The following is a 288,358-nucleotide window of genomic DNA, read 5'->3' on the forward strand; positions in this document are numbered from 1 at the left end:
TTCTGCGTGCCAGGTATTGTGTCCTAATAATAAGGAAAATGACAAAGTAAACCACTAAGAAGAGAATTATAGTGAACCCTCAATTTATGACCAGCCTCACACACAAACAATTTGGATTATGACCAGAATTTTGGGTTTAACTTACAACCAAAGTTTTGAGTTATGATCCAAATGCCAGCCACTTGTGAAGTTTTAAACAAAGATTCGCTATGCCAGAAAAGCATATGTGAGTCTATGAAAATGTCACTCTGAGCCTAGATGCATATGCTTGTGGATGTGATTTCAGTTAATGCTTTATAGAATCACTATGATTACTGCTATAAAATGAGCCCAACAAATGTAGAAAAGGAAGGGTGGGAAGGTAAAGAAAGGAAGCAAATTGAAAATAATAGAGTTAAAGAAAAGACAGAAACATAGAGAAATTTTTAGTTATGAAATGGTTGAGACCTAATGAGCCACAAGCAGGTCCTAGTGGGCTACAGACTGTCCCAAGGACTGAAAGGACTTCAGAGAACAAGATTCCTTATTTTCTTATGAAGGGGACTTTCCTTCCAAACAGTAACCACCTTCCATTTTTTCCTCCCTTCCTGCAAGCCAGATGTCAATTTGAATGTTGATTACAGTATGAAGTTGTTATTTCTGGTAAAATAGGTATATTTTATAACTTTTTGGTGAATACAGTAGGAAAATTATTGGTGTTTATGATGAATTACACACATTATACCATGTTTTTATTATGAAAAAGTTAGTTAAGGGGTGCTTTGGGGGATCTGGAGCATGTTATGGATATTTCCACTATTTCTTATAGGAAATATAGTCTTGGCTTACAACCAACTTGGAATACAACCAGCCATCACAAATGAATTGAGTTTGTAAGTCAAGGGTCCACCGTACTGAGTTTGGCCTTAAAAAAAGCTATATATTCCAAATAAACTCCTTCCTGCAGTTTTATGCCCATAATTGAATATCCAACCACGCTATCTCTTTGAAGTTAGAGATATTAAGTCAGAGCCCAGAAGTCACCAGTTAACATGAATGTTGAAATAATCAGTATATGTTGAATATTGTGCTGAGCATTTTAGTAAACAAAAAAGGATCCAAAGTATGTATCACTGCCCCTGATTTCAATATTCCTATACAAGGATTAAAATGGAGATATATAGAAAATAGAAGAGTGATGAACATACAGACAAGAATACAAACTGGGAAACATAAACACTTTGTATATAACCTTTCCCCATTACATCAAACCAAACCAAACCTATGCACAGGGAGCTGTGTTGGGAAAGGGAATGACTTAAGTGCAGAAATGAGGGCTTCAAGGTGACAAAACCTGAAAGTGTTCCAATTCTGATGTTTGCCTGAATGGATGAAACTCTCTTTCTCAGAGTGGCCTGAGAAGTTGAAGGAGCTCTTTTTCTATCCACTCTTCACTTCCCCCACAGACCAATTCAGACTATGGAATGTAAGTCCACAAACCACCACATCCCCACACTCTACCTTTGGAGGAGGCCAAAAATGTTTAGCTATGTCAGTGGGTCCGATGGCCAAACCTCATATTTTTATGCATAAATAATTGGGAGAATGTGTAACACTCTGTCTTCAGGTTTTCAGGGACTGGGAGAGTATAAATCATCTAAGAGTGCTGAATAAATGCAGATTGATAAAGAAATGTACACAAGTTTACACATGCAAATTCATAGATATTAACATGCTGGAACATTTTCTCCAGTAAACTACAAATCACAACTGGACCTCAAATATTTTTTAAACATTTATAAGTCTAGCAACAGTTCCTTTGCTGTTTCTTCTTTAGAAGATACAGCTGGTGAATTCTATATGGCTTCAGCTGCAGAGCTTGTTTTCTAAATTCAACAAAAAGACTCAGTCTCAAGATATGAGGATTCTATCACAAAACAATGCAGAAAATTCTAGTCTCATTTTATAAGAACTCCCTAAAGACAGATATATTCCTAGAGAGAAATTTCTTTTGCAGTGAGACACCCTTATTTTATTCTCTGAAAAGTTCCTTTAAAATAGATTTATTTAGGTTTATGATAATGTTTCAGAACATAATTTATGGCTACTTTGGGAATCTAGTGAAGTTTGTGTATCTTATCCCTCAGAAAAGGAGCACATAAAATATTATTATGGTATTCATGTATTTTCAGAACCCTATCTATTGATGCCTCCAAGGGTCAGTAATACTCAAGTTGTGTGCACCCTTTAGAAATTCAAAACAGAACACAAGTAAAGGAATGTACAGAAAAAGAGAAGGTAGGGGATGTAACAACACTTACAAATGAACCAAAATTGTGAAGAATGTGAGCGATCTAGAACTAAAACTGTGACAGACCCCATCCCAGGAACTAAATAAAACAAAGCTCCCCTTCCCCCTGAAAAAAGGAAAACTAGAGGAGTTGTCATAAAACAATGAGTTTGTTACTCTGCAAAACAACTCTGAAAGCAGAATATGCTTAAAGATACTTTTGCAGAATGCAAAAACTGTGACCCTTGGCTGCTATCATGTTTTTTTCTGTTTTTCTTGCCAAACAACTGTTATGAAAGAATATCTCCAGGCATTTGCTCTACCTTGAGGGTTAAGAACATGTGCACAATGGAAACTGGCAGAGTGCTGAAGTTGGCAGATTCACCTGCCTTGCTAAAACTTCTAGAGACTTTCACGGGCCCTAGGGATGAGGGAGTTATCTTTTTTAGAGAATCAGGTCACAAAAATGTGTCCAATTCTTCAGAACAATTGAGCCATGGCAGCAGATACAAGTAGAAAAAAAAAATACTTAAATGTAGATCCCCTGATCCCAGAATGCTGTATTTTGCATTAAGAACATTTACAGGAAATACTTTTGCCAGTACAAATAATCAAGAACTTTCTCAAACGGAGATACTGGGAAGAAAACAGCAGAGACATTATATCTTGGGAGGAGATAAATTGTTGAGGCTTTGAGACAGATTTTCTTGGGGCTAAAATTCTCAAAAAGAATTCGTTGACAACTGAAGTCATCCTCAGATAACACCATGTTTTCAACAAGATTTTCTTTATTCTCCTGGCTCCAAGAAATATTATACTCTTGTTTTTTATAATTGTCTCACAAAATTTTCTAAGCTCCTGTATAGCCTGTGTATTTTTCTAGGCACTAGTAACTCAGTCAAGTGGACAATAGATATGGATCCTATTCTTTAAGTATCTCATTGTCCTGGAGAAGGTTAATCACACAAGCATGAATAATTATACATTAGTACGTAATAATGTTTTTTTTTTGGTGTGTGTGTGTGTGTGTGTGTGTGTGTGTGTGTGTGTGATGACAAGTAAAACATAGGAAGCTGAAACTAAGCCTGAAGAGGTAACTGTTTTACTTAGACCATGAAATAGAAGTTAGGCAAGCAAGAGTAAGATGAAAATCCCAGGGAAAAAGAACAGAAAATACAAAGGTAACAAGAAGTGATATAAGAATTCACCTAACTAAGGAAGTAAGAGACCTTTACAAAGAAAATCATAGTACTCTTAAAAAGATCAAAGAGGATATCAGAAAATGGAAAGATATCCACTGTTCCCGGATATACAGAAGAAAAATAGTCAAAATGGTCATACTTCCAAAACAGTTATACGTATTTAATGGCATCCCAATCAAAATACCAATAGCATCCCTCCCAGAGCAGAGAAAATACTACTACAATTCACATGGAACTAGAAGGGAGAGACCTAGAATAGCAAAAGCAATTATGGGCAACAAGAGCAAGGCAGAGGGCATTAAAACCCTAGACTTCAAGTTATACTAGAAAACTCTAGTGACAAAAACAGCGTACTATTGGCCAAAAATCCATACTTATAGATGAGCCTAATGAAATAGTGGATTCAGAAACAACTCAAGGCACACATGACTACCTTATGTTTGATCAAAGTGCCAATCACATTTGTTAAAGAAAGATAGCCTCTATCACAAATAGTGTTCAGCAACCAGGCTATCCATATGTTGAAGACTAAACCTAGACCCAGGTCACTGAATGTACACTAACCTAAAATTAAAATGGATTAAAGATTTAAATATTAAAACAGTAACAATCTGTTGGAAGATAGAATAAGTCAAAGTCCTGAAAACATAGATGTAGGCAAAGACTTTATGAAGAAAAACCTTGCTGCAAAGAAAACATTACAAATAATCAACAGATGGAGTCTCATCAAATTAAAAAGCTTCTGCACAGCAAAGCATACCAACAACAGAGTGAAGGGACAACCTGCAGATAAAGGACTAATATCAAGAATATATAAAATACTCAAAAAATTAGACTTCTCAATTTTAAAGACTGAGTCTAAAAATGGGCATCTCAAATGAATAAAAACTTTTTTAGATAAATAATTACAAATGACCAATAAATATATAAAAAGATGTTGAACATCACTTTCCATTTAAGAAATCCAAATTAAAACAACACTGAGAATCCATCTCATCCCAGAAAGAATGGATGTTAAAAATAAATCAGCTAATAACAAATGGTAGTATGGTTGTCATGAAAAATGAATATTTGTGCATCATTGGTGGGAATGTTAATGGGTAAAACTACTATGGAAATCAGTGTGGAGATTTTCCAAGAAACTAAAACTAAGTGTTCCATTTGACTCAGCTCTTCCCCTCCTAGGTATCTTCCTGAAAGTTAAAGACATCATAACACAGTAATACAAACATGCCCATGTTTATAACAGCACAGTTCATAATAGCTAAATCCTAGGTAAAGCCTATATGCCCATCAAAATATAAGTGATAAAGAAAATATAGTTTTTATATACAATGGAATGCTAATTGTCTATAAAGAAGGATAAACCTAAAGCATTTTTAGGTCAATTGATGCACCTTGCGACCATAATCTTAAGCAAAATAAATCAGGCACACAAGTTTAGATATCACATTACTCCATTCGTGTGAGAAATCTGAAGTATAGATAAAGAGTGAAATGGGAAAAAGATATTAGGAAGTAGGAAGAAATTGTTCAAGTGAGAAGGGGAACAAGAAACAGAGCAGGTATGAAGGAACGAAAAAAAGTGTCTTGTAAATGAGGAGGGAAAGAAGGGTTGAGGGAAGAGAAGAAAGGGACAAAAAAGATTTCACATGTGCTATGAACATGTACATGTCTCCATGATGAATATAATCATTACGCACAGCAAATATGCGGTAATAAAAATAAAATATGAAAAAATGGCATGCACATCTAAGATATGGTTAATGGAGCATAACATGTAACAAATTATACAATAAAAAAAGTGTTTGGGTTGTATTTGCCGATGTTTAGTTGCCATGATTCTTGACACCCACACAAGTTTTAAAAATAGATTGGGTTTAACTAGATGATCTTTAAGAAAACTTTTATCTTGATATTAGCATAGTCAAATTGCTAAAAATACTTTGTATATATATATATTTCAAGATCTTTCTCTCTTTTGTTCCCTTAAACAAATTCACCTCAGAAGTGCAAAATGTAAACCTCACTATGAAAACACAGTTTTCAAGAATACAATAATATGATTACCTATTGCCAATTAAAGACACCAGTGTATTTCATAGACAAAATAATAATTTAAAATTTATGTATTTAAAATTTCAGCAGTAAAGTTAACGATAGCTTTAAATTAATCATTGAAAAATATACAACACAGTGATATTTACAATATTGTTTACCAACACATCTAACTATTTTCAAAACACCAAAAGAAACCCTCATGCTCATTAAACATCACTCTGTCTCCTTCTCCAACAATTATAAACCAACAACCCGATTTATTGTCTGTATATTTATCTATTATGAATGTTTAAATGGAACCATAGAGTATATGACCTTTTCTATTTATTTTATTTAAAATAATTTTGAGATTTAGAATGTATTAAATGTTCCCCTATTTTAATTACTGTGTAGTATTTAGTTATGGATAGACACAAACACACACACACACACACACACACACACACACACACACACATATATATATATATATATATATGTTTAGCCACAGTTTATTTGATGGAAATTTGCATTATTTTCCAAGTGTATTATTTCCATTATGGATATTCATATATAGGATTTTTTGAACACTTGTTTTACATAATTCTGGGAATACAACTAGAAGTGGAATTGTTGAGTTATGTGGTAATTCTATGCTATCTTTGAATAATTACTAATAACAAAGGTTTCAAATTTTCTTCATCCTCACCAACACTGTGCCATAGGTTCAAAATAGAAAGGAATAAAACACTCCCTGACAGTTGATAATAGAAAAATCTACTCTCTTAGTGTCTTAATGTGTAAAATTCTTCACATTAGACTCACTATTTCAAATCTAAGCATTTTATACAGAAGACAACAAAGTCAGCATTTTAACATAGAAGAAGGAGAAAAGACCAGGATTGACATATAATTTTTGTTTTAGAGAAACATATTAATAATAATCTTACAAATAATATAATGACTGTGTTACATTTACAAAATGGTTACTTGTGTGAAGCACTATGCTAAACATTTTAGGTTTATATCCCATTTAACTAATACTCTGAGGAAGATAATATTATTATTTTTATCTTGCCAATAAAGCAACTGAAGCTTTGAAGTAAAAAAGGACTTCGACAAGTTCATCCAACAGGCCAGTGATAAAATGAAAACACATTTCAATTTTATACAAAAATATATATGAGGTTGTTATATACGTATGTATATATAAATGCAGATTCTTACCTAAGAAGTAAAGCAATATTTAAAACTATTTCAATGAATTGATAAAATTAAGGTAGAAATTTCCCACCGTAACTTAAAGCTTTTCCATCACAAAAGAAGATTTAAATTTTTTCAAAGAAGCTGGAATATTTGAAAGATAAACAGGAAAGTCTACTTGGTATGGAGTATGATGAGAAAATTTATGTCACACCAAATCTGTTTTGAAAATATTCTACTTGGGTTTCATTTTGTATTCATTCCTTCTTAATGCTGTGATAGAAAAACAACTAGTATATGTTAAATATAGTGATAAGACTGGTATCAAGTATCACAATTGGTTAGTATTAGATCTTCAAGTAACAATTTGCAACGTAATCAAAATAATAGTGTTTCAATGAAAACTTCATATCGATCTTTGTATTGTTTATGTGGGTGTAGGTGATCCAAAGAAATATAATACATAATAACCTCAGATACCCAGATTCCCTTTTACTTTGTTCTGTGGTTCAAAATAGTTGCTACATTTCCATACATTATAACCTTAATCCAGCAATCACGAAGGATGAGACCAGCATATATTTTTATTTCAGGTTATTTTTCTGAAAGTGAAATGTTCCATTCCCACATTTATCCTTGTATTAATTACCTCTTGGTGCATTATAATTTGGTTCAAAATTTAGCATCTTTGTACAACTCACAGTTGTGTGAGTTAGAAATCTGGGTATGGCTAAGCTGTGTACTCTGACTCACATTCTGACAAGGCTGCAATCAAGTTGCCATCTGACATCATGGTCTCATGTGAAGGTGTGACTGGGAGCACTCACACTGAAATTGGAAGAATTCAGTTTTTTTACTGGCAGTTGGCTGGAATTAGCACCCTCCCACCCCATGACTTGCCACTCCAACTTTGTCTTGTCATCATGCTAAAAAAAAAGTCACATATTTACATTCAGTTTCAAAAGAATATAGAAAATAAAGCCTTTATTCCAGGTGGACATGTAAGCAAATACCTCAGGCTTCCATGAAGCTGTGTGAGATCGTGCACAAACGTCATTTATTATTAAGTATCTTGAATTTGACATACTATTGTGATAAAACCAACCTCCCCCACAAAAAAATGAGAAACAATGATATCTACAAACTACCAAACGACTCCAAGAATACCAGTTGGATTGTAAATTCCTTGAGAGTGTCATACTTGATTACTTTTTTTTTTCCATTTCCATTGATACAATGATAGTAATCACTGATTTTCCTGGGTTTTTAAAGGGTTTATTCTCTTTAAGTTGGTCAAGATACTTTAACTGGTACATTGATAATTTGTATAGACAAATGAAGTACAGGAGTAGATAAACCTGTAACAGTTAAATATCGTATCAATCATTCAGATTTCTCCAATAGACTCATCCAATTGGACAGCTGGGATGAGGAAAGACAATTATTTCAGTAATTGAGTTTTTCCTTTACAATGTTGGAGGTAATGGAGGCAACCGATTTGCCAAAAACGGAATTCAAGTTCAGTGATACATTAAAATTCCAAGATCCTTCCTGAAAATAAGTATTCCCTTGGTATCTGTGACAGTCAATCTTTTTAAGTAAGACTCAAATTTTCATTCTTACTGCTTCAGCTTTCCTAAGTATTGAGATTATATTCAGTCCGTTTGGGATTGGTATTTATGCCAGTAAACTGTTCAGAATGTTGTGACATCATACAATACTCTTGCAAATGGATAGAACAAAAAAAGAGTAAGAAAGGGAAAGTCAATAAAGTTTAAAAGCTCTATTCTTTTTGAGTGGATGAATTTATCAGCACGAGCTGGAAAAAGCAGCAGCTAGTCCCTCACCAACTCACCCAATGGCCACCATTTGATACCTTCAGCCAGAAAAGGCCAGGAAAATAAACTGTCACAATTCAAAGAGATTGTAGCCAACACAGGAAGAGCCAGGGATGGCACAACCCACTTGTCTGCAAGAACCCAGGAAAATATTAAGAAAAAGATGCAAAAGGCAGTCTCTAGACTCCAACCCATGTAGAGCACATCCAGGAGATGCAAACATGGAAGAGACTGGGAGTTGCACACCTGAAATTTCTTAAGTCATGGTAATAGAAGTTAAGAAACAACTACATGAGGCTGTAAAAGAAGTCAGAACAAAAACCGTATCTCAGATAAAAGAAGAAATGAAAAATATAATAAAAGAATTGCTAAACATCTCTAAAGAAGATATAGATTAAAAATAGAGGAGCACAAGAAAATGAAGGAAACCTTGAATGAACAATATAAAAAAGATTTAGAATACATGAAACAAATTCAAAGAAGTATCCAGGAAATTAAAAACCCCGTTGAAAGCTGACAAAACTCGAAAGAAACTGAAAATAGACTTTCAGACCTTAAAGACAGGTTTGCAGCTTGCCATTGTAAAAGGCAAGATCTCTTAAAAATAATAAGGAACCAGGAAATAGCAATTCAATGCCTTCAAGATGACGCAAAGAAAAATAACTTAAGAATAATCAGTGTCAGTGAGAAAACAAGGGTCAACACAAATGACATAAAAAGTCTATTTACAGAGTTATAGCATAAACCTTCCCAAGCATGGGAAAAGGATGTGACATTCAGATAAGTAGCGCATATAGAACTCCAGATAGCCATAACCAAAATAAACATACCATACACCCAGAAGTATAATAATCAAGATCCCAGAAATTCAGCACAAGAACAGAATACTAAAAGCTGCTAAAGAAAAGAAACAGATCATCTATAAAGGTAAGCTCATTGGAACTATAACAGACTTCTCAACACAAACCATTTAATCAAGAAGAGCTTGGAGTGAAATATTTAAAGTCCTAAAAGAAAACAACTTCTGAACCAGATTGATGAATCCTGAAAACCTCTTTCAAAAGTAATGCAGACACAAGGTACTTAAATGACAAAGAACAACTGGAGGAATTCATGACTGTCAAAACAACCCTATAAAGAATACTGAAGGACATTCTAGAGAGAGATAACGATGAACACAGTTCCAGGAACAGTGGCAGATGGGGATTACTGATTGGGGCAGACAGTTAACTGGAGAGGAAAAGCAGGCAGGCCATGGCAGGGAAATAGTATGGGAGAGATGAGCCAGTGCCTGTTGGCCATAACCATTAATGTAGATGGCCTCAATTCCCCAATAAAAAGAAACACAGACGAGTGCTTCAGGAGACAAGATCCATCAATTTATAAAAGAAACACATTTAACTTGAAAGAAAATCCATAGCCTGAAAGTAAAAGGAGAGAGAACAATGCTCTCTGTGACAGGGAACCAGAAAAAAGTAAGGATAACTTGCCCATCAACTGCAGAGTGGATAAGAAAGATATGGCATTTTTATACAATAGAAAGCTACTCAGCTGTAAAAAAAGATAATCTTGAGGCTTTTGCAGGTAAATGAATTCAACTTGAGATCATGCTCAGGAGTGAAATGGTGCAGTCACATGGGTGAACATAATTTTGTCTCCATAGTATTAAAAAACCAAAGGAGTTAGGGGGATCCAAAATGCACAATAGATATTGTGAAAGTGAAAGGCGAGGAAATGTCTAAATAGGGAAGGTAGTGGCCATTGTTAATATATTGTTTTGTTTGGAAATGCTACATTGTTTTCATTGTTCTGTTTAGGTTGGTTTTATTCAGTTTTGTTTTGATTTTATTATATTTGATGGCATGGACAGCTATTTCAAAGATAAAAAAATATAGTAGCCATTGTTGATTTCCTATTGTTTATTTCAAAGCCCTGTATAGTTTTCATTGTGTTTTGACTGACTTTGTTGTCCATTGCTTTGTTTGATTTTATTATGTCTGATGTCAGCTACTTTGAAGACTGCAAGAAGCATTATGGTATCCAGTGTTGCTTGTCTATTATCGTGTTTTGAAGTCTTATATTGCTTTCATTGTTTTGTTTTGATTGGTTTTATTCAGACATGTTTGGTATGATTTTATTATGCCTTATGGTATTAGCAGTTATTTTGAAGACAACAAGAGGCATTATGGCAGCCATTATGGATTTCTGTTTATCTTGTTTTGAAGTCCTGTAACACATTCATTGTTTTGTGTTGATTGAGTCTATTCTGCTTTATTTTGTTTGGTCATATTCTCTTCAAAATTAAAAAAAAATTAAAAAATGAATATAAATATAAATTCAATGCTAATCAGGATTTGAGAGGAGCAGGATTTAGAAAGGAGGATCTCCCAATTACATAAACTTCCCACTTTCTACACCCAACAACACCTTTTTTGTCACTCTCTGATAAAGAAGTTCAAGGAGAGTATGAAAGCACAAAATAAGAAAGGATAACTTTTCTGCTTAAAATGGTCAACATACTGAATCAAGATTGATGTAACCTAGGGACTATGACAATTAAGGCAACATTTTCCCCCAAGAGGAAAAGGCATTGATCAAAATATAGCAAATATATAATCACTTACATAAGCTACTAATTGTTTTTCTTTTTCATTCTTTTTAAAGTAAGTTTATTGATACATTTTATTTTAATTTTTTTTGTTTTTTGGTATCGGAGATTGAACTCATGACCTTGTGCTTGCCAAGCAGGTGCTTATGCCACTCAGCTAAATCCCCAGCCTCAACTGATATATTTTAAATTCCTGTAATGATAATATTCATCACAGGAAATTTGTACCTGTACATGATTTATGTTGATTCCTGTCTTTTTTCCCAACCCGCTCTCCTCTCTTCCATGCTTCTTCCCCTCCTTATGACTGAAATTGTTTTGGGTGTGTATCAAGTAGTTATATACTTGGATCATATGATGATTCTACTTTTAGTTTTTTGAAGAATCTTTACACTGCTTTCCATAGTTGTTGTGCTCATGTATAATCCTACAAATAGAGTGTAAGTGTTCCTCCTTCTCTCCACCTCTACCTGTACTTATTGTCTTGCATATTCTGGATAATAGCAATTCTGAATGTGATGACATGTAATCTCAGAGTAGTTTTGATTTTCATTTCCTTGATGTTGAAAGATATTGAATATGTTTTCATACAGTTATTGAACATTGTACTTCTCTTGAGAAGTTTTTTTGAGAGTTCTAATGGCAATGCTATTTATATTGAAAGTACTTAAATTATTTATATATTAATAAAACCTTCAATTTTAATATATGAGTATGAAGTATTTCAATGATATTTAAAGGATATTGCACCAAAACAGAAAGGCTCTAACTGGTGGAGGTCCTCATTTGCATAGCTGAAATCAAGTTCCAAGCCAAGGGCATATACTCAAGGAAGCAAAGTACTAGTCCAATATGCCAAATAAATAAATAAGTAAAACTTTATTAGTCAAACAGGCCTCTGCAAATACTGTTGAAAATTTCACTAAAGGCAAATTCACTATGTGAGTGCATTTGTAAAGGTCAGTATAAAACCTCCAATGATTACTGTTACTTGAGGAAAAAAATGTGCTGATATCGTGGAACAGCCTTTAAACATGGAAGCTAATCTGATCTGGGAGATGTATATACAGCCATCCTGAGAAACCCAGAATCATAATTTTTAAAAAATCTTTTGAACAAATGACCAGTGTGCTATTTAAAGTGATATTATAAATTAAAATACTAGAAATTGCCATTCTGATAAATAATATAAGTAAGACTTGGAAGTTTATCTTGGCTAAGGGGAGAAAAGAAATAAAACAAAATATTATTAATGTATCAAGGCCCTTCTCTCTCAACTTGCATGGTTAAATGGGGAACAGTAGAGAGAGAAAGAAATGTATCTTGTTTTGAAATTTTACTTTGGAGGAATCTATGGTAGTAAATTTACATGATTAAGAGAAATTAGCTGGTAAAATAAGTAAATGGTAAGTATTACTGATAAGTAAATGGTAAGTATTACTACCTGGTAATGGGAAATATATTAGCAACATTCTTTGTCAGGTTATTCATCGAAAACGACATGGCAATGGACTTACTATTCCCTTATTTATGCAAGACTATTACAATTTAAGATCCCCAAATTCATACCTAAAACACACAATTCACAGTTTAACATCCTCTGGGATTCAGAACTGTTTCATTTATTAAAAACTGATCATGATGCAGTGTTCAAAATGTGTAGAATATATAAATCAAGAAAAGTAGACCTGTATGCATTCTACCACAGAGCAGTATTTACTCAGTTTAAAAGGTTGTTAGCAAGTCAAATGTTAGTATTAAATGGTGTACAGTTTTAAACATCATGGAATATCTAACAGTAATTCTCTGGGAAATAAAAATTTTCATTCTCCCAAAACATGCTATTTAGCTAAAGATTCAGAAAGAATCAATAGGGATCAGATAAATTAATCATATTTCCACTCATCCAGTAATAATAAAAACAGAAACATTGGGCTCACAAGAGTTTTATGACTATGAGTAGAGAATGGAATAGGCATCCTAAATCATGTTGTGAATATGGGAATATTATAAAAGTACCAGCTATCCCCTTCCCATTTGCCATTTATCCCACAAAACCCCCCTTAGCTAAATTTCCCAGTTATTACTTTACATTTTTAGGGGACTGTAGTAATTTACTAAGAATACAAGTTTAAGCAAGTCAATACAAATCACATCTCATTACTTACTAATGTGTTGCCTGAGGGATATTAATGGCTCTTATTGAGCTCATTTTGCCAAATTTATAAAAATTAGAGTGATACTACTACAATTAACGCAACCCTTTTTAATTTTTACATAGAAAAATGATCACCTTTCAATTATCATATGAAATAATTACTAGAGTACAGTGCCAGGTATAGAGTAAGTTCCCAACACAAGTATTTATTACGTATTATTAAAATTCAGTCCCCCTCAAGAAGAGTTAACACATCATATTTAGCTTCATTACTCATGTTTTGATGGTTTTGGCACCGCTTTTTTTCAGTACATGCTTTAAGGGAGGGAAAATGTAGAAAACACTGCAGATTACTGAGAAAATTATGAATGATGGAGGAGGACTTCACTGTAGGTAAGGAGAGAGAATGCATGAAAAATAATGTGATACACTTCATGTCACAGATTGTTTGGGACCCAGTACTTTTCCCTTCTATTTCCAATGTCTCCAGCTTTTATGCAAATTAATTTTGTAATAATCGGTTACTTGGAAAAGACTGCAAACTATCTGTTCTCATGAGGAAACTGTTCAAATATAAAAGAAGATGTGCACTTAAAATTATATTTAAAACGAAAGAAAGCTCACAAGCAAGTGTTCTGCATCTCACCATAGGTGTAAATTCACTCTCCTGCTGAGACTTCAATATGGCTGCTGGCTTATTATATTTCTGAGGGAAAATGGTATTATTTTTGACAAAAGAGAAATGCAAGCAGTATGCTCTGTTTTATTCTATTTATTTTGCATTTGAGGAGTAATACTGCTTTATTGCCTCACTTTATTCCTGGAAAAGCTGAATATAGACTAAAGAAATGTAAGCATCCAGCTGATTGACTAATGTCTTTAACCTGACTTCAAGACAGAGCCACATCAGAAGCATCAGACTGGTACATTCAGAAGCCTAAAGCTTAATGTAGACTGATGTATCTATCATTGAGTAGTCATCACTTGAGCATGTTGTTTAAGATCCCCAGGCTTTAATATATTCATGTATAATGGGATAATAGTTCTAGTAACCAATTGAATGTTAAGATAAATAATGTCTTAAGCTGTTAGTGTAGTAACTGCTCACTAATGTTACCAACTAGTATTCTTCATGAATTCATGTACATAGCTAAATAACAACATGAACATAAATTTCAGATGCAAAGTAACTTTAATTTTGAATCCCAAATACAAAGCATAAATAATAACATATACATCATAGGGTATTATAAGAATGGAATGGAATGGAATGAAATGCCATTAAATCATATATATATATATATATATATATATATATATATATATATATATAAAGAGTGTATTTTAGGGCAACTGTTCAGTTTTATTTCCTGTATCCCACTGCTCTTTAGTGACAAGGAAGCATTATTCCTTTACTGGAAAAGTTTTCATTCAGAAAAGCTTCTCCACACCCTAATGAAAATGTGAGCTTAACCTAAGGCAAACTGAAGTGAAAGCCATGATTATCTTGTACCATTCCAAGGTAATTACCACATTTCCAATGACAATTTACATGACTAGCTTATACAAGGTCAGTCCCTATTATTTTTCTTCCTTATACATTTTTTTATTATTTTCCTAGGATTTTAAAAAAATACAGTAGTAGTGTGTCTGCCTACTTGGAATACAATGGGTGCTCCATAAATTTTTCTTTAATTATTAAATCCCACTTCCTTTTAAGAAAGTCAAACACTATTCATTAATTTTTCTACTTGCATTTGTCCATATGTTGCTGGTGTTATTGTATAAAAACTCTTACTTTACTTACTGAAATACCAAAATATCCCTCGTTTCTGCTTATATTTTCATTTTCCATTTTTTCAAATCACAGATACTTCTCATCCACAGTCTCCAGTAAGATACAGGCTTTGATCATCTTCTAAGTTATTGGTGAGGAACCTGTAGTTAATTGTATCTATTATCTATCATATATATATATATATATATATATATATATATATATATATCTTTTGATAAGAAGCATATTTATACTATAGGGTTAACAATAGTCAGTATGGAAGTCTGCTTTCCAGGAGTATGGTAAAAGCAAAAAGCCCACATAGAAATTACATGCATAGTGGGGCTGGGGATTTAGCTCAGCAGCATAAGCGCCTGCCTTGCAAGCAGGGAGTCATGAGTTCGATCCCGGTACCGATAAAAAACGAAAAAGACAAAAAAAAAAAAAAAAAAAAAAAAAGAAGAAGAAACATTTTTCAGCATCTTCAATATGATCAGGTGAAAGTAAATATGAAAGAGGAAGTAAGCCCTAGAAATAAATGTTGGCAAATTGGGCCAGTCTTTGGCATGGTATGTGAAAAAAAGGATAACTACAATAAAAATAAAAGATGCCAAAAAATGAAGGCTTGTTCAGTGAGTGCTAGAATATTTGAATGGATCCTCAGAAAAGGATTACTTTGTGCCACAAAAAATCAGTATACCAATGGAACTGAATAAAAAAAAAGTCCAAAATAGGCTTAGATGTATGCCAGATTGTTTGAGTTATATTGAGTTATTCAGAGAAAGCAGAAGGGTTGATGCAGTCCTTCAACTGCATTGTTGTTATGCTCTGAAACTTTTGAGCATCATAGAGTAAATTAGCAAATTATGGTCCACAATCCAAATTTAACCACCACCTGTTTTGGTGGTGGTGGTTTGTTTTGTGTGTTTTTTTCGAGAAAATCTTATTGTATATTCCAGGTGGATTTTGAATTCACCATATAGCACAGGATGGCCTCAAACTCACAGCAATTCTGCCACAGTCTCTCCATATGATTTTTTTTCATATGATTCACTATATAGGAATGTTCTTATACTTTTTAGTAGTACATGTTTGCAGTGCATGCAATTTACAGTCATCTTGAGTATGTATGAATGTATACAATGCATGTGGTTTCTTTTTTGAATTCCCTTCACTCCCTCTTTCCTCCCTTACTCCTCCTCTAAATATTTTCCCCATTTTAATTCTTGATATTATTAAGCATATATTTATGTTATATAATGTTTATGGTATATAATGTAGTTTTTACCTTACTTTTGCTTATGTGATTGCATTGTATTTATTGTTCAGCATATGTTGAACCTTCCTTGCATCTCTGGATGAAACCTACTTGGTATTGATGTATCTTTTTGATGATATGGTGCATTCTACTCACTAATTTCTTCATGAAGGTTTTTGTACCCATGTTCATTAAGAAGATTGGCCTATAGATTTCTGTTTTTAAGCCACACCCTTCACACTAGCAACCAAAAAAATGAAATATTTAGGAATTACTCTCACAAAAGAAGTTAAAGACCTATGCAAGGAAAATTATAATACTATAATAATTTAATTATAAAATTAAAAATTATAATAAAAATTATATTTTTTCAAGGAAACTGAAGACAATCTCAGAAAATGGAAAGACATACCTTGCTCATGGGTAGGTTGAATAAATGTTGTGAAAAAGGCCATTCTCCAAAAACTGTTATACAGATTCAATGAAATCTCAATAAAAATACCATCAACATACCTCACAGATCTAAAGAAATCACTCCTAAAATTCATATTGAGCCAGAAGAGACCTAGAATAGCAAAGACAGTTCTAAGCGGCAAAGGCAAGACAAGACGCATCACAATCACTGACTTGAAGTTGTGCTACAAAGCAACGGTAGTAAAATCAACATGATACTGGAATCAAAACAGAGCCGAAGATCAATGGAATAGATTAGAAGATACAACCACAACTACAAACACAATCAACCACCTTATCTTTGATAAAGGGACCAAAAAGGTTCACTGGAAGAATGACAGTCTCTTTAATAAAAGGTGTTAGAAAAACTGGCTCTCCATATGTCGAAAACTAAAGCTAGACCCATGTCTATCACCATGTATTAAATTAAAATATAATGGATCAAAGATCTGAATATTAAAACAGAAACACTTAATCTATTGGAAGACAAATTGGGTAAAAACCTTGAAGACACAGGGGTAGGTAGAGAATTCATGAACAGGACTCAAACCACACGGGCAATACTTCCCAGAATCAATAACTGGGGGATCACCTCTTATTAAAAAGTTTCTGCATGTCAAAAGAAATCTCCAGCATAGTGAAAAGAAAACCCACAAACTGGGAAAAAATCTTAGTGAACTGTCCCTCAGACAAAGGACTTCTGTCTAAAACATATAAAGAATTTTTAAAAATCAGACCCCCAAAATTGAAAGATTCAATCCAAAAATGGGCATCTGAGATGAATACACACTTCTCAGATGAAGAAATACAAATGGCAAATAAATACATGAAAAAAAAAATGTTCTTCATCATTACTCATTAAAGAAATGCAAATTAAAACCACACAGAGATTCCATCTCACTCCTGAAAGAATGGCCAGGATCAAGAAAACCAACAATAACAAATGCTGGAGAGTCTGTGGGGAAAAAGGAACTCTCCTAAACTGTTGGTGGGAGTATAGACTGGTGCAACCATTGTGGAGGTCAGTCTGGAGACTTCTCAAAAAGCTGGGATTGGAAGTCCCATTTCACCCAGCTATTCCACTTCTAGGCATATTCCCAGAAGAACTGAAAACATCATACCACAGTGATATATGTGCACCTATGTTTATAGCAGCACAATTTCTAATCGCCAGATCTGAAAACAACCAAAGTTGTCCATCAACTGAGGAATGGATAAAAAAGTTGTGGTATTTTTATGCAATGGAGTACTACTCAGCTATAAAGAATGATCACACTGAGATATTTATAAACAAATGGGTGCAGCTTGAGACCATACTCATAAATGAAATAAATCAATCTCACACGTATGAATACCAAATAGTTTTCCTAGTGTAAGAAATGATAACAATACATAAAATTATGTGGTAATCATGATTCCCCATAATAGGCTTTGAAGCCTTTATAAGGCTTTGAAGCCTTATAAAGTTTTCACTCATTAATTGGAATGTTTTTTTTTTCTGGGCTGTTTGATATGATTGTCTGTGATGATATGAACAGCTATTTTGAAGAAAACAAGACATCATAATAGCTAGTGCTGATTTAATATCATCTTGTTTTGAAGTCTCATCAAATTGTTGTTCTTCTGTCTCCATTGCTTTTATCATGTTGTATCATATTGGATTTTATTATATGTGATAGTATAAACAAATTTTTTTATGGGCAAAGAGATAATATAGAAACCATTGTTCGTTTTCCATTAGCTGGTTCTAAATACCCTGTAATACTTTCATCCACTTGAATGGTTTCACACTGTCTTGATATGTTTGATGTTATAGTATACAAAGTTATACTCAAATATTTCAAGGGAAGAGATACTATGGTAACTACTATTATGTTGGGTTATCTTTGGTGAAATACTATGTTGCTTAAATTGTTCTGTTCTACCTGTATTGTTATGTTGTTATATCCTCTTTTATCTCAATCTCCCCCTTTTTAAAAAAAATTATTTACTTTTTATTATTTTTAAGGGACAAAATTTTTAAAAATTAGCAGGATATATTATAGTAACTTTTTTGATTTCCTATTAATTCGATTTGAAGCCCTGTATTGCACTCACCATCTTGTTTTGACTGATTTTACTCTATTCTGTTCTGTTTGATAGTATTAATTTTGAGGGTATAAGCAACTACTTTGAAGGCAGTAAGATTCATATTATCTTCTTTTGAAGTTCAGTAATGTCTCCAGTGTTTAGGTTTTATTGGTTTTGTTCTGTACTGTTTTGTTCAATTTTATTATACCTGATGATATAGGCAATTCTTTTTATGATAGCAAGAGGCATTATGGTAACCTTTGTTGGTTACCTTGTATTCTGTTTTTACATCATGTACTATGTCCATCCTTTGTTTTGACGGACTGCTTTGTTTTGTCATATTTGGTTTTATTCTCTTCCAAAAAAGTAATAAGAACTATGGGAATAATAAAACCCAAAATGTGTAAATGCTGTTGTAAAAAAGACAGGAAAAAAAAACTGCTCTAAAGGACACAACTGCAAGTGTTTAGGTGTTCTCTGAATAGATGATCAGACTGCCATCTTTAAGCCTGTAAAGTCAATTAAATAGCAAACACTAAAGCATTAAGTTGTGTTTTAACTCAGTAGGTTTCACTACAGCCTGTGTTTCTCCAGATCAGCTGTCACTCATGGTGAGTGAGGGTGGGGGAGACTTGGCTGTTGTTGTCTCCCAGCCCAGGCACCAGAAGGATCTTGCAAATGCCTCTCCCCACAGTGGCCTATACATGGCATCACCTCACAGGGAGTGCTTGACTTTTTGTTATCCTCCCCTGCAATCTGTTAATGTTTAAAGATGTTAGGAATATAGGTAATTTATCATCCTTAAAGGTTTTGTAGATTTCATCGGTGAATCCATCATATCCTGGGCTATTATGAGTCAGTGGATTCTTTATTTATGTCTTAATTTCATTTCTTTGGTATTTTGTGTAGTGTTGGGTTAGCTTTGCTAATTTATACAAGTCCAAAGAACTGATAACACTCTCTGTCTCTCTCTCTCTCTCTCTCTGTCTCTCTGTCTCTGTCTCTCTCTCTCTCTCTCTCTCTCTCTCTCTCTCTCTCTCTCTCTCTCTCTCTCTCATCTCTTTTCTTTCTTGGTGTTTTGCTATCTTCTGCCACCATGATTATTGTCTCTCTGCTATGTTCCACCTTGCCCTGAACTCAGCTGATTATGGACTGAAACCTCTACAAACTTTGTGCTAAATAAACCTTAAACCTTTCCTCTTTTACCTTTGGGTGTCAGGTATTTTTGTCTCAGCAAAAATAGAAAAGTAAGAAACGCAACCATGCTCTTCCGTTTTTCTTGGAAGCACTCTAAAACAAATTATTTGAGACGCTCCATAACTTATAGTGGATGAGTAGGACAATCATTCAGATACATTCCCAGAGTTGACTGTTTCCCACCTCCATCGCACACACAGTACCTGTACTTAGACCTTTATTAGTATTCCAACAATTCAAAAAGAAAAATCAGAAAAGATGAAGGTAGATAATTGTGAATTGTGAGAATACACTTAGCATGGTAACATCTATGAGTGCGAGGCGGTAAAGAGAGAGAAAAGTAGTGGTAATGATGCTTGCATTGCCTTGGAAATTGTGCCAAATTATATATATATATATATATATATATATATATATATATATATATATATATATACCCTTTCATTCTAACCAAGTGTAGTATATATTTTGTAACTTTACATGAAATGTGGTTTTATGGGTATGACTTAAGGATAGTACACATTCCTTTGTTAGAAACAGAATAGTAATGTCTTGTGGTTAAATAGAGACCAAAATATGTAGAGGAATAGAAAAGTAGTTACATAGTTTCTCAGAATTGAAAAAGACAATTACTTCAATATATCATTAACTCACCTGATTTTTAAACACAAATCTGGGGCAAATGAGCATCTAGTTCTGTTCTTCTTGAAGTATTTTCACATATAAATCTCTTCATTATGAAATAGTTGGTTCTTTTTCAGGTTTAATTTATTTTTATTTTATTAGTATATGTTTGTAGTATATGAAATTTGCATTCATCTTAACATAAGAACATGTCAGTCATACCTTTTGATACCTTTTTAATGCTATTTCCCTTTCCACTTGCCTCCTTTCTCCTTCATAAATCCCCTTTATTCATTTTCATTATTTTTATTACTATTACTTTCACCCATGTTTATGATATATGATGCTTACATTCATTGTAAGTACTTGGCATATGTAAACGTGCCAAATCTTAAATGTTTTTGCTTCCTCTTCCCTCGCCCCTTGCCCTCAGATCTCTGGGACCTCTTCCCTTTTGCAAAAGTCCTAGATCCTTGTTTCCTTGTATCCATCCTTTATTTTGCTCTTTATTTGTACTTTCCCTTACTCAAATGAAAGATACCATATGTTATTTACGATTGTTTGTCTGATTTATTTCACTTAGTGTGGTATTTTCAGGTGTAACAACTAATTCTTTACAGTTGTAATTGTTAGGATGTTCTTCTTTAATTGCTCTGTATTTTACCTTTTTATCATCTCCATGTATTCATTGTTTCCTTTTACATCTTGCAGTTTGAGTTAGCTGAAGATAGCTTCTGTATTTTGCTAAACTTTCTCTTTGCAACAATATATGACACTAATCCCTCAAGCTTTCCAAGTACATCATAACTTCCCAAGTATACATCACCGATTCTCATGTTTCAAGACTCTGAAATAGTCACACTTCAGATGTATTTACTTGTTTTAGGGCATAATTCAGAAAACACTCCTTAATTTAGGTATTTTATTGGTCTCACTGGTAAAACTGCAGCACTGGATTAACCTGTTTGTGGTCAGCCTGCTCACATCTCATGATTATGGATTTGATTATTTGTTTCCTAAACTCAGCTACAGAGTTTAACATTTAATTCTGTAAAATGTTATCAGTGTGTTTTAGGGCAGTAATCTTAGACTCTTACATAAGGTGATTCTCAGGAAACGGACTTGTGGCTTGAGTGCTCCAGTTCAAGTCTAGAGGGAATGAATACATCCACAAGGAAAACAACGGAAGAAACAATGCAGCATAAAGCCAGCATGACTGGCCTTCATCTGTGTTTTCTCCTTGTGTCTCTTCAGATTGCCCCCTGCCTCCCTTTCCTAACCTCCTTCTCATTTATCATTATAGCTTCTGTCAGCTCCAGTCTCATCTCTAGTTTTATCTTCTCAGCTTTTCTAATACACTGCCTCCCCAAACTCAGGCCAATTTATTGCTTGTCTCCTCAATGTATTTTGGTCTTGGGACCTTTCCTTTAAAGACTAACTCATGTCTCAGCCTAATCACTTCCTGAACGCTACCCTTTTCTTTTTTTAATGCTGGTAAGAAAAATACTGTCAACCAATGAATTAGTAATTCTTTGTAATTTGCGTTCATCGAAAAAGTTATATTCATGTTTTATTTAAGGTGCTACTTAAGGGTTGAGAATAGAAAATTTGGAGACGCTGCTTTTAAGAGTGTCTCTCCTAGATTTCTATTTATTTTTTGCTGTAACATTTAGCAAATCTGATATTTCTTAAATGATATTTGGACTGGACAGTATAATAGCAACTAATCATATGTAACTATGAAAATTTAACCTTATGATAATTAATACTGAATACAAGTATATTTCATGTCTTAAATTGTCTCATTTCAAGCACTAAGTCACATGCTTCTAGTGAATTACAGATATATAATACTGACACAATATTTGCAAAACTGTAGAAAGTTCTTTTGGACAGCATTACTCTAGAAACTGCAAATAATTATTCCCTGTATAATCTTATATCACTATTGCAACTTTTCTTCATTTTGCCTTTGACTCATTAGTCCACAGGGATTTTTTAACTAGTCATGGTTATACTTATTTTTGCTTTATTTAACTCACATTTTTCTTTTTTATCCAACAGAATAGCATGAAATATGTTGTTCAAATAAAACTACACTGATTACAAAGTCTACTTGATGACCAATCTATTTAATTAGTTATATATTTCTGGGTAACATATCATCTCCACGTTTAGTTGCTTAAAGCAAAAACATTTAACTATTTTCTCATGATTTGTGTGGGTTACAAATCTAAGAGTATCCTGGCTCATTGTCTATCATTCATGGAACTGGTTGTGGGGACACGCACTGTAACCTCAGGATTATGGGAGGCTAGGCAGGAGAATCACACATATGAGTACAGCCTAAATAAGGTACTTAGGAAGAACCTGTCTGAGACATAAATACTTTTTTAAAAGAGCTGGAGATATAGCTCAATGAGAAGGTCCCACGTTCAACCTCTAGTACCACAATGAAACAAAGAAAACAGGACAAAACAAAACCAAAAACCAGAACTTGGCCGAAATTGTTATATCTTAAACATCTTAAAGCTTCAATAAGTATGGAAAGTCTACTTACAAAGTAGCTCACTTGTGTAGCTGGTAAGTCAGTGGTGATTCTTGATCATGGGCCTCAGTTCTTTTGCCTGTGAAGGATCACCACAGGGATACTTCTGTGTCCTCACTGTTTGGCAAATATCTTTCCTCATATCAAAAAAAAAAAAAAAAGAAAAAGAGCTCTAACGGATATAACAGCAAGTGTGTTTGGGGGTGTTAAATAGCTGACTTTATCAATGTTTTTGGAACATTGAACACAGCTGTTTGCAGTCTCCCTGTTTGAATGTCCACCTTGTGTTCTTTGATATTGTGATTTGAGGAACTATTTTCAAGAAAATAGTGTGTAATCTACTAGCAGGTAATTTCTTACTGTTATGGTTTTTTTGTTTTGTTTTGTTTTGTAGTTCTGTATTGCGTGTACCTTACGCCGCTTTGGTTTGTTTTGTGTTTTTCTCTTTTTCCTCTTAAATAAAAAAAAAAAAAAAAAAAAAAAAAAGATACCTGAAGGATCCAGCTAACAGTTTCAGTGCTTTTTCTGACCTAAATGTTTACCTAACCCTTTTCAACAAACATGGTTATTTCCTCCATATTCTATGAACCACAGAGGGCCAAGTCCTACTCAATATGCTATAAGACCTTACAAGGTGAATATTAAAATGTTTGTTCATTGAAGAATACACTGAAGACTTGTTATGGCAATACTCAAAGCCAGGAAAGAACTTGTTTGTCATGGGTTACTATTCATAAACACCTGTCTAATCTTGGGATACATCTCTTAGGAGACTTCTTTGAATATTCCATGACAAATTCTCCTAGAATCAACATCAAATTTATTTGTTTATACATTCTGTAGTCTTTTTAGTTCTGTTTTAAACATTTGCACTTTGCCTATTTCCAAACTTGTAGCCCTTCTACTATGCTTCAAAGATTAGCAAATCACATCTACAAATGTTTGCTTCTTTTTGTTATTGCTATTCTTTTAACTTTATGTCTGTCACATATCTGTCTCTAAACACTTTTATCTGGTCTATCAATTTTTTCTCTCCAAACTTTGCGTAGTACCACACAATAATTCTTTGTTGAATGAATATTTTGTATGATCTTGAGCCTAATTCTTACAGATGATGTTTGGGAGATAATTTTATAATTAGAAAATTATCCTAAATGATACAAAGGAAGTAAAAAAAGGAATTAGATCACATTGTCTAACATATGTGCTCAATTATTTCTATACTATTCATCTATCTCAAAGAGTGTGATTGCTATTTATAGTTCTGTTTGGTATAGAGAATGTGTACACATAGAGAAGCAAAATAACTTTAGTTAGCTTTCTAGCATTGAAATATTCTTAAATAACTTGATTTTATGTCATCAACCAAGGTAATATTATTTCTCTGTGGTACATGCACACATAAACATATATAAAAGATTCATAATTTCATCAGTTTGACATTTCCAATCATCTTGGAACACATTCCTTTAAAGATTATCTATTAAATATGAGATTGACAGAATATTTCTATACACATAAGCATGCATAAACATATTGTGAACTTTTTAAAACATCTTACTTCCTGAAGTCTAATATAGATGATTGAATATTCCTAGAATTTACTTACTGTTATTAAAATGCTATACAATATATTATTATAGATTATTTACCTTGCATATCTTGTAATATCCAGGTTTCATCTTTTTTTTATTGGTCTAAATTAAATACAGAGTAGCAGCTTTTCTCATTTTCTCCTTTATCTTCTAATAAACAAAGTTGTTCACATGACAATTTAGGAATTTTCTAAAATATTTTTTCTTTTAGAAAATATATAAATAAATAATTTCACAAATTAAATTGATATATTTCACTCAAAATAATATTGTTGACACATATATTTAAGTTGAAAGGTAACATGAATGGTATGCTCTAACTTTTGTTTAAAAGCTTGACAAAGGAATGACAGATTAGGAAAACAGAACTCTGTGTGTGTGTGTTTACATAAAGTTGATTGTCATGGGGAATTGTATAAAAATATTTACCTTTGACTATTTGAGAATCCAGGGTGATAGTGGTCACAAATGGAGAAAGTCGGGACTACTGTATTACCTTTTTCTGTTTTCACTTTGTATTTATAAGTGTTAAAACTAGCAACTTGAAACTGTGTATTTTTTCTCTCAGTGTTACTACTTCTTTTCAAGTTGCTTTTGAGTTATTAGATAAATGTTTGTAACAATAAGAATAAATTTTGTGTAATTTTGTATTCTAATAGTGTAAAGTGTTAAAAATATGCCATAATTATTACTTTCTCATCTGTAGTGTTAAGATCTGAATTTAATAGGAAAGTTTTACTTGTAAGGTTCCTGTCATCAGTTTTTAGCATGCAATCATAATAATATTATGTCTGTTTTTTTTTCTCTTTTTGTTACTCTCAATCAAAAAAAAAATATCCACTCTGTTTATATGATATATTCTTCTTCTATATAGTTGGATAAATTCTTGAACTTTGGGGCTAATTTTCCTTTCCCTTTCGGGGCCTTTACTTTTTAAACGTACCTGTTTTTCTAGCTCCATACTACTAGTTGTAACTCAGAGATATTATGAAAATCTCTCTCTCTCTCTCTTTCTCTCCCTCTCTCTCTCTCTGTCTGTCTGTCTGTCACACACACACACACACACACACACACACACACACACACACATACACACACACACAGACACAGAGGCACACACATAGGCACACAAACTATTTTCACGTTTACTGGTTTTTATTATGCTGTGCGTCCAGCACCTCAGAGTTTTGTTGAACATGAATCTTTTGTATTTAAGAAGCTCACTTCAAAGGAAAATGGAATATAAACTCTTCAATACACAATTACTAGTGCCACTCCCAAAGCCATTGAAGTACAAGTGAGTGATGTGAAGTTTAAGATTCATTAGTGTCACAGTAAATAATTTTCTGTGTACATCTGTGTCAGACAAGGGTGGATAAGTTTCCTAGAATTGCTAAGCTAGGAATTCAGGTTTGAATGTGGTATGGTATGGCTCCAAAGTGAAAAAAGGATAAAAATAAAAGGAAACCTCATTAGCAACTTTAGAAATATATCTGACTTTTGATTTTAATTTTTTAGTTTTAGTTCTCTTTATGAAACAATTGTCCTTTTTTTAGAATAACATTACAGTTTTCAATAGTAAGGAGACCCATGTTCATCCAGGATCAGATTTCCAAGGCCTCATTTTAGAAACAGGCATAACTCAAATCATGCCGCGCTTAAGAGCATTCCATGACAAGCAACAGAAGCTTTGCAAGCTATGGTCAGAAGGCAGATTGCATGACCTTTAGCATGAGAAACATTAGGTGGGTTGCTGCTTTGTACATAGAAGAGTGCCCCAGAAGAAATAACATGAGGAGTGGTAGCAAGGGTGGTACAAACTCTGGTAGAAATGCTATCCTTGCGAAATCATCTCCGTAAAGAAAGAAACTCTCAGGAAGTGCTTTTACTCAGTAGCTCCTAAGGAAGCTTCTTCTTTCTACTAGACGTTCTTAAGGCTTTTTCAGGTAGACTGTCCCTGCCACTTACGGGTATATTTGAACCTGGAGTGTTTGGAATCACAGATTCATTTTCAAGAAGATGACTATGTAAATTTATTTCATCACTTCCACTGAGGAGCCACTACTATAGATACTAAAAATACATTAACATAAGTTTGCAAAACATTTATTCATTTTCACACGTGAAGTATCAGAGAAAAGAAAGCCAATACATGTACTTTTCTGGTGTGGAGTATTCATTTCTGATTCTGTTCTTTTCACTCTATGATTTCAGTGATCCAGGGTAAAAAGGGTTAGGGTTAGGGTTGAAAATTCCAGAAATAAAAGTTTGTAAGTTTTAAATAACTTACACTGTTATTTTTTAAATTATTGTTGTAATTCCTGATGTATCAATTAAACTCTTATAGATATGCATCCATAAGCAAAACATAGTTATATAAAGTTCAGTATTATCCTTGATTATAGGCATCTACTGAGGTTCTTGCAATGTATTTCTTGAAAATAAAAAGGATATTATATTTGTAAAATTTAATGAGATTCTAATTTTTAAAATAAATGTACATTCATATGTATTGCCAATCTAGAATGTCAATAATAAACAAGAAATAGCCAAGAATTTTGTAAATGTATTTTTCAGGACATACAAATGTCCTTATAGGAATTTCTCCAGACTACCATGATTAGTCAATTCCATGAAAAAAATGAATGTACAGTTGTTTTTTATAAAGATAAAAGTGGTAACTTTGAAGTTGCTTTTCCAGTAAAACGCACATTAATGGGCAAGAGGCTAAATATTATCGAGGGTGAAAGGACACAGAGAATATGTAACTGGCCCCCTCGGGAATCAAATCCTTGCCCTTGATACCATGTTTATAGCACTCCTACAAGTTTAGATAACTGGCCGCAAAGATGACATTTAGTATCTGAGCTCTGTTATGCATGATCTCTTGCAAACACAGCAGACTTCAAGTTCCCACTGGGTAAAGTTTGTTCCCAGCCAATAAATTTCTCTGGAAGGAATAGCAATAGATGGCAATTTTTTAAAGGATTGCAAAGTGTCATTTTTTTCTGGAAAATTGAAAACCATGATTTTTCCCTGTGAAGTGATCTGCTTGATGATCTTGGTTTAGGCTGTGCTAGCTACAATTGGACAATGACTGGTCCCATTTCTTTTTATAAAGCCCATGTTATTTCTGTTAGGAGGGCTTGAGGGCTGAAAAGGGGAAAGGGAACTGGATAGCTCGGGGGCCTAATGTCATCTGATCTGTCTTACCCTAAGACTTTTTTGAATTTGGCATCTCTTCACAGAGTCTCAAAATACACACCAGCCCTTCAACAGTCATTGACAAGTAGGCTCTGGAGTCAGAATGCCTGAGTTGAAAGCCTGAATCCTCCAATCACTGTCTGAGACCTTAGGGAAGTTACTTCCCTCACTGTACCTCAATTTCCTTATTTAAGCAATGTGGACAATAATTAATAACCTGGAAAGAATTTAGATGCAAACACTTAGTCTGAACATACAGTAAGCATTTGATACTGTTTTGCTATTTAAAATACCAGTAATCAGAGATTATGAAGGGCTCAGGACCTTCAGATAACAGGACAGATTGGAGCAGAAGGAGATGGAGTACATCTGGGACATTAAATGTTGGCAGAGAGACTATTTCTGGGTGAAAAACAACCTTATAAATTCCTGGACCCTGGGAAGAGTATGATTATGTTTGTAGAGTTTGAGGTCAGAAAAGTAAGAGAAAAAACAAACATGTCCGAAGGGGAAAGAGAAATGCTGGTCTTGGGGTGAGGGGAAGAGAAGTCCCAAAGACAGAAAACAAAAGCATTATTTCAAGGTTGTGCTCAAAGCTGGATCTCATGTTTGGATGTCATCTTTTTGTCTTCTAGTTGGCTAACCCTACTGATCTTCCCAAACCAGGCACAAAATTCCCAGTAATGCCAGCTTGAAGCAAAGTTTCCATGGTCTTCCGTGCTTCCTTTTTCCTTGAAAACAATAACTTAAAAATATTTTATTAGTTCTCTGTAAACTTCTGGTCAAACACTTAACATCCTCCTTGCCCAACCCTGGGTTGCTGGGGAGGGTCCCACCTGGCAATGTAATTAATCCTTGTGGAGTCAGGAAGCTGTTAGGTTCCCACCAAGCCTTGCAACTAGAGAGCTCAATGATCTACCCTTGAGTCTTTCACTTGGTCTGACTTGCCTCTTCAGATAGACTAAAACAGTCTGTCAGGGGGGCCACATGGCATTTCCCCATACCCTACATTTAGCAAACCATATTTTTTAAAAAGTAAGTTATGAACATGGCTTCTCTTTACCAAAGAATTCACTCTGTGATTTGGTTTCTGACACCTAGCTGTATATCTGAAATTGTAGCTTACTAATGAGCTCACTTGTTGCCCTTTTCTAGTTATGAAATGTAAAGTTTCAAACTCATGTTTAGGAAGTTCCAGAAGAGTTTTATTGATCATCCTTAACTTCTTAAAATATTATGCATAAGACTTTGTTTGTTGGAGTTGTCAAGCTTTGAATTCTTGGAAAATGTGATTTCTATAATTTCTATAAATGTGATACATCATATTGAGTTAAGGAGCACATTCAATCCTGAGCACCCAGGTTTGTTTTTGAAGAGAGGTTGTAGTTGTTTTTCCCCACAGTCCTTAATTTTCATTATTTAGGGTAACTGTGGTTCCTCAGGTAACCTGTGGGTATTAGAAAGCTCACCAGAGTCTAAGAAGTTAAGGAATATAAAGAGGTCACTAAGGCATTGAAACTGAAGTGAAATTAATAAAACCTACAAATATATAAGGATGATAATTACAGAATTGCCAGAGTGGGTTAGAAATGGTGAACTCCAAGACAGTGGAAAGAACTGTTTTTGTTCATACAATTTTTTTTAGAGGACATAAAACATTTTTTCTATTTCAAAAGAAATGGAAGCAAAGCTTTCACACTGCATTGCACTCCCCACGTTGGACTTTAGGAACTGAGTCTGTGAACTCAGGAAATTAAGCAGCTTCGGAGATATTTTCTAAAAGTGTTGTTGTACAAGAGTTTAGAGTGCAGTTAGTTTGGCACACATACTGGCAATTATGTTTCAAGGGGCGCTTTGAGGCTAAGTCGCATGTGCCCCCCTGTTAAATTCTGTTGTCAGCCCCTGTTAGCTTTGAGAAAAAATGGAAGGAATTAGCTTGGGGTGCCAGAAAATGTTTTTCAATGCATGAGCGAATGAGTGAAAACCTGGCCTCAAGACTGGAGACTAACTAGCATGGAGGAACTTTCTTTACCGTTAGGGAACGCAGCTTCTGTAAAATTTAGAAAGTGGGCGACCAGAACAGCAAAACTTCACCCAGTCTCTTAAATTCAACCACTTGTTCATAGGTGCGGTCTTACTGAGCTGCCTCTGACTGGTACCAGCTATTGGCCCTGTGGCAAAGAGATGCCACCTGCCTGCAGGGCAATTCAAAAGGTTTCTGTCCTGTGCTGTTCTGCTCATGGCTGCTGACTTCAAAGGCTGAGCTGTGATAGCCTTAGGGCTGTACTCCTTCTTTTGCCCCAGAGTTTGCCTAGGTCTGATCCCTAATACGGTGGGAAGTCATTTCCTTTTGTAACTCAATGGGGTTTTGCAATAAATTGAGCAATAAAATCAAAGGAGCAGAAAGAGAAAATGGACAACTAGAAAAGTTTCCAGGGGACAACGAGGGCGTGTGCTGGGCTGTTTGAACTGCAGCACAAATGTGGGGCCAATACTGGTGGTAGCGGTGCAGAACAGGACTGGTTTTCTGGGACTAGCAGCTGCCTAGAAAAAGTTTCCTGTGGAACGCTTGTCAGCGGGGGCGGGGGCGTCGGGAGCAGCCGTGGACCTGGAAGGGGGCGGGATGAAGGGGGCTAGTGGGCGGGGGCGGGGTGAAGGCTTGGAAAAGCCAGTGCCAACTCGCATACCCTTGTAGTCCTTCAACACCTTCCTTGGCCAGTGGATTCCTAGACTGCCTCCCTGCTTCGCAGCTTCCCACCTGGCCAAGTGACGCTGCACCAATCCCGTTCCAGTTGCTCCTGGGCCCCTTCTTGCACCGCCCCACTCCTCACTCTCAAAGAGGTGCATCCAGCCAGGACAGACACTGCGGTCTCGCCTTCGAGCACCCTTTTAGCTTCTGTGTCTCCGGGACTGACTTTCAAACTCTTCTCTCGCCTTAGGCAAACTCGCTTTCCCCGTTCCCGCCCCTCAAACTCCTGCTCCCTCCACTCCTAGCTCTTTTCCCCTCCACTTTCCTCCCCTCTATCTCCCAAGCCACAAACCGATCCCCACTATTTTCTCCCGCTCTCCCACTTTCCCTCTCCAGACTTCAACTTCTTGTTTGATTCCACCTCAGACTCCGGGAGCGCGCCCGACTCAGTTGCTGCGCTCAGCTCCCTTTCTTGAAGTCATGGCGGGACCTGGGGGCTGGAGAGATAAGGAAGTCACAGATCTCGGCCACTTGCCGGTAAGTAGAGGAGTCTGTCAGCCTCTTAAGTGCTTTCTTTCCCTGTGTTCTTAGCAACAGAGGAGGGAGTGAACTCCCTCAAACGAAGCTAAGAGGTGACTTCCAAAGAATAACTGGTACCAGAGGGGACTCAGAAAGCAGGCTGGGGAATAAGGTGCCCCTTGAGACCCAGACCTCCCCAAACTTCACCACAAGGCCAAAGAAGGAGGCGAGGTGGTGGAGGAGAAGTAGCAGTGGGCTCTAAACAGCGGGACATTTTCTAAGTGTAACCAAATCCGTTTTTTTTTTTTTTTCAAGTTTCCTTTTTAGACTGGCATTTCACTGGAACCCTCTCTTGAATGCAAAAAGCCCTTGACTCTCCAAAAGAGAAATAAGCAGGCGCCCTGCTGGAGTGATCTGCAGGCATTTATAATTCAGGGCAGTGGCCTGGTGGCTTTGCAAAAAGCTAAATATTAATGGTGAAGCTATAGGGCTATTCAAAGTCGCCTTTCTTGACTTTTCCACTTATTTAGAATTTAAAAATTGTATTCTTGATGGTGACAGACACCTTCCTCCTCCAAAAACGGGAATTCTCAAAGCTTCCTTGTATGATTTTACACCAGAATGGTGTATGTGGTGACGTACATGCGTAAGATTTTAGCAAATGTTTCTCATTCATTAAAAAAACAAATTTCATTTAAAAATTGAGTTTACAAATATTAGAATTGTGATCACTGATGTGGTTTCATAAAATAAAATGACAGCTCTTATTAATGGTCTGTTCCCACCCTGCGTGTACCTGAAATCCCTGGCTTCCTGTGTGCATACATGAGATTTCTGGAACATGGAAGTCTCGGTTGGTGAATCATCTCTTAAACAAAATTCTCATATTCAGACAGACTGATTGTCAAGTAAGTGTGTAAAATCAAAGAATAAAACATTTCCCGTCTTCAGGATTTTCAGTGTATAGTGGAGGGAGAGGAAAAAGCAAAGTAAGGCAGAGATGTGAATCCGCACAGAGACAAACTGAAAAAAAAATTTCTAAAAATGACTAAAGATGGGAATGAAAAGATCTCTAGGACAAGAAATCCTAAATCCAAGAATAGAAATAAAAATTTTATTTACCCACAGAACAGGGCAAAATGGCCTAGGCAGTCAGGTTTCTGGGACACAAAAAAATTTGTGAAAGCCCAGGAGATAATGCAAAAAGACTGCAAACTTTACATTGCAAATCAGTGGAATATTAATTTTCTGGAGGTTGTATGGGAATGAAAATGTGTGGGAAAGGATGAAGTTGGTTTGTGATGTAATGGAAGTGAAGAAAGACACAGAACTTTAGGTATTGATCCTAAGCTTTATTTTACCAACTTGAAAGTTTCATAAGGTTCTCAGCATCTAAAAATACCTAAATTTCTAAATTTTATACAGGAGCCATTTGTTTTCACCATCTGATCAAATTATGCACAATTCTTCCCTCTCCCCAAACACCCAGACCTAAAACCTAAGAAGTCTAGCAGAAGAGCAGCATGCGCTTTAAAAGTTCCTTTAGGTCTAATTTTTAGAGTTATGAAAGTTACTGTTATTTTGGACACTCACGTATATCTCAGTGATCTGGAATTTCTTCACATGCAACTTATTTCCTAAGTCTCTGGAGTAGAAAAAATAAACAAAGAGATAAAAAGACATCTAAATTGCTTAGAATTTAACTTGATACAAAGGAAAGATGACAGAACCAGCAAAGAAATCTGCGTGTGATGGTTCCCTTGCAATACTGACCCTCCATAGGGCATGTGTGAAGTTCAGAATATTGGCATCTATCAGTACCAAGTACAGTATAAACTTTTATCAATAGCCAGATCATGGGGAGAAATTCAAACCTTAGATTTTCAAAGTGATCAAAAAAGAATCTTGCAGAGTAGAGAAGCACAGTATAATTAAATATGAGTCTGGCTTAAGATTGATAAATTATGTGCTGTGTAAGGCTGATCAGCTAAATGACCATAAGATAAAAATTTCTGCTACAAAAAAAAGCTTGCTAGGGGAAATTGGACTTTAAAGTGGTGGAAAGTTACCTGGTATTTTTATTAGATAGATCATATTTCTAAACCTAAAATATTATGCAAAAATGAAAATTGGGAAAGCAGGGAAAAAGAAGGAAATTATTTAACAAGTAAAAGTTAATTTTGTATAATTATTTATAATTATAATTTTTTCAATAATGTATAAGGAGATAAGAAAGAAAACATAACTATAAACAAATAATAGATCAAGTCCATCATGCTTGTTCATTAGTGGGCGGCTGTGATTTTTTTTCTAGATTTTCTATTGAATAAATATTTCCTATGGGTAAAAAGCAAAAATTAAAATGTAGCATTGTAAAACTTTATTTATTTATACATATCTTTATAATAAATAAGTGTGTGCATGTATATTTGTGTAGTTTTCAACCTTACCCACCAGCAATATCCAGGGGTGTATATTTCCTCCTCCCTCTTTCTGTCCTTCCCTATCTGTCGCTGTCTCTCTGTCTTTCTGTCTGTCAATCTCTCTCTCTCTCTCTCTCTCTCTCTCTATATATATATATATATATATATATATATATATATATATTTCACAAGCATGACTGTGTCACTCAATCCTTGACACTGGAAAGTATTTCTTCAACTCTAACTCTGGCAAGTCTTTCACTATGATTGTCCCTTTGCTTTCTATGCCCAGCATGTACATTCCTCATGGTGGTGCTCTTGGTGTTTGGCAGTCATGTGTAGTCCCATCCTATATTGGGGTCAGGATTAGACAGTCCTAGAGGACATTAGTGGCAGTGGTAATGGTAGTAGTGGCAGTAATTTGAAATAGTGCATGATCCAAATATATATTTGAATTACATTTGCTATATATTTATATATAACTGCCAGCTCTCTTGAACTTCTACCACCCAGGCCCAACCTGCTTTCCACATTCAATCATAAGAAAATTCCCTCTTTACCAAGTGCCTCAGCTCTTGGTGGGAAGTACTTTTATTTTATTTTATTTTTTTTGTCTTTTTTTTTTTTTTTCCTTTTTATCGGTACCAGGGATCGAACTCACGACTGCCTGCTTACAAGGCAGGCGCTTATGCCGCTGAGCTAAACCTCCAGCCCCAGTACTTTTATTTTTAAATCCATGAGAATTTAAACATTCAGCCTATCTTCCATTACACATAGAGCATCACCTCAGATTGTCATTGTACTTCACTCTATTTTTTAAAAATAATTTTTCTGGTTTTTAGAGCAGTGTATTTTATAAATTAGCACACAAAAGCAATGTAAAAGAATCACCTAGGGGGTGTCAGGGACTCCTCCCAGGAAATTCTGAATAATAATTCCATTTTAGGCCCAAAGGAAGCTGTGTTTTTAACAGGGTTCCCCCAATATTTCTAATGAGGGAGAGTCTATAAAATCTATACTTTGAGAAGCACTGATCCCAGGTGATCCCACTGATAGTTCTTTCTAAACTGTCCACTTGAATTGTGAGACCCATTCCTCCTACTGTTCTGAATGATATTCTACATGTATCCTGTTTTCTCCACCATGTTTAGGTTCTCTCTCTAGAAAACATTCTCATAAAATTACTGTTTCTAATTTAAAGATTAAAGAAGAAAAGCCTCTCCTATCTTCTTGGCAGTGCGCAATTTCCTTCCTTTTATTGCCTGACTACTGGTATATAATCATTCATTGTCCTTGTTTATTTTCCTAAAATTGAAAGTTCTTGTTACTTATGTTGACCACTTACTGGTTCAATTTTCTCCTTAAACACTGCCATATTTGGTTTTGTTGATCAGAATTAGCTTTAAAGGCTTCTCCCTTGACCAGTAAACAGTGCCTTCTAGTGGTTTTTTCTTCTTCTATTTAGCCCACTCTTATGAAAAGTGTTTCTAATAAGGTGCTCATTCTTTTCTTTTCCTTTTGAATTCAGAAGTCAGAAACAACTTTCTAAAATTCAGGGACTCTTGGAGCATCCAGATATTAGTGTTAAAATTCATAATATAACTTATACTTACATAGACATAAGACAAAATAAAAAATATATATATGTATCCAAACATTATGGTTCAGATGTGTCTTAAAACAAGTATTTAGTAATACCTCATTTTGAAAAAAACACTTTAGAATTTTGAGATTCTACTTCACTTATCACTGTGTTTATCCAAATGAGATGCCAAAGCACACCAAATGTCCAGATAATTTTCATATTGATATTACAATGATCTGATTTTCTTATCTTAGGGTGACAAGGCAGAATAGAGGACCACCTCACATGGTGATTCTTCTAATGTGGACTTTTTAATTTCATAGTGATAAAAATCCGAGTTGCTTTTTAATGCTTCCTTCTTTGGAAGCCCAGAAAAAACTTGCTCTGAAAGTGGAAAATCTAATATGAATATTGGGTATCATTAACTTAGTAGTTAGCAGAGATTCTTCCTTCTTCTTTTTCTGCTTGGCAACCATTTAGCCAGAAAGATAATAGCATGGAAATGCAAAATAAAAATTATATCAAACCAATGAAAAATATAGTTAGAAAATATGAGTCATAGGTTAAAATGCCTTTGTAGTGCAAGAAACTTGAAATTATTAAAAATAAACAATTTTTACATTTAATAAAATGAGAATTAAAGATGATTTGGTTATATGTTAATAGGGAAAATTTTGCAGAAAAGATAATTATAAATAAAATAAGGCCTTTATAATTTTCACAAGCAATTTATTATTCCAGAAAATTCCTTGGTTTCCCTTTTGAGTAATTAGATAACTGATTTCTAAGCTGAATATAAAATTTATATATTTTGAAAAACTAGGAACAGGATTAAAGAAATTTAAGCTTGTGCCTGAAGAGTAAGAAATAAAAGCTGCATATGTAACACAGTAATTTTCATATATAAGTATATTTATCAGCTAAAACTCAGAGCCTTAACAGTAACTTAAAGTCATTTTCCAGTAGGCATCACTTACTGCTTGATTCTTTTGAATAAGAACAGAGGCTGTTTCTGTAGAATGATTTGTCTAAAGTTTCTCAAAATATCCATCAAATAAATGTGTTAGTTTTTAATCTTGTGCTCAGTAACTCCTGTATTGCCTGATTTTCCCCATAGATCTTGGAATGAAGTATAACAAGTCATATGCTTAGTATCAATGTCACTGCAACAATCTATTTTTACGTCTCAAATCTTAAAAATGATGATTTTAAAATGTATACACATTTTATGAGGCAATGGAACCTTTTGTGACATTGTTTGACGGGTTTTTTTGAGAAACTAGGCGTATGGGCTGCTACTTTAAAAATGTTTGTAGCAATCCACTGGAAACATCTGGACTGTAGAATGATAGAATCTGATTTTTTAATATGGAATTTTAGAGCTGAGATATCACCTAGCACAGCACCTTCATTTTATATATGTGAAAACTAAATTACAGAGAAAGTAAACAACTTCCCTAGAGTTATATAGTTAATTAATGGAAAATATGGGCTAAAATTTAAATTTCCTGATTCTGTAATTGTTGAAATTCTTGTTGACTGAAGTAATCCCAAACTGTCATGTTTCTATGACACTTTTGCTAGATTACATGAATATTGTGCCATTTTAAGCATATAATTTCTTGAAGTATGTTGAACATACTCAGTATATAGTATCTGTTTAGTTCACATTTTTCAGTGATAAAATGTCTTTTGAAATGATTAAACGTACATTTTCTATAACTAAGATGAATTTCCAAAAATTTTTCAGTGTTTTACCAGTCTGCATATAACTTGGCATCTCCTCATACCTCATATAATTGTTGCTAAAATGAACTGTTACTCTAAATGTCAACAGTGATAAAGTTCAGGAAATCATGTTTTGTAGCAAACAAGGAAAGGATACCCATATTTAAAGGTAAGGAAATAGTGCTTGTGGATGAATATGGAAATTTTCAGATGCTGTCCATAAATGTGTTATCTTTGTTTCTTATTAAACTTCAGTATTTAATTTAGGTATTTAAACTTCAGTCTCAGACTGTATCATTTGTGTCATGAAAAGGCATTCAGCTGTTGAAAAGATGAATGCTTAAAAATACAAAACCAACAGTCTCTAGTGTTTTTCAAATGATGCTCTTCTAATGCCATGATATTGTATTGTTCATGTACTGAGATGATATTTCTTTTAGATTTGACGTAATATAAATAGATTTTGTATTCAATATTTAGTCTTTACTTGTGTTTTAAGATTTTTACCTGATTAGCAATCAAAAATAGATGTTAAGAGATTACTTCAATAGCAAGTAAATGAACTTATTTCCATTCCAATTATCTTCCTAAATGTGTCATGAATATAACTCACCTTTCATAATTGCGTGCAGTTTAAATTTATGATTAGGTAACAAATAGCCAATGCCCATATCATTATTCATCTTTCACAAATGATCATACTACATCCAAGGAAATTCTGGCATGTCTATACTTTTGGGAAATGACACTTAGGTTCTTCCAACGTTAATTCTAAAGAAACAAGGCAGATTAGACTTTTACCAGAAAAGACTGACAAATTTGGTTTTATGATTTTGCAGGATCCAACTGGAATATTCTCACTAGATAAGACCATTGGCCTTGGTACTTATGGACGGATCTATTTGGTAAGCGGAGCTAGATTATTCATTCTTTATTTGTAATAGCATCAATAATTGTAAATCAGACCCTGATCCTCACACTGCAAGTAAATAATGTCAGTACATAGCATTCACTTTGAGATATCAAGATAGCTCAGTGACGTGTAAAACTCATTGTTTATTACAGTAAAATGAATGGATTGGTTATTCTATAGTGAAGCAACCAAACCAACATGATATTTGAAAGGTATAGATAGAAAATTAAAGTCACACTGTTGGAAAAGGGAACTAATTCAAGTAAGATATGACCAAGTAAAAATATTACCTGTTTTATAGTATACATCCCTGACATCCTAGTTACCCATATTGAACTTTAAATGGAATGTTATTAAAAGGAAAATTTTCATAATATTCTATATCAAACTGTATATAGATGCATTCAAGAGTGTGACAAAGTTTGCTGGAGAATCTAACAAGAAACATCTCGCATGTATTTGATGAAAATGAATTTAAACACTAAATATTTGCCAGGCCTTTTAAACAGTGTCTGGGATGAAACAATGAAATTATACTACTATACTAAGGTTTATGGACTAGAAGTGTTTAAGTGTACATATGTCTTACCAATAAAAGTTTAATGGAGCACAGATACTACATATGCACACAAAATGACACAGTGTCAATTGCAATACTAGTGTGTAAGACAATTCCAACTTATATAAAAGTATAAATTTGGTGTTTTCAATTAGGATCAGTGTTAATCTCAAGCTCCCTGGAAAGTGGCAGTTAAACTAATGCCAACAGTACAAATGTGAGGTAACCAAGCAAAAACGTGGTTGTGGAGGATGATATTAATGCAATGTAGGTAGGAAACGGGGGTAGTATTAAGGGCCGGCTTGGGGTTGAGGTGCTTTAGTAGCCCTACCACTTGGACAACTACCTTCCTCCACTCTCTGATGGGAAATTGACATTTTCTCAATCTGTACGTTATGTAAGTTCGATACAAATGCAGTGGTCCTCTTTCCTAGGCCTATTCCTCAAAACCTAAATTACTGTCCAAATGGCTGATCTTTATTGTAGACATCATGGTAATATATATATATATATATATATATATATATATCCTTCATTATAGATGAGTAATACTCCACTGTATACAAAAACCACATCTTGCTTTTTTTTAACTTTAAAAAATATTTTTATCAGTACCAGGGATAGAACTCACAACCATGCACTTGCAAGGCAGGTGCTTATATGCCACTGAGGTAAATCCCCAGCCCCACACATCTTGTTTTTAAACCTTGCAGAAAATCACCTATAGCATAGAAGTTCCATAGCAGAAATAGCATGTGGTCAGATACCACAAGCAGAAAGAAGGTTGGTGAGTATAGAGAACTGTAAAAGTGCCAGTTTTATGATGAGAGTTGTTCCATTAAAGAAAACTATAGCTGCAGACAATTATATAATGAAACAAAAATATATCATTTATACTATCATAACTGCATCACATACTCAATGATTAGTTACAAATTGTGTGATCTTGGTCAGTTTTGTCAGCTTATATATATATATATATATATATATATATATATATTATATATATAACTTATTCATAGACTGGGATTCCATTTCTGTATGGCAACTTTAATATTTCCATGGGGGCTGGGGATTTAGCTCAGCGGCATAAGCACCTGCCTTGAAAGTGCGTGGTCATAAGTTCGATTCCTGATACTGGTAATAAAATAAAATAAAATAAAAGCATTTCCATAGCTCTTTACGTATTTTAATCCATGAAGTGTGTGTTTCTTCTGACTTGAAAATATAGAGTTGTCTCCAACATCAAATTGTAGAAATAACTTCAGAATTCAGGTAAGAATCAAAGGGAGAATTAGAAAACACAAGATGTATTTTAAAACAAATGATTATCAGAACAGTGATGCAACAAAAAGAAGAACAATAAAGAGAGTAAAAAGGCAAGTTGAACGTGAAAATCTCCTTTTCTAAAAGCCAAGTTTTCTTTTTTACTTTATTGAAAAATTAAAGAAATTTTTGTAACCAAATGATGAGAGTGACAATAGTCACTACACTGCATATTGTTATCTGCAAAGTAGTTCCTCAGTACAAGACACACACCAAAAATATTCTTACAAAAAACAAACAGATAATAACATAAATTTTATTTTAAATGGACTAAAAAAGTAAATAAAAATCAGGGTTTATTGAGGTGTATTATACAGACAGTAATATTTACTTTCTTAAATTATGTGTGTTTGAACAGTGAAAAATTTCAATATACATTCCACCACTTTAACTGCATAGTGTCTCAGTGTGCTATGAGTATGATTGTTATATTTTCACACATATGATGTAAACTTACAATACTACTATATTTTCCTTATACTTACTATACTTACTCTTTTTCCTTTATTCTCTACTACCATTTTTATTTAGATAGTCAAGTATGTTTTAGTGTAATTAAAAATAATCTTCAACTTAACTTCTGGATTTTTCATTTCTTTATACAAATCCCCATTTCTATCTGGCATAAAGAATCAAAGTCTAAAGAATTTCCTCTAACATTTCCTAGAGTTCAGGGATTCTAGTACAGTGTAAAAAAAATTCTATTAGGGCTGGAGGTTTAGCTCAGTGGCATACGCACCTGCCTGGCAAGTGTGAGGTTGTGAGTTCAATCCCTCTTTGCAAAAACAAACCAAAAAAAAAAACAAAAAAAACAAACAAACAAAAAAACAAAACAAACAAAAAAAAAACTTCTATTTCCCCTTAACTTTTGAAACATTTTTTACACTGGGCGTAGGATTGTGGGTTGCAAGGTTTTTTTCTTCTTTCCGCACTGTAAAGATATGACTCTATTGTCTTCTAGTTTACATAGTAGTCACATAGTCTGAAGTCTCCCGTTATTCTTATCTTTGTTTCATTTTAGTTTTCCTCCAGCCATTTTTACGACTCTTTCCTTCATTTTTGTTATTCAGAAGTTTAAACATGAAACGTTCACAGAATTTTGTGTTATTGTTAGTGTCTGTGCCTGTGTTTATGGAATGTTTGTCAGCGATAATATGAGGTAAGGATTAAAAATGTTTTGTGTTGTCAGAAATTCTTGGTTATGTAGTTTAACATACATTATTGCTGTATGGAAGTTCTAAATTTCTTTTTAAATCTCTGTAGGTATTTCTTCTGCCTTGTTCTCTCTTTTTTTTTTTAAATCCATGTTCATGTGTGACAACTATTAATGTTATCCCACTGCCCGTGTGTGCTCCATTTTGAAGTTCGTGTGTATATTCTCATTGTCTTTCCTCTTCATGTTTCAGTTTATATCACTTTTTTTCACATTTTCACTTTTACTGACTCCTTTCTTAGCTGTTTAAAGCTGAATAACGTGAATAACAAAGACATTTTTTATCTCTATCACTATTTTCATTTTTAGCATGTCTACTTGAAATATTTATAGTTACTACCTTGTTGAAATTTTGCACTTGTTCATGTATGATTTTCATATTTTCACTAAAGCCTTTCATGTATCATAGTTTCATTAAATTCTGTATCTGGTAATTTCAACATCTAAATCATCTTCAAGGCTGTTTATGTTGATTGCTTTATCTTTTGTAATTTGGCTTTTTTACCTTTTTCTATAGGCATCTCAGAATATCATTTTGCATGCCAGATATAATATGCAAAATAGCTCAAATTGAAAGAAATAGTGTTTGTCCCTTGAAATGGTTATGAAATGGGCTAACTTGTTAGTTAATGTGGGAAGCTGAGTCAATTTAAAAGGAGATAAAATAGGTTATTTTGTTGAGGTGGTTACCCTCAGTTTAGTACCATCTTTAAATCTATTTCCTTGTGCTTAGAGTGGGGATCTGGTGCCTGGGAGTTTTGTCAGTATTCATGCTTTATTCTCAACTTGAGCCTTTCAATGTCCGTGTGTGCCTCAGAAATCTTACCTCTCCATATCTGGCCTTCTAGGGGTATACTGTTGTTGCTCCTTAGCTTATTGGTTCCCAGTAAAGAGGAGTTCTCTGTTTTTCTTAATCTCTTAACTTCAGTCTTAATAGAACCTATGCCACTGGGTCATAGGAGTGGGGCTTCTCTTCGTGGCAGGACAAATGTCTAATAGCTTTGTTCCAGAACTAATAATTACCCTTCCCCTGGAAGTCGGGGACTTTATTGTTATTTTTTTTTTAACCTTACCCCACTGCAATAAATCCTCCCAGAGGGAATAGGATTTACTACTTTTTTCTCTAGAAGACCTATACTCCTTACAGGTAAAGAACCAGACCGAGTTTCATTTCTTTTCCACTGTGGTGGTTTCTCTTCATTAGGCCTGAGTCATAAATCCATCCAGAAAAGCCTCTCTCTCTTTCTCTCTCTCTCTCTCTCTCTCTCTCTCTCTCTCTCTCTCTCTCTCTCTCTCTCTCTGTGTGTGTGTGTGTGTGTAAATTGCCCCATTTCTGGCTATCAAGATTTAGGTACTCTCATGCAGTCCCACATTTTGGATCTTAGCGATTTGTTAAAAATAGTTGCATTCTTTATACCTGCTTCTTCGGTGAATTTATCTTTCCCCTGTGCCACAGATGAGCCATCCATCCCTCTTTGCAGGAACATGTTTTTCTTCAGTTTGATACTAGTTGGTTGCTTTGATCTTTCTCCCTACATTAAAGAAAATTGAAAATTTTTAGATTATTCAGTTTCTTATTGTAAGGGGGGAAGTGGTAATATTTCCAGATGTCACAGCCTCATCAGAAATGAGAAGTCCATGTCCATTCCTTTTAACTGAGTATTTCTGAAACGTTCACTATTATGCTAGATTCTGAACAAGTTTATAATTCCTAAGAGTTTCATGTGAACCTAGTCAAATTGGGAAATTGAAAACATTCTCTAGCATCAGATTTTCAAAAGAAAAAAAATGTGCTACAGAAGGTAGGTGCATACTGCCTTATTTACATCAGAAAAATATCCTGGACTGGAGGTTTAGCTCAGTGGCGTAGTGCCTGCTTGGCAAAAAAAAAAAAAAAAAAAAAAAAAAAGATTTTCCTTATCAATCAGTTATTTGAAAGTTTTTTACGCTTTCAAATTGAATTATTTGTGGAAAAAATGTTGGGTGTGTTGATATCTATATTGATGTTGCCCTTACTGGGAATAACTTGGTATGTGTAATAAATAATTTTAAAATAATGACTGTCACATGGAAATACATTATAGTATCTCAGATATAAAAGATCTACAGGGGAGGGAATGCAACTGGGGATATAACTCAGTGGCCCAGCACCTGCCTTACAAGTGTTAAGTCATGAGATTGATTCCGGAAACAAAAAAGTACACAGATAATTGCAGCAGAAATGTAGTGTGTTGTGGGGAAGGTAGCCTGCTTTAAATAAGGCAGACCTAATTCGGTACTTACTTGTTATTAATCACTTATGACCTTGAACAAGGCATTTATTCTCTGAGTGCAAATTTCCTTATTTAGAAGATGAATCACGTAATACCTTTAAAGATCTGATAAAATTTAGAAATAATATCGATAAAATTTTTGACTTGTGGCAGATGCCTATTAAAAGGTACTAATTTCTATCATTATTATTGTTATTATTTTAAAAAGAAAATATCAGTAACTCTCTAAATGGTAAAAAATAAAAATGCAAATGCATTAACTAGTCAGTATATTATTGTTCTATAAAGCAGTATTATATAATATCATGAATTAAACTTAATCCTAAGTATCCCTTCTTATGTATATATGTTGGTTGTAGTTATATTTAAGCCTGCTGATGATAACAAACTAAATAGTCAAAATAATGAGGTATTAGATTGTGTATGTTAATAGCCTATATTTTTATATCTATAGTTATATTATTTTGAAAATTATACGTCAACATTATATATATATATATATATATATTAGAAGTAAAAACTGCTATATAAGTAATCTATATAAGAAATGGAAGCATGATACCTTTCAAAACTAATGTCAAAGTCCTTTATTTTTTTCAGTGCTACTAACCACATCCACTGCTGGTGTTTGTTTTAGTTATGTTCCCTTCATCTTTAAGCTTGTTTCTAAGACTGTTCTCTGGCAAGTTTCCAACTGTCTGCTGAGGTCTATGAACACTGAAATAAAGACTGAGTCTTACAGTCTAGATTGTAACCTCTTTCCATTTCTTCTTTTAGTTCTAATTAGACACTTAACCTACAAGCTTCTCTCACCTCCTGCCAATACAAACTTCACTAGAAGTTGTGGGTTTTGCTTTCCTCTCTCTTTTTTAGGAGGAAGAAGTACTGCTTTCCTTTCCTGGTAGCCTTAGAGTAGTTTTCTCATCACCTTTAGCTACTAGTCTCACAACTTACGAATCACAATTGAATTAGAGGAATATTATTAATTGGCCATGTGAGGCAATATTTGCAAAAATTAGGATGAATTCACCTTTGCAATAGTTTAGTGAAAAAACAAATTTACTGAAGAGCAATTGATACAGAGAGACCATGGTTGTTCTGTGAAATATTAAGAAAGAGACTGACTCTAGAGTGACGTAGTGAAAGCTGACCCTTCCACTGACACTGAACATTTCACTTCACTTTTCTTTTTCTAGTCCCAATTTCTCAGCTATATTGTAATTGTACTAGACAAAATAATTTCCAGAGATTGTTTATGGATTTAAGATAATGCACTTCACACCTGAAACTCAGTAAAACGTAAGCTTTTCTTACTCTGTGATAAGCATAATAAAAATAATAAATCCTGTAGCTACATCACCTTACAAAGCAGAACTTGATTATTGGCTGTTAGTTGGAATAGGTACACATTTCACCAAATAAAAAGTTTTCACCATGTTTTATTTTTATTTTCCTCTCTACTTCACCACATGACAGCAAGTCTTGTTATTTAGCTTAGTAACTACTATGACATCCACTGTAATGGTAAAACTGTGTAGCAGTTATATTGGTAAGAAGGGTTGCTTCATTACATGTTATTATCTAAAACCATTTTTTAAACATAACGCTAGCAAAGTAAAGCAATAACATGGATTTTCAGAATGAAAATTCTCTTTGAACCTCATGAGGTCTCAACTATACTGCTAACATCAGTCACTTGTTCTCATGTTGCCATTTGCAAGAAACATGGGTAGAAAAAAGAATCCGAATAAAAATTCAAGAAAGCCATTCAGTCAAAGGAAAAGTATCTTGAAATACAATATATATCTATAGATGATTCTAGATCCTAATCATCACATATGCCTAAAAACCTAGTTGCAATAAAATCAAAGGCTGACAGAAGGAACTATCTCAAATTTGTTATATTATAATACTTTTGTTTTTATTTTTATTTACTTTTCTCTTTAAAATGTAATTATAAAAGAAGAAAAAGATGTATTTAAGTGTCAGCTCTCATCTATCCTTAAGAGATTGCACAAGTACTTTGCCCTTTTAGTTTTTTTAAATTTTATTTAAAAATGCATGCATATAACTCAACTTGATTCCTTTTTAACCCCCTTCCCATTCTCACCCACCCTCTCTCTCCTCTAAATCTATTTTCTTCATTTTCATTCTTACTATTATTATTATCTTCAGTCCATTTTTATTATGCATAATGTTACATTCAATGAGGGTTTTTGGCACAGCTGACAAATCTCAAATCTTTTAAGAACCCCTTCCACTTTTGCCCTCCCCTGCCCTTCATTCTCCTGAAATACTTCCCAGCTGCAAAAGATCTATCTCCTTGTTTCCTTCTATCCACCTTTATTTTGCTTTCTATTTGTACTTTGCCTTACTGAAATGAGAAACACAATACGGTATTTACTGTGAGTCTGATATACTTCACTTAATATTATATTTTCCAGGTGTATCCATTTTCCTACAAGTATCTTGAATTTAGATACAGTATATGAAGTTAGCATTATAGTCAAGAGCAAGTTCCTGAATTAGTTTGCACCTTGTAAGTGCACTGTTCAGTATGAAGTTTCTTTTCATTACACTATTCAATACATCATTCTTAAATTTGATTTTTGAAATCACTGTTTGATACATTTTTTTTCAATAGCAAATCACAACAGACAGGTGAGATTTAGGCTTACTGCTTCCATTTTTTGAATTTGAAGTTGGGACAGAGAATGGAAATGGAAATGAGAAAAAGAAATGCTCTCCTGAAATTTGATGACATGCAATTTATGATATTTTAAATCAAGTTTCAGAAACATGGTGCTGACATTTGGATTCCCTAATCAGTAGGCTCATTGGATGGGGATTTGAGTATTTTTCCTTTTAGGCTGAAATTACACTGTTTATTTGCCTACCAAATGTCTAGCACCCGTGAGTGCCTTCTTTTTAGGCAGGAAAGTTTTTTTTTTTTTTTTTTTTTTTTTTTTTCCCTGCCATTTTGCAAATAAAATTCAATTAAGTCAGCCAACAAATATTGCTTGAGCATGTATAATTCACATAACATTGTCCATTTCATTATATATTGCAAGCCTCTGAAGGAGGACCTAAAGCTAAATCGTAATGGATCCTCTTGCAATATTGGGTAGTTGTGTCTTCAGAGTGCAACACCATAAGCCCAGAGCTTCCTTTTGGTTCCACCTTCTTATGACATTGCTCCTTTGTCATAATGTGTCTCAAAAGTAAAGATTGCTTCTTTTTAAGCAAACTCAAGCTGCTTTAGTTTAGGAAATATTAGATTTATCCATTAAATAAAAACACTGCTTTGAGTGTTGAAATCTTACCATGATAAAAATGTTTAAGACATATTTATTGAACGCAAACGATGTCCTAAGCATTGGGTTAGGTACTAATTGTTAGGATGATGAGTATCATTGTGGGGGAATTTTTATTGATTTTAGTTTTAATAGAAATAAGGAAGGAAGTATTTTCCATATGAGTGTGACCTCACAGTTCACTAAGTATTGAAGAGTTACAGAAAGAAACAGAAAAGCTGGGTAACATTGGGCAAAAGAAAGAAGGAAATGTGAATTTAGTTTTTCTTTTCTTGGATGTAGAAATTTTAATTAAGCTTCTAACATGTGAGACTCCAAAAACAAGTTTTTCTTCAGAACAGAGGTTGAATATTTGCCATGGGGGTACAAGGAAGCCACATAGGCTAGAGACTCAGGGGACGAAATCAGGGGGAAGTGCTTGGAGAAAACTAAATATTTCTGTCTGGGCCATGACTTCTCTCCAACTGTGGGATACAACCTAGGTCTTCCTAGCTCATCTTTTTTTTTTTCCTGTTATACCAAAATTTACTCTTGTATCTCAATACATTTTGAAGGAGGAAGAAGCAGTTAGCATGATAATAAGATGGGGAGTAAAGATGAATGTAAAAGTCACGTGTGGGATTTCTGTACCCATGAGGCCATAATTACATATTCACAATTGTAATCGGTATACTAAATTTACAGATAAAGATGAGAACAATTCATATTCTACAGTCAGTGTGTATGGGTAATGCAAAAGCAATTATTTCGTTTCTGTAGCTACTTAATTAGTTCATATTCTAAAGTGTTGCACAGAAGAAAAACTTAATGAATGTTTGGAGACAAATATATATTTTTAAATAGTGGCCAAAATAAATAAATTCTTTAAAGTATAGTGACTTTGTTCAATTAGATAAAGTCTTCTTAGTTAAAAAAACTTATTAAACACTATTCTCTTCATGAGGGATAATACATTCACTTAAAAACAGACGGATATCCCAGTGCGTGGGGAGCATGCCTGTAATCCCAGAACAAGGAGAAGCTGATTCAGGAGGATCACAAATTCAAGCACACCAAAAAAATAAAAAATAAAAAAGGGCAGGTATGTAGCTGAGTGTTAAAGCTCTGCATTCAGTCCCCAGTACTAAAATAAAAATAAACATAAATATTGCCTAATTGATACTTAGCTTATATATATATATATATATATATATATTTGATTTATAATATATATCTTAATAAATTTCAAGTAGAAAAGCTTTTATAAACTGTTATAAAGTGTGGTATGGATGGGTGGGGAAGTGTTATTAACATTGATTCAATTGATATTATATATATATATATATATATATATATATATATATATATTTTTACCAGAATCTGGGCATATGTATAATACATATGCTATATAAAGCACATATACATGTAATTATGGTCATATATAACATGCATACAAATATTTTCGTGAGGTTCCCAGAGTAAATTTATTAGAACTGCTTGAAATACCAAGATTTCTTATTTTCTTTTATCCTATAGTATTTGACCACTAAGAATTTGTTAGTTAGACCATCACCACATTTTATTAAGTGGAAAAATTGGAAAATAATACTAAGCTAGTTCCTCACACTTGAAATGAGTCCTAACTTGATTTTAGGACTTTCCAACATTGTACTATATTTCCATATCTGCGTCTAAGTTACTTTTGCAGGTGGTGCCGAAATTTAGAAAGCATTGTGCCACTGTAAGTCTCTGAGAATGTCAAAGTAAAGGTAAGTTCTTAAAATTTTATGTCACTGGAACTAATCTGAAATCAGGGTCTTAAAAAAAAAAGCCTATCAACAGATCAAATTAAAGTATCAAATAATGTCAAAATATATAAGCAGTTCTCTAACGCAGTTTTATATTTTCCTTGTTCACCTGTATGTAGGTAATTGTACATTCATCCTTTAACAGAAAAATAATAGAGGGAAAGGATGTATGAATTATGTCATTTCAATTGGAGAAATAATGATTTGGTAGTGGTGTATGTGTAATTTGTGCTAGAAAAATAAGAAATCTTCTTAAAGTCTTTCATTTTAGGCAAAGTCTCTTTTTAATTTGGTATTTACTTATTTTTTGGTTTTATGAGGCAGGATCTCCCTATGCATTTCAGACTGGCCTTGGACCCATTATGTAGCCCAGACTGGACTCAAACTCATGGAAATCCTCCTGCCTCAGCCTCTCAAGTGCTAGGATTACAGGCATATGCTACCATGCCTGGATCAAAGCAGAGTCTCTTTATGGCAAGGAAAAGAAAGTTGGACTGTTCAGAATCCCCTGGGGGAAAAGAGAATTGATTATATTCTAAGCACTGGCAGTAACATTTTGTACAAATCATTAACTCTGAAGAGCAAAAAACAAAACAAAAACACCACCATGATCAAAAAGGACAAGTCTAAGAGTTCTCAAAGAAAGTCAACTTTGACTCTGAGGGAAAAATATTTAGATTAAATGAAATTATACACATGCAGATTGGATGACAGAAAAGACGGATAGTTAAATATTAGTTACTTTATTTCTGGTATATTGACAAGCATTCGGGGAAAGAAGAAGCAAATAAGAGGGGGCAAAGGAATTGAAAATGATCAAATTATGTTATATGAATTTCCAGTCTCCCAAAATGAACTTCACAGTTCTGTATTTCAAGTATGCACTCCTTAAAATAATGAGATCACTTTTAGAAATTGCGATCTTTCAGGCCTAAAAGTGGACAACTTTTTACTGAGTTCTTATATTGTGCATAGTACTTAATTTGCATTATTTCATTTACATATTTTTATTTATTTATTTATAATTTTTATTATTACATGTTGTAGTACATAATGATTACTTTCATTGTGGAGAATTGATTCGTGTACATCACAAATAACAGTTCTTGTTTTTCCTTTTCACTTCTGCCCCTCCTTTTTTTTTGCCAGTATCAAATTCATTTAAGTCTTTATAAAGGTAATCATCATACATACAGCCTAACAACCAGGCTAATAGACAAAACCCCTATGAAATACATATGACAATAACATTAAGTCAAGGTACATTTTTAGACACATTGTCCTTGCTGGTCTACAATAACTTTTTTTTTTCTTTTTTTGCTATTTTCTCTTTCATTTTGCACTTCATTTATATATTGCTTTTGTCATATAAGTCAGGCTGTAAGCTTGTGTGTCTGATTTACTTCACATAATGTTATGGCCTCAGGATGCATTCAATTTCCTACCAGTTACATTTTTACTAAGTTTGTGAAATTTGTAAGTTATTTTAGAATGAAGTTTTGTAATAAAGTTCAACATATGCTAAGAGATTATGTTCTTTACATAATGTTGAATTGCCTGGGCCATTTTTGGATTTACAAAAACATAAATTCTACATTTTGAAGAATGCAATCTTGCTTAGGTACTTTTGCCATGTCCAGGCATTTCATTATGTTTGCACTACATTTACATTTCATAAGAGAAGTATGAAGTAGGTACTATTATTATCGTCATCTTCTCATTCACAAATATGGAGACGAGAATTGAAAAGCTTAAATTTAAAACAAATTAACAATAGTAGTAAATTGTGAAGTCATGAGTCAAATCAAATGTGCTTAGGCCTTAGGTGTGTTCTTTTAATCCTGCTATACTATATTCATCTTATCATGTCCAATTCAACTTCAAAACATTATCGATTAGAACATTCAGTTTTAAAGGGTGTCAGTCCAAGGCAAAAGTGTCCACCTTCAAGAAAAGTGGTGAGTTGAGATCAGTGATAGAGATCACTAATGATGCATCCCCTCCAGCATATTGTTTCCCTTCAAGGTGTTCACTAAGAAAGTGAAATCTGTGGGTCCTTTTCTGAAACAGAATAGAATTTCAGAAATGGATGGAGACAATCAGGTATGTTTTATAGGACACTTGAAGCTCATGGTTTTATGCTTACTTAGATTCCTGGAAGCCCTGGAAAAGTAAGGAGAAGTGCTAGCTCTCATCCCTTTACTCTCTTCTAGGGGCCAAAGACTCACCTTCAGGCTAAAGGATATATTTTTCTTAGTTATTATTTGCAAAGGGGAGCTCAATGGAGGAGGAAGACACTGATGGATTATTGAAAATTAGTGCCTTCTTTTTGAGTGATTACTAGCTGATTGGTGATTAAAAATAATAACATTAAAAATGTGTGCTTTCTAATAGATATATTCTGAGGAGCATGGTGAAGAATATAATGTATACAACTTAAGGGACTTTTGTTTGTTACCCACCTAAGAACACTTTTCCTAGAGACTGGTCAGGAATAAATTAGATGTATGAGATAAGTAGCTATGCTTTTGGAAGCTAGAGTTTGGCAGAGGAAGACAGTTGAACAGGGAGATGTCAACAATAAGGATTTGATTTTAAGCCATTAGATGAGGATACAGGCTTCAAAAGAACTTTAAGCTTAAGGCTTTCTTGGTGGTTAGCCTTTACAAGAGTTTTAAGATCATCCAAGTTTTATCTTGTCACAAAATGAGACATTCCAATGGCAATAGAAAACTAGTGATAGGCCTTAGAATAGATGATTAAATATTCATTAGTCTTTAAAATTACTTAGCAAAGTTATTCTGGAGGTGAGACCCAGATCATTTTTATTTTGAATACACTCTCAGGGTGCATAGTAAAGTCCAGTGAACATATTAAACACAAGGGCATTGGGAAAAATATCAAAACAACACTTCAATCCAGAGTTTTTTAAATGTTGCAAACTCATGTTCTCTGTTTATTAAAAGTATTTTCATTTTAAAAATATATTATTAAATATTTTGGTGCATACATAAAATTTGCCTGAGTCACCTTGTAATCTGTTTTTGGACAAGCACAGTATATTTTATAGAAGAGTGAATTGCATAATTTCTACTGGAACTAAAAAAAAAAAAAACGTGCAAAATTGACCCATGCCTAAATTACAGATTTTAGCAAGGACCTCTGTACATATGTTTCTTGATGGAAGGGATTGACAAATGACAGCCTGTTGAGCTAATGCTGGAGATAGGTTAACTTTTCAAAATTATACCACCTAAGTGACTATTTAAAAAAGGTTGCACTGTGTAGAGATAAACATGTCCAAAGGAGAGAAATATTAGCCTATTTTATTACTCTCTGCTGAATGAGTCATTTAGGGAGTTTGAAAGAGTATATTTTTTCTCAAGGTACTGTAGTTTGCTGTAGTGTTACTGGCATGGCCAAATATAAGGATGGTTTCAAGACAGCCTCATACCTTCAGGAAGATGCCTAGAACATGTACAAATATTTCCTGACTTGGAAAATTGGCAGCCATTAGAAAGAAAAACACGGATAAATAAGAACCTGCAAATGATCTTGTTTCTCTTAGACTTTCACACACATTTTTCAGTTGCTATAGCATGTTATTTAACTAACTTAAATTTTATCAGTTTCAAATGAAATTAGTGGTCCAGAATTTTAAACTCTAAAAATTTTAGTAATGTGATTTTTTCAGACTCTGTACTATCTGATACACACAGATTATGCAAGCAAGCATGTGTGTGTCCGCGTGCGCGCACACACACACACACACACTTCTTTCAACCAATTTGTCTTGATTTTCTAGATTCTTTTCTATTTTGATGGCCAGGGAAGCTCATATACAACCAGATCTATGTATATGCTTGATTGAAATCCTTGAGGAACATATTATACTAAAAGATAGAGTTATCCTTTCATCAACTGTGCTTTGGGCAGAAGTAGTAGACATGAACAGGAAGGTGAAAACTAGTTGAGGAGAAGTGTAAAATGGAGTGGTAATGCTTTTAGTGAGCAGAGTCCATGTTTACTCTAGCAAGTGCAATATAGAATTTGGTTTGATAATTTCTAACAACCCACTAAAACTATAAACACAACTACATAACTGGTTATTTGATGGGAATTACCAAAAATGTTTGTGAATATCTGATACAAGTAACCCTACTAAAATGGAAAGTAGATGTTTTACTTGCATCCAAAATGCTACTAGGGGTATCTCAGACATCTCAATGCCTAAATGTAAGGGAGAGAAATTAAAGCAACGTAGCTCACTGTTGCTTTTCTCCTTGGGGTCATTCAGGGGATAGTTCGGCATGAGGCTGGAAATTTCCAGGTAAAACCCCCAACTCTCCCCACCATTTTGGACCTAGAAGTGGCATAAGTAATAGATGAGCTGAGTTGGGAGTTTGCAAAAATTCATTACAATTTGACCAGTTAATTTATGTAAGATGATTTTTTCAAGAAAAAAATGTTAAAGTAGTATTTCCATAATTTAGTTTAGGCCTAGCTTTAAAGCATCCTTCACTCTCTACAAAACAGGAGAATGTGTACTTTTTTAAAAGGCAAAGGATGTGCTTCTTCAAAGCATATTTTAAAAAATATAGTTATGTACTTTCAACTACTTTTGTAAATGCTCATACCATTTGGTTTCTGTCAAAGTTGTAAATCTTGCCAATTACTCACATTTTATATATCATCACATATTTCATAGAAAGCTAAAATACATTTTGCATGAATTATGGTAAGACTTCGTGCCTAGGAATTGTACCTAGGCTTATGCAACTTTCTCTCTATTTCCATTAGAATATGCAGTATGAAATGTCTGTCCTAGCAATTTTTATTAGTCCCACTCCAACTGCTCATTCTGAAAAGCTTTGAGGAGAAGAATGAGATCATGCACATCACTTCTTTAATTGTTTCTTCAGAAACTTTCTGCCACATCACTTTTTGTTGGCTGTATTTTGTGGTTTTCTTTATTCAGATCTTATATTCCAAAGCTTTGATAATCAGGGATGGAAGAAGTACAGCATGGGGATAAAACAGGAAAAACATAGAAGGACATAAGAGACCTTAGAACTGGGATTGCCAGTCTTGGCAGATGAAAACACAGGACATCCAGTTAAATTTGAATTTTGAGGAAAAGTAAATAATTAATGAAAGTGTACACCAGAATGTATATTTATACTAAATTTCCTTATTGGAAATTTGAATTTTACTGTGTATTTTCTCTACTTTTATCTGCCACTTTTATACAGAACCAGCTTTACTCAGGTCATGGATTTACCTCCCTCTAGCCCTGTGTTAAGAAACAAGGGAAAAGGCCTATTTTACCGGGCTTTGGTATGCTATAGAATGCTGGATCAGTCTATCTAAGAAGCTTCCAAAGGGTGAGGAGGAGGTAGTCTCATGGATGCACTATACTTATTACTCTTCTCTGCTTCTTATAGCCAGTATTTTGTGCCTCTTTCATATTTTCATAGTAAAGTTCCTCTGCTGGAAGCTTGTTGGGGTTACTAACTTGTTGGCATGAATACTTTCCTCCCTGAGTGGCTAGATCAAGGAAAGAAGTTTTTTTCCTTTACAGGCCAAGGAGAGCTCAGTTTCTTAGGATAGAGAAAGGAATCAAAGTTACTAAGAATTTTTTGTTTCTTATTGCTCAAGGAGAAGGGCTGTGAACTGGTAATCAGACAGCTCACTCTTTAGTTTAATTGTACTTAATGTGAGTCTGAACAACTAGTGCAGCTGTAATAAGTATAAATGTTGACATTTTAATGAAAGCCATGTTCTATGGAAGAGACCACGCGACCACTAGCTTCATTCTGCAGATTGATTACAAAAAGATCAATGTTGCTGTTTAGTACCTCATCAAATGTGGTCTATTTTCATGTGTTGTGTGTTTAATCACCCATTTTACCTATTGCCCTTTGAAATTTACCTTAAGGAAGGATGCAAAGGGTAAGGCTAATCTGTGTATAGTATGGAATTGAGGCTGAGTACCAGCAGAAATTCTTTAAATTTAACTGTCTTATTGTGCTCCTACTAATTCTGTTAGCATGACCCAGAGGCTGTACTATTTTCTCTGTTTTTCAAATGTTCCTTCAAGGATAGTTTACAATCTCTACAAAAACAATGCTTCTTATAATTCTAAGATTTTAAAAAGGAGCAACACTATACTGGAAATCTTCCATTCATGTGGAATTGCTAGTTAGGCTTTTTCTGTATTTTCTAAGAGGCTCAGTGGAGAGAGAAGTAGATATATAGATACTATCAGCCATCTCCCATCTCTCAAGTCATACAGAAAGTGATGGAGCTAGCTTTGAAACCAAAGCCCTCATTTGTAACTATGTTGTAAAAACCACTAAATTGTTAAATACAAAGGGGAGCACCATGCTACATGATATAGATTAGCAGTGACCTGGAAGGTGGTTTCCACTAAACTCCCACGAATTGTTTGTGATGAGACTTTAGTGTACACAACTCTTCCAGATTCAGTAACATTATTGTTTTTCTCCAGTAAGGCACAAAAAATGTTTCTGGTAAAGACAGATTATTCAATTGGCAAAGACAAATTACATGGTGCTTAAGAGAAATATTAGAAACTATATCAGAAATTAATTAGCCATTCATGAAATTCCTATTTTGGATGGTATATATTGAAGAATAATTCACTTAAGTTTTCTCACTGAGAATTAGTTTTAAAAAAGAATAAATTTTATATAAAATCTTTCAACAGTAAGGTGTCCAGATCACAATATAGGTTTCAGAACCAATCAAAACAAATAAATTAAATATTCTATAGATACTAGGCTACAGAATTTCAGTAGGAAAAGCTCTTCTCTCAAAAAGCTCGGCAAAAGATATGACCAGGTAGGTATCAGTTTAGATTCACGGGACACATCCTATGTACTTAACAAAAAAATATGTAGAATTTATTTTGACCTGAGATGAAGGTATGTAGTTTTTATCCTTATATAATCAGGTTCTCCATTCCCATGCCACAGTGGAATGTGTATGCTTTGGTGTTACCCAGATACAAATTTAACTCATGGCATCATGAAGTGAATGGAAAGAAGTTGGATCATCTAACCTAAGACTCAGGGTTACAAAAATTAAAGGGACAATAAAATCTAGTAGTATGTAATGCAGATGTTATTATGTCTTGAAAGAACATGCAAAAGTATTCCTCTAATACTTATAATAATAAAAATATTGCTATCATGGGGGAGAGAATTGATGGAGAATGTGTTTCTTTAATACAGACTTTCATTTTTATATTCATTGTCCATAAAGCTGAAGCAGATAGGGAAGAATCAAAGTACTGCACACTGCAAAAGAGAGACAGAAAGACTCTATAGTTTATACATCAACCTTTAATTTACAGATAACAAACCTCAAAAAAGAAAGTGAATTGCTTAAAGTCAAATAAAATGTATAAATTCTCACTGTGCTATAGAAAGATAATGTTTATATTATTTTGCTGACTCATTGTCAAACATGGAAGGCTTCCAGCATATTAACAAATATGCTCATTTCCAGCTAGCCATATCCTAAGTATCCTGACTTTTCTTAGCGAGATTAAAATAAAATAACTCATCATTATTTCCCTTCCATACCATATTGTAAATAATTAAAATGGTGATAATTCAGGTTAACAGTATATGTATTCTTATTATAATAGTGAAATTGTAATAGTTTTGATATCAGAATTGATAATTCAAATGTACCATCATAGTCTTTTCAGTGGCAGATATGCACAAAGAATATCATTCAATTTGCAGTAAAAAGGCTTATTGGTGTTCATCAAAATGCAAAGGAAAAATGAATCCTCTGTCTTCAGCTGATACTATCTGCATTTCACATTCTCTTTCCCTTGAAAAGTTCCTTTATTATTATTTTATACTTCCATTTTTACCCTTTTCTTTAGATAATAACAATTCTCATTGTGGTTAAAAACATTGACTTCTATGAATCTTGGCAAAAACTTTGGGCAAAATACGAAGATAGAGAAAGGAAATTTTTAAATTAACTTTCTAAAGTTACTCTTCACCCTACTAAACCTCATATAATTTACATTATTATATAAAACTTTGAGTAATTTGTCCCAGACGTATCAGATGGTGATAATCATTTGAATTCACTGAATCTAGTGAAAGCCTGGGCTGCTTTGTCTTACAAGGTCTTTCTTTATTGTTCTTTACATGGCCCCATAACAAGTCAAAAATACCCTGCTTATTCTATAATATGCATGGGGTCAGAAAGCAGTGAAAGAGGTAAATGAATGAGAGAATATATAATAGATCTTGAATATCAGTATGGCATTCTTTGCACATTAATCCAATATTTAACATGAACTGAGACTGTTTCAGCAATGCTGTGAGCCAAAGCTGTAGTAGGCCTGGACTTGCTGCAGCAGAAAGCCTTTATTTCTGTATTTCAAAAGTTCTTAAGTAGGGATGCCTAGCAAAATCATTTGGAAGAATTCTTTGCACACACAAATCCTAAAGACTCAAACTACAAATAGTTTGATTAGGAAGCAGTGATTAGTTGGACTTTGAATTCTAGGCATAAACTAAAAATCTCAGCGGGTTAATTATTTTTAAGAAGTTATTTAAGTTAAGTATATCGGTTGAGAAGGCAGAGATTCAACTCAGTATGGTGCGGTTTAGAAAGATATTCCAGATGCAAAATACCACAGATCAGCTTGCTACATTTCTCAAAATTGCCAGCAGAGAATAGTTCTTTCATGCTTCTTACCAGTAATCGCCTGCTCATTCGCATATTATAAATTAAAGACATTATAACAATGTCTTAAACCATTGATTAATACTTTAGCTTAATGAGATTAGTGTTCACCTTAATCCTAAGGGAAATGAGCCACAAAGCAGTTAAATTATTTTTGATGGTTGTGAGAGTTGAAGAGAGTTTTGTAACAAGGGGGATTGTTTCCAAGGAGAGAAAAATCCAGATATAGTCCCACTGTAGGAGGAAAATAACCTTAAGGGGGTACGTGCAAGGGCAGTGGATGAAAGCAAAGTACATTTTTACTAGAGGTTATCCGATTGCCCTTGATGAAGGAATCCTGCTTCTCTCATTCTTACAGGCTTATGTCTCTCTGGCATTGAATGACCCACCACTGACCCTGGTTCATTTAAATGCAAAGCCAAAGAAAGGAGAGGCTGGAGGAATTTAATCCTACAATTTAGGTTACACAGTATTAAACAGCTTATTGATTTGTCCCATTCAGAGAAGAGAAAACACACAAGCTGCATATTCAAAGCAACAGTTTGAGTTCATTTGTCAGTTCAAGGAAAACAGTTACACCAAGTTAAACCAATGAAGAAACAACTTTCTCAATTTCTTTGCAAATGCATTTTGTTTACTCACCTGAAACTCATCCAGAGTTGTAGATTTCCCTTGGGTAGAAAAACTGATCTTTGGGTCAAATATTGTCAGACTTGTTCAATAGGCTAAAAGCATGGAAATGGTGCAAAACACAGATCTGGGCTAAAGACAGTGGGATGGATGTGGGTTAATAGGAGCATTTGACTGTTAACAGTGAAATAGTGAAATGTCTGGTTGTGGATGTAAAAAATATTTTGGGACTTGGGACATTGGTAACCCGGAATTTTATGTTTTGTTTTTTTTTTTTTTAATTTATCTCTCTAGATATCTGTAAAGCCTGTCGACATCTTCTGAGTAGCATATAGTTTTGTACGGTATTTTTTAAAAAAGTGGTTTTGATTCATCTGTTCTTTGATCATACAATTGCTGTTTGGTCAGATAATCTGAGACCTGGGCATTTTTTTTCCTTTGTCCATGTAAAAGAAATATTAAAGTACATAACAAATGCATGAATTCTATTTCTCACTCCTTCCCTCCAAGGTTAGCCTGTATTCCCTATAGCAGCACCCATGTTTTCAATCATGGAAACCAACTGAAGTGGCATCAGTGTGAACTGTTTTCTTTAGGGAAGCCCAAAATCCAGACTAAAACCGTGGCAGATAAAGTAGAATCAAAATTTAGTTACTGTAAATTATGGGAAATCTATTGAAATTTCCTCAAATCCCTCAAAATCTTATCAGTAATAGTGACAAAGGAAAGAGGAATGTAGTCACTTTTAAATTTCTTTGAGCATTCCTATTACTATATACCCTGTGAAGTATAAATTTACAGTCAGGTAATAAAGTATTACAGTGGGTGTTACTTTTGTATTTTTTCCACTTGCCGTGTCCTGGTTATTGTAGTGATGAATCTTTTGTTTTTCTTTTATGAACTTGTAGGAGTAGCTGATTTTAAATTTCTATTTTCATATGTTAATTCTCTTAGAGTAGTGATTTTCAAAGTTTGGCCCCTGATCCAATACATCAGTTCATAAACTTGTTAGAAAGGCAAAATTCTTGTGCAATACACCAGAAATACTGTATCATAAACTTGAACTCCTAAGTAGGAGTGTCAGATGGGGTGGGGGAAAGCAATCCATTCTAACAATTTAGGTTGTTCTGGGATTCACCCAGTTGGAGAGCTACTTAATACATTTCTTACTTATGGCCATCATTGGGCATGGTCTTTTATCACCCTATTGCACATACCAATCTCACTTAAAATTAGGTGCTAACAGAAGAAAAATCACATAGTGACTTGGCAACACTGATTCCTCCCTTTCCCAATCTCATGTATATGCATGTGCATGAGCATGCATGTGCTTCTTGAATATTTCAGGAAGGGGGAAATGAACTGAATATTTCTCTCTCACCTGGCCAAGCCCAAGAAAGTATGAAGCAGGCAAACTTTTCCCATATCAGACTTAGACATTTAAGAGAGATATTTTGGCTGTGATTTACAGACTCTTTTCCTGCTAAACAGATTGTTCTATTATTCCAGTCAACTTGGTTAATCAGTTTAATAATAATAAAAATATTTTTCCAATTAGTTGGCTGGCTAATTTTTTGGTTAACTTATACCAGCTTATTATTTCACTCAAGACATAACTTGATTATACAGCTAATGTTGAATAGATTTCAAAAAGAAACTAGGCACTATTAATATATGAAAGCCACATGAATGTAAATTTGTGTTTGGTTAATTAGGTTCAGATAAAACAATTATTTGAGCCACAGACAGCATAAAACCTTTTATGGTCTAGTATATTTCATATCTCTTTTAACCTACACCCAAATTGACTCAACCAAGTTTCATTATCTTCTAGTACATAACACCTTAATTGGATGTTCAAGCAAGAAATGTTCTGTTTTCTCCAAGGTTGGATTTTACTATTTGCAGGGTAACCTCCAGTAGTATTGACTATTTTTAATTCTTATTTTAAATAAATCAAACCTAGATTACTTTAGGGAGCTGCATCGCATATTAGAGAAAATATTGTAATCTTTCAGACTAGGAATTTGGAGCCACTCATGCATAGGTTTTAAGCTCAGCTCTACTAATTTCCCTGTGACATCAGGCAAATTACTTAACCTGTTGGAGCAACAGGTTTCCTCTTATGTAAAACTACAGATGATAATATTTACTCACAAGATGCCTTTTATGGTCAATAAATATTAGTTACTTTTTTCATGGCAGGGGACTGGCTTTACACTTGAGAATCTAATTTTAGTTAAGCATACGTGTTGAATTGTGCCAGTTACCTGCAAGAAAGAAACTGTCTTCTTGTCCAGTCAATTGTAAGCTGTCGGTGTGGATAATATATGAGCTATTAAAGAGAAGGGAGAAATGGAGATGACCTGGGTTGGTCTCTCTGTGGTCTAATTATCTTCATTTTTTAAATTTTAGCCCTATACATAAAATATGTACCTAATTACAGTTATTATATAATGTTAAAAACATGTATACGTTGCATGTTTAGGTTGAATATATTTTTCTCATCTTTTTTTATTACTTCATGTTGAAAACTTTTATAATCTTTTCTTCTATCTTTTTAAAATTTATAGTGTATTGTTGTTCCCTATATTCTACCTACTGTACAATAGCTCCCTACAGTTTCTTGCTTCTACTCTAAGTGTAGCTCAGTGCTCAGTGATCAGCCATTCCTCCACTCCTCCCCAGTCTTATTCTCCCTTGTCCTCTGGTGGCCATTATTTTACTCTCACTTTTTGTGTGTGCTCTGGTTTATTAAAATGATAAAATTTGGTTTTTTGCTCAATGGAGGAAATAACACCAAACATTAAGATGGAAGTAAAGAAATTTGAGGAAAGAAATAAAAGCTAGAATTGGAAGAAAAAAGGGAAACCTCAAAACTGAACTATGGAAGCATGCCAAAATAATTGTAATGCAACATATAGTGGAGAATAAGGAGAGTTGCACAGTTAGTTTGTGAGGAGAAGGAGGGAGTGACATAAAAATATTCTCACTGAAAAGAGTAAGGATAGTGAGTTTCTAGAAGCTTCTCATTCTTTCTCACTTCTAGTACCTAGGGGACAAGTCTGAATTTACAGAATACATAATTTAGCATCTCTTCAGGTAACTGTCTATTGACTTACAACTATTGTCTTATTCATTTTTAAACATTTTTTGCCTTTTAGACACAGAGTCTTCTTATGCAGTTCAGGCTGGCCTTGAATGTACTTTTCAATCCAGATTGGTCATAAACTTGCAGTGATCCTCCTGCCTCAGCCTCCTAAGTCCTAGTATTACAGACATGCACCAACAAATCTGACTTATTATCTAACTTTTAAAACAAAAGTGTAAGGAAAATTATTGGCAGAACAAACCCGTGGACATTTTTGCTTCACTTGGTTTTGAAGAAAGCAATATTTTAACATTTTGCACTGCTTCTTCTAGAAAGAAAATCATGTGTGTCCCACTAAACCATATTAGATGCAATGTTTTTTATGAAAAATGGGATATGTAATAAATATATCAACACCAAATTTAGTTCTTAACACTATTATCATATACCCTTTGTTCTCTCTCTATTTTTTTTTTTTTTTTTTTTTTTTGTGGTGCTGGGGCTCGAATCCAGAGGCTTATGAATACAAAGCAAAAACTCTACCATTGAGCCTCATCCCCAGCTCATCACATAACTTTTGTTAAAGTGAAAATTTAAATATATTAAGAATCACGAATAAGTTGTCACTGTATTGTCATTACTCAGTCAACAACAGCTATAGTTTTTCTCTGATCCATTTCATTCCATGAATATACTATTTTTTTTTACCTTACACATTTTTGTTAGCTTTATATTTATCAGTTACACTCAGAGAGTTTGGGGCAGTGACATTTTTATTGCTTCTATGAATCTGTTTCTTATAATCAATCCTTCTTTGGTTAAAACTGACATTTATTTGGGTAGTTTTGCCAAAGCCTCGTGTCAATATTTCATGAAAATATATCCAACTAAGTTACATAGGTACAGCAATAGTTGCCACAAAATTAAAAATCAGGAAACTTATCACAAAGCTCTGCTAAAGAGGTGCCTAGATATGTAAAAAAGAATTCTCCCTACAATCCTTCTCCTTAAAAAAATAAATTGTAAGGTATGATCTTCACTCACTTTTGACCCTTAATTTTCAATGACTGGTAAATAGTTTGTAATAAAAAAATTAATGTTTGAGGAATGCCTTCATAAAACCTCATTTTAATACATTAAAGTTAGTATTTATGTATATAAGATGCTAAATATATATATATATATATATATATATATATATATATATATATAACTAAATTTGAATGTCATAGCATTATATTTATATTTTCAGTGTACAAGCTAGCTATTTTAGAATATTCATGAATGTAAATGTAGCCAAAATAATAGCAATGTTCATTATGCTTGTAGGCTATTAGAGTTTTGGTAAAGATAGGTACATAATATAACACATTAAGTGGTGAAAGGGTCACTTGCTATCTAAAGACAGAAACAGAGACCATAGGACCGCTTATAGAGTTGAAGTGGTTTGATTTTTCTTAGACAGAGCATTATGCCAACTTAACTACCATATTAAGGCTGCTTCACATAGATGCTAAATTGAACAGATTTGATAAGTGAGTGTGTTGTTAAGGATCAAGAACTTACTTGAAAAATCATATAGTAAAGAGAAGTACTATATAATCATTAAAACATGAGATCAGTAGTCTGAGATTTTGGATTTGTATGCTGGCTCTGCTTCTTAATTATTTGCATGGTGTTTACAATGTGACCTCTCAATTTTATCATTGTAAAGTAGACATAAAATACCATTTCTTAATACTAAAGTTGCAAGGATTAAGTGGACATCTATCTATCTATCTATCTATCTATCTATCTATCTATCTATGAGGTTTTTAAACAGAACCTGTTACGTTACAAACTGTCAAAAATTAGTTATGCTCTTCTAATGAATCTTTGTCCTACAAAATTGTGAGAAAAATCAGCATGTTAAATTTCAATTAATTTTAAGTACATATTATTTCATTGTTCTAACTTTTAGGAAAATCGTATTGCTCTATAATCTTTGATTAGAATCACAGTCCCCTTAAATATAGGCAATCAAAAATCAAAAGTGTGATACGATTCATGTTTTACTGTACTCGTTTTTAGCTAGTTATCAAATAGCCATATGTAATTTATAAATTAAATCTTAACTTTATTTTAACAAGAAATCAAACTCAGAACCTTGTGCTTGCCAGGCAGGTGCTTATGCTGCTGATCTATATCCTCAGCCTTTAAATCCTGACTTTTATCTGATGACTTCAAGTAATTTTTAGATTCAAATATGCATTTTAAAGATCAAGGTGAGAGATCAGAAAGAAATTTGAAGAATAAAGATGATTATCCCAATAATCTAAGAAAACTAGTTTAGACTAATTAAAAATCTGATTTTCTGATATATCATACCAAATAAATAAAGTTATGCATCACTTAATGTCAGAGATTCATTCTGACTTATGTATCCTTAGTCAATCTCTTCTTTGTGGCGCATCACAGAGAGCACTTATGTATAGATACACATTAAAGTCTACGGTACCTCTGGACACTACTATAAGTTTATGGAGTCACTGTCATATATGTAGTCTTTTTTATGCAGTTTTATGTGTCACGTAGAAACTATGTGACATTTTTTTAAAAACTGTGATGACATAAAACCGGAAGAGAATTGGTATTTCATGGAAGGATAATAGCTAAGTTTATTTGCAGCTGATCTCTATTTTGATTAAGTTCAATTAAAAATGTGTTAATCGACTGGGCTTTTGGTTATATAAATAACTTGTAGAATAATAGTAATCTAATTCATTTTTAAAGCCTGTTTGCAAGTATTTGAAGCGATGTGGGCACATATTCAGCAGTGTTTCCACAAACTTTTCAATAATCAATAGTCAACACTGACTTTGCAAAAATCTATGAATAAGCAAAATCCACTCTCATCTCTCTTCCACTTCTGGTGCTTCTCTTCTTCTCTTTTTTCCTCCATTTTTCCTCATCCCTAAAAATTTATTCATTTCATTGCCCTTGTCCTTCCCTTAGTTCAGCCCTATAACCTGAGGATATTTACCTAACCAAGCAAGCTGGCTAATATCTCCTTTCTTTTTTCTCTGTAATGAGGCAGCAAATGAACTGTGACATTTTTGAATGCTTTCAACAAAATGGGATGAAAAAAAAGTATTTCTTGGTTGTTTCTCAGTTAAAGTAAATATTTAGTCAAACAACATTAAATGCTAAATTCATTACTAGCATTGTCAATAAGAATTAAATGTGACTCTCAGGGTTTTTCTTCAGTAATTAGACTATTCTAATCTTGATTGTGGTGGTGGTTTCATGACTCACTGTGTTGTTAAAATTCATACAAATGTACACTGAAAGAGGAAAATTTTACTGATGGCAATTATACCTCAGTAAACATAATCAAAGAAACTTATAATGCCCCTTTTTATATTAGAAAATAGAGAAATTCAAAAAATATGTGGGTGGATGGATGAAGACATATGGATGAATGTTATAAAGATAAAGTTCTCAAGCTAAGCATAATGGTGTGAAACTATAGTACTACTTTGGGAGACTGAGATAGGAGAGTCAATTGAGCCCATGAATTTTAAACCAGTCTGGGAAATACAGCAAGAAGCTGTTTCAAAACAAGCAAACACAGAAACAAACAATTCTGTGGTTATAGAAATGAATTGAGACTGAGACACCACAGGCATTATTTCAAGATTAGCTATACCACTGACACTACATTCTCTGCAAAGTGACAACAGTAAGATCACTTTTCTTTTTGGAGTTTGTTTCTGCCTCTATAAACTGAAAAGTTTGGACTATAATCTCACTAATTCAGGCAATTTTTTATGGAGACAACCTAATTTGTTAAGAGTATGGGAAAGGTGGGCAGGGAGATTTGAGTAATTCATCTATTAAAAAACGGTCGGAATGGATAACATCATGTGAAATTTGAGGAACATCTGTTCTCTTATAGCACTGTCAGGGTCAAGATGGAGCCACCTGGGTTGAAGTTCTATGTCGCTATATCAGGTTGCCAAAATCAGAATCTAGTTGACCTAAGACATTTTAACTAGTGTAAAAAAATACCTTTTCAGTTTTACAGTTTTTAAGATTGTTTTCATTTCAACTTCTAGAGAAATTCTTTTTGGCACTAGGAGAAGAGAAAAAGTGAATCAGTGCAAAATTCTTGATATAAGAGGATTATGTTCAAAAGCATAAAGATTGTAAAATAAGTCGGTACTACATTTTGAATCTAAATATTTTACTGGCATACTTTCTTTAATTCTTTGTTCAAATAAATCTCTTTTAATTAGGGGAAAAAGCCTGCATTATTGACTGCATCAATATAGAATGTCAAAAATAATTAATTTAGTAATATTGGTATGTGCTATATAATATAACCTGATTATGTTTTGGAGAACAAGGTTTCCATTTGGAAGCAAAAACAGAGTTAAACAAAATAATAAAATTAATAAAATGATGAACTAAAGGAAATAATAAGAGCCAAGGCAAGCTATGTTCTTTGGTTGGGCTTGGCTTTCCTCAATATTGAAAGAGGATATGTGAATGAAACCTTCCAGACAGGATTCTCCCATGATAAATTAGAGAACTCTTGTGCAAGTGACTTAAAGCATATAATCAGTGTCAGCATAATTTTAATGATTTATAACCTAACAAAAGTGTGGTTAAGATAATAAATGTCTGAAACATTGAGAAGAATATCATCTGAGAAGTCTGCACATACAAAATATTATATACACTAGAATGTGTTCCTCAACAGCATGGATGGAAGCTTGGATTATATATATTAAGGAGATGAAAAATTAAGTTGCATCATGTACGTTTAACAGTTACCCACACTGCATGTATTTATTATGTACTACATACATCTACAAACAAATATATATTATTAGTATTATCAGAATGTACAATATATATTTATAGTATAGTTGAAAACGGTCCTTGGCTAACTCTTTTCTTCCATAGTATAAATGTACATTATAAATACTAATGCATATTTATTAGTAGATGTTAGTGGTTCATAGTGAATACATTCATTGAAGGTAGTTGGTGTCACCATTGTCTGTCTCCTATAAAAATCTAATGATTTATGACTGATTTGTTACAACTATTTCAAGTAGAAAAAGAAAAAATTAAATACTCATTCTGCACAAATCAAACCTAATCATAAGATATTTTGAAAAACAAAAGTAGTAGGGAAGTCGTCACCCATCTCAAAAATACAGAGGTAAGTTTTGAGTCTCTGAAGTACTTTCCTTCTTACCGATTTCTTTTGGTTGAAATTATCCACAAATTTGTTTCAAAGAACAGCAGTGGGTGACAGAATATTTTCAAACAAGTATATGGAATATTTGATGTGTAAACAAATTATATGGAGAAAAAGTTGATGTTGAAATGAGTGTATTTTGACTTTAACATTTTTGAAATGTAAACTACTAGGACATTTATTCAATTTTTATTTTTCATTGATACATATTTACAGTATAGTGGGAAATTAATCTAGGTACATAACACATCTTAGTTCTTGTTTATCCACTTCGACTCCCTTCCTTCCCCCTTCCTCCATCTCTTACTCCCCTTCTTATTTGCAAAAACATCTTTCTAATTCTTATTGTCTTTCATTTTGCTCTTTATGTTTTGTGTTTCTTATATAAGAGAAACTGTGTGACATTTAAGTTCATGTGTGTGATTTATTTCACTTAACATGGTGGATACGATTGGTGGCACAGGTTGAAACCAGGATAAAGAGGCTTGTACTTATTGTGCCCTTCATGCTCCTCAACATGGTGTTTTGTTTCCAGTGGGAAGTAAATTTGTGGTATAGAGGCCCTATATAGTGCTAGGAAAAGCCAAGATGTTTTGTTTGGTTGTTTTTAAATACCCCTAGTATATTTTATCTTAAAATTAATATTTTAATCACGAAAAGGTTAGAAAGTAGAGAGAGATGTTATATTCCATTTGTCATCAAGGATAGGTCTGGGAAAACAAAAACCAATATGCTAATTGGCAAAGAATAAAAGTTAAAACACGGGATAATATCTTACATAATTTTCATGGAACTTCAGCACAGACTTTTGCATCATATTGATTATATTTCCTAAAAAGAAAGGAAGAGTCTATGAAGATCTTAGGGATTCTTTTAAAGATGCCAAAATTGCAAAAGGTAAAGAAGAAGATGTACTATCAAATACAGTTCCTATTAAGGAATAGTCTTTCGTTGCAACACTTCATTTAAATTCCAAACTTCAAATTTCTAGGTTAGACATATACACTAAATTATTTAAAGTCTCTGTTAACAGTAACTTACCCATTCCTTTATATTATCACACTATTTTCAGTAAATTCTTTGTTGCATGGTCAAAATTTTTCTTGTTTTAAAGTTTCTTTTCTGCCTCCTATATTTATGGCAGTATCTGACCTATATATTAAAAGACAATCTTCTAAATTACATCTGAACCTTTCCTTATTTTTAGTATAACAACTCTAATATCTCTATACTTTCTGAGAAAGATTCAATTTTATCACTTCAGTCATTCCTGTTATTTTATGTAAAAAAGTATTCTTCACTTCCAAAGGTAATAATGTCCAAGTTGGCTCACGTAGAGTCTATTTAGTAGAGTGTTCAATTGTTGTACTTTTTCAGATGCAAGAAGGAGTTTGACAGTCTTAGCATTTTATCTATGAGAATTTCATTTCTTACCATGATATTTTTCACTTCACCATATTATGTGATGATACATAAAACATTATGTAAACAAAGTTTATCCCAAACTCTTTCTTAAGGCCTTTGGTCTTGATATCAATTTGATCATTAACTGATGAGAATGACTTGAGTCACCCTTTATAAGACGATAATCTTTCAAACTTGTCCTTATCCAATGTAATTCAGTGGAAAAATAACAATATAAAGTTGACATTTATAGGAAGATGTAAAACTTACATCTAAAGGGCTTTTTAAAGCTATTGATACAATTTTATTTAGAATGTTTCCTGTAGAGATTTCCTGAGATTTATTCATCTGAAGTACAGTGATTACACATATGCACACCTGAAGGAGTGATTCTTAATAGGCACTACTTAATATGAAAAGTCAAAATGAGACATAAACAAAATGCAGGTATTTTGCCTGTGATATTGCTGTAGTACATCTGCTTAGCTAATGAACTAAGGGAATATATTGAGATACCTATGGGTTGCTATCCAGTTAAACTTGTCAATTTTGCAATTGCCTTACTCTATTAGAAAAACCTCTATTTTGGGGGCTGGAAGTTTCTGAAACATTTAAAATTTAAAAAATAACATATTAGTGAGAAATCTCTGACACCAGCAAAATATATAGGAAATACAGAATGAAATCAGATATTTACAGAAAATCATTTAACTGATAGCAAAATTAAAATTGTTCAAAACTGAATGTATATATATACATGTTAAATGAAACAAACACCTACATATTTCTCAATATTAAATAATTTTATTATTTTCATATGGGGTTAAACACATTAGAAAACAAATTTTTTTTTTCTTTTTCACAGTGTACAGGACCAACATCAAGTATGTAGAACAATTTGATTTTTGACACAGGGACTAAAAACATATACTAAAGGAAAGTTAGCTACTTTAAAAATAGTTCTGAAACAACTGGATACACATATGCAGAAAATTGAAACTAGATCCATATCTCTCATCATTTAGTAAAATAAAATCAAAATGGATGAAGACCTAGGTATTGCAAGAGAAACACTTAACCTGCTGGAAGATAGAGTAGCTAAAGTTCTTTAAGTCATAAACACAGTAGGCAAGAATTTTCTGAAAAGAATATCAATTACACAAAAATAACTCCAAGAAAAAATAAATGAAATCATATTAAATTAAAGAGCTTCTTCTCAACAAAGAATCAATCAACCAAGTGATGAGACAACTTGCAGTGTTTTACCTGCTACACCTCAGAGAACTAATATGTACAGTATATAAGAGCTAAAAAATGAGCACTAATTAAAAGATCCAATCAAATAATGGGCGATTGAAATGATTAGAAACTTTGCAGAAGAAACACATATTGGCACATTAATACGTGAAAAACTCTCTGGCCATTAAAAAAATGCAAACTAAAGTAACACTGACATATCTTCTCACTCTAGGGATATGGAAAACATCGGGAAATCAAATGATAAGGCTGTGATAAAAGATACTCTCCACTACTGTAGGTGGGACTGTAGACTAGCATAATCATTATGAAAATCAGTATAGATAGTTCTCAAAAAACTAAAAACAGGAGTTCCATTCAACCCAACTATTCCCCCACTAGATATCTTCCCAAAATAGTTAAAGGTGTTATCTTACAGGGATACACACATACCAATATTTTTAGCAGCACAGTTCATTTGACATTCAGTCAAAACTTGGAAGCAGCCTATATGTCCATCAACAGAAGAATAGACAAATAAAATGTTATATTTATATATACTGGAGTACTACTCTGCTATAAAGAAGGATCCATTTAAACCATTTTTATAAACATGAATGCACCTTGAAAACATAAGTGAAATAAGTCAAATACTCAAGCTTGAATAACGTATGGTTCTCTTGTATGAGAAATACAAACTATAAATAAAGCAAAACAAATGATAAATGAAAGCAGAGCGAGATTTACTGCAAATGGGAAAAGGATTCGGAGATGAAGACTGGGGAAAGGAGGAAAGTATCTATGTCTATATAATATCCACAGTGAAAGTACTCATTATATATTGCAAACATGTTCTAATAAATAAAAACAAATCCAACACTGAATGTCTCGCTCATTAAATACTTTTTGCATTATTGAACAGCTATTGAAACGTATTGCAGATATTCGATCTCAGCAAGATGATTATAAAACAATCATATTATCTCCCTAAGTTGATACCTGGCTGGTAGAATGGGGATAAGCAGAGAAGTAGTAAAGAGTAAAAGTGCGTTCCGTGGAGGTGAGGTTGAATTTTGCCAGGCGTGTGATCTTTCTGAAGGAGGGCCTGCAGCCGCACTCTGTCTGGTACTGCCCATAAAGGGTATAGTCCTTTTATAATTTCTCATAATTCACAATGGAGTAAAAGTGTGGTGTATAAAAAAAGGAGCAAATTCTAAATTACCACACTGACACTGAGTTATGAATACAAGACCAGTAAAGACTGCAACACGAGTAGAGACCTGGGGAGCCAGAACACTTTGCTTATGTGAGGTCCTAGGTGTGGACTTGGAGAGAAAGTGGGATTTATTTTGTTTTTTATCTTTTCTTTCTTTCTTTTTTTGTAATTTTCTTGTTGAAGTGTAAACCCTGCAGTCTGTTTCAGCAGCTGTTGAGGGGTGTAATAAGCATTTAAATCCACACAGATGGTGAAGGCTGCTGAGCTGTTGCTTCTGTAAACATTGTAACTTGGTCCTGAAAAGATTTGGATTTTGTGTATCAATAAAATTGGAATAAAAAAGAAAATAAATGGTTTGTTTTTGCCTCCTTTCTTTGAAAATCTCTATTTCTGTATCTGTAGAAGACTTATTAAGGAAAATGATAATAGTGTTGCAAGTTTATAGATCTTACTAAGACTCATTTAGATTCTATCAACAAAGCCATTTCTCAGTCAAATCAAGGGAAAACCAGTTTGGTCAGTTATTTTATTTGTGAAGCTTCATCTAAGGAACACTGCTTACCTTTAAAGTGCTACAGGTACCTCTCAAGCAATATAGATCAAATGCATTAAAAATAAAGCAGAAAGGAAACAATAAAAATCAGACTTTTAGTGATAAGATTTAATACATGCTATGAAATCTTATATTTTTGGCTCAGATTTACTTTTATAATCAATAAATTTTATTTCATAAATGAAAATCTATAGTATTTTATTGTACTAGTAGGACTTCTCTCATATAAACCTAAAATATTTACTCAAAGTAAGTAAAGCTAAATTGATAAAATTATGAAGATATATAGTACATCAACAGTCACATTGAAATACTTTGCAATGTGTCTCATAATTTTAGAACAATTTGGCAAAAAATAATAGTATAATTAGCAAATGATCTCTTAGAAATGCGTAGTATTCTACAATCAAAAATTAGAGAATAAATATTTGTTTCCAGCACAGGCAGACATTTTGAAAAACTGATTTTTTAAAAAATTTTAAATAGAAAAAACTCAGAAAATCAAGAAGCAAGCAAACAACAACAACAACAACAAAAAAAAAAAACAACAAAAGCAAAACAATGATGACAACAACAGCAAAAAACAATGGCAATGTGGGATTTCAAAACTAGAGGATAGGAATTTAAAAGCTTTTGTTGTATTTCATATTATTTTCCTCAAAGTAATTGCTCAGGATATCAGATACAGGCATGCAAGACTGATCAAACAATATAATTTCCCTTTGAGCAGGTTAATTTTCTTTTACTGCATCCGTTGTAACTTTTGGATCTTATTTACTCTTTCAGTTTTTTACACATGAAAGTCTAATTTATTTCACTTATCAGTATGGTTTCTAGTTGCATCCATTTGCCTATAAAAATCTCAAGTTTATCACTCTTTATGGCTGAATAGCATTCCATTTTATAAAGATACCACATCTCCTTATCTATTCCTATTTTTATGGGTATTTGAGTTGCTTCCAAGATTTAACTATTACAAGTTGTGCTGCTATAAACGTGGGTGCACATATATCACTGTGGTATGTTTTCAGTTATTCTGGGAAAACACTCAGGGGAGGAGCTGGGTAAAATGGACTCTCTAATGTTAGTTTTTGAGGAATCTCCATACTGATTTCCACAGTGGTTGTACCAGGCTACACTCCCACCAACAGTGGAGAAGTGTTCCTTTTTCCACACAGCTCTGCGAGCATTACTTACTGGTTAATTTCTTGATGATAGCAATACTTTCTGGAGTGAGATGATATAACAGTATTGTTTTAGTTTGCATTTCTCAAATAACCAAAGATATTGGACATTTTTTTCACATTTTTATTTGCAATTTGTATTTCTTCATTTGAGAATTGTGTATTCAATTCAGATGTCCATTTTTGGATTGGGTCTTTAAATTTGGGGAACCTGATTTTTTTTTCAGTTCTTTATACATTCTCCATAAAAGTCCTTTGTCTGAGGGACAGTTGGCAAAAATCTTTTCCTCCTCGGTGAGTTTTCTTTTCACTCTGCTGATGAGTTTTTTTGATGTGAAAAAACTGTTTAATAAGATGAGAATCCATTTGTTGCTTCTTTGAAGTACTTCCCACACAGTTTGGCCTTTGTTCTTGAACTCTCAGCCTACTCCTATGTCCTTGAGATTTCTGTCTACATTGTCTTCCAGTAGACTTAGTGTTTCTGCATTAATATTTAGATCTTTGATCCATTTTGACTTTAGTGCATTGTGATAAGCATGGATCTAGTTTTAGTCTTCAACATGTAGAAAGCCAGTTTTTCCAGCACCATTTATTAAAGGGACTGTTTTCTTCCAGTGAACATGATTGATTGCTTTGTGGATGATAAAGTGGCTTACTGTTTTTGTATTTACAGAAACAAAGATACAGAAAACATTATTATTATATGCTTGGCTGTAAAGAAAATCTTAAATGCCAAAGAATCTGTATCTTAAAGAGCAAACTCTCATCAGAATTCAATATAATTCACAAAGTAACACAAAGTCTAACAAAATTCCTTATGTCATTAGGTATTTAACACATAATATCGAAGCAATTTATAAGCAGTTGGTATTATAATATAAACTCATGTGTATTCTATCAGATATTTATCTAATTCAATAATACTTTCAATAAGGAGGAAAAGTTTTTAATTTCTCATGCATAATAAATAACACTAATCTCAGTATAATTCATAAATATGTGTTGATTCCTTAATATGTATGATTAAGCAAATTAATATAATAGACAACATTTTACACTTAATTTATTTAGGATTACAGTTTTTTTTTCTATTTCCATGTCAGAATTTTATTTTCAGTCACATGTCTTAGCACAGTGCTTGGCAACAGGCATTCAGTCAGCTTTTGTTGGACTGGTTGCAGTAGAAAACAGTGAAAGAATATTCCTTGGTATAGTCTTGATGAGTTAATTGATAATCATTCTGACCAAACAAAGTAGACTTTCTCAGGTGTTTTATTACAAAATTTGGATTAATATTCTGAAATTACTTCAGTTTAAGTATGTAAATTCCCCTACCTTTCTGGTAGAACGTTTGTCAGATTCATTTGTAAGTCCAACAAAGTGAATCTTGTATGACTTTGACACAATGTAAATTAATTTGTGACTCCTAGCTGGTCCCTCCACATCATCATTACTTTTTCACTTGATTCTAGACACTCTAGGCTCTGACTGAGCAGTATTCAGTGAGCACAGGTCAGCACAGCTGTGACATTACCCAATGTACACATGAGCTACTTAGGCAATTGGTTAGCATCTACAAATTTTCGTAATGCAAGGTACATTCTACCTGTGAAAGTACACAATTGGAAAGTTCAGAATTTGGGAACTTACTGCATTGAATTAATTCAGATTGGCCTTCCTGACAATACTGGTAAATAAATGAAGCATAATATAGTTGTTAATATTTTCAGCAGAAGAACCTCAGAGTCAAATCTTATTATATAAGACTTTTCTTAGGTTCAGGTATAGGTGAAGTGTCTTCTCTGGAATGTATACTCTGTTCCCTAAGTCAGATGATGATATATGATTCTTGAAAAGTAATTAGCCAGAGTAAGTTTATTAAGCCTAAATGTAGATCACCAATTGTCCCTACCTGCAAATTAAGAATTAGGCCTCTTTCTCTTATTTTACAAGCCCTACTTGAGAACAAATCTTTTCAAACATACTTCTATCACTTAAATCCCAGCACTGTCAGAGAAATATAGTTAAATGGTTAAGGCAATAATTAAAAAGTACCTTTGTATACATGGGAATCTTTACAGATGAAAATATTTCTTCCATTATGAATAAAAATTAAAACATGAAATTCAGTCATCTTTATATACCAGTATTTTATGTTCTTCAAATATAAGCAGTATGCTCTGTGGAATTTAATCATGGATCCATACTCTAGCTTATGATTATAACTGTATATTGTAGGTGGAATTGGAATCAGTGTGATACTATGTAGACTCTGAACTAACAAAATGTCAGTGATACTCATGAATTCAAATATATACTATTTGAAAATAGTTAAATATAAGAAAAAATGCTATATTGGAGAACACTGACTTGGATTTGTGAAATGTTTTCAATAAGATAATCTTAACCTTAATTGGCATACTTTTAAGAACTCTTCACACATATCTATGTTATGAAAATTATTACATTATCTCTTGTACTATGGAGGTTTGTATATATTTGTTAATGTATTAAAAGTTCATTAAAAGTAGAAACTGGTTAATTTTATAATATCTTGCTTGCTTTTTACTCTGTCGGCAATGTTTAATAAATACTTCCTAAATCTAGAGGTAATAGGAAGGTGTAAAAGGGCATCAGAAGAGGAAGGGAGTTTGTTCTTAGTCTTGGCTCTGCTATCAACTCCATTTCCTTAGGCAGTGGGAGTCAACAAATCTAGAAGAGGATATAGCAGAAATTGGCAAAACTCTTTGAAAGAAAAAAGAAAAAAATTGAAATTACAAACAAGGCAAAGTTGGTTTTTACACGCTTCCATGATCTTTTAGATTTACTTCCATTCTTTCTTCGACATCATTATTATTACATGCTCACCTTGCTCCTTTCATGTACTGTTCTCACATGCATGCATATGCATGCATAGTTTATTGCAGTAATCAGATATTTTGCATAGCTATGTGTTTTCATTTAATGATTGGAGATTGCTTTAATTGCTCATATTTACTTCCTAGATTTGACTTGCCTACCTTAATGACTTTTCTGGTTTTGGTAGTTTTAACTAAGATCTTATGCTTGGATTCTATTTTATTATGCACCAGCATCATTTTTTGCCAAGTTTTAGCTTTAGATTTGGCATTCTCTGACTGGCTGTGTCGCATCATCTTCGCCACCCCCATCCCTGTCTACCACACAACTGTGAAGGATATATCAAAGGGTTTAACTTTGATCTTTTCAGTTGATTTCTCACTCTTGATTTTGTTTCTGTAGGCTTGAGGTATACAGCCTGTCATGGACAAATCCAGCATTATAGTAATCAAAATGTACTGAAATTCCTACAGAGTTAGTAACTCCTTAGAGTTAAAAAGACTCTCAAAAACAACAGATTGCTCTAGTAAGAATGTACATATAGTATTTTGGTGAGAAGACAGGCCACTAGACAAGACATTTGTAATATAGCCATAAGGGATAATCAGTGGCTTATCTTTGCAAAGTGCAGAGCAAGAGGCTGAGGGATAGGGCAACAAGTTTGACTTTATGGAGGGGACATCTGAGCATAGAGCGTTATCCATAAAGGTTGATTTCTGGCAACAGACCACTTGGAGAAGTGTTTTTCTTATCAATTTAGGGGGTAAATGAGAATTTTCAAACTTTTTGAGCTAGCAAAGCTTAGGAGTTATGACAGATTCTCAAACTGTCATTGATAGAATGTGTTACTTCATTTACATCTATGCTTGAAGAGATAGAAAAGACTTTAAGGGCTGTTGGACGCATGTTTGATATATGACATCCTTTTCTCTTCATCTCCTTTCTCAATCTTTTTTTCTATTTCTTGACTCTTCTATCACTTTCTCTACTGTTTTTTTTTTTTTTTTTCCTTTTCCATTGCCTCTCATCCTTGACATTACCCTTAATTTTAGCATCCATTGACGTCAAGCTTAGGTACTTAGGTATGGACTGTGGAGACAATTTAGTTTATAAAGGTTTTTCTTTACCATAGCACCTTTTCCACTTCAGCTCACTTCAGTTCAGAAACTTCTTTTGATTTGATAGATATAAAATAAAGTTTCCTCCCTTGATTGAATCCCTCTGCTAAATTGCCACCTACCTGTCTCCGTGCTTTTCTTTCAACTGTGTAGTTGTGCTATTTGACAGAATTGGAAACACTGAAACTTACATCTGTCTGAGCAGATGGAATGCATTTTGCATGAGTATTAACTGCTTCACGCAATACTGTGTTAAAACATTGTGACAACGTAATGAAGCATTATTGGTTTAGTATTGAAACCTGTTTGTTTATAGATGATTTTGTTCTTTGCCCTTGGCCATACCCTCACACAGTACTCCGTGGTTAAGCCCAAACCAATCTCAATGGAAAATATTATAAAATCTGTGACAATGTAAGGAAATGTGAATTGAGTGGAAAACTATTTGGATGCCAAAGTGGCTTGTTGCTGAGTTACCTTTTATTTTTGTATTTTAGTTTCTTTAGATGAAACAATAATGTCATTGTAGGAAAACTGCATACATGGAGCACATCGTCATCTCTCATTCAATTGTGATTTCACTGTATTATATTTTCATAAGTAAAGCTGCTTGAAAGTGTTCAGAGTGTTTGAGACCTATATTCTCATGAATTTGCTAGTTTCCTTAGCATGAAAAAATGCATTGTGTGACTTTAAATTTAAATTAGTGACCAGTATTCAAGGTTTTATGATGTCACACATTTGTTACAGTCACCCTCTTGGCTTTATGTTGTTATCCCCTGTAGACGTGGGTTATCATACAGCAATACAGTGACATCTTCCTTTATCTTTATTCTTTAATGACCTCCCAGAAGCTATTTATTTATTTACAGCAAATATTGTATGTATCCTGAAGTCAAGAACACTGAACTTTACTGTCCATTTTGTACGGCTCACCATTTGAGTGCTGTAGCACAATAGCTGCTCCGTTCAGGAATGATGTCACTGTGTATTTTGACTTATTCTTCTCTGCCTGAGTACTAACAATGGTAATTAAACTCAGTTGAAGTGGCTGTGTAATCACACATTATTTTCTTCTAATTCTATGGATCTCTCTGCTATAATGCTTTTGAGATCATGAAGGCTCTCTTCTGACTCTCTTCACATTCTAAGAAGCCTGGCCATGACAGTCCCAGATTGCTGGAAAAGGAAAAACAGTTTTCTGTTAGATTATTCTGGTAGTCCTACAGCTAGCTTTTTAGCTACAAAATTTGGTTCAGTATGAACTATTGGACTACAACTAGCCAACATAAAATATGAGACTTTACTAAGAAAAAAATCAGGTGAAATACTTGTAGTTTTCACCATTTCATGCCCCATAGTTGCTATATCCCCAAGGCGTATACTGGGCAGATACATGCTGAAGAAACTTTCAGAGTAGTAGTTCAGAAAAGCATGGATAAGAACTGTATAATGTCACCTGACAAACTAAATGTGACAATTTGGCAAGAGCTTTGGCAATGCTATTACTTTTATGATCTTATTCCCTATAACATTCACTACTTAATATCCTCCCCCCTTGAGGCTTTTTCACTGAAGGTGATTGTGAAAAATTTTGAGTAGAAGCACAAAGATTATTACAGTGTCAAAAAGAAAATTCCCGTTTAGATAAATAATGGGCTTTGAGTTCCTGGAGCACTTTGCTGCATTGTAGTATTTCATAGCCTTTTTCAGGAAACTCAAATGTATCATGGGACACATTAAGATTTGGGTTTTCTTTAATCCTCTCATATTGTTTGGCATAAAAACGATCCTTGTTTCCCCATTGTCACACATGTAAATTCACACCACTGTTTGCATCCCTAACCTTTGGATGATTAATCAACACTCATTTGCTGAGTGCCTATGGGGTGACAGGCCCTGTGCTAGAACCTATGATTATACAAAGAGGATATTTCCCTTAAGGAGCTGCCAATATAACAGATCAAATAGATAGGTAAATGGATTGATTAGGTAAAATAAACCTATGAGACTTAAAAAATATGAATTATCAACTTATGTAATTTTCACGTGTTAAACAACTGAATGTAGATTTACCCTCCTGATATATGTGAAGATAAGAAACAACTTCATTGTGGCCTGTAAGTAACAGCTATGTTATGAGCAATATTTATATTATCTAGTAATTATCTCTTTGTTGCTATTCTTGAAGGAAAAGAAACTCCTTTTTCTTCTTGACCTTTAACTTACCATATTTATCTTGAAAACCATAGTAGCTTGATTATAGAAGCTTTCAATTCTAAAATTCCTCAGTCAAAATATTATTTATACAACTTCAGGGTTTATTGGTCAAAACTAGAAATATCTGCTTCTGTTTATTCTGAATTTTCCTGAAAAGAGAAATTCACAGGCAAGAAGAATTTTCCATTTTTGAGACACTGCTGCATCAAAATTTGTGATGATGGGGTCTTCATACAAATATTGAATCAGAAATTGTCTTTACTGTCCTTTAGTAACAAAATGATTATCCTTCAATCCAGTGTTAATTATCTGTTACATTATTGTCTATATCCTAGAATTATACTAGAATTTGTGGGAATTAAAGTGTGTGAATCATAATAATCTGATTATTTTTCAAATAAGATCTGTCAAGCATTTGCACATCTATGAGTTTCTTAAACTGTCTTAAATGAGTTTGAGGTTTATGTCGGCAAAATTCCCTTGAGGTGCTCTCTCATCAGGCTCCTTTTCCTCTCTTCCCATTGTTAGAATTAATTCTTCCCAATAGATAAAATATGTGGTAGAGGGTGATTGGTATATTCCTTTATGTGTCCTCAAATCTACCTCTACACCATTCCTAGAACTTGTGTCTCAGCCACAGCTCCAAACCCTAATTGCTTCAGACACATCTTGACCATGTCAGTGATAATGAATGCTGAAAGGGAAACAAAATGGAAAGACCTCCAGATCTGCTATTCTGCCAACCATTTTGTCTCATTTCTGTGCAGCACTACATTTCAGAACTCCAAATACTGTTTATAACTACACTAGTGATGACCTTAAAGGATCACTTGGTTTGCATGCTAGGTGCCCAAATAATTGGCTATGTGGGCAAAACTGTGTGAATGAAAAGTTTACAGAATGGATGACTATAGTAAGTGGCCGTGTGGTCTTTTGCCACCACAAAACCAATTGAGAGAAAAGAGGGAATTCCCCAAGGATTATGTGGTTTTGTTGTGCTAATACAGGGCAAAACAAATAACTGAAAGGACTGTGTAGAAACTGCTGAAGAGTTGACAGTCTTTCTACCACTTTTTCTTTAACTGCATGATATAAAAAATAGCAAAATCAAAATTACAAGGCCATCAAGTACTGTCTTGTATGCTTGAGGGGCAGGACATTATGATTAATTGCCACAGAATAATGGATTCTCTCAACACAGCTGTCACAACTGCTATTTTAAATCATTTCTTATGGCTTAAAATGTATAATCCCCAGGAAATTGATCATTACTGCACTCCAGTGCTGGTTTTCAGTGCCTTAACAATCCCAAGCTTTGCATTAGACTAATAATTAACAAAGGTTAGTCATAAAGTACTAAGTTTCTAATGCCTTGTTTCTCATTGGTAATTTTTATTTTCTTTTAAACAAGATTTTACTTTAAAAAGTGTACACTGAAATTTCATGCATGAAAAATCAGTTACATACCATATGTTCTCCTTGTTCTTTTTTCCACTCTATATGTCTTTTCCCTTCTTTTTCTGCTCTGTCTTCAGTGGCTGAGCCTTCCTGTTCAGCGCTATATCTTAGCCTTCTTTTATGTTGTCCACCAACTGTGCATACTTTTTATTTTTAAATACCTTCAAAAGCTATGCCATCTTCATGTTTCAGTTGATACTGTATCTCTTCTGTGAAATCTTCCTAGCTACTCTACTCATTGTTCACTAGTATATATTAAAATGATCTCATGTACCAGCTGCTGTACTAGGCACTACAAATACAAAAATGAAAGAAGTGTGATCTCAGCCTTGAAGAACTTTTATGTTTTACCTGATTTTATTGATGGAGTAAATAAATCATTGATATAGTAATACACTGGACATCTATCTAGTTTGTCTTGCACCAATGTATTTTTGAATCACAATGTTCTGTATTTAATAAATTTTCCCAGTATATGTTCCTAAAATTATTATTGCCATTGTTATTATTTGAGGACACTGGGCACCACTTAGGGCCATGATTTGTTTTTATGCTTCACCATTTTTATTCTTCTCATGCCTTTCTTCCATCTAAATCTGCTCCTAGATTTGCTGACAGAAATTGTAGTGAATACTTGGAAGAGACGTTTATTTCTTTCTAAATAATCCCAAAGGCAGAGGTTATAAATATAGAACAAACGTGGAAAACTGGAGATGCTGTATGTCAAAAGGAAGCATAGGTTTAGGAAGACTGGGGACTGGTTGACCAGTTAGAAGTCAGAAAATCTAAGGTTCAGGTGAACAGGCCACTGACAATCCATAATTTATGTTTGATTCTACATCCTCAGTGCATGAATTGACCTTGCTTTTTTTCCTTTTGATATATTCTCTCAAATTGAAAAGATTCTGAAAGATGATAATTTGACTTTCCAAAAGTAAATTTGAAGTGTTTGATAACAACTGGATACTCATGCAAGCCCTTTTGTAAACTAGAAAATTGTTTTATGACCATTCCTTTTTTCTGGTTTTGCATTTTGTGATTTTTCTGCATTGGTTTTATGTATACACACACAAACACTTACACACGTGCACACACACACACACACACACACACACACTTATGTAATTAAAGATGCTGATCACATAGAGTATTATTATACACTTTAACAAAGTTTAATATAGGCCAAAGATCTTAAATTCATAGATATGTAACAGTTTCTGTTCAGGGTATTTTCAAAATGTTAATGCTCATCTTGGAGCCATTAAAGAGCAACAACGCAGTAATAAATTCTGTTTCTTCTGGCTGAAGCAGACTAAATAATGCAGACTATCTGATTATCTAAATTAATTAATTAATGCCAATCTTTGCCAAATTGTAATCACTGTAATTGAGAGGTTTTTGTTCTCTCCTGGGTAGTTTAGATGATACTGTGAAAAGAATATTTATTAATCCTATTTATTATATTTTTAGTGAAACTCCAGAAAGTAGCTAATTGTAAGATTATAATTTTATAATCTTATTATAAACTATATAAGCTTATTATAATTTTATAATTTTATAATAATAAGACTATATAAGATTATAATCACAGTTTTTATGACTTTATGTCCTTTTCATGATAGCATATATTCACTTTCTGAATTCTTTATACAGACAAAATAATTTGTTAATAGCTAACGTCTGCATTTTATTCTGTTGTATAATAATTTTAGGTATATTCAGTTTAAAAACAATAAAATCATTTAATCAACTTGTGACTTAGAATAGTTTATACTTCCATCTCTCTACCGCCATCTGCCTTTATAAAAATTTATTCTTTGCACTATGGGTTGAACACAGAGTCTTCATACTGAGCTAAATCCACACATTTTTTTAAACAGGAAAAGTTCCAGAAGAATGATATAAAAAGTTTTGTGTTTAACCAGAGAGGAAACTTTGATAAAATTGCTACCTGCAAAAATGGAGCAATGGAAAACTTGATTGTTAAAAAGCTTAGAATTAAGAAACCAAGTTTTACTTTGGAACAAGACAACAGAAACGATGCCCTGAGTGCATCACTAGAACAAGCAAGACTCCATCCATTGAAATCACAAAATTGCATTGCTGGTAGACTGGGCACCATGCTCCAAAGTGACTATGGCTTAGGAAATTTGTTCTTTGTGATTGGGTTCATAATGGCAGCATTCCAGGCCCTTGACCCAGACAGACAAGCAAAAAGGAAAGCTGGCTTTTCCTCCGGCTGGTGGCAGATCTTAGTGCTATCCACATGGTGCTGGCTTTAGGTGAATGCAGAATGCAAGAGTTGTAGGGTCAGGAAGACTTCCACTCAGTTCTCAGAAGGCCTGGGATGCCAGTGTGGACAGTGTGCCTTTGAAAGGGCAATGGGTGAATCTGTGTGTGTGAAGCTGCAATTGCAGTGGAGATCCCAAAAGTTTGGAAGATCCAGGAATATAGTTATATAACAAAAGCTCCCATGAGTGAACAGTTGGTCAAAGAGAGAAGTCATGAGGGATATATCCACTAAGAGTGCCATAGGTGCAGGGCTACCCAAGCCTTTTATAGTTCACATCATAACATACATTTTCCCAAGTTCTGGACATGAAACACAGGATTTAATGTTTGCCCTGCTGGATTTTGGTCTTGCTCTGGTCACCTTCCTTTCTGTCTTCCTATTTGCGCATTTTGGAATGGGAACTTTTACCTTGTGCCATTGTATATTGGAAGTGTTTAACTTTCTTTTAAACTTTACAGGGGCTCACACCTAAGAGTTTGCCCAAATGTCAGAGAATTTGCATTTGTACTTTTCAGCAGTGCTGAAACTATGAGGACTTTGGTAACTCTTACACATGGTCTAAGTGCCTTTTGCATAAAAGGATGTGCATGGATCTTTTGGGGATCAGGGTTAGAACATTATGTTTTATATCTAAATGTTCCTCCAAAGCCTTATTGACTCATAGGAGAGGAATATGTGTGTGTGATACTAGCCCTTGGGTGTGTGATCCTGTGTTGGATCACTGGGTTAACATAGTTTGTGTGGATGATGAACTTGCTGAAGGGAAAAGACATACTCTGGATGTAGGTGGCACCAAACAGTAGATTTATAGCCTACAGGTAATAAAAAGAGAAGGAAGGTGTGAAGGGTATGCTATTTCCTGCCTGCCATGCTGTGAACTATTTCTTCTCTGTCATGCTGCTCTATCATGCCACACTCACTGCCTTTTAGGCATCTGACTATGAACTGAAGTCTTTACAAACTGTGGGCCAACATAAACCTTTTCTCCTTTAACTTACGAGTATTGAATATTTTGTCTCGACAATTAGCAAGTAACTATGACCTATGGTATGTAGAAATTATCTGGAGTAGGTGCCCACTTTGGTCTCTCAAATAAAAACATATGAACTTAATTTATTAACAGCTAAATTTGAATATGTTGAATGAGTCTAACTTTGTGACAGTAAGTTCCTGTGATCAAGATGGGAGACTTTCCATTCCAAATGACAATAGATTTGTCCCAGACTATAATAGACTCAGGGATGTCTACTTACTGTTGTTATTACATAACATCTTCTGTTTCTCAAATATCAAAGAGACTATGAACTTATATTAAAGATTAGTCCAACAGGATTTTTTCTTATGATACAAAAGAGAGGGAGAGAAGGCTGAGGATTTAGGTCAGTGGCATAAGTGCCTGCTTTGAAAGCACGAAGTCATGAGTCCAATCCACGGTACCAAAGAGAGAGAGAGAGAGAGAGAGAGAGAGAGAGAGAGAGAGGAAGAGAGAGAGAGAGAGAGAGAGAGTTGCAGTTTGAAAATTATTTAAGATGTAATGCTTTCATTTTGAATTGCATACATGAACTTGGAGGACAATATGCTAAGTGAAATAAGCCAGGCAAAGAAACACAAACATCAAATCTTCTCACTCATATGAAGAATTTAAAAAAAAAAAACTGACAAATGTTTAGTAGTAGAGATGGAACAGATGTAGACTGTAAGGGATGGCCGGGGAAGCTATTCAAATAACACATAATTTCAATTAGAAAAAAGAATCAATCCAAGAGATCTACTCTAAAATGTAACTATGATTTTAATAACAATAAATTATATACTTAAAATTGCTAAGAGTAATTTTTAAAATTTTTATTAGGTTGTAACAGTTATAGACATTTTTAGAGTACAGTGGGATAATTTGTTAAATATGTACAATGCGTGATGATAACATCAGGGCAATTATTGCTTTCATCTCCTTCAACGTTTAATAATTTTTTTCTGTTGGGAGTTTTCAAACTCAAGACAGTAGATTTTATGTGTTCTTATTACTGGCCCCCAGAATAAACAGGTAAGGTAGTATGTATGTTAATTAGATTGGTTTTTCCACTACATAGTGTGTACATATAATGAGTCATTTTGTTAGTATATCAGAAGTATATACAGTTTTTATTTACCAATTTGAAAAAAATTATAATGGTCAGTATTTGCAATTAAATTGAAGGAAGCATTGTTAATCTAATACAGTTAGTGTCTGCTTTGTATTATTAATATTGTTGGTAGGAATAATACAAAAAACCCACATTTGTAATTTAAGGTTTCTTCTGTTACTTTTTAGGGCATATGACAATTTTTCTTATTTAACATTCAATCTAGTATCCTAAATCAAAATCTCTTGACACTGTTTTTATGTATGCTTGTAACAAATGGTGTTTAAAATTGTCACAATACACACTGTGACTGAAATCACTAGATGGCCTTAAAATTGGATTTACAAGACCTATTTCAGCATCGTTTTTAGAGAAACAATTTGTTTATGACATAACCTTTAGCTAGTCATCAAGTATCTTCCATGTAGTCAGTAAACCACAAGATGGCACCACTAAACAATTAGTTTATCTCAAAAATGACTCAGGTTCTCAGGATAGCTATTCAACAATAGTATTATCCCTCTTGAAAACCAGTGTTAAACCTGCAATAGAAAAGAGACTAGTACAGAAACGGAATAAGATGCAGGTTGGATAGAAGGAAAAGTCACAGTAATATCATTTATCCCTGATATGATGTGGAAAAAAGGGACATTTCATCTTTGTGGTATTCTTCCAAACAGCGACCTCAATCTAAACACAAGAAAACATCAGCCAAAACCTAAATGGCCGGACATTATGTAAAATACTTCACCAATACTCTTGAAAAGTAACAGTCATGAGATATATGCAAGTAAGGAACTGTCACAGATTGAAGAAGCTAAGGAAAGATGACAGCTAGATAGAATGTAAAATCGCAGTTTGGGCATAGAAAAAAATGACATTAGTGGATGAACTGGGGAGATCATGATGAAAATTTAACTATAATTAATGGTTAATGTGTTTTAAACTATCATTTAGCTAATATGTTGTATTTCTTAGTTTTGGCAATTGTACTTTTACCATGAAATATACTGTATTAATAACAGAAAAGCTGGGTGAAGAAAAAACAGAAACACTGGGCCATACTTTTTTTTTTTTTTTTTTTTCAGAGTAGGGGGAAAGTACCTAGAAGAGAACTCAGGGTCTCACATTGTCAGGCAGGAGCTGTGCCACCGAGCTAAATCCCTAGCCCCTCTCTGTACTCTTTTTGAAACTATTGTTTAAGTTTAAAATTATTTCAAATAAAAGATTTAACACTCATGATACAAATGAAATTCTCTGAAATGCCTCATGAGCACCAATAGTTTAGCATCTATTATCTATATATACCATCCTTTTATAGTATCTTATATAATGATTTTTATTAACTCATTATAGTTGCAAGACTTAGGGTTTCATTTTCTGCAGTCATAGTAAGTATGTTTTAAAAACTCACATTAGAATACATTGTCAGTATAATTTTATGTAATTCTCGAATGAGAATCAGATATAATCAGAGTAGGAATAAAGCAACTTTTTCAATTTTATGGCCATAGATAGCACCATTTAGTGGCATTCAGTTATTGCACTAATGTGCATTGCAATTATGACTCATGAATTTCTGACATTAAAATTTTCTTATTTTGCTATTAGTTAAACCAGACACAGTGTGGCTAATATCCTTGATAATCCAAATGCTTTGTTTTGCCCACAATATTAGTTTGACCCATAAGTTATCTTTTAAAATCTAGGAGGAAATGATGTAACCCTTTAAGAGGTGAGATCAATTACCAATATGCTATATTTGTGTGTACAGTTATGGGAAGCATTTCCCTAATGAATGATTTCATGAATGATTTGCATGAATAATTAGAAAAGCAACACTTTCTAAATTGGGGTAAGGACTAAGTGAAAAATACTATTATACATTTGCTCCTGATGATATAAATAAATTTAAAGTTTCTGGCATATTTAATAATTTATATAAACACAGCTGACGTTCAAGTTATGTCACAGTCTTACGAAATAATATAATTGTGTCCAAACAAGCGGATCAAATTAAGACAAGTGATACCAGTCATTGGTGTTCTACTCCACTATCAACTCACCTTAATTTGATTTGGCAAAGAACACAGTCCTACCTAAGGTCACAATCTACAGTTCCAGATGAATTTAAATTTTGAGAAGACACTGATCAATACAGCCAAAAAGCAAAATCCTTTTTTCTAGAGAACTATCAGATAAGACATTTTGTTTATGTTAAAGTATGAGTAATGCTGGGCTGATTTTTTGGTAGTATTGCCACAGCTCGAAATATGTTTTAGAGCTGGGTATTTAGCTCATCAGCTCAAAGGCTTGCCTGCTAAGCATGAAATCCCAAGTTTGATCTCCAGTATAAAAAAATGTTTTAAAAGTAGGTACAAAATAGCAGCTATAATTTAATTCTTACATGTTCATCTTTTAAAGTTGTAAACTGTATCTTGCACTTACATTTAGAAAAGAAAACTAAATTCTTAGAATTTATTATGTTTCCAATAAGAAAGAATCTTCCAGAGCTTTTTATTTTCATAAAATATTTGGTTCCCATCATTCAGAACATATCAAGAACTTTAGAGACTGTTAAAGTAACTATGAATCAGCACAGCTTATTGTAAAGAAATGTATGTGTGTGAAAAAAGGTGCGGTAAAAAAATGTGTTTGCATATTACCATAGGATCAGTTGAAATGTATATAATAGAACATCTCCTTTTGAGCCATCCTAAACTGAAATTCTCATTTTGTATGTGGAGGTCAAACAAATCTAGCCTAAAACAATAACTTTAAATGGTCAGTTATGTCCAATACTTAACATAAACATAAACAAAACTACTTCATAGACTTGCTTGCTTTTTTGAGGGAAATATTTGGAGTTTCTTTAAAATGTTGGTAAAGTTTATTTAATTTTCTTTCTTTTTTTCTGCTTGCTTCTTGATAGCTCAATTGCATAACTAACATATGCTTATCACTATCTGGTGTTTCAGGGACTCCATGAAAAAACTGGTGCATTTACGGCTGTTAAAGTGATGAATGCTCGTAAGGTAATGCCGTATCTTATCTGTGTTCTTTGCTTCAAGGACTATGTTCTTGCAATAAGCAGTTCAATAAATATTGCATCTGTTGAAAAAGTATTATCTTACGTAATTATTATGTTATCTGGATTATTTAATTTTCTAATATTATTAATAAACACAGGTGTAGTGTACTTATTTTCTTATATACCCACATTAAAATACTCATATCAAAAATTCCATATATTTTTGTATTCTACAAATACGAGAAAACATATCTGTATTTTGTTCTATTTCCAGTTGATTATCTGCTGTCAAAAGTAACAAAAAAGGCATTTCCTCTATACTGTGTTAAACTGTCCGTGTTTCATCCTATTCTCTTCTCTCTCCAATGGTTCTTTCTGAGAATGGAGGCTATTAGATTCTCAGTGACAGGCAGAAGTAAAGAACTTGCTAGAGATGCACATTTTTCATGTATTTTTCTGACAGATGTGCAAGAGAAAAAGTTTAATTGACATTGTTCTCACTAGTATTCATGAAGTTGTGTCACAATTTTTAACACATTGTCATAGAATTTGCTAAGTTTTGATTTCATTTTAGAATATAAATCTGACTTTCTTGAAATAATATTAGCATGAACATAACAAAAAACAAAAAGATTCTCACTCCTTTATGTCTTAAAGACAAATTATATTTCAAAAATTAGAAACTCATGAACTATAGTACATGCTTTAAATGATTATTTTCCATTTTGTTCAGGAAGTGAATTACTGAAACTATTTAAATAGTTGTGTACTTTTTGTTTTTCCAATAAGTGTCAAATGTTGTAAACCAATGTGAGTTCCAAGGGATTTTGAGATTTTGTGGTTTCATTTTGCTCTCTAACCCATGCCTTCCAAATAATTGATCCTGTATTTTTTTTGAAATTATAGAAAATGCTTATTGCCTTGTTTCAGCTTTAGAGAACTAGACCTATATTTTATCCGTATTTCAGATATTCTAAATTTTGAAATATTTCAATATCATGGATAGCTAGTAAATGGTTAGTATTCATGACCTGGCTATGTAGGGAAAAAATGGCACTTCAATATGATATAGAAATATTGCCATTAATATGGCATTTAAATCTATCACAATATATTGAGTGCCTTGTTTATAACATAATAAGAAACTGATTTTAGATCAAAATTACTTATAATATCAAAGGAAAAGTAGCATTACCTTACTCTTTCATTTAGTGCATGACTGCAATCCCAGCACTTTGGGAGGTTTAGGTAAGAGGGTCTCAAGTTTTATCAAGCACAAAACAACCTAAGCACAAATCATTCCAAAGCATACCAGGGATCTAATGATATTTTCCTCTTGGTTTTTCAGACTCCTTTACCTGAAATAGGAAGACGGGTGAGAGTGAATAAATACCAGAAGTCTGTTGGCTGGAGATACAGTGTGAGTGCTAGAAGTCTTTATTAGCAGCCACATAGCCTTTGCTTTATTTTTAAGCTTTAAACTCATTCCTTTGCACTGTGTTGTTGTCTCTGTAAGGCCATCCCTAAAATATCCAGGTATAGAAATGTTCATATTTCCTAACGTATGCTTATAAATTAAGACATCATGTTTGAATATTAATACCTGTCAAACAACAGACAGATGTTGAACTCGGGAAAGACTGAGTACATCTATGAAGGATACAGGGCTAGTATTGAGTGACAACAAAAGAGGAGTTCAAGGGACCAAGAGCATATTTTGCCCAAAATTGTCCTTGGTTAGGTCTTTGTCACACCCTGTACATCTTTTTTTTTTTTTTTTTTTTTTTTTTTGTCTTTTTCTTTTTTTATCGGTACCAGGGATCGAACTCACGACTGCCTGCTTGCAAGGCAGGCGCTTATGCCACTGAGCTAAATCCCCAGCCCCACACCCTGTACATCTAAGCCTGTACTGAATGGCTTTTCTCCCATTGTGATTCTAACTAATGCTATTATATATGAGCTAAGTGAAAGCCACTTTTTTTTTTTTTAATCGTAAGAGCAGTGGCAGACAGAAAACCAACAGGCTACCCAACCTTAAAGTCTCGACATGTAACTATAGTGGAGCACATGAAGGAGTGAAGATCCTTTTTACTTTTAGTTTTTTGAGTTCTAATTTTAATGGTTCACTGGCTCTAGAGTAAGATCAGGCAAAGAGAATTCTCCTGTTCCAATAGATCTCAGTAAACATTCAAATTATTATATAGACCTAACTGGAGAATTACTGTTCTTATTGACGTATTTTCCTGATTATCTCCTGCAGTCAAATTTGTGGGGTTGAAATATCTTCAATAATTTGTATTTCAACAAGTGTGAGTATTAGACACATTAAAATAATCATTTCTGTTAATATGATCACATTTAGAATCTAGTTAAAGTAGAAAAGAATTGCTAAACAGCTTCATAATTTGTCTATTAGATACCAGGCTCCTTACTGTTTCTAATGCATCTTGAGAGACAAAGCATAACCCAAGGAAACAACTATTACAGGATTTTATAGATCAAGAAAGTACAAAATATGAGGTAAAAATGGAATTATTTGATCAATTCTAATTTTATCAAACACTTACATTAATGAAACTCTAAAATTCTTTCCCAAAACTTTTCTGTCATTCCATAATTCAAATGATTTGATTCTAGAATGGGGAAAATTTGAAAGAAAGGTCTGGCAGGCTTGAGCTGCCTATTTTTGACAAAAAACAGTTTTCAAGTGAGCTTAGGATCAATTAGTCCTGAGCCAAGAAATTCTGTCCCATTGTATGACTGGGATATGTGTGAGTTTTAAATTACCCACACTGCCTGATGAATTTAATGTACTTAAGTGTTTTCCACAAGCTCAACTTCTTGCTAATTGAGAGTGGCATACACACTAGTGCCTTCCAAATATATCTGATCTTCATTTATTTTCAGGTAATTTGTGTTTATATGAGAAAACTACTTTTAGAAGATTTCTCTAGTTGAGAGTTTGAATTCTGTGGTTATGTATTCTCATAAGAAAAATCTGTGCTAGCTATTTAGAATCTCTACATCATCTAAAATTCCTTAAAATAAAATTCTGTAATTTTCCCATATATCTTAGATACCAGGGTTTTATAGAATTTATAATAATGTAGAAGTTCAAAAATTTGAGTTCAACTCCCAGTTTACTGCTAAACAGTCAAAAAGCATTTGAAAAAGTGGTCTTTTTAACTCTCTAGGATTCAGATTCCTAAGAACTAAAGTGACACTACAAATACAATGTCATGCTTTCCTAGAATCCAGCCTTTATCTTCCTGTTCTTGCTTGGCAGTGCGAGGTTTGTAACCTAGAAAAAAGAATGCTGGCATCAAACAACCAAATAGGTTAAATGACTCAGTCTTTTCTCTTATTCTTTTACTATTTATTCAAATTCTAGCTTTGCAATCACATCTTTCTCATTTATTGCATTATTATGAGTTTGTATTCTTCTAAGTATATAATTAACTATCTTAAGCTGAGAGTACATAAAAATGCTTGTTCCTGTGATTTATATCAACATAGTTCCAGATGATATTATCATCTCAAAGAAAGGCTGTATCATAGGGATAGACTGAAGGTTAAGTATCTTGTAAGACAGAGATAGAAGCTATGGTATTTACTCTTACTTTTTCCTTTCTAGAAAAAATATTAAAAGAATTTTAAAGGAACTTACAATTGAGCTTCTTTGAGAGGCTGGAATGAGACTGGAACCTGGGTTGCCTTGCAATAAATTTATTCATTCATGCTTTTATTACACAATAATTAGAAAGAATCATTTATTTGGAGTTTTCATTTGAACAGATCAGGCTTTTTCACTTTCCCTCATAAGACAAAATGGTATATAAATTTATTTTCCAGCACAGTATTTGAATGCTTCTGGATAAATCTACTGTAAAATCCAGAGAAAATTCCAAAGAACATCTTGCAACTGCTAGGTTTCTGTTTGTACTTTCAAATTAAAAAAAGCATAGTATAAATACTTGGCACTTAGGAAAAATATATACTTTGTCAGCAAAACAACAAATCAACTTGGAGATACCAAAGAGCCTAGTGCGTTGCCTTATATTTATGTCATGAGTATTTTTAAAATCAAGCTACTACACAGCCAAACATAAAAGGAAATTGCCTTTGCCACTGAATCTTAAAGGATAAGCTAAGAAATAAGATGATAACTGTGTAGACAAATTGAAGTATTGAGCAGTTATGTTCAGCTAAGAGAGTTATTTCCATAAAGACTATTAAGTCAGTGTAGTTGGTGAAAATGATGGCAAGAGCTAAAATAATTAATACCTTTTCTTCTCAAATGGCCTTTTCTCAGTTCTTTGCACAAAAAAATTATCCCTTTTAATTTGACTTCAGAACAGGATTTTTTGTATATTTACTTCAAGTCTACTGTTCTCATTCTATAGATGGCATTTCACTTCAGACTTTAAAGGATAATACTATTCCTTAAAAGTTTATATGAATTGAACTTCTATAGATATACTGAGAGAGATGGTTTATTTGCGATTAAATATAATTTAGAACTAATAGGGATTCAAAGGAATCCAGTGGTGAGTCAAAATTTCAGGTGCAGACTCTCTTTTTGGGTCATTTATTTCACCTTCTACTTCATTATGCACTATTTTTTATTCATCATAGGTTATACTGATATAGGGGAATGAAACTTCCAAACTGCTATATGTCTGGTATGATTTTGTGTTTTCTAAAATCAAAGAATGAATTTTAGGAACAATGAATGTTAAGAGCAGAATATATTTATTGATAAAGAAAAGTTCCATCTGAGATAAAGACAGAAGGGGTCCCGAGTGGGTTGGCAAAGACTCTGTCTTTTCTAGGGACTTCTATAAAGTAAAACCACAAAGTGAGGTAGGTTGAACGCGGGGAAAACATAGGAACCCTCAAAGTAGGCATAAGGTGGGACAAAACTATGGCCAACCAATGAGATTAATTGCTCAAATAAAATTGATTAAATCAGGGACAAATAGGGAAGCAAGTCATGGACATGTGTACAGAGCAGTGACTCCTCCTGTAGGGGGTTAGCATGGTAAATCCTGTCTTCCCCAAGGTGATAGAAAACTGTTTGAAATATCAACCTTTAGGATGTGGATGTATTTGCTTGATCTTTTGTGTTGAGGTCTGGCCTGTAGTGGGAGGTGTCTGTCTCCTCCAAGGACGCAAGGTATCTGATGCTCTGCATTGACTCCTTCAAGGGCCCAGCCCTGTCTGACTGCCTATAATATATCTGTCTAACTCAATTGCCTATCACAATGCCATTCTTGCATGTAAATCTTATATTATCATATGGTAGTTTCTTTAAATTAGAGCAATAACATGTAAATGCACAAATCAATAATACATTCACTATGAATTCCTAGCAATTTAGGTATCTTTTAGCAAGTTACTGTATTGTTTCCTTAGTATGTAACTAAATGCATACACAAAAGTGTGGTTATTTTCAAGTTATTAAGAGTAAAGTTTTTTTAAATATTCCTTAAGAAGTAAGTCATAAAAGGGATATCAAAACTATTTGACAGTCATTTTACAAGGAGACATAGCAGAAGCTTAAGGAGAAAGAATAACTTCTGATTGCATTCCATAATAATCAGTACGCTGCAAATGAAGGGGGATAATATCTGTAGATTAAGATTAAAATTAAACAGAGAGCTACAGTTCTGATAGCATTGTTATTCAGACAAGGGGGAAGTAACGGGTATTTTTTTGATAATAGATTGTGTGTATAGCATCTCTCTTCCTAGAATTTCTGAGACATTATGCATAACATCAAATTTCATTCCAATAGCTATTCATGAAGATAGGTAATGTTTGACATCTTCCATTATTTTTAAAGTAAATCAAAGCTTCAGATGATTAAGGTAATGTTCTATTCTGGGAAATCAATGCTCAAATTCAGTTGTCCTAATGCCCAGGGTAGATGCCCTTTTCTGATTGCTTTTTATACAGCTTCCACTAGTGCTATTTCTTCTACTATGTGTTCTACTTTAATGATATTATCCAATTTTGAGGGCTTCAAGTTTTCTATAAAGATAATTACCAAAAATAGTAACCTCTCTAGAACTGATCCCTGAACATCAGACCTGTACCTTCATTTTGTGCAATCTTATAATTCCACAAAGTATGTGCATTTGTTTATTAATATAGAAAGTTGTGTTTTCCACAGGGAAGGGGGCCAAATTATGTGAAAAGGGGGCAGGAAAGGAGGAAAAGAGGATACAGAAAGAAATAAAATATATTAGATACATGTACAAACTTATTAAAAGGAATTGTAACAATTAGGTATGGCAAACATATACTAATAAGAATAAAAATTGTAAAAAAGATGTGATTTATTAATAAACATGTGAAAGTTTCAGAATATTGAGAAAAACATGAGTTTGTTTATACTAAAAATAAATTTCCATGTTATATAATATGTACATATGTATTTCTAACACTGTTATAGTTACTGCACTAGTATTTATAGATATCTGAAAAAATGCACTATGAATTGTTAGCAAAGCTTAGAGGAAATTTCTCATAAAAGCACACTACTTGTGTATCTTACCTCATATAGATGTACCACTGCTTTGATTAGGTAAATAAATTACTTAAATCATACTTTTAAGAAAGGTTAGCATAGAACAAAACAATGCCTTTAAAAGGAGATAAATCACAGACCAATTGGCAGTATGATATTAACTATCCACATACAAAATATTGAGATTAGACCTATATTTTCTTTTTTTTAATTTTAAGGAAAACAAATAAAGCAGAATTTCAAAACAGGATAATTAGAGACTAACAATAATCAATACATTGTGTATTGTCCAAACAATATTAGCACAAACCTTCTTTTTCAGTTTCTTATGATAGAAACTAGTTTCTATCATAACTATTTTAACTATCTTGTGTGTCTAGATTTTTCCTTTTCCCTTTTGCCTCATTACAGTTTCTCTTTTATTTGAACAGTTTATTCCCAATTTATGCTATCTATTGTATATTTTGGTTCTTATTTACTCAGTTTCCCACGCTAGTGAGACAATAAGCCTGTGACTATTATAGGTAAATGGATACAATTTGAGATCGTACTCATACATGGATCTTTACTTTCTATAAAAATTAGCTCAAAGTGGATCCAAGACTTAAATGTAAATGCTAAAATTGTAAAATATCTAGAAGAAAGAAAAAATTAATTTTTATGACATTTATTTGGCAATATATCTTGAGATATAAGACCAAAGTATAAACAACAACAAAAAAAAGGAATTTATAAGCTGGAATTCATCAAAATTTGTAAACTTTTGAGCCTCTAAGAACATTTGTCAAGGAAGTTCAAGGAAGCCTCACAAAATAAAGAAATATTTGAAAACTTTTTATCTGATAAGGTAATTTTTTCTTCATTTTGGAGTGATAGAAATCTTCTAAATTTGATTGTCATAATAAATATACAACTCTCTATGTTAAAAAGATTAAATAGTATAGTTTACACATGTAAATTATAGAGTATGTGTACAATATTTGAGTAAAACCAAAAAACCCCAACAAAACAAGTTATTTTTATCTTAAAAAGCAAACAAAATTCTCTGACTCCATTCAATCAAAATGTTTTACAATGATTGGTTGTGCTGATCCACGAACCACTTTTTAGCAACTGCTGAATTAAGACAGCATGAATTTATCATTCTTTCTCTCCCCCTACCCCTAGAATACCAAGTTAACCAGAGATTGCCATTTACTGAAAGTTCAAGTTGAGGTTTTACTATAATTTACTGTTGGGTATAAGAGCTTGCATTGGATTTTACTTTATGAATTTACTTTAGTTTGGAGATCAATAGTCATTGAATTGCATGGTTTAGAAATTCATTGTTCTTAATTCCATAGGATGAGGAAGAGGATCTCAGGACTGAACTCAACCTTCTGAGGAAGTATTCTTTCCACAAAAACATTGTGTCTTTCTATGGTGCATTTTTCAAGCTGAGTCCTCCTGGCCACAGGCACCAACTTTGGGTATGCTTTTAATTATCTTGACAATATTCAATCAAAATATCTTATACAAACTTATATTTTGTTATGAATTGATGTGTCACTTGTGTGTACCTTTGGAAAATTATTTACTCAATTGCTCAAGACAATAATGGGAATATGTACTCTAGTTCCTGGAGATGAGAGTGGTGAAATAAAAAAAAAAATAACTTATCTGTCTAGCAAGAGTCTGTTGGTGGGATAGGGGAAGACTCAAATGAATACTGTTAATATGCAAAATAAATATTTTCAAATATGTTTTGGCCACATTTAACTGAAAGTAGTCACTGCTTTACTGGTATGGAGGCTCTGATGGTTTGGGAAATAAAGACTTCATAATGAACAATTGACTATGAGTATATAGGTACATTTTAAGCATTTTCAAAGTTTATGCACTTAAATAAAACAACACCTCAAAACTCTTTCCTAGTTAATTGACTCACCCTTTTCTTAGTCATCATGATTGGAGTATCACAAAACCCAAATCAAGAAACATAAATTTTAGAGGCTAATCAGACATTAAATAAACCACAGTCACCAGAGATTTTGCTGACCTCCAAAAGTACAATATCAAGAAAATGAGCTTTGATTAGGAATGTTCTTTTTTCTTTCTTTTTTTTCCTTTGGTCTTTTGAGACAAGATCTTGCCATGCAGTTCAGTTGCCCTTGAACTCACTTTGCAGCCCAGGCTGGCCTCTTGCTTTGGGCACTGAATTCATTTGTGGCAAAGATAATTTTTCTGAGATATTGAGTGTATTAACAGTAGAATCTAATGGAATGCTGTCAAAGGTCCAGATTAATGGTAATTTAAAATGAAGCTCTTTTGCTTAAAATAAACTTCTTTAGCATTAATCACTTTGAAACAAATCATATAGAAATTCAACTGAAAATTCCCTCTTGGGACTGTAGATTTTTAGGATTTGGGGAAAAATAATGTAGAGTTTGAAAATAAACAAAACAATTAAAATCAGACTGACTGTTAACATTCATGTGTACTCTTTTTAGAACCCACATGTGCTACTTTTTCACTTTAAAACAATCTGTTGCCTCAACTAGCCCTTTCTTTGCACCCTAATCATAGCTCAGGCTTATCCCCTCTAGTAGTTTCTTTCTGAGAGCATTTGTTCCTTCTGTTTTCCATAAACTGAACATTTTCTTTCTAAGAATATGCAAACACTACTTATAACTCAAGACTTAGTTAAAATACCTCATCTTATTTAAATATCTCCAGTATGATACCTGGCTTTCCTGTTCCACAAATTCCAGTTACCCTAGTCTTTGAGTCCTCCAAGACAACTGCGTCACACTTTGCATTGCTTTAATTTCTAAACTTTGCATATAAAAACAAGCCACACTGTCTAAAATTCTCTGGATGTTTTCAGAATATGACTTTCTAATTCTTTATATTTTTGATGGCTTCTCTGCAGATTGTGATGGAGTTATGTGCAGCAGGCTCAGTCACTGATGTTGTGAGAATGACTAGAAATCAGAGTCTAAAAGAAGACTGGATTGCTTATATCTGCAGAGAAATCCTTCAGGTGAGTTTTCATGTAATCATTCTTCTCTAATCTTGAAAGAACCTAGGAGGCATATACACAGTATAGTCTACATCACATATATGATTGCTCAAGAACTTTAATACCAGTGTGCACCTGTAGTTACAACTACTGCAGAGGCTGAAAATGAGGAACACTGTAAATTCAAATTCATCTGAACTTGAAGCGTATCTGAATGCAAGCTGAATTTGAAATGTAGCAAGAAAAAAAAAAACAGAAAAAGAAAGGAGAGAGAGAATTATAAACATAACATTTGGATCACAAAAATAAAGGTTGGGAAAAACCAAATATTGAGTTTGTATTCTTCAATTTTATGTTGGACCACAACATGTGTAATCAGGTTCTTCCAACTCATAGGCATTAATGGCTACAAATTCAAATTACTGTGTTCAGTGGGTCAGTGATTTTGGATTGTTATATTTTCAGGAGTTATAGTTCTTTTCTATTTCATTTTTGTGGTGTTGGAGATTGAAAAACAGGCTTCACCTGTGCTAGGTGAGTGGTATACTATTATGGCTATATCCCCACCACTAGAGTTCATTTATAAGAAGCATACCACTATCATCATAGATTAAGACAAGGGCTTGTAAGAAGTCAGTATTCTACAGAATGGTCCAAACTGCTATCAACAGCCTTTTTTAGACAGATATCTTCCTTGAATGGGTATATATATATATATATATATATATATATATATATAATTCTTAAAATTATTTTAACACTTGATTGCATGACAGCAACAGTTTTCTTACCCTACCAAACTGTTTTTTTTTCTTTGTGGTTTAAGTGTTTAACATAACAAAAGGATGGCATTAACAGAAATGAACAGCACCATTCAACACTGTTATAATATCCCTCCTCTAATTTGATTACACTCATTTGTGAAAAAAATGTGAATGGCTAAGTGTGTACACTCTGCACTGAGTTTAAATTATATTTCACCATGTATTAGCCGTGTGGCCTTGAGTCAGCTACTTAATTTTTCCAGTCTCACTTTCATCATGCACATATAAAATAATAGTTACTGGGATATCCCTCAAAGGATTACTGTGACTTAATAATTTATTCCATACAAAGCATTTAGCAAAATATCTAGAAAAGAATAAGGGTTCAAAATTTTAGTTGCTTTTATTATTACTTCTATTATTTATTCCTAGTTAATGTTTAGAGAAAACTCACAGCAGCCTAATACTACATACAATGCAATAATTTAGCTAGGTCATGGGTTAATTTTAGTGGTGAATGGACTGGGGCCAGCAGGGTAAGCCAAAACAAATTACAAATATTTTAAAATGAATTTCCATATTCCCTCAAATACTCAGCCTACAAGGCTGACTGAAAATATTTTGGACTACACAAACAGTTGGATGGTGAACAAAGAAAAACTATGTCTGAGCTATGATATGGTCAAGATGTGCAGTTCTTTACTCTTATAGTTAATTGGAAATATGGAAGTTAAAAAGGAGCCTAATGTAAAATTGCCTAATGTATACACACATTACTTTCTGGTGTTTTGTTCTTTCATGGGTTTCTTGGTGTATTTTCCTTTCCTTATGGCCAAAAGTAGAGTTTCTGGGAAATTGTTGTAGTAATTCCAGCCTAAAGGAAGAATTTTGTCTGAAAACTCAAATCTGGGTCATTTCTTACCAAATGTTTTTCCAAAAAATACCAGTAGTGCCAAAAAAGAGAAAAATACATACTGATGTGACTTTTCTTTTTGTATATATATTAATGTATATATACAGGGATTAGCTCACCTTCATGCACACCGAGTAATTCACCGGGACATCAAAGGTCAGAATGTGCTACTGACTCATAATGCTGAAGTCAAACTGGGTAAGTTTACTTTTGCAGTGTATTATGTTAGACCCAAAACACTGTAACAGAGAAAACTCCATTAATATAACTTTCATGTCTCTGATAATATCTTTTACTTATTTGAGCCGGGTCTTCTGTACCTGAAAAACTAGCCAAATTTTAAAATTTGTTTGAGAGGGAGTTGGGATGCAACTCATCTGTTCTTTGAAATTAGATAAAAATAATAAATTGTTTTTTGACTTTTATTAGTGCATGTTGTCGGTACATGATTACATTCACTGTTGGTAATTGGTAAATGTACATAGCCCACTTAAATTTCCATCTCTCTTCTCTGAACCCTTCTTTTATTTTTCCAGCAGCAAATTTATTTATAATCTTATAAAACCTTATAAAATTTTATTATCAGACTAAAAGCAGACTAATAAGCCAGAGAACATATTAAATGTATAATTGGCAGTATTATTTTTTGGTCTTTACTTTACCCTCTGTTATAAATAGCTATTATATTTATTTCAGAAAGTGAATTTAGTATTTACCATGTACAAATGTATATATCATGGTGAAGGATTTTAAAAAGTTCTTCCCACATTCACATTCTATTTCCATGAATATCAAATTATTTTAAATTACATAAACACCAATTGCTTCTTTGCTGTAACTTCTCAAACATTTAAAGACATTCTATCAATCAGAAATGTTTCTTTTTGGGGGCTATACTAGGAATCAAACTTGTGACCTTGCGCTTGCCAGGGAGGCACTTGGGCCACTGAGTTAAAACCCAAAAATGATTCTTTAATGCTATCAAAATTAAATTTGTAAGTAAAAATAAAAAACCATAAAGTCTCTAGATTTCTATTTCAATATGTAGAATGGTATAATTTATTAAAAACATGCACACACACATACACACACACACATTGTCAGTTCCACAGGGATTAATACCTTGTAATTTTTGTCATTATATATAAATATATATACATATATATATATATATATATATATATATATATATATTCCAATGATTGGTTTTTAATAATGTCATTGAATATGTCAGTACTATATAAGGACACATAACCAATTATCTGTATTATTTTTCATTATATCAAATATTTTTGACATATCTTTTAATGTAAATTCAAGGTATCTTACCCTTTTTGCTAAACTAACAGAACTATGGATTTTGAACATTTACTAAGAATATTTTTCATTAGACATTTGTAAAAGAAGTATGCAGTATTAATTTTTTCTTGAAATAAATGAGTGTCAAGAAATATGTTGTTTCTTTTGTATCTAAAAGCTACAAATCTAATAACTTTATGAAACTATATTAAAAACATAAGATGTACATAGATTTCTAATTTCAATGTACTGAGTAGGCAGTCCACATTAAAGCCAAATATTTAGTATACATATAGTGCAACACTTTGTTACTATGTTCAGATCAATTTGCTGTCATGACCATTTGCAACACAAATTATAAGTAAAAAAACCACTAAAATAACTGTCATCAAGTCCTCATATCAAATTTTATGTATTTCACACTGAAGGAGACCTTTTATTGATTATAACTTTTTACAGTTAATTTTACATATAATCTTTTCACAGTATATTTAGATTTCTCAGATCATAGCTTTATTTTTTCTTGCAGTGCTGGGGATTGAATCCAGGACCTTGTACATGCTAGGAAAATCTTGTATCATTGAGCTTCACCCCACCACCATCATAGGATATTTATAAACCACATAGTGACAAAGTTGCAGAAGGCGAAACTAATGATAGCCAAAGGAAATGAAAGTGAGGAAAAGGACAGGAAAATTTTTATATGGTAGTTATAATTAATAATATACATATTCCACTCCCCAAAGTAATTAAACTAAAGGTTAAGTTGAGCCATTATTGAAGTTTCAGCTTCATTTTTTATCTCAATCTCAGCTTTTGTTTTTCTTTTTTCCCCTTTTTTCTGTTCATCACTTTTTTTTCTAGTATTTTCTCCTTTTCTTTTCTTTCCTGCATATATGCCATATATTAGCTTCTGGGATTTTAGGTATTACTTGGTCCTTAAAGTTGACCATTAGGGCTAGTGGGAATGCTGGTTTAACCTATTCATGAGAAAGAAAGAAAGAAAGAAAGAAAGAAAGAAAGAAAGAAAGAAAGAAAGAAAGAAAGAAAGAAAGAGAAAGAGGAAGGAAGGGAGGGAGGGAGGAAGAGTTTAGATAATCAAAGTATGCAACAATCAATACTGATTTTCACAATACTTTACAATACTTTGAACTTTTTCTGTCAGTAATAGATCTTTTACTAAAGATTGTCTTAAACTACTAGGATTTTACTTTTTTCTTTTCTTCTCTTAAATTCTTCAAACTGCTTTTAAGTCAATTTTGATCATCATTCATTGGATTCCTAAAGACCATTATCAATTAGAAAATCTACTTCATTTTTAATCCCTGTCTTATTTTTTATAAATAGCCTGTCTACATCAGTCTTTTTTCTGTCTGTTCGTGAGGATACCATACTAAATATCATTTGTAAAGCATCACACAGATGATTAGAAAATTGAATCTTTATAGGGTAAGCTAAATATAGAGACCATGGTACATATTTGCGTCTAATTCAGAAGATGAAAGAAAGAATTTAAATTAAATTCAATCAGAAGGGTTATTCTGCTTTTAAGTGTGATAGTACTTTCTGATTTCACAAGTGCTAATAGCTTTCTGAGATATTGCTGAGAGTGCTGTCCTTCCTCCACCTTGGTGACAGTTAAAAACACTAGGTATGGTATCACAGCAGAGGTGCAGGGTATACCAGTGAAACTGCAATTTTAATATTCTTGATAAATATTCAGCCAAACCTACTGTAGATAGTGGTGCTGTGGAGTCTCATTCCAACATGAACAGCAGCAAACACTTATTTCACAGTGTTCCTGGAGTAGACTTCATGATAGTTTCTTGGACTGGAATGAAAAATCTGTTATCCATTGTAATTTTCGTATTGACTTTCCAAGTTAAAGCAGTAACCAACTGAGATTTTTGTTCCTTAATAATTATTTTGATATATTCCGATCTTTGCAGTGGATTTTGGAGTGAGTGCCCAGGTAAGCAGAGCTAATGGAAGGCGAAATAGCTTCATTGGAACACCATACTGGATGGCACCAGAGGTGATTAACTGTGATGAGGACCCAAGACACTCCTATGATTACAGAGTAAGTGTGAGGATCCAACAGAAGGAAGCAAAATTTTGAGAGGATTTTTGACTAATATTTCTTTTAATTGATCAAATAAAAGAATGTAAAGCAAACAGCAGTTTTTTTTTTCATATTCACTCTTCTATTCCTGGATGCGTTTTGATAGTATGCATAAAAATAATATTTAATAAGGATGTAGACAAAGTAAACCATGAAGAATTATTGGGAAGTAGAATGTCTAGTTCAAATTGCTTGTAATTTCTACATAAAAATATTATATTATGTGGCTTTGTATGAAAAATTACCTTCCAGGGCTTTGTGGGTTTTATAAACTCAAAAATGAATAAATGTTAAACCAATGATTAATCCCCATAATAACTTCGCTTCAAAAAGGACAAAAAATAATTTGATTATTTAGGGTAATGGAGAAAATCCTTTGGGCATGGCCCACTTCTAAAACCACAGGAAAATCAGTGGAATAGATAAATTAAGTAAAATTCATGCTATGTATTAAAATTTCCACTGAAGCTGCAATATGCACAATATATATCTTTATATGCACTAAAAACCTGATGTGGAAATAAAGAAAACTGCATTTGCTATAGACTGGAAAATCTTCACTCGCTCTCCACATTGTAAGTCATCCAAACAATTCATTGTGGTCTCCTGTATGGAACCTAATACTAAATATTTGAAGTTGATTAATTTGTTTCATCTCTTTTCCATTTTCTTAAATGTCCTCTCCTTGACCTGCAAAGTATTATTTACTAAGAGCTTATTGCATGTTCACTGTGATCCTAGGACTTCTGGAGACTAAAAAAACATACAGTTCTTCAAATGGCTTGCTTAAAAAGTTGTGCTTTATTCCTGTATATATCTTAGTGTCTTCCAAGGACTTTCATCAGTATTATTTTTTTTTTAACTTTTTAACCCCATGTACCCAAAAGAAACCTTAAGCTTAGATAACAAAACTGAAGAGATCTGTAAATTGGGTAGCCAAAAATACTTTTATACTATTTAGGAGTCATCCAAGCAGTGCACCTCTAGGACTATGCCCTTTCTATGCTCTGAAAAAAAAAAGGTATAGGTAATAGTGGTGAGGATAATTTCCAAGATCTCCATAATTCTAGTATCTATGTATTATATTCTAGAAACTACTAAAATATTTATATTTACACATATAAATATATTAGCCAGTACATACTTCTTTTTATATGTAATATATGATGTCATATATTATTTGGTAAATTGTTAAATGTATACTTATATACTTAATATAAACGTGCAATGCATTTTTATGTTAAGGGAGTATATGCCTATACATAAAAGCACACTATTTCAAGGGAGTGGCTGCTGTTATAATCAGCATTTTTCATAGTTAGAAATTGAATTATCGAGAGTTAAATCGTTTGCCCAAAATCATGCTGGTTCTGTGATAGAACTTCTTTATGACAAATTCACTTTCATATTTCATGTAAGAATACAACAGCATGTAAGGCAACTTATCTTGTGCTGAACCTCATTCTATATCAACGCATTATATAGTGCAGTACTAGACGGTCACAAGCTCAAATACTATCTTGTTATGGAGTCAGTGTATAATGAATCTTCCATAAAGAAGACACACAAATTGGCTCTGGCATTGATATTTCTATAACTAGCCAAAGATTGTTTTTAATTTCTTAATACCACCAATCTCTAATTTGTAAGTGACCTGTTTTTGGCCATCTTTTCCTTTTCAGAGTGATGTGTGGTCTGTGGGAATCACTGCTATTGAGATGGCTGAAGGGGTGCCTCGTAAGTAACAATCTTTGCATTTGTTAAAGGTTAAGGAAATATACATATAAATCTGTCGTCTGGAAGAAAATCACATAGCTGTCTTAGGTTTTACTGGTCACAGAGTTGTCATACTATGTGCAAGATCATAACTGGTGATTTACCATTTCAGTAATTACCAAATAAATTTTGTTTGCATTACCATATTTGAGTTAGGTATATGCCTATAATTCAAGAAGGAGATGTATCTATAAGCTCAAGGACACCCTGGGCTCAATAAGAGGGACCCTGTTTCAAAAAACCAAAAAGCAAATTGTCAGATTTGTATAAAAACAATTTGTGTGTTTTTTATGATAGCTAGTGTTAGGTTATGTGTTATTTCAATTTAGCTTCTGTAGTGCTAGGTCTTGCACTTGTTGAGTAAAAGAATCTAAAGTATTCCAGTCTACACTGACCAGTGAAAAATTTAAGTTTCAGAAAATATATAGTCACATGCTACTAATGCTTCAGGCTATGGCAGGTGGAAAAAAAATCCTCCAGTGGCTCATTTAAATTGAGTCAGTCATAAGAAATGTTGGGTATTAAGCATTGTTTGGTGTTTGTTTTTCTTTTCAGTCAATATCGCTCACTCTTGATCCTTTCTTTTTTCTGTATTTTCTGTTGTATTCGCCAACTTCTTTATCCTTTAAATGAGCAAGCGACAACCTATTCTCTTAAAGCACTGCTTTATGGTAGGAAAATGAAAATGGAATGGGATCAATGGTATAAATGATTTATAGCTATCTAATATATGACTCTATATCATTTTCTGTTCTCAATATTTACATCTCAAGTTATAAATGACAATGAATAAATGGTAAGTTGTGTGAGAAGTGAGAGAAAAATGCCTTTAAGGATTGTGTGGGAAGACTTCTTTGTATCCCCTTTTCCAAAAATCCTGTATGTTCTCATATACTTATACAGTCTATCTTCATAACATCCAACCACCACAAGTGTGCAAACTTGAACTATCTTAGCATTTTGTTGCAAAATCAATGGGAAGAATTTCCGGAAGTATACATAGTGCTAATATAATTGTTGCCTATTTATGGTACTCTTTGGAATACCAAAGAAGATTCAAAATAAAGTTAAAACAGATATAGAATCAGTCTTGAAATAAGACTAGGAGATGTAAACCCTATCTTCTGTTTTTTGTCTAGAAAATATGCTTTTCTATTTTATGGTAGGTTGAGGAGTAGAGCAGCTACCACTTCTGGTGGCACTTCTTCAAGTTCTCTATCCTCTATATTCTCTCTCTCTCTCTCTCTCTCTCTCTCTCTCTCTCTCTCTCTCTGTCTCTCTCACTCTCTTTCCCTCACTTTCCTTCTCCCTCTCCCTCTCCCTACTCCCTATCCCTATCCCTATCCTTCTTTCTTTAAGTGTACAATACAATAGATCATATTAGTATTTATACATAAATTTGGTTGGGATTCATTATTCATTAAGTAGTTATGCAAGATGGCTAAGTACATCTTTGTCCCCATTGTTTCCAAGTGCTTCTCACAATGTCTTCCCCTAAAAGCTCATTTTTTATCCCAAAATATTAAGTTATGGGAGGAAATGAAATGATGAACAAATTCATAGAGAGAATGCACAGGAATTTGACACAAAGTATGCAAATGGCAAGCTTCTTGCAAGAGATTAGTGAAAACCACCATATTCTAAAATCACAAGGGGAGAATATAAAGCCAATTTGTCTGGATAAGTAATTGAAATGGTGCAGCTCTGGTCATGAGTAACTAGATAGCTGAACTGCTAAAACATTTATTTTTCAATAAATTCCATTATTGCCTGGAGCCGTAGCTATGCACAAAAATGGTTTTTCATCAATTCAATTGTGGCAGTCCTTGGTTTATAATTATCACCCCAGAGGAAATGATTTTCAAAAGTAACAGTTATCGGATATTATCCTTTGAGAGCCAAATAATAAATTATTCTCCCCTTGATCTTTATTTGGTAAGTATCTCCTGAGATATATGAAAGGAGAAGAATAAATTAACCATGAAAGTTTTAAAGAACATTTTTATCTTTAAAAAGAAAGGATTGGATCCTTGCACACCAGAATTGTCTTCATTCTTTATGTTGCTCACAGGAATTTCAGCAATATGAGGACTGTTAAACAAAAGCTAGAACATTTCTAGTTGTCACTCAAACAGCATATTAAATGTCAACTAATATTGTAGAGTTAACCTCACTCTTAGGTAAATGTGACTATTTCCTAGAAGCAAGATGAGGTCAAAACTCATTCCTTGTAGTTTTGCATAGTAACTAATGTACATTAATCTTATCTAATTTGGCATGCTTTTTGCTATTATGGAAATTATTCTTCGTATCAACACACTTGTTCATTATGTTGCTTCTATTGTTGCTTTTATTGTGTCTCTCTCACATCCAATGTTAGTATTTACCTGACTATCTCATGATTCAAATTTACCTGTGTCCCACCAAGAACCTCATTTCTTCTATATGCAGAAGATTCCTTCAAGTCTTAACAGATATTAGGAATAAACTATATTACTTAACCTATTCCAAATCAAGCAAAGTTTAATGGATCTCCAACTAAGCTTGGCTTAAGATGTGATATTTACAAGACATTTTGCTATTCAAAGAAAGGAGCCTCTAATGGTGAACATTTGGGCTCTGTTATTAGACATAGATTGATATGGACACCTATCAACATTCCTAAAATTAAACAGTATAGGAAACCTTCCACAGCTGTTGTTGACATTGCTCCTTAGATTCCCTATACTTCAGTCTTCTATAAGCTTTTCTGCTCTACTAATGAAGCCTTTTCTAGGCTATGCAGTCACTCGTGACTTCTAAACATGTCAGCTCACTGAATGATGCTCAGATATTAGCAAATAATAACAAACATTTTAATATAAGTACAAAATATGTTTAAAAAATAGAAGTTAATGACCAATTGCACACAATAAAGGAAATAAGAGAGTCAATATAATCCTGATCTTTTGAGTTTGGAGCTAATTCTGTGCTCAATTATATGTACCCATGCAGTTGAGAACAAAGTATGACCTTTGAACAATAGCATTAGTTATGTTATCCTGGTAAAGTAACTTTGAGGAGGCAGCATTATTGTATTACTATGAGAGGGAAACTTGACACTGTAGGTTTTCTGAAGATGTATTTTGGGAGAGGAAGAATGTTTCTAGAAAAATCATTTGTGGAAAATGTCCTCACATGAATGACATGCTTATAGGGTTAGAAGAAATTTACACCATGGCTATCTAGGAACTGTTTGCACTGCTAGCTTTCTTTAATTAAAGCACAAGAAAGAATAAGTGAAGTGAGACACATATTTAAACACTTAGAGAAAAGTCCAGAATTCCTAAATCAGTGAAGTGATTAATCTATATAATACATACTAGCATCAGCTATTTATGTATAGCAATATATAAGAACAAAATAATGAAATTTCCTTAATTTGGAACAGACTTGAAGGGTCAGAAAGTGTAAATATTTATTATAACATCATTAACTAGTATTTATTTAGCAACTGAAAATGCCAGACACTTTTACTTGTGTTTAATATTTAATATTAAATATTCATAGCAACTCTTTAGAAAGCATTTCTTCTATATTTCCTGTTTGTCAGATGAAGAAGCCAAGGTATAAACAGGCAGAGGTCACAAAGGTAGAGAGCTAAGATTTGAATCCTGAGAGAATGTGTTCTGAACAATTATTTGAACTATTTATACCTTCTTTCTAGTTCTCTTAGCTTCCTAAACAGATTTTTCTCAGGTCTGTAGACTGCTAAAGCATCCCTCTTTACACATTACTGTGCTCAGGGACAAGCTGCATTCATTTTTTCAAACTACAATCATGTGTTTCACTTTGTAGCTGTAAATACCTACAATATGAAAACACAAAAGAGTGTTTTTCTCCACGTTTGAATAAATTTTCTATCTAATACATCAACATTTTGAAAATGTTATCTAATTAATTTATTGCTGATTTGTTCCACTTGGTGGTGGTAAAGCTTTAAACTCTTATAAGACGCACTGTTTATGTTAAACTGATTTTTACCTTTAGCTATATGCCTTTGTATCTATTCACCTTACACAGTTCTTTAGCAGGATATGTGAAAGAATACTAAAATATATTCCCTGTAGATTGAGAAGTGCATTTTATAGTTAGCCTTTTCCTTCTCTATAAACATATTTATTTTCCTTTGCAGCTCTGTGTAACCTTCAGCCCTTGGAAGCCCTCTTCGTGATTTTACGAGAATCTGCTCCTACAGTCAAATCTAGTGGATGGTAAAGACAAATGTCAATCTCCTAAGCACGTTGATTTAACATTTTTATGTAGCAAATTCTTCCATCAGTTGATTGGTTCTGTTTCACCATCGTTGTTGAACAACATTTCCTAACACACAATATCTTAACTTGAACGTCTCAATGACCAGTTTTCATTAGTCAATTAAAAATAAGCAATATTACCCATAGTTTATGACTATGGCCTTACTGCCCAGTCATTAGCAAACCTTTTCATTTGTTTCCATGGTAGTGAGATGGATCAAGGGCAACATTTTGTAAAGTTTTTCACTGTGCCTATGTGGGCTGGCATTAATGATTATATATAGCAGTATAAGCATCCATAGACCTACAGCCAAAGACTCATTCTTCCACTAAGCTATACATTAGAAAACTTGGAAGTTCTTTGCTCTAAAGCTTATTGGCCTAGTAACTTAAATTCTTAGATTATTATTAGTATTTACTGCTTTCAGTAGTAGAAATGGTTACCATGAGTTTATTGCTGGGATTCTTTATAGTTCAAATTAACTTTCTCCATAAATTATGGATTTTGGGTCACTTGTTTCCAAGGGTGACTTTCTAAGATTAGCTAATCTTGATTAGTTAGCACCCGATTTTTGAGTTGTTACGTTAATTATTCTGTAGCTAAAACTGAATATAGTAAGTGAAATATCCAGGCTTCACTGGTTGATTGTTGTGAGGGCAGCCAATCTGCTCTCATGAACTACATTATATTAACCTCTTAACCATGAAATCGCCATGAGAATTTTTATCATGTATGTACTGCTGAGCTCACTGATATTTCTACTATAATCTAGGTAAAATGCTATTGATTCTGGGTTCCTTTTTTCTAAATAGCTTCATCGTATAATGTAAATTAAGGAAGTGTGGGATATATGCTAACTGAAGTGACTATTATAGAGACAACTCTTTCCAAAAATAGGACTTTCAGAGTGGCATGTGGGTAGGGAAGGAAGATATGTGACAGGCTGGTAAACCTTTTATCTGTTTGATTCATTTCTTTCAGGTCCCGAAAGTTCCACAATTTCATGGAAAAGTGCATGATAAAGAACTTCCTGTTTCGTCCTACTTCGGCAAACATGCTTCATCACCCATTTGTTCAGGATATAAAAAATGAACAACATGTTATTGAGTCATTAACAAAGCATCTTACTGGAATCATTAAAAAACGACAGAAAAAAGGTAGAATTTGAGATGTTTCATTTCACTGGAATGAATATTTAGATGAAAGTAGAATTTATTCATTTATTGATTTCAAGGAAATTTTTAAAAATTAAATTTATTGATATATTCAAAAGGAAAGAAGAACTAGTGTGGGGGAGGGGAAAATGAAGGAATAGAAAAAGAAAAATGACAAAAATTCAAGAAAAATATTTTTTGAGAATTAAGTTGTAAGTAAAATTTCCGAGGCTTTTTGCATTTAGTTTTCCTAATAATTTGTTCTGTTATTCAATTACCTCTGACTTGTGCAGTTCTATATGAGGTTATTCATTACAGCCAGTTATATTTGGCAAGTATTTTTATGTATCAAGAAGCTGAAAGTCACAAATAAAATTTTGTAATGTGGTAAATTAACTCCTAACTAAAACTGTTTTAGATGACTGTATGGTGAAAAGTGAATTTATAATTAACCATTTTAACTGCTAATTTTAACATAATATTTGTACATACACAGCCTCATTTTACATAGCAATTGCCAACTATCAGATGTAATTAAAGGGACTAGTTTAAACAAATAGAAATGAGCTTCTATCTATTAATGGTCAAAATGACATGATAGATTGTCACCAAATATAGGAGAAACTACTTGGGAAACTTGTTTGTGATGTGTAACGTAGTATACATTTAATTTCATGGCTTGCACATAGGGTCTAGAATAATAATGGAATGGAAATGGGGACGTTAGACACAAGGCAGGCATCCTCATATCAACTGCAGGATATATTGCAATGCAGTGATGCTTGTCATATCTGCATGACTATATACACCATGTTTTCAAATGAAGAGAAGTTAGAGTAAATTATGTACCTTTGGCAATGCAGTCATTGAACCAACATCATAGAAGCCAAGTGGTCTCAAAGGGGTGCAGCAAAACCACACAGCTTCTTAATGATTGATATTCAGCAATGCAACATTTCATGAATGATATCCACAAAAAAAGTCTCATTTATATTTTGGTTACACTGAAGATGTAAATATACTTATCCTAAGCATTTTAATGTAAGAAATTCAAAAGAAAATTCTTGTGTGTAAGCTTATATTTTTCAATAGTTATAACATAGCAAGAAATAAACTGAATGTGTTAAAATGTGTTAGGTGGAAAATCAAGAGTTAAGATTTTACCTTCTCCTTGAAAAGATCAAACATCAATCCCAAATCATAATATCTTTATAATGTGGCGCTCACAACTATAAGCCATGGCACCAAACATCTGCAGTTTCTCTTCATTTTACCTTTGTCTCATTCACGCTTTTTTCTCCACCAGTAATTGGTTTGTTATATTTTGTTTTCTGATCCCAGATGTATTTATCTACTTGTAATAGCTGTATAGTGTCGCAAAAATGAACCTAGAATACTGTCTGTTTGAAGCCAACCGTATGTTTAAAGGGTTATCTTTGCTATTTTCAGATACAAAACAACTAAGCTGGATTTGTGTAAGTCTGCTTGATATTTATGGACTGTTTATTTCTTTTTCATATAAAGATATACCTCTGGTCTTTGAAAGAGAAGAAGCAATTAAGGAACAGTATGCCATGAGAAGATTCAGGTGAGTTAGACAAATTGAATTATAATTTTATGATAACAATTCAAAGGATGCACTTGATTCCACACAATGACCTTTGGCGCAAAATAACAATTCTTTCTGAACTACCCAAATAGCAGATCTCTATTTCCATAAGATACTGAATTGGAGATTTTTTATTACTACTCAAAATCTCCTTAGTATGCATCAATAGAATGATCAACAGATTATTAGGCTCCATTAATATTTTGATACATTGACATTGCAAATGTTACCTCCAGGAAATTTCAAACATTACAGGAATCATCCCAAAAATCATTTCCTGAAAATATCTCTTGACAGAAAATATTTCTTTTAAAATAAACAGTTCCCTTGTATGGCTCCAATCGAGTGAAAATTTTAATTTGTATGCTTATTTCAGAGGACCCTCTTGCACTCAAGAGCTTCTGAGATTGCCAACAAGCAGCCGATGCAGACCACTTAGAGTGCTGCATGGAGAACCTTCTCAGCCAAGGTGGTTACCTGATCGAGAAGAGCCACAGGTCCAGGCACTTCAGCACCTACATGGAGCAGCTAGGGTGTTCATGCCACTACAGGCACAGGATAATGCACAGAGGCCTCTACGAGGGCAAGCACAGGCATCTCAGCGTCTATATAGGGCAGCTCGGGTGTTCATGCCACTACAGGCTCAGGTTAAGGCTAAGGCTTCTAGGCCTCTGCACATGCAGATTAAGGCATCTCCACGACTACGGAGAGCAGCCCGGTTGCTCATGCCACTACAGTCTCAGGGTAAGATACTTAGGCCTCTACAGTTGCAGGCTCCATTACTGAAAATGCCGCAGCCTCAGGCCCTATCACAAACCCAGGAACTGAAACAACCTCAAGACCTGGACCATGTGCCAGAAGAATTTCAAGGACAAGGTCAGATGCCTGAACAAGCACAAGAACAAGGTCAGGTACCTGAACAAGCACAAGGACAAGGTCAGGCTGCTGAACAACAGCAGAGAGAGAACCAGGTTCCTGAACAGCATCCGGGGCAGAACCAGGCACCTGAACACCCAGAAGCAGAGGAACAAGCTGCTGAGCCTGCACAGGCAGATGCTGAGGCAGAAGAACCTGAGCCATTAAGGGTACATGCCCAGGTATTCCTGCCCCTACTGTCACAGAGCCACCACGTGCTGTTGCCACTACATTTGGATACTCAGGAGCTCATTCCAGTAGGACAGCCAACTGAGGGGTCACCTCCATCACACAGCTGGACACTAGAGCCCTCAGAGGCAGTTAACTCAGTTCAAGCACTGATAGACGGACTCTCAAAAGACCTGCTTCGAGCACCAGATGCTCATAACTCAAAGCCACTCGGTTTACTGCAAACCCTGATGGAAAACCTGTCATCAAATGTGTTTTATTCTCAACCAGAACAGCCAGCGAAAAAAAAATCCAGGGTTTCTAGTCTAAGGCAAGCACTTGCAAAAAGATTGTCACCAAAGAATTTCAGGGCAAAGTCATCACCTGAAAAGCTTGAGCACTCATTTTTAGGAGCCCGGAGGCGCAGACGCCGACACAGGTGTGAAGGCAGCTTTAACCAGCATGAGGCCGATCTGAGACAATTTGAAAATGTAAGAGTTTTGATATTTTTATTCAATCAAAATTTCAGGGAAAACATGCTAGTTCATGACTATATTTTTGCACTGTAAAACCTAATGCTAAGTTATATAAATCAGACATGAGAGTTTAACAGTTGCACAGTTTCTCTTATATGAGAAAGACAAGGTGTAGATAAGTCAAAAAGCAAAATAAAAGAAGATAGGGAACAAAGAGAGAAATCTTTGACAAATGAGAGGGATATAGAAATGGTGGGGGAGATAAAGAGAGCAAAAATGAAATAGGATGCATCATGTACCTGTATCTCATAATACAATGAATATATTCATGATGTACCACAAACGTGAACTAATAAAAAACGCGATAAATATTCCCTGTATTCTAGAGGAGATTTACTAAAATGTGAAGAAAAATTACTTGAATTCTCCAGGTTTTATATATATATATATAGCTTTAATTATTAGTTTTTAAATATTATTCCCTTACCCAATACAGTGACTCTATAGGCACTCCTAAAATTATTATTTTTAATCTTTAAATATTTTAACAGTTTAATAATTTAAATATGTTTCATTCTTTATTTCTCTATAAGTTAATTAGTTCTTTCTTGTTATGGAATGTTGCACTTCACTCCATAAGTGAATTATACTAAATTTTGTAGCAATATTTAAAAAGATGCTTAAGCTGGTGTTATGAGTTAAAAATCGGCTTCCAAAATATTTTGAAGATAGTTATCATATCTATCTAACTAATCAGCTACTCTTCTTGCATAATTAATGACAGGGCCACAAATCATGAAATAGTTGCAAGTTCGTCTGTATACTCTTTTGAAATGTAGAATACAATGCATTAATTTCTACCTTATTTAAGAATAGCAAAAGTTTATTCTTTCAAAACCTCATAAAGGTGTATAATTGGATTGGAGCTGTTTTATTAATCTGGCAACACTAATCTTAAAAAGAAATTTGAGCACCTGATAATCAATTTAATGAGGTTAGACAAGATTAATAAAGTAGTTTTTTCTTATAATTTTCAGCATCCATTTCTATAATAGAATTATTGTCATGATCCTGAATTACATCCCATTATCCACATCCACCTACTTAATAATATTTGATATAGTAACTAAAGAAGAACCTTGCATAAATATGTAAATAAATACTAGAGCACATTTTTAGTAAAATGAGGCCCTGATTCCCTTTTCTCACCTTGCATTGAAAAAAGAAAACACATGGTATTTACAGAGCTATCCATTCTCTACAATTTCTGTTTTGCTTTACTACAAAAATATTATGAAACTGGTGTATTCACTTGGAAACTTTGCTTTTAAAATAATCTAAATTATCTAATTCTTAGTTTGTGGCCATTATTAAGTGAATTACAATGAATAGTTCATATTTTGCATTTTTCAAGTCTGTTTAAAATTTGGATCTAAAATAATCCACATATGTATTATTAATTTATATTGTTCTATAATGGTGAAGTTGTACTATTTACTAAAACAAAGGGAGAATTATTTAGTTTTGGGTTTACTGGGGCAATTAAACAGATGCTAATTCCTTGGTATGTTTAATACAGCAAGAGAAGAAAGGCCGCAAAAGGGAAATGTATGCCTACCTTCCATTATATAAAGTAGAAGGAACCAATGATGGAGAAGGGTGATAGTATGGGTCAGAATGATTACATTTACTGAAAATTGAGACATATAACATGCTACTTACTAGTCTCTATGAGTCCTATTAATCATTTAGCTGTAATGCACCTTGTATAATGAAAGAATTTTCTTTATTCCTGAAAGAATCATAGTGTTTCAGGCATAGTAATGCTTACTGTTATTCATTGTTTTTAATACATATGTTGGAAGCCATTTAAAAATTTTTTAAAAATGTCAATAAATAATACCTTGACTACTGGCCCTTGTACAGATATTTATATCTTTATATGTGGTCTTGAAGGAAAATAAAAGTAAGAGAAAATTAATAATGCTGTAGTAAAAGGCTTACATCTTTGACATAGCTGAAATTTTATTAGAATTTTGATATATATATACATATATATGTATATATATGCATATATATACATACATATATATATATATATATATATATATATATATATATATATATTCATTCATTCTTCATCTCACCAGCAAAAAAAAATCACATTTTTATTACATCCTTTCATTTGAAGGATAACCTGGTTGGCTTAAAATGGAAATAATTTTCTTCTAATAGCTTGAAGCTTAATTAGGGAGGAATATTTACATTTTTATGCTACAGATCTTCCATTGTTCAGATGCCCAAACCAGAGTTGTAGCAGCTTACTAAATGTGAAAATTCATTTGGAGATATAAGTTAATCAAGCCAGAGATTCTTAATCTTGATCCCACAGATGAACTTTAGGAAGTCAGGAGACCCCCCTGAAAATGCCTGTAAATGTGTGTGTCTACATGCAGTTTTCTATATACAATTTGTGGCATTTCTCAGATTCTGAAAGGAATTCAGATGGAAAAATTTATAGAAACGACTGATTTAAATCTTTGAAAAGAATACTGTTAATTATTTATTAGGATGATGCAGTTGATAGGTCCTATTATTCATATTTGAAATATTTGTACTGATTTTTGTTTCAAAGAACAATGCAGAAGAATCATCAGATAATGATGAAGTATTTCATGCAGTTCAAGCAGAAGTCCAAATGGAACCAGTGCAGCCACACATTCCAAATCCTCCAGAAAATGAGGTAAATTTAACATACTGTGATATTATAAACTAAATAAATATACAAAACAGTGGTTCTTAAACATTGAGTAGTCTAAAAGATTTTGTTTATCATATAGATTGTGTCATTCAATATTTGACTTATAATTTATAAATTAAAAATAAGAAGTTAAAATATGCATGAATTCATTTAGAATGTAATAAAACTGGGACAAATCTTATATGTTAACATAATAAATTTTTAATGAAAAATATCTATACTTGGCAAAAACAATATTTTTTAAGATATCTTTATTCTATCTCACTTAATGGAAAACAGCTGAACTCTCATATTTGTTTCTGCATTTAATGTAACCATACGTTCTTTTGGTTGAGTTACATGAGCAAACAGTGGCTTCTCATGTATAGGTAATTGTAAAAGGAGAATTCTATTGACTTTTCTCAGATTATTGTTCACATTCTTTGATAATATGCCCAATCCAGGAAACTGGAATCTAAAGCCATATTAATGAAATTTTGTATAATTAGCAATATCCAAATCAATTTCTTGGTCTTATGCAATGAGTAGATGATTTGTTTAAAAAATTTTATTTTTGTCTTTATTTACAATTTGGATTTCTCATACAGGAGAAACCACGTGATAACAAATATTGTCAAGGTTTCAGGGAAAAAGTAACCCTTCTACATTGTTGGTGGGAATGTAAATTGGTACAACCATTAGGGAAATCAGTAAGGAGAGTCCTCAAAAGCTAAAATTAGAAATTATATTCAATGCAACTGTCCCCCTTCTAGATATCTTCCTGAAAGAGTTAAAGGTACCATATTACAGTGATGCATGAGTACCCAAGTTTATAGCAGCAAAATTCCTAATAACTAATTATAGGAAACAGTTTATGTGTCAATAGCAGATGAATGGTTTTAAACAAATGTTGATATTTATACAGAATGGAGTTCCCCTGCCCGAAATGATTAACTTGAGTCAATTTTAGGAAAATGTATGTATTTTGAGAGCGTAATGTGAGATAGGTTAAGTTCTTATATAGACAAGGTAGCATTATCATAGCTAGTATTCACAGCAGCCAGCCATTGAAGAAAAGTTTTGCCCACTAAGAGATTAGGTGAGTGTGTGAAGAACAGTAAGTCTTGCGTTATTCATGGTGAGGCAGGAGGTAGGCATCATGTTCCTAAGCAGCACATGATTCACTTCAGCTCAGAATACTTTACAGGTTTTGTGACGTATTTTATGGGTAGTTCTCCTTTTAAATAAAACATACCCACATACTAACATTCTATTGAGGTGAATAGCTGAGATTATTGCTTTATAGATACTAACCATTCATGGAAGGAGCATTATTGGAGTGTATTATTTAATGAAATGAGACAGTATGTCTATCTCTCTGCCTCGGTAAATGACTGTACTTGGATTCTCCTGCAATAAGGATGAACCATAAGCAAGACAGTACAAGGAGCTAAATTTCATTTAGAATAAATTGTGTGTTTTAGTGTAGGCTATTCTTGCTAATTATTTTCCTCTTCTCAATTTTCAATCCAAATACAGCCAACTCAGGCTATGCCTTAACTTTGTTACTTTGGGCTATTATCTTTGTATTTACTACTGTCAATAAATTTCCTGAGGTAGTTGTGGTAGTGCACACCTGTACTTCCAGCCACTCTGTAGGCTGAGGCAGGAGGATCACTTGGGCCTGGGAGTTCAAGGCAGCAGCTTACTGAGACCACTATCTCATAAATAAACAAATAAATAAATCATTGAGATTACTTTGATAAAAAGAAAAGCATAGTGCCAATTATCTAAATTGAAAGTAGAAAAATTTACTCAGGCAGAGGTATCTTAAATATGCATTACTAAATATCTGGTTATATTTAGAAACACTCAATAAAAACAGATGAAAGATTGGCAGCACTATGTCAGGTGTTGTGGCACATGCCTGTAATCCCAGCACTCAGGAGGCTCATGCAGGAGGATCCATGTGAGTTTGAGGTCGAGCTGGGTTGCATAATGAGTTCACAGCCAGCTTGAGCTACACAGTAAAACCTTGTCTTAAAAAGAGAAAAGGAAAGGAAGGAAGGAAGGAAGGAAGGAAGGAAGGAAGGAAGGAAGGGAAAAAGAGAGAGAGAAAGAAAGAAAAAAGAAAGAAAGAAAGAGAAAAGAAAAGAAAGAAAGAAAGAAAAAAGAAAAAGAAAGAAAGGAAGGAAGAAAGGAAGAAAGAAAGAAAGAAAGAAAGAAAAAGAAAGAAAGAAAGAAAGAAAGAGGAAGAAAAAATTGGTAACACTATTTTACCAATTTGTCTTTTGGAGTGTAAAGGCATCCTTGAGAGATCACTTCATAGGAGAAAATAGTGAAACAGTGTAGAAGTTGAGTGCAGTTTGTAGAAAATATGGAATGATGATAGATAATTTTTAAAAAGTGTATCCTATTGAATTTTTTCTGAAGAATCTAGTGTCACTATCTTGTTGTATGTTACAATAATTTTTAGTACATAAAAACTGTTGTAAATAAAAAACTAGGAAGTTAAAGTAAAGAGACAAGACAAATTCCATTGTCCTCTAAATGTTTGTAGAAATTAAATCTGCCCCATTTTCAGAAACTGGGTCATTATTTGTGCTCTTTTATGAGTGTGGCAAAATTAGATAAATATATAATTAGTAAAATTTAAATTAATTTATTTAGAATAAAAATGAAAACCATGTGGTAACACTATGGCAGTATATTATAAAGTTTAAAAAGTTTTCTTCAAGTTCAAGACCAGCCTGGACTACAAAGTGAGCCCAAGGCCATCCTGAACTGCATAGTGAAACACAGTCTCAAAATGCCAAAAAGTGCCAAAGCTTTTTTCTTAAAGGTGAGGGCAATTTTGATTCTTGTGGAGTTTTAACATGTGTGTGTAGTAACCTTGGAAAATCTAGAATTAGCTGAAAAGGGTAAAATTTTGAACTCAAATTCTTAAATTTAAGTAAAAAATACAGACAGTATAAAAATAAATGTGAACACTTAAAAAGAATGTTTAATCAGAGGTTGAGAGTCTGCATTCTGATTTTAGATAGCCTTTGCTTTGATTTAAAATTCTTAGAAAAAAACATATTTCTTCTTTGGGCTACTTATTTCTCAGCAGCAATATGATAAATTTTGACTATGAACTTTTCAGAATCAGATCCTATTGTAAAATTCAAAAAAATCATCTCAAATTATCAGTAGACAGTTTCAATGCTATAGTATATGGGTAGCAATGAAAATAAGGCCTATTTATAAATAAATGTATTATAAGTTAATGTTTTAAGACAAGATAGAAGAAAATTATTTTCTATAAATTAGTAATTCAAAATAACTTATGACTTAGAAGTCTACCAAAATATTGCATTGTATCTTTAAGATTCAAGACAGATCTGCTTCTATGCCTTACAACCAAGATTGTGCACACCATAGGAAGTTTCATTCAAGGTATGTGTCTCTTATTTTAGTATTTGAATTACTTATGACTAATGCTCACTTGGAAAACTAATATTCGTGTCTTTGTCAACAAGGTTTGTGAGAAGCAAAAGCTGAAATACCAGTAATAACACAGATAGCATTAGAATGATTGACCCAAGTTTACAATTAGAATTCAAGACGAGGCACTTTATTTATTTATTTACTTACTTACTTATTTATTTATTTATTTATTGTTGGTACCAGGGATCAAACTCACGACCACCTGCTTGCAAGGCGGATGTTTATGCCAACTGAGCTAAATCCCCAGCCCCTGAGGCACTGTCTTTTTATTGAGATTTTCAATGTGTGAATTCTCCTAGTGCTTCTGAATTCAAAGGGAAAAAAAATCAGCTTAGTTTTGTCAGAACATATCTTTTAATATAATTAGGTATAAAAAATTCAAGTTAGTGTTTATCTGTTAATGACTGTTCATTTTGCAAAGTAATTTATGAATGACAAATGCATTACCTTTATGAATAGTTATATTTATAAAATTATGTAAAATGAAACTGAATTTTTTCCTTAAATTTTGGGTCCTAGAAAACTATTTGACTATTCCAAGCTTAAATCAATAACCAAATTTCTTCCCATATAGAAATTTTAAAGTGATTATAAAATTCACAGTGCTGATCTTTAAATTTAAATAATGAAAATTAAAATACCCTTTCTGTCTATCCATTTATATCAGAACCTTCATTTTAAAAAGACAAAATCTAAGCATGTAAAATTCAGGATAATAGAACAATTTTGACAAAATATTTATTTATTGTATTTCCTATGCTTAAAGACTCTCAAACATGATAAGCTTGTGTTTATCATGTTAGTAATAATATTGTCTGTTACCTTAAATAATATTGTCTGTTACCTTAAAGAAAGTTGATAGAAGTTTTTAGAAAAATATGATATGTGAAAAAATCATGTTACATAAAAATGTTTTATATTTCTCCATTTTGGATGTTACATCTCTATTATAGATAAGATAGCAGATTTGGGGTGAAATGAGCATTTGTAAATATTTTTTGAACTCTAAGTTTTTCAGTATTATATATTCCTGTATCTTTAAGAAAAAATTTTTGTTAGCCTTTATGTTCAGTTGTACATTATGCTTCATGAATGTTAGGATGTGGCACATGCTTGTTTGTCTTTTTATTAGTGTTCCTCAGCAGCCTCTTTTGGAGGAAGCTCAGAAACCCATTGACATCAGAGAAAGGAGCTCGCAAAATCCTCAGAATTTTCAAGCAGCATCAGGTGATTCAAAGTACAGAATTTCTACAGTCAAATATCAACACTAACGTTTAATAGTTTATGTTTCAGAAGTCAAGAAAGAAAATCTCCAAAAGAGAATGAATCAAATATATCAGGGATTCCAAATAGGATTAGGACAAAAAGCCATTGCATTTAGCAATTGGCTTGTCAGTGGTGAACTTCTGAAAGAGAAAATGATTTTCTTAAGCTATCTCTTGCAGTTGGGTAGTTAGTAATACGTCTAGGAAAGTATAGAAGTCCCCTTTATTTAGGTTCTATATTAGGAAAGACAAATAAAAAATATTTGAGAAAGACTACTCCAGTAGGCAAAAATTTATAATTAACCTTTAGAATATTGGATATAATAGTTATGAAGATGTGTTTTATTAGCTTGTTATTTAGCCTCTTCAAAATATAATATAAGCAGCATACAAGTATTTCCAAATGATGCAAACTTATGGCCTTACTTGATAGGCATAAATAATCAATTGAATCATATAAAAGAAATTCACAAATTATGATATGACTTTCAAACAAGTTGTCATTTTTCAAAATATGCTTTTGAGAGAGTTTAAATGAATTACAATTTTGTGACATGTGATGATAAAATTGAAATTGTGCCTTAGATCATAAAATATGCCATCCACTAATTCTAATCATTCCATTTAAGCAAAGAATAAATGAGTGTTGGAACCTCCAAATTATCTGTAAAACATTTAGCATATATTTTTTAAATATTAGAAAACTAGTATTTGAAGCTATGAACTTAAAAATTTCATTCTTCAGTGCAGAAGAATCAGGCAATGACAGAATCTGTTTAAGCAATAATATCTTCTTGTACAAGAGCATTATCTTCTGAGAAGTAACATAAGTCTGAGAGAAGAGCAATTTTAGGATTTTTTTAAACCAGAATCTTCTTTTTGTTTAAGTAGCACTAATTTTTGTATACTGGACAGATAACTAAAACTTTAGGGCTTATTCATGTGTCCTTTTTGAAATAAAGAGATTTTATATTAGCCACTAAAGAAGAAATGACAGCCACACCCAAATTTCTTTTCCAGATTTGAACTTCCAGTGTGTATTCTACTACTTAGGTCGCATGAGATTTCAGACTTCCTCTTGGAGAGGTCACCTTACTGATCACCTTTTCTCCGATTTACAAGGCCTTCATACAAACTTATTTGGTCTGCTCTCATGAACAAGACACTTGAAAAAATAGCTCCCTACAAAAAAAATAATAAGTGGCAAAAGCACAAGTGTCAACATGAGGATATACACTGTAGGGTGCATTTGTAATGTTTCAGGATGCAGCATTGTTTGCAAATGCATGCATTTTGGAATTGTAACTATCTTTTATTTGTCCATTTGTACAAAGACTGTAAATAAAGAAGGAGCAAAACAATTTACCTTTAAAATCTCATAAAAATCATAAGCAGTGACCTGAGTATTCCTTTACAGAAGCTTTTTCTAGGTACACTCACCTAGATCTACTGACTTTTGAGCCTACTATGTTTTTCACTGGTTTTTTAACTACATATACTATTTACCAGACAGCTTGATAAAAAAGCTACACTTTTGAATTAAATAAATTTTTATTTTAAATGAAAATATCTACACTACAGAGTTGAGCTATCCAATGTGACGCCAACTAGTAATATGTGATTTTAACATAAAACCCTAACAGAAATTAAATTTAGAAGTTTATTTCAAATGTGCACTGGTGACATTTCAAGTTATCAGGAGCAATTTGTGACTAGTCGTTACTGTACTGGACAGTATGGATGCAAAATATTTCCCTAAATATGTAAAATTCCATTGTGCAGGGCTGCTATAGAAAATTGTAGCTTTATGAAAAAGGTTAAATTATACATCTTTTAGTAGTTCACTACTTAACTTTGTTTAAATACCTAAGGTTATATCACTGGGTGCAAATTGAAGGAGAGTTAAGACTGAAGTATCAAATCACATAAGTTTGGACTGATGTATCATTTTGTAATGAACACAATTGTCTTCTTTCTACTGATTAGCATGTAAAGCCAGTAGTACTCCTAGTCCTTCACATTCTTCATGCAATCTTTTTAAATAAATAAATCCACCTGGCCTCTAGTCTTCTTGTGAGCATTTTTACATAGATATAAATGCTTAGCAAACATACATTGAATATTGAAAACAAAAACAGCCACATAGGCCTTTAAATGAAATAGATCTTGAGCCTACACTACCTCAGAAGATAGAACTTAAGGTTTTGGCCCCATGGATATTTACCAGGTATATTACTTAAATGTAATTACAGAGGTTATGAGAAAAACAAGGGATTGAGCTGCAGCATGACATAAATGAAGGCAATCGCTGTAACCAGCACTGTTACTAATATATTTTTGAAATTTCATAGGAGCTGCTGAGGAGAGTCCTGTGGCTGGGAGGAGGTCCCAGTCGTCACCGCCTTATTCTACTATTGATCAGAAGTTGCTGGTTGATATCCATGTAGGTTTCATTCTTAACACATTTGTATCTGTTCCTTTTAATTTTTAATTTGTTTTGATCTAATTTTTTCCTCTTCACGTAAGGGGGGAATGCTTAAAATGTTTGATTTTTAATTAGTCTTCTCAAGACAGATTCCTCCTATGTAAAAGTCCAGAATACAAAATTTAGAAGGTAAAATTGAAATGGAAAAAAATTAATTCATCAAATGATACTTTATTTTCACATATTTATTCAGTGCAAACATATTAAAGAGAGAAGTGATAAGTAGATACTTGTAGAAGCTGATGTCAAATTAAGGGTGCAAACATTTGTGTTCAGTTTGAGTTTAATAGCATTCTTTAGTTGATGAGACAATGTATAAAAATAAAGCATATAGTGAAAAAATGTGCTCTGATACATAAATAAAATGTCATTCAGCTCATTTTGAAGTGTGCTTTCAGATAATTTTAATTTTGTAGTTATCTTTACTCTACCAGACACACACTTGTGTCCAAAAGTTGCTGAATGATGTATCCCATGTTTGAGAAGTGGGTTTATATTATTTGCTTACTTGAAGTCTTTGACATCTTTAAGGTATAACCTATGGCACATAAAAACAATCCTGGGAAATTAACTCACGAATTTCACAGGCTATGCATTAATCCCCAAATCAGGGGAAAACAAAATTAAATAACTACCCATAGGGCAATAATTTGCTTGTTCTCTCCAGCATCAAAAGCAAACATCAGCTTCTCAGTAGGCAAGTAGGGCTAATAAAAACAGTGAGTAGATTTTGCCTTGTGCTCTAGAAAGTCCACTAATAATCATAGTTTGATGTTTGGGTTTTAATACCTCATTCTCACTAAAACGTTGACTCTAGCTAGTAAGTAGACAACTTTATTTAAACTGCGAATATATTTTAAAATTTTTTCATCTTGAAATCTTTGCAATCTAGCAGAAAATGAAAGAGTACTTGAAACTGCATTAACCTTTATTCTGCACACAGGTTCCAAATGGATTTAAAGTAGGAAAAATATCACCCCCTGTATACTTGACAAATGAGTGGCCGGAGTATAACTCACTTTCTGACATGTTCTGGAATGATTGGTTAACTCCTGCACCGCTCATTCAGCCATCTGAGAAGGATGGTGATTATGTTGAACTCTATGATGCCGGTGCTGATGCTGATAGTGATGACGGTGCTTCTGATGATGTTTATGAAGATATCTACGGCCATCCCAATAGCAATAATGACTTGGATAACCAGGTTGCTCAGGAAAATAATGTCTGTGAAGACCATGATGTTGGTGACAGCATTGACAAGTCTGTTGATGACATAGATAATAGTCATGATGATGCTAATCGTTCAAGGTTGGTTTACTCAGTGACTCACACATGTTTTATAATTTTAGAACTAATTGCATCTTTGCTTTATTTTCAAAATGTAGCGTATTTTCTTGAGAGATAATAAATTGCCCCTGCATATTGGCAGTTGGTCTTTACTAATATATTCTAAATTGTTCTAAGGTAAGATGCTTAATTTCCCATTAGTTGCATACTATTTTATTAATATTCACATATTTATTAATTACTTTATAAATGGATATGCCTGAGTATTTATATTGAGATTATTGTGGCTAAATCTTAGTACTGTATAAAACAACAAGTATAATAAATGAGCAAAAAAGAAATATTTTCAAACATAGCTATGTATAGACATGCATGTAATAAATTTAGCATGATATTTATCTACTTAATTAGTAAAAAATCTATCAAAATTTTTATTGTAGAGGGACTGAGGCAGGTGGATAGCAAGTTTGAGATGAACCTAGGCAACCAAATGAGATGCTGTCTCAAAACAAAAACTAAAATAAAAGGACTCAGGATGCATTGATTGCTAAAATGCATGCACTAACCCCTGGATTCAATTCTCAATACCACACATCAAAAGAAAGGGAATTCCATTGTCACATAGACTTGTTTTTAGAGTCAGTAAAGACAATTATGTTTAATGTCTCTTATGCGAAAAGAGACTATTGAGATAATTTGGCAAATTTGGTGTTTTTTTTTTTTCAAACTGATTAAATGACTGCCATAGTTCTCTGAGATATTGCATCAATATTATTTTAAATAGCTCAGAGATCAGTTGCTCAATGAGATTCTGCATCAAGGAAGCCAATATATATCTTAGAAAATAAAAGCAAGCATTTAACATAAACCAGATATATTGCAGGATGAATTATTCAAATAGTTTGTGACTGAGCCAAAAACACAGGTTTAATCATTCATGTGTCTTTGAATTTTCTAATGTGTGAAGGAGGCTATTATTCAAGAAAAAAGTATATGTCTGTGCTACTAATCTAATACATGTAGCTAAAATAATATGATTTCATCCCCCCCCCCAAAATGCAGCCCAAGATTTGACAATTGTATGATGCTAATCAGTATTTAAGATTGGCAGGATATTGTAGTATATTTTTTCTTGTCTGAATACTAATAGATTTCACAAAGAGCAAAAACATGCCTAGACATAGTACATAAGTAAAAGAAAATCCTACTTTTGTTTCATTTACCGTCTTTCAGCTGTGTTTTTATTGAATGACTATCGTTCTTTAATTTGTCCTTGTTATCAGGGCAAGCTGTGATAAGCATGGAAGCAGCCAGCAAGATGGCAGTGATGGAAAAGAAGATGCTAGGAGAAGCTATAACGGTAGAAACCAAGGAAGAAGTGCAACTAATGGAGGCAATGCAGCCAGTGGAGATCAGGAAAGACGTGGAGCTGATGTAGGTAGTGAAAGAGATATCAGGAGTAATGGAAATAAGGGAGTCAGTGGCATCAATAAAGAGAATAGAGCAGTTGGAGTCAATCAAGGAGAAAACCACTCAGACACAGATGGTCCAAGAGTGAAGAGATCCATATGCCACAGTTCTGAACATCAACAAGAGGTAATGTACCATTTGTAAAGAATAATAAATTTCTGCCATTGGGAATGTGTTTCTGCGTATAATAGTCAGCATTTCCAGCTATACCAAATAGATTTAAACCCTGTGCCCAAAATATTAAGCATTTTAATTATATCTGTGTGTAGAGGCCTTTATTGTTTCTAATTTGGCTGGTTCCTTGTTGCTTCCCTAGACAAAAATAATCTTGTTTGCCTTTCTTTACTCATATCACATGTTTGAGTGATATATGTTAATACATAATTTTTACAGGGAAAATTGTTTTTATTTTACAATAAACATAACATAGCATTTAACTGTTTTTTTTTTTCAGTACTGGAGATTGAACCTAGGAAATTTTCCCTGAGTTACATTCCCAGATAGTTTCTGTTTTTGTTTATTCTGAGGCAAGGTATAATCAAGTCACTACGTTGCCCTGGTTAGACTCCGTCAGCCTCTCAGACTTCTAAAATTTACTGCATGTGCCATCATACTTGGCTATTTTTAATTATTTTAAGTGTAGAAAGCAGTAGCATGTAGTACAGTCAGTGGTATACAACCCTCAGGACTCTCGATTTCTGTTCATTTTTTATTATCCTAAACAATTAAATGATTAAGTTCGTTACTTCCCTGCTCCCTGGTAAACTGTATTCTAATATTTTTCTAGGTAACTTGTATTTTTAATCAGACAATATCTGTCCTGTCATGTTTGGATTATTTCATTTAGCATAATATTTTCAAGCTTTGTCATGCTGTAGCATGTATCATAGTTTTACTCCTTTCTTAATGCTGAATACTATTATTTCACTTTTTGATTTGGTTGTTTCCAGATTTGACCTATCATGAATATCCTTCTGTAGTGCCGAGGATTTAGTTCAGTGGCATAAGGGCCAGCATGGCAAGCGCAGGGTCATGATTTTGTGTAAATTTTAGTGTACAGGTATCAGATTCTGTTTTTTTTTTTTTTTTAGGTCTCTATTTAGGAGTAAATTTGCTGCATTATATAACAAGTCTTTAACTTTTTGATGAATTGTCAGTGTACACTGTTTTTTATTGTTGTTATTTTCAGACAGAATCTTGCTATGTAGTTCATGATGGTTTTGAAAGCACTATATAGCCCAGGCTGGCATCAGATCAGTGACAATCTTCTAGCCTCAGCCTTCTGAATTCTGAGATTATAGGCATACACCACCATAACAAGAGATTATATACTTTAATTGAAGTAATGTATTGTGTTTAGATGATGATTTTATTAGTCACAAAATATTTATTGATTTCATAAATGGTTTAAAACGTTAAAGTCTTTTCGTGGATGGTAAATCAGTAGGCATTATCTCAGAGGTTTTTTGAAGTACTTTAATTTTAACTTATTTGTGACAAATAGTGATTATCTGCTCATCTGAAAAAAAGTTGGAACTTCAGAAATAGAAAACAGTGTACCAATCTAATTTCCTAGCCTGTTTTCCTGTCCCAAGAACTGGCTTTGAAAAGGCCAGGCTCCTTTTCATGAATTCGTTCTCACACAGAAAGCTGTTCTTTTTGTTGGGAGGGCTGCCTCTTATCTGTTCTCAGCTTGCTGATTTATTCATCAATTATGACCCAATTCAAATACAGGTTTTCACTTCCCAAACCAGAATTATGTACCCCCTGCTATTTCAAGCGTTTTTCACACATGGATCCATTTTAACATTTATGATATTATACTTATTTGCCTAGTGGTTTCTATTTTGTTACATAAGATTATGAAATCTAATCCATTCTTGATTGTTTTTCTACTATTTCACTCAATGTCAGGGTCCACCCTAAGACCTGATCAGTGATAATGAAAACGTAAATTAAAGAAACAAAGGAAACAAACAGGGAGAAAGGAATTTCCCTAAATGGTTTAAAACAGGAAAGCAGTACCAATGGGAAAGTATCTATATGTATATCTATCTATCTATCTATAAACCTATCATTCATCTTAATCAAAGATGTTAAAATAGAATGTCCAAACATTATTTTCAAGGCATCCTGAGTATCTCTTGGTATATTAAGGAAAGTCTTAGTTCTTTGCAAAGTAAACAGACCTTCCTGTCATCTTAATTTTAAAATGATGCTCTGCTATATACTATGGTTTATTTGGTTTGCTAGGTCATAAAAACCATTCCTTAACACAGTGGAATAATTGCCCCAGTGCCAAAAATCACTCCTTAGAAAGCTTATAAATAGATCGATTTGTCAAAACAGTTGGGTGTGTTTTCCTATTAGATGTAAAATACCACATAAATTGTCATTTTTTTTTTGTTTTACCCATGGTTACCTTTATTAACTAATGGTAGCTGAGTGAATTTTCAGTAAAATATATTCATACTCAAATAAATTGTGTAAATTGGTTTTTCATATTTTCCTTCATCATTTAAAACTTTTATCTCTAGGTTTTTCATGCTATAAGTTCTCAGAGTGTGCATAAAGCAATGTAACAAATATTCCTCTACTGTGCCTTTTACTTTTGAAAGTGGCTATTTGACATAACATAATTGAATGTACACTTTGCAGCTAAACAGTCTTCGGCTTCAAATTCTACTTTTGCATCAAACTAAAAGAATAAACTACAAAGCAGTATTTAACATTTCTAAGGAAATTTTAGTTTCATTATAAGTATATAGATGATACTTGTATTTACTTATTGGCTTATACTAAGGATGAACGGTGATATGTAAATAAGATTCCTATCACAGCAACATAAATGTTAACACCAAAATTGTGTGAGAGACTCAATGCTCCTCATATTTCACCCCTATATTGGTTGTTGAGTTTTGTAATTAAAAGTGGATTTTTTTTTTCTTTTTCCTTTTTATCGGTACCAGGGATCGAACTCACAATTGCCTGCTTGCAAGGCAGGCACTTATGCCACTGAGCTAAATCCCCAGCCCCTAAATGTGGATTTTTAAGGGCATAAATACAGCAAAATTTGCTTTCACTCTTTAAAGTGACTCCTGTGCATATTTCCTCTACTTAAATTTTCTAACAAAATAAAAATTGTTCTTTTTTTTTTTGGTGTCCTTTCAGGAACTAAATGGTGGGAGTGAGGACTCAACCTCCATTGTCTCAGATGTTCCATCCCCTGAGCTAGATGATGTGGATGGCAGTACAGGCACATCAGAATCATCAACACAGTTGGATTTTTTTGCCAATAACTCATCTCCTTCCAAAGGTTCTGGGATGGCTGCTAATGCTGACTTAGCCTGTGCCATCTGTGAGTTTCCAATATGATTTCTCAGTGCTTTTATTTATTCTCATATTCAATAGTGTTTAATCACTTCTTAATGATCTTCAAGGAATTAAACCATCCGGATATTCATTTGACATAATTCAGATAGATGTATGCTTTTAATAAATCTAATCTTGGCTAAATCTTTATGGCGTATAGCTCTCAGCTACAGATGAGAAATTGACTTAGCCTTTATTAGATTTGTTAGTATTCTAATAAAACTTGCTTGAAATATTTTCTTATTAAGCAGTGTGTTTTAACTAGTATCATTTGTATTGTCTGATGGTTTAGTAATCTTCAAAATGATACCTGCAGTAAAAAATAAAATATAGTACAGAAACGGGAGCTCTTGTAGGCTGTGACTGTTTCATGGAAACACTCAAGGACATATGTTGTATAAACTAGCAATGTCTCTTACTATTTCTCTATTACTTATTCACAGTATATTCTGGATTCATGGAAGTACCTGAAAAATCAACTAAGAGAACCTTTGAAGTCAATGTTAATCCAACTTGTGTCTCCTCTGCATGTAAAAAACCACTAATCCACATGTATGAAAAAGAATTCACTTCTGAGATCTACTGTGGTTCATTGTGGGGTGAGTTTGGCTTTTTGAAACTGGATTACTTTTATAAAATACTCTAATTTTAACCTATATACAAAGAATGTAAAAATCATGTATGTAAAACATTTGATAATTATTGCCAAGTCATTATCAAATCAAATAAAAATATGTTTATAATTTGGTCAGAAGTGATTTTGCTGATTGATGTCTCACCCTTTTAATAATGTTTTTTAATATGAATTAACATCACTAAATATAAAATTGGACAAACTTACAATTTCTAATTTATGATACAGTGAAGAATACTACAACTAGTAAGGTATTACAAGACGGATTTCTGTAGAAACTTGTTTTTAAGCAGTCATGAGAATTTTAAGAGAAAATTCTGCTAAGAGGTCTTAACTTTGACAGCTCTCTTCAATTCTTTGTTTCAAAAAGTAGTCACATCTATAATGCTGAGACACTATTTTACCTCAAGCCAATCTGCATCATAAGTGAAACAGAATAAGTGAACTCAATAAAGGGAAGAATCCAAAGTAAATTCTAACCTCCAACTTGCAACTTGACAGGCTTTACTTGCTGTACAATTCAACAGAAGGGTTCTCAATAAAAATACAGCAAGCAAACATAATTATATGAATTGAACAATTTAGAAAAATAGTATCCTCAAAACTTGCTAATTGACTGTATTAGACAATGAGAAAGCATTAACATTTCAGTCTAGCAGCTACTCAGAAATATAATTTTGAATAACTTATAACTAGTGATTATTTGCTTTGAAAAGTAAAAGACCATAATAAAAAGTGATGATCATCCCCCTCCTCCTCTGACTCCACTTAGGGAACATGCTGTTCAAAATTTGCCATTGGCTATGAGAACTGGAAAGGGGCACAGTGGGAAAATGAATCAAAGACACTTGTTCTTTCTCTTTGTATCTGCAGAGCACAAATATTCTTCCAGGGAAAGGCGGATACTAAAATTTCCTTCTCTATCACTTAGTTAAATTTCTCCTGTGTCTCAGTTGGTGGGCAGATGTGCACCAAGGTTTGAAATGTATTTTAAATTTAGTTATATCTTTTATTTTAGTCTTTGCATTTGTTCTTTAAACAGTACTATGAGAGCAAGTCAACAAATAGGTATTTAGAAAGGTAAATTTTTAAGTTTCTGAATGAGCATAAAAGCACTCGTTAAAAAGCATATAGTTATTCTAAAAGCATTAAAACATTGTTTTATAGTTAGGAATGAGACATGAAATAAATTGGATTATTGCTATGTGTTAGATTAAAGATATTTAATAGTAATCTGTAAAAGAGTTGACTGACAAGCTATGGGATACTACTAATAGATGCTCAGCTAAACATCAAACTCTATGTTTAAGATGCCCTAGCAGACACCATCCTGTAGAGTATTGGTGCAGAGTATCCTCTTCTATCTTTTCACATACATCGGTGAATTTTGTTCAATTAGTAGAGTACATAGCTACAAAATATGAAATTAATATTATCCTAAAATTATAAAAGTCATCTTTATAAAGATTAACACATTGAAGTATCAAAATTTCTAATATAATTTAATTGCAATACATAATTTGAACTAATATAGTACTTTTCATATCTGAACAGGAGTCAATTTGCTGCTGGGAACCAGATCTAATTTGTGTCTACTGGACAGAAGTGGAGAGGCAAACATTACTAAACTTATAAAGCGAAGACCATTCCGCCAAATTCAAGTCGTAGAGTCACTCAATTTGCTGATTACCATCTCTGGTTTGTTTAATTACCAAAATTAGCTAACTAATTATGTAGATTAATTAGGTTGCAAACTAGGTTAAAGGCTTTCTCAGGCAAATGTGTTCATAGGTGAACACATTAAATATAGCATTTAATTGGGACACTAGACTCTCCTACTTGTATTTTTTAATCTATTTACAATTTAAGCCATCTTCCTTTCATTGCAATGTACTTGACCCAGGTTATTGATTAGAAAAACTACATTGTTTCATCCTTGTAAGCTTTCATATTTTTCTTCTAGATAGCCACCTGAAATTTTACACCTCTCATTTCCCTACACTCATACACAGAGAGCACAATGATGTCCCTCACAAACCATTCCTGTGATGTGTTAGAAGCAAAACAATGATAGCAACAGCAAAAATGAACCAAATTGGACACATTAGGGTGAATAAGGGACTTGATCTTCACACAGTCTTGTCACTAGGGCTTGTATATAAGATTTGTTTTCGAATGGGTTCCCTACATGCACCTTTAAATCCACAATTTAAAGTGAAATTTATGAGACATACAAACTTGTATATCATATGATTTCTTTTCCATGAGAAGTCAAAAGTATAATTGAATAAAAATAAAAAGTAGATAACAACCAATAAGATAGATTGTTTGCAGGTGAGAAAGGGACTAACAGATGGAGGGACAGGATGTGCAGAACAGGGAAAGGGACATAGAAAGAATTAAAATGTGCTGTGCACAGGTACCAACCAACCAAAATGAATGTATTCATTGTATATTACAAACATGTATGAAAACAGAATGGATACTTTCAAGACCTCTATACATTTTCCACACAGTAGTTGCTTTTCTTATTTTGGAGCGATCAAATGGTAAATCTTTCACTATAAAAAAGCAAGTAAATGAGTGTTAGAGTAACTATAATTATTAGCCAGCAACTGTTATATGAAAGGAACCACATTAAATTTTCATGTAGGCAAAAGATGACAAACAGAAGGATGGGTAAAGATAAAAAAGTTTAGCTACAGTGTAAAATAATGTTAATCATAGTTATTTATATCATTTATATTTTTATAATATATATTAGGTATATAGAATATATATTAGTGTGCAAATAGTCTATTATTCACTGATTATATATGTTCTTAAGTAAGGTTAAGTTAGCTTTATATTTTGACTTTAGGAGAAATCCCTTTAGAAATATACTCAGGAATTATGGTTTTTTAAATTACATTTTATGGCCATTCATTTATAATTATCTGAGGTACACAGAAGCAATGTTTAGTTTTTTATAGCATCTGGGTAGAGACTACACATTTGAATAACAGATTTCTTTACAAAACAGACTTTCTTTAGACTTTTTTCTAATCCAGATGTGGCCTTCCTTAATGTTTGAGCTTTTATCAATGATAAGTTATTTTTGTTTCAAGTACTACTAAAAATATCACTATTGCAAGATACTCAGTGGTTTATTTTGCCATTTAAGAACTGAATGATCATAGACATCGATATTCAAACCCTAATATTGTTTTTGATATTTTATGTAAAACATATCAATGATTGATCACATGAAAATCGTACCATTGAAATTTGATATTTTATAAGCATAATCTAGAAAAATGAATAAGAAAAATGAATGTAATCATTATATAGAGACAAATACACGATTTTAATGGCTTTTGCTTCTTAAATTATATGAATTTTGTGGGATTTAGGAAGTTGCAATCAAGAAATTAATATTAAAGATGTGATCTCACTCATAAGTCATATTTCAAGAGCTAATTTGATAAAAATTGTGAAAAGAATAGTGCTTATCTGATACTGGATTAAATAGAAGGGAGGAAAAAAGGAAAAGAGGTAGATAAATGGACACAATATTATAGGAATACAGGAGAAATTAGTTTTGTTGTGCTATGGAATAATAGGATGTGTATAATTAACAGAAACACATTAAAAATTTCAAAATAGAAGAAAGTAGTTTAAATGTATTCAATATAAGGAAATATTAACAGTTTAAGATTAAATGTATCCTGTATTAATCACTATCCAATGTACACATGAATAAAAATATCACATTACGGGGCTGGGGGTATAACTCAGTGGCACAGTGTCAGCCTAGCAAGTGCAAGGTCTTGAGTTCAATTCCCAGTACCCCTCCAAAAAAAAAAAAAAAATATATATATATATATATATATATATATATATATATATATATCACATTATATACCTGAAAATACGTATAAATATCTTGTAGCAAAAAAGTATTAAAGTCACCAAAATAATTTTAAGTAAAAAGAGTTGGCTTGAAGAAGAAATAATAAAACTTCAACTCTTTTATAAGTATGCTAGAATGGTAGAAAACAAAGGGATCCTTCTTCATGGCCTCAAATGCCCAAGGTCAATATTCAGATATCCCTTGTATGCACAAACATCATCAGAAATAGCTCCTAGCTTTCTGAACCACAGAGGAGTAGTGACTTGGTAAAAAGCCAAGGTACAAATGAATGATGGTAATTCTATTGCCTGTTTAGTAACAGTCATAATTTGTCTCAAAGAAGCATTTTAGATTCCACTTCAGACAGGCATATTGGTAGCTAGTAAGCACTTTATCACTTAGAACTGCGAGACTAAGAGACTTTTTGCTATCACGTTTCTAAATTCTGAAGGGAATGTAGTTTTGATGCAATGTAGTTTTTCAAAATATACTTTTTACATTAGTGAATACGTTTGGTTGAAAATACAAAATATCTTTACTTTTTGTTCTAAGATATGAAGAAGATAGGTAGAATTGAAATATTGTATCTTTTCTTATCTATCAGGTCATAAGAACAGACTTAGGGTGTATCATCTGACGTGGCTGAGGAACAAGATTTTGAACAATGATCCAGAAAGTAAAAAGAGGCAACAAGAAATGCTGAAGACAGAGCAAACTTGCAGAGCTATTGATAAGTTGACTGGCTGTGAACACTTCAGTGTCCGTATGTCCCATTTCACATTTACTATAGCTATATTAAAGTTTCCTTTATTTCACTGAGTGAAGTAAGTAATTATGACATGAAAAGTAGAAATAACAAAGAATTTGAAACTTAAAATGCAAAGATGAGTGAACTTCATTGAGATAGATCTTTTCTGCTGCAATCATGCCCATTAATTTGAAAATATTGGTTAGCTGAAATAGCTATTGATGTTAGATTAGGTTTTATTTCTTCACTTTTCTTCCCTTATGACTCACAGTAAATATTCCAGTTGAACTGCTATTTTTCCTATCGCTATATAGCTGTAAACGCTTCTGTTGTATCTTCAGCAACCTACAGAGACTTATGACATTTCTTTAGAACAGCAATAAAATAGAACTTCTCTTAGTAATAGCCAGAAACTTTATGAGAAGTCAAAAAATGTTTCTGTGATCTGGCTCCCACAGTTCATATTGATTATACAATGAATATGTATATTGTTGATTAGATAATTCTTTTAAATAAGATGTATTTCTTTAAACCATCCACTGTGAAATAACGTAGCGAAGTAACAGCTCCAATATCTCAGAATCCTGCTTTCAGCTGTCAGCTATGAAGTAATATCGTCCCATTTTGTTCCATTTCAGAAGCAAATTCCCTTTACTCTCAGTCTTACTTTTCTTCTAACCCTCTTTATTAATTTCCCCTTCAAGAAGAACTGGTAGCATAGATGGAAGGTAGTTCAAATCACTTTATATAAATTGCAACAGAATATTTCCTTTATGATTAATCGGTTTTGTTCTGCATATAAAGCAACTTTATCAGAATATTTTTCTCATGTGCATGGATATGTACACTTACATCACTAAAAGGGGGAATTAGTACCTCAATAATTTAAGCATTAAATAAAAACACAATTTTCTTCTAGTTTTGGATATCACTACTACTCTCCAGTCATATTGTGCAAATGTGATAAACTTAGGGGTGAAAAATACTCCAGGTGTTATCTAGGAATGTATATTGCTGAACTATTTCCTATTAATTTGTACTTTTATATTCAATGATAGATAACTACTTAGAAGTGTCCTCTTGGCAAGGGCATGGATTATTTAATTGCAGTTTTCCTTACTGGTACCATTCCCATTTACTCCATCATTCAGAACAACTAATAGACATTTGTACTCCCTGAAAAGCGCAATGGTAGTATATTCACACAGGAGAATAGCTATGAATCATACTTTCCAGATATTTTCATAGCTTTTCAAGATCCATAAAGAATGCAGTAGCAACAACCATTGCCATGCATTAAATGTATGGGAAGTGCTTGCTTAACTAACACAATTCCTTTTTTCTTGGGGATTTATTAGGCATGTTTCTTTGCCTTGAGAACAATAAAAAAGAAAATGAAACAGGAAGCTGAGAGAGAGAGAGAGAGAGAGAGAGAGAGAGAGAGAGAGAGAGAGAGAGAGAAAATTCCAATCAAGGAAGAAGGGGTTTAATGGAAGCATTAATCCATCAAGTAATATAACATATTCCAAATGAATTAACCAAATAGTCCAAGCGCAAGCTGGTTGTTTTCCTTTGAGAACCAGTTCTATTGAAATAATTTAGATAATATGAAATGCACCAATTTAAAGCAAACATGTCAATGGTTTATGGTATAGAGATATGCAACATCACTATGATCTATTTTTGTCATAAAATAACACACTCTCATCCATTAGCAGACATTTCCCATTCCTTCCTTTTCCATTTTCCCCACTCCCATCACAGTCACAAATAGCCATTGATTTACTCTTTCTGTACAAGATTTGTCAGCTCTGAGCTGTTAATATAAATGGAGCCATACATTTTGTGACAGACTTCTTTAACTTGCCATAATATTTTCAAGCTTCAGCCATATAGCATCAGATACATCAAGTGCTGCATAAATGTTTTGTACAAGACACATCATTTTTTGTTTACCCATACATCAGTTGGTAAACATTTGTCTATTTTCTTTTTTTTTTGGCTATTAGTAATAGTGTTGCTATTAATATTTTTATACATCTTTGTATATAAGTTTGCATGTTTTCTTTAAGATGATACTGTTAGAATGTTTTCAAAGTAGAAGTACCATTTCACATTGCCATTAGTAATGTATGAAGACTTTTTTTTTTACCTCCTTTCAAACATTTGTAGATGTTTGTGTTTGAATTCTAGCCATCCTAGTGGGGTATAAAGTAGTGGATTTGACTTGATATTTCCCGGTAATTAATGCTGTTAAGCATCTTCTCACGTATTTAGTGGTCAATTTTTATCATGCCTGGAAAAGTAAGTATTTTCCTATTTTAGTTGTTTCGTCCATTTGTTCTTGAGTTTAAAAAAATCATTTAAGTATTCTCTGTACTAGGCCCTTATCAGATGTGTGAATCGCAAATATTCTATTCTAGTCCACAGGCTATACTTTCAGTTTCTTGATTGTGTCATTTGAGGCACAAAAAATTTTAAATGTGACATGTCCTAATTTATCTATGTTTTCTTTTGACATATACACTTTTTGTGTCAAGCATATGAATTCATCGACATTTTCAAGGTCACCAATAATTGTCCACTTATTTATTGCTGAGTTTTAAAGTTTTAGGTCTTGAGTTTAGGCCTTTGATCCATTTCGGGTTGATTTTTATATGTAGTAGCAAGTAGAGTGTCCAACTTCATTCTTTTGCATATAAGTATTCAGTTGTTCCAGCACCATTTGTTGTACACTATTTTCCTTGCGGAATGGCTTAGGTATCATTTACTATGCATTTATGAGTATTTTTATTGATTGTAAATTATATTTCATTCATTTGTATGTCTAGGCTGATGCCTGTACCATATTTTGTATTACTTTTGTAGTTTTATAATAAAGAAATATGAGTCCACTAATTGTTATTTTTAGTTTCAAAACTATTGATGTTCAGAACCTCTTGCCAGTCCCTGTGAAATTTAGGAATAACTTTTTTTGATTTCTACAAAATAGGCCTTTGGTATTTTAATAGATAATTCATTGAATCTATAGAGTATTTTAATAGGATTGCTATCTTTAAAATATTACATGTAATCATGCATGAACATGAAAAATGTTTCACTTATTTAGATCTTTAATTTTTCACCAGTGTACTATAGTTTATAGTGTACAATTTAAAATACTCTTAAAGGCTAATAAATACACTCCATAAAAATATATAGTAATCTTATTACTTTTGGAGAATCACCAATTTGTAAACAAGTAGCTTTACAAAATATTTAGATTTGCTCTTACATTGTGGTTATATTTTCAATAACAAATGGAAACATTTGAATGCTCTTGTTAAATCTGTGGCATTGTTGCTTCTTTTTATTTTATCATTGTAGTCCAACATGAAGAAACAACATATATAGCAATTGCTTTGAAATCATCAGTTCACCTTTATGCATGGACATCAGAGTCCTTTGATGAAAGCACTGCTATTAAAGTGAGTGATCTCTTTTTCCATTACATCATGCCATTTTTCTTTTCAGAAGAAAAGTAAACAAAGCAATATTTTTAATACAGGCGTGGTATTTACCATTCTTCTACAGTTAATGCACAATTTGAATATATTATGTCAGTAGTTATCATTTAGCCCTTTTAAACCCCTTTTTAAACAATACACAGCATCAGAGCAAGGGAGAATGGGAGGTAAATCTCTGATCCTATCCTCATCACCCCTCTTACAAAACTTCCTCAGAAACTGTTCACTCCCAATTCCTGTAATCAACACAAATATCTTCTCTTTTAAAGTCCTAAACACAAGCTGTGGGCATAATGCTGTAGACTTGAATATGAGAACATCCATTTTTTTTCTCTTAGTGGAGGAGAGGGGAGCAGAGCAAAGTTAAAGAAAAGTTTGGAAACCATTGGAATAGGAAGGAGGGAAGAGAAAAATCTTTGTTTCAATTACTATGAGCACAGTAGATGTTGATGGGAGTAATGAGTGGGTCTACATTGCTTACAAAATGAAAATGTAAACAAATTTCTCTCTAGAACCATTTGCAAGGTGTGGTAGTTAGGCTTATGAATAATCTTTCCATGTTTATTATTATTTAATTGTGCTTCAATCCCAAACAAGATGATGCTGACTTTTTTATCATATCAAATAGACTGAAGGCTGTAAATAATTGAAATTCTCCAAAATTCCACCCAACTAGGCATTTTTAAAATTTATTCCATTTTAATAAGGGCTAGCTAGTGAAATGGCAACATTCTATCAAGTCAAATAGCTTTTAATAAGCAATATATATCACAATTAGCTGGACCATTTGTTAAGCATTTAGGCCCCAGACCCAATCCCACATTGAATAGTGGATCTGGAGTAAGATCTGGGAATTTCTATTTTTTAGCAAATATTCCAGATAATATTGAATTTGTTACTACTTGGACTAATATTTACAAAATACTGGTAGAGACACATTCTGATAGAGCCCACAAGGTATTAATAAAAAAAATAGTAACTTAGATCTGTTTACAATGGTTTGTTTTGTACGTCAAAATATCACAATAAAAATTCTTTTAATGGCTTTGCAAGGATGAGTTCCACAATTACTATGTATTTTTTATAAATAGCAGACTGCTATATAAATAGTCTTGGTTTGACGTGACACAGATTACATCATTGATTTTATCTCAGTTGTCAATATTTGGATATGGGTTTACTCTTAATTGTCAACTGATTGGTCAGAGCTACCTGGTACAGAACAGGAAATCAAAGAGATATGTACCAACAGTCTCTCAAACCTAACACACAGTTCTTGTCAAAGTCCTCACTCCAGCTCTTGAATCCTACCTCAACACTCTAATATGGTGAATCTTGTAATGCTTAGTCCTCTACTGTGACCTGGGCTTGGCAGGGAAAACTGTTGCTTTTTGTGTTCTTGGACTAAAACCCATAGAAGCCTATAGCACACTCAGTTGACAATAGGCTTTTTTGTCTTTTTCATGTTTCACCAAGTATGCTTTGAGGAATCAATAGACTAAAAAGACATTATATATCTTATGAAGTTATATGCAAATAGTGTCAAAAATACAGGTAGCTAATCTAGAGGAGCTCCTTCATTTGTTGAAAGTCAACACAAGGAAATTAAGGATGCCAAAGTGCAGAGTAATACGAGGCTCTTAGAATCATTGGCAATTTGACACTTGAAACATTTGGAACCTAACTTTAAGTGTGCCTTTGTTGTGGTGACAGATCTAAGAAAAGCTATAGTATATTGATCTTTAAATACAGTACGCCATTTAAAAAGTCTACATCAGTTCCACAATCCCATAAACCTAGAAAAAAAATGGGAGAATTTTTACCTTAAGCAGAATATCATTTTTGGGCCTTTTGATCATACTTGGCATTATATTTCAGGTGTTTCCAACTCTTGATCATAAACCGGTGACAGTTGACTTGGCTATTGGTTCTGAGAAAAAACTAAAGATTTTCTTCAGCACAGAAAATGGATATCATATCATTGATGTAGAATCTACAGTTATATCTGATGTGAGCCTGCCACGTAACGTAAGTTGATGCCTTCAAATTCTTAGAAATGATTGTACAGCAGCATTATCACTTTCCTAATATTAAAATTCTGAAGTTTAGAAATACAAATAGAAACACTTACACTGAAACAGGGAACAAATAAGTATCCATAGAGTACCAAAAAGTGATCATTCATAAACAAATATTACTGATGGTTTCTTAGTCCAGTTGAGACATTTTGCTCTTCTAGCACACAGTTTTTCTGTTTGTTCCTAATGAATAAACTTTAAATTTTGGATTTCTATAGAAGACTGACAAATCTCAGGCCTTCATTATTATCTGGCCATTTTCAACTGGAACTGATTCATGCCTGCCCCCTTTTAGGTGAGAGATAGGTTCTACATTCTCTATCCATCCAAATTATGCAATTATAAAAATTGGCCCAAGGAGGCTTTTGAGGTCACAGTCTTTACCTTTGTCCTTTTTGTACCCCATAATGCATAATAGATGTATTCAGTCCAAAACAGTTTTGAAGCACTGTTACATGTATTTTCTTCATTATCGTATTACTTTAACTGCTGTATATAGCAAATAAATATAAAATACTCTTGTATAGTATCAATTGTTACCTGAAATTTCTGATGAAAGGATTCAGAATTTTGATAACATATGCATATTTACTCCTTTTGAAATAATTATAAAATAATGAAATATAACACAACATGTAAAATAGTAATATTTGTAAATATATATATATATATATATATATATATATATATATATAATTTTTACAAACAACTTGACCATAACATGACAGCCTAGACACAGCAAACACAATATTGTGATTCAGAAATTTTTCACAATCAATCTTTTTTTTTTTTTTTTTGAGGCAGGGTCTTGCTATGTGGTCAGGCTGGCCTTGAACTCGTGGCCATCTTCCTGCCTCAGCCTTCTAAGAATTAGGATTACAGACATGAACCAATATGCCTACATCAATGTTGTACTATTAAAAATTATACTTTATAAAAGGCCAGAACCAACGACGGTGTGTTTCACCCCTTTTTGAGTCTCAGTTTGTAGACAATTAAAATCTTAGCTCACCATTATGCAAAAATGCCTGGACAGAACTATTAAATACTATTTAAGTCACTGGAATCATGTAACATTTTGAGCACCTTTCAAAATTACATCATACATCTCTAATAAATTGCATAGGGCATTTGTTAAAACATTTTAAAGTGTTTTGTTCATATTAACAATCATCAACTGAGCACCTAGTGATTGCTTATGCTTATAAAAAAAAAACTTACCCTGTTTCTAATGTAGAGAATACTGAACCAATTCAATCAAATGCCACTTAAAACTGAAATCAGGTTTTTTTTTTTTTGGTTGTTTGTTTGTTTTGTTTTTGGTACCAGGGATTGAACTCATGACCTTGCGCTTGCCAGGCAGGTGCTTACATGGCTGAGCTAAATCCCCAGCCCAGATGGATGTATTTTTACTATAAATAATATATTATTCTTTAGGTGTTAATATATCATTCTTTAGGACAACGCTTCCTGTTCTCTCTTTGTTGGTTTTGATTTTGGTACCAGGGGATCAAACTCACTACTTTGCTTTTACTGGACAAGAGCTTTGAGCTGCTGAGCTAAATCCCTGGCCCCCTGTGTTTTTTTTGTTTGTTTGTTTTGGTTTGGTTTGGTTTTGTTTTTGTTTTTGTTTTTGTTTTTTTGTATTCTGTCAGATAGCCTTTATTTAAGAGCCAGTGCAATGCAAACATTTCAGCATTGGTTCATATTTATGCTTATTTGAAAAGCCACTGAAGAAATTTGAATCCAGTGTTTCACATAACCAATAAGCAAGAAAACATATTTCCTATTAAAGCAATCCATTAATTACTGTGAGAGCTAGAATAAAAGATGAGCTTAAAAATCATTGTCTGACCCAATTAGGATACCTTATTCAAAATTAGATTTAGATAAATGCCCTAGAGTCTTGATCCAATAAAAAAGAAAGGGCCCTAATATAAGAGATGGGAAGGTGTTTTCTGCAACAGAATGTACTGAAAATATTTTTCCAAGAGTGCTGATTTACACATCTGTAATGCTACAAAAAGCCGTATTGCCAAAGTGTATCTGGGAAGTGAATTAAATCAGAGGCTGTTTGGATTATCAGCAATCAAGTTTTATTAGAAACCGATTTTACTGAGACAACCTTGTTTCTTGCAATTTCTTTTATTTTCTTCCTTTACTTCTTTTCTGATTCAATTGCTCATGCAAGTGCCCAGAGAACGCATTAAAATTGCTTTTCGCCTCTGGATCCCCATTTTAGTTTTAAGGATTGTTGTTGCTGAGACATGGACTCAAACTGTTGGCCTGAGTATGCTGGGTTTGGCAAGTATAGCTTCTGAACTTTTATTTTTTTTTTCTGTAACTTACTAATTTGAAGAAATAGTAGAGGAAAATAATTGTTTATTTTTCAGGGAATCATTGTCAATGTGACAATATCAGTTTAAGAAAATTTTGTCGCCATTATTTTAGGCATCATGAAGTTTAGAAATGTTCCTGAATTTGTGTATTGTGTATATATTAATAACATAAAATTAGATATAAAATCCTATATGTTTTGCAAAAGAGGGATGCCTGTTATATTTAAAGCTGTAAAGCATATCATAAAATCTAGTCTTGTTAAACATTTTAAGCTTAAAATATTTAGGTTATTTTCCATTTTTTATTTTAATGAATTTGCTGATAACCAATGGCTTATATTTTTTGCTTGGCTCACATATCCATTGCTAAAATATTCATTAATTGTTAAAATGAATTTTAAAGCCAAATCTTTAATATTACAGAGGTTCAAGAAAACTCAATATATTGGATATAAATTTTTATTTTTTCAAACAAATCTTTATTCTTAAATATGAAGGTAAATCTTAAACAATCATGACTACATTTCATAAGGTAAGCGGTTCTGCAAGTGGTTGGTAGCATGCTGTTTAATTGGGAAACAGAAGTTACCTTACTCCCTGTACTTTGAACCTATTTTGGTCTCTATGCTTAGATAAGCTGCTTCAATTAAAACAGTAGTGATAAAAATGTTAGACGTATAAATCTCCATGAAACATAATTCTAGCCCCTGGAAATCATTATACCCTAGAATATCATCATTCTGCCGGATGGCTTGGGAATTGGCATGATGCTCACCTTCAATGCTGAAGCTCTCTCTGTGGAAGCTAATGAACAACTTTTCAAGAACATCCTTGAAGTGTGGAAAGACATACCATCTTCTGTAGGTACGTATAAAATGCCTCATTCTTTGAGATAATTCCAGAGAAATATTTTAAGGAAAATGTCTCCTAAGTAAAAGTTTCTTGAATGATTATTTTATCTTAAAACAAAACTGAGGGTTTTTCTACAGTCTTGCACACCTTTTTCTCTTAGTAAGGTGAAGCAAGTGTTTCTTATATACTTAGCAAATTCACATGACTCCTAAACAGAGATCAATTTTAGGTATCTTAGGTGATCGTTGTGTTCTATTATTAAAACATGACCTTATTCATTTCCTCAATAATCTAAAATTTTGCTTTAAATCTCTTTGCTTGCAGTTTTTACACAGATTTTGCAAACACATCTTTCCACTGCATTAATTTATTGATGACACACATGTCATAACAGAACAGCAAAAATTTTCTGTTTCATACAGTCAGTAATGTTATGTTTAATGAGGTATTGCTGTCAAGAATCAAATCATTCAGAAAAAAAAAAAAAAACAGATACAATTGGAATGTATATAACGCACCAATCTGATGGCCACATAAAGAAAATTGTCTTTTTATTCTCTTCTGACCAGGACATCTTTTCTTAAAAATACAGGCCTTATGATTTGGGAAACTCAAATACTTTAGGGTGCTTGTGTATGTTTCTGAGACTTGGTGACTATATGGTGAATCCAAGATAGAGACCAGAATGCATAGGAAAAGTAAAAATGTGGGGTGAAATTATTAAAATCTAAGATAATAATTTCCAAAGAAAAGGACTTTGAAGGAAAACGCTAAGTGTGGGAGGGGCAGTGTGGGGAGGGTTGAGGTAGTTTTTCAAGAGAGATAAGCAGTCCCAGAAATCTCTACAGGGTAGGTAAAAGTGATTCTCATGTAGCTTTAAGGACCAATTTCAAATAACTAATTTTGATGAATGTTTTCTCTATGATGTGATGGCACTTTGCATTGTGTCTGCAGAATATTTTGTTTTTTTGCATATATATTCAATATTCAGGATTGTCCTGAAAACCTGCTCCAGTTTCTTCAAACAGTCAAGAATTCACAGAGGGTTTAAAACCATTTTAAGTGACAGAAGAGTAATGCTTACAGTATAATTGACAGATCTGGGATAGCAGGAGTAAAAGTAATCAATCATGTAATAAGCTTCACAGTAGTATTTTTGTGATTAATATGCTAATTGCTAACAAGAAGAAGGCAATTCAGTTCAACTGGGAAACTGACGATACCCCTATATTTATGTCACTAGGCAGTCAGAGGAGACAGTAGGCTCTTGAAAAGTTATCTTGTCCAATTTTTGTGCTTAGGATGATTTGTTATCTAGAACAAGAAGATTACTTTGCTTTACTGGAATTTGAAAAACACTTACACATAAAATAAGTTATACACTTACAGTCATATGGTGTTTTTAATTTTTAGTAATAAGAACGTACATTATAGCTCTAATGTTAAAGAAATTGTTCTTTTTCTGTTTTAAAACAACTGTTTTGCTGTTTAAAACTAACTCAGATCCAAATTTTCCTACTATAAATATTATATTTCCTTGATGAATGACAAATATTTTTGATAGGAAGATCATTGTTCAGCATTTCTAAGCAAATATAGAGAGGCTTAGCAAAAACTGGCAGTTTTACTAAGTATTCTCAGTTCCAAATCCCTGATTCCAATTTCAGAAAGCATGCTACCTTAGTAGCTAGGTTAAGTGACAAATTCATGTGTTGCAGGACTAAGGTAGAAATTTTGTGATGTCATGTGAACTGTTCTTGTGTTTAGCAAGTAGCGTTTACATCCAGTTTAGAAAAAATTTGCTGTTTGGTTGTTACTTTTTACTGAAGTCAGATGGGCAAAAATAACAAATCCATATAGAATTACTTATTTCCCTTAATCAGGCTACTGATTCTTATTTTCTTTATACTCTGACTTGATGTTAATTCTATTCAGAAATTAAACTTATTAAGTTATTACAGGACAGCCATTTTTCAAAATATGTTTACAATTTAATTTCAATTTTGAAGGCAATTTCATGAATAACTAATTTGATTTTATAATCAAACATCAACTCTGGTAATTTTCAGTCAGTACTGGAAAAATATTTTTTCATTATATTTCTCATTGATATTTTAGCTTTTGAGTGTACACAGAGGACCACAGGATGGAGCCAGAAAGCTATTGAAGTGCGCTCTTTGCAATCAAGTGTACTGGAAAGTGAGCTGAAGGCCAGGTCAATCAAGACACTGAGATTTCTATGTATCCGAGGCGACAAGGTACAATGTACACCCTTTGGTTAGAGTGATACTAAAACAGCAATTGAAATTAACTAAATAAGTATATGTTATTTTGTTTCTGGCCATAAAGATGTTTGTGTTATATTTTTCAAATTAACATGCCATTGGCAAAATCAGTATTCCATTCTAAAGTAGAAACATTGACTTTTTAATGATCAAATTTTGTTGCAAGACAGCTTTATTTTCAAAAAGGTAAAAATTTGCAGTTATGTTTTAAAATTTAACCATTACTTATTCAGTATAAACTCTTTTATTTTGCCTGATCTACCATTCTTTTTATATTCATATAAAATATTCATATAAAATTTTATATTATATTCATATAAAATATTTTAAACAAAAACAAGAGCAAATATTTGTGTAAATAATGTCTTTTATTAATACGTATTAATCGTACCTATTAATGAGAACCAGAGTGATATGGTAGCACACACAAACAACATCAGAGGTCAAGTCCAACTTCTATTTATCTACCACTCTTGCATTCTGCGTAACCTCTAGTAATCACCATTCTACATTCAAGTTAATGTTTTTTAACTTCCACATATGAAAGAGAACATGAAGCACTTGTTTTTCTGTGTGTGGTTTATTTCACTTAGCATCAAGTTTTCTATTTCCAGTTGTTTGACTTCATATGATAGGATTTCATTCTTTTTTACTGCTGAATAATTTTCCATTTTGCATTTATATTTTCTTTATTCATCAGTTTATGTGTAGATAACCTGATTTTAAAACTATGGTCAGTAGTGCAATAATAAAACATGAGCATGGAAGTATCTGTCTCATATGGTGATTTCATTTTTTTATGGTATATTCCCAGAGGTGGAATATCTGGATTGAATGAAAAGTTTATTTTCAGTATTTTGAAAAATATGTATACTCTTCTCCACAACATCTGTGCTAATTGCAGCCCCACAAACAGTGTTCGGGAGTTCTTTTTTTTCCACACCCTCCTCACCTCAGGAAAGCTGAAGAAAAATGAGATTTTGCAATTATTTATATAATTTAATACATTTCAACAACTACTTCAAATAGCTAGATGAAATAGTTCATTCTATAAAACCAGGAATAGTCAGACTTGACATGACATATAACACTTGAATAAGTAATTCTACTAAGCAAAAGAAACGTTCTTATTTAGAAGAGACTGAAGCCATTTGAGATGTTGCTTGCCTGTAATCACACCATTAAGGAGACTAGATAGGAGGATTGCCACAGGTTTGAGGCCAGCCTGGTTTACATAGTGAGTTTAAGGCCAGCTTGAACTGCATAGAGAGTCTCTGTTTCAAAGGACAAAACAAAAAGAGATTGTAGAGGATTTAAGTTAATGTTAACATAATTAAAGGACTCCACAGCAAGGAAAGATGCAAATTTGCAAAGCACAGAGATAGAATGAAAAGAACTAGTATTTGAGGTCAGATAGATACAGTCCTGGCTGCCATGTTAATAGGTATGAAAACCTGAGAAATTTGATCTTCCTGATCCTTAGTTCTTTGATCTCCAAAATAGGAATATTAATAAATGTTTTGCAAACAGGTATGAAAATTAACATAATGCGTGTGTAGAAACATCTCCCAGATTGTGTGGCATATAAAATGTGCTAAGCTAAGGACAGCTAGCATATCTTATCCTCTTTATTATTACATTTCTTAATCTTTGAAGCATAACCATTTTGAGTGTCAAAAAATCAGACCTATCTATGAGGCTCCTTTGATATTTATGAACATGTTCTTTTTAATTTTCTTTATGGAAGAGTACTTATTTGTACAACAGGTCCTCTAAGTGACTGGCTCACATTCATTTTAGAACTATTAATGTCAATTTATTTTGCTGAAATAGAAAACTATACAAAGTAGAAAATTTCAGTGACTTTTTAAATTTTGGCAGTTAATAGTAAATATCATAAAAATTAATTTTTCCTCATACTGAAAAAATCCAATCTAAGTAAAACTAGATTTTTAAATAAAATAATTGTTAATCAAAACAAAACATAAACTTCAGCTGATGAATGCCACCTATAAAAATGATTTGTACTATATCAATTGCAAGTATATAGTATATGGTAAAAGGTCATTTTAACTATATAACTGAAACTCCAAACTAATTTCTTGCTTTTTAATTTGAGGAAAACTATCTGAAAAAATATGGATTAATATTTTAATTAAACAGTGCAGATAAATTTTAATTATATCTGTATATTAGTACTTAATACTGTTGATTACTAAATATTTGGTTGCAATATATTGAATATGTACTGATAGTGTCTTTTGCTTTCTTTTAAAGCTGTTCTTTACCTCTACTCTGCATAATCGCCACAGCCGAGTGTATTTTATGACCCTTGGAAGACTTGAAGAGCTTCGCAGCAATTATTCTGTTTAAAAGGTTCCAAACTTTGTTACAACATTTAAAAAAATCTCATATATATATATATATATATATATATATATATATATATATATTGCTACATCTTCAGTTTACTGAGATTAAATGAGCATTCAGTTTTTTATTAAAGAAAAATTAAATCAGAAGCTTAACTTCAAATGTAGCACAGAATAGTTTTAACAAGAAACGCAGCTTTATATATAAAATTTACTATAGCCATCTTTATGTACTCCAAAAGGTGTACAATAACTTTTGCACAAACTTTGTAACTTTTGTTACTGTGAATTCAAATATTACTCTTAAAACAGTTGATGGTATCTTTATTCAAATTTGCAATATAAAGAAATCTTTTATAAGTAGATTAAAGGAAGCTTTCAAAAGAATTGTCATTGAGTAGGATTTTACAGAAAGAAAAAAAATACTGACAAACCATATACAATTTTTCCAACATCATGTGAAAAAATAAAGGTTAGGTCAGTGATGTCAGACCTTTTAGAGCTTTCAGTGATAACAAACAGCCCATTGTGGCATGCATGTCATAGGTTTCCACCACTGGTTAGGTCATGAAACAAAAGATGTAATGACTATGCTATTACCACATTAAGGTTGAAGAGTCTATATGCGCAGAAAAAATTGCAGTGACAAGTGAGGAAAAGTTACCTATTCCCTCACTACTAAGCCCATAGCTAGAAATCAGTTGTGGTTTTACTCCGTATCATAATGGTTTCCTTTGTTTTATAAGAAAATACAAAACTCTCAAATGACTGGTTTTACTCAAACTCTCCAAAGATGTGCAGTAGCTGTTTCTGTAAATCACCGAATAATACACTTGCAAACCTGAATACAGGACTGAACTCCAATGCATATGTACTGTATAAAGAGCATTTCCTTTAACACTTTAGACATATAATTCTAAGCTTAAAATTGGTTAATTTTTCAAAATTACATTCTGGTCACTAGTGTGACCATTGAACAGTACCAAATATTTAATCCCAGATTAAACTATATGTTCATTTCCTACAATTACTAAGCAAAATAAAATAATAATATACAGCAACAAAAATATCAACTAAATACATAAATTTTCAGGTTTCTACTGCTGTAAAATGAGAAATTAATTTAAAATTATTTCAGGGATAATTCCATATATAGATACAAAGCTATAAATAAAGAAGTGAATAGATTTTGAGAGAAATTTTATTTTCTTCATGTAACTGAATCTGAAAAATTACAGTCGTAAAAGTAATCCTATCACCCAAATATATTATAGATGCCACAGATAGGTAATGTTTCATCACCTATGCTAAGAGCTACCTGATAAAAAGCATTATTTCTGCATATCTGTCCTCAAAACTCTGCTTAGTTCTGGAGAAATAGAGAACAACAGAACTATTGCAAAGTATACCTCATTTTAGTTCCTTTTAGTTCTGCTTCAGAAATCTGAAGATAGTGCTAGTGGGATAATAATTTTCAAACTACCTGGTTAACCAAAATAAAAAAGTGCTGACTAGATGTTATTTCACGTTAGTGCATCATTATGTGGCACACTGGTATAAGAAATGAGGATTTCGATTTTCCAAACACTTATATTAAAAGTATAGTAACTCAAAGATGAGAAAATAGGAGAACCTGAATCCATGAATTAAAGAAAAATGAATGTGATTCACATTTCTGTTACTGTGACACAATGACGTGGTCCTAAAACTGGTTTATCTTGAGTGTTTACAACTCAAATAACTTTTTAATGCAATAATTTTAAAAAGAAAATGAATTTTTATATCGAAGTATTTCCTTAGAAGTAGTTTTATTATAGATTTATATACCAAGAGGCCATAGGGGAACTTTGTACATGTTCCTTTTTGCTGAGCATATAGAGCTTGCTATGTTTGAATTTCAGAAATTTTTCTTAGCTAAGTATATATAGAAGTAAGTCTTTAAAAATTCATATTATAATCATTATCTACTCAAAGTGAAGCTTAAAAATAATTTTAGCTTAAAATCATATTTTAAGGCAATAATTTTGGGAAAAGTATTTTAGAAAACTAACTTCCATAGTACCTTCCTTATAACAGCTCAGTAAATAAGCAATTGTTAACAGACTCTGCAAAGCTGTCCTGGTGTAACCATACAATAATGACTATAATGTGTGATTGAAATTTGAAGGAAAAGCCACTAACTAAGAAAGAAAGGTGGGCACGTACCAAGAAGAGAGATTAAAATGCTGAATACCTGAGTAGAAAATATTTGAAGTGGCTCATCGGTGATAATCAGTTCAAATTGAGTTGCAAACTCATCTAAATCTTTACACTGTTTGGCAGCTTAAATAAAAATGAAAGAAGCAATGGAATTTCATAGTGTACTTTGTAATAGACAACTAAAATTATATATCCACTTCATCTTGAGTCAGAAGCACCTGGAAACTCGAGCCCATCACAGAAGCATTTAGGGGTACTTCCAAAAGCCAATTTTCCATTATCTGTGATTTGATGCATAAAAGTTCTAGCAGGCTTCGAGCAGCACTGGTGAAAAAGTACAGTTTCAATTTAGTGTAAATTAGGTTTTCTTCATCAAAAATATCACCCAAAATAAGAAGCACTATTGGAAATATTTGAAAAATAAAATAAGCTGTTGTATTAGTTACGGTGGATAAGAAAATTTTGCAGTGGCTCAGTTAGTTGAAGTAAGGATGAAGGCCTCATAGGAAACAAAGTGATCATCAAAACAGTAAAACAGGCAAAACAGAATCACAAACACACTACTAGTACATGCACACATACTGATCTTACAAAGTACAATTTCAATGGTTTTTTAGTAGCAGTTTTGAGGAAGAAATAGACATTATTTTCTTTCAGGATTCATTTAGTTGAGACATTTTCCTTAGAACTGGGAATAATTCAATGAAATCTTTTAAGTATGCTTCAATTTGTTTCAATAAAATGTGTCTCTTTAAGTCAATTTACATGTATTCTGTACTCTAAAAATATCAGAACAATCTTTAATACTAATAATGTTATCCCAAACTAATGCATTATTGCTAATATTCTAAAAATAAAAATATCAAACTTACTGATTGATGTCTTTATTGAAATGTACTTGTCTAATGATTTGGAAGTAGGACTCATTGGAGGAACATTCATCTTTTTAAATTCTGTAATAGTGCATTGATTAGTAGATATTAAGGGTTCTACCTGTTGTTCATTAATAATTCTGACCCTAGAATGGGTAAAAAAATCTTTCTGACTACAGTGGTGCAATTAGAAACTGTTATATATATATATATATATATATATATATATATATATATATATCTTTGAATATATGATACTTTGCACATAGGGAAAGACGGACAGACTCACATAGTTTTGATAAAACACAAGCAAGTTTTAACACTGTCTCCCCCACCCACCCCAACACCATATCTTCAAATCCAGTGAAGAGGAAAGAGAAAGAAGCCTATCCAAACATGGTAGCAATTTTTTATATTTTTCTTAGTATTGAAGAAATGTTTAGTACATCTAATGGTGGAAAGCATGATGGCACAACAATGGCAGTTTCTCAGGAAAGATTATTCCATCCATTAGGGCTATAAAAAAGAACAGATCTTCCCTCAAGAAATTTCTCAGCACAGAAGCATTAAGAGCCTGCTCCCGCCTACTTTCTGTCAGCTCACGACAATCTGAAGACGTAGTCATCAGGCTGTTCCCATTGGGCCTGCTCAGTTGAACTCTCATTTGTCAAGCATGGCCAGACATTCAGGAGCTGAACCTTGTCTAGACATTTTTTTTTTTATTTTAAAGAGGATAAAACAGAATAAAACCTATCAAAAGAAACCATTGTAAAAGATACAGAACTTCAAAACATTGTGAAATCAACAATAGTTACCACAATGCCATTTGAAATCTTCAAAATAGCTGCAGATAAATTCGGACTTAGTAAAAAATCAAACAGAACAGAACAGAATAGAAACCATAAAAACAAAACAATGCATGCAATAAAGGACTTCAAAACAAGACAGTAGTAAATCATAAATTGCTGCCATAATATATCTTTCTGTCTTTGAAATAGCTACTCATGAATTCAGATTTAACATAATCAAACAAAGCAAAAGAGAATAAAACCCATGCCAACAAAACAATGGAAATGGTATAGCACTTCCAAAACAAGACCAAAGGAAATCAGCAATGGCTGCAACCCTCAGAAGCAGATTTACTCTAGATGTCGCACTGTGTACCACTATCCTCTGAACCTAAGATCTGACCACTGGTCACAGACCTACCATATTAGTGAAACACCAAAGCACCACAGGCATCCAATTGCATTTCACCTCCATAGCTATCATCACAGCCTGTGTTTCTTCTTTTTTTATTTATTAAAGATAAACAAACAAAAAAATCATGGAGAAAAATAGGATAGAAATAATACAGAATTACAGAAAAATAAACAATAAGAAATCACCAGTTGATAAGTTACATATTGTCATCTTAGAAATAGTTGTTCCGGTTACAAAATTAAAGTATGTGAAGTGATATTTAAATAGTGACTCTGCCAACAATTCTGTTCAATGATCCAACAAATTTTAGTAATATGTTTATCAGTCCTACACACTTGTTTTTTATCTTAAAGAGGGTAAGATTAAACATATCAAAACAGTTCAAAAAGAAACAATTTAAAGAAATACAGATTTCAAAGCAAGTCCACTGGAGATCTTCACTGTCTATCTTATTGTCTCTAGATTTCTTCCAAAGAGTTGTCCCAATCTTCACACATATTAAATACACACTGCATATTATAAAACTAATCAAATCATTACAGGATGATGAAGGCTTTTTAGGTCTTTAAGATCTGATGTTGGTGAAGACAATAACGACTACCATAGTGTCTCTCCTTCTCTTCATAGTAGCTGTCTTTATCTTTACGGATGCTGACATTGAACTTAAGAGACTAGACTAATATCACTCTGAACAGTGAGTAATAGTATTGCTAGATTTTATATCATAATGCTACAAAATTAGCATTGGGTTTCTTAGTGTATCTTCTTCAGAGTATCGGTTCATTACATCTTGCATTATATAATCTGTTCTCGTGAATAGTTTAAAAAATTCTTCCATGTGTGAATTTCTACATGTATATCTATCCCCTCTGTATTATAGGGAAAAACAAATTATAACAAGACAGCAAAATAAATTCATAGAAAAACATGCAATGAAAAAGACAGATAAGACCACAATATTAGGTGATCTACTGTAGTTACTATGCTGTCTCTTGTTATTTTCAAAAGACTTGTCTACATCATCAGGCTTAATATAGTTAAGCATAGTATTACATAGCTATTTTTATAAAAAACATAACTTTGAAAACATTGTAGGACTAGAGAGCTGTACATAATCAAAACCGGTATGGATATCTCTTACATCTTGTCATCTTCAGAGTAGTTGCCTCTACTTTTAGGGTTGATACTAATCAAGCATACCAAATTCAAATAAAATCAGCCAAGGCAATACCATGGTCTAATGAATCAGATTCAAATAAGATCAGTCATAGTAAGACAATGTAAGTAATACAGGGTTTCAGTTTAAGTTAATAGGAAATTAAGGATAGTTACTATGGTATAACCTGCTATTTTTGGGTCAGATGTCTGTGCCCTCAAATCTGATATGAGAGGACAAATTAAATTCAGTCTAAACAGGTGATAAGACTACTGTGTCTTTTAAATCCTGATATACTATTAACAATGATCTCTGCATTTTTATAGTGTATCAAAGCTATCCATACTAAAGATTATAGCTTACCGTCTCTGCCTCATGTCTGCTATTCCACTTTACTGCTATAATTTGTCCACCTTACTCCCTCATTCCACTGTCTGACCATTCATTGAGGCCTCTCTGCCACTGTTGCTGTAATCCTGGTATCCCTTCCTTTCTCTCTCTGGAATGTCCTTCAGCACTCTCTGTAGGATTGGGTTGGTGGCCACGAACTCCCACAGTTCCTCCTTGTATTGGAAACATCTTATTCCTCCACTAATTTTGAGAGAGAATTTTTCTGGGTATATCAGTCTTGGTTGCACATTATTTTCTTTCAGAGCTTGGACTATTTCCCCCCAGGCCCTTCTCGATTGGAGAGTTTGTGTTGATAAATCTGTTGTCATTTTGATAATTTTCCCATTGTACGTAATCTGCTACTTTTCCCTGGCTGCTTTTAGTATTCTGTTTTTTTTTTTTTTTAATTTTATTTAAGGAGAAAAGAAAAAAAAACAGTGAAAGGGTACAAGTTATACAGATTTACAGAAAAAAAATGAACAGTAGGAAATCACTAGTTAATGGATTACATATTGCCATCTTAGAAATAATTGTTCAAGTCACAGAATTAAAGCTTGTAGAGTGGACATTCCAACAATGATACTGCAAACAGTTCTGTTCAATGATCCAATAAAACTCTGTGATATCATTTTCTATCTTATACACTTAAATATACATGCAGTTATATAGTTTAGAGCACTTTCTTTTCTTCTCTTTTGTACAATGACTATTACACATTTGGGGTTTCATTGCTCCCACGGTTCTTATTGCTATTTTGGAAGAGATTAAAACCAAATGTGACATAACAGAACAGAATCGGTCAAGTCAAAAGGGTGGACATAATAGATAATGTAAAAACATAATACAAGGTGATCAACAATGGTTACCATAATGCCTCCCGCTATCTCTAATAGAATTGCCTATATCATTAGTTATAATAAAATTGAACAAAACAGTAAAGAACAAAACCGACAAAACCAAACCATTGGAGACATTGTAGGTGTTCAAAAGTAGATAAAAGTCAACGAGAATAGGTGTTATAATGAATCTCATTATCTTCACAGCTGATGCCTAAACTTTCGAACCTGATACTATCCAACAAAACAGAATAGGGGAACATCAGTCAAAAACACAATGGTGAGAGTAATACAGGGCTTCAAATCGAGATAATAGAAAGTCAAAGTAGGTTACTATAATATATCCTGCTATTTTTTCCCTTTAATTAAACGGATAAAAATAAAAAAGTAAATAATGGAGTGGAGATTGAGATAAAGGAGGGCATAACAGCGAAACAGCACAGATCAAAACATAACCATTTAAGCAGAATAGTGTTTCACCACCAGATAATTCCGACCCAAAAGTAGTTACCATATTGACTCTTTCCTTGAAGTCCTTGAGTACAACTTCGTATACTGTAGCATTAAGTATATCAAAACAATGTAAAACCATTTAAGAGAATGACAGCATTACAGAGTATTTAGAATCGACTAACAGAAAATGAGCAATGGTTTCTGTATAATCTCCTTGTCTTTAAAAGGTTTTTGATTATACTATCATACATAATAAAATCCAATAAGATACAACCTATTTAGACCATTGGAGACAGAAGAACAAAAGCTAGATGAGACTTCAAAACAAGATGATACTAAATCAGTATTACCTATTAAGATGTCATTTTCTCCAAAATAGCTGTTCCTATCATCCAATCTTCTCTGTCTCATTTCTGTTGAGCTCTTTTTCTGTCAGTAGCTGTCAGTTTGTCTTCTTCATTTTGTTCTCTGCTCCATTCATTGTGGCCTCCCCGCCACTATTTCTGGGTTCTTTGTATTTTTCTTTTTTTAGAATATTCTGCAATACTTTCTGTAGAGTTGAATTGGTGGTTGCAAATTCCTCCAGTTCCTCTTTATCCTGGAAGCACCTTGTTTTTCCATCAATTTCCAGGAACAGTTGTGCAGGATATCTCAATCTTGGCTGGAGATTATTATCTTTCAAAGCTTGAATTATTTCCCCCCACGCTCTTCGTGATTTGATGGTTTGTGCAGAGAAATCTGCTGTAATTCTGATGGGTGCTCCCTTGTAAGTGGTCTGTTTCTTGTCTCTGACAGCTTTTAATATTCTGTTCTTGTATTGAATTTCTGGAATTTTTATTATTATATGCCTGGGTGTTGCTCTGTTTGGGTTGTAGGTAGCCGGGGTCCTGTATGCCTCATACATCTGAGTATCTTTACCTTTTGCTAAATTAGGAAAATTCTCCTGGATTATTTCTGTGAGTAGCTTTTGTAGTTCACTTGTTTGTGTCCCTACTTCTTCTTTTATGTTCTTAATCCTTAAGTTATGGTTCCTCTTATCATCTTCTTGTCTTTGTATTATTGCTGTTTGTTTCTTTGTTATTTTTAAGAAGTTTTTCATTTCATTCTCCCATATTACAAGTCTGCCCTCCAGTTCAGATAGTCTGTCCTTAGTTTCTTTCAAGCTGTTATGCCAGTCTTGGATAGACTTCTTAGTTTCTTGGTAGTCCCTTTTAACCTGCTTCACATACTCTATGCTTTCTCTGTTTTCTCCATCAAACAATTCTCCCCTTTTTTTCTGTTCTTCTATTCCACCATCTGTTTTTTCCTGGGTGGTGCTTAGCATTTCTCTAACTATTCTGCATAATTCTAGCTTCAGGTCGTTGATAACTTCATTCCTGAATTGGTCTATGAGGCTCTCTATATGGCGCTTTATGTCTATTGGTGCGGTGTCCGCTATTGCCTGTTTCTCAGAATTGGGGGCCGAGGAGCCTTTCTTGTTGCTGCCTTTTCCCATATTCTCTGTTCCTTATATATGCAAGCTTACATAGGAGGCCCAGCTTCCCTCCCTGTCAGCCACAGCCTGATCGAATTGTGCTGGCTAGGTGTTCCTGCCCACCGCAGCACACCAGGGAGTTACGGACTAGGCAGCCTATGTGGGAGTCGCCCCTCCGGGCCACCGTCAGGCTCTGGGATCTGGGTTGGGCTAGCCTACTGAGTCCGCCAGCAGCGTCACGCAGGCCAGGCACTTTTCACCAATCCCGTCCGAGAGGGGGATGTGTGGCTGGAGTCGCCACTGCGCCCTGGTCCCGCAGGACTGCCCAAGCCCAGAAAGTCCTCCGCTGGAGTCAAACTGTGGTAGAGTGTCAGTTTTTCTCACCCACCTCACCACAAGTCAGTGCATGCCTCCCTGCCCGTCCTGTTTTCGACTCTGTTGGCAGACTCCTGTTCTCAGAGCTTCTGCGTGTCTCTCTCCTTGCCGAGCCACTGTAGAGGCAGTTGCCGCGCAGCGGGAAACCCGAATCGCGGCTTCCAATGGCCCGGGGTCCAGCCTCCACACCGAGACTTTTCTGTTCCTGTTTTAGCACCAGGACTGCATTCCAAGTTGGTTTCTCTCAGCCCAGTTCATTCCTGAGTCAGCAGAGCGTATCTCTACCGGCTTATGTCTCCTTAGTCCGCACCATTCCTGACTTCTGAACCAAGCCTTTCAGAGAGCCTCCGTAGTATCTGCTATCTGTCCGCCATGTTCTCCTGGAAGTCCTACTATTCTGTTCTTTTGGTGGATTTCTTGATTATTATATGCCTGAGTGTTGATCTGTTTTGGTTGTAGGTAGCTGGAGTTCTGTATGCCTCATTTATCTGGATATCATTTCTTTTTCCTATGCTTGGGAAGTTTTCCTTTAATATATCTGTGAATATTCTTTGTAGTTCATTTTTGGTTACTCCTGCTTCCTTGCTCACATGCTTTGTTCTTAAGTTATGTATTCTTTTGTCATCTTCTAACCTTTGAATTGTTTCTTTCTGGTTCCTCATTATTTTTAAGAGGTCTTTTCTTTCATAATCATATATCATAAATCTCTCTTCAAGTTTCAAAAGGTTAACTTTAGTTTCTGTCAAGGCATTTTGCCAGTTTTCAATGGAGTTTTTAGTTTCCTGGTAATCTCTTTGGATCTGTCTCATATATTCTAGTTTACGTTTAAATTCTCCATCAGAGGTTTCTCTTTCTTTTCTGATTTCCTCTTTTCTTCCCTCTGTGTTCTCTTGGCAGGGGCTTAACATTTCTTTAATTAACCTCTTTATATCTTGCCTCACTTGGATCAGACGTACATTTTTAAATTTGTCTATGAGGTCATGAAGGTATTTCTTTATATTGGCTGATGCTGTGTCTAGTATTGGATGGTTACTGTGCTGTTTCTCTTCTGTATTTACTTCTTCTGGGCTTAATTTCCCATCTTCAGCAGATAGAGATTTTTTTTGAAATTTCTATCTCTTGTCATGTTTCAGGTTTCTTTCAGACTAGTGTGTCTTGGGGAGATCTCTGGACCTCTCCATCTTGCTTAAGGTCTTTCTGAAGCTTGCTGACTGGAGTTTTTGCTGCCCTCCCCAATTTGCTGTTATCTGAAGTAGGCAGGGATGCAGAAATGGTGCAGGCTAGCCTCCAGCCTCTGTGCCAGTCCATCTGCAAGATAGGCTGTACCTGGTGGACATCACAGAGTTGCGACATTGGTACCAACCAGAGGCATGGTTCAGCCCCAGCAGACCCTGCCAGTTCTCTCTGTGCCAGGAGCGGCTGACTGATGTCACTGCAGTGCAGAGCTCTGCCCAAATCCAAGCTATCCTCTACCAGACCTCTCTGCACAATGGTCCTCTCTGTGTCACTGATGCCATCATGGCACCAGGCTCTTGCTCAATTCCAAGATGTCCTCCGGCCAGCAACAGCAGCCATGGGACCCAGTCCCTAGTACTCACTGGGACTCAATGCAGAGCTTCCTCTTGGTTCCACTGCACACTGTGCCACTTGTCTTCACTGCATTCCCAGCACACCATGGATTGGTCAGTAAACTGCTCAGTGTCTGGCTTCAGAGCTCTGGAGCTTCTTGCAGTCTCCTCTGGTGCAAGCCAGGTGGCTTTCGCTGCTTCACGGTGTCCAAAGTCTCAATTTCCAGCAGTCACCAAGAGCCAATACAGCTTTTCCACTTGGATCCACTGCTCACTGTGCCGCGTCCTCCCGTTAAGGGTCCGGGATTTGCAGACTCCCGTTATTGGCAGCTGAGGCCTCAGCATGACCTTAGATCCTCCAGACCTGCCTAGTACAGCGTGGAATGGGTCTCAGTGAGCATATTGGGCCTCAGCTCTCCACCTGCGCTTTTCCTTCCTCTTCCTAGTTTTAGTTTTCCCTTCCGTTACCACTTTGGTTAATAAGAATAATTATCCATTCATCTGGCCCTCTCCATGTTGTCATATTCTATCATCTAATCTGATTTCTCCACAGAGACTCTGCAATCAGTCCCTTAGCAAGCTGCCATTTTGGAACTCAGCCTGTGTTTCTACAGATTATCCTGTTGCTTACAGTAGGGTGTAGGGTGAGGGTTGATACTTCTTTTTTGCCATCCTGCATACAAGAAAAGGCTGGGATTTGTCTTTTCAGTCTTCAGGTGGCCAGTGCATGACACTGCTTCGCAGACTGGGCTTGCTTGCTGGTGTAGTTTTGTTCTCTCTGATCTGCAAATGGTGCTGACTCACTGTCGTGGTTTTATGTCTGTGGCCCCCAGGCATCATGCATTTGCATTGTGCATTTGTGATGGTGTATTGTTAGTGCTTGGATTGATGGTGTCAGTGCTACACACACATAAGGGTGGAGTAAGGATGTGATGTAATGGCAGGAAGAAGGTGTGTCTTGCTCTTTACCCATTCCTGCTTGCTGTTTGCAGCCGCCATGAACTGCAGCCCAGCCATGCCCGCCTGCCTTGGAGCCAACTAAGTGTGGACTGAAACCTTCAAAAAGTGTAAGAAATAAACCTTTCCTTTCCCAACTCAGGCTTCAGGTATTTTGTCTCAGCAACGAGTAAAAAGTAACTAAGACACTCGCAGAGAGAGGCTGGGGCCTGTCTGTTACAGTCTGATGGTGGCCCACACGTGATTCTGGTTCCTGGAATGGACTTTATTGATGATTGTCTAGACTTTTACCAGCAGAATCTAAAATGTTTCATTACAAGAAAATGCAACCTAATGTCTATCCCTCACTGACTTGGACTACTTTAAAGGATAATATTATGAACCAAATAATAAAATTATTATCATGAATTACACTTAGCTTTAACAGAGAGACGTCCCAAGGCTGGGACAGAGCATTAACCTGGAAACCTGTTACTGAAGCATGGGGACAGGATAAGTCATGGGTAGAAGTCATTAGCTATTAGTTCCATTATTGTTCATAATGGGAATAGTGGATTTGCAGACTTCAATACTGCAAAGGCTGTAAGCACATTTATTCACAACATCAACTTCCAGTTGAAAATTGCAGTTTAAATTTGGAGAAACTTTTCTCATCACTTAAGGAAACTCAAATTTCTGAATATAGTAAAGTGATCAAATGTGGCACCTCTTTAATTCCAACAGTTGAATAGTGATAGCTAACAAAGTAAGGTTAAACATGCTTTAAAGGCATTGTCACATGTCATGTTTTATGTTGTTTAAAGACATATAAACTAATTCACAACAAATAGTACTATGTAGAGTAAAATGAATTTTACATGGATTTGCATTTTCACATACTGGGCCACAGCCATAACTTGAAATAAATAGAAAATCAGATATTTTTTCAAATTTTTATTAGTTGATAATTGCAGTGTATAATGACTATTCCCCATGAGAAGTTAGAACATACACACACATTTTAATTCTTTTTCATACCTTTCCTCTCCCCCTCCTCCATTTCTTGGTCCATTCACATTTTGAAAAATATCTATTTCCTATTATATATTTTTATTTAGGTGATGATTAATATTTTGAATTGTATAAGAGAAGCCATGCAATAATTGAATTTGTGGGTCTGATTTATTTGATTTAATATTAAGTTCTCAAGGTACATTCATTTTCCAACAGATGACAAAAGTTTATTCTTTTTATGGCAAGTACAATATTTTTACAAATACCACAGTACCTTTTTTCATTATCTATTATTGGATATATAGGCCATTTCCATGATTTAGCTATTATGAACCATGCTGCTATAAACATGAATATGCACATATTACAGCAATAATATATATTTAATACTTTGGAACGATACCTCAAGTGGAGTATCTGGGTCAAAAGTAAGAAATTTCCATACTGATTTCCATAGTGGATGTAGTAGGGTACATTCCCACCAACCATGTATAAGTGTTCCTTTTTCCATGTATTTCAATTCCTCTCAAACCAAATATTGAAATACAATAAATGTCCACAGCAGCTATTACTCCACTAATAATGGGAAGTAAGAAGATCACAGGTTGGAGCTCAACATGAACATTTTAACAATTTAGGGAAACCCTGTCTCAAATAAAAGTAAAATAATCCTGTAACTGAGCATGTAGCTCAGTATGAAAGCCTTGAGTTCAGTTCCTAGTATTGCAAAATAAACTAATGAAGTAATAAATAAATAAATAAATAAATAGTAGGCCCTCATGCTCATTAGTGTTCACTTACCATCAACTATCCATCTCTCTAAAACACTGAGCAACTGTAATAAAATTATTTTTTCTGTAAATTTGTCTGTTTTGGACATTACATTTAAATGGAATTGCAGTTAGAACTTATTCTGCTGTGTCTCCTAAGTTTTGTTATATTGTGTTTCCATTTTTGTTTCACTTCTGATTTCTTTTCCCCATTGATTGGTTAAGAGTTACTTTTAAATTTTCATAGATTTTTTTTTAAATTTTTCAAGATTTATCTTATTATGGATTATTTTAGCCCACTTGCACTCTATAACAAAATATTTGAGACTTACTAATAAAGAGCACAAAATTATTTTCTATTTTCTAATTATTTAGAGGCTGGAATCCCAAAATCAATTAAGTGTCAGATTCAGCTTCTGATGAGAGGCTAGCCTTTGATTCCAAGATGGCTCCTTTTTGCTTCAACTTCAACGGAAATGAATTACTATGTCCTCATATAATGGAAGGCAGAAAAATCATGTGAACCCTTCCTGTCAAGCCCCTTTATAAAAGCAGCTAATCTCACTCATGAGACCTTCCACATGACCTTAGGGTCCTCTAAAAGCCACAATCCATGTCCTTCTCACATGCAGAATACATTCATCTTACCTCAAGTATTCACTAAAATCTTAACTTGTTCAGCAAGTGAGTACAAGTCTGAAGTTCAGTGTCCTGTCTGAGTCAGATATAAGTGAGGTTTAAGGTGAGATTTGATCCTGAGGCAAATTGTTCTTCATATGAAAGCCTGTACAATCAAACAAGTTATATCTTCCCAAACTATAGTGGGGGAGGGTGATATGTGTAAAATAGATGCCTTCATTGTAAATAGGACAAATAGGAAACAAGAAAGGTTAATGTTATGGCTTTTATGTAGATGTCCCCACAAAACCTCAAGTGCTCCTAGGTGGGGCTTTTCAGAGCCAGACAGATTTAGGGTAAGTGTTACTGGTAATAAGATATGTGGTACTAAATTAGTCCACTGACTGGAATTAACATATTTCTGGGTGTGGTTGAATGGATTTACAGAAGATCTAAACTTTGACTTTGGTGTGAGTGGCACCACCTAAAAGACTTGTAGCCTGGATGAGATAAAAGGGAAAGGTAGTCTCTATTTGGTGCTTCCTGCCTTCTGCCTGGCACACTATGAACTGTTTCTCCTCTATGATGCCCCTCTGGCATGCCTCCTCACCTTAGAGCCAACTGAAATCTCTATAAACTGTGAGTTAAAATAAAGCTTTTTTCCCTTTTACTTGTGGGTGTCAGATATTTTCCCTCAAAATGACAAAGACACACAAGCTACCATATAAAACTACATCCCGATATGGCAAACAATATTAAATTATAAGACTCCAGAGTAAACTTTATTTCTGTGAATATCTTTCAGACACACTGCGGTAGAACTGGGTCCTCAAAGTTCTGGGTGACCCTGGTCTCATGGCTTTTCCATGTTCAGCCACACAGTATTTTTCAGGCTGAAGTCAGGTGCACATAGCTCTGCCAGACTAGTGCTGCATGCTGATGACTCCTCAGGTCTGTTGTCTCCAAGACAGCTCTTTCCCATGGCACCTCTAGCTATTGTCTTACTAGGAACTTTTTGTGGTGCTTCTGAATCCACAGTTTCATCAGGCTTTGCCCCATGGGGCTTCCTGTTGTGGTCTGAAGCTCAGGCAGCCCTTTACTTTGGCCCCAGGGTTCTTCAGGTCATTCTTTCAAATCTAAGTAGCCATAACCATACCTCCACAACTCAGGCAGTCTCTTCTGGTGGACTTAGTCTCATATGTACCCCACTACAACTCACTGCTCATAAATTGGCAGCCAGAATCACAGTCAAGTCAGCCTAAACCATAGTCAGGTTGACTGAGAAGTGCTATATCCCAATACAGGTAGCAGAGGATTGATGTAGCTTCAGGATGCATCTCCAAGGTCTTCCAGGTTTCCCTCATATTTCCCCATCTGCAAACCCTAACACTGCAGGCATGTGATGAACCTAGTAGCCTTCTAGCTCTCCAAAAGTTTTCAGAACATTTTTTCCATTATCTTAATGAATCACATATGATCTCTTATAATTTCTACTAATCTATCACAGGGTGACTTGACCGTACATAGCATTTTCATCCAGACACAAATTTTGAATTATTTCCATTAGCCAAGCTAATGAATTTTGCATTCTATTCTTCTTTGGTTACAAATTCTACCTTTAAATAGTTTTTCATCTGACATTGAGATACTATTCTTCTGTAACCTGATAGGATAAATATTGGTTATTTTTCTCATAGGTTCTTGAATTGTAATTTATTTTTCCACTCTATTTATCTCTATTTTTCAAATTGGATAAATTTTATAGTTTTCCAGTTTACTGATTTTTTTCCCTGTCATACCACTCTACCATGTTCTCCTTTTATTTCTATTTTTCCATTTTTATTTTTTTAGTTCCGAATTTCCACTTGGTTATTTTGTTAACTTGTATTTATTTGGTGACATTTTTTAATTTTTAATTTGTTTCAAGAAAATGTATAATTGGATTTTGAAATATTTTTAAAATTAGTTTTTCAGATGATTGCAAGTTTTGATTCTTCGAGCTGTTGGTATCTGAAGATTGTCTTTTAGTATTCAAATTGTGATTTTTTTCAGTTCTTGATATCATAAATTGTTTTATTGTTTCACGATATTTTATTATAAGACTTCTAAGTAATTTTTTTTTCTGAGAAGACGGTCACCATTGTTAGAACTAGCCTCTATTTCATGGCAAATTTTATGATCAGGGGTTATAATTCCATAACTGCCTATGAAATATGAATTTTTTCTTAGCTCTGAAGAAGCTACAATTGTTTGACATTTAGATTAAGGTTCTACAGTTGACTATTTTAAATAGATGTTTATCCAAAAGCAAATTTGTTTTCCAAATATACTCAAGATCACTTAAATCACTTACAAGCACTTTACAATTATTTTTTCAATGAACCATGCTAGCCACTAAGGGGAGCTACAACACAAGTATGAGAAATATGTCATACATTCAATTATTTCATTAAATTGAATATAATTAAATTTTTGGAGTTCTCTGAAAATAACGACAAAATACAGTCTCATTTTATTTCCCAAATTTTATTGTCTTATTCAGAATGAGCATTCAGAAGTCTAAATGTTGATGTTCTGCATAGTCCATGGTTGTGACTGATGAAGTTCATTTCATTTCATCTTATTTAGTACTATAGTGTTTACAAATGCAATACTGTAAAATTCATAATAATTAAAGAATGTTATTATTTATTTAAAGATTGCAATTTTCTAAATTTCATTTGTAAAACTTTATGCTTCTTTGATTATTACAAACGTATGACTTTTTCTATTAAGAAATTAGACATGTATGCCTGTATTTTATACTGTGTTATATAATTTTATAAGATGATTCATATTTATATTTGATTATTTGAGTATTGCCCTACCTAAAATAGTGATGGCAATGATGGACAGTTTTGCACCCAGGGCACATTTGGCAATGCCTACAAATTTATTTGTCAAAATTGGAATGGAGGTAGATATACTGACATTTTATATAAAGAGGATAGGGATCCATAGATGCTATGGAGGGAGAGTATTTATTCCTTGACATCACAATTCAAAATAGGAATGAATGCAAAATGACAAAGAAGAGATAAGAAAGAAGATAAAGAAAAAAAGAAAAATTGGAACATAAGAAAAAGAGAGAATAAAAAGATTGAAAAAACAAATTTTGAAGGCCATTTGAATTACAACTGACTTTAATATCCTTCCAAAGGGCTGGGGATTTAGCTCAGCGGCATACGCACCTGCCTTGCAAGCAGGCGGTTGTGAGTTCAATCCCTGGTACCGATAAAAAAAAAGAACCTTCCATAAAGCGAAATTTTCTTTGAAATTAATCATATACAAAGCTACAAAAATTTTGAGTCTCATTTGAATAACAGTGAGTATGTACATATGTATTATGTGAAAAATTATGCATGCATATATAATAAAATACTGATAAAATTTTATTAATTGAAATTAATTTTTATCAAAAATATGTTTAAGCAATTTCTATGTATGACTGAGATGAAATTCATGATAGTCCTGTGATTTGGTTTACTTATTTCATGTACACCAATAGGAAATTAAAATTTGGGAAAATAAAATAACTTGCCCTAAGTTACAAAGCATATAAGTAGAATAATTAGAGTTTGATTCTGAGATCAATTCTCTCAAGTCATTTTTTTTTTTTGGTGCTGATAGCGGAACTCAGAGTTTTGCCACTTGCCGTTCAATTGTTTATTTTTCTCATTTTTGATAGGTTTATATTTTTTAGAACAGGTTGAAGTTACAGTCAGAATGAGTGGAAGCAAGTATGTTTTAGCTATGATCTTATTTTGTGAAGGCTCCAACACACATACACACACACACACACACACACACACACACACACACACGCACATTTAAACACATGTGCACTAACTCTCCTAATAGTTTGTGTAAATGCAAAGTAACGAGAACAATTGAAATATTTTATATGAAGAGGAACAATAAATTTTAGAACAATTAGAATGTAAGAAAACAGAATTCTATAATAAGACCCAAAGATTTTATTCTATGCAACTAGAATTGCTTTGTTATGACCTATAATGGTGATAATTAAAGGTACAACAGGATGTTTATTTAGCTTCTCATTGGTGGCAGTGGTAGTCATGGTTGGTTGATTGATTTGCTTTAGAGGTAGATGATTAAGTTTGTTTTTCAATCATCTTAAATTGAAATCTGTGATAAAATCCAAGAGGAAACGCAAATAGGCCCTGGAAGAGCTGTACAGATGGCAATACAGTTTTGAAATGAAACACATTGAGTAGTAGCTGAAGAATTGAATGCTGAGACTCTAGTCATCTTTTAAGTGTTCAATTAAGTAGGAGAAAGTCTCTTGATGGGTAAAAAAGTGATTATATTTGTATATTTATTTCACAAATAGTAAATAGTTGTGACAGAATGATAGCCAGTGATGAGTAAGGGCAAATGTTTTTATGTTTTGCTTTGCTTTTAGGGTTTTTTGTTTGGTTTTGCTTCTTTTTCTTAGCACATGTACCATTTTATGTATGTATGTATGTATTAATGTATGTATGTATGTATGTATGTATGTATGTATGTATGTATGTATTTTTGCTACCTGGAATTGAATTCAGGACCTTGAGCTTTCCTGGCAGGCACATGTGCAACTGAGCTAAATCCCCAGCGTACAGGCAAATGCTTACATCATAATACTGACAAGATATAAGAACACTTTGGAATTACTAAGGAGATGCTGGTGACAGGAGGAAAATTAACAGCAGCAGCATATTTGTAGGCTCTCTTTGAGATATATTAATATTACAAATGCTATTCATTTACTTCCAGAACAAGAGAAATGCAACAGATGTCATGCATTTTAGACTTGAGCTTAGAGGAAAATATTCTTCAGGATGGATAGAATTTTTACAAAATAATTCTTCTTTTTACTATTTTTGCTTCCCGTTTTCAAATAACACTTTTGAAATTTCAATATGGTCTGCACAACTACAGGTGCGAAGGCTATTAATGGGAATAAAATAGAAAAGTTTAGACATCTTGATACAAAAATAAATGAGTCATATACAATATTGTAATGCAATGATTCTATGGTGAGAAGAAATTATAGGCTAAACGTAGATTCCAAATTTTACAGCATCACAACTCAGATACTGACATTTATAGAGCAAAGATACAGAACAAATCCCTCAACATAAAAATTCTTCTTGTTGCCCTTATTTATATATTAAAAAATCTAATCCCCCAAAGCTTATGGCAGATGTATAGGAAAACAATTAACTGTATATACTAAGCTTGAAGTTTTTCATCTTGATAGAATTACTATTTCCAGTGATGTTTTTCTTAATTCTTCAGAATTTTCTCCATGAGCAATGCTATCATTTGTGGGAAAAGGACATTGTATTTATTTCTTTCCTTCCAAAGTATATGCCTGTTACTGTTTCAATTTTTTTCTTAATTTAACCAACTAAAACTTTCAGTACGGTATTGAATAGTAGGGAGATACACCATCCTTCTCTTATTTACTTTTTAATTTATTTGTCATTAACCTTTTCATTGGTGCCTGTTCATAATGCACAATAATTACATTCTTCATGGGGAGTTGATATACATATTTTAATTCTTTTTTCATGTCTTCCCCCTTGCTACCCTTCATATCCTCATTCCCTCTCCTTCTGAAAAATATTTATGTCCTCATTTCTTTTTATCTTTTATTTTGCTTTTTATTTAAATTTGGGGTTCTCATATAAGAGAAACCATGTGACATTTAAGCTTGTGTTTCTGATTTATTTCATTAACATTATGGTCTCAATGTGCATTCACTTTCTTATAAAAGACACAAGTTTATCTTTTTTCACGATGTTAGGTGAAAAGGACTCAGTTCTTCATCATTAAGTATTTTTCCTGGAGATTTTCTAGAGGATGATCTTCATGAAACTGCAGAACTTTCTATTTTAATTTTGCTGTGTTTTTTTTTTTTCATAAATCTTGAACTGGTGTTGGATTTGTCCAATGAGTTTTTCTCTGCATCGATTGATAATGATAATATGATTTACATCATTAATCTATTGATACATTTGAGTACATTAATGAAGTTTATTTGTAGAAACAGACTTGCATACCTTTAACCAATTCCAGTTGACAGAGATATGCAATTTTTGTCGTATACTGTCAATATGTTGCATCTTTATAATAGACCTTGACTTCTAGTTTTCTTATAATACTTTAACCTTGCCTTCATAATATAGCCTCACAGAATGAGTTAGGAAGCATTCTCTCTATTAATATTTTATCAGTGTGACTGTGAAAACTGTTACCATTTCTCCTTTAAGTGTTTCATGAAATATATCAGGGAATCATCTGGATTAGGTGATTATTTTTGTAAGCCTTTTATTTTATTTTATTTTATTTTATTTTTGACACAGAGTCACATTATATATGTCAAGCTGAGCTACATATCCCAGAATGTCTTAAACTCTTTATGATCTTGCTACCTCATGGTCTCAAGTGCTGAAATTACAGGCATGTGCCACTACACCCGATAGTTACTAATTATTAAGTGAATTATGTATACAGTGATGTTAGGTATGAAATGATTGAATAAGCGTAATTAACATATCTATTACCCTGAGTATTTATCATGCAATTTTCCTTTCTAATTGAAACTTTGTATCATTTATCTGATGTCTTTTCTCCTGTCATCCAGAGTGATAGTTAACTATTATGTCAACTTGATTAAGAAATGTCGAACTGATTAGATGAGCATAGTTATGGGAGTTGATGAATAGATTTATAGAAGTTATTTTGCCAGAGGAGGTGGCTTCTCTATCCACAGTGGAAGAAGCATCTCCAACCTCACTCCCTATAATACTGGCCTTTCATTCTATACCTGCAGAAACTAATTCAGTGTTGACTAAGCATGATAATGTTGACACTCCTGAGGACCGCCTATTTGTGCATCCAGGCTTATATTCAGGCTCAAATTGCAGAACATTCCTAAGGATGAGGTACACTGCATGACCCATGAAGAGGTCCACAAGCATGATAACTCTTATAAGTAGAGGTGTAATGATCAAGTATGGGAATAGCTTTTAAAGATGTGTGATAATGATGACAGCTGGATCAGATCTAATTTGTTGATATGGGCCCATTAAGTAGAGATTCTAAATTTAATGCTGTAGCTCATGGAGATAAGAAAAGTGTTAATAATCTATTTGGATGATTGGCAGAAATATGGATTGAAAGACAGCCTAATGTGAATGAGTTAGCTATCTCTGATATTCCTTGGCTTAATGTTGATGAGGGAATCCAAAGATTCAGGAAAATGAGAATGCTGGAATGCTGTAGTGGATTTGTCATGTTAAACCCAACCTTTCACAATAAGATAATCATAAAATATTGTATACCTTTCATTGACACCGTAATAAACAGATCACGGTGGGAGCACCAGCATCCCTGAAGAACCCTATCATTGCCCTTCTTCACATGTCAGACTTTAGAATGGGAACTAAGTTATTTAATTGAGAAAGTTAGAGACCATGTGTTTAATTGGTTCCCATAGTGCCAGTGATCTAATAGCTTCACTCAAACACCACAAACAAAGGGTACATATTTACCTTAATGGACAACAGAAGCGGAACAATGATTAAAATGATATAACATGTGTAGACCTGTGATGTTGGCTGTTTAACCACAGTCCTCCAAAAACCTAAAATAAACAGGAAACCTACATGATAGTTAACTGATTGTGTCAATTTGAGGAAGAAATGATCAACTACTTGGATTAGCAAAGTTCTGGGTGGGTCTGAATTAATTTGCTGAAGACAAAATGCTCACCTTTGGAGTGAATGGCACCAATCAATATACTTGTAGCCTGAGTAGAATAAAAGGGGAGAAAAAAAGAAGGATCACTTCTGTTCCTTTGGAGGAGCTGCAGTTTTCTTCCTCACCTTAGATGTCATATCCTGGCTCCCATCACAGACTCTTCAGCTTCTAAGCACAAACTCTTCAGTATTCCTGCTAAGAAATGTTGGCCTTCCATTGCAAATCCTTTGGCATCTTGATACAGACTCACATACAATAAGCTTCAGTCACTACAATAAGCTTCAGGTATTTGATCTTTAAATAAGTCATTGGATTGCCAGTGTACACTTTTGTACTCTTCCACAGTTAATGTTGATACACTGTGTCAACTTGAGAAGTTTAGAATTTTTACTAAGAGTCTTAGCAGGGAGCCAGGATCCTTACTTTGCAAAAGTCCTAGGCTTGTGCAAGAGTGGGGTATAGAGGTTATGTGAGTGCTATACCTTCCCTGAAGGGGGTAGCCTACTTACAATATAAGGGAGGAAAGAAAGCCTTGTTATCACCATTTAACTCTGGCTGATTTTTCTAGCTTCTGTCTTGAAGTGTTGCACCAGTACCATGACATTCTGCCCTGTAGCAAATAGTTTATGGACTGAAACCTCCAAAAACTGTGAGCTAAATAAACTTTTGCTTCCATAACTTTGGGTGTTGAGTATTTTGTTCCAGCAATGAGAAAAAAGTAACCAAGACACACACCTAACTGTATAGGCAACCATTGCAAGCCAATTTTGTAAATCCATATGTATTTGTATATCTTACATTAAATCTGTTTCTCTAATGAACAATGACTAATATACCTACTAAATTTTTATTAGATTTATATAATAAAAAAATTAGGGCAAATGAATAAAAATCTATCTCAAATCATAGTAACAGAGAATGATAGTCCCTCAACCTATTACTAGAGGTGAGCCAGTTTACAACTGAGAAATCTTTGAATGAAGTATTGACCAGGTTTTCAAATTAAAATCCTCAGGTACCATCAAAAATTCATAAAAATCAATCTTTCTCCTGTTATAAAAGAACCTAAAGTTTTTCACCAAGGTAACTATACATTAAAGAAAGAGAAATAATCAGGCAGTTGGGGGAGTATTGGACACTGGTTCTAAACTAACACCAATTCCAGGAAATCTAAAACATCATTGTGTCTCTTCAGAAAAAAATAAGAGCCTATGGAGGTCAGGTGGTCAATGGAGTTTTAGCAAAGTTCTGACACACAGTGGGTACAGTAAAGCCCCAAATCCTGTCATTATTTTCTCCTTTTCCAGAATCATAAATGTGATATATATATATATATATATATATATATATATATATATGAGTTTTCACATATAGTGATATAGTGTAAAAGCTGTTATGGCTGGAAAGGCCAATTGGAAGCCATTGTAGTTATATTTACCTAGAAGATAGCAAAACAAAAGCATTATCACAACCCTAGAGGGATTTCAGATCCAGCAAATCCAACTGGTCTCATGAACAAAGGAATTAAAATTATAGGGAAAGAGTTTATACATGGCCTCAGCAACACGGACTCCCACTCACCAAGGCTGATTAAGCTACAACTGCTACTGAATCTCCAATATGTAAGAAGTAGATACCAACACTGAGTCCTCAGTATGACCCAATTCCTAGGGATGATCATTCTATGACCTGGTTGGGGCTGATTATATGGTGGGGGCTGATTATATTGGACTGCTTCCATCTTGGAAAAGACTGTTTTGTCTTTACTGACATAGCCACTTATACTAAGTATAGTTTTCCTTCCCTGCACATAATGATTTTGATAAAATTACCATACTTGGACTTACAGAGTGCCTTATCCACCACCCTATTACTCTACACAGCATTGCTTCTGACCATGAAATACATTTTACGACAATAGGAATGAGATAAGGGTTCATGCTCATTGTCTTACTTTTTACTCGTTGCTGAGACAAAATACCTGAAGTGCAAAGTTGGGAAAGGAAAGGTTTATTTCTTACAGTTTTTGGAGGTTTTAGTCCATACTCAGTTGGCTCCAAGTCAGGGTTGCATGGCTGGGCCACAGTTCATGGTGGCTGCAAACAGCAGGAGGAAACTGGCAAAAGACCAAGACACACTTTCTTCCTGCCATTACATTACATCCTGGCGCTCCCCCTAGGCCAATATAGCACTCACACCCCCAATCCAAGCACTAGACAATAAAGCAATCACAAATGCATGAGGCCTGGGAGCCACCAACATAAACCATGGCACTCATGGAACTCACCAGTCTTACTGTTGTGGTTTGTCTCTAGATGTCCCCACAAAACCTCACGCAGACATGGGAGGTAGACTTTTCAGAGGTGGCTAAATCTAGAATGTGTGATGTTGGGATTAAGAATTCATGGTTTATAAATCAGTCCACTGATTAGTTTGGCATAGTTTTGGTTAGGATTAAGGTTGTGAATGCTACACCTGTCAGGATAGCCTGAAAACAATATAAGCTACAGAATCTTCTCATCTTCCCTTATCAGTTTTGCTACTTTATGGGTGCCAGGAACTATTTTCTGCAATGCTCCTGTGGCATGTACCTCTGTGCTCTGGAGTTAGCCAACTATGGACTAAAACCTCTAAAAACCATGAAAATAAATGTTTCCCCATTTAATTTCAGTTTTGGATATTTTGTCTCAACAGCAAGAAAAATATTTAAAATAAATATCATGTTTCTCACCATCCAGAAACACATATATTGATAGAATGATGGACTGACCTTTGAAGATATAGTTGTAGAACTGAAGCAAGCTTTTCTGAAAGATTGTACATGCTTTGAGTCACTGGTACCATAAGCAAGATTCATGGGTACAGGGATCAGTCAGTGGAAGTGGGAATGTTACCATTCACTATTATCCCTAGTGACCCACTAGCAAAATTTGTGCTTCCTGTTCCCACCACCTCCTGCTCTGCTGGCCTAGAAGTCTTAGTTTCAGATAGAGGGATCCATAATGGGAAACACAGTAAAGACTACTGAACTGAATGCTAAGATTTCCCCTGATCATTTTGGTTTCCTCATGACTCTGAATAAACAAGCTTAAATAAGTTACCACAATGACAAGGGTGATTGACCCAGAACATCAAGGGGGAAATTGGAGTTTTGCTCCACAGTAGAGAAAATGCAAAATATACTTGGAGTACAGGAGATGCTGTAGAGTGCCTCCTAGTATTACTATGCTTTGTTATTAAGGTCAGTTAGAAACTATAACAACCTAATTCATGCAGAATGACAATTGGCCCAGAGCCTTTAAGAATGAAGTTATAGGTCACTCAACCATGGAAAGAACAAAGAAAACACTGAAATAAAAGGCCAAGGTAATACAGAATGTATAGTAGAAGAAAGTAGTTATAAAATATCAGCTTTGGTCAGTTACAGAAATTGAGATTTTTGTTATAATATTTTTCTATGATAATATGTGTCTTATGTAATATAATGATGATATACCTACTATTAGTTCTTAAGTATTGTTAAACTTATGTTGTAATATTCAAGTTCTGAGATGATATAATTCTCACACAAATAAATCTAACTTTGTATCCTAGGAGGGAATTAGTGCACTAATGTTTGTAAGCATGATAGTTGTACCATGTTAGGCATAATTTTGAACTTGTATTTGTATCTGGAGACTAAGTATATTTTAAAGAAATGTTTATAGTTTTCAAGTAGACAAGGCTAGATTGTGATAATTAACTCTTATAGAAACTTGGGTAAGAAACGCCAAACTCAGCTGAGTGTGATGGCACATGCCTGTAATACCAGAACTTGGAAGGCTGAGTGAGACAGGTGAATTTTTGAGAATTAAAGGCCAGCTTGGGATACATAGTGAGTTGAAGGCCTTCCTTCATCTCAGGAAAGACTCTGTCTCAAAAAACAAAAACAAAAACAAAACATAACAAAAACAAAAAAAATAAAGTTTACACAATTGATTGGATTGGTATCCAATTGATGTGGCAGAATGGATTTGCTAAAGAGGTAAACAAATAAACAAACTACAGTACATTCGTACAACGGAATAACATTCAGTATAATGGGAAACAAACTTAGAAGAAATTCAATTATGTATTGCTAAGTTAAAGAAGCCATTCTAAAAAAGCTAGATACTATCTGGTTCCAGCTATATGCAGTTCTTACCACTGCAAAAGTATAGAGATAGTAAAAATATTAGTGATTGTTAAGGGCTTGAAAGATATAATATGGGACGAATAGGTACAACACAGAAGATCTTTAGGGTGGCAAAATTTCATACATGTCATCACATCTTTTTAAGGGATACATGCCATTATGCATTTGTCACACACTTACAGTTGTATAACACTATGAATGAAACAATGTAAACTATACTCTTTAGTTAATAATAATGTTTCAGTATTGGTTCAGTAATTATAATGAATGTATTATGCTAAAGTAAGATGATAACAATATGGGAATATGAAAGGAATATGTAAAAATTTTGTATTATTTACTCAGCTTTCCATAAATTGCACACTGTTCTAAAATATCCTACCACTATTTTCAAAGCTTCTCCAAAACATTAACCATCAATGTGTTGGTCAATTTCCTGTCATTACTGAGACAAAATATTTGACACCCGAAACTAAAAAAGGAATGATTTATTTGGCTCACAGTTTATAGAGTTTTCAGTCCATGATTATTTGGCTCCAAGACAGGATGGCACATGGCAGAGAATAACAGTTCACGGCCACACAAGACAGTAAAAGCAGCAAGAGCAAAAGGGAAGAGTATAAGGGAAGATACTTTCTGTTCCTTATATGTATGTAGGCTATCCACCCTAGGGTGTTGTAACACTCACACCCATAATCCTAGCATTGGACCATGAATCAATCACAAATTCTAGAAACCTGTCCCCATGACTCTAGGAGGCTTTGGGGGAACATCTAGATACAAATCATAGCAATCAATAAAGTCAAAACTAAAATGAGATTTTTTTCGCCCCCACTAGAATAGTTAAAAATAAATTGACACCACTTATTGTTGGCAAAGAATGTAGAGCTATCACAACTCTCATATATTGAGTGTGGAATATAAAACATTTTGGCAGTTCTTCTATAAATTTAAGCATGTACTTAACATATGATCCAATAATTCCATTTCTACATATTCTGCATAGAGAAAAGCAAACCTACACCCACAAAAGATTTGTATAAGAATTTTAATAATAAATTTGATCCCTAGTACCATTGACAAATATTATTCCAATGTTGATGAATAGAGAATTGAATAAACAAATGTAGCATAAATATATATATATGTATATGTATATATATATATGAAATGTAGCATATATATATATATATATATATATATATATATATGAAACAGGCTGGCAATAGAAGCAATGATATAAAAAATTTCAAATGCATTAATTTTTGCTTGATCATTTGCTATTGATACTTGTTAAAAGAGGGGGAGTTGTACCTTGATTCTGAGAATAACTGAGTACAAGAACCTGACACTCAACAGATGAACATGGGTGCTCTTGTCACATATAGCATTATGGGGGTGAATTTCACATGCCATGCAAGGCTTCACTGAGTTGAAGTGTAGAGTGATCCAGAAGGGGTTGTGAGATAGTTTATTTATTTATTTATTTTTGTCTTTTTTGAGACAGAATTTCACTGTGCAGTTCGGATTCGCCTTAAACTCACTTTGTAGCCCAGGCTGATCTCCAAATTGCAATGATCCTTCTACCTCAGTCTTCTGAGTGCTGTAATTACAGGTGTGTGCTACTGCATCCAGCTGAGACAGTCTTTTTAGAAAGGAGGATGAGATGATACCTGGTTCCCATGGAAAGACATAATTGGCTTCTTTGAATAGTTTCACAGTCCAGTGGGGAAGTGACAATCTGACACCTGTCAGATTGAAGAACAGATCAAATACAACTTTTCCCAGATGATAGGAAGACTATTCAGGTGATGAACTTTTCCTGATTAGGTGAAGAGCATGACTTCTAAAAGCAGGGAAATTTACTACTTAAATTTTTGGGCCCTAAGAGGTTTGAACATTTCAAGGAGCTGAACAAATTGGCACATACCAATAAACCAAGTTGGAAGGTTGAGGCAAAAATCCAAGGACAAACTGGGCAAGATAGTGACAACTTTTCTCAAAAAAAAATAATAAAGGGTTGAGGATACAACTCAGTACTGGAGCACCCCTCAGTCTGACTCCCAGTACCATAAAAAAAGTCAAGGTAACCTAGGGCATAAATTTCAGGTTTTACAATAGCAAATAAAAGTAACTAGGTGTATTTCTAAGTAAAGTAAGGTCATTTGAAAGCATTTCACTTAATTAACTTTGGAAGAAGTTAATATGTTGCTATAGAAATAGGAACAATGTTTGAGGTGAAGGTGGAGATAGAGTGGAAAAGGACATGAGAAAATTTTTAGATTGTTGAAAATATCTTATTTCTCAATTTCATAATGGATTTTGAAGACTGAATTAGTGAAAAGTAACTGAATTATAAATTTACAATATAATTGTTTAATTCTGTAAATTGCAATATTATGTACATGTTTCTATGGGAGAATGAGAAAGCAGCACCGATTGGAAATAGTGGATGAGATGAGGGAAATTAGAGGATTCAAGTTTTTTTAAAAAATTAATTTTTACCCTGTGAATAAGTGAATAAATGTGGTATGACTTAACAGGTACATAAGATTTAGAAAAATTTCCTTTGTTATGGAAAAAAATAGGAAATTTGTATATATTTTGAAATGATTGACTAGAATGCAAAAAAGAAATATTTGATTAGGGCAGAGAAAGGAAAGCTACTGGAAATAAAGAAAAAAAGTAGGAAAAACTGTGTAATCTTCTAAAAAGATGGTTTTTGAGAAAAGTGAGGAAAATTCAACTCTTTAATAAACAGGAAGTTAGAGAATATGCAAATGGATATTGCAAAGTGAAAAACATTGTATGAATATTCTCCTGTTATTTACTTCAATTTGTAGTGTAAAGATATGACATAAAGTCATCAGCAAAGAGAACATGGAGGTGATGGCATTGAAAATGTGAAATCATAATGTAATATACTTATTAATCAGGAGATTTAATGAATTAATAATAAGTAACTAGATAAACTGGAACCATTAAAAGCCTAAATTAAATGTGGGCATTATTTATTATTATTTTTCTCTTATGATGTGCAAGTTTTCTCCAGTTTCTCAATTTCTCATGTACAGACATGGACAAAGTTGGATTTAATTGAAATTGCAATGTTTTAAAGTAAACATCACAAAGTGATAGAAGGGTAAGAGATATATTTCCATTTCCTGATGTCTTTTTTGATCTTCTCTTTTAGAGTATGGTAGTTTTCAGTGTAGAGATATTTCATTTCTTTTGTCATATTTATTCCAAGTACTTCATTTTTTGGATGCTATTATGAAAGGTGTTTCCGTAATTTCTCTCAGTGATTTTGTTATTTCTGTACAGGAATGCTATTAATCTTTGAGTGCTGAATTTTTATCCAGATATTGGATAGGAAGAACCAACATAGTGAAAATGACCATACTCCCAAAAATTGGCACACGTATTTAATGCAATCTCAATCAAAATATCATTAGCATACCTTACAGAACAAGAAGAAACATTACTGAAATTTATTTGGAACCAGAAGAGACCTAGAATAGCAAAAACAATTCTGGGCAACAAGGACAACACAGGGAGTCTAACAATCCATGACTCAAAATTATACTACAGAGTTACTGAGATAAAAACAGCATACTACTAACAAAAAGGAGACCTGAGGATCAGTGGAAGAGATAGAAGATACAGAAACAACTTCAAATAACACTCATCCTCTTTATCTTTGATAAATGGCCAAGCACTTTCACTGGAAGAATGATGGCCTCTATAATAAACCATGCTGGAAAAACTGGCTTTCCACATGCTGAAGACTAAAACTAGACCTATGTTTATCACCATTTACTAAACTAAAATCAAGATTGATCAAATATCTAAGTTTTAAAACAGAAACATTAAATCTTCAGGAAAAGACAATAGGTAAAACTCTTGAAGACATAGATGTAGGCAAAGAACTCATGAACAAAATCTTGACTGCACAGAAAATACCACAAAATATCAACAACTGTTATCTCATTTTACGCAAAAAAAGATTTTGACAGCAAAACAAATCATTCTAAGAGTGAAATGAAAACCCACTGAGAGAAAAAAAATTTAGCCAATTGTTCCTCAAAGGACAATCTTTAGAAGAACTGAGAAAAAAAATCAGACTCACCAACTTTGAACACTAAATCCAAAAAGGGGCATCTGAAAAGACTGAACACTTCTCAGATGAATTACAAATGGCAAATAAATATATAAAAAATTTTGGGCATCATTGATCATTTTGGAGATGCAAATTAAAACAACACTAACACGTCATCTCCAGAAAGAATGGCTATCATCAAAAATTCATTCAAAAACAAATTCTGGAGGGGATGTGAACATATAGGGAAGGAGGAAACTTTCTTCATGGTTGGTAGGCATGCAGAATGGTGCAATGATTATGGGAATCAGTGTGAAAGTCCTCATAATACTAGGACCAGAAGTCCCATTTGATTCGACTATTCCTCTATTTCATATATTACCAGAGGAATAAAAGCATCATGTCGTAACAACACATGCATATCCATGCTTATTATAACAGCACAATTTGTAATAGCTAAATCTTGGAAACAACCCAAATGCCCTTCGAATATTATTTGATCATAAAGAATGATAAACCCGAGGCTTTTATAGGTAAGTGGATGCAACTAGAAACCATATTCATAAGTGAAATAAATCAGATTTGCATGTGTAAACACTGTATTTTTTACTACTATAAAATACTGAAAGACTAAATAAGATCCAAAAGTTACAATGAATACAGTGAAGTGAAATTAAACTGCTCAAAGGGAAATTGCTTTGTTTGATCAGTCTTTCATGTCTGTGTCTGGTAGCCGGAACAATTACTTTGAGGATAATGATATGCAATTTAACATCCATTGTTAAATTCCTATCATCTTGTTTTGAAATCCTATATTGCCTTTGTTTTTTTTTGTTGTTGTTGTCATTTTGTTTTTTATTAGTTTTTAATTGTTTGATTCTTGATTTTTCTTGTTTTTCCTCTTTAAAATAAAATGGATAATGTAAAAATTGTATAATTACAGCAGTATATCATTTTCATTGTTCAAAACATGAAATATTGAAATTAAATCTAAAATATCTTATGCTCATATCTTCACCTTTACCTCCACTCCCTATGACTTAGGGCCAAGTTCTGTTAACAGATCGGTATCTATGTCTACATGTCAATTATATGCTTAATTTTCAAATCATGTCTTTATAAATATAATATTTTTGAAGAGTAAAGGTACTACACTTCCAGAAACACAATAACTGAATAAATCTAAACAACCAAATTTTGGGAATTCTAATTAGAATGAACAATAAGAAAAGATAACCCATTAACAAAATCACTTTCATTCAAACAGACATTTTTTTTCCAGATAGTCCCAATCCACCACGGAAAAAGTCATTTCAACCCTAAGTGTGATAAAACTGGAGGCTACCAGATGCAAAGAAAAAACCGTTAATGAGAAAATTTTAAAGGTCCTCAGTGTTCTCAAAGTCAACACTAGTTAATTAGCATGGGCAAAATGCTTTAAGATTTTGCAGCAGGCTAACAGGAATGTTAGGACCGGTAGAAAATATTTCACATCAAAGATGTAAATATGTATTGATGACAAAATAGTTAATTATAGATGTCAATAGAGAAATAAGTACAGAAAGAAGAAGCATGGTGTGGAAAATAAACTGACAAAAGCCAAGATACAATGTTTTAACAGAAGCTCTCAGTATCAAATCAGAGGAAGAACCTCATTCACCTAGAACTCACATATTAATTTATTTTAATAAATACAGAAGAGCTTGTGTCTGCTCAGCCATGTGATAATTTTATATATAATTGTATTGAAAACCAATTTAAGGCCAGTCATGGATGCCTCCCTGTGCCAGAGTCCCAGTCCCACTGACCAAGGGTGCCTGAATGTGAGGCACCAGATTCCACCGCCACAGCGCGCACCAGCTCTTTCACGAGCTTCTCCTCATGCCTAGGCTTGGCGCACTGGTTCCGTAGAGGCATAGTCACCGTCAGTGATGGCGCATGCAATGCCATAGCCTTCCCATGGCTGACATGAGATTCATAGAGGACACTGTCGCCTTCTTTGAGAAGGAGAAACAGGAGGAGGAATCAAAGGAGGAGGGCGTGGAATAGGGCTAAGAAGGAGGTATTGAGTGGCAGTTGTTTCCTGATGTTAATGGAGAATACCAGGCCCCTATTAGCCTAAACTCAAGAGAAGCTGGATAGGATCCCTCACTGATGGATGTCTGCCTCTCCAAATTATGTGGTCTGTCTTGACAATATTTCAGGTCACCAAAGATGGACTTGTCATTCAGGTTATTCTGAAACCAAAGTCAGTTCTTCCGGGAGAACCATTGCCTCAAGGACATGAACTTGAACTGTATGAAGATTTCACTAGGGGTGAGAAAGCCAGGGTGATTCTGAGCACATGGTTAATTTTAAAAATTTTATGATGGAATCCATAGTTGGCCAGCTACAAACAGAAATGGCATTAAAGTGGAGCTAGGGCAGCAGAAAGCTGCTCACATCATGGCTGCCAAGAAGCAGTAAAAGGAGAAGCCGGGGAAGGAAAGACAACCTTTCAAGTCTTGCCCTGAAAGACCACCTTCTAATGTTTCCCATTTCCTAACAGCAAGTCAACTGTAGCATTCTGCCTTAATTCAATCACTTTTTAGAAACCTCACCTTTGAGCACATGAGGTTCTTGGGAAACAGTAGAGATCTAAACCAAACATAAGAGTAAGTTTTTCTCCCCCCACTTTTCTTCATCCCTCCATTTTTATCCTCTGGGTTATCTAATTCATTTTGAGACCTTAATTCTTAATTATATCATCCAAAGATTTTATTTCCATCTAGATTCATATATACAACAATGAGTAGATTTTCTGACTTTTGTGCTTGGTAAGCATGACAGGTTAAAAACAATTCAACCCTTAATAAACATGTATTTTGGAACTTACGGAATGTCAAAAAACATCCAATTTACATTTTCGCCTTTTTCATAGGAGCAAATCCCGGTCTTTCCTATATAAATGAGCTAATATTTTTAGTTTCTTCCATTTCTTCAGTATCTCTATCCATCATTCCAGTCATCACAATAAAATCTTTTGTCTAGGTACTACTGCACAATAATATTCTTCCTTATAACAGGAAGAGAGAGGAAAAGTGTAAGATCACTAAATCTTAAAGATTTAGTCATTGCTATATAAAACAAATAGTGGGCACTTAACACACAATTTTTTTTTTCTCAATAAGGAAACTGAAGCCCAGAGAATATGAACAATTAGTAGAATCAGAATATAAATCTATAATCTGATGTTGGTAACCACACATGTCATTGGTATATTATATATGTCCTTTCTACTAAAACTTCAAAAATTAGGAAAAATAGAAAACAAGAAACTTAAGTAAAAATAAATTTATTATGATAATGTTAAGAACAGAACCAAACTGGAGAACTGCCCTGGAAATGAGCAAGATTGATGTTATAGATTGATTGTCCTGACTAGAACATTAAAATATCTTCTGGATTACAGACCCTTTCAGTCTTTTCATTTCTATGACTAAGCTCCAAAGTGTAACCACAGAACATTAGATTATCTAAATTTAGGTCACGTGCCTGTCTCCTAGAGAGGAGATTCATTGGTTTAACTAGACTTAATGTTAACATCAAAAAGATAGGACTTCAAAAAGAAAATTAGAGCATCATTAGGAAGGAGAAAATTGATGTTTCAGTTACCAAAAAAGAAATACATTTACTCTAGAATCTATGCTTATGATTGCCCAGTACGTGCTCGCCTACTCATAGGCTTTCTTTCAAAAATGTCCCTGCCTAAAATGCTGCAGTTATTTCATAAACAACCTCAAATAAATTTTGTCACTTCCCAACATCTTATTAGGTGCTCCACTGAGTTCCAGTTTTTGGATCTTTGAATAATATTCATGTGCTTTCTGTATCTATTGTAGTTGTGTTTCTATATTCTTCATGTTATAGAATAAATGTAGGGTGCATAGAAAGAATTTTTACTAGATTAGTTAAGTATAAGGCATATTAATTAAAATATATAAATATATAGCCATGACAAATAAGAAAGGATGTATTTCTAAGGACAAAAATTTTCAGTTCTTTAGTTGATCTTGAGTTCATATTTAGAATTTATGGTTTTCTTCTTCCATTCTCAATTTAGCTGCTCCTCTTTTTTTTACCAGCATCTCCAGTTAGCTTTCGTTGCTTAAGGATGTGCTCAAAGTAATTCTTGGTTGGTCTGATTCTTGTAACTATCCTATCTGAGAAAAATCGCCAAATCCTTAGTGTAGGCAATTACTTAAAAATATTTCTCTAATATACTGATTTTATGCTACTTAGTCATAAAGTATTTGGCCAAATTCTCATAGACAGAAGGTAACAGTGTCTAGAATTGAACTTAGGCATCTCTGACTCTGAAATGCATACTTCTTTTATGAGTCGGACTACATGAAAAAATAGGAAGGAACTGAGGCTGGAGGCAGGAAGTGGAACAATACCAGAGGAACTGTTCCTGTAGAAGGCCCACAATCAGTGAAGGGAAGGCCCCTTTTCTAGGCAGTCTCTGGATAGGAAGCAGATAAGACAGTTACTACAACAAAATGGAGGAGGGGTGATGCAGACTGAGACAAGCCCTTGCAAAACCCTACCTTGCAAAGTTAATCATTTGCAGGAACATAAAACAAATAAGTGGTATGGGTAGGAAAAATCAACTTAGATATTGTGGGGGTGGTTCATCTCAGATTCTGGGAAGTGGAAAGGGAGAGAGGAACAGGGAGAGAGTGGAAAAGAGAGAGGGAGAGAGAGAGAGAGACAGAGAGAGAGAGAGAGAGAGAGAGAGAGAGAGAGAGAGAGAGAGAGAGAGAGAGAGAGAGACTATGATTCTCCAGCCTGCAGCAGAAAGGAACCGTTATATTTGAACTTCGGTTCTTGCTTTTCCCGTTATTGTTCTCCACAGTACTTATCACCATTTAACACCCAATATATTCTATTTAGTTTGCTGCTTTTCTTTCCATATTTAGAATTTAAATTCCATGAAGAATTTTGTTTTATTTTCGTAGAACAGGACCTAGAATGTGATGGGCCCTTCACTGATGTTGTTGAATGAAAGAATAAATGTACAAGAGAATGCTTGATGCCCTCCCTCCTGAGGGAGACATTGTGGCTCTGTTATTCAGTTCTAGTTTTCCAAATGGCTTCTTGGAAACTCATGGCTTCTCAATAGCTAGTGAAACTTTCTGACTACTTTTGTATTTTCTTTCGATTTACTTTGACTGTAGCTTCTTGCTGTAACATTAAATAATTTCAGACAGAGGACAGCGCTGATGTGATTGTCCATTTTCATTAATATTTCCTACAATGCAACATATGGTTCTAGTCAAGATTAGGGACCCCAGAGTGAGACCACTGAGATTTAGTTCTGGTTCACCCCTATATATCCATAACTTTGGGAAAGTTCCTTAACCACCTGAGCCTGTTTACTCATCTAGATATTTTGGATAATACTGGTACATTTATAGAACATGGTAATATCATTTTATAAAATAAAGCTCGCTGTTCCATGGTTTAAGAAATTAAAAGATTGATTTGCTTTCATAAGTATAAAGCAGTTGTTCATGTTAGGTGAGTGGTTTCTTCCACATGGTGACTGAGAGATCCAGGCTCCTTTATGTGCTGAGTTTTCCCTGTAATGGATTCCAGACAGCCCTTCCTTCAACAGGCAAAATGAGAAAAGAGATGATATAAAGGGAATGTTTTATTCTTAATGTCCTTTACTCAGTTGTAGCATAGAACACTGTCAATCATCACAATACATTGATTAGAACATTAATACATTGGTTAGGATACATCACAGATATCTGGAGGACATGGCACAGAGCTTTAGGGGAAATGTAGTTATTTTATTTTGCTCCTCTTTTCACCAAATATTTAAGGCAGATTCTTTCTCACACACAAATACACTCCCTCTCCAAAGAAGATAGCTCAATACTCTGTCTAGTTGTTACATTTAGTTCAAAATTCATTTGGCTCTTATTGAATTGAAAGATAATTCTCAAATATTCAATATACAATGATCAGATAGGGACAGAAAAAAACAGTAAAACTCCTATTAATAAATGGAATAATTGAATATATACAACGATTGCCAGCTTTTTATCAGTAATAAGATCTTACTAGTCAGTTACTGTGAGGACTTCTTGCCTCACTAGTGGGAGAAGTTCTGAATTAAGTGCTGATTTTTCTCTCAGTGAGTATTATGGTTTATACATTGTGTCCTTGAGAGGTTTAGAAGTTTAAGAGATTCAACAGGAAGCCAGGATACTTACTTTGTAAATATCCTTAGCCTGTTCAAGTGGAGGGCACAGACGTAGTGAGAGTGCTATACACGCCCTGGGTGGGGGGTAGCGTGCTTAAATATAAGGCCAGAGAATAGGCTTGTTTTCCTCTCACTTTTGTTCTGGCTGCTGCCTTGAACTGTTGCCCCTGTGCCATGTGACCCTGCCTTGGAGCCAGCTGATTATGGACTGACACCTACACTGTGAGTTAAATAAATCTTTCCTTCATTTTGGGTGTTGGGTATTTTGTCTCAGCAATGAGAAAAGTAACCAAGACAGTGGGAAACTTCCTTTTTAAGCCTTATCTCAAGTGATTTTGGGGAACTTTACCTTCCTTGTGAATACATAATACATAATTTTCCACAGCGCTCTTCCTCTGGTGTAGTTATGGAGGCTATACAATTGCTCTGCTCTATAGTTGTGGGCTTTTTAAGATTTAGGTTTTTTCCCCCTCTAACAGTACAATTGTCTCAAAACTTGGTAAAATTTCCATGTATTTATATGTAATCAGTCCCCTGTGCCAAAAAAACAAAACAAAACAAAACAAAACCACAAAAAAAAAAAAACTAACCTTTTTTTTTTTTTTTTTTTTTTTTTTGCTCTACCTAATTATTATTTGCATTATTTCTTTGCTTCCCTACACTCTTGGCCTGTGTAACAGAGGCCATCTGAACCAAAGCTATTGCGTTAAAAAGAAATAACTTTAATATGATCCTTGCTAAATGACTGGACCTATTTTATTAACAGACAAGCCTTAATAGTCCTTTTATTAAATCTGATTTTATTCTATTTGTATATATGTTTGAATATATAGTTTGTATATATAGTTTGGGGCAAAGGTCTAACTTCATTCTTTTACATGTGACTATCCAAATGTCCAGCATCATATATTAAGTAGATTATTACTTCTTATTTTATAGTGTTGGGACTCCTATCAGAAATAAATTCGCTAGAGATGTATGCGTTTATTTCTAGGCTCTCAAATGCATTGATTTACATGTTTAAAAATGCCAACACTATTGTTTTTATTGTTATAGATTCTCATATGTCTAGAAATTGACACCTTTTTACCTTATTTAGTTGTTTAACTATTCAAATCTCTTACATTTTCAGATTAACATTTTCATTTCTGAAAGGACAGTTGTAATTTTGATAGCTATTGGATTGAACATATATCTCATTCTGAGAGTAGTATTATCTTAATATTATCTTCTAATGCAAGAATGTATGATCATTTTAGTTTAAAATAGAACCTCTTTAATTTCTGTCAAAATTCTGTTCGTTTTACATTTCTGAAAGCTTATGTAAGTTTTACATTTCTTTGGTTAAATTTATTCCTAAGCACTTCTATTATTATCATAACATTGTATATTGAATTGTTTTCTTAATTTACATTACAATTATTCATTACTTGTAGAGAAATACATCACATTCTTTTGTGTTAGTTTTAGTCCTACAACAGTTTTGATTTTATTAGCTCTAATAGACATTTTTGCACAGTCTTAAGTGTTTCAAAGTGGAAAATATTGCCATTTGTAAACAAAGATTTTTTTATTTCTTCCTTTCCAAATTTAAGCCATTTTTAAAATCAAATTGCTTTGATTAAAACTTCCAGTAAGATACTGAATAGTGGTATAAAAATGGAATAAATCTTAACAGTTTTTCATCATTGATACTGTGTTAGCTTTGAGTATTTATTGAATGTCTTTTATCAACGTGGGAATTCCCTTTTATTTCTAGCTTGTTCATTCATTTTAACATGAAACAGTGATGCATTTTGTCAAATGCATTCTCCTGATCTAAGAGATAATAATATGCTTTTATTCTTTATGCTATCAGTATCATACTTCAGTTGTATATTTCCCTCTGAGTACTGTTTTTAAACATACCATAAGTTTTAATGTTATGTTTTCATTTTCACTCATCTCATATTTGCTAGTGTCTCTTGTGATTTTGCTTGTGATCCATTTGTTGTTTAATATCGTTATACTTTAATGCCACATTTCCTTCTGTCAATACTCTCCAATGAGACAAAATAGTTCATAAGATTAAGATTCATGTGATTTTAGTAGTTTTAAATTTGCTAAGTATTTTCTTGTAGTTTAACTCATGGTCAATCCTAAAATAAGTTGTATGGATGCTTAGTAAGATGTGCTCTGGTTATGCAGTTTGTGTTTCAGCACATATGCCTATTAGGTGTAGTTGCTTTACTTATTTATTTACTATTATTATAATTATTGTTATTATTACTTTTTTCGTTTGTTAAGACAGAGTCTTTTTATGCATTTGAACTTGTACTAGTCCTGAACTTTACTATGTAGCCCAGGCTGACCTTAAATCCTTGAAGCTCTTCCTGTTTAGTTTGCTAATTGCTACGATTGCTGGCATACACCATCACACTCAGTTTGGTGCAATTGTTCTATAAAATTAGTTAAGCTTTCTATTTCTCTGTTGACATTCTATCTGGCTGTACTTTGCAGTATCAAAGGTAGAGTGCCAAACTTTCTAACATTGCTATTGAGCTGTTAATAGATACCTTCAGTTCTGTCTTTGACTCAGTATTTTGAGTGCTGTGATTAACTGTGTACATACTTAACAACTGAAACATCTTCTTGACAAATTGACAATTTATTCATATGTAATGTCCTTTTTCTCTTATAAGACTTACCTTAATGTGCATTTTTTCTGTTAATAATATAACTATATCATCTCTATTTTTATTATGATTTGTATGAAATATCTTTTCTAAACTTTACTTGAAAATTATTTGTGTCCATCCTGTTCATGTCTGCCCTCTAATTGGAGATTTTAATCCATTTATATATATATCATAATTGCTTATTAAAAAGAACTTTTAGCTGTTGTTTTACTGTTTGATTTTAAAATGTTTCTTAACTATTTAATTTTTTAGTTCCTTAATTAGTCTTCTTTTGTGTTGAGCAAATATTTTTAGTGTATAATTTCGATTTCCTGGCAAATTATTTTGACATAAACTGTACTTATTTTTCTTAGTATTTGTTTATTATTATAATTAGTATCTTAGTTTATAATTATTCAGGTTGAATAAATGATGACTTATTTAAAATAGTACAAAAATTGTTCATTTATATCTCTGCCCAAACTATGAATTTAAGTCCGTGTCAAAAATTATCTTTATTTTATACACTGTATGTTCATTACATAAATTTATAATTATTGTTTTAAACACTTGCCTTTAAATAATATAGAAAACCAGGTGCTGAAAAAGAAAAATATGCTACCAGTGCTGTTTTTCTTAATTTTCTTATCTAGTTATATATTTTTGAAATTGTTCTAAATTTCTTCATGTGGATTTCAATTACTGTCTGAAACCCTTTCCTTTCAGTCAGAAATGATTCATTATTATTTCAAAGGCAAGTATACTAACAACAAATTCCCTCAGCTTTCTTACTCTTCTAGCAATCTCTTAATTTTTTTTTTTTTTTTTTTTTTTTTTTTTTTTTTTTTTTTTTTTGCACCAGGAATCAAACTCATGACCTTGTGCTTACCAGGCAGGTACTTGTGCCACTTATAGCTAAGTGCCCTACTCTATTCTCCTTAATTTTTATGAATGTTTTTCTTGATTTAGAATTCTTCATTGACAATTTTTTCTCCCATCACATTGTTATGTCATCATATTTTCTCCTGGCCACGATGGTCTGTGATGTAAAGCTAGTTATTAGTCTTACTGGAAAACCCTTATAATTGATGAGTTTCTTATCCTTTGTTGCTATCGGAATTATCTTTGTCCTGTCCTCTAACAGACTGACTATAATTTTTTCGCATGTATCTTTTAGTATTTCCTACTTGACATAAGCTGATATTCATAGGTTAATATTGATATCTTTAAAAATAAGGCAAGTTTTTAGGCATTTATTGTTCAAATATGTTAGCTTTTTGTTTTTCTCCGCCTTCTGTATGTTGCCAAACTTAATCATGTACTATAGTTGTTTTAGCTTTCTTCTTTGTTTCTGATTCTCAGTTAACTTATTATCAAATTTGTCAGTTTTCTTTTTTATCTATTCAAATTGGCTGACAAGTCATTGAGTAAAGTTTTCATTCAAGTTAATGTATGTTTTTCAATTCTAGAATTTCATTGCTTTTTATAATTTCTATCTCTTTATTGATTTTTTTTAGTTGGGAGGACATCATTTTCAGTATTTTCTTTAATTTCTGTCATGTGCTTTACCTATTTGAGGTTTAAAATAGCTAGTTTAAAGACCTTTTTTAGTTATCAGCCTTTGGGAGGGTGAGGCAGGAAGATTGCTATAAGTTTGATGCTAACCTAGACTACAGATTAGTTAAAGGCTGGCCTGCACTACATAGTTAGACCCTGCATCAAAAAAGAAAAACAGAACTTCTTTAGTAATTTCAGTGTCTGATGGATCCTATTAATTCATTTGTCCCTTCACTGCATATTGAGTATACCTCCTTATTTCCCCATAAGCTATGGAACCCTTTGTTGAAGGTGGGATATTTTGAGTACGGTAATGTGGGAATTCTAAAAATTAGATGTTTTCCTGTTGCTGTTTTCTTTTTCTGGCTCCTTACAGTTGTTAGTGTTTGTGTAGTTACTCTTTTGGACAAAACTGCTAAACTTCCTTTTCATATATGCCAAATGAAGTCTTTGTTACTTTAATTTTGTGATCAGTTAGAAAATGGACAGATTGCCCTATATCCCAAGAACTTATCCTCTTCTCCAAAAAGTCATTTTAAATAGCCTCAGGCTGCGTATTATGTTGTGACTCCAGTTCTTATCTTTGCTATTATAATTATGTTTTATTTTTCACTTCCTATTTGCACAGAGCAGTACAGCCAGCCAAAGCTGTGGTATAGGTCATCAGGTATTTCCTAAGAATATACTTGCTTGTATATGACCATCTAGATTTCTAGAAATACAGTAGGTATTTTGAATGCCTATATTCTCCCAAAATATCTCATTTTCAAGGCTTCCAAATCTTACTCATTTCCTCAAGGCATACAGACTGAGGCATTAACCTTTAAGTATTTTTAACAGAATTTTTTTAAACAGCCACTGTAGAATTGAAAATTTTATATAAAATAAAAACAAACTTTCCAGAATACCCCTTAGAGAGCCATTAAGTATACAAAACAACTACAATCTTTTGAGGAAAAAGTTCATCTTGTTCCCTCTAATATCAGGATTCTCCCTAGAACATGACTTTTGTTGTCTTCATGACTACCATTAAACTAGGCAAAAGCATAAGGTATCACTATATTTTTTTCTTTCTATGAACGTTTAATTAATAATTTTTGTCTTCATTAAGAATTAGTCTTATTTCTGTGAGCTTTTGGTTCATCTTTGAATTGCTGAAAACATTTTTGACAGATTTTGCTAATTAGTTGCTTTTTGTGAAGACATGGGCTTTTGAATTTCTGTGTTCTTCCATTTTTTACTCTAAGGAACTTAATGAGCCTTTTTAGTTATAAACATTTTTAGCTCTAATTCTTCTATTTTCATCCAGAAATATTGGTCCCTTTAAATGTTGCAGGAATATCTGTTGTGCTTACATTAAACTCATATGTTGAAGTCCTAAGCCTGGGGTGACTGTATTAGGAGATAAATACAATATTTTAGGATATAATTAAGGTTAAATTAGATCATAGCGGTGGAATCATATTATGATATGTTTGATGGCCTTTTAAGTGGATGAAGAGATACATCCTTTTTTCTCTCCCTGCACAAGCATAGAGGAAAGGCCATGTGAGGGCTTGTAAAATAACTATTTACAAACCAGTAACAGAATCTTCACCAGAAATAGACACTGTCAATTTTTTTGCCTAGGATATCAGTCCTTGGTCCTCAATTGATTGTGAGGAAATCAACCTCTATTGTATAAATCACCTATCCAATGGCATTTTATTGTTATGGTCTGGGAAAACAAGTGAAAGTACTAACTGTTGGACTCTATTGTTTTCAATCTTTAATCTCAAGTTCAGTGATTCTTATCTTCTTTAGACATTTTGATAAATGTATCAGGTAAGGACTAGTAACACTTCATTATCTTAAATCTCCTTGAGAATTGGGCTTAGTAGATCTTTGGTCTGACTTTCAAATTAGCATGCATGATAAATGGACTGAATATTTTTCCACTGTACAACATGGGTATCCATATCTCCAGTTTTCAATGTTAGCTTCCTCATTTTGTATAAATTGTCCACTAAGGTAAAGCGCATAGTGTAAGTTTTAACTGAAGCTGAATAACACTTCAATTTTCTCTATTCCTTGCTATAATGTTTGATACTGTTACAAGGATATTTGAACATTTTTGTGACTTAAAAGAGGAAAAATTTATCTGTCATTAATATAACAGTACAATGCTGGTATTTCCAGATAGGGAATAAATTTGCTTCAAATAGTGACTCAGAGAAAACAGAACCTTGGGTGTGAGCTGCTACAATCTGAGTGACCTTGTTCAAGAAAGAAAAAGTGGAGAATATGCACTTCTTCCATAATCCATTGGTTTCAGGAGTGACATATAACACTTATACATTAGGTACAGTAGTCAGGGCCTAACGTTCAAGATACTCGTCAGTAGCCATCCAGAAGCTTTTAAATGTAATTTATTTTAAAATAAGAAGAAATGTGAAAATAATAATTAACATAAAATACTGAACTAAGCTTAGGTCAAATTCTTCTTTATACTAATCTAGTCATAAAAATAAATTTTTAAAGGAAGCAGCTTATGAATGAAAATACTAAAGATCCTTGCAAATCACCTGGTGGCCTTGGTAATATTCTTCTCCAGTTGTTTGGTGGAAACTGCATTAGTTTCCTATAGCTGCTATAAAAATTATCATGAATTCAGTGAATTAAAAACAAGTTTATATATTGTTGCTACAGTGCTAAGAATTGAACCCAGGGTCTTGGCACTGAACTGCATTCATAGTCCTTTTAAATTTTCTTATTTTTCTAAAAGAGAATAAAACAGAATAAAATACATCAATAAAAGAAATACAGGACTTCAAATTGAGATATTAGGAAATCAACAATGGCTACCATAATGTCTCTGATTTTCTTCAAAATAGCTGTCCATACCATCAGACACAATGAAATCAAACAAAATGAAACAGAATAAAACCAAACTTAGAAGGACAATGAAAATGATACAGAAATTCAATACAAGATAATAGAAAATTAAAAATGGTTACCAGCTTCCCTTTTCAGTCATTTCCTCCCCTATCACTATCACAATATCTGTTTTACATTATAGATTCCACTAACTCCTTCACATTTTATGCTAGAGATAACATGATTTTCACCCTTATGAGTCTGAACCATTTAATCCATGAGCATGATTTAAAGTTGCATTCATTTACCTACAAAAGCCTTGAAATTAACCTTTTTTATAGCTGAGTAGCTTTCCTTTGTATAAAAATATCATATCTTTCTACCCATTTTGCTGTTGATGAGCAAACCACCCATGTTTTTTTCGGGTTTCCTGTCACATGAAACATTATTTTCTATTCTTTGATTTTTAGTCTATGAATGTCCTTTCTAGTCAAATGTGTTTCTTGTATATAGCATATTGATTGCTCTTATTTCTTGATCCACTCTGCCTTTGTTTCTTTTTATTGGTAAAATGAGGCCATCTACATTAATGGTTAACAACCATCATGCATTGTGTGACCTCTGCCATGATAACCTCCTGCTGTTGGTCTCCCGCATTTGCCCTCTGTTGCCTGCCCTGTTTGGTGATCACTTCTGCTGCTGTTCCTGAAATCATTGTCATCTGTATCTCTCTGTAGAATATTCTTCACTACTCTTTGTAAAGTTGGTTGGTGGCCATGAAGTCCTTCAGTTGTTTCTTTATCATGGAAATATGTTATTTTTCGATCAATTTTTAAAGCTAGTTTTGCAGGGTAGATAAATCTGGGTTGAAAGTTGTTTTCTTTCAGGATTTGAAACACTTCACACTAAGCTTTTCTTGACTTGACTGTGCTGAGAAATCTGCCGTGATTCTGATGTTTTCCTTTATAGGTGATCTCTTTCTTTTCTCTAACAGCCTTTGCTATTAATGTTCTTATGCTGAATTTCTGGGGTCTTGATTATTATACGTCTGGGTGTAGATTTACTTTGATTATGGCTAGTTGGGGTTCTATATGCCTTGGTTATTTGCATACCAGATCCTTTTCCTGTGATTAAGAAGATTTCCAGTATTACTTCTGTGAATAGTCTTTTTATGTCATTTGTGTTGACTCCGTTTTTTGCTGACACCAATCACTTTATTTTTCTTTGCATTGTCTTGTAGTCATTCAAAAGTTATTTCCTGGTTCCTTGTTATTTTAAATTTATGTTTCCTTTCACAATCACTAGCTGCAATCCTGTTTTCAAGGTCTGAAAATTTATCTTAAATCTCTTTCAAGTGGTTTTATAACTTTTGGTGGAGTTTTAAATTTCCTGGACATCTCTTTGAATCTGTTTCATGTATACTAATTCCTTCCTATATTGTTCATTCAAGGTTTCCACCAATCTGAATCTGCTGGTAAGTCTAGGTTTAACTTTTGGACAGATTGTCAAACTTTTCCCCCAGAGATTGTATCATTTTTGTATTCCCATCACCAATAACCAAGGATCAGTTTTCTTCACATTATTTCTGAGGCTTTTTCACTATTTAAAAACATATACTACTAAATGTGAAGTGGTGACTCTTTTAGAATTTGGTTCATTTTCTTAATAACAATTATGGTAGACATGTATTCATATTATTTTAGTCATTTGTACTCTTCTTAGGGTAAATATTTATTCAAGCCCTTTCTCCATATTAATTGGGTTATTTTAGTTGTTGAGTTCATTATACAGTATATGTTATATTTTGTTGTGGAATTTCTTTATATTCTCTAGATAAAACTTCCTAATCATATTTGATCAGATATATGATATGATTTCAAAATATCTTTCCCATTTCTCTAGTGTTTATTTTCATTCTTTTGATATGGTTCACTTTTTTCAAACAGAACAAGTAAAGTTTATTCCTTCACATAGTTTGTGACCACTAGCACTGTCACTGTGGGTATATCTTAGAAAATAATTGTTAAATTCATTGATATACTTTCGATACACGTTTATCATGGGAAATTTGTACCTGCACATGATATATCTTGCTTCCTCTTTTTTTCCCATTCATCTTCCCCTTTAACCCTTCTTCCTCTATTTACAAAAGCTTGTTTCCATTTTCTTCTTCTATCTTCTTTTGACTACTGAAAATTGTTAGGTTTTATGAAGATCAGTTTGCCTACTTTTCTTCTTCTTACATGTGCATTTGATACCATCTCTCAGTAATCTTGACAAATCAAATGACATGCACATTCAATGCTGTATTTTCTTCTAAGAACCTTATAATTTTAGATTTCAAATTTAGTTATTTGATCCATTTAGACAAGTTTTGCATGAGGCACAAGAAAGAGGAACAGCTTTAATTTTTTGCATGTGGATATACAATATTTTACCAACATCATTTGTTGAAAAAAATATTCTTTTTCTTTTCCCTATTTGAGGTCCCTTTATATGCCACGTGAAGTATAGGATGATACTTTCTATCTCTTCATAAAATGCTTTGGAGCTTTTAGTTAGAGTTGTATTAAATTTGTAGCTCACTGTGAATAAACTTGTCATTTCAATAATATTAAGTGTTTTAATTCATGAACACAGAATATTTTTCACGTTAATTCTTTTTATACTATTTATGTGAAAATTATATTTACATATTATAAAAACTATCAAATATTTTAAGAACAAAGAAGGAAAGTGTAAACTTCCCCAAATCACACTACTTACTCTGTCTTTTTAATCCACTCTCTTTTATTTATTTATGTATTATTTCAGAAAGCAAAACAAAAAAGGACAGAAATGATACAGAATTTAAAAAAACAGTAGGAAATTAACACTAGTTAAAATATTACATTTTTTTATTTTAAAGAAAGTAAAACTAAACACAACAAAATAGAACAAATTAAATCAGAAGAAAACAATGTAAGTGACACAGCTTTCAAAGCAAGAAAACAGGAGATCTATAGTAGCTACCATAATGTCTCTTGTTTCCTTTTAGGCAGTTTTCCATATCTTCATACACAATGAATTCATACAAAACAAAATAGTATAAAACTGATCAGAACAGAGTAATGAAGGCATGACAGGCATATTGTTATCCTAGAATTTGCTCAGTTTTGCTAACAGGGATTGATAGTATAGTTATCTAGCATACAAATACATGCATACTTTTATATATGTTTACCAACATACATATAAATCTTTTCCTCTCTTCTTTTTCTGCTTTCTCCTATCTCAGTTGTTGTTTTCTATTTATCATGTTCTTTCTCTTTCATTATTACCATATTATTACCATATCTTGTGCACATTTTGGATCTTATTACCTTTTCAGCCTTTTATTTTTTATTTTTATACTAGTGAGACAATATGATATTAATAAATGTAAACACTTATGTCTCAAGTTACCGCCATTTACGTATAAAAGCCTCAAAATTATCCTTTTTTGTAGCTGAGTAATTCCATTGTATATAAATACCACCACCCTCTCTTTTAATTTTTTGCTTTTACAATTAGTGGAAAAAGTTCATTCTGAGAAACATTTGCAAAGAAGCTCCCTTCACCCAAAATGAATAATCATGCATGAATATACAGTATTTTCAGAATGCTTATGTAACCCTATCTTTTGAGGAATTTGGAATCATTTTTAAAGGGCCCAATTCAAAAGCAGAGTGAGCAAATTACACAATGATCATAAATACTGATCCTATTGTCCTAGGAAACCCTTTCTCCTATAACTATCCTCTTCATGACCACATTGATAGCTCAATATTCCCGTGGCACATTATACATTAGTACTGTCGGTGAGCTGTAATGAATTCCTTCTCAGAGCTGCCTAATTTTCTTTAAAAAGCCTTCATCTTTGCCTCCTTTCAACCATGGGTCTTGGGCATGGCTATCCCCTTAAGTACATCAGACACTTCCTTAACCTGAATTATTTAAGAAAAAATGTATTTTTACATTGCAAGAGGCACAATATTGTACATAAAAGTTATATTTCTGCACTACTCACTGTGGAAATTAGAGATTAAAAAATATGCCACACTTTGAGACAAGAGCTTGCATCAAAAATCTACCTTACCTACAGACTGCCTGAGTCCCAAGTGAAGAGGTTAAAAATCAACATATAAATTTAGGAACCTTGCTTTAATTTCTAGGATTTCATCCAGAAGTCTGAAATCAATGTAGATAAGCCATACACCCAAAATACTATTTTATAAGTGTAGCAAGTGCTGAGAGAACAGTAGTTGTGTGCATTCATGAAGACAACGTTAGGGATACTGGGAGTCTTTGTGGTGTAAGGTGAATAGATAATAGTCTTCTTGTCACAAAAGGGTGCCTAAACATACAAAGAGGATGATAACTTAAGCTGGCATTTGGAAAATGCAGTGAGATGCCTCTGTGAAGGTCTAGACAGGAAAGAAGACACCTGAGTCATTTGCAGCAGCGATAGGTAACAGCCAGTAAAGAAAGACAGTATCAAAAATCAACGTGGAAAAACATTAACTATCCTGGGCAAAAGGCTTTTACCTGATATTGTCAATACATGATTAAATCCTTTCCGTCTGTGTTAGTTCATTTATCATGAGGTAGTAAGGGAAATGTGGGAGAAATTCTGGACTTTAGACATACATTCAAACAGAAGGGAGTAGAAATTTTCTTAAGCAAGTGAACTTGCCATGGAGTGACTACATAAATTCATGTGCTATTAAAAGTTGAGTGGGCTAAACCAAAGTCCATCAGGGGTTTAGAAAACTAAAACAACAATTGTTTTTACTTCCATAAGCAACTTCATTGGTTTAGTCAAGGAACTTCAAAGAAATTACATATATAAAATACGTATATATCGTGTGTATGATTAGAGGACATTTATGAGAGAGAGACAGAGACAGAGACAGAGAGGTTTAGGTTCATATGAGTATAAGAGCTGACAATCCAAAATCAGCAAAGCCAGCAAGATGAAGTCCCAGGAAAAGTTGATCTGCAGTATCAAGTCCAAAGAAGTCTGGAGGCAGAATTTTCCCCCAGATTTAGTCATTTATTATAAGGCTTTCTACTTATGGGTAACCCACGTCACTCAAATTCTAATTGAAATGTTAATTATCTTTGAATAAGGCTGAATAAGATGTTCAAAAGCAAAATTAAGGTTTTGGTTAAACACCTACCTGAGTGATAATGCTTAGCTGAGTTGATGCATAAAATTACCAGTCAGACTCAACATAAGGAAGATGACATTTCAAATAATTATGAAGAATTTTTATCCCCAGAAAATAACTTTTTAAATATTATATAACCCATCACTTTCTGCAAGGTCGTGTTATGGCAAAGATCAACCAGACCTATCAAGGATGTACCTGCTCAAAAACTGTGACTTGCATAGCATTTCAGAAGAGCCTGTTGCTTTCATTGGGTCTGTAGTTGCTAGTAAGTTGCTTGTTTCCCTCTCATAGTCTTACAAAATGGAAGAACTCATATTAATATTAACAGGAATGTGCAGGCTCTGTTGCATGACCTCATACAAATCACCAAATTTATGGCATTCCTTGTGTAAAGTGTTGGACATAAAAGGTGGCATGGGAGACCTTGACCCAGCCCTGAGGAATCCCTTCTTTCATGAAGCTCAAATCCAAAGCAGTAATTTTTACCGCTTGCTGTGCATTACAATCAACTGAAGTCCTTAAAAAGACACATGCCTGGAACTCACATCCAGCTACTTTGATTGAGTTAAACTCTATTTACCCACCAGAGTATGAACTGGTTCCTTGTGTGCTTTGTTTCATATGAAACTAGTAACATACGGACCATAGTTTATTACAATAGATTATAGGAGATATGGATGGGGATGCATCTCAGTGGTAAAAGTGCTTGCCTTGGGTCCATCTCCATAAAGGACAAAGACAAAACAAAACAAAACAAATCATGCCTAGCGCTATTATAATATATGCAGGGAGAAGAACCTGCGGGAATATGGAGAAGGGAGTCACTAAGTCTGCTTGTGGGAATTGATAACACTTCACCAGAGAGAACTGAGTTTTTAAATCTCTCAAGATGACACAGAAATATTGGGAATACAACAACAACCAGAGGGAAATCAGACAGTTTTAAAAATGTTACACATACTCCTTTATTTTGTGAAAATTAAATAAAAACTAGAGATATGTTTCAGTTCCTCACTATTCTCTTAGCCAATCTCATTATCATCTTTATTTCCACATAATTAAGCATCAACTTGAATTTCATGTATCTATTCCCAATTTGGGCTTTGAACTTTTCATTCATATATATGTGCTAGTGAAAGTGCTTAAGTATTAACTTTTCTTAATTTTATAAAGGTATAGTTAACAAATTTGTAAGAATTTATGGTATACAATGTGATGTTTTGATATATGTATACACTGAGAAATGGACTACTATAAAATTAATATACTTATCACTTCTCATAGCTATGTTTTGTTTTTGACTGAAAACATTAAGATCTACTCTTTCAATAATCTTAAAATATGTAGTACATTGCTACTATCTATGGTCATCATGCTGTATAATAGATCTCCAAAAGTGATTATGTATTTTTGTGTGACTTTAAGTGATGCCATACTTTGTTTTATTTCTTATCCTATCTTTATCAGACAAGATTATTTTTTGAGATTTTTGAGAAGCATTCATGCATAGACATATGACGAAAATTCATTAATTTTGATATTTGAACAATATTATAACAATCTTGTTTGAACAATGTTAATTAAATAATAATTCAATTATTCATTCCCAGATTGATAAACAATTTAGTTTTTTGCAAATTTTTCTTATTATTCAGTTCCTGTGACCTTCCTGCTGTGTCTCTAAGTACATACGTGAAAGAATTTCTCTAGGAGTTCTTTACCTGGTCTGTAGATTCAAATAACCTGGGAAACATTAAAGAATACATATGCATTTATTTTTTCGTATAAATGGAGTAGTTCATGATAAACCGATGTTTTTATAGTGAACAAATAGGAAAAGCAGCTAAATTACTAAATCTGGTTTTAAAGCATATAAAAATTTAAAAATTCATGGGAAATAAAGGAAAATTTTCCAGAAAATAGAACGTTTCTCCTTTCTAATACTATCCCCCCCCCCCCGTGGAGATATTGCCAAATCTTGCCAACAGTTGCTTGTACAATCAATTAACCAGATCAGCTTTTGGTGGTCAGGAAAATGGGATGACAAATTTGAAGAACTAGAGGGACTCAAGCACACAACCAGAACATTTCTCAAGACATTCGATTATTTCTAAAGATGTAGCTGAAAGGCGGCTGAGGAATTAAGTAGAAATACTTCTGAAAAACAGAATGGAATTCTTCAAACCTCTCAAGTTTTAAAAGACAAAACTCCCCATGGTGAATGTAATCATTATGTATTGAAAACATACTAAATAATAAAAAATTAAAAATACTGAATTCAAGTGACAAGATGCTGAAAACCTTAAAGAGAATGATGGCTTTGTAACAGTTTTCCCTGGGGAAGCTTACCAATAAAACTGCACCCAGATGGTGAGAATCTGGGTCTTACACCAGGGGATGTCTATGGAAGCTGATTATGTATACACCTGGCAATTCCACCCATGGATTCATAACCATCAGCAAGGTATTTCTGAGAATTTTTTCACCAAAAGAGCTGCTCAGAGAGGCACTACTTATAATAGCTTACAAACTTTGAAAAGACCAAAATGCTTATCAACATTAGAATGGATATATAAAATGTGGTTGGAATTTTGATAAAAACAATCATATAACAAACAACAAGACAGAAAAATTTGTAACTAAACACTTTAATGCTGAGGAGAAAGAATAAAACAAAAAGCCAGAAACCTAAAGTATAATCTGTATGATTCAACTTGCATAAAGTTTAAAACAGTGGAAAAATAACTAGTGTTGAGTCAAGATAGGATCTGCTATACTTTAGGGGTAGCAGATATGAGGTATATCAAAATTTCTGGAGTGCAGACAATCTTTTCTTTTTGGTTCTGAGTAGCAATTACAGAGATAGGTTCATTTTGTCAGAATTCACTGAGCTAAATATTTACAACTTGTATTCCTTTTGTGTATATTGAAGTAAAAATGTAAAACATTAAGATAAAACAAAGGAAATAAAGAGGTTCCATGTCCAAGGATTTGGATCTATTAGCCTTTTGTGGGTGTGTTTAGCTCTACCACTTTCATAAATTTGTTAAACAATGTTTTTTTCACCTCCAGCATTGACTGGTTCTTTTTTCTAATTTATGCCTATTTTTCTCTTGGCCTATTTGCCATTTTCTTATTATTTTTACAGGAATTTTTTATATGAGTAATCACATGCCCTTTGTACTTATTTCAGACATTTTAGTATTGCTTATAATTGTCTTCCCACTTACACTGTATTATTTAATCAGAAAGTTTTATTCAGCAGATTAAATTTTCTGATAGTTCTTTATTATGAAATTTCAATATTGAATATTCTTCCTTATTCATCATTTCACAAAATGTCTTACATTGCTAATGTTAAAGTTTTCTTTTTGCATTTGACTTTCTAATACATCTAGAATTTATTCTCTAGTACAGCACAAGTTAAGGTTTTAGTATTTTCTCTACACGTAAGTCCATTGTCTGCCTGATAATATAAGTTCATTGGCATTTCCCCTCATGTGTTTATTTGAATTCTATTCCATATCAAATTTCCCTTTATGTTTGTGTCTTGAGATTTTTATTCTCTTTGACTGGTATATTTGTATATTCAAATGTCACTTTTCTGGCTTAGCTGACTTTATCATAGTTCCTGAAATACACATATGCATGTTTGTTCTTTCTCTAAATGTTATTTGTTATTCATAGATTATTAGCCTTTACATATGAAGTTTTAAGTCAATTTTACTAGATATACAAGAATTGCTATTGACAGTTAAAATGAAATTGTACTAAATTTCTAGACTGATTTTGAGATAAATTACACTTTTAAGATACCAATATTCAAATCCAAAATAAATAAGTAAAACATATAATTAGCAAGATGAAAGTATTTTAGTGAAGGAAACGGGCTTGTACAAGGGAGTTCATTTCACTTTTGATCTGCTGTTCTAAGTTTTCTAGGTTACAGAAGCTATATCCCTAAGCATTAGATCTCAGCCTGTGATTTAGCCTTACTGTGGGAGAACCTGTCAATGGAACATGTGGCAAGAATACAGACAATCATTCTGATGAGGTGGAGGGAAGAAGGTTGAAAAGTTCAAATCTAAGCTACATTTATATAATTATATATTTGTTGATATTATTAGTGGAATATAAAGCCACACCTTGCATCTCTACTTTTCACCAGGGAGCAGAGGCAAATATTTTACATCTAAGTGAAATTTTCTGGAGCTAAATTTTCTGGAGCTAAATAATTGGTGGAAACCTGAGGAATACACTAATACAGAGTATAGAGTTTCTCTGTATTTTGGATAATAATGAAACACTCATGGACTATCCAAGTGCTTAGGTTTAGGATTAACTTCTTCCATATCCAGTTCTTTCAGGATTCAAATTTCACCCTTTCTAAAGAGAAAACAAGTCTAGTCCACATCAATCATCTGCACTATGTCATTTATTTATTTATTTATTTATTTATTTATTTATTTATTTATTTCCCACTGCAATATGTAATTGTAATTTCCCAGTGGCTGCTTTACCAACTATACTTTTGTTGGGTCTACAACTTTCCCTAGAAAAAGAATGCTTCTGGTGTTTTTCTCCAAAATCATCAACAGAAAAGTTCTATCAAATCGGATAATAGGATGAAGGAGGGTGCTTTCAGATTGATCCATGAATTTGACCTCAGAGACAGTGATGTCACCTGATCCCTTTTCACCAATGCTCAGTGTAGCCTTGTGGGCAGCCTATAGGGAGAAAAAAAAAAAAAAACAACACTATTAATCTTCTGAAGAAGTAACAAACGTTTTAGAATGGTTTCAAAACAGAAAACAAAAGAAAGCTTAAGCTACCCCTTTGTCTTACTGTGTTGAGGCTGCTTAGGTATAAAGACTACTTGGCTAAATGTAGTTACAGACATCTGTGGTTTTAGGGCTAGTTTTAGGGAAGAATCTCATTCTCCATGGCCTTTTGCCTCGAAGAGTGATCTCTTAAAATAAATGCCTTTGTTTTCTTGGACTTCATGTCAACAGAATTACTTCTGATCATTAAGCTTTTCCAATAGAGTCATTTTAGAATGTGAAGGTCAAGGATGGAAGGAATTTTACAATGGCCTATTTTAAGTAATGGCAATGACTCTGGTAAGACTGTGGCCTAGAAGGAGTCAGATTCCCTCTCTAAGAATTTTTCTTTGGTAAAATGAGAAGGGTGAATTAATTATCTCTTAGTGGCTCTTTCAACTTGTAAAATCAAGGACCATAATCTAACAACTTACATAAGAAAGTTTTAGACCATTGTCCTCAGTGAGTCCAGAAAAATCAGCATTGTCAGCAAAGGGATCTTCAATGCCCATCTTTAGGAGCATCAGTTTAAGATCATATGTGGCAGAAATGGAAAACTTTGGAACAAAAGTATTAACCCACCTGTGGGAAACAAGGCAAGACATGGCAATCACCATACTAGACTCATGATTCTCTCCTTCTGTCTCTTTCTCATCATGGCATTTTGACTCTGCTCCTCTCCTGAATATTGAAAATCATTGCTTCACAGATCATCACATGTTACAAAAACCACAGAAGTTATTCTGCAAGGAATGCATTCTGCTTCAGCCCATTTTGGCTGTATCACTGACAATATGGACAAATAATTATTTCACTATCAAAAATAAACATCCCCTTGGCACTGCCAATGGTAGGAAGCTAGTGGCAAGCAGGTCATTGAGTAGTATTGCTGCTCCCAGCCCAGAATAACTGCCTACCCAACTCTCAACACCAAAACCCTACCTGTCCTCAAAATTCTAGCTGATCACTAGGTAGACTTCAATTTGTTAGCAGTACAGTTTCGGAGAACTCAGTTTATATTTCTAGCCCTGATTTTCTAATTTGAAAAATGTCAATGGTACTATATAATTTTCAAGTTCATTAGTGTGTTAAGATCAAAAGTAAAGTAGGTATGTACTTTGTATACTCTGGTAATATTTATACAGCTGCTAGGCAGTTCATGGAGATTCTCTTGCCTCTGAGTTTCTGTTGAGCTCAATCTTACCCAAACTGGTATGCCCACCCCTATTTTTCACATCCTTTAAATTATTTACCCCTTTTGCAATAAGTGATTCCATTTCTTCAGTGTTTTAGATGACATAGATGCCTCCACCCATTCCATCTGTCCCTTCTTGGGTAAGACAAAGAGTGCCAGAGCATTTTTATTGTAGTCCATTTGTAACACTGTACAGTTCAGTTCCATATCCACCAAGTAGTGATATTGTTCTACCTGATGCATCATGGGTACTTTCACTGTGGTGGTCTTATCCACTAAGAAACTGGAACTGTCTTCTGTCTTGGATTGATGAAAAGGATTTGCCCACTATGCTTAAAATACAAATAGAATAAATTTGCTTTAAAACCAGTATTAGGAGCACTGAAAATTTTTCCCATTAGTCAACTCTTCTAGTAATTAAGACTACCACAGAGATATGTATTCTAAATCAGGTTTGCAAATTAATAACTGAGGATCAGGATCAGGAAAATACAGTCAATTAACAGGTGCCCTAGCTAGCAGGTGGCAGAACCAGGGGCCACATCGATGGCTGTTGAACTCCAGTCTGTGCTCAGAATCATTATAGTTGCACTAAACTGATAAGAGGGAATTTTCTGTCCCATAAAAATTTTGTAAGGACATCCAAGACATAGAGCAAAATTAGAAAACCAATCTGTTCTTCCATTTCTTTAGCAAATGTGACTGGTATGTACTATAGAACTAAGGGAAACAGTTTAGACAGATTATCATCAAAAGTCACACGATACTTGATTTTTAAAAACACCAGATTTAGATCTGGCTGAGGATACTGGCTTTGAAATTAATTGCATGAATTTGGGTACTTATGAGGATTGGATGAGACTGTATGTAAACTATACATGTATCACAGTGTTTGGTAAATAATAAGTACATAATGTATGATAAAAACGCTAATGTAGCATTCCAAATGTGCACAACTAGAGTTTGGTAGTACTTAGATATCACTCTGACTCTTTGTCGAGTACAAATTTGCCCAAATTCATAAAATATGTTCGAAACCATAATTCTCAAATACCAAGATTTTCATACCATTATCATCCACCTCTCTCTCTCTCTCTCTCTCTCTCTCTCTCTCTCTCTCTCTCTTCCTGTCTCTGAAAGTGTGCTCTCCCTAGAAATTTCCTGGACTCATTCACAGAAGCATGTGTTCTTCCTAGATTACGCAGTATTATGCATAGCTATGTCCCATGGAGTATATCACTGTGATATGAGAGAAGCCTACAGATGCCAATAGTAAGAGACCATGATCTCTACTATTAGAACTTTACTAAAAGTATTTGAAGGCTAGACTTGAATCTGATATCTTGGAGCATTACCTTTAAAGTGAATATAGTTCACCAGGACCATGATGGTATTCAGTTTAAGATCTTGGATTAGGTTCACAATTTTCCCTTTGGTTTGCTTCTCCATCTGACAGCTGATCACTTGTTGAGCTGCAGAAACATTGCTGAAGTCAGTAGCAAAGACATCAGTTTCATACAGTGTTTTGACACCATCCAAGAACTTTGGCAATAGTTTCAGCTGCTTGGCAATGAAGAGGGCATTTCCCACTTGCAACTCCAGTTCTTTCTTTGGAAAATTCAGTGAACATATCAGGTGCTAGAAATCCTCTTGTATGTCTGCCATTGACGTGTTTGTGAGGTTGAACCCCAACACTTCCAGGATCTGTGTTTGGGTGCTGGAGCCAACTCCGAATGAAAGCATGGCCAAAGCTGCAGAAATGCTCACAGGGGAAAAGAAGATGTTCTGATTTGGGGTATCCACAGAGAACTTTCGGTACAGATTGAATGCAAAGTCAGCGTTAATAGATGATATCTTATAGAGAGTTTCATTTTGTTGAGGCAAATAGCAAGTAGTTTCTTTGCCTTTAGGGTTGCTAGTTGGCGCACCATTGGTTGTAGCATGAAGTCCAAGTAAAAAGGGAACCAGATGGAAAAAGGATGACATTCTGGAATGAAGGTAATCTATAAGAGATGAAATGAGAGAACCATTAGGACTGCTTAGTTGAATGAAACATCCTCTGAAACAGACACATAAAATCACCCACTTTGATCAATAAAACAGCAGCAAATGTTTCATGGTGTGCTTACCAAGGAATGGGGATGATCTCACTATAGATATACTGTATTGCACCCAACTTTTTTGGAGTTTTTATCCATTCACCCAGCTGCTTAATGAATACATCCACAAGGATAGATTACCCATGCCTATGTGTCAAGTTGGAAATTGCAAAGTTTAAACATAGCCAACGTCTTCTTACCTCTCAACCCTGCTCTTTTGACTTCACTCCATATCTCTGGCAAATGCAGCTCTGTCTGTGAACTCCAGGCCTGAAACCTAGACGTTATCCTAAGGGCTTCCTTCATTGTCACTTACAACATCTAATGAATCATTATGCCAGCGAATATTAACTGAATATTTCTGAAAACTTCATTCTTCTGTCTATCATTACCTACTGTCCTAGTTCATGGCCAAACTTACTGTCAGCTCCAAGCAGGACATAGTATCTCCTACTTTTCCCATTCCATTCTCCCTTTTTTCACCACTGCATTTATTCTCCTTATTGTCCCTAAGTACTCATTATGTGAAAGTCTTCAAAACTAGTTAGAAGTTGATTGTAATTATCAGATGACCACACTTGGGCCTTGGCTCCTGTACCTAGAAACTTGAAGCTAACAATTATATAGGATTTTGGCTTGCTCATATAGAGTTTCAAATTTCCCAAAAAGAAAAAAAGTACTTACAGCACATGCCTAAGAAGCCACTTGCATTTCTCAGAAAGCAACACCTTTTTGTCTTTATAGCAGGCTCTCTATTGCAAAATCAGATCATCCTTAGTTACAAATTAACTCGTCACATGAATCCTTGGATGATGTTTTCAAAGCTTATGTGGAGAACTAAGGCCGAGAAGATAAAAGCAAAAAAAAAAAAAAAAAAAATGATAAGGCTTGGACTTTGAGTGGCTACTTTGGCTGATATGTCCTTCATCAAAAGCAAAAGAGAAAGAGGTTTGTCAGAGTTGGTGGTGCCCATATTTGTCCTAGAAAAAAATGTCTTGAACAGGCAAATTGACAGGTGTGAGTAGAAGTGCCAAAAAGCAGTCGAAGAAATATCGTTTTGACCATCAAAACGAAACAATGCTTGGGACTGGCAGACTTTGAGAAAAAAGTGAACATAGCCAGAAATTGAATGATTCTCCCTAATGGGTTATATAGAAGTGATTTATGTGCCAGTGAAGAACATGATGCCAAATCTCTTAGTTACATTTCTCTAGTTGCTAAGACAAAACATCAAACATGCAAGGTTAAAGGGGAAAAGCTTTATTTATCTCACAATTTGCAGAGGTTTCAGTCCATAATCAGTTGGCTCCAACATGGCAGACAGGCATTACAGAGGAGAAACAATTCATGGCAGGTAGAGGGAGCAAAAGCAACCAGGAAACAGATAAGCCTCTTTTCTGTCTCTTATATCGTATCCAGGCCACTGGGATTAAGCCAATGCTAATCCAATCAATGGACTGATTTAGTATTCACCCAACCTTTATCCAAGCATCCTTAATCTTAACATGGCACCATGAATCAATCACATACTCTAGATTCAGGCACTTCTGAAAAAGTCCTGCCTTTATGGATATATGGGCTTTGACTGCATGAGGTTTTAAGGGGACATCTAGACACAATGTATGACATAAATGTTTCTAACCCTAGGACTACAATACTCTACACATTTATATCTCCCTAGAAAGAAAACTTATCTTACTTGTGCACTGGTCCCTAAAATCTCCTGTACCGTCCTCTGGTCAGTGGACCTTAGAGGAGGGTGAAGACAAATCCAACAGAGGTGGAATACAGCATTCTATTAGCCTGGAAAAACTGTATATTGACTATGGACAAAGAAGCATCAAGAGCAAAGAACACTGGGATCAGCCAATTTCGAGCTGTAGTAGCATATAGTAGTAGCAGTAGTGCAAGTAATAGCAAAATAGCAACTCAGGCTAATTGACTGTGGGCAAGGCATGACCTGAGGCATCTGATTTGAGACACTGTACTACATTAAGAACAACACATTATATGCAGGGATGGGGGGAGTTACAGTTTGATTTAAGCATTCATGCAGTCTGTTGTGGGACGTAGGACAAATACTGTAGACTGACACTGAGTCATTTGGGAAACCACTAGAGGCATTTTACCAATACATTGACTACTAAGAGGTGACTGCATTGTGCCCCTATTCCTTCTCAATCAAACATAGATTCAACTTCTACTGTGAGGAAATTACCACATTTAGAAGTGAATGCTAAATATCAGTCCTAGAATCAAGGGATCTTTCTACCTACTTGGCACCCACTGACCAAATTGAATAAGAAAGGGCGTGTCTCGCATATGAGATAGTTATGGATATATGGGCCCCACCAAAAGGCAGTGGCAAGCTCAAATGTCTTGATTACCAGATCAATTCATATTCAGCCCTTTTCTCTAAGCTAAAGCAAGTCCCTGCAGAAGTAGCAGGAAAAACAATGTTTGAAAGAAAAACTTTCAACCCTCTGCCCTCTGGTGGCATAGTCAGACAATGGCATGGATGTTAACTGCTGCTTCTGACTCACCTGAGCTTTGCTAGAAGTGAGTAACTACAAGGCCTATCTCTGACATGTGACAAAGGTATCTTTCTCCTTGCAGCTCCCTTCACACTATGCTATCGAATGAGAAGCACTGCCCCTATACTCATGCCATGTCTCTGCCACATAGCAACTGTGTAATTTGAGGCAAATTATTTAACACCAAAAAATTCTATTTTATCACCTCCAAATTAGAAACGATAATAATCTCTGTATCATATTTTTTGTCTCAAGTGAAATTTGAAGGTATGTATTAGTATATTTTATGTGACTATAAAAAACTCCTAAGTCTAGATAACTTTATATGGTGAAGAGGTTTATTTAGTTCTAAGTTCTAGAGGTTTAAAGACATAGTACTGGCATGATTTTAGCTCTGATGAGGACTTTATGGTAGATAATTCTTTACTGCATAAACACTTTTACACTTGATATGCCTTAATGCTTGACCGCTGCACCCTAGGCTGGTGAAATAAAATGGAATGCCATTTTATCTACAGGTCTAGAGAAAATCATGTTTACAGAACGGTAAAATTAAAATTGGATACTTGTAGTTTATATCTTGTGGACAAACAAGTTACTGGTTCTCTTTTAAAAAGAAAAACAGCCTTATCAAACTAGCAGAAATATTGTTTCTTCTGGCAAGGGAGGCTCAGTGAGGATTTGTTGTTGACATTCTAATTCTTTCAACGTTATTATTGGTGAGTTCTTATTTTTTATGCTATTAATTAACTTTGATAAAAACAAGCTGTCAATCCTAGGAAATCAACTAGTTCTAAATTTGTTTAATCACAGAGTCAAATCCAGAATATAAAGCTTAGCTAATGTAGTACACAGATGTATTTAAAGAAATTATATATTCATATTGTGTAGTTTTAATGCATTCCTTGAGCACTGGAGTGAAAAGCTAAGGATATTAAGTACAACATTCTTTTTTTAAAGCTTCCTAGTGCTGTCAGAATCTTCTACTTTGTCACACAACATTTGAAATCCTTATTTCTTTCATATTTCTTATGGAAGCAAGTAGATATTACAATGCTATGTTTTCCAAAGCATAACCATTTCATATGACCACTTAAAATTACTTTACTATTTCTTTCTGCAGACTGTTGTACTTTCCTGCAAGATCACAGATGGGGTTTTCAACTGCCTTTAGCTCTCTAGGACAGGCAATCAACTTCAAAGTGCCACAATTTCCTCAACCTTCTAATATCAATGTCTGTATATTTTATAGTATCTGGCTTCTGAAATATAAACAGCTATCAACTTATCTCAGTATTGAAGACCATTTCTTAGGAGATGTTATTTTTATACAATTTTAACTAATATTTTAGAGAACTTCGCTCATTTTATACAGAAGAAATGGGAAAGAGTAATAAATCTACTCTGGTTCATGGACATTGGCTAATGATTTGAATGGCTGTCCTTCAGAAAGCCCAAGATTGTAAAATAAATGGCAAAGAGAGGAAGAATATGTGTAGACCTCTGCAAATGAACAGAGTTTGAAGATGTATGTGTCCCATGCCAATGCTCACTAAATAATGAACTCAGTAGTGTAAAAGTTTAATAGTTAGGTGAATGAGATGATTCATTCTTGGAGGTCTGTCACTCTCATTTCCAAACACTCTTATGTTTGCTCCATGGACTAACGAAGAATGGGGACATGCCATGAAATTTAAGCATGGAATCAGAAACATGGATCTACACTCACCAAGGTGTATGTGACTATAACTTTAGCAGATACCAATACTGAGATTCCTACATGGATCTGTTATTTAATAGATACCAATATAAAAAATCCTATATTGTATCCAAGTTATAAACCAAAAAGCTGCTTGTTTTAAACTTTATTACACTGGACCACTTCCATCAAGGAAGAGGCCTCATTTTGCTTGCACAATGATACACGATGACTTTCAATGTAGTTTTACCCTCCATACCTGCAATTTTTCAGACAAAACTTTCAAGCTGCTTTATTAATCTTTATTGTATTCTATACATTGTACCTTGTGACAGAACAATTAATGTCATGTCAAAATTTGCTAAGGGTTCATATACATGAACTTCATCTGCCTTATCATGTCCCCCATTCCTCTGAGGCAGTTGGCTTAATGGAGATTGTAATGTGTCTTTGGAGGACTCAGTAACAGAATCAATTATTTGACATTTTACAGGGTTAGGCCATAATGTGATGTGGTATATATATCTAAATCAGTGTACAGAATCTGGTGTTATTTCTACCATGGTCTAGCTTCACAGACATTATGGCAATCCAGGATTGTCAATGCATGGCATCTCTCATTATTCCCTTGAGTAACTAGGAAAATTCTTGATTCCTAACTCTGTGATCTAGATCCTCTTGGTTCAAAAGTCTTAATTCAAATTATTGAGTGCTTCCAGTACAGGTTGCAGCAAAAGTTTTAATATATTTGTACTTAATATTGCCATGTAACACTTTGAACAACACATTCCACCCAAAAAATGAAATTATAGTAGTGTTAGACTGATAAATACTGAATAAGAAGATATTTTGTACGTACACAAAGTGATATTCTGTACTACCTGTGTTCCTCAGGGATTCCTTTTAGTAACCTCACATATTAAGGCTAAAGCAATGGAGAATTACAGCAACCTATACATGAAGGAGTGCTAATGAGTAGCACACGTCAGAAATGAAGATCATGTCACCCAACCAGGTGGAGGAACTTGACCACCTAATGTGACTGTTAATGGTAAAAGGAATTTGGAATGGGTTAGTAGAAGGTAATTAGGATAAGGTAGTTAAAACACAAATTATGGCTTTAAGAATTTTTGCAAAATCCAGTACTGTAACAATTGAGTATTATACTTGTTAACAGCAATATATCTACATTAATATAAACCATTTTATTCTACTTTTCTATTCCCACATTCATTCTAATTTATATAAAATATGTCAACTTTACTTAATTTGCTATGTTTATTAGTCAGTTTGTCATTGCTGGGACAAAATACTTGGTATAGACAGGTAACAGGAGGAAGGGTTTATTTTGGCTGGCTCAAAGTTTCTCTCCATGATTGGCCAAGTCTTATGCAGAAATATCATGGTAGAAGATGTGGTAAGAGCAAAGATGCTAACCCAATGCCCTGGTGGTTGCATAGTACATAGTGAGGAAAGGGATCAGAGAGGAAGGGGCTGAGACCAGACATATTCTTCAAGATCGCACCTGCACAAACCACTTGACACAGATATGTCTGCCTGTCTCATAAAGGCATGACCTTGAGGTCCATGTCTGCATCCTTGTCCCATCTACTCTAGCATTCTTCCTTTGATCTGTTTTCTGGATGGCTGTCATGAAATAAACAACTTTTCTACAGCATGCACTTTCACTATTATGTCTTTGCCAAGCAACCAGCCAATCATGAACTGAAACTGTGAACAAATTAATATATTGTGAATGCTGTATATTAAGTCTCATTGACAAGAACCCCTGACTAATACCATACCAGAGAATGAATATTTTATAATTAAATGATATTACTTACACTTCTAGGATCTAGGAAATACAAGATTAAAGCATTAGCAGTTTTGATGACTGGGCAAGGCTGCTCTCTGCTTCCATAATGTTGCCTTTTATTGAATCTTTTAGAAGGGATAGATGTTGCTCCCTCATGTAGCAAAAGGGATTAACTCACCCCTTCAAACTTTTTATAAAGGCACTAATCCATTCATGTGGAGGAAATTGCTGTGACCTAATCTCATTAGAAATTACCAACTGCTTGCTATTTAAGATTAAATTTAAACATGAAATTTTTGGAAAATAAATATTCAATACAACCTTTTTTATTTTAAAGAGGCTAAAATTAAGCACAGCAAAACAACATAAGAAATCAATTTAAGAGATATAAATTTCAAAGCAAGACAATTAGAGATCTTCACTATCTATCATATTGTCTCTTGTTTTCTTCCAAACAGTTGTCCATATCTTCACACACAGAAAATTCACATGAAATAACATAGTATAGAACTGATCTGAACAGGATGAGGAAGGCGTTTTAGGTCTTCAAGACCAGACAATAGGAAAGTCAACAATGGCTGTGATAGTGTCTCTCATTCTCTTCAAAATAGCTGTCCATATCTTCATGTATGTTGAAATTATACAAAACAATACAATCTTGAAAATCAAGAGTATTTTCAAACAAGCATATCATGAAGGGAGAAAAGTGAAAACTGACCTTCTTACTCTGGGGTTTGTGGCCTATTTTTTGCATTCTATCTTAAGTATGCTGTCCTTCTTTCCTAAACCAATTCTATCCATATTGACCCCTCCTGCTACTTTCAGCTACACAATTGTCACAGTCAAAATGTTATGTGTACGTATGCTTCAGTAAAGGATCCATTCTAAATTCAACCTTCCTTTCTTTTCTTGACATGGACTCTCTACTTTCCAGTTACTTTGACACCTACTTTTTAATCTTTACCAATGTTTCAGGAAGTGAGATGGAGGCAAGCTGGTCTGGTACTCTCGGGGTCATGGGAATTATTTGTATCTGGCTAAATACTTACTCTTTCTATGCTTGATTAGCATTCATTTCAATGCTGTATGACACTACCATGTTCCCTTCTTGAAATCTTGACCTATAACCTCTAAATTTGGTTGAGTTTATTGTTTTTTTTTTTCATTTTATGGAAAAAGGTAAAACAATTTTATAAGAAAGTAGAAGAATAACAATAGTTAATACAATGCATATGGTTATCTTTAAATTAGTTACTCATAGTGCAAGGTATGGTCACAAAAAAAATCTCCAAATAATGCTCATACAAAACTTCCTTTTCAATGAACCAAGAGAAACTAGTCGTATAACTAACTTGCATTTTTTCCCTTCTCTCCTGTAGCTCAGTGTTGTACTTGAAATTAATTTGATATGGCTTTTTTCTAAAATAATTTTAGATTTACAAAACTTTTCAGTATAAATATGAAAAGGTTTTTGATTTCTGCACAATGTTAAAAATTATTTAGCTGTGAGGTTTCAGCTTAGGGAGGCTGGATGCAAAAGACAGATTACTCAGGTCATCCATTTTAACTCCTTCTGTGGTTGCCTTTAAGAAGTGTCCCTGATTTTGTGTGCATTTTTTGGGAAGTTTGATATGAAATTGCCATGTTGATTAATCACTTCTCAGGTCCTGATTTTGATACTTAGTTTCAAACTTCTGTTTTGGCTATATCCATTTCAAAATTTTCATCTTCTTTGCTAGGTAACTTTAATGACATAGCACACAAATAATTTTCTTCTTTTTATTACCACTCCTGAGAATTAAGGTATAAAATTATTTTAGGATTCTGTCCCTACTGGCATGAGCCATGTCCAGTACAGATTGGAGATAAATTATAGCCTCTGTGGTGTGACTCATCTATTTTTAAACACTACAATTTTGCTGATAGTGTGGATTTAAAAAGGGGCAGATCTATATGACACCAAGTGGTAGACAAGGCACTAAGACTTCAAAGGAAAGAGAAAATTTTGAGCATCATTGGAACCTAAGACTTTTCTTATTCACTGAACACAGGATCTGTTATCTTTTGCTTCTCGGCAAAAGAGTTTAGAGTTTGTGAGGAAGGAAAACCACACTTTGTTGATGCTGTTGGTCTCTGCCCTCAACTTTTTGCATCCTTTCAAGTGCCTGTGTGGGTCATTCTTTAGATCTGTTTCCTTGCCAAGAAGACTTCACTTGCAAGGAAACATTTCCCACTCTACCACCTCAATACTCAGACAGACAGATGAACAGACAGAAACACACACACACACACACACACACACACACACACACACACACGCACTCATGCAGGACCAAAGCACTCCCTTCTTTCAGCAGCAGCCATAGTGTGAACTCCCCAACACACACACAGTTGCCGCTACTGCCTTTGCAACTTGTTAAAACAGGAAACTGCTGGGAAGGAGAACAAAAAAGGAACAATAAAAAGAGGGAGGAGGGAAAAGAAAAAGAGGTGGATGAAAGTCAAATAATATCAATGAAAGAGAAAGTGAGGAATGGGATGAGGACGGACAGGACAAGGAGGCTGATGTCATCCTAGTGCACTTGTGAGTGTCCTACAATAGGGTTTTTCTCTGCTCCTTTATGCAAGGTAGCTATTATGATAACTATATTATGGTTCAGCAATCCTTAAACAGTGTGGTGGTCACTTTGGATCCTTAGATGTCTCCACAAGAGAGTGAGGGCATGGAGCAATCCACATTGAAAAAAAAAATACAACTGAGAAGGCCTAATTCTCAGAGGGTAAATTTCTGACTAATGCTGTTTGTTCTATGAGTTGGGTCTCTGTTCACTCCAGAAAGAGTCAAGACTGCAGGACTTTTCAGTCTCTTTTGTAGTAAACCATGAGTCCTGGCTAAACAGTGAATGAATCAATGTTCCCAAGAGACTTCACTCAGAATATGTCCAAATAGAGATCTTATCAGATCACCAATACAGTATATGAGCACAGAGAAAGTGAATGGCAGTGGTTACTGGATTTTCAGGAAAGAGACTGAGAAAAAAGTAAAGGAGGATCCAAGATTAAAGGTAAAACAACATCATATTTGATTGACATCTTTTAAAAACCACATATTCTTTTTTTTGGGGGGGGATAGGGTCTCACTATATATTACAGACAGTACTCATGGTTTGGTTATACTCATGCCTCAGCCTTCCAAGCACTGGAATTACAAGCATGTGCCACTACACCCAACTTTTAAAATGCACAAATTCTTGGTATAATTATCCCAGAAAATTATGCATTTATTTAAGAGCACATGAAACATGTAAAATTTGCATTTTCCATGGTTGTGAAACCAACAAGCACCACCACAAACTTTTATCTTTAAATCAAATAAATACCTTTTCAACAAAGTTCTGACAAAACTTACCAAATGTAATCACATCCAGATAGTTTGATCCCTTCTTGTATTACAGGCCAGAAATAAGTAGCAGTACATATTGTAAGGGCTAGGAAAATGCCATCATGGAAATTTCAAAGCAGCAGAAATATGAAGGCCAAAGAACTATTGCATTAAGCACTAAGAAGGTGTCCAGATACTCTATTTTTGCTACTTTCTATCCTATTGGGAATAGATAATCAGACAACACTATTTATTATATTTTGGGGATTTTTTTTCATTGAAGATTCTGGTTCCAAAGTATGTATTATTCTTCACTAGTGGTATGACTTGAAATCTCTGATGATAAAGCCCTGAAAGCTGGAGAGAGAGGATGGAAATGATGAACTAGAAGAGTGATCCAAATACCCTGTGAGTAGGTTGCCAAACACAATTCAGATGCTCCCTCTCATTCCTGACATATGAAAAATTATTTTTATAAACCATATTTATGTTAATAATGTATTTGTACATTAGATAATACAGGATGGAGCATGCTCTTAAAGGTGTACTTCCATAGCCACAATTTTTTTGAGTTACTGTATCCATAGAATTTCTTCAGGTGAAAAATCAGGCATATAATTCAAGGCAATATTTGTTTGTAGGACAGTTATCAAAACAAATGTCTAAAGGGACTGAAGCATACAAAAAGGAGATCAACATCATTTGGTAGCTACAGAAATACAGTCTCATGTACTAACTAGGAGACAATACTTTTGAGTACATGAGTAACTGAAAAGTTGTAAAATATTAAGAATTTCAAGTACAATCATAATGATACAAAAGTATTTGTTTGCCATTAAATTTTTGTATTTCATGTGACTTTCAAGAAAAAAGAAACTTAGTCATAATAGTATTTTGGTTATCACTAAGTCAATAATTCATTTAACTCATAGCTCATCCATCCTATTTTTTTTACAAATATAGAATCTGTGTTTTTTGTATACTAATAAATTATGGCTTATTGCAAAGACATGGATTTTTCAGGTATAAAAGCATATGTATTTCCTGGGCTGATAGTTCAAGAAAACTATAGGACTTTTTGATATATGACAAGATATGAGGATGGCAAGATATGATGACTGATTAAAATCCTAGATGATGCATTAGCAATCCCATACAAAGGAAAGTGGGTTACAAGAGGAAAATGTTTGTCTTCTGTTTAGATATCAGATAAACTAGTTCCTTAGACTTTGGAAGTCATTGGGTCACATTAATGGTATAAAATTGTAGATTGTCCCTCTATGTCTTTCTACAATTTGAAGACTTACAGAGGAATGAATTTAGATACAACAACTACTCACAGATGTAGATTTTCCATTTTTCAATAGCACATGAGAATCTTGTTATCAATGGAATGTTCCAAACTGAAGCATCCAAACTACCACCTACTTTGATAACTTGATAACAGCCATTGGTAAAATTAAAAATAAAATCTGTTTGAGATGAATAAGATTAAAACATTAGTAGTAAATAATTGTGACCCAAATTTATCTGTGTATCTTTTTGTTGTCTTGGCTTACTGAAGGGGATCATTTTGTATTATGTTTACATTTCCTTATTTCATCCCAATTAATTATAATATCAAATTAAAATTATATGAAAAAGTATGGAGATCTTGTCTCTATTAAATTGATTGAAAAACCAAATGGATGGCCAAGCTTGCCTGGAAGTGAGATGGTATTACTGGGGCTGTTTGGAAGATTAGCATCAGCATCCTCTGGGAACTTGTTAGGATTGCTCATCCTAACTTTAGACCTACTGACTAGGAAATTTTTAAAGTGATCTGGCAGTCAGAGTTTTTCACGTTTCCAATTTTTTCTGAATCTCATTAAAATTTGGCAACTACTGATTTAAACAATGCTTCACCTAGCATAGGACCAGCATTAATTTACTGACTGGAGTCTTTTTTAGGTAAATCTAATAGAATAATAAATGCTGGATGGAGAAAACACTGCAATTCAGAGTTCTAAAACTCAGGAACATTTCAAGAGGCAAAGCTTGGGTAGTGGCTTTTGGAGAAATGTATAAAGAAATATTCCAGAAGGTACACTATGACACTGTTGTAATCAGTGCCTGAAAGAGAATGGATTTAATGCAGGTCACAGAAATTTAGAAGAGTATCTTGCAATATTTGCCTACAGAGTCAAGTGTAATACAGTAAAGAAATCTGTCTGCACAATAGGGATCTGTTGAATTCAGCTGAGGCCTGGAATCTCGTGGCAATGTTCTGTGCAAGTACATATCAGAAGGTGGACAAATCCACAAAGGAAGAGTGAAGGATGTGTGCTGAAAAGTGCCAGGACTTGAGGCTAGAGAGTCTGTGCTGGCAGGCGGAAAGGCCAATGCTGGAAGTGGGGGAATCTGTAAATCAACCTTAAAGTAGTTAGCACTGTATTTTTCAATTAGTACATGCTTGGTGAATTAACTTAAAACATCCACAACTTTTTCAGTTACTACTACTGGCATTTAAAAAGTAAATTTTCAGCAGCTTGATAACAAATACTAAAATACTATTAAGAAGGAAGTATTTATTCTAATGTTACATAACCTAATAAGGTAACTAAATCTAGAACAATTTATTATGCATTTCAAAACAGCTAGAGGACAAAAGTTGAAGGTTTTAAACACAGAATATTTCATAAAGGAATGCTAATTACTTGGATTTGACTATGGTATGCTTCATATGTATACAGAAGTATAACTCTTTACTCTATAAGTAAAAATACTAAACCAGCATACATACAAAATATAGTCACACAAATGTAATCTCAGAACTTAGAAGGTTGAAGCAGGAGGATCACGACATTTGAGGCTAGCACAAATTACACAGTGAGACTTTGTCCCAAAAGTTTCAAAAATATAAAATATATAAACACATACATTGTCAAATAGTGTTATATATTTGTGACAAACAGAATGTACAGGGCCATATATTAATCAAGAATGCAGAGGATTTTGCCACGACTTAAAATGAATGGAAAGCCCAAGTAGAAACTTATACAGGTAGTGTCATTTGAAGAGCCTTACGTTGGTTCTAACTGATCAGTGGTAGATTTTTGCTGATAATTTAAACCCATTTTTTAAATTTCTATGAGTTGCATTGGGTTTACTGAATTATATAAAGAGTATACCTAAAAGTTTCAGATAAGTACTTTTACCTTGGGTTTATGCTGAGATTGTTTAGGGACAGCAACCCTTCATATTAGAATTGTTTTACCAAATATGTGTGTGTGTGTGTGTGTGTGTGTGTGTGTGTGTGTGTTAGAGAGAGAGAGAGAGAGAGAGAGAGAGAGAGAGAGAGAGAGAGAGAGAGAAAGACCCTTTGTGAAGGAATTTATTACACAGAAATAGAAAATTTATATACAGGTATCTGTATGTGTAATCCTGATATCAACTAACCATACCTGATATATACTTGTTATGGATTTTTTGTTTTTAAATTCTCTTCAATAAACCCAAGAAAAAAAGAAGTGTTAAAATGCATCCAACATTCTAAATTCAAATCTGTGTTTTTTAGAGGGTGTTGATACAAAGATATATTTGTAAGAGATGCTAATTAGTATATTAGTTAATTTAATTCTTTCAAATATTTGTATGCATGGCACATGGGCTTCCAAATGAACCCTTACACTGGATTCTGCAAATGTTATAAAAATTACAAGCGGTTACTTTGCATACCACGTTTATTGCCCCTTTAATCTTCTCACTCCTTGTCACACTGTGCTACCAAAAGACAAAAGCAGCACTGAACCTTGGTTTGCAAAGGATCTCTTCCGTTTCATGAATGTCTCCTTTTTAGGTAGGGCTGTGAACCTATAAACCTAGTTTCTGGGCAGTGCTAAAATATATAACCACCAATATCCTGCTTCTCTACTCATTCTCAATCACATCTACCCTCTCTCACACAAGTTATACATTTGCCCCACTTCTTGTATGCTCACTTTCCCTTGTTCAGAAACTCTTTTCCACAGCTACACTGAGGCTACTTGCTACCACTGGATCTGGCAAACTTATGTGGAGTCCTCAGGATCAGCACAAAATTTCTCAGAAAAAATTTGGTTTTCTGAAAACCTTGAAGTATGAGCAGCCAATATCTTATTTGCTTCCCTCCATGGCTACATATAGATGAACATGGGTTACAAAACAGTTTCTGGTTTTGTAATTTGTTATACTATAATGAAAATACCAAAGAAGCTACAGAGAAGATGGAAATTTGTATGAATATAAGCAGTAACTGTCCTTGTTTCATTCCCTTTTTTACTCTATCCAGGCTACCAGCCTATTGCTTGGTATCACTCACACTCAGAGTTGGTTTTCTGTTTTCAATAAAACCATTTAGCCACATGCAAAACTATATTAACCCAATTAATTGACTGATCCTGTTAACACACCTTTAGTCTAGTATCATGCACCTATGGTCCAGCCTCCTCTGAAAGCCTCATCTATGAATGCCTGAGGCTTCCTGGTGGATATCTAGATATAAGCCATAATAAGAAATCTATTCTGAATGTTATAGTGAGTTGGTGAGAGGAAGTTTTATGTAAGAAATGCATTCTATGTTTTTAAACTTATCTATGCCTTCAGATCTTCTGCATTAGAAGGAATTTCTTGTGTTTTGGGCTCACTTAATATATCTCTGGGACCATGTTTCAATAAATCAGCCAAGAAAATTATTACATGCATTCCAGCTACACAAGGTAACAATAAGTATGGGCTCTGTTTAGCAAGGCCATGTCAACAAATTTGTCTTAATCCAATATACTTATTTTCTTCATTCTGATCCAAGTTTAGGATGTATTTCCACATATTTTCCCTAGGTTTACAATGATATAAATTGGCAAAATCATGCAATTATTTTGATGGGCATCACACTTTTTCATGGGCCACGTTTTTCCTTACTTTCTGGAATCCGATGATATTGGAGCATAATTATAACTCTAAAAGCAATAATGAATGGTGTGAGAAGTCCCTCAGATGGATAAGTATTGCTTTACAAGATGTATTACATTTTTCTTGAGGCTTCAAACTAAAAGATTCTTTTTAAAAGGTTTATATTTAATTTTTCATTTCAAATATTTCATTCCATGGTTGGTCAGCTCCAAGATAGAAGCATCACGGTGTAAAGGTAAGGCAGAGGAAAGTTAATGCATGACAAACAGAAATCACATAGATAATAAAAGAGCTAGAGAAGAAACTTTCAGATGCATGGTCCCAGTGACCTACAAACTCCACTCAGGCCTAACCTTTTAATAGCCTATTTACCTATGAAGCCATTAATAGTTTCATTCACTGATGAGTACAATATTCTTAAAACATAACTCTTTGGGGGGAAACTCTTCAAAACTTCACACAAGGCAATTTTCTGAAGAAAATTCACTATAAGTTTGATCCTTGCCAGAAGAGATTGGACTTCCCAGATATTACCATAAAGTCTGCTACTAATGAGAAAGGTAGATAGACTAAATTAAAAATTTTAAGGATTCTACCTTTATTGAATTCTCCTTATATGCTCATATCTAAATTATGTTTATTTTTTCCTATCAATGTTCTAACTTTACCAGAAAAGAAGCAATGGGAAGGAAGTTGTCACTGCATTTATATTCTATACAAGAAACTTCATATTTTGGTTTTCAGAATTCTCAGCTTTATGACTACCAGAGATAATGATTATTTTTCAGGCAGTCATCGGTGTGTTTGGTTCTCTACCTGGAACTTGGTCTTGGAATATAAATCTCTGAATTAAGGGTTTCCTTTCCCAAGTGTTCTGCAACATATAGAGGTAAACAACCGAAGCCAGTATATTCCTCATTGTCACTAAAGTGTTCCATGACTACAGATGTTATTTAGTAATCTGAAACTTCATCTCTTGCATTTGCAAACTGGGTCAGTTTTCTACTTTCTGAATCATATTTCCTCTTTCCTAAGAAGTTTTCTGTGTTTAAAGTCAAATAGTCTTATATGCTTGAATAAAATTTTGAGTATCTACATGCCTCAATTCATTTTGTTTAACTCATATCTCTTTCAGTTCAACTCGAATCAATTCTTTTAAAACCTTCGAGGTCTTCCAATGCATCAATGTTTGTTCTACTCTATCATAATTTTTTAAAGCTACACCTAGAAACCATTTTATAGTCTGGATTAAGGTGAGGCCTCTCTGAGACACCATATTAAAAATTGAAAAAAAAACTTGTAATTGCATTTGATGTGTAATTTCATGCTTCTTACAAGGAATTTTTTCTAGCTGAATGTGTCTGTGAAGGTCTGACTAAGATTAATCTGAGTCTATGGAAAAGGATGATAGGAGAAGAGCTATTCTTCGGATTTAAATATACTTCCAAGGCTCATGTGCTAAAGACAGTCCCTACTTAGTAGTGCTGTTAAGAGGTGGCAGAAACTTTAGATGTAGGGCTGATGGAATATTATAGCTTACTGCAGGTATAAATTTTAATAAGATTTCAGGACCCCAGCCACTTCCTATGTCTTTTTCTGCTTCCCTCCTGCCATGAGGGAAACAACTTTGCTCCACTATGTGTTTACTGTCATGGATCCGCCACAGGTCCAGAAGTGAAGCATTCAGCTAAATATGGGGTGAAACCTCTGAAGCCATGAGCCAAAATAAGTATTTTCTCACTTTTAGTTGAAGATCATATTTTGCATTTTGCCTCAGTGACAGGAAACTGACACAAAAGGTAAAGTAAATGTTCATAAAAGTGTGTTTGTGTGTTTTGTTTAAAGCTTCAGGTGAGTTTTGAGATAGGAGAATTTTTATGAGCACATAGTAGTGTAAGTATGTGATATTCTGAGAAAGTTTAAGACTGAGTGACAGGCAGAGTGAAAGAGATATGAAGGAAATAAAGTTTTCCAAAAGTGTTGATTAGGGATATAGAACTAAAGAAAACCTATGCTGAGATTAAAACCATCAGTTTTTCCTACTTTATAAGGGAACACGTAGTTTCTACCACAGTCTGTTTCCTCACTTAGAGGTTGAGGAAGTATCGTGGAAAAAGCACTCTTGACTATGATGGAAGAAGATGAGATTTAGGGAAGCATTTGGACTGTCATTTACTACTTGTGCAAAACTGGGGGAGCACCTCACCCCCTTACTAATGGTTTAGTGTTATCATTCCAAAGGGTGTAAAAAATAGAATATCAGTGCAGTTTGCACTCTCATTACTTTATATCTGAAGATGTCCCTTTTTTTTTCTTCCAAATGGAAGTAATAAAAATTATACTCTTTGGCTACATCTATAATTCTGCCATGACTTTTACGGCTTCCAAGAATAGGAAATGGCTTGGTAATGTTCAGATTACCCAGGCCTGAACATGGAGGATTCTCCTATTTTCTTGTTATTTTCTCCAACTTAATCAAGTCTTTATTGTTGTCTATCCCTAATTAAACACACTGGGTGAACTTGTACACATTGATAAGACTGTTAGTCCCTCAATAAAGCTACTTATATTTTATTTGCTTGTTTCAATATGGCATTATAAAAAATTACTCAGCCATAGGCATCATTATCAGTTATCCATGTATATTGTTTGACATACGCTGAGGAATGAAATTTCAAAACTAAGCCATACTCAACTTCACCAGAGATAATTAGAGCTTAAGGAGCTTTGGTAAAGTTTGCTTCTTTTCTATGGAAACCTGATGTTTTCTTTACCATCATTATGATTATGTGTCCACTACCTATCTGGATACTTTTGCCCTAGCATTGCCTCAGTTTTGGTTTGTTTCCCATTAAACTATGGAGCTTATACATATTAAATCTCTCATCCTTTCTAGAGTTTTTTCAATGACTATGATAATCAGAAAATTTTTACTCTACATCTGTACAAAATAAAAACATGTACTCACACATATTACACAGCATTTCTTCACCTGAATTGTCTAAGTCTTATTCTTTTTACTTTTAACTTCTTTCCTTAATTTACTTCTAAGTTTGAAATAGATGTATAAACACTGACGAGTATGCTGAGGTTTTGTTTTTTAATGTGCCATATAAAGACTATGTTAATCTTCTGATCTATGTACATTTTAAATTTTAACTTGCCTGGGATCAAATTACCTATGGCTTGAGGTTAATATATTTAGAACTGAAATTTCTTTTAAGATCTGATATTAGGAATCCAAAATGGGCCAATATTTGAAGATTATAATGCACACATTTATTTAGAGGTTGATATTGAGGCCCCTTGAGAAATTGTCATTAGATGTCTCTCAAACATCTCTTCATTTTCTCTGTATCTAAGTCTTGTGATCACTGTTAGAAAAAGTGTGTGTTTTAGACTTCAGTCTTGGACATTTTGAGATTTGTTCCAACTTGAGTATCTCTCATGACTCTTCTTAAAAGGAAGTGAAACAAAAGTCATTCTACATATTAGGAAAGGCAAACCTACTATATATGTTATTTTGCAGCCTCCATGGCACTCTGTTTGAGAAACATTTTTCCTTTTCAAGGCCTCTTATTTTTCAAAATTGCTGATGCCATCTCTAATATTTTATTTACTATTTCACTAATTGTATTATAAGGGTGATAAATTGTTGATGTCTACATTAAGGTTCTACTTCTGAAAACAAATTGGTATTTTCCAGTTTCCACAGAAACATGGCAACATTCTGTTTTCTGTGACATCAGAATCATGTCTATATACCCTGGAAGCAGAAATGGTTAGCAGCATACTTACATAGAGGGAGAAAATACCGACATCAATACTAATCCTATTTCTTGTTGATCATAAGCTCATATTGCTATGATCATTTGTCCTTTTTGAGGAGTGGAAGATGTAACGGAGCACAAAAGCATTCTCATCTCTCTGTTGTATGGGAAAAATTGGTTGCTGCTACAGACAGGAGACTGGATTTCCATTTGTATCCTATATTCCTATAACTGTGTGATTTAAAATGACAAGAAGTGTGAAATAGAAGAGTCTTGGGATATTTCAGTTCTACGAAGTCGAGCTTTGATTGTATTTCCCCAGTCTTTTCCTCTTATGTAAATTATCTTTATCTCTGTGGTAAAATGTTATTGTTTCCATTGTAATATATTTATTTTTCTTTTCCTTCTTTATCATTTCAGAATTTCAAACATGTATCACAATTTATCATTAAATTCTATTTAGATAATTTCTGTTACTTTTTGCATTTGATTTTCAGGATTTTCATGACAAATAGTAACTTCATAATTTATGTGTTGATAATTTCTATATTAGGTTGTACTATTTCTTGAATTTGTGTTTTGATGTTATCCAACATTTTTAGATACTATATTTTCACTTTACTCATTCTGCATTTTCTTTCCCTCTTAGACTGCAATTACATTTCTTAGTCTTTTACATCAAGATAATATGCTGTTATCATTATTAAGGAAGAAGATCTTAATTCAGGCAGATGATTTAAAGGTGAGATTCAATTGGTAAAGGGCTAATCTATCTCCAGTTTATTCTTATTCTTAATATCTATCCCTTAATAGGGTCTTACTAAAATTACTGGTCATGTAAATCTTAATTGTTTTATACTCAGAAATCAAATTTTATTCCTCAAGTCCTATGGCACTATTGAAATCTCTGTTCAGTTCTTCAACCTCTCAGGTACTGTTTCCAAAAAAGAAAATGTCTTGTAGAAAAATATCATGGAAAGTTATTTGTCGTTTCTTTTATTTAAGAATTCTTGTCTCTCACAGTGTTGAAAGCCTCAATAACTTTCTAATACCTTCCAGTAGGCAACCTTTAATCATTTCTTTTAATTCCCTATATTATTTTTTCAAAAGCCTTTGTGTGAAAGAAGTTATTCTATCGTTTTCAAAAGCAGGAATCAGGATGAATTTCTGTAAAGACTGCTGCTTTTCTTGGCAAGTTGCCCTGTTTACAAATACCCAATTTTTAGTTTATGCAGGTTATCTATGTACTCAATATGTATATCTTCATCAAGATGAAATCACAACAAATTTTAAAATAATTCAACCTAGAGAAACCATGTAGTGTCACTGCTATTTTAATATATGTTTTTTTCTAGATATTATCTATATTGAGTATATATATATATATATATATATTTATATATATATATATATATTTGAATATATATGTTTGAGTGTTTTTTCATTAGTCCAGTTCATGATAATGTGGTTTACAACCAATATTTTATGTATTTATTTTTATACATGTGTATAATTTATTTAAATGTTATTTTGCTACATTTGTAATAACAAGGTTTGACAATGGATTTGTTTGTTTACAATTGACTTGCAAGTTATGCTCAACAATGATAGACAGGACACAATCAAACTTTTGTATTTTTGTTGTATTGCATCTATTCTAATATACATGTGAAACAATGTTTATTGCCTGCATATTATTTCTCCTGGATACAGTATTCCACAAATTTGTGCTAGATCACACACAGTCCTTGTATTTTTTTTCTTACGAATTCTTACATAGTTTTGTTCATAATGCTTTATTTTATTGCAGAGTTATATTTTTACTCCCAAATTACCACATCAATTTTTTAAATTTTTATCCATCATTGCCTTATATATTGAAAAGCTTTGATTTTAATTTCATATTGCATATTTTATGATCTTTTAATTTCACATTTTCAATAACTTACAAACTATTCTAAAATTTATCTGGCAAAGCAGAAGTTCATCAAGGACAAAGACTGAAAAACTAAGGCAATATTAAGAATTTAGCTTATAGGAAAATAAAATATTTACTGAATTATATTTTTAAAAATATTATCTGAGGGACTTTGGTTTTTATAAAAGCTGTATCTTACAAGAAGAATCAAATTAATGGAAAGAAATTTTAAGCACTGAGGCAAAGGGGAGAAAGTAAGGACAAGTACGTTGGAGTCATGATTGTATTTGAGATTGGATTAAAGAAATTGTTACCACGTGGGGAAAACTCATCACCAGCACTCACCTAACAATGATTATTTAAAATCTCTGTGGATAAAAGAAATGAGTACATTTTATAACATAATAATATGATAAATCTTTTTATTAGAAAACTGTAGATTTCAACGTTCTTTTATTTCTCTTGAGACAAGGTCTCCCTATGATGTTCAGGTAAACCCTGAACTCATTACATAGCCCAGCAGGGTCTTGAAACCATACTAATCCTCTTACATCAGCTCTCTGAATACTAAAAATACAGGAGTGTACCACCACACCTAGGTTGCAGGCTAATGTTGAATAGGCAATTTTTAAATGGAAATCCAAAAATAGAGGTCAAAAAGCATTAAATAATGGGAAACATTTGTAAATAGGAGTATGATTTACATAAGATAAAATTCACTATTTTACAATGTACAATTGGGTGTTCTTTAGCACACTGATAAGGTTGTGAAATCATTATGCAGATCTAGTTCTAGAATATGTTCATTATCTCCAAATAAAGCACTTTCCCATTAAGTACTTACCACATAATTTTTTTCTGAGCCCTAGATGCTAGCCATTAGTCTAATTTTAAACTGTATACAGTCCTTTGTTGTTAGTGGAAATGCAAGCTGCTGCAAACATTATGAAAATCAGTGTGGAAATTTCTGAAAGAACTGATATTAGAATTTCCATATGATCCAGTTAGTTCCCTGCTAGATATTTTACCCAAAAGACTTCAATCATGTTACTGCAGGGGTATGTGTGTATCACTGTTTATCGCAGCATGATTCGTAGTGGCTAAATCCTAGGAAAAAACCTGAATTTTACATACAAGTAACTTAGGCTTATATAACTGTAAATAGACAGAAATATATGTACATCAAGGCATATAATAATCAAGATATCATAAATTCAGCAAGACAAAAATATATGCACACCAAGGCATATAATAATCAAGATTTCATAAATTCAGCAAAAGGACAGAATATTAAAAGAAGTCAGAGAAAAGAAACAAATCACATATAAAGAAAAACCCTAAAATCACAGTAGACTTCCCAACACAATCTCTCAACCAAAGGAGATCTCAGATAAAGTATTGGAAGTCCTAAAAAAAAACAAGACAAAACAAAAAAAAAAGCAAGCTCCAAAATAAGTTGATGTATCCTGCAAAACGGTCTTTCAAAATCAATGGTAGATAAACTGTGTCCTTTACACAGAAGAGCTAAAGATTCATTAACACTAAAAAGCTCTCCAAAATGCTCTGAAGGTTATTTTTAGAAAAATATAAGGATGAACAATTCCAAGAACACCAATAACCATGAGTTAGGGCAGGCAATTAAATAGAGGGAAAATACAGGGTACCAAAAACTGCAAAATAATATGAAACCAATAAGACAACACATATCAGCTATAACCATCAGTGTAAAGGATCTCATGTCACCAATAAAAAGAAAAAAGACTGTCATGATGAATCAAGAAGCAAAACCCAGCAATATGGAACGCATAAGAAACACATTTAAGTGAAAAGGGAATTTTGAGCTTGAAAGTCAAAGGATAGAAAACCATAGTCCATATGACAGGAACCCAGAACAAAAGTAGGTATGGGCATTCTACTTGCAAACAACTCAAATTTCAAGCCAGGATTGTTCAAAAGAGACAAAGAAGGTCACTACATACTTGTTAATGGAAAATTTGAAGAAAAAGTGATAGCAGCAATAAATATATATGCACTAAATATCAGCACATTCAACTACATAAAACAAATATTAATAGCTATGAAAAATCAAATTAGTTCTTACACAATTATAATGGAATATCTTAATAATCCACTGTCACAAATAGATCAACTAGACAAAAAGTCAAAGAAATCAGAAATAAACACCTGTGAACAAATGGACTAAGCAGATGTCTACAGAGTGTTCTATCCCACAATACCAGATTAAACATTATTCTCAACTGCGCATGGGACATTCTCTGAACTAGACCAGTTACTATCCAATAGAATATACTTAAGTAAATGCAAAGAAACTGAAGTTATCTCAAGCATATTATCTGACCACAGTCCAATGAAATTAGAAATCAAAGGCAAATTAAACTACAAGAACTAGATAAACACCTGGCTAGAAATTAAATGACACATTACTGAGCAATCAGTGGATCACAGATGAAATTAAAGAAGAAATTAAATACTATAAGCAACTAAACAACAATGCTGCTACAATGTAACAGAACTTATGGGATGCAATGATAGCAGTCCTAAAAGGGAAATTAATGATGGTGCATTCTCACCTCAGTAAAACAAAACAATATCAAATAAACAACCTAATGTAAATCTCAACTTCCTAGAAAGAAAATAACAAATCAAACCCAAAGCATGCAAAAAGGAAAAAATTACAGAGGTGAGAGCAGAAATTAATGCAATTGAGATTAAGAAAACAATACAAAGAATCAATGGATTGAAGAGTTATTTCTTCAAAAGATTAAAATTGATAAATCTTTAGCCAACCTTATCAAAAAGAGAAAATGAAAGACTCAAAATCATGCAGTTAGAAATGAAAAGAGTGCAATCACAATAGAACCTTCAGAAATTTAGAAGACCAGTATATGCTTCAAGAACCCCTACTCTAATAAGATGAAAAATACAGAAGAAACAGATAGATCTCTAGATGCCTATAAATTGGTAAAATTAAATCAAGCAGATATAAAATTCTGAATAAGCCAATATCAGTCGATAAAATTGAAAATATGATTAAAAAACAACAACAAAAAAAATCCCATGTCCTGATGGATTCATTACAGAATTCTACAAGAAATTTAGAGAATATACAATGCCATTCATCCTCACTGTTGAATGAAATTGAATGGAAATTAATTCTTTTAAAGTCATTCCTGGAAGCAAGTATTACCCTGAAACCAAAACCAGAGAAGGATCCAAGCAGAGAGAGAAGAGAGAGAGAAAGAGAGAGAGAGAGAGAGAGAGAGAGAGAGAGAGAGAGAGAGAGAGAGAGAGAGACTACAGGCCAACTTCCCTTCTTAATAAACATAGACTCAAAAATTGTCAATATGATACTAGCATACAGAATGCAGCGAATCATCAAGAAAATTATACATAATTATCAACTAGAAGATTATACACCATGACCAAAACTTGTCAGTAAGACACTGGAAACCAGAATGCAGCTAATCATCAAGAAGATCATTCACCATGACCAGAGATGAGGGATGGTTCAACATATTTAAACCAACAAATGTAATATACCAGCCGGGTGTGGTGGCTCATGCCGGTAATCCCAGCACTCGGGAGGCTGAGGTGGGAGGATCGTTGAGAGTTTGAGATCAGCCTGGGCTACAAAATGAGCTCAAGGCCAGCCTGAACTGCATAGTGAGACTCTGTCTCAAAAAGACAAAAACGAAAACCAATGTAATATACCGTATTAGCAGAACAAATGACCAAAATCACATGATTATCTTAATAGATGCAGAAAAAACATTTGACAAAATCCAACACTAATTCATGATAAAAACAACACAGAAATTGGATTAGTTTTTATCTCATTCTGATATAGGCCATCTATGACAAACCAACAGCCAACATCACTCTAAATGGCCAAAAATGAAAGCTTTCTGTCTAAAATCAAGAACAAGTCAAGGAAGTCCATTGTCAGCACTCCTATTTAATGTAGTTCTGGAAAGATTACTTAAAGCAATTAGAGAATATATAATGTGAGAAAAATAAGTGAAAAGAATAATGATAGGAAATAAATTAAATTTTCATTATTTGCAGATGATATGATACTCTACATGGCAGACTTCAAAAATGCTATCAAAATATTTTACATTTAATAACCAAATACAATATTTTGTCTGGATACAAAATCAGCATTCAAAAATCAGTGACATTCCTCTACACTAACAACACATACTGAGAAAGAAATTAGGAAACAAGATATTTCACAATAGCATTGAAAAAATTTAAATTCTTAGGAATCAATCTAACAAAGGAAGTATATGATCTATACATTGATAATTACAGTCCTCTGTAAAAGGAGATTGAAAAGGATATTGGAAAATAAAAAGATATTCTTTATTCATGGATAGGAAAAACCAGCATAAGGAAAATGGCCATAAACCCAAAATTGTTATACATATTTAATGCTATCCTAATCCAAATATCATTAGCATACCTCACAAAAAATAGAAAATATTATTAAAATGTATTTGGCACCAGAAGAGACCTTCAGCAAAAATAATCCTTGGCAATAAAGTCAAGTCAAGAGGCATCACAATCCATTATTTTAAATTATTCTAAAAAGTTGCTTTGATAAAAACAGCACGATACTGGCAAAGAAAAAGGCCTGAGGATCCGTGTAACAGACTATAAGATGTAGAAATAACTCCAAACATACTCAGCTATATTATGTTTGACAAAGGAGCCAAGCACGTTCACTAGAAGAAAGATAGCTTCTTTAATAAAGATTAGTGAAAAAATAGCTTTCCACATGCCAAAGATTAAAACTAGACCCATGTCGTACCATGCAGGAAACTAAAATAGATACGAATCGAAGATCTAAATATTCAAATAGAAACATTAAACCTGGTGGAATAGAAAATAGGCAGAACTCTTGAAGACACAGATGTAGGCAAAGATTTCATGAACCAAACACTGATCACACAGGCAATGCTACAAAGAATCCAGAACTGGAATTTCATCTTACTAAAAAGCTTTTGCATAGCAAAGAGAATTATAAATACACTGAAAAGACACCCCAAGTACTATGAAATAATTTTATCCAATCATTCATCAGACAAAAGACTAATATCTAGAACATACGAAGAATTGAATCAAATTACACTCCCCAAATTTAAAGACCCAATTCAAAAATGATCAACTGAGATGAACACTACTCAGGGTTTCTGGAAATACTATCTCAGGCCAGCATGCATATTTCTTGAGAAAGGGTGAGAGAGGTAGAGAGAGAAAGAGAGAGAGAGAGAGAGAGAGAGAGAGAGAGAGAGAGAGAGACAGAGACAGAGACAGAGAGAGAGACAGAGAGGGGGGCAGACAGACAGGAGAGTCAGAGATATAGACAGGAACAGAGAGAGATTTTTCAGAAGAATGGCATGGAACCTGTAGAATGATTCAAGAACTAATGCCTTATTAGTGATAGTACATCTTTCCATGAAAAAAGCTGTATCTTCTCATTTATTTATATTTTTCTTTGATTTGTTTGGACAATTTTCTACAGTTTCAGTGTACATCTTAACATTTTATTACAACAAGCTATATCACTTAGCTTTCTGGTTTCCTTATCCCTCTTGTTAGCAGGGCACTATCTATAAAATACTAAAAGAATGCATCAAGGTAGTGCGAGTCAATACCCTATTTTGGTCAGAATAATTCTTGAAGAGTTACAGGGAGAACTGAATTTCTATCTCACTCACTTCAATGATGCCCTATGATTTAATATTCTACAGAGCCTACATGCTATCTTCAATAGAGGTATTACTACAAAAAGGTTAAATATGATCATCAGTCTCAGGATATACAAAACATCTAAGATAAAACTCTTTAAATCTCTTATCACATCATACCTAGAAAAATCACAACTTGATTGAGAAAATACAATCAAATTATGTCTAAGTCGTTAAGAGATATTGGAAAAATAATATAAGGATTTAGGCAAAACTATCATAAAATATATCAAAGATCAATTACATTTTTCTTTAAATTTATATTAGATTCTTAAAATGAAATATAATGCAGCAATAAAAAAGATGGAACCATTGATAAATTCTACATGGATGAGTCTCAAATATATCTAATGAAGTATTAACACAAAATTTATATACAGAAGACTACATTATTCATGTTGTAGTCAGAGTTACCAAGAAAAACATATATAGGACACATTATTTATAATATTATTTATAATGGTTACCCAAAGAGTCAAATACAGAGGAAGTACAAGAAATCTCTCCACACACTAAAGACCTTTAGAACCTGTCTGAGAGCTTAGATTCTATGGCAACATGCTGTATGAGTTCAGCTGAAAACCTGGAGCCATGAAAATGCCTCCCACAATTCCAACTGGAGGCCCAGATCCCATAACAATGACCTATGCAAGTTCACTCCACACATCTGTGCTGGAAAGGCCCCAGAGTCAGCAGTGAAAGCCAGAAAGTCTACACTATTGGGGCAAAGTGTCTGCACCAGCAGGTGAGGGTTCTGCACTAGAGCCATGAATTAACACTCAAAAGAAGGACCAGGGCTCCCCTGAAAAGCACCACAGCCATCCTCAATGACAAGGAGATCATGAACAGCTGAGTTCACATCAGGAATCCAGTATAACATGCCTCTCCTGGAGACTGAACAGCATACATCCCTACCTCTGGAGCCAGGAAGTGAAGCTCAACGAACCAGAGCTCACCCTAAGTGAAATCACAGCCACTCCCAGTGACAAGGTCCTGAGTTCCTCTGATGATAACAGCCAAGTTCATATCAGGCAAGCCAGCATGACAAGCTCCTGTAGGAGAATCAACAGCTCCAAAAGAACCAACAACTCCAAATACTTACTTAGGAGAACCCACAATGCTCCAGATCTCCTTTTTATGCTGGCAACTTTCTTCAGATAGGCTCTTTATTCACCATCACCCTGATTCATTTCAGCTGGTGTTAAGTTAATCCACCACAATTCAGGATACCACTTATTAAAATCAGACAAAAGCAGCATTTATTAATACAGGTTAGAAAGATTTTTGGCTCAGAAAGTGAAACTAGTGATTGGAAAGGCACAAAATGTAAGTCAAAGATAGTAAGAAGTCCACTTTTTCCTTAACTCTGGTGTTAGTAAAGGCAAATATGAAGATCTGAACCTCCACTTACCACCTAGCAGAAACAAGAGTGAACAAGGACAGATTTAAGTCTATTTGTCAATTATTTTCTCCTTCCTTTATCAGTGGGGCCCTGCTATAGTTTAAATCCTGTTACAGAAGAAAAACTTCTGGTGCGACCTGTAGAAGCCATGCCAAAGAGCAGGCGTGTGACAACTCTGACAGTTTCCCTAAGATGGCATGACCCTGCTTGGCCCGGCAGGCTCCTAATTGTTGGGGGGTAATATGGTCCTGATTTGTATTTTGCTAATTTCTGTTTACAAAATGTTCTTACAAAAGACAATTTCAAATAACCAATATGACAACAACTAACCTTTAAAACTTCTGAAAATACAATATGGTTTTCATGAGTTGATAACAGACTGACTTCAACATGTCACTGCCTCACTATGGTTTTGTAGCAAGTCTTCATATCTAATATTATAAATTATCAAACTTGTTTTTCAAAATGGTTTACTTCGAGGGTACTTGTTTCAAATTTACAATTAATATAAGTATGTTTATCTAAGTCTTTTTTACTTTCTTAGGTCAATTTTAGTTTTCAATATACTGACAGTACACAGCTTGCTAAATTTCTTGAGTTTGTCTCCAAAAGAAATTTTAAATTTACATCCTTGGGAGGAGATTGGAAAACAGCTTAGAGCAAGACTAGGGGAAAAAACCAACCAACACAAATCTAGCTGGACTTCTACAGATACTGAAAAGTTATTTAACAGAGAGAAACTGGGGCTTTTTGTTCCTTCTCATAGGGCCCCCAAGCAGGGGAGGGAACCAAAGAACTGAATTGAGCCTAGAGCTTGGATCAAATAAGGGAGGTAAAGAAACAATGTTTATTGTTTCAGCCTCAAGAAGAAATCAAGGGTATGATTCAATGTGCTCAAAACATGATTCAAATCTCCCCAGATTTTTGTATTGCTCAATTGGTTATTCTTCTCTTGACAAAATTGGAAAATCTATAAAGAAATGATATCTAAGGGTTTTGGATTTTTGAGACTTATTAAGAAGTAGGACATGGCTCTGGCCTGCCTAAGCCACCTGTTTTTCCTATCACCTGTGCACATGTTTTATGCATCAAAAGTTTACACTGCACCAGTGCTCAAATCCCCAACAAAAGCGGGCCTCCAGCCCAGAGAGAAACAATTTGTATATAATGTTGGCAAGACACAGTCCAAGGTGCCTAAATACAAATTGCAGGGTTTTATTTTTTGTTTGTTTGTTTTGTTTTTTTGTTGTTGTTGTTGTTGTTTTTTTTCTCTATACCTTACCACAAAAATTCCTTCTAATCTTTAGGTCTAAAAATAGTTAAACATGTTCACACTTTAAATTTCAAAAAGCTTTGTTTTTTCTTTATTTTGCTCATCCTCGCACAGTCTTTCACCACAAGAACCTCAGGAGACGTATGCATCATAACATAATTTATGGATGTTGGATAATTTGCCCCAGTAAACTGAAAGTAACTGAAGTAGATTTTGGTAACAGAGAAGTGGGGTGGTTTTTTGTGATGCTTTGAGGCCATGTAGTTCACACATTTCTACAAGTGGCATGTGGGAAAAGTTTAGAATGTTTGGACCTGTTGGCTGGAGAAAAAGATCTAAATACTGTGAGCCAAACTTGATGGGACAGCTGGTCAGAGTTCAAAAGATTTAGAATGCTGAGAGTGATGAAGCCAACAAAAACCAGGTTCAGTAAGGCTCCACTGGCAGATGGACTCCAGCCATGTGTGTTATGTTTTAGCAGAATATTTGTCTGTATTTTTCTCATATCCAGTGATATTTCAGGAGACAAAGACTAAAGGCAGTGGACTAATTAATTGAACAGAAGAAATTTCAAGGCAGTCTAATGCTGAGGTAATGGTGTGGCTATTCTTGGGGGCGTTTATCCAGTTTTGCCTTGAAAACCAAGAGCAAACAGTTCAACTGAATGATTTTTAAAGTTTTGAGTTTATCCGAAAGGAAGATGTGTTAAAATTGTGGTATGCAAAGTTGGAGCAGAGAAGAAATTAGTTATTTAAATAATGAACATTAAAAAGCCAAGTACTTTGGAAGAGGGCAATAGAAAAGCAGGCATCCTAAAAGCCACTAGGACTCCACTCCTTGCAGCCTCACAGTTGCAAAGGTGAAAGACTTTGCTTCGAGACAAGAGTTCCAAGGAATCATGTTCCAGAATGACAATGACTTAGGGGATTTGTTCCCTGGAATTGGGTTCATAGCACTCAATCATTCAGGCACTTGATCCCTACAGGTGTAGGAAAATTTTGATTGATGGGTGCTTAGTTGCAGTTAAACATGAGTAAAAATCTCTGCTATTGCACAGTAGAACAACTACAAATAAAAATGTTGTCTATCTTAAAATTTGAAAAAAAAAGAGTTTTGCATATTTTCACAAGAGATGATGTTTGAAGATACAGATATATTTACCCTGATTGGAGCATCACATACTGTGTGAATATTTCAAAATCTCACCTGATACCTGTAATATGGAGAATGTTCACGACTTTATGCACCCCTGAAAAATTAATGTAATTAAATAAAAAATAAATTAGAATTTGTAAATCCTTGACAAAGATTTACAAAAGACAAGAATATAAAAATTCTCAAAATGATTAGTAATTCAAAAAGTACAAATCAAAACCATTGCACAATTTATAAAACAGCAAAATTCCTTTCTATAGTAAGTGGTGGCAGCAATGTGGAGGAGTGAACTCTTAAACATTTCTGATGGGAATGGCACAACCATTGTGGAAAACAGTTAATTTCTTAAAATGCTGAACCTACACCTTCCGTATGATCCAGTCATTGTACTTCTAAGTATTTCCTCAAAAGGAAAAACAAAAATGTGCCTCTACAAAGACATCCACATAAATATTTGTAATGGTTTTATATGTAATAATAGTAAACTGAAAATAATCAAAATGTCCATCAAGAGTTGAGAGGATAAAAATTAAAATTGTGAAACAAATAGAAATTAATGAAACACTTAACAATAAAATGAATAAACTTGATACATATAAAAATGAATTTCATAATAATTATAATTAGTGTAAAGGAGTGAAAAAAGACTGCTGTATAGGTGCATGTATATAAAACTCCAGGAGAATTATTTATACCATCTAAAGAGAAACCAGAATATAAAAACTTCAAAAAAAGAAGCAAATCTATGTACAAATCACATCAGTACCTGGAGATGGAGACTGAATGGAGAAGGATTATTATGAAGGGATGTTATGCAAAGTTGGTATCATAACTGTTGGTGACAATTTCAATATTTTATGGTTGTAAAACTAATCATGATCTTTCAATATATACAAGTATTTTATTTCAATTATAGCTCAGGGACTGCGGATTTAGCTCAGTGGCATAAGCGCCTGCTTGGCAAGTATGAGGTTGTGAGTTCGATACCCAGTACAAAAAACAAAGACAACAACAACACAAACAAGCTAAGGGTCAGTTATAGCTCAATAAACCTGATTTTAAGAAGCAATTTTTGAAATAGCAATTTTGAAATAGTAAGATTCTTTTGTCTTTTCCTGATGCGATACTTTAGACTAAAATATTTGTAATTAACAGAAATTTCTATCTCATTGCTCTCATCACAGTACCAGGATATGTGTACTGAGGGAATACACTGTTTAATTCTTCCTCATGTAGGGAAAAGGATGAGTAATTTATTGTCATATGGCAAGTAAGATGGAGGGCCCAGGTAGTTCTGCGAAATATCTTTTACAGTAGCATTAATGCTATTTGCAAAAGTAAATAATTTCTGACTAAATCACTGCCAAAACAGCCTCACTTTTTAATAAAATCACCATAGGGTTTAAGTTCCAACATATGAATTTTGTATGGACACATACATTCAAACTTTTGAAGATGGTTTATGCATTAAATGTTACAATATATAATTGTTAAAACCAATGAAGCTGGTATACATATGGTAATACAAAAACAAATATTTTAAAGCAAAATATGCAATGGCATGTATCCTATACTAATATTTACAAAGCAGAAAACATGGTTTTGAGCAATATGTTAAAAGTCTGGAAAATATATTCCAAAATGTAATAGTATATCTAGATAAGAAGGCAAGACTTGGAGCTGGTGGAGATAGGATTGTATCAATTTTTGTATGTAATTCTTTCATATCATATTTCTTTAAAAAGTGCATTACTTTTGTGACCAGGAAGAGGAGATATTTAGAAATATAGTAAATATATCACTCAAAATAATCTATATAATGGTGAATTTTTCATATAAAGTGATGAAATGCATTAAAGATACCTAATTTCAAAGAATATTTGCATACATATTGTGCAGTTCACTAAGAGTAAAATCACTGGTGTGTTGCACTGTGTTTATTACAAGGATATTCCTTGAATTACTATGAAGTTATATCCTGATAAATCCATCATAAGTTAAAAATATAATATTGAAAGTGTGCTTAATATTCCTGACTTACTGACCATCATAATTTATTTTAGCCTATATAAAATATGCACAGAACAATTACTTTAGCTTAGAGTTGGACAAAAGCAATCTAATACAAAGCCTCATTTGTAATAAAGTGTTAACTAGATATTATAACTTTTTGTCTGCTATACTAAACGTGAAACACAGAATAGTTGTATGGTCATTCACCACTAACTCACACAATCAAAAGCACGCTAGCCTGAGGAATGGGAGACTGAACTAAAAGTGATCTTTGATTTGAATGCTACAGTAGCAGGGCCATTAATTTCCAATTCTTTTGTGGAAGTGCATTAAAAAGCTAGTAGAAGTCACAAAGCCATCAACAACTGAAGCAGGCAAGAAATCAAGTTTGACTATACGATGTATTTCCGTTTTTATTATGTGTTTCTATATAGAAATTAAGAACATACTGTATCTGTCAGTCACTTCTTGTGAATGTCTTGTGATTGCTACCCACTTCTCCTAAAATCTATGACTTTTGTTATAGTACTAAACATTTTCTTCACTTTCTTTGCTATAAATTATCTTGAGATCTCAGGTATAAATTCTGATTTCTCTATGTTAGTTTCCTTATTTCTTCCTCTAATTGGATCACCTATTCTTTAACTTCAGTGCCATTCAAATTCATGAATATTATCAATGTCCAATTATAGGCGTTACTCAAGGGCTACTACCTTGTTACCTACTATTTGATCAACTTTAAAAGTTCTTGTCCTCAAAACTATACCCCAAATGCTTTTTCATGATTTCTGCATGAGTTCTGACATAGATGCAAAAGTAAAAGTCCAGAAAGCAATTTTGGATGTTAAAATGTTTCAAAAAATCTGCAGAATTTGTCAAGAAAGTCATGTTAAAAGCATCCACAAAAGTTTGACATAAGTAGTATAATTTGGATACAGTTATTGTGTGTTGGCCCATTGGATGAATGATTACAGTCGTGTTTCTTGTCAAATCCACAAACTTTAATCAAGATGTATATCACTCATATACTGTGGATGTTCTGAAACACTAAGATCAACATAATCTTTTTTTAATTTTCCAGTCTTTTATTTTGAGATTATAATTTTTGTTGGAGTTTTAAGTGACCTGGTATTGCTATTAATGTCAGCATTTTGCCAGTAATGCTCTTCTCACACAGAACAATTCATTTGTGCTGAAACAAATTTACCAGAATTGGATGAAACTCACCACAGTTTTCTCTCTTAATGCATTCCAAGATGAAATATTATATGACCCACAGGATTGTCTGCCCTACACTTCCCTGCTGTGGTGGATTGACAACTGGTAGTCAACTGAATCAGCATGATGCTGGGTGTGGATTGCCCATTTGACAACTGTTGCCAATAACATAAAAAGGTCAACTGGAGAGGAAAATGTGGTGTTTGTTCTCCTGTTGCTGTTGGTTCTTCTGGAGGAGGCTGTAGAGCTCTTTTCCTGATATGAACCGGCTGCTCTCATCATCAGAGGAGCTTTGGAAAGTCTTGTTACTGAGAATGGCTGTGGTTCACACTGGAGGTGCCTTGGTCCTTACTCTGAGCGTTGCTTACTGTCTCCAGCAGGAAAGATGGTGTGCTGTTCAATCTCCTGCAGAACTTTTGCACTGGCTCAACTGTTCTCACTGTTGGAGGAGCTCAGACCATGTTGTCACTGAGGATGGCTGTGGTACTTTTGGGGAGAGTTCTAGTTGATTTTTCATGGTCTTTTACTACTTTTAAGAAGTCTTTCTTTTCATGATCATTATGCACAGTCCGGTCTTCTATATCTGACAGTCTCTCCTCATCTTACTTTAATAGGCTACATATACTTTCAATTGAATTTTTACTCTCCTGGATATCTGTTTGAATATGTTTCACAGATTTCTTTACTTTCATATATTGAGCATTCATTTCAGCTTTTTCTTAAGTTCTACTTTTAATATATGTTTACTCGAGATACATGAGCATGTCATTATTTATTTATTTATTTTTTTTTTTTTGTACAGGGATTGATCTTACAACCCTGTGCTTGCCAGGCGAGTGCTTGTGTCACTGAGTTAAACCTCTGGCTCAAGTCTTGTGATAATTGCTTTCTATATTTTATATATTGTGTTAGATATGATTTTCTCTATATTCCTCTACTTTCACTTTTACTGTTACCACTTCATAAATTTCAGAAGTTTACTTCTGATTTCCTCTATCTTCTTGTCCTTAGGACTTATACTGGTTGGACTGGTAGACTGGTGGACTGGGGTTGCATTTTGTTTCTACAACTTGTCATTTTCTGTTTTTTTTTAAATTTTAATATGCTTTTAATCTGATTCTCGTAAATGTCTTTTGGTACCAACTTCATCTCTAATATCAATGCTTTCCTAGGAAACGTCTATTCCTCAAAGATATCTTCTAGGTGTAATTGATTTTTGTTCTTTATGTCTATCCAAAGCGTCTACCTTCCCAACTTATTAAGGATGAGGATTTGTATCTGTTTTATCAGCATCTTTTACTTTGGTACTGTACTATGATGATGGTTATGATCCCAGACAATTACACTGTTGTCATATTAAGATATCCTGGCTAATATAGTAATATTTATTTATAGCAATAAATATTGGCATAAAGCACAGCCTAGAAACCAACAAGTTATGTTAACTACTATTTTGGTAACTTTAACAACAGGAGCAATATCTATAGTTATATAACCAAATCCATTGTAAATCAAGAACTTATATGCAATGAGTTTCTCCTTAGTAGAGCAATATTTGTGTATCATTAAGGGTATTTAAGGGAGATAAGGGCAAAAAAGAAAGATAAATGAAGAGAAGTGTCATATAAGCAAGGCTGGAAGACAAAGGATGATCACCTAACCTTTAGGAATTTTAGAATACGACAAGAGATAAAGAATGAAGGAAATACAAAAGAATTTTGAAACAAATCAGAAAGATTAGAGACAATGTTCACTCAAATTAAAATATTAAACAAAAAATCAAGAAAGACAACTGAAGGAAGAGAAAAAATGTTGCACAGAACAAAAAAAAACAATAAAAGTAAAAAACTAAGCAATTAAAAAAAGAGAAAAAGAAAATATGAGAAAGGAGAGAGAGAGAGAAAGAGAGAGAAAGAAAGAAAACAGAAAAATAAACCTCAAAAAATTCCTGGTGTGTTGCTTCCTGTAGTAGTGTTCAAGTAAGAGCACACAACTGGGCTAAATAACCCTTACAAGTCCTCAGTGGGATTAGTACTGGGTGCAGGGCGATAGGCTTCAAAATATAGGGGTTATGGCTATACTCTTTATTCAGCAGCTTTCTGTATGTGCTTCAATGTCCTGCAAAGTTTCCTTATCCTGTTTGTCTCTGGGTGCCTCTTCCAGTAGCTGTGGCTCCCTCAGCCAGACAGCTTGAGATTACCCCCAGTTCCATGTACAGTTGGCCACTCCTGGCCCTTGTACAGTCTCCTCTGTTCCACTCCAGCTTGTATGTCTCTCTCCTCTCACACTGCTGGGCACTGTTTGCTGATTACAGGGCAAGAGGATTGCTGACTCACTGCTCCTGCTGCCACATGATGTTGGCACAAAGTTGCTGGATCCCAGTTCTCTCTCTCTGCTCTAGTGGAGTGAGTGCTCACTTCAGAGGTTCCAGAGAACCACTATGGCATTTCACAAGAAAAAAATGGTAGCCCATCAGGGGAGGAGCAACCTCCTGACTTGTTCTTGTGAATACTAGCAAAATTTATCACTAGGGTGCAGCATCCTCTTTTTGGAGGAAGGCAAAACAATTGAGGAGGTTTATATCTCAAATCTGTCCTGTGTGGCTTGAGTTTACCACACTACTGCAGTCCATCAGTTATTTTAGGAATTTCCCAGAATTTCAGTTTCCATTCTTTACACAGGTAGCAATTTCATGGGCAGCACTGTGCGTTGTTTGACCATTTTATGAAATATGCTGTTTTGTTTATCTACAAGCCTCTTATTTTAGGTAGATTTTGACATCAGGATGTATGTCCATCTTTTCTTCCAATTTCATGTATTTTTAGTTTATTTTCTCTGAATAGTTCCAATGTACTTCCTCCTACATGCAGCAATGTTAAATCCTCAGAAGAATCTTGAGTTGGATGTCATTTTGCCTACAATAAAATCTTTCCTACAGATAAGACAGTTCAAAAGTTAATCTTCAAACAAAATTGATGTCCTCCAGAGTTTCATCTTATGTCAATAACAAATGGGAAATGTATGCTATTTACATTTTTGAAGGTTGTTTGGTATTCGGAAGAGTAGATTAAGAATTTTATTTGAGTCTTGCAACATTCTACCCAAAACAGTGTTATATTGCCTCTGAAAGCCTTGAATTCTTGCATTGTTTCAAGTCTTGATAAATTTGTGCATACACTGACATATGCTTTCAGAACAAACATGTTTCATTGACACCAAATATTTATTCTGGCAAATATTTCTTACTCTCATATTCTGTTTCAGCCTTCCTTAACAATTTCATCACCTTCATTATTGCCATTTCTGTTTCATTGCTGACTTCAGAGTATGGATAATTTTAGCTCACTTTGAAGCACTGGGACCACCTACAATAAATCGTAAGCAACTCTGTACATGAAGGATAATTGTCACGTTTTTGTACCATATCAAATAACATTAACCTTAGCTGGATTATCAGCAGACTGAGTGATAAACACTCCTGGATCTGACCTTCCATACATTTGAATCTGCTTATGCAATTTTTCCACACCATCAGTTACCCCAGTTCCTTTCTTTGTAAAGACTACGTATTTAACCCATGTCAATGATTTTACTGCATCACTAATTCACTGAGAATTTCAGGTAGTTGCGACTGTTGATTGAAAAGGTCTTTACATGTGATTGGCATAACTAGTTTTTTGCCTCCATGCTTGGTAATTACGTTGAATTTCTTCTCAAAAGGCTGTGTCTTAATCTTTTTCTCACAAGAAGTAGGAGATGCAATGCAGTGTGGTAGACTTAGTGCAGTAAAAAAAAATCTTTAAAAAGCTCAAAATGTAGTATGCTATAGAGTACTGGTTGTTTACCCTTGTGATCTTGTAGCTGACTGGGAGCAGTGACTTGCTATTGCTGCAGGCATCATGAAAGAGTACTAGTCTGGGAAAAAGTCAAAATTCAAAATTCGAAGTAAGGCTTCTACTGAATATACATCACTTTCACTACATTGTAACCTGAACCATCATAAATGAGGGATTGTCTATGTATAAATTATGTTTTCTGCGTTTTCTCTAAGCACATCTAATTATCAGAAATATTTAATGCTTTTAGTTCTATGATGCTTTCATCTTCTTTGCTATCCTTCATTATTATAAATAATAGAAGCCCATAGACTATTTTACCAGACTCCCTTGCCAGCTTGATATCTACTAGCTTTTGTTAATGAGAGACATGGGTAGGAGGTTGGAAGGTAGAAGAAAGAGAAACTATTACTTTTTTTCTTTTCTTCCTTTCTTTCTTCTCCATTTCTGTTTCTGCAATGCCTCCCACAACTGTAAGGTCAAAAAGAAGGTCTCTTGGGTTCTTGCTCAATAGAAAAGGGCTAGCTGTTGTGACAAGTTACAGATGCTCTGCCAGCCTAGCATTAGGGTGTGCCTGACTGACTTTAAAAGAGGCAATAAGAGTTTTTGTAAGCAGTCTTTTAAGTGCAGCATTTTATGTTTGCATTCCCATAGCTTCAAGAAACTCATAAACTTTGGGTCTGACGAAAGTGGCAGATAATTATGAGCATGTAGGCCTCTATATCAATGTTGGTCTCACACACATGAAAGTAGACATATAATTACAACTGGAAATAAATAATGAGAAAATAGTATGTTTTGGGTGTTACAATATTACTCCTGCAGTGCTATTTAACACAATATTTTATCTGTGAGGTTTTATCTATATAATCCCCATTCTTAGATTTTTACTTTCTGCATTTCTCAGTGACAGGGTTCCTTGTTTGAGGCCTTCCTTTTCTAACTCTTCTTTTCTATTTTGTACTTACTGTAGCATCCTCAAACATTCCCCATTCAAAACAAGTGTTAAGATATCCTAATTTTTTAGAAGGAAAAGACTGGTCATCAAAGGTGAGAGTAAGTAAGAAACTAAAACTAAAATAGCTTTTTATAGTGATTTGATTCAGGAATCTGAAATTGAAAACAGAGCTAAGGAAAATTCCTAGAGAAATTTTCAGTGTGGAGAATCCGTATTAGATTTCTAGTCTGTGTACATCAATAAATTGTACGTATCTTCAGATACTCTGAGGCTAATTTGGGACCCACTTTTCCCTCTTCTCATCTTGCAATGTATATTAGCTGCTTGCTGCATACCTAGTAAAGTTGATATTAAACACTTAATTATTGCAATTTGTTTATGTATCTTCATATAAAGTATTTTTGGTCCTCCTTACTTGCACTGATTTTCAAGTAATTTCATGGATATTGTCACATATTTTGAAATCAGGCAAATTATTTCTATCAACTGTAGAGTTAGGCATTAAGTTTAGCCACATGTTAAAGAAGTTGAAATTCGCAGAAATTCAGAAAGTGATTTAACATGAAACAATTTGTGGTAGATATGGGATATAAACTCATCACATTGTTTGTCCTATTAAGAATATCAAATAAATATGTATTTAATTGTGTGGGCATGTTTTTCCTAGCAATTTATGAAAATTAAACAGAAGTACTTGTCCTATATATTCTTACTAGAAAATAACGATGACTTCTATTCAGGGAAGATACAAGAGAAATTCTGATCCAGCCTGGCCTTTGTTTTATGAGTCCTGAGGAATGTTATGCTTTAAAATATCCATTACTGGTCACATAAGGGCCGACTCTTTGCTTACTAATTCCAAGGAAAGCTATTTCACATTGCCTGTTGATTTTTATTTCTTTGTTTGATAATTATCCATACACTTTGGTGATGCATTTGTCAGGTCTTCAATAACCTTACTTACATGTAAAATAATGTTAGTGTAACACCATAAGCCATCTAACTCATAATATAATTAGAAGTCTAATTGTAGCATTACCATTGCATTGCATCAGCTTTAGTATTGACTTAGGAACACAAAACTGCCAAATGTTAAAGACTCAAACATGAATCTCTGTGCCATGTGTCAGTGGATTTTCTGTGAGAGCTGATCTCTCATCACTTGGACAACTTTTCCCCTCTCCCTCTGTTACAGCATATTTGACCAGTGATTTCCAGGCCACTTTTTGTCCATAGAAGTTTACCTTGCTCAGTATCCAAGAGTTCAACTGCAGTCAATTCTTCTCTAGCTCTTGTACCTAAAGTGAGCTGACATTCAGTCAGTACACTTTCTCACGGTAATACCATTTGTTTATAGACAGTGTTGGATATTTGCAGAAGCCTGTGCCTTGGGAGTTGTTATCCATTTTGTACGTCACCTGATAAAATTTTGTTATACACAAATGTATCTCTAGTATGTGTCAATTTTTATTAACTTGCCAGCATGGGAACCACTAAAATAACATAAAATTTAAAATGTTGTTTCAAATCAGAATGGGAAAGGAAATGTTATGATTAGAAATTTCTAGACTAGGAACGCTTACGTAAACATAATAAATAAGATTTCTTTTCCCATAATCTTAAACACATAATGTTCTTGACAATTGTTACAAAAGAAGATTATGGTTTTACAGAATATGCTGACTATCAGAAGATTAAAAACGGAACATTTAAGTGATAAATGTTAATAATATATCTGCTCAGGATTAAATTTTTATCCCCAAGAAATAATGTACAATAGAAGCATAGAGAAAGCATGAAACAAAGTTAACAAAGATTGGAAGCAAGGCCAAACACGTGATTTTTAAAGGGGAGAACAAAATCTCAGAACGATTTGCCCATTTCTTATTTTCGTCATTTTTTTTTTCCTTTGACTGTCTTTTTTTGGGGGGGAGGTCCCTTTCCCGAAAATCAATAATCATTCCAATTTTAACTTTTTCTCTATTACTTTATAAAACAGGAACATTTTGGACATTAGAATATCTGGTTCAGTTTCCTGGAAATTCTTTTTAGACATTCTTATTAAGCACAGTTCTCAGTTCTTTTTCTTTGGTTGTCTTGTCAACTAGGATTAAGTGATTTTTACCTTTACATATGACATTTATGTCAGAGTTACAGTTACAAATTTCTTGTAAACTACTATAATGTATTGATGACTTTTTGCTCACACTAGAAGTAGGTATTATAAAGCACATAAAGCACTCAATTTTTACATGAGAAAATTGAGGCACATGGACAATTAGGGATTTATTGTTGATTATGCAATTATAGGACTACCCTTCCAATCTCCAACTTTGAGAGGGCAAGTGTTCATCAGTCATTTATAATGCACTATTGAAAAGGAACAGTTATCACTTACTATTAAAAGCAGACAAATTCTTCACGTTTCAGCAGAAGAGAACTGTGGAAGGAAAGCATTATGGAATGAAGAGTCTAATTACTCTCGTTTTCCTTACCAGAATTATGTTTTCACATGTGTAACCAGCCTTCAGGAGAGATGTCTGGGCACAAAACCAGCACTGATTTCTTTAAACCAAAACTGCTTTCTTTAGTTTCACTTATCATTAATATTTTAAAAATGAATTTTACCAAATAATAAGGAAGGAAAAAGGGAATTATTGACTAAAATACAACAGCATAAGCATCATAATATTATCAAAGAAAAAATTGCTGATGTGAAGACCTAATGTTCTTTTGGTTGCTGGGAAATGATACATTTTGACACATTCCCCGGCTGACTCTCTTTATACTTAATAGGATCCTTTCCCCCAAATCCATTTTCCTGCAAGTTTGTAAATGTAAATAAAAATAATTTATTTAAATTCAAAAACAGATTATATAATTAATAAATGACAGAGCTGAGAAATAAATTGGTATCTTTAAGTCTGCATGTTATACTTAAAATAGGAAATATGTAACCTTCTTGTATGCCTCCCTGGCAACATAAAAAGGCTAAACAGTTGATTTAATGAACAAACTGCTATATATCTAGAGTCCTCATCTTTCAATTATTATTGACTTGAAAATTCAACTTTATGGTCTTTTTACATTACATTTCTTAATATAAATACATAGAAATTTCTATGTTTCTGGATTCTGATGAGTTGTACCACCTATTGTGATATACATAGAATTAAATCTAGTACATCTTAAAATTTGATAATATGAGCTGCACCACAAAATTGATCTTGATTTTTGGATTTTAAACCACTTAAAAAGTTAAATCCCTTTGTTATTCTGCCATTTTGAGAATTATAAGTTTAAAAGGAGGCAAAAGTGTATGAAAAGAATAAAAAGAAAAACTTCACGATGTAAAATCAGAATAGTGAATACTAAACACAGTACATAAAATATTCCAAAGTAAACACAATTAGATTTTTCTCATTCCTTTCTTTCAGTCTTCCCTTAGTCTCATGTAACCAATTTTTGCTGTGTTGTCTTGAGATTAGCAGCTGACCTTTTGAAGTTCTCTGCTTCTGGACTGAAATGTCCTGGGAAATTCTGAATTTCAGGTCCTTCGTTTAATTCATTTCATTGTGGAACATTCTTAGAACTTTATTTTATAATAAGACTAATTGATTTTAGACCTTTATTCTATAATACACAACTCTTGTGAGAGGGGACCTCAAATTTATATGCAGTGGGGAATACAACACTGATAGGCTTTAGTTGATTTTAATAGAGTAACTGATCTATCAAAATGGAGGAAAATCACTTCCCTGTTGGATATAATGTGTAACAATATGTACCCTACCATAACCCATGTTAAGGTCTTAGAAAATAATAATGATAAGTAATTGTAAGAACATTTTATGAATTTGAATAATAAACCTAGGACTTTTAAAATCTTTCATAATATGTATCCAAAATCATTAGGAAAAAAAATAATTACCAAGGAATGAATTTTTATACACGTATTTGTAAAATGTTACTGTGATTTCCATCATACACTAATAAGAACCAGCTTTTATCTACCCTAAACAGATAGTTATTTCAAAAGCCTAAACATAGTTATTTCAATAGCCCTTTAGTTATACAAAGTTAATCTAAGGGAAGATGATTTTCTTTTTGGGTTGACAATTTATCCACAAACCATTATCTGAAAAAATAAAATAATTTTTCTAGTATTGTGGATCTAATAATAAATATGGAGAAAATACATATTTTTCGTTCTTTTTTTTATAACATGGGGAATATATATTTTGTGCACTATTTTTGAGTCATCTCTAAACTGAAAAAGATGATTTGCAGTGAGAGACACCTGCACAATTTTATTTAAATTCAGGTCACAATAAAAGATAAAAGAGGCTGGTAAGGAGAACTGGCTGCTCAAGTAAAATTCAAACATAAGCATCTGAGAACAAGGGATGATTTCCATGGCTAGATCATTAACTATACTGACCATACAGTATTTAAAATAAATATAGTAGAACGAAACAGAACAAATTAAACCTGTAGCTGTCACTGAAATTAAGAATTTGTGAGGAAATGAACACAAGATAACTCTTGTGCATTGACATCTACATACAGATCAAAACGTTAAATGTTTTCCTGCCTTGGTGGAATAAATGAGAAAAAAATAGTAAATTTATGTGATTTCATTATGAGAACAGATTGTATATTCTAAGGTCATCATTTATTTTAGCTGTTTAACCTGCTCTTTCCTGTTATCCCCCAAATCCTATTTAAATTATTTTACAATTGTATGTGTTAAAATATATAGTCCCCTATAAATATATGGACTCAGGTAAGTACATGTTAGTGAAAGGTTTAAATTTGATCTATAAAATACAATTAGTCTTTTAAAATAAAATGACACATATGCATTATTAATTTTATCATTTTAATTTGTTCTTTATGAAAATATATATGTAAAGATCAAAAAACAATTGTTATACTGAAGTTGAATATGTTTGATGCTGTGTGTTTATGGATTCTGATTTTCTTAGGAATTTTCCAGGTATCCAAAATATTTACACTCATCTTCAAGATCTCCAAGTCAAAAAGAACCTAGAAATGAAATTAAGGTTGACATTAAAGAAAAACAATAATTGTTAGTATTAAAAATTTGGCTTTATGCTATTAGAGTCCAAATGGATAATTGTATACCTGTATATTTTGCAGCATTATCTGAATCCTTTTTTTTAAAATATGTCTTATGATAATTCAATTTCTTATTATTACCTTTGATATTTAACTTCTTTGCCTAATGAAATCAGAATATGTGAAATTTAACAAATTCAAATTAATTGGTCTTTCTGTAGGAAGATAATCCCAAACCGTGAAAATCAAAATAAAAAAGAAAAATGAAAGAGTTAAGTGGACTATAAGACTTATAGCTCCACATATTTAATTATCTTAGTTCCATTTAATAAAATTTGCCCTTAAAAATTTTATAAGCATACATTAGATTAAGTAATAATTTGTTGTGTGCCTTGAATGAAAATTTTACATAGAAGTTAATAAAATAAATAAAAATTTAAAAATTGAACTCTGAACTTGCTATGCCACACTGGATTGTTTAATATATGCTTTCTAGTACCAATAGCTTTCATGCATATCATTATTCTAATGTTAATTCAGACATGCCATTCTTCTAGTGTTAATTCAGACATGCTAATTTTATAAGCCTTAAATGATTTTCTGTTGACTTTCATAATGCTTACCTTTAGGTAATAATGCCAAAACTTTACCTGAAATCCCGGTTTCAACGTATACACATGCCATCATTGTATAAATTTTCTAGTTGCTCTTCATCCTTACCAACATTTTTATTTTTGATATTTTATATTTTGATATTTTATGACCATTGATTTGTAAAACATTTTAATAGTAAAGAAACAAGTGTTATCAATTAAAATAAAAGCAACTCCTCAGAAATTCAGTTTAGTCTCAATAACAATGTTTCTCGAGGTCTTGTAAGTTTCTTAAAAAACAAAAAAACGAATTTTATCAGTTCTCTGTTCCTGCAGTTGCTATCTCTCAGTGAACTATGTTTTACATTCTTGATACAAACTAGAAACTGTGATTTGGCAATTTTAGACTCTCATGAACAAAAACGGTTTTCATAGAATTGCAGTATTGATGTGGAACTTTCAGTTCTGAAACTATATCAGAGCTTTTGAAAAAAAATTGCAATTAAAAGTCATATAAATGTACATGTGGGACCATTTCAAACTAAAAAGTTTCTTCACAACAAAGGAAACAGTCAATAAATTGAAAAGACAGCCCAAGGATAAGAGAAAGCATTTGTAAACCAGATATTTATAAGACACTAATGGTCAAAATATACAGAAATTAATAAAATTTAGTAGCAAAAAATAAACTTATTTTAAAATGGAGGAAGGTGTTCAACATCACTAATCATTGGGGAGTTGTAAATTAAATCATATTGTGATATCACTTCATATTTCTTATGATAAATATTATCTAAAGTCAAAGCATAAAAGTTGACAAGGTTGTAGAGGAAAGGAAGATTTTATATTATTTGTGGAAATTCAAATGGATGAAGGTTCCTTAAAATTCTAAATATAAAATTACCATACAATCCAACAATCCCACTTCTGAGTTATATATACAAAGAAAGCCATAACTATCTCAAAGAAGTTTCTGCAACTCATGTTCATTACAGCACTATTCACAGTAACCAAGATATGGAAAGTCTGGTCTGTTTAATGAAGAAAATGTATACAATCCTCAAAGTTATAGTGCTTTCTTCCTGAAGAAATACATATCAGGAGAGACATGAATTGTGAATTGTCTTCTTATGTCCTTTGCTCCTTTCTCCACTCTGTTATTAATTTTTTTCTTAATGAAATATAGATGCTACCTTAGGAATATTTCTGTTTAATTACTTGCATTAAAAAGCATTTCCACATTTATGAGTGCTTTCTCAATTTGGTTTATCAGAATCCTGCTGTTAATACAGATTTTTTTTTCAATTTCTGTAAAAATATTTTCCTTAGAAATTAGCAAAGGAAGAAAGTATAAGAAACTTGAACAAAAGAGAGAGCTTTTGTCTGAAGTTCCAGTACAAAATTGTAAAGAACTACTTCTATCTCAAATTAAAAACTAATTCACTGCAATTTCAATCAAGAAACTAGCATAGTTTATTTGGATATTTTTTCTTTCTTTTTTTGGGTAGAATTTGACCAATTAGCCTTAAATTTACCAGGCATAAACCCAAGAGAGGGCTTAAACAAAAAGTAAGAAATATTTTATCTCCTTTTTTATTATTACATGAAAAAAAGATCTTGTTTCTCTTTTTATTTTTTTTTTACAAAAAAAATCCTTCACCTTAGGACTTTGAATGAAAATTAATGCATCTGTTTTTATACAGTTTTATTATAATTTAAAGTATTTTATCTTGCCATTAAACTTTAAAATTCTAAAAGCAACATTTTTTTCCCTTTCCTGTACTTTGGTTTAACTTCTCCCTACGGAAGTGAAGTCTGGTGTACCCTTATCAGAGAGAGTGAGTGGGAGGAGTATCTACTAAAAGCTTCAAAGCTTGCTGAGCTTGGCCAGTCTGCAGAGAAGGGCTGCCTGTGTTAGAGTCCTCAGAAGCTTAGGCTGAAGAGAAGCTCACAGGTAAGGGATTGTCATCAAATAAGTTCTTTTCAGAGCCTTCAGAGGATTTGATGTAAAGAAGAAAAGAGACTTCTGTTTTGGAGTAATGTAAACTATCTCTTTGTACATCTTGTTTCTGTAAGGGAATTAATACCTGGATTTTGTATTCATCCAGATACCACAGTGGTGGAAAATAGTGATCTGATTGCATCTGGTGGGACGGGGTACTTCATGAGGTTTCAAAAGTTAACTTTGGTAAAGGGCATTTACTTTTTTAGTCAAAAATGACTAGTGGCTATAATAAATAAATATTTCTTATTTTGAGTGAAAAGCTTTATGATTATACTAAATGAAAAAGTGTTAGTGATATTAATTTTATAATACTTTGGATTAGTTGATTGTGTTTCTAACAAATCTGATTCTAACAAATCTATTTTGGTACAGCTTTATAATAATTTAAAATATTGTATAATTATGCAGCTTCATCTAACTCTGAGAATTAAGAGTTTGTCAGGGAATACTGAAAGTTGTAAATGAATTTTTTTTTAATGATGAGTAAAAGGTGATCTTTGTATTTCTATGGAGAGAATGATATGTTCCTTTTTGTATTAAACTAACATGTTCACTAGATCATAAAAATGAAAGACATTTCTTAATATAAAACACAACAAATATATGTAATCATAAAGAGTTTCTAGTTGCAAAGGGGAAAAGGGCAAATTTTCTTTCTTCCATAAGTCACTTAGCATCTATATCAATATAAAAATAACTGACATGAGAATTTAAAATTGTGTGTGTAGGAGCTACCTTTTCCAAATGGTATGAACATATAAACATAAAGAGATACTCAAATATGCAGATGAATGACTAATTTCAAATAATGTATTCAAATATATATAGTTAAAGAAAGAAAGTATTAGACGCAAACATAAGCAATAAAGGATTCAGGAGTTTGAGTACTGAAAATGTGTTAGATTCTGTGTACTTTTAAGATTCTTTCATATACAAGGGGCCTGAAAAGGGAGTCATTAGTTACAGATACTTAAACAGATATACACATTCCATTGTCTTTCGCTGAAGCTGAATTTTTTGTGGATTTAATAACCTGGTTACCTGCTTGCTTGTGCTTTTCTAGCAAATAATATAGGCTACAGTCTACATATTAAATCAAGTAGAAGATGAATATATACTCTGCAGAAAACAAATTGTGGAATAGTTACATAAAATTGTAACCCACAATACTTAAAACTATATAATTATAAAAAGAATGAACTAACTCCAAATGCCAAGAAAAGTTATTTAAAATATAATATAAAAATAGGCAAATTGCCAAGTGACTAACATTATGCAAAATCTTTTACAAAACAAGAATGTGTGTGCATTATTATATTCAAGAGAAATGTGGAAATACAAGAGCAACTTTTTAAATCATATCAGTGAGGTTGGAGAGACAGAAAGATTTTAACCTATGTATTAAAAATCTCCATTTTAAAATAACAAGGTTAACATATTCTCATGAGGAAATGAGATAAAATTTTAGAAATACTTTTTAAAATTGTAAAACAATTCACAAAAAATGGTCTGAAAATGTTTTTATTGGTGACAAGTGATCAAATATATTATTTAAAGGAAAAATGTGTAGAGAAAATCATAATATTTCAACCCTTTTTGAGATTTAATTTTGTCATTGGAAATTCAAAAGAAAGGAGACAGTACACATGAGAGATAGTAAAATTAAATAAAGTGAGGACGTTATGATCCTGTTATTTCTATAAAACACCCACACAACTCTTAAACTGAGAATGAAAAGTTCTAAAGGGCTGATACTGTTTTGATGACTAGTTCCCACTGTTCCCGGTAAGATTTAAGTGTTTGCAGTTCTGATTTTGACTACAAGATGGCGCTTCCCAAGTTTCATAAATGTTCTCCAGGTGACCATTTTTACAAAATGAACAAAGCCATGAAATATATATTTTATATTAATCAACTGTGAAATAGCATGTAGGTTATGATTGAAAAGTTCTTTATAATTTGAACATTTAGAGCAGAAAAACTCCAAATGAGGACTGATGTGAACATTTACATTCAAATTATTAAAAGCTACACATAATTTGGCTTACAGAAGATACAAAGAAAATTTACTGTTATTCTTTCATTTATCCACTTAATAATTTTCCTGAGAAAGATGATTTCAATATGAACCAAACAACATAAATGAGTTCCTTGGAGTATTTTATGTTATAAGAGTATGAAGGAAAATAAACATGACATCTATATCACAGGTGAGATTTCACCTAGTCCCAATTTTTCAGGATGATATTCCTGCTGCTGTTTTGGTGAGGAGATTTCTTTCCATTTTTTATTTAGTTGATTTGATTCCGTACTTTTCTGCAGCCTAGATTAATACTTAGAAGTCTATGCGACCTGATTATCTGCCTGTTAACCCAGTTGAGCCCCTAGAAGGCAGTGCAATGACAAAAAATTCACAGCAGGATCAAGACCATGGACAAGCAGAGTGAGAAACAGAACAGTTGGATCACAGGGCCAGAGCCACTATAGTACATGTGACAGAGGGTAATACATGAGACATTTCACATTAAAAAACATGCTGAGATCTCGAAGGATAATGAACCTTGTTTCTTTGTTGACAGCTGGAACATTTTAAATTAAAACCCATATTTTTATTAATAACATGTTCATTTGGGAAATTTTGGTATAAGTTAAATTGCTCCAAGTCCTGTAATGTAACATTTTATTTATTTTATTTTATTTTATTTTATTTTATTTTATTTTATTTTATTTATTTATTTTTTGGTACCAGGGGTCAAACTCACAACCAAGCATTTGCAAGGCAGGTGCTTATGCTGCTGAGCTAAATCCTTGGTCCAAAGCTGTAGCATTTTAATTAGCAACCACTTCTTATTTTGAAAAATCTCATGAATTAAAGCACTGAAAAAATCATGCAAGAAGCTCTTCAAGTTCCAGCCAGTTGCCTAACTCTCACAGTTTTACTGTTTTTGTAGCTTATAAATTGTCATAGCATGGATTCTTAGTCTTTTCTTAGTCAAGAAAACTGGATCGCAGAAGATACACCATGATCTACATGACAGGGGCTAAGAATCTTATCATTTTCACATTGAAAAACATATTGAGATTTTAAAGGATTAATTTATTTTCATTTCTCCTTTATAGTCATATATTTTTTCATTTAAATAATTTTTGATACTGGAATTCAAACCCATGGCCTTGCATATGTTAGGTGAGTCTTCTACCAAGGAGCTATACTCCAATCCTGCAGTTGCATCATTTAAAGTTTAAAACCACATTTTGAAAAACTGATGTATAATTCATTTTGATCCCACTTCTATAGCATAATGCTTATAATTAAAACGTATAGATTCTCATTTTGAAAATCTCATGTTAAGCCACAAAAAATAATGTAAGTCTGTTTATGTATCCACCTGAGCTTCCAGCCATGGCTTGACTCAAATTCTTAACAGCTGTTCCAAACTGTTATCACCACAACCATACTTACAGAGATTTCTTAAGGTCAGATGGCTGTTCTTAGATATACATCTGTATGTTCCCTTGAATGATATGTGAAATGGTTTAACACATTTAATTCTTTAACAGAAACCACCACAAGTCTCTGACTCCTCAGGTAGTACTGTTACTGAGGTTGTTGGTGCAGAACCCCCTTTTATGTCCACGTGATCTCTTTTGGTTGCCTGGGACAAACAAGGAAGCAATAGCAGCTTAAAAAACATTAATATGAAACATTCCTTATGTAACTCATGCCCATAAAGTTCAAATTACTCAGAAACCCAAATAATGTTCCTGATACTTCCAAAGACCCTCCTACACACATTATCCCTTGTTGTAAAACAGAAAAAAATAAAGATAACATCTCTGATACGTGTTATCATGTCATTTTCTGTTTTTGTTTTATTCCTCCAAAGTATGTTCTATGTCTCTGACTCCATCTGGCTGATTCTATTTTACTTACTTTTATCTTGTCTCCATTCTCACTGCTAGTCCACTTTATTTCTACTGGCAAAGTAAAATTTTTATCTGATCTTATTTCTTTTTGCCATATTTTAATCCAATGAGGTTATCACTAGTTGAAACTGCTTAGTGAAACTGCAGAGGGATAAAAAGAGGATGCGTCAAGTGCAGACCATTTATTAGACCTAAGGCCATAAAATAAGACTTCTTCAAAAGCACTGTTTTTCAAGATAACTAAGTATCTACAATTTTTATGATTGTATCATCAAATGTACTTTAATAATTGCTATTTGTACAACCTACATTAGTGTCAGAGGTACATGTTACCCATGGGTCTTTGTAAACTATGCTAAGATACAGAGATATAACCTATATAGTGGTTAAAAACTAAGTTCTTTCCACACAGTAAGTGCCAGTTTCAAACTCACAATTGTCTGATTTTCTGCCCACAGGACTCACAAAACCCAAATCTATTAAGTGGCATAATGCTTTCATGACAAACCCTTAAAGGCTAGACCCTGGACCAAACCAACAGAAGTCCATTAAAAAAAAAAAAAAAAAAAACTTGATGAGTAGTTGCAGAATAATTTTGGCAGAGCCTCACTCTGCTTTTATGGGCATCTGAAAAGGTGATGGTCTCTTCTAAGGAAGAGTCCCCAAGGCAGATATTTTTTCTATTAGTTAATTATAGAAGGAGCTGTGTCATAGTGCAGCTGCTTCTGTAACCTGAATAGTTAAAATATGGCAAGAGATACACTTTTTTCTTCTCTGTGATAAGAGATTAGGTTGTGTAAAAATGCTTGAAGTTTTGTTTTAAACTTGCTACAACATCTTAAGAGACCCAAACCTTAGAATAATACATCAGCAGTGGGAAAGTTTCAGTACTTCCTGGGAAATGACACCTCATACTTAAACACAATAAAGATCTAAATTTCAGGCTGAATTTCTATTTTTTTAATTAAAAAGCTCAGCAAAAGAATGCATAAATACAATTTTCCCATATCTAATTATCAGTTGCAGACAAGAATACTCAGTTTTTAACAAGAGTGGAATGAAACGGGCATTTCACTGTGTAAAAAATGATTTCCAGTGTCTGTCCAGGAATAGGTATTTCTGAAAAGTGCCAAGTCCCAGCAAAATAGAAACAAAACATATTTGTCATGATTGTCCTAAAGCCAACTGAAAACTATCACTCAAATATGGTCAATCCACAAGAAATACTGTACAACAATGTTTTAAAATTTGCTTTTGGTATGTAAAAGAGACAGTTTGTGGGTAAGTATAATTTTTACTGAAGATGGTTGTAGGTAGTTCATCAATATGTTCATCAGCAGGGCTATGAGATTAAGCCACATTCACTTGGGTTATATTCACCAGTTTTTTTCACAATCTGAGAGTAAATGCCTTCATTATTTATTCTACCAAAGAGATAGTATTCCAAGCCTAAGAGGATGTGAGCACTGTGGGCAGAGAGCACATTCTTATGTTTTGTAGTTAGATGAACTGTCTCTGATTTCATCCTTGCCTCTTCCCTGCTTTGTGGTTATAGGCATGAGGGACAGTGTCAATTTCTTTATTCTCTTGCTCATTGTGACACTTCTTTGCTTGTAGGTAGAAAAACTGCATTTCAGTAACGTTTACACTTGCATTGGATCTCTGATTATTAGGAAAAGTGAATGTTTTGTGCTTTGGTCAATTTTAGGTTTTATTTTATATATTGGGTTTTGAAGAGTCTCAATAAAAAGTACCTAAACAAATCGATACAAAACAAATGGAGTTGCAGATGGGAGCCAAAATGTTGGCTTTTTAGTACAAGAGAAATGTAAGTTGCAAAACATTGGCTATTGTAAAAATCAAGTGGGTCTTATAATAGAACCCCAAATGTAAGCAAAGACACCCAAGTAGTTTTAAGAAGTACTTACAGTTGTACTACATGATCTTGCCCACAAAGAAGCAAATAAAATAATTCTCCAGAATATTGTGAATTGGTTGTTTTTTGCCTCCTTTTTACATCACTATATTTTACTAATATGTAAAAGCTACTTTAACAATACTTTTGCATTGACAATAGTTCTGTCAAGTTTGTTCTGATTTCAAATGCGGTTCATTGTGATTTTGGCCATAGTTTTCTGTTCAATTTCAGAATAGTTAGATATGCACCTCTTTAAGGATTCTTAGTTGATGTTTTATATTTAGAAATGAATGCAGTTGGTAAAACCATAAAATATTCTCAAGAATGAATAAGAAGAGTGAATAAAAACTGTAACATAGCATTTCTGGGGGCGTGAAGAATTAATGTTATAAAAAATAATTCTCCACGAAATAATGTATTAACTCACTGCATTCACAAATGAGTACTCAGTAAGTCTGTTTAATGGAGATTGACAAGCTAGATCCTAAAATCATTTGTAGAAATAAGATGTCAGAATAAGCAAACTTGCAATATATATACTGTATGATATGTACAGTCTCACCTAGTTAGTCTTAACTAGGTTTCTATTACATGAAAATGACATTTCTACTTTTTTTCTTGTAAACCACTTACCCTTGAATGTAAATTAAAGGACACGTGTTGCCATTCTGCTTTCAAGTGCTTTAAAAATGCACGTTTTTTCCCTTCAGTGAACTGCAATTTAACTCGGCAATTCTCTTCCCTGTAATTGTGGGAAAGGCCCCCTGATTTCCCCTTCCCTGGAGGGGGAGGAGCCTTCTGTGAACAGCTGGGAAGTGAGCCCTGCCAGGCGGGTCTTCTGGGAGGGGCTGCATTTCAAGAGAGTGCAGCTGACGAGAAGCTTCAAGGTAATGGCTGTCTTAAAGCTAGTTATTTTCTGGGAATTTCTTCTTGGGGCCTTGGGGTTAAGCTATAAAAGATGGAGATTGTTTCCCGGGAAAAGAGGAATGGAATATGGTTTTGGTCGAATTGCTGTTACCGGGACAGAATTAATCCCGTGGAATTTTTGTTTCTTCTGATATTTTCTTAAAGTCCACAGCGTGGGAATAGGTGACTCAGATTACAGATTCTAAATTAAGATTTACGTGAAGCATGTCTTTCATGTTATTTTTTACGTAGCATTTCATGTTTCTCTCCTTGTTACAGAATTTATTGTATTTTGTTTAAACATTATATTCTACCCAAAATAACTGATAGATGCAAATATATAAAGCAGTTGACACAAACACAAATATAAAGGTACACCACCATGGAAAGGGATTCAGATAGGCTTTTGAGCGGTAACACTTGTAAACAAAAAGAGGCATTTCACCTTAGGGTAACTAGACTCCCTTTTAACAATCAGCATCTCTGAGTAATTAGATTCCTTGTAAAAGGTCAGCATTTCTGATTATTTAAATTACTGGATTTTTTAAAAAATCATTTTTAACTGGATTCAGCATTTTTTAAATTGATCTTTCTATCATATGATTATTTTTAGAATTAGAGGAAAAGGATGCTGATACCTCATTTTGTTTAAGATACATAAATAGTCATAAACACAGACAAACATGTTCCCATACCCTCTGTATCTTTCCTGATAGGGAAATTATTCCTGGATCTGGTCAAGTAAGTAGCCTGATTGCAGTGTCTCCTGCAGCCTACATGTGTCCTCCACGCAGCTCATCTGTTCAGACCACAAATACAATTGTAGTTAGCTCGAAGCACTTTTTACCTACATCACTGAAGTGCAATCATGAGATAAAAACAGGACTTGATGTATTTTTATAAGCCATTTTGAAAATAGTATGTGGAATGATACTTCCAAACACGTATGTTTATGAAGTTGACAAAAATATGAACTTGTAGCAAATTGAAAAGATCTCTTTTAAGTGGTATTAGGTGAAAAAAAAACTGCAAAATGGCAAGTAGCATATTATGTCACTGAAGAAAAATCTATTAATAAAGTATGTGTAACTACAGTTTTAAAAAATGTACAATGCAACCTGATGGAATTATTTGTGTGGTTGGGAAAGCAAGACAGGCTTTGTTATCTCTATTTAAAAATAATCATAAATTACATATTGTTTTCTTAGAAGTAGTTGTTCAAGTTACGCTTTTTAAAAAAAATCTGTATTATTTCTACCATTTTTTGTTTTGCTTTTTTCTCTAAATAAAAAATCATATAAATATATAGTAATTTTCTAACAATCAGAAAAAAGATTAAGATAAAATACTGCAAAGTTGGGAAGAAAATTTATTCATTAAAGGATCACATTGAAAATACTAATTAATATGGAAAAATGTTCAAACTGTGAGGCTGAGTAAGGTAAAAAGGTGATTTCAAATCGGATACATACACATATATATGTTAAGAAAAAATATGAAAATTATATTATGAGAAGTAATAATTTTGGCTTTCCAAAACTGTGCTTTTTATATATCTTTCTTGTATTTTCAATTTTTAGTAAGCATGCATTTTATTTTGCAATCCAATCATTGGAGTTGAAAATATTTGGGTACCATTTTTTGTCTAATGTAACAAAGCTTGGTATTTAAGTATCTATAAGCCTGAGAAAGCTGCTGTCTGGCAGGATGAAGTTCCCACCCTCCTCTCAAAGGATATGTTAGTGGCAGTTCTGGTTTTGGTCACAAGATGGCAGTTGCCAGATAGCCTAAATTTTATTTATTTATTTGTACCGGGGATCAAACTCACAAGCGCAGGCTTGCAAGGCACTACATTTTTTCCAGGCAACTAAATTTATGAAGTGAACAAACAAAGCAATGAAACATATATTGTATTAGCAGACTATGGGAAAGCATATAGACTGCGATTGAAATGCCACAGAACAAATTACATTTGTCTAGAAGACAGTCTTACCCAAGAACTGATGTGAGGATTCAAACAGAAAACAAAATGTGCTGCTGCATAGAGTCTGGCCAGTATTAAACCCAAGACAGTTGTTATTTCTCTTCTGTTTTGTCTCTACCTTTTAATTTTCCTGAACGAGATGATTTAAGCATGAACTAAAGAAGACGATTGTGTCCTAGAAAGCATTTTAGACTACAAAAACATGAGAGAAAATAAATATGATGCCTGCCTCACAAATGCGATTTCACCTTATTCCTGTTTCAGAGTGACATAGCTACTAGACTTTCCTTCAGAAAATTTCCTTACACTTTTGTCATTTCATTGATTTGATTTCTTTTTTTGATGATACAGATTAATATCAGAGATACTTGAGACCTGGACAGTCTGCCTGTGACACTATTTGAGCCCCAGAAAGGCACTGGAGCTTCCAAAGTGTTCAACAGGGTTAAGACTCTGCTAGACCAGCAGTTGAAGTGAGAATCAGCACAGCTGAATCACAAGGCTAGAGACGCCATTATCCACACAGCAGAGGGTGAGATTCTTACTATTTTATATTTTATGTTAAAAGGATGTTACATTGCTTTCTAATGTTGGGAAGGAATTATATACAGATGGTCTTCAGCTTGCAATTACTTTACTTAACAGTTTTTCAACTTTGTGATAGTACAAAGCCATTGGTATTCAGTAAAAGTCATCCTTTGAAGTTGGATCTTTTCCCAGACTTGAGATAAGCAGTAAAACATCCTGTCTTAATATTGGGCAGTGGCTGCAACCCATAAATCCAGTCAGCCATGATGTTATGGGAAAAAGTAGCCAGTAGTCTATAGGGGATTGTGTTGTCAGCATTTTTTGGATGTTGCTTTGTATTTTTATATTCTGTTATTATGTGGAAATTAATTCCAAACTTGTTGGATATCAGCTGTGTCTCACAACACATGGGAATGAAGTTGCAAGCCAACGAAGAGGTTAGTATAGTTTTATTAGAATTAAAAAGAAGGCAACTAGCTCCTAGAATTATAGAAGGGGTCCCAAGTGGGTGGTCTCTGAATCTCTTTGTCAAGAGTATTTTATATACCAAAGTCACAATGTGAGTTTGCTGTGGTCACACCATAATCAACCAATAGGATTACAACTATATTTGCTTAGTTAATATTGTTCTGATAGAGAAATAAAAAATATACCAAGTGTATATAATGAATATCATTAACTTTAGCTTATCTATAACTTCTAACCCACAGAAAGAACAAAAATATTCTTGAAAAGAGGTGAGAGTATGGGTTTGGATGTTCTGGTCATCTACTCCTGCATCTGATGCCTACCTGGGCTCATTGGACCAAGTGATACTAATTTAAGTATAATCCCAAGTTGCTGTTTATCTTTAGGGAGATTCCCAAGCTTGACTATCAGTCTCCACTTTGAGCCCTGTCCCTCTTCAGATTCACCTCCAGCTGCAATTTACATGTTTCTTTATGTTTTGTACAGACTCCCTTGACAGCCAAATGCCTCTCTTCACTGCCTCTTAATTTCTATCTAACTGAACTGTCTACAATATCATCATGTCTACAGAATACATTAATTTTTTTTTCAACAGTGATATTTTCAACTGACTATGTATTTGCTGGAGTATAGTCCTAAGTCAAAGAGCATGTATATGCTAAACCCCTATATAAAATTGACCAAATTACCATGATAACGCTTATATTTAGGAGAGTAGCATACCTAGTCAACTGCTTGACTATCAAGAAATCCTTTTAAAAGTAATCTTGACAATAAGCAGCCATGGTAGAGATTCTGAATCTTTGATTCCTAAGCTCATCCTATTAAGTGAAATTATTGTATTCTTGTCTGGGCCGCTGTGAGAGACATACCCCAGTATCTGTCTGCCTGACTTGTACAAAAAGAGTAGCAAAGGCAGCTTGGAGAAACTAAAAGCGTATATATTCTTCTAGAATAACACAGGAGGCCCCATAGTAGCAAGGTATTCATTAACAGAAATGGAGTTCCAGAAGTATGGCCCATCTCTCCTCGCCCATTTCTCACCAGCCTTATACACACAAAAATATTCATTTTATGTGTTGGCAATAATTAGTAAAGGCTGTGTCCTGGGACATTATAAAATTATTCCTCTTTATTGAAGTTTTAAACATTTTTTCCAGTCACATACATGTCATGATCAAGTGATAAGTATTCATTTATCCTTTTATGTATATCTTCTCCATATGTACACCTTTCTTCTCAGACAAAACAAATTTATTTGTGTATCTCTTTTTTGTGAGTATCCTCTAATGTCATCCATTCAAAATTATCTATTGAAACTTGCTCGCGAGTATTCAGATCCAGATAAATAAGCCAAACAAGGAGAAAACTAGTAAAAAAAACTAGTAGCCTCAAACCAATGGAGTACTGTTTTTTCTCGTGAAATGAGACTGTCAAACACAGATCATTGATCTCAGTGCTTTTCTAGATAATTGCGTTTACTGACACATTTCTCATCTGCATCAGATGTGCACGCATATTGAGACCTTTTGTGTTCATTTTAAATTTTTCTTCTTTTCTGTTTCCTTTCTATTTATGCATATGTAACACTTGCTATATACATAGTTTGTCACTGAACTTTAAAAAATTGTACTAACCTTGTATTTTACTGGCTGGTAGAATTTTATCCCCTCCAGTCCACTAGTAAGATTAGAGCTGGATCCCAACCCATATCTATATATCTTTCTGTTCAGGAACTGGAACACATAACTTTGCTGTAATGCTAGCTTGAGGAACGTGAGGTTTAAATATTGTACCTTTAACAGTCTCTCTTATCATCTCCCTAAAGCACTGATAAGTAACCTACTTCAGAGGGATGATGGGAATGTTTTTTGGTTCTGCTTTGATCTTTTCCTTTGGATATCTCAGAGAACAGTGAGGGTTAAGGGGAGTGGTAGTTTTCTTTAAATTTCCCATGGCAAGTCTCAGAGAGCTATTTCTTTATTCTGGTTGATTTTAGGAAGGACACTACAGCTTCATCATTTCACTTTAGTACTCAGAGCATAGTAGGGCTTTATATGGCTGTGTGTGGTAATGATGGGATTGTGAGCTCCTCTTTCCTTATTTTCATTATATTTCTTTTAAATATTCCCCATTCCATTATCCTGAGTATTGGCTTGTGACAGTTTTATCCACTGACACTAATCATTTTACCGTTACCTATGACATAGCCAGGTTTATCCCCCTGTTACCTCTAGGTCATTGGTTGGTATTTTCAAACTTTGTTAAAAATCACATCTCATACATTTGGTTTCAGTTGTGGAATCTTTTGGCCCTAGTAATGATCCATTCTCTGGCTTGCATTTTGTTGCACTTGGAATGCTCATCTTTAGTAAATTAATTGGATCTTTGTCTTCTTCAGCTAGTAGACATTAATAAGAATGAACTCTTCATTTACAGCCAGTTTCCACTGTTGTTTGTCTGTGTCTCTGCCTTGGGAAGGGAGTCAATGAAATTTTCAATATTCATTATGTGTCTAAGATTCCTTGCTTCACCCATGCCCATATCACCTCATTGTCTTTGAGGATGTTCTAACTGAACTATCCTTACTCTTTATTTAGACCTAGTGCACTAAAAATGTTGACGTTTATTTTATAACCATTGTTTCTTTTATGTTATTCAGCTTTGTTTCCCCCCCCCCCGTGGGTAGATTTTTAATCATATCTCTATCAAGATTATAGAATTTGGTTTCTACACTTTTTTTCTTCCTTCTTTTCCTCCTTTCTCTTTTCATTCATATGGTGGAGTCGCATTTGAGAACTTCAGTGTGAATAATAGCTTTACTAATGAGTTTTAAATTCATAACAAGAGGATGCTGCTGTCATCAAGTTCTTGATAATTGTTCTCTGCTAGCAAACTCTCAAGGAAAGAATTATTTTGTAAAGATATGAACTTATAAGTTATATAACTGTATCAGAGTGATGTGTCTTAGAGGTCTCCTCAGCTCTTTAAATCAAATTCTAAAGCAGAATTTAATAAAAAAAAATAAAGAAATTAAAATAATTTGAATTTAAACATTTTTTTCTGTATTTCAGAGGATATTCTACACATACTTTTTGGGACCCAGAACCTTCTTAGGTACAAATCAAGGGCTTGAGATTTAGCTCAGTGACTCAGTGTCTGCCTGGCAAGCATGAGGTTGTGAGTGTTCCTATATCTCTCACAGTAAAATGCAAATATCTTTGATGCCTGCTTGGATGCCTTATTAAGACTAAAGTTTATTGAGATATTTATGTATCTATAGTTTATTGCTTAATATAGCTGAGTGTTATATTGAATTGCTATTTTAAAATTTGTATAGTCATTCATCAGGAGATTTTTAGTTTTTGGTGATTATGATTCAAGTTGTAAACATTCCAAAACAGATCTTCGTGTGTTGTAATTTTACTTGGGTAAATACCATAGAGTAAAATTTCTGAGTTGAATGTTATGAATATTTTAAGGTACATTAACAACTAAAAACTTTTGTCTAAAATGATTAGACATTTTTGCATATCCCCTGCAATATGAGAGTTCTACTTGCTATGAATAATTTTCAGAAGTTAATTCCGTCAAGATTTTTTTTTGTGTGTGTCTTTAACACTACCCAACTTATTGATTATGGTGACAAGTAGCACAGGGCTATGGCACCACTTTTGAAGACATTAATCCAATAATTAGCAAAGAGGAGTCCCTGGCACAAATGTCCTACAGGCAGAAAAGAGTAGAGCATCTGAATCCAGAAACCTTGGCTCGAGGTTCTGCCATCAATACAGACTACCATCGTGATGCTATAAAAGTCATGTAACCCCTGTGCTACATTCTTTACTGTGTCCTTTTGTGCCTGCTTCACATTACCTTTTATGCCTTGTTGATGAGATTCAAACAAGACAAAGTTACTGTGAAGCAGTAGCTATTTATGTCAAGATGATTTTCCAGCATAACAGTATATGATAATGTGTTATAGAAGTCCTATCAGCACTATTTAAGTATGTTATATAAAACGATTTTGAGTGCAGGCCCAGGTAGGAAAGAATCCTTTCATTCTTCATCTCTCTCATTCTCCATCCAATAATTATTGTTATAAAGGTGTCAATGCTGTCCTATTGAAATTTTACTTCCATTATCTTTAATTATTAATGATGTTGAGCAGATTACCATGTGCTCATTTGCTACAGACACTTCTTTGATGGTGTGTATTTAAATTGTCCATTTTTAATTGGATTGGATTTTAAAAGTTATTTGTATATTCTGGATACAAAATATTTATCAGATACATGTTTTGTAAATATTTTCTCACTTTCTGTAAATTTTCTTTTTTTGTAAATCATAAGTTGTTATGGTTTGTGTCTAGACATTCCCCCAAGTCTTTTTCAGTTGTGGGGGCAGGCTTCTAAAATTTATGATTGATTCATTGTCTAGTGCTGGGATTATGGGGGTGAGTGTTAAACTGTCCTTAGTGTGGGTAATCTGCATACAATATAAGTGAGGGAAAGAATCTTGGTCTCTCTCTCTCTTTCCTCCCCTTTTGCTTTTTTGCTTTTGCTGTCTTCTAATGCCATGAACTGTTGCCCTCTGCCACACTATCTTGGAGCCAAATGACTATAGGCTGAAACCACCACAAACTGTGAGCTAAATAAACCTGTCCTTCCTTAACTTTGGCTGCAGGGCATTTTGTCTCACCAGCAAGAGAAAAGTAACTAAGACAAAGTGTAATTTGTCAATTTTTATGATTCATGTTTTTTGTATCTTAATAAAATTTTATTCTATCCAATGTCTATAAGATATTCTCCTTTTATTTTTAAAATTTTTTTAGATTTTTGGTTTTACATTTTGCCAGTAATCTATCTTAAATTAACATATTTTACCATTTTAACTAAGTTTACACTCTTAACTGAGGGATTAAAATAAAATAATTTTGCTTATTATGTTCAGTTATTCTAGCACAATTTATTGAAAACACCACCATTTCTCTATTTTTTTTCAAAGCCAGATTGACTGTGCTTGCTACTCTATTAGCATTTCATTGCTCTATATGTCAGTCTTTTACTAATATTGCACCATTTTGATTACTATGGTCTTCACTTTAGATAGTGTCACTCTTTCTATAGTTCTGATTTTTCCTCAGAATTTATCTGACTTTTTTAGTTCTTTTGGTTTTCCATATACATTTTGCAGTTCTCTTCACAATTTCTGCAAAAAGCATATTGGACTTTTTATTGAGATTGCAGTGACTTGACAGATATATTTGTAGTGATGTTATATTCTAAAGTTAATTAATTATTTCAGTGAATGAAAATGATGTAAAACCTCATGTTATGGCTTATATCTAGATGTCCTCAAAAAGCCTTATGTACTCATAAGTGAGGCTTTGGAGGGTGATTGGCTTATGAGAAAATATAGCTGCCATACAGTGTGATGGCCAGGTCTAGACTGTAAAAACAGGTTACTGAGTACATGACCTGGAAGGTTATATCTTTGTCCAAGGTTCCTTCCTTCTCTCTGCTTCCTGGCTGCCATAATGTGAGTAGCTCTCCTCTACTACACCCCTCCTGACATACTGTTCTGCTTTTGACTGAAGTTTTTATAAAACTGTGAGGCAAAACAAACCTTTTCTCCTTTTCATTGAGGACATTGGGTATTTTATCCCAGAAACAAGGAAATTGTCTGAAACTTCATTTATTTAGATATCATTAATTAATTTCTTTAGTCACTATATTCAATTTTTCAGCATAGAAATTTTGCACATATTTGTTGAAGTTATTCTCTCTTGGTATTTCATTGTCTTGATGAAGTTAAAAATGGTACATTTTAAAGCTTGAAATTTCAAATTGTGTTGCATAGAAATATAATTAGTTGTTTAATACTGATTTTGCATTTGGTGATATTTTTAAACTTACTTATTAGATATAGTTTTGGATTTTTAGGTAGATTCATTAGGAATTTCCACACAAATGATCAAGTCATCTCCAAATACAGTAGTCATTCTTTCTTTACAATCCATGTGCCATTAATTTATTTGTTGAGTCTTAACGTGTTTACTAATATCTCCAAAACAGTTTTGAAAAGAAGTGCTGAAAGCAGATATTCTTTCCATATTCCTGATATTAGGACAAAAGCTTCCATGTTTCACCATTAAATATGTTATAAACCATAGTCGCCCTTCATCAAGTGGAGAAAGATCCAATTATTTAACACTGTATTTTGTTTTTATCATAAATGTTTGTGGAATGTTGTTAGATGTTTTTTATTAATCAATTGAAATTTCTTCTCCTTTTTAGTATTCAGATATGATTAATTACACTGATTGACTTGAAAAATGTTGACCCATTCTTATCTAGGATAAACTCCATTTTGGTCATGATATATTATTTTTCCATAATACTACATTATTCTGTGCTCACTAGAGGATGAAATGTAGTATAAGATATATAAATATGTAAGAATTTAAAAGATAGTCTTACAGTGACTGCCATCAGAGTTATGTGTGGAAGATTGCAAAAGGGCTATGTCTTAGTTATTTTTCTTATTGCTGAGATGAAATACCTAAAATCTAAAGCTAAAAGTAGAAATGTTCATTGTGGCTCAGAGGTTGTAGAGGTTTCAGTCTATAATCAGCTCCAAGGCAGGGTGGCATGGCAGGGGCATCACATGAGAAGATAAGCAGCAATAGCAATAATATACAAGCAACAATAGTTGCTTTCTGTTCCTTTTATGTTCTATCTAGGTTACCTAGTTTAGGGCAGGTAGCACTCACACCCAGATCTATGCCAAACCAATCAATGGATTAATTTAGTAACCACACACCCTTAATCCTAGCATTGCACCATGAATCAGTCCCCGTGTCACACACTCTAAATCTAGCAACCTCTGTAAAGTCCCACCTATGACCACAGGAGAAACTTTGGGTACCATCTAGGTACAAGTCATAACAGGCTATCTCAAAGCTGGAGAATGGAAAGGTCCATTCAGTGGTGAAAGGCATGGAGATCACTGTAGAATCGTATGGAAGTTCATCTTAGAAGGTTTAAGGATCTATGCTGGAAGGCCGAAGGTTCTACACTGGAAGCTTGAGGACAGAGGGTCAAAGCAAATGTTAGGCTGGAGCACCTCCAAAGAAACAGCAGGAAGCATTCCTTCTTCTTTTCCTCTTTATTCCTCTCTGGCCACATGCTTCTTGATTGATGCCACCCACACCTAGGGGTAGGTCTACCTTCTTCAGCATACCCATTTAGTCTCACTCAGAACTATGCTAAATCAGTCAGCTAGATTTCTTATTAGACTTGACCCCACAGTTAACTATCACAGTCATTGGCTTTGATTAACAGCATTGTGTTAAGGCTTTGATTAACAGCATTCTGTTTCTGTGTGTGAGACACAGTGGTAACAAGTTTTCTGTATTTGTTATGTGGGTTGTTTTTGTTTGTTTCTTTGTTTTGAAAGCAAGTTAATGGTGGTATTAAATATTTTGAAGATTCATTCTTTTTTCATTGTCACTTGGCTTGAATAGATTACATTATTATTTTTTCAGTGGAACCTGGAGTATCAGAGAATTCTTCCCTGTGATTCTCCAATTTATATTTTCTATATCTTTTCATGCCTATGCTCTTGCTCATCTCACAGCATTTGGTTGCTTTAGCACTAGTTGTCATGTTCCTGCTGAGGCAGGGAGTGTAGTCCGTTGTCCTATCTAGCTAGCCTTTAGAAAGGTATTTGCACCTGTACCTTGAGGGTTAAGGCGTTACTGGCATTCTTTTCCTCTCCACAGCAGCTAACCTCTGATTAATATCTTTTATAGATTTTTCTTTCTCAGAAACAACTGGCCACTGGTTTTTATTCATGTAAGATCTTGAACCCAAGAAAATTTTCTGGCCTTTCTCAAGAGTAGAGGGTATTTCTTCCTCTGTCTCTCCCAGCAGCAGTGTGTTTTGCCTTTATTTGGAGGCTAGGAGAGTTTCCCTTCTCTCCTTCCCCAGGAAGATGAGTGCTTCTTCTATTCTGCCCTTAGAAGCATTCCGTTTTTGACTCAGCCAAGAAGGAGATGGAGTTCTGCTTTTTTCTTAATGGTTACTTTTCTTCTCCATGATAGAAGATTTGGGTTTAAGAGTATGGGCCTTTATATCTGTTTCTACACAACTGATTGCCTGTTGCATATTGAACAAGTGGTGTGGGCTCTTTAGATCTCATGTTTTATCTTTACTCATTTTTGTGAGCTTCTGATTGGGGGCCATGAAAAAGAACTTAGAAGTGAGTGTGTAAATGTCTGAGGCTCCAGATATTCCAAACTGACACACCAGATTGTGATTTAAGAATTCACCAAAATTTCAGGTTATGTCTTTTTACCTGTTTATATGGCAGCCAATTCTGTCCTCATGCTTTGGCAAAGACAAAATAGTGCATGTGGCCTGTGTCTCTTTGAAAGGGATGGCTGCTCTTTGGTATAGAGTTTTAACTGTGTTCTCTGATGGGCAGAAAGAAAGCTATGTTTTGGTAGGTTATCTAGAGATTTTTTCATTGTTAATTTACAGTTGACATTTTCTTATGCCTCTTTATACCCCAAATAGGAAAGGGAGTGTTGATTTTTAATAATGTATGTATGTTATTTTTCTTGTTTTTATTAAATATGCTTTTGGAAGAAACAGATGGTTTCTAAACCATATTTATTAAAGATTTTGTATAATGGCTACTACATTTTCCTATTTAAACTTTTATCCATATATATATATATATATATAATGATACCAAGGATAAAAGTTTATATATATATATATATATATATATATATATATATATATATATATTTAACTCATATTTTAAATACCAAGCAATATACTTGAACTGTTTGGTATGGAATTCTCTGGAGTTTAATATATGTCTCGACTCATATAGCTATACCACACTCGGTAGACAGATCTTTATAGCTACGAGCTCTACACCTGTAGTACCTGGAAACAATGATATTTCCACAGCAGTATACTTTTATCATTTTAAACTATCATATAAATTAAATCATGCAGTATTGTGGAGTGCACAGTCTAGATGACCCACTCCCTCGTATAACTATCTCCTCTTGAGTGTGCATAGAAACTATGCTTTATTGCTAATCAATAAAATTTGGCAAATGTGATGAGACTTTTTTCAGTACCATGATTATAGTACTATGCTATATTAGATGCTTAACCTACTGTATAGAGAAATAGGAGAAAATGAGGGAGAAAAGTATGGAGGCATCTTAGATTCAGAATCAGGTACATCATTCTCTTTTATATTCCAGTGACTCTAAGCACATAACTATTGCAGATTCATTAATTCATTTACCCATTCATCCTTCACACATTTACATATCATTTACCCTTTATAGTAAGGTAGATACAATATGTCTTGTCAATTAAGGGCCTTGAGTCAAAGTACCTAGATTCAAATGCCATGTGCCACATAATTTCTGGATATCCTTGTAAAGTTTATTAATCTCTAATGCTTCATCTACACAATGAGAATACTCATAAAACCCATTATTTTAGTCCACTTGTGAGTCTATATTAGAACATTTGAGCCTTGGTAATTTATAAATAGTAGACTTTTTTTTGACTCATGATTCTGGAGGCTGGGTAGTCCAAGGTGGAGTAGGCTTATCTATGAGGATCATCTTTCTGTGTCATCATATGGCAGAAAATATCATGCAGTGAGAGAGCATATGGTAGAGTGGGAAGAGGAACCAATCTTATCCTTTTATCATAATCCCATTCCCACAATTATTAACCCACTTTAGAAATAATGCTATTAGTATATGCATGAGGTCAGAGTCCTTATATATACAAAGACTTTTACAGGAACTATATATTTATATATTAACTATCTCCATTACATTGATGTTGGTTATCGTTCTAGTCTACTTTCTTCTACAAAACAGTGAAATATAAAATATCCACAGCACTTATCTTTTCTTTTGCATTTTATTTGGAAATTGTTAAAGTGGTACAACATTTCTTAATTTGTAGTATATACAACATGGAAAATAGACAAACATAAGAAAGTATAACTTTTAAATGTAATGATAGTACTTTGCATGCATTTGAGTTTTTCCAAAAATGAAAAATAAGGAAACAAAATAAAAATAGTATATCATAAAACATATATTTAATAATCTATTTAAAATAAATAGATTTATTTATATAATTATCTATTTAAAATAAAATCATATATATATATATATATATATACACACACATATATATCCTCAATAATCCTCTTAATATATAGTAATACTTTCAAAGCTTTGAAAGGATTTATTCTATAATAAAAATTATTTAAATTTTTGGTGATTATAAAATGAACTATTTTGTGCTATACTGACAGAGAGACTAAAACACAATGATGTAGTTCAGATTGAAGTTCATCATTCTGCTAAGTTAAGGAGATTGAAATACAGTGATTCCTTATTTGGGAGCTCATGATAATCTATCCCTAGAGACTTGCATCCTTTTTCTAAGTGACACCTAGATTCAGAAAGGCTGTACACACCGTATCTCTCGTGACCAAATTCAGGGAAGCAAAAAATGGGAAAGTACAGCAAAACCCAAGCTGTGTATGTATTCCCCTTTGGAACTTTAACATTGATTTCTGTTTGCATTCTTTAGCTAGAATAAATGACTCACAGATGGCCATGTCATGGCTGTGGTTGACAACGAGGGAATTGGGAAAAATGTTTTAGGAACTCACACTGCCACCATGCATATAAATAGGGTTCTTCTACAAGGAAGAATGCAATGAGTAGACATTAGTTAGAGCAGAAGTCCCTGTCTAGTTCAGTATAAATGTGATGCATTGTTGTAAAAAAGCATTGAACAAATAACAAGTATATTAAAAATTAAAAATGATAACTTCCTGTGACTTAATGCCATGTGTTCACCAGTCTCTTTCATTTTCCTTCTGTAAGATCACAGGGAGAACACATTCCTTAGCCTCTATCACAGGTAGGAATCCATACTTCAGTTCTGGCTAGTAGAATATAGTCAGTAGTGATGTTTGCCACATGGTCTTAAAACCATCGACAAATCAGACTTCCTAAATTTAAAGACCCAACCCAAAAATGGGCACCTGAAATGAATATATGCTTCTCAGATGAAGAAATACAAACAGCAAATAAATACATGAAAAGATGTTCAACATCACTTGTTATTTGAGAAATGAAAGTTAAAGCAACACTGAGATTCCACCTCACCCCAGAAAGAATGGCTGTTATCAAGAAATTAACCAATAATAAATGCTGGAGGGGCTGTAGTGAAAAAGGAACCATTCTCCAGTGTTGGTGGGAGTGCAGACTGCTGCAACCACTGTGGGAATCAGTGTGGAGATTCTGCAAAAAACTAAGATCAGATGTCCTATTTGACAATGCTGTTCTCCTTCTGGGTATCATCCTAGAAGAATTAAAAAGAATACCACAATGATACATGTGCACCTGTATTTATAATAGCACAGTTTGTAATAGGTAGATCTTGGAAACAATTTAAATGCCCATCCACCAAGGAGTGGACAAAAAAAATAGTATTTTTATACAATGAAGTACTACTCAGCCATAAAGAAAGATAAATTTGAGACTTCTATAGGTAAATGGGTGCAACTTGAGACCGTACCCACTAGTGAAATAAATCAAACATGCATATGTAGGCATTGCATTGTCTCCCTAGTGTGGAAACTGAAAGAAATAATATATGTGCATATATATATATAAAATAGTTAAAATAGTAATCCTTCTGATTTCTCTGAGTTCATTGAAGAGAAAGCTGCGTGCTAGTATTGTTCAAACAATTAATGGCAGTTAGCTGTACTCTAAGTAACTGATTTGAAGATAACATCACACAATATATGAACCATTGTTACCCTCTGATTATCATATATTGAATTTTTTTCACTTTAAAAACAAAAAGGAAAAGCCATCAAGATATGCTAGCTTCCTTTAGAGTATTAGGTGCATTCAAGGAATGCACTGAAGGACTTCAGAGTCCAAGAAGATGGCAGAGTCATGCAATTCAAAAAGATTAGGTGCTTTAATGAGCTCTTTTTCTGGTCACTTGATGATCTAAATTAAACTTTGATATCTGAAAAATAAACTTTGTAGGGATTAAATCTCTAATATTTGAGTTGTTATAAGACAACTCATACTCTAATTACTCTAATTATTAAAGTCATGACTAATACATTAGAAATGGCCTTCATTAATATATTGGTATTTATTATTCTAATATTTTCTGAGAAATATGAATTTTAACATTATATATGTATATAAAAACATTACATATTATCTGCTGTAGATGCCAAATAAAACACTTATTTATCAAAATAATCAATAATCATACTCAAAATTGGTTTTACAATTTAAAACCAGAAATCTGCATTTACATTTTACATGGAACAATTTTGATGAAGAGAAAATATAAAGTATCTTCCATACATAGAAAATTTAAATTTAAAAAAATAATATACCCACATTCACATGTTTAAGTGAAAACCACAAAATAAAAGAAGGAATTGTCAGTTATTAGTGATGATATACAGAGTTGTGCTTTCTTTACAAAACAGTGCTTTTCCGCGTCTAGTAGAAACAATCTCGTATGTGAAGATATCGCTTAAACTTTCCTGAAGGAGTTAAGACAACTGAATAAAAGGGGAAGCACTATGTTTTGGAAATGGGAAGAGAATTGTATAGAAGTCAGTTCTACCTCAAATAACATACAATTCCAATGAAATTCCCCTATTAGCAGTCTATTTAAATGGATCCTGACAGGTTGGATTTTAAATTCACCTGTAGATGTACTAGACCAGAGAAGGCAAGCAAAAACATGTAAAGAATCTTTAACTGGGGTTTTTATATGATAAAGTGAGTTGCTACTTCTTTTCTTCAGAAAATCACTCACCTTAAGGGTGTGAATGAAAATTAAACACATTTGTTATCATTTTACTTTAAAGTTACTTCTAGAGGAATATTTCCACACTTTAACACTTAAGGGATCTCTCTTCGCGATTTTCTCTGCTGTAATCCGGGAGGGGCTTGGACTCTCCATCACAGCCAGGGGCGGAACCTTCTCTGCAGCCTGGCGGTGAGCTGCGCCTGGCTAGTCTTGGGGGAGGAGCTGCATTTTACCAGGCTGCAGCTGACAAGAAGCGTCAAGGTAATGGCTGTTTTAAATTTAGTTATTTTCTAGTGACATGAGAGGGTCCTAGGGTAAACATGAGAAAAATAAGGACGACAGTTTCGGAGTGGCAGGAAAGGTGTGTGGTTTTGAAAGAATTGCTGTCATTTTGAAGGAATTAATCTTCGAGAATTTGCGCATCTCCCAAGGCTTTATAAATCCACAGAGAGGAGTGATCAGATTACAGCCTTTAAACTAAGACTTCTGTGCAGCATGTTTGTTCATACTAATGTATTGATTTGATAGTCCATGTTTATAGTGCTATTCCATTCCTATCTTGCTGTTGTTGCTTGAAGTTTTAAATATGTATTAATTTATACAGAATAACTGATAAAATATTGACAGCATGAAGGGAAATACTGTAATTAATTGATAGACTGTGTGTGTCACATGTACATGATCATCGAAAGGAAATCAAATATGTATTTTAGTAAAGACATTTACACATCATATATGCATGAGTAAAAATATGAAGAAAATAATTTCCATATTACTGCTCAGTATTTCTGGGTAGTCAGATTACTATTTTAATTTTTTTATTCTGTTTCATTATCACTACAGAAGATTTCCACATGATTATTTTTATAATCATAAAAGAAAAGAAAATCTAAAATACTATATTCATTTTGTTTCAGACAAATAAACATTTAGTGCAGACACACAGACATGCTGTCATGTGGAAATTTTCTGGACCTGATTAAACTGGTATCCTGGTTGCTGCGTAGATTAAAGCCTTGCATGTGTCCTCACTATAGTTCATTATTTTAGTAAGTGATTTTAAATGAGGTTTAAAAATACAATATACCAAAAATACAATCTGTACCAAATAAGTTTAAGACTGAGACAGAGGATTTGAGTTATTGCTATTGACCAATTTAACAAATATTATATGGCAAGTTAGAAGCATACTGTGTATCTGGTGAATACAAACATGGATCTCTATACGTAGGGTTTTGAAAATGACTACAAAATGACATAAGATGAAGAAATAAAATGATAGAAAAGTACAAATGATCTCCTTTAAGAATAAATATATATATGAAATTTTATGTATGTATGTTATTATAATCTATATAACCAAATTTGAAAATACATATCTGCCAATTGGATTATTTGTCTAGTTAAAGAGACAGGGATGGCTTGTGTATTGGCTGCTTTTTAAATTATAATTTTTTATCTTCAGGAAAATATTGAGATAAGATATGTAAATTTTGGAAAAACCTTGTTTAAAATCACTTACTAAAAAACATGTAGAAAATATGTAGTATGATATTCAAGCCACTACCTTGTGTGAAGTCTGGAGTTTGAAATGAAATTCACTCATTTACATATGTAAATAAATTCTAACAGGATATATTGAATAAAGAATATTCATAGTGGTTATTTGAATAGAGTTGTACTCTTTGGATCTTTTCAAATTTCATAAATTTCTGGTTCATATAATCAGAAACATGGTGACTGAAGACATTATGATCTTATTTTCCCATATAACAAAACCCTTAAATTTATCAGAGAGAATTGTAGAAGTCTGACAAGGGTCCTGGCAAGCTGTGCTGTAGTGGTTCCCATCCTCCTTTAAGAAGGATATGCTCTTGATTACCTGTCTGTGTATCATGGGAAGACTGCAGTTCTGGTTCGGCTCACAAGGTGGCGCTTGCCAGATAGTTTATATTTTCTCCAGTAGGATAAAGCAATGAAAGGATCTTGTATTAATAGACTGTGAGACATTATGTACAGTGTAGCTGAGAGTCCATTGAAAAATCTGTGTGTTTGAAGAAGAAATAAGGCTGAATGATCAGTACATGAGGAGTTAAACAGAAAAAATAGTCTGAATCACAAATGGCATAGGCTGTTAATTCTTTCTAAATCCAGCTAATATTTTTTGTCAAAGAATTTCTTCAACATGAACAAAATAAAGTTAATATGTCCCACAGAACATGTCACATTATAAAAAAATGAAAAATAAGCATTACTCTTGCATCATGGATGAGATTTCACCTCAAGCTATGTTTCAAAGTAACACATGTACTAGCATTCTGGTAAGAATTTGCCTTTATACTTTTTCCATATTATTGATTTGATTCCCTTTCTTGCTTTTATACAGCCAACGTTAACATCAAAGGTATATGAGACCAGGGAAGTCTGCCTGCGGTGCCAGTTGAGCCCTAGAAAGTCTGTGCAGCCACATAAGTACTCAGCAGGGTGCAGGCTCTGTTGGAGTGAGAATTAACTGAGTGGGATCTCAGGGCCTGACGCACTACAGTCCAGGTTACAGAGGGTAAGACTTCCAAATTCGTTAAATATTGCATAATAAATCGGATTAAAATCTTGAAGGATAATGTTTTGCTTCCTATTTTGTAGCCATAGCATTTAAAAATTATTATTTAATGTTAAAATCATGTTTGGTTGAGAATTTCAGGTACAATTCAGTGTGAGCTTCTTATTCTGCAGTTAAAACATTTGTAATTAACAGTCACAAATTTTTGTTTTGAGAAAGCATCTCATGTAGTAAATCCACTTTGCAAAATTAATACAAGAGTCTATTCAACTGTGTGAGGTTCAAGCCAAAGACTGACTCTCAATTCCTTGACAACTAATCTATCTAATCAGTGGCCATAGCAGTCATTCTCATTCTCTGCCTACTAAGATTGTGCTTTTTGTACAATGTAATCATTGTATTGATGTGTAGATATGGGGAGTACAGACCCTACTGCTTTTGAATGCTTGAAGAAACAGTAAAACGCTTGAGCTTAAGAATAACAAAGCTTTGGTTCAGCTAGAATAGTACTTTTCAATGAGTTATTCTTGGATATGTTGCATTAGAAAATTTTGAGAATTTATTGGTAATAAAAACCTTGTGAGGTGAATGTAGACCTTTCAACTAAGGATGAAGGCTATAAATATATAAATTGCAAAATGTGGAGACCACTGTGATAAATATTATGGTAAAAGCATAAAAGTATCAATGTATACAGTATCATAAACAGATTCCCTGATATCATATAAGCTCTCCACAGCTACTGATGTATATAAAATTTACTCTTTATAAATATATTTCTGTGTTTCAATTTGAGATGTTATAAAATATTTTACAAATAATTATTCCCTCCCCCATATTTGCTGTGTTTTTCTCCTTCTGATCCTGATTGAGCATTTTTATTTCCAGCTTATTTCTTTCCTGTTTACTATTGCTTACCTACAAATTAGGAGAAATAATTTTACTTACCCATAATTTTCCTTTTCCTTATTTCAGCTATTTCCAGTATTGTTCAATTGAAACAACGTATTCAAGCATCCTCAGGAAATCGTGGTGGAGTAGAACGGGTCACACAAGCCACAAACTCTTTATAGTTCTAAAATAAAGAGGTTTTGTTAAGAATTGTTTCTGGTAGAACAAGTTTTTGCCGTATTACAGACAGACAGACAGCCACCTAAATTTATGATAGTAGCAGCTAAACACACAAACATAAAATAAAATGAATCCTGAGTATGTCTTATGCAATTGGAAAGACCAGGTGTGGCCAGCAAAAGTTTTATCTAGATCTAAAACTTCATCAAGAGGTAAGAGAAAAAGTACATCCTCCCTGGAAGTTCAAATACTCTCACTAGATGAAACAGTTAAGGTGAAAAGCACAGAAACAAAGACCCTAAATAAATCAGAAATTGAAGCCATTGTTTCGTCACTAGCAGTACAGTCAGAGGTCAGTGATGTACATAGAGAGGACACACCTTATGGAAGAGCGCTAAAAGAGGCACTGCATATCCTGGATAAGAGAGCAATTTTGAGTCAAGCAAGCATTACAGATGAAGGAGAAACTTCTATACACACTGAAAATGTAGGGCAAGAGCTCTCGGATATACCACCTTGTAAAAGGTATCAGAAGCATGAAGAGTGTTTTGAAGAAAATGAAGACCAAACACCCCCATTACTGTCTTCAGAGAGTGATGTTTCCCTGACTGATGATGAAGTAGAGGTGCATCCAACTGTTGATACTGTACAAAATGAAGAAGAAATACAGTCACCAGAAAACTTCACAAGTTACCAGGCTTCCCCTTTGCTTTCAGAAGATAATGATAAAAAAGAGGACAAGATAAAGATCTCAACATTTATGTCTGCAGATTCTACAGTGAAAGGGGAGAGTGAGTTAGTGGAAGATGAGAAGTGTGTTGCATCTTCATCATCAAAAGATGAAAAGTGTGTTCAATCTTCATTATCAAAAGATGAAAACTGTGTTCCATCTTCTTCATCAGATATCCTTACTGCATCTAAAGGTTTGAAAGAGGACACACAAGACACCTGCCCAGACATTCTGCCTGTTTCTTCTGAATGCCCTACATTTTCAGAGACTATTGAAGACCCTGAAGAGGGTCCCTCAAATCCAAATCCACGCTTAGACGTAAGTCAGGGTCAATCTCCTGTGGAATCAGAGGTGGGTGCTGAGACATCTTCTCCAAGCTGTTCATGGCAAAACCAGGCTGCATTTAGTTCCACTAGGCCTGTCCTAGATTACTCACTTCTTGTGAACAGTGAAAGATATCTTCAGAGACTGGATATTGAGGAATTTGAGGAAGATGCTCTAGCTTCTGATAAGTCACTGCGTCTAAATGCTGCTAGTCTGTCTGCATTAGATGATGATGAGGAAGATGAAGAACTTCCACGCTTTATTTTTCAGTATGAGCCACGTTCATTTGAAGCAGGAATGATAGTCTGGTTTAAATATAAAAAATATCCATTTTGGCCAGCAGTGGTAAAAAGCATTAGACGAAAGGAGAAGAAAGCAAGTGTGCTTTTTGTTGAGGCCAATATGAATCCTGAAAAGAAAGGCATTAGAGTACCTTTACGAAGCTTAAAAAAATTTGATTGTAAGGAAAAGCAAGAGCTAGTGGATAAAGCCAGGGAGGAGTACAATGAGAGTATTGACTGGTGCATCTCACTGATTTGTGACTACAGGGTTCGAATAGGTTGTGGCTCATTTTCAGGTTCTTTTCTTGAGTACTATGCTGCTGACATTAGTTGTCCAATGAGGAAAGCAATCCAGCGTGATACTTTTAGGAATATGTTTCCAAAGCTGCCTAATGAAGATACTGTGGAGCAAATGGTTGTGACTTCCCAGTCCAAGAAAAGGTCCTTCCAGAAAATTCTCCCTGATAGGATGAAGGCTGCTCGGGACCGAGCCAACAGAAATCTAGTGGACTACATTGTGAATGCAAAGGGCACAGATAGTCATCTTGTGGCCATTTTAAAACGCAGAAAAGAATCCAGATGGCTGAAGTCATTTTTACATCAAAGCACAATCATGCCCTGTATTGAAACATATATTGAGGATGAAGATCAGCTAGATGAAATAGTTAGATACTTGCAAGTACTCTATGACCACATAGACAAGAAGTTGCAAACACTTATAAGAGATGACAAAATTAATTTTATACTGCAAGTTCTTCTGCCAGAAGCAGTTATTTGTTCAATTTCTGCTGTTGATGGATTAGATTATGAGACAGCTGAAGCAAAGTATCTAAAAGGACCATCTCTAGGTTGTAGGGAAAGAGAATTATTTGATGCGAAGATCTTAGTTGGAAAGAGACGGAAACGTTAACCAATGAAGCTTATTATACATCCCTAGTCAAAACCGTAACAGGAAGCTTTCCATGATACTAGTATTAAATAATCTGTAGCAGTTCTCACTAACGTGTAACTGTACCTGACAATGGGAGACTTTAGCTAATGCTTTCTCCTGCTTTTAATGATGTGTAGGACCTGCAGATAGCACTACATTTTTATTTGCTTGTGCTTCTTCAGAGACAATTTTGCTAAAATATTTCAGCAGTCTTACTTTATCATACGTTTCTAGAATGCAGAATTCTAAATAATTTTTAACGGAGAGTACTATTTTGTTTTATGATATTTTTTGTGTCTGTGCTAAATAGCTGAATATAGTGAGCACAATCATTTTAATACTGAAATTGCACTGGTATTGAATTTTAAGCAAGATAATTAGAAAAGAAGTCTAAAAGAAATGCAAGTATATATTTTTGCTTACTTTTATAAAATACTGAGATTTCTCTTAAGATAGTAGAATTATTTTTCCTGCCATGCCTATTTATTTTTGCAAAAAATTATCTGAGACATAGAACCAAAGATAGATAAGCTTTGCTGTATAACTAAACATAACTGCTTTTGCAAGAAAACAATTTAAAGTTCAAAAGTAAGGCAAGTGGATTAACTGCATGCAGTCTATATTTTTGTGAATAACATCTCAGCATGCAGACAGTAATTTTGGTAGTCTTCAACAGAATTGTTTATTCTATACTTCCCTGAAATTGCATTTTGGGGAGGAGTGTCTATTCTCTAAGGGCTAAACAGTTTCTTAATAGAGACAGAATTCTTTTTGGCTATCTTCATAACTACCAGTGAGTGTATCTTCTTAATTCAGCTGTCTGACAAAATACAGAGGGCAGAGACAGTCATTGTATTTTTGGTCTTTCCATTTTATAGGTGTGGCCCACTGCTAACGAGGCAGTCTAGTTTTACAGAAACTGTAGTAAATAGAAGCATTATATTATGTCTTATCTCTTTATATGTAGTCATTTGTTTCAAAAGAAGGATGCTTTAGTGTTTGGGTTACTTGTAGAATAGTTGCAATTGTTTCTGGTAAGGTAAATGAAAACTGATAAGTCATTCCAAACTACTAGATAGAGTATGGACCAGAATCTGGGAATTTGGATGTCTGTCACAAGAAGAAGCTCTATTTTCTAATTATGACAATTATTGCTATGTGGTTAAATATGCAGAATTAAAAGCTAAAACAAATGACTTGTTTATGGTAACTTGAAATGCAATTTTTGTGAGACTAAATCTTAGAAAAACTGTTTACTTTTGAAATGTGATGTGAACAGAAGTGCTAAAGGCTTAACAAAAATTTGTCTGCATAATTACCTCTTAGAGTGAAATAGCTGTAACTCCCGAGCTTTTGTTATATGTCTACATAGCAATGTATTCATGTAAAATTTCAAAAGTGTGTTATCTTGACTTACAGTAAAGCCATTATATACTTCACTTTGGATATTCTCTTCATCTTGTAATTGTTATCATTTTAATAGTTGTTATAAGTTTTCATTCTAAATAAATATTCACTTTCGTGCTTACAGTTCATTTTGCATTATTTTTAAAAGCCTTCCAAATTTTATAAGCTGCAGACCTCACAAAATAGTCTCTCTAAATTCTGCCGGTGAAAGACCAATGTCTTTGGGCATATAGCCTATAACCAGTGGTGGTAAACCTATGCAACACATGTTACAGTGGGCTGTCTATGTCACTGAAGGCTCTAAAAGGTTATCTACCACTACATACCAATCAACATGCTTCTCATTTGGTCATGAGCAGTATTTGATAGCAGACCACCACTATACAATACAGGGACTTTATGCCCTGATAAAACATTTTATTTATAGCATTGTATCCCTCTGATTCCAGTGTACAGTCCACCTTCAGAAATCCTCATGAGCTCTATCTTCTGACTCTAATTTTATTATATCATTCACTCACAGTCACATGAATCAGGAGAGCAGGTAATAGGTGGTTTTATTTTCTGCTCTGGTAAGAAATTGAAGGTCCGCATAGAAAGGAGATACATGTATTACTGATATCCGAGGACAGTGTAGTTTCTAATGTGAATTCAATATATTATATCATTACAGAGAGAAACATTAAACTTATGAGCTGACTACTGGTGTTTGAAAGGCAGAGCCTGAGGTTTCCAGTCCCTGGGAATCTGGTTTGGGGTAGAGTGCTCTTGAGATGTCATTTATCTTGTGGCATATGTTGAAATAAGGGGGCTTGGGATTTAGCTCAATAGCATAAGCACCTTCTTGGCAAATGTGAGGTCATGAGTTCAATCCCCAGCGCACACACACACACACACAAAAAAAAAAAAAAAAAAAAAAAAAAAAAAAAAAAAAAAAAAAAAAAAACAGAAATAAAGAAGGGAGATGTGCCATAAGACATACTTACATTCTCCTCTAAATCTCTCATTCAATGGCATTTGACATGAAGGAGAGGATGAGTTTGTCTTCTACATCAGTGTAGACTCAGATCACCTCAAAAGAGTAATTGTTAGGGCTGGCACTAAGATTATCCTAAAGTGGAACTTTAATGTAGATTTGCATGTCTGAGTAGAAAGCATGTCCTGGTATCCACTTTGACAAGTAGCTTAAGTAGAGATTTTTACCATCTGGTTCTAAAGCAGACACTTACACATTAGGTCCAAAGTCTATTTGTAAGTTCTAAACTGCATGAAGATTGCTGACTCAGTAAGATTAGGTCTATGTATCTATCCTTCATCTAACTGTATCTCTGTTTAGGTCTTTTGATCTATCAATCTATCATTGATCTATTTTGACAAGAAAAGAGTATAACCTTGAGACCTCGAGTAGTGATGAATCTTGCATCATATGTACAATCCTCTGAATTTTCACATTGGTGGTAGTGGACTCCTAAACCTGCGGGGGTGGAGATCAGACTTCCTATTCGTGGTGACACGGTAATACTTTTCTCTAAGGCAGCAACCTCAAAAGCTGTTGCTTGCCTTGCTCCATATCCAACACTAACATTTTTTACTATGTCCAACTTTTATTTTCATACTGAGAATCAAACTCAACCTCACACTTGCCAGACAGGCTCTGTTCCAGTGAACTATTTCACAGCCCTTCCATCTCCAACGTATAAAAGCAAAAATTACAAGATGCAGATGGAAAATACTATATATTCGGAAGGTAATAATGGAAGGGGCTAATATCAACAGCATAAGCTGGGATAAAATATTTGGGGATATGCTTTGCATTTTGAGGATGCTAAACTAGCAAAAATGGTGATATGTTTTGCATTTGAGGATGCTAAACTAGCACAGAATACAGGTAAACATAAGTGGTAGCTTAAATATTACAGTAGTGTGCACCTGTAGCTAGGGGTACAATGAGCTGGTAATGTGCTGCTAGGGAGGCTTAATTTTCCTTCATCTCCTTCCTCTTGCTCTCATTCTTTATCTGGCTTTCTGTTTTCCAGTACCGGCTGTTGATTAAATGTAGGACTCAGGACCCTTCACATGCATGACAGATAAACATTCCACCATTGAGCTACACTGCCAGTCTTTTATATGTTACTTTATTATTTAGAGATAAGGTCTCACTAGTAGCTCAGGCTGGCCTCAATCTTGTGATCCTCCTGCCTTAATCTCCTGTGTAACAGATTCTATGCCCAACCCATCTTTATACGAACGCCATCAGTTGAGCAAAGCTACCTTAACAGAATATTGTGAATTTGGTGAGATCAAATCAGTTTGTCTCGTTAGAAATGATTTATTGTAGGTGACAAAAGATCATATCTGTGACTTTTCCCTAGGAAGCAGAAAAGATATCACAACTCTTCCAAATATTTGGTGAGGAAAATCAATGATATTTATAATGAGTGCAGCTCCTGTGTTCTTCTGAAAACCATGAAGGTAAGTTATGTTGCAGTAGGGATAAGATTCTAGAATATTAGACCACAGGAAAAAACCTCAAGAGCAAAGAAAGTATCATGGCAAGAAAGAAGTTCACAGTATAGTGAGGTAACTGTCATAAAACTGGAAATGCCTCAAAAATAGTAATATTGCAGTGCTACTTGTACAGGCATATGACTGATGTACTGCACCTTTCATACAAAAGCAAAACATGTGAATTCCATAGCCAAAGACTCATGCTGGCAGCTGCAGTGAAAAACTATAGTCTATGACCAAAGATTCATGATTCCTCTACAACTAAGGCCATGCCACATATAGTCACTAGATTCTCCGTGGTTAGGATAAATTACCTGACACCAACAACTTAAAGGAGGAGAGGTTTCATTGGTTCATAGGTCCAGTATATTCAGTCCCCCTTTCATTAGTCCCAAGCCAGTAGCATCATGGCGGAAGGCCATGGTGTAACTATACTGCTTGATTTCTAGCAACCAAGAAACAGAGCAGAGGAACAGTGCCAGAGAAATGGGTTGAGGGGTCCATAGACCCAGTGGTCAGACTTCTATAATTCCCCCACACACATCAAGGAGTTTGCTTTACTAATTCCCTGGGCAGCTATTCCTCTGGGCCTCTTACAATGACTCTACTCACTGCCTGCAAATGTCCATGGGAGACATTGAACTTTCTGAGCATCTTTAACTTTCTGGGATCACTAATGCACTTTCAGTTTCATTCCCACAACTTCATACAACCAATTTTCAGGGGCACATTTTCTAGCCTCCGAGATCTCTTGGAATACAGCTGGAAGGCTTCATGACATGACAACTTTTTCATTCTGTATGCCTGAAAATCCAGCATCACATGGGTGATGTTAACACCCGAAATCAGTATGCACAGTAAGAAAGACCCTTGGACAATGGCTTGCAGTGGCCTCTGAGTCCTTGTATTCCCAATCATGGTGAAATGATTCCTGAGAAACCAAATCTCAAGGCATTATTTCTCTGGTAAAGATCTGAAGGGCTCTACTCTCAAATCAATGATTTATACTTTTGTGCTCTGAAGCCTACAATGGACAATGGTCTTGCTGATTTGTGAGATACATCCACAAGGCATCATTCTTTTTGTCTCCTTAACAGAGTACATGGTTTATATTTAGTGCTGCTAAATACTTTAGCAACCAAAACAACATGGCTCCACCTTTAAATATCATTGCTCTTGGACCAAATTTTAACTTTTTCAAAATTTTCACTCTAATTTTTGCCCTCAATTCTTGGAATAAATCTGGCTAAAAACAGCCATCAGTAGTCATATCACAGCCTGAAAATTAGACTTCCTTGAAATTTGCCCCAATCCATCAATTAATCTGCCACCTTAAAACTCAGGCTCACACAAATTATCAGGAAATGGGAAAAATTTACACAATTTTTCCCAGGGTGTAATACACCTGGCCTGTAATTGAAATCCAAATATTTGTTCCCAATGAAGATTCCTTGAGCTGGCCTTTAAAACCTGAATTCCTATCAGCATTCTGGTCTTCTGAGCATAGATTAGAATTTTTCTAATTCTAAAACTAGAATTTTCTGTTACAACATTCTAAGGTTTCTCCAGGTTTCATCCTCAGTTTTCAATCTCCTTCTGTGAAATTTTCAAATGTTTGTGAATCACATGGTAAGGCATAGGAACAGCTATGATCCTTTTCCTGATTAAAAGAAAAGAGTTTTATGTCTTGGTCAACATTTTCATCACTAGGACACAAATGCTCACACCCTCAATTTAAAGAAGGAGTAGGTTTTCTCTAGCGTAGGTTTTCAGAGAATTGAGTACATGGTCTGCTGGCAATAAGGCAAGAACATTATGGGAAAGAGCATGATGAAACCAGGCTTTGTAGTTCCAAGCAGCTATGAAACAGCAAAATGCTAGTATCAGAGGAAACAGGACTAGAGACAGACATAGACCTCAGGATTATGCCTCCATAAATCACCTAGGCACATAACAATACCCAGAACAGTGCGAAAATCAATGAAGCTGGCAATTTGCCTTAACTGTTCAGTTACCTTCCTACTCCATCTATAGTGGAAAAGGTTGCAGTATCCAATCACTTCCAAGCTATAATAGGAGAGTGATGATACAGAATTTTGAGATTCTGAAGAAAAACTTTAAGTTCTGTAAATTACATGCCACTTCCAAACAACTAATTTTGCAAAATTAAGGCTTCGTAGATAGTGCCAAGCCAAATCCCAAAAAATGACTATATAGAAGAAATTGCCCTTCCTATGTTGAATATTAGATGACTAAAAAGTGATACAGTGCTGCAAGATGAGCAGCAACTCATACACACTGTAATGAAATTACTACATTTCGCATCCAGTCTGAGCTAGTGAAAAAAAAAAAAAAAAAAGATTATGTAACTCTCCATAGAACTGATGATTGTTTCAGTGGTACTTCTCCCTTAGGCTTTCCTGAAAAAGGTCATAATCTATGACTCACTGAGTGAACAATATCAGTCGTGGTGCTTAGATGGTAGCATTATGTGTTGATGACCATGATGACTTATAGTTGGCTCTTTCAGCATCAATTACAGTAACCTCAAAAAATAGTACTGAAGTGAAAACACCAACATGGCAGTACTCTTAGTATCTCACTTTGTTTGGAGAGAGGAGTCACCTAAGGTTGCCTAAGGTCATCTACTGGACTGCAGAGAATATCTGGAGTGCTATCTAGAAAAAAATAATGGGCGGAAATTGAAGATAAGAAATTCTGGATAGTATCCATGTGAGTAGAATAATGGGAATGGAAACAAATGACATACATCTCAGTGCTTCACACTAATGGCTATCTCTGAGAATTGCCTATAGATAAGGCATTCAACAACCAAGAAGCTCCAATGATTCATGAATGCCTAGCAACTTGTTTCTTGAGTTATGTTAGTTCTGATATGTGAATCCATGAGTTGTCAGAGTTTCAGAGATGGAGCTTATGCATGAGTTCAATAATATGGGTTCTCTCTTGTCAACAGTGATCCAACTATGGCCACTGCTACATACATAACTGCTCAAAAGCAACATCAGATTGTGTTTCTTCTAGTCTGAAACTTGCTTCGAGGACATCATCTTACTATCTTGTTTTAGCTCAAATGCTCTGCTTCCATTCTGTCTTGGAAGTAGCAGATGTTGATCCTAATACAAAGGAATATCAACAAGTATTTCATAGGACTGAGTACCACTTGTCCAGTACCATTCAATTTGATGGCACATTTTTTTTTTGTTTTCCTTCCTATCTTGTTCTCCACTCCTGTTTTTCACTGTGATTCACAAAACCAATTGAGAAATATTCCCATGAGAAACTTCATATCAAGACCTCACTTGTGTGTACTAAAACTATGCAACCAGCAAATATTATGTATTCAATTTACGTAATACAAGTTACACTGTAACAATAAATATATTAAATGTTAAATACTAAGGGAAGACTATTAAATATTAATACATTGTCCAGTTTTAGATAAGATGAGGCATATGCATTACCCTCACTCATTTCACTAAAATTAATAACCTAAGTTTCACCTTAGGAAACAAGAGAAACAGAAGCTTATTAATATAAAACCAACAAAAAAGAAAATAAATATTCAAACAATCAACAATGCTCAAAATTGGAAAACAAAAGAAATTGTCAATGAAATGTAGAGCTGTTTTTTTTAAAGACTGATAAATTTGATCAAACATATAGTTAGGGTAATAGCCAAGAAAGATACCAGGAAGAGGTCAAACAAACTACCAATATCAGGAGTAAAAGAGAGAACATCACTGCTAATCTTGTGTGCTATAAAAAACATTAAAATCCTGATAACATTATGAACAAAAATTTAATATCTTTGATGACATAAAGAAAAATTTCAAATATTGCTGAAAGTGAATTCTAGGTTATAGCAGTCAATTTATGAGACATGTTAATATGGAGTCACACTTTTCATGAAAATATGTAAGTATCAGGTATTAGGTAACAAAAATTTGAAAACATAATTTTCTTCAAAATCATCAATTGATTTATTTTGCTTCATTGATATAAACTGCTGGATTTTTAAAACTGCAAAATCCTGAATTTTTCCTACCATGGTTTACTTTGAAATTGAGGCATCAAATCAATGACCAGGTGCTTTTTATGTTTTCTTATAGGGTATCATTAACTGGAATAAGCAAACATTAGTAACCAAAGATAAACTTTTGTTCATGTGTAGTCTATATGTTTGCAAATAAAGCCTCATCATGAAATATTTTTTTCAGCCTCTAATAAGATTGTTCTCTGTTCACAACTCTTGAATCTGCTTGAATTTTTGGCAGCATCCGTTCTTCTTTATTGAGTAGTTTATTTTTTTTTTCATGTTTCCTAATTTTATTAGTACATGTTTGCAGTACATAATGGATATATTCACTGTAGGTATTTGGTCCACCATAGGTGATGCATGTAACACATTTCAATTACTTACTTCAACCACTTTCCTTCCATTCTTTTTTATTTTTATAGTATTAGATTCATTTATTTATCTTATACAGCCATATAAACTTCATTAGCATGTATACAAATTGAAAACCATATAATGAGCTAAACAACATATAAAACATGTAAGACAATTGTCCTAAGTCAACGTACACATTGAGAGTAATCATCCACGCTGGAGTACAATATAGTTCTCTTTTTTCTTATTAGCTGTATGATTTTCATGCTGTATTGAGTCCTGCATGTAAGAGAAACCATGCGATATTTAAGCTTGTGTGTCTGAGTTACTTTACCTAACATTATGATCCAAACAATTATCCTCAAGTTATTCAAGTTCCTCAGTGCCTCACTTTATCTTTCTTTATGCAGGTAAGTCCTATAATGCATTTGAATACTATGTTTTCTTTACCCATTTATCTGTTAATGGATGGAGAACTGGCTTCCAAGATTTAGCTATTAGGTATTACACTGCAATAAGCATGGATACTCATGCAGCACTGCAGTAGGATTTCATTAAGTCTTGAGCGAAATTTACCTAGAAGGAGAATAGCTGGGTCAAATGGAATTTTTACTTGTAGTTTTTGAAGAACCTCTGCAAACATTTCTAGAGTGGTTGTATCAGTTCATATTCCCAATAACAATGGAGAAGTATTCGTTTTTTCCCCACAGACATTTGTTACGGATTTATTTCTTGATGGTGGCTAATCTTTCTGAATGAGATGAAATCTCAGTTTTATTTTTATTTGTATTTCTCCAATGGCCAAGGATGCTGAAAATTTTTCCTGTGTTTATTGGCTAACTGTATATCTTTATCTGAGAAGTGTCAGTTCATTTTAGATTCCCATTTTCAATTGGATCTTTAAATTTAGGGAAGCTAATTTTTTGAGTTCCGTATATTCTAGCTATTAGGTTTTTGTCTGAGGAGTAGCTGGCAAAATTTTTTTCCCATTCTGAAGGTTGTCTCTTCACTCTGTAATTTTCTTTGTTGGGTAGAATTTTGTGGGTTTTTTTTTTAACTTGATGTGACATCATTTATTTATTCTTGGAGCTCTTTTGAATGCAACAAGGTGTTTGCTCAAAAAGTCTTTGCCAACACCTGCGTTTTCACCAGTTTTACTTATTGTGTCTTCTAGCAGATTGTTTCTGATCTAATGTTTCCGTATTTGAACCATTCTTATTTTAGCTTAATGAGTGGTGAGAGATGTGAGTCTGCATTTAGTCTCTGATATGTGGGTAGCCAGTTTCCCTGGTACCGTTTTTCAGAGTCAATCTTTCATCCAGTGAAAAGATTTAGATTCTTTTTCAAAAGTAACATAGATCAGTGTACCTGGATTTGTCTCTGGATCTTCTGTCCTGTTGCGCTGATCCTCAAACCTTGTTTTTTTTTTTTTTTTTTTTTTTTTTTTTTTTTTTTTTTTTTTTTTTTTTGTTGTTGTTGTTTCTTCCAATGTCAAACTGTTTTTATCTCTGCAGTGTGGCTGTACAAATTGAAATCTGGGATTGTGACGCTGATGCTCACCTTGACCTTGCTTCCTAGAATTCCTTTTGCTCTTCTAGCTCTCTTCTGCTTCCATATGAATTTTAGGATTGCTTTCTCCAGTTCTGTGAGGCACACGTGATTTGTGTTGTCTTTGTGACATATCCACCAATAGATCTTCACAATATAGCACTTGCTACCATGTGGAAAGCACACAGAGTTATTCTACTCCTGACACGGATCCTCTAGACTTATCACTAGTTCAGATTGATGTCTCCCGTGTCTTTTATGGTTTGGAGTGTGTTCTCCAAATATCCATATGTAGAGGCTTGGTCCCCAAGTATGGAGAAATTTTCTGGCCTTTTAAGATTCAAGGCCTTTCAAGGCCAGTTGGTCTTCAGGTCATTGGGCTTGGATCCTCTAAGGGAACTGTGGAACCACAGTGCCATCCTATTTTTGGTTCCTGGACCTAGATGTGAACACACCCTCGGACATGTGGTCCCATTAACATGCACTATTCTTTGCAAAGACCCAAAGCTATAGGGCTGTCCAGTCCTCCATTTGCAGTCCCAAAGCATTGTGTGAAAATAAATCTCTCTTTACTCTGTGAGAAGTCTTTTTCAACTACTTCCTTATACTGATACACAGCTGACTTAGACAGAGCCCATCTAGCTTGATATTAAATATACAAAAGGCGAGTACTTTTGATTATTTTATCTCCCATATGTAGTCATATCTCTCAGTAAGCAAGTTTAATCATCTGCTTTAAAGGATAATTGCAATTTGTGATACAAAGCTGACTTAGACTGAGCCAGTTTAGTTTGATATAACACACCCAAAAGGCAAACACTCTGTTTTTGTGTATTTTATGTCCAATGTATAGTCAACTGTCTCACAGTGAAAAAGCTTAATCATCTGGTTTACTTGGAAGATAATTACAATGGGTTCCAATAATAGAAATGCTTTTGGGTAAATCATTTAACGCTGTCAGGAGAATTAACTGGGTAAGAATCTGTGAGTTTAGAAATGGGTCACAGAATAGCCTCTATTAGATGAATAAGATGATTACACAAATACTATATGGTGAAATATTCACAATTCAGAGTTAAAATCTGAGGACAATGATTTACTTCTTCTAACTTGCAGCATGACTTTTGTGAGAATAAATGTTGAAAAATCACTTACTTTTAATAAGTTGATGTGAAAATAAATGTTAAAGGCCTTCCTTGGACATTGCTGCAGATTTATTACTTTGGGAGTTCACACACATCTCATTTGTGATGGTATTTTCATAATTTTTCCCAGTAATGACAATGGTAGCCAAGAGTAGGCTTTCCAAGATTTGTAGAGAGAATGATAACTTTTCCTGGATTTGCAGAACCTTTTCCTAATACAAATATT

At 33.6% G+C, this 288,358-nt stretch overlaps 3 protein-coding genes across 5 annotated transcripts; 2 read left to right on the forward strand and 1 right to left on the reverse strand.

Annotated features, from left to right (window-relative positions):
- The first annotated feature begins 30,747 nt into the window (after positions 1 to 30,747).
- Nrk (Nik related kinase) lies at positions 30,748 to 149,704 on the forward strand. The gene is made up of 29 exons (XM_063246236.1): positions 30,748 to 30,885; positions 31,160 to 31,270; positions 37,828 to 37,893; positions 86,727 to 86,783; positions 88,128 to 88,199; positions 94,655 to 94,780; positions 96,223 to 96,333; positions 98,097 to 98,187; positions 101,238 to 101,368; positions 103,093 to 103,147; positions 107,361 to 107,439; positions 108,464 to 108,639; positions 110,161 to 110,224; positions 110,622 to 111,819; positions 114,440 to 114,547; positions 117,915 to 117,982; positions 119,166 to 119,260; positions 121,650 to 121,741; positions 122,727 to 123,091; positions 124,354 to 124,666; positions 127,712 to 127,898; positions 128,356 to 128,511; positions 130,101 to 130,244; positions 133,043 to 133,201; positions 136,553 to 136,653; positions 138,571 to 138,720; positions 141,838 to 141,973; positions 144,080 to 144,219; positions 146,524 to 149,704. Exons 2-29 carry the CDS (start codon positions 31,214 to 31,216, stop codon positions 146,617 to 146,619), a joined length of 4,593 nt encoding a protein of 1,530 aa, XP_063102306.1. The 5' UTR covers positions 30,748 to 30,885; positions 31,160 to 31,213; the 3' UTR covers positions 146,620 to 149,704.
- A 33,243-nt stretch (positions 149,705 to 182,947) lies between these two features.
- Positions 182,948 to 278,640, forward strand: Pwwp3b (PWWP domain containing 3B). 3 transcript variants are annotated; one of them, XM_013150008.3, is made up of 5 exons: positions 182,948 to 183,042; positions 248,361 to 248,505; positions 257,643 to 257,823; positions 273,600 to 273,773; positions 274,749 to 278,640. In XM_013150008.3, the coding sequence occupies exon 5, from the start codon at positions 274,972 to 274,974 to the stop codon at positions 277,087 to 277,089; it is 2,118 nt and encodes a 705-aa protein (XP_013005462.1). In that variant the 5' UTR covers positions 182,948 to 183,042; positions 248,361 to 248,505; positions 257,643 to 257,823; positions 273,600 to 273,773; positions 274,749 to 274,971; the 3' UTR covers positions 277,090 to 278,640. The 3 variants fall into 3 exon arrangements, with proteins under 3 accessions (XP_013005462.1, XP_005002669.1, XP_005002670.1); XM_005002612.4 differs by lacking the exons at positions 182,948 to 183,042; positions 248,361 to 248,505 and adding an exon at positions 255,094 to 255,288; XM_005002613.4 differs by lacking the exons at positions 182,948 to 183,042; positions 248,361 to 248,505; positions 257,643 to 257,823 and adding an exon at positions 271,327 to 271,474.
- Serpina7 (serpin family A member 7) lies at positions 197,753 to 203,098 on the reverse strand. Its single transcript, XM_005002614.2, is given in 4 exon segments — positions 197,753 to 199,812; positions 200,340 to 200,487; positions 201,159 to 201,432; positions 202,456 to 203,098. Coding segments are annotated over 4 exon segments (1,257 nt in total). The 5' UTR covers positions 203,087 to 203,098; the 3' UTR covers positions 197,753 to 199,608.
- Positions 278,641 to 288,358: the final 9,718 nt, after the last annotated feature.

This window comes from Cavia porcellus, unplaced genomic scaffold, assembly GCF_034190915.1.
Source record: "Cavia porcellus strain 051 isolate PalLab524CR breed Dunkin Hartley unplaced genomic scaffold, mCavPor4.1 scaffold_3, whole genome shotgun sequence".
Lineage (NCBI taxonomy): Eukaryota > Metazoa > Chordata > Mammalia > Rodentia > Caviidae > Cavia > Cavia porcellus.

Bases quoted from the DNA above. Each gene is read 5' to 3' on its own strand.
- Nrk (XM_063246236.1), top strand. From the start codon at position 31,214: ATGGCGGGACCTGGGGGCTGGAGAGATAAGGAAGTCACAGATCTCGGC. The intron at 101,369-103,092 runs GTAAGTGTGAGG...TTTCCTTTTCAG, and splicing joins GACACTCCTATGATTACAGA to AGTGATGTGTGGTCTGTGGG. The intron at 119,261-121,649 runs GTGATTCAAAGT...GAAATTTCATAG, and splicing joins GAATTTTCAAGCAGCATCAG to GAGCTGCTGAGGAGAGTCCT.
- Pwwp3b (XM_013150008.3), top strand. From the start codon at position 274,972: ATGAATCCTGAGTATGTCTTATGCAATTGGAAAGACCAGGTGTGGCCA.